At 39.7% G+C, this 242,497-nt stretch overlaps 2 protein-coding genes and 1 long non-coding RNA gene across 18 annotated transcripts; 1 reads left to right on the forward strand and 2 right to left on the reverse strand.

The window, feature by feature from the left end:
- Nucleotides 1–42,088: 42,088 nt before the first annotated feature.
- Nucleotides 42,089–43,880, reverse strand: LOC108133632 (uncharacterized). 2 transcript variants are annotated; one of them, XR_001773762.3, is made up of 4 exons: nt 43,757–43,880; nt 43,230–43,702; nt 42,671–43,167; nt 42,089–42,604 (listed from the first exon to the last, which is right to left on the reverse strand). It is a non-coding gene; the product is annotated as an uncharacterized lncRNA (long non-coding RNA). The 2 variants fall into 2 exon arrangements; XR_001773763.3 differs by having other exon boundaries at nt 42,120–42,604; nt 43,234–43,702.
- A 35,573-nt stretch (nt 43,881–79,453) lies between these two features.
- On the reverse strand, nt 79,454–236,712 carry LOC108132472 (myb-like protein X). Of its 15 annotated transcripts, XM_070282339.1 has the most exons (17): nt 236,605–236,703; nt 236,392–236,415; nt 236,279–236,333; nt 234,638–235,042; nt 198,472–198,573; nt 170,458–170,559; nt 165,668–165,769; nt 161,646–161,747; nt 158,284–158,385; nt 117,574–117,666; nt 109,387–109,656; nt 98,607–98,691; nt 98,201–98,389; nt 97,505–97,729; nt 95,720–96,138; nt 95,099–95,213; nt 79,454–80,233 (listed from the first exon to the last, which is right to left on the reverse strand). In XM_070282339.1, the coding sequence occupies exons 3-17, from the start codon at nt 236,300–236,302 to the stop codon at nt 79,593–79,595; spliced, it is 2,976 nt and encodes a 991-aa protein (XP_070138440.1). In that variant the 5' UTR covers nt 236,303–236,333; nt 236,392–236,415; nt 236,605–236,703; the 3' UTR covers nt 79,454–79,592. The 15 variants fall into 15 exon arrangements, with proteins under 15 accessions (XP_070138440.1, XP_070138442.1, XP_070138438.1 ...); XM_070282341.1 differs by lacking the exon at nt 236,392–236,415 and having other exon boundaries at nt 95,720–96,042; nt 236,605–236,712; XM_070282337.1 differs by lacking the exon at nt 236,392–236,415 and having other exon boundaries at nt 236,605–236,712.
- On the forward strand, nt 84,836–87,480 carry LOC138926824 (uncharacterized). The gene is made up of 2 exons (XM_070282376.1): nt 84,836–84,957; nt 85,011–87,480. The coding sequence occupies exons 1-2, from the start codon at nt 84,836–84,838 to the stop codon at nt 87,478–87,480; spliced, it is 2,592 nt and encodes an 863-aa protein (XP_070138477.1).
- Nucleotides 236,713–242,497: the final 5,785 nt, after the last annotated feature.

The following is a 242,497-nucleotide window of genomic DNA, read 5'->3' on the forward strand; positions in this document are numbered from 1 at the left end:
ATTCAACTTTAACAGCCTATTGAATGAACTACCCACCTGTTTGTAGGGGGGCGTGGTTGCCGCAAAAGATTCCAGGAATAGAAATGTTGACTAAAAAGTCGGGGGCGTCTTCCAGTGAATATAACGCGGTCAGCTTTATTGGGCTGCTTACATCGAATACTGACTTAAAAACTAGTACAAAAAGAGACGATCGATGACAACCGAGTGTGGAGTGTGGATGACAACCAAGAGGGGCGAGTGTGGATGCGCTCTTTAACGCGGGTGCGCTCTTCAGCTGAGCGGCACAACGGCCCCTCACCTAAACATTCTCCCCCCCCTTGCAATCGCTCGGGTTGCAACAGATCCCTCGTCGCTAGCTAAGCGTCACTGCAGCTAGAGGGCGTACATGGGTCGATGAAGGCCTCCGTGTCTAAAAAACCCGGGTCCCGATGTTGACGCTGTTCCGGTTCAGCAGCGACGATAGGGTGTGACCGCGTCCTGCGAGGGCCCTCGAGGAGAGGCGGAAAATTGCCTTGGCGCGGATAACGCGGGCGGACGAGCGGTGGACGGCACCCGATGGGTGGCGGACGAATGCAGTGGAGCACTTGACGGCTGCCGGCCAGTGGCGGAAGAATGCCGAGGAGTTATCGAAGAGTGCCGGGAAGTCGGCGGCCGTGGATCGGTTTGGGAATGCCGGAAAATGGCAGACGCAGGGTGAGAAGCACCCGAACCGCGCCAGGAGTTGGCGGATGACGGCCGACGAGAGGTGTCCGGCCTCCCGCGGGCGGTGTCCGGTGCTCCTTGGTCACGGGGTGCAGCAGCGTGTGGTGATCCTGACCACACGTCTTACAGCCGTCCCCACGCCGACAGGATCCGTCGGAGTGCTCGTGGGCCAGGCAGCTCGAGCAATACCAGTTCACGAGAACCGCTCGTAGCCGCTCCTCGGCACTAAGGCGTAGGAGGCGCCGACACTTCTTCAATGGATGGATCCCATTGCAGACTCGGCATCGGTAGGATTGTGTACCTCGAGTACATCTGCTCTCCAGTGACTGGGCGTTGCGTGGGCGTGCCGACATCGTGCTGAATATGATCTTGGAATCCAGAATTTGGCCCGGATCAGACGGATCATCAGCTGATTGCCATCGTGCAGCGTGATGCGAAGCGTAAATTAAACAAGGAGTCGAGACAGAATTGTGCTCGCAACCTGGATCCGATTCCGAGCTGATCTGTGTGGGCACCTCTCCCTGATCCAATGAGTCACCGAGGCTGCGGGCTACTCGTGCGGAAAAAACAGACACGCTGCGGCGGTTGACTGGAGATAATGGGCCTGTCAGCACCCATCCGAAAATGGTCTCCTGACCGAGAAGCGACCCGCAGATGTAAGCCTCGGAATCACCGAGGAGAATGGACGGAAGAATGTCAGCTCCTAATAACACATCGACTTGGGAGCTTTCAAAGAAGTTGGAAGTTAATATCGGGCAGCCCCTTGAGACGATATCGCGAAATCGGATATGATGGCAGATTTCCTGCCAAGTGCGGAAGAACGTAAGCCGCAGTCTCTAATTGTAGCCCGGCTCTTGACGGCGACCGAATGGAGAAATGGCACAATTTAGTAGACTGCGCGAAAATGGTCTGATTAAGGCCGGAAACTTGGGCTTGAATCGTCTTGAAGGGAGGCTTGACGAGGTTGAACAGTCGTTCCGTTATGAAAGTCGCTTCGGACCCTGAGTCTATCAGTGCTCTTGCCAGGACGGTGCACCCCAAATGGCACACGTTGATAAGGGCCGTGCCCAGTAGGACGGCTCCTGACCCGGAAGCGAAACACACCTGCACATTCGACTGATCCTCTGAGCCGTTTGCTGGCGTAGGCGGACATGGAGCGGTGGCGAACGGATTGCCACGGTACAGGATGGTGTGGTGTCGGCTGTGGCATGTGAAGCAGGTATGGGCGCTCGTGCAGTCTCGCTGCTGGTGCCCTCGGGCAAAACAGTTTAAACATAACTGCTTCCTCCTTATGTAGTCAGAGCGCCTATTTACATCCATTTCTAGGAAACGCGGACATAAGCGAATGGGGTGGTCCTCCCTCGAACAGAGATCGCAGCCCTCTTGGCCCGGAACCACTCGAGTCTCGTATGAAGTGAGCCTCCGAGCAGGGGCAGTAAGAAGTCCCGACCTTGGCGGAAATTGCACGGAGCCACTAGGCCTGACGTCGTCGATGGCCTCCAGAGTGCGATGGCGCCCTGTCAGGAAGTTATCTAATTCCTTCCATGTTGGAATCTCGGCCTTATTATGTATGGATTGCTCCCACTTGGAAAGTGTGACTTTGGGGAGCTTTGACGAAATCATAAATACAAGGAGACAGTCCCAAGCCTCAACATTAACGGAGGACATTTCTAGGGCTGTCAAACAACTCTGAATGGTAGCTTGCAGCTCCTTCAGCGCGACCCCGGACTCTTGAGAAATAGCCTGGATGTTGAAAAGGATCTTCAACTGGCTGTTGACCAATAGCCGCCGGTTCTCAAAGCGGTCTGTGAGGCTTTGCCACGCTGCGACAAACCCCTCATCGGTAAGCGGAGCCTTAGAAACAATGGCGTGTCCGTCACTATTTGTTTTGGACAGCAAGTGGAACAACTTCTCTACCGGGGTGAGCCGCGAGTTTTTGGATGTAAATGGCCGTAAACAAGTCTCTGAAGGTGGGCCACCGCAGATAATCGCCCGCGAAGACCTCGGTATCCACCGGAGGTAACCGGCAGCCTGTAGGCGCGGGCGTGTGGGCATTGACGGAAGCCTGAGTGGATTGGGAAGCAATTTTCTCCCGAAGCTGGGCAATACATCTCGAATAGACGGAGTAACAGTAGCTGTACTTCGATTCCAGCACTGTCGAGGTGTTAGCATTGTCGTCTGACACGGCTAGCAAATCGGATCAGCTCTCATAGCTCTTCTCCACCTTCTCCTACAGTGCCCGAATTTGGTATTTATGGACTTCGCACATGTATTGGGAGCCTATTTCGGTTTCTGGGGCGCCCGGAGCATTTATGTTAGCCTCAAATTGGCTAATTCGATCTGTTGTGGCGATGAACGCCACTTCGATCGCACTTGGAGCCATTTTTGCAACGGAGCAAGTCTGCCTCTGTGAAGGACTGGGGGTTGTATTGACGGATTCGTCACTCTTTGCCCTTGGACTGGCACTGGTAGCCTTAGGCTTCAAAAGAGGCATCCGCGGAGATGCGGATTGAGATCTGTCCAAACGGATGGCTGGGATCGAACGCGGCTTTTTGTCGTCTCCCGTGGGCATTCTCAGAGTCCAATTCGCTGGTCAGCCCTTGTCGACTGACTCGCGCAACAGGTGCATCGTACGAAGTGGTGGCCGGTCGCACTAATGTGATGAGAACGGTGAGATCGCGGATGAAAGGCAATTACAAGGAGCAAGTGCGAACTAGTGGCGCCGATGTGGAAATGCATATGTTTGCACAGTGGAGCTTTGATAAGTGGACTGTATAATTGGGGGAACAGAAAAGTTATGTGGTGTAAAAAATGACACTGATTGAGGAAGATAAAAAACAAATATTACGACAGCGGCGGACTGTTCGGTGAATTTGGAAATTCCGGAACTAATTCACACCGGCTGGCCAATATTAATTATGCCTTCTTTTTGTCACCACACAATTTCACTGTTCACTTGCGAATTTTTCGCGGATTAATTGCACCAAAAAAATATGTATGTGCGTATGTATGTATGCGGATGCACATATGCCTCGACCGTTGGCAAGCGAATGAATAACGGAGAGGCCGAAAACGGCGATGAATATGGGCAGCACACAAAACGGAGACGGATAGAAAAATTTGCCGAATTTTAAGATGATTATAGATTATTAGAAAATCTCAACCTGCCGTTGTGTCGGAAAACTCGGACTTGGAGTTGACACGGAGGGAAAAACAATCTTGCAGCAGTGTGAACGAAATTTAATGTTCGGATCACTGCTGAAGACCGGCAGAGAGATGGGGACGGAAAAATGTACTTATCTTTTGGCGGAACAATGCCGAGAACTGCTGGCAGAAGAAAATCCAGTAATTATCCGTCTCGAAGGACCAATGTTTGTAGGGGGGCGTGGTTGCCGCAAAAGATTCCAGGTGTAGAAATGTTGAATAAAAGTCGGGGGCGTCTTCCAGTGAATATAACGCGGTCAGCTTTATTGGGCTGCTTACATCGAATCGCCAACTTAAAAACTAGTACAAAAAGAGACGATCGACGACAACCAACGAGCGAGAGAGAGGGCACAGAGGGGCGAGTGTGGATGCGCTCTTCAGCGCGGGTGCGCTCTTCAGCGCGGATGCGCTCTTCAGCTCTTCAACGGCCCCTCACCTAAACAAATAGAAAGTTTAAACTTAGTACAGATTCTGTTTTTGGTCAGTTGATCCAACGTACCAAATTTCATAAGGATCGGCCGCTTCCATATCACTGAACGATCGGAAATGGTATTCGGTAGAAATACCAACTCTGGTATTTTAGAAATTTTAGATATTTTATTGTAATTAATTGGTTTTATAACGATATTCTCATAAGGATCGGCCAACTATATCTGATGCTTGCGATATATATCCGGTTTTAACTGCAATTGTATATCAGCTTCGGCTCCGCTTTCGACCATGCAATAATTTATTGAATACATGTTCTGATGTTATTTAATTACATTTACTGATACTGAACTGAATACTGTATAAACCCTTGAATTAATTCCGTTGATCAAATCTAATTGATAGTGTAATTCACAATTTTTTCTAATTTTTTTATTTAGGAAACTATTGAAGAATCCCGTGATGAAGGAAAATTAGTATCTGAAAATGGAAAAGTTTCTGTAAAAAGTGAAAATATTGAAATAAATTCCTCCAAGGACAAGGTTTGTCAATTACTAAAATTTTTTCTCTATTTATTTTTTGTTTAAAAATGCTTATAAATGCTTATCTCCCTTAATTGAAAGGACATGGATCTTTTCCTACAGCGGATGAGACAGAACCTCCAGTTCTGGAGATTTCTCCATTTCCTAAGTGCTACCAGGTCGAAGCATTCCCATTTTTTAGCCAACCAGTTGCTAAGGGGATAGCCTACTTGTTCTTTTTCCGGAAGGAAAGGTCTGGTAGTACCCGCCCTTTCTAATTCATTAGCCGCGGAATTTTCATGCTGCTTCGCCATCACATTGAGAGATCTGCAACAGTTCGAAATGGAAGCCGCCTAGCGCTCATAAGCGAGTATGTCGCAAAAATAATATAAATGTGCGCGAATGGTTTTGCTTTGATCATAACGGTAATGGTCACTACCATACCAACTTGAATAGATACTTTAAGGAAGTTATGAAAAGAAGTAAACGAACAAGCCCCTATCGAACCCAGTGAAATAAAGAAAAGGATATCCATTGCTCTTATAACAACAGAACTGTCTATCGCATGTGCACAATAAGTTTCGAAGGAGAAATTACCATTTTAAACTCGTCTCCGTAAAAAAATATTATAGAAATTTTTAGTGTTCTAGGAATAAATCATTCTATGTAATGCAGCACGTATTTAATGATATTAAAATGAATTAATTAATATCGTTAAAAATTGGTATTTTGTCTTCTTCCTTCCGAGTCACAAAACTTAATCATAAAAACTTCTTAAATATCTTCTTTTCTTTAACTCCATTACATTATACATCAAAAACATATAGTTTCTTTCTTGTTTTTTCTTTAGATCAACGTGAAATAATACTTTCTTATTTTTACAATAGAGCTTCTTGATATTCTTTCGTGCTTCCATCCGTGATCTTTTAGTATCGCCCGCATAATAAGCTTAAGGATTGTGGTTTTGCACTCCGCTACAATGTTAGGTAACCGCCAGTTAGAGAAATTTTTTTTATTTATTGAATATTATTTGTTAGAAATATTATGATTATCTTACTTAAGACACGTCCGAAATATAAAAGTACTTAAAGATGCGTGATTGCGCTGGCAGAGGCTCGGGCCAGCATCGCCGACGGAGTTAATTGTTTAACTTGTATATATTTTGGAAGTATTGAATAATTCAGGAGAAGTAATGTGCATACATGTAGGAAATTTGTTTATTTAAATGCTTTATTATGGCGAATGGATAGATATAATTGATTGGGACAATGGTCTTAAGTGTTACGTCTTGATATTTTAACTTCTTACGGCCAAGTGACGGTTTCTGCTCGACTTGGGTTTGCTCTCGATTGTAAATATCGGTTCCTTCGAGCTTTCAACTCCTGAAGCAAGAGTTGGATGCTCCTTACAATCCTCAAAGGCTATAAAGGTAAAAGCTCCTTACAAGGAGCAAGTGCGAACTAGTGGCGCCGATGTGGAGAGGAAAGTCGTGTGCGGCACAATTCGAAAGTGGAAAGAAAAACTTCAGGCACCAGAAAAAACCTAAAAGGAGACGAGGTTTGTTCGGATTGTAGGCGGATGTTCCCTGATGCGGAGTAGAAGCAGAGTTGGAGGCACGAAAAATGGAAAAAGTACCGGAAAATTCGTGCTTGTTCGGAAAAAAATGATGACGGTCTATATATGTATGTATATTTCGACTTGTGTGGTTCGTACTGAATTTAATATATACTGAGATATTAAATTCTTAACTATTTTCGAATTTGCGGAGCCGGAAGGTGGACTTAACTTGGGCTTGAATTTAACACACAAAAATATAAATAATTAATTTTTGGCTAACTGTCGGATTTAAATATGATGGAGCCAGAAGGGTGGAGTTGAAAATCTTAATTTTTAATCAATTGAGGTTAATTATCACGAAGCTGGAACGGTGGAATTAAAACCTAAATATTTAATTAATTGAATTTAATTAACACGAAGCCGGGAAGATGGAATTAAAAACCGCGGCTCTATTCGGACAGAAGGTGGATAATTAAATTAATTAATTATAATTTTCCGATAATTAAATCTTCGACTTTAATTATTGAGTGGCCGGAAAGGTGAATGAAAAACCTGGCCCTTTGCTCGAACGGAAAATAAGAATTAAATAAATTTTCGTAGTTATAATTTTAAATACATACATTTATAATTAATTGATTTTTTAATCTATTTTGTTATGCAGCCGGTTATGCCGTCGGCACCCTGTACGTACCTCAAAGAAAAAATAAACAGAACCGAAAAACACAACACGGCTAGCTCGAGAATTTAAGCGACACAATCACGGATTTGTAGTGAAATGGCGGTTTATAATTGTTGGTTTTAGAAAATGTAAATTTTTTTTTAAATTTTATCGGCTTTATATTTCCTGAAATTGGAGGCAGAAAATATTTGGAAATATATGGACATGCATGCAAGTAGGGCAAGGGCATGTGGGGCATATTATGGTACAGTAGAGCTTCGATAAGTGGACTGTATATGTTAAATTTTATCGGTTATATATTTCCTGGAATTGAAGGCAGAAAATATATGGACATGCATGCAGGTACGGATATATGTAAGGGCATGTGGGCATATGTTGGCACAGTGGAGCTTTGATAAGTGGACTGTATAATTGGGGGAACAGAAAAGTTATGTGGTGTAAAAAAATGACACTGATTGAGGAAGATAAAAACAAATATTACGACAGCGGCGGACTGTTCGGTGAATTTGGAAATTCCGGAACTAATTCACACCGGTGGCCAATATTAATTATGCGTTCTTTTTGTCACCACACAATTTCACTGTTCACTTGCGAATTTTTCGCGGATTAATTGCACCAAAAAAATATGTATGTGTGTATGTATGTATGTGGATGCACATATGCCTCGACCGTAGGCAAGCGAATGAATAACGGAGAGGCCGAAAACGGCGAGGAATATGCGCAGCAAGGGCAAGATTATTATAGATTATTAGAAAATCTCAACCTGCCGTTGTGTCGGAAAACTCGGACTTGGAGTTGACACGGAGGGGAAAACAATGTTGCAGCAGTGTGAACGAAATTTAATGTTCGGATCACTGCTGAAGACCGGCAGAGAGATGGGGACGGAAAAATGTACTTATCTTTTGGCGGAATAATGCCGAGAACTGCTGGCAGAAGAAAATCCAGGAATTATCCGGCTCGAAGAACCAATGTTTGTAGGGGGGCGTGGTTGCCGCAAAAGATTCCAGGAATAGAAATGTTGACTAAAAAGTCGGGGGCGTCTTCCAGTGAATATAACGCGGTCAGCTTTATTGGGCTGCTTACATCGAATACTGACCTAAAAACTAGTACAAAAAGAGACGATCGATGACAACCAACGAGCGAGAGAGAGGGCACAGAGGGGCGAGTGTGGATGCGCTCTTTAGCGCGGGTGCGCTCTTCAGCGCATATGCGCTCTTCAGCTGAGCGGCACAACGGCCCCTCACCTAAACACCACCAATACCAACAACCTTACATTAGGTGATTTCAATGCCTGGCATTCTAAATGAGGGTCGAATAATTGCAACAATTAGGGGAACATCATAAAAAAGATCATTGATATTACCGGTCTTTACCTGTGGTTCTGAACGATGGATCTGCCTATCACTTCAGCACTCACAACACATTTACCCAAATTGACATTCACTTGCTCACCTAATCTTGCTCCATGGAGACCTCCATGGCAGTGATCATTTTCCCATTATCATTTCTTTGTTTGATACAACTACCAACCAAAAAACGGACTCGCACTCAAAACGAAAATTTCTACAACAATTTGTCAACTGGGACAAGTTTGAGAAATTAACAGCAAGATTAAAATCAAAGCTCCAAGCCAGTTCAAATATAAACCAAGGCGCTGTAACTTAAAAAAAAATTAATTTTCAAAGCGTCAATAAATCTTTGGGGAATAGATTCATTGGTGACTAAATCTGAACACAATGTTCCCTGGTGGCATAAGGTAGCTGTTCTTTATGAAATAGAACATAAATTATGGCACAAATTAAACAACAATATTACAACTAAATACTTAATTACCTACAAAAAAGCCAAAGCACTCTTAAAACAAGAAAGGAAAGCTAACTTCGGGCGGAGCCGAAGTTTATATACCCTTGCAGTTAAAACCGGATATATATCGCAAACATCGGATATAGTTGGCCGATCCTTATGATTACATCATAATAAAACTAATTAATTACAATAAAAAATCTAAAAAAAAGTTCCAAGCTTCTATCTTCAAAAATACGAAAGTTGATATTTCTACCAAGTACCATTTCCGATCGTTCAGTTATATGGCAGCTATAGGATATAGTCGACCGATCCTAATGAAATTTGGTAGGTCGGATCAACTGGCTAATAATAGAATCTGTATTAAGTTTCAGCTTTTATCTTCAAAAACACGAAAGTTTGGTCATTTCCGATCGTTCAGTTATATGGCAGCTATAAGATATAGATAGATACGGACAGACGGACATGCTCATATCAACTCAGGAGGTGATCCTGATCAAGAATATATATACTTTATAGGGTCAGAGATGTCTCCTTCACTGCGTTGCACACTTTTGGACAAAATTATAATACCCTCTGCAAGGGTATAAAAAGAACTAAGATTAGCTAAAAAGGAAGCTATGCACGACTTCACATCAACAACCAACCTCCAACCGAAAGATTATTTGGAATTCACTGCCTTTTTCCAAATAATCAAACCACACAGCCCATTATAGACAAAAGAGATAAAGAAAACTAATTTTGTTCCCACTGGTCTAAAAACTCAGAAGACTCTAACTTCGGTAGTTTCTTTTTGGCAAATAAAAACTCCTTTCTAAACAATATTAACCTTGTTTACTTATCCAATCTTTGTTTACTTGTTTACTTATCCAAAACTTTAGAATTTCACGGGGCTCTCAACAAACTAAAAAGCAAAACTCCTGGATGTGACAGAATTACATACGACATGATTAAAAATACTTTCAGTATTACAAAACATAGACTACTACTGTTATATAATAATATCTTTCAGAGTTGCATACTTCCGTATCTTAATTCGTATCGTCCCATTTCACTAAGCTCTTGCTTTGCTAAAGCTCTCGATAAAATTATAACCAATACGCTTTGGTGGCTTCAGGGTTCATTCAGTTTGGGTTGATTAAAGGTAAATCAGTATCTGAAGCTCTATTCATTGTACCTCAAATGATCACTAAATCTTTAAAGGGGAAAAACCGAATTTCAATACTATCTCTCGACTTTCACAAAGCTTTTGACAAAATTGGAATTCATATGGTACAATTTTAAATCAACTCGTTTTCCGGCATGTCGGCCCCAACATTATTGGTTGTATCAAAAACTTCATGACAAACCGGAAAATAAAAATGAAAGTAGGGAATGTTTTCTCCATAACGTAAGACCTTCATAATGGCATCCCTAAGGAATCACCACTGTCCGTTGTTATTTTTTTAATCGCTTACAATAAACTATGCGAAAAATCCGAACTCACAAAGAAATATCTTTTTGCTCTTATGCTGACGATTTCAACATCATTCGCTCTCTTGGTTAACCCAAAAACCTTGATATTAACTTCAGCAACATATTAACTATTAATTACATTAACATTCAAAACTGGTGCAACAACTCCGTTGCTAGCCTCTCAATAAAGAAATAAAACACTTACACATATGTAGGATATATAACTGTAGGTGTAAACCCATTGAATCTTAATTTAATGTATCAGATGTTGACTCCCTCAAAATTCTCGGACTTAAAAATAATAAAAAATACAACTGAAACTCGCACACCAAATTCTTCATTCCTTCAATACAGAATAGACTTAATATAATTAAAACTTTCTCTAACAAAAAAATACATTGCGACCTTAAACTTCATTAAATGCAATCAAAGCGCCCATTATCTCTAAAATAGACTATGGCATTTTCATTTATGGATACTCTACAAAATCAAATCTCAACCAAATCAATACAGTTATCAACGCAGCTATAAGAGCCAGTTTAGGGGCGTTTTCCAATTCAACGCAAATTTACACTCTATTATACGAATCTCATATGTATCCACTTAGACGTGACCTTATAACCTCAACTTAAATTTTTATTAAATAGCAATGACTCTCCTATCTTGTCTTTTGTCAAACAAATTTAAATATTCAAGTTATTCTTTAAATACAAACTTCAATCTGCATTAGGAAAAATAGTGCGTTTCTCCATAGATCCTAATTTGCCTTCTTCTTCACCAAAATTTATTAACAATAAGATCGCCCCTAATTGGCAAAATAAACACGACACTAGCCCGACACGACAATATATCAACAACTATTCTCTGAAATTAGAAACACTCTAAAAGATTTTAGATTTATTTATTTATACAGACGCTTCTAAAACAGATAATACAACCATCGTAACCATGATAACCATTTTTTATTTCTGGGCTTTGAAGAAGCGTTAAAAGTACAGGCGAGTGGTCTAATGATAAGTCCGAGACTGCTTTGACACTTATTAGATTGCGAGGTATGTTTTTTGTCACCGCAAAATCAGTAAGGTCAGGATCCACATACATAAGGCGTATGTTTGGCGTTGTAACGATTCTATAAAACGATTCCCAAATGAGTTGTAGAATTATAGAAGAAAATTATCCTTCCCATATTGAGAAACGAGGAGGGCAGTAAACGGCAGCGATTGAAAGGATTCCGTTGCTTGACTGAATTTGTATCGATGTGGCCTGCAAGAAGTTTGTTGCAAACCTTTTGTGCAAATGGTGTTTAATGCGTTCTCTGATTAGAACTCCAGTTCCGCCGTGGGCTTTCCTATCTGAATGACCTTTGCGGTAGATTTTGTAGAAAGTTGTATTTCATCTCTTATTTGAAAGTTGTATTTGCTTCTAAGATGCGTTTCCACCAGAAGCATAACGTCAATATGGTTTTCGGTCTAGAATTGTGACAATTCTAGTTTATGCCGTGAGGCACTATTGGCGTTCCACATTGATATTCGTAGAGCCTGCATAGATTATTTAGACTGTTGTGCTACAAGCAGCTGTACTTTGTTGGAGGGTAAGCATCATAGTTTCCGTTTTTCTATGTGGCTGTTCTGGGGACTGTTGAGCGCTTTGTGAGTTAGGCTGAATTGGAATTTCCCTTCCAGATCGTAGAGCATTGGCATAGGAGAAGACGTTGGTGGTGTTTAGTGGACCGAGTGGAGGACCTCGCAGCTTTAGCGAAGAAGACGTCCGGCGTAGTTTTTGATGCACTGTACGAATTTTGTGGATTTTGGTCGCGCGTTGCGGTCGCTTGACGCAGGCAACTCTTTAACTTCTTGTACACCATACATCTTCTATAGTTTGCCGTTGCCTCCGCAGTTTCCGGATATTGCAAATATTTCAAGATATTGCAGTTTGTCGATTGTGTGGACTTCGTTCTTCTTCAGAGACCTGCTTTCTGGCTCGAGCTCGACCTTGAGCTTTTTATCTTTTGACCTTGAGAGGGCTTTTTATCTTTATTTAGAATGTTAATAAAATTCTTGGCGGCGAAGCCGATTTCTTTAAGAGCGGTTTTTAACATCGGGTTCGATTCCCCTTACTACCACTTGTAGACCCTTACTGCTTTTCAGCTGGTACGTTTTTCTGAGCACTGTCCAGATATTTAGACACGATTTTGAAGTGCTCTTTAGTCATGGTTTGTACTTTTGTTCCATGGATGTTCCCTTTTATAGTGACAACATGAAAGTTGTTACCGTTCCCGATCAACGCCGCAATTCGGTTGACCAGGGCACTCGAGCTTTTCTCCCTGATAAAGATTGGAGGGGGCTTGGGTTTTTTTGCGGTGTCTTGGGCTGGTTGGTTTTTCTCAACCTCTGCCAGTAGGGTAGGTAAATCTGCTCGTTCTACGCTCGTTCTTTTGAGTGTTGCTCAATGAGCTTATTGCGTGACATTTATTTTTTTAAAACAATGAACTAGTTTTTGTTTAGCATATTACAACTTTTATAAAAAGCTTGTCTATTGCTCTTAGTAAAATTTTGGTTCACCGTCTTTTCGCTTATATTGGGTAGCCCCAGTTTTTTTTTGTTTGATAAGCTGTTTAACGTTGCAGTTTTCCCGGAGCTCGGGCAAAGCACGTCCGCTCAGTTCGGTAAATCCTTGCGTTGTAGTATCTGTTTTAGAAGCGTCTGTATAAATAAATAAATTTAAAGTCTTTTAGAGTATTTCTAATTTCAGAGAATAGTTGTTGATATATTACTGGTGTCGTGTTTATTTGTATTAATGTATGTTAATATGTATGTGTTGTTAATACATTTTGGTGAAGATGTGGGCAAATTAGGATCTATGGAGAAACGCACTATTTTTCCTAATGCAGATTGGAGTTTGTATTTAAAGAATAACTAGGATATTTAAATTTGTTTGACAAAAGACAAGATAGGAGAGTCATTGCTATTTAATAAAAATTTAAGTTGAGGTTATAAGGTCACGTCTAAGTGGATACATATGAGATTCGTATAATAGAGTGTAAATTGGCGTTGAATTGGAAAACGCCCCTAAACTGGCTCTTATAGCTGCGTTGATAACTGTATTGATTTGGTTGAGATTTGATTTTGTAGAGTAACCATAAATGAAAATACCATAGTCTATTTTAGAGATAATGGGCGCTTTGATTGCATTTAATAAAGTTTGGGGTTGCAATGTATTTTTTTGTTAGAGAAAGCTTTAATTATATTAAGTCTATTCTGTATTGAAGGAATGAAGAATTTGGTGTGCGAGTTCCAGTTGTATTTTTTATTATTTGTAAGTCCGAGAATTTTGAGGGAGTCAACATCTGATACATTAAATTAAGATTCAATGGGTTTACACCTACAGTTATATATCCTACATATGTGTAAGTGTTTTATTTCTTTACTGAGAGGTTGTTGCACCAGTTTTGAATGTCAGTTAATATGTTGCTAAAGTTAATATCAAGGTTTTTGGGTTAACAAAGAGGGCGAAAGATGTTGAAATCGTCAGCATAAGAGCAAAAAGATATTTCTTTGTGAGTTCGGATTTTTCGCATAGTTTATTGTAAGCGATTAAAAAAATAACAACGGTCAGTGGTGATTCCTTAGGGATGCCATTATGAAGGTCTTACGTTATGGAGAAAACATTCCCTACTTTCATTTTTATTTTCCGGTTTGTCATGAAGTTTTTGATACAACCAATAATGTTGGGGCCGACATGCCGGAAAACGAGTTGATTTAAAATTGTACCATATGAATTCCAATTTTGTCAAAAGCTTTGTGAAAGTCGAGAGATGGTATTGAAATACGGTTTTTCCCCTTTAAAGATTTAGTGATCATATGAGATACAATGAATAGAGCTTCAGATTTTGATTTACCTCTAATCAACCCAAACTGAATGAACCCTGAAGCCACCAAAGCGTATTGGTTATAATTTTATCGAGAGCTTTAGCAAAGCAAGAGCTTAGTGAAATGGGACGATACGAATTAAGATAAGAAAGTATGCAACTCTGAAAGATATTATTATATAACAGTAGTAGTCTATGTTTTGTAATACTGAAAGTATTTTTAATCATGTCGTATGTAATTCTGTCACATCCAGGAGTTTTGCTTTTTAGTTTGTTGAGAGCCCCGTGAAATTCTAAAGTTTTGGATAAGTAAACAAGTAAACAAAGATTGGATAAGTAAACAAGGTTAATATTGTTTAGAAAGGAGTTTTTATTTGCCAAAAAGAAACTACCGAAGTTAGAGTCTTCTGAGTTTTTAGACCAGTGGGAACAAAATTAGTTTTCTTTATCTCTTTTGTCTATAATGGGCTGTGTGGTTTGGTTATTTGGAAAAAGACAGTGAATTCCAAATAATGTTTGGGTTGGAGGTTGGTTGTATATATGGAGTCGAGCATAGCTTCCTTTTTAGCTAATCTTAGTTCTTTTTTAAAGAGTGCTTTGGCTTTTTTGTAGGTTATTAAGTATTTAGTTGTAATATTGTTTTTTAATTTGTGCCATAATTTATGTTTTGTTTTACAAAGAACATCTACCTTATTCCACCAGGGAACATTGTGTTCAGATTAAGTCACCGAAGCGCCAATGAATCTATTCCCCAAAGATTTATTGACGCTTTGTAAAGTTATTTTTTTTTAAGTTACAGCGCCTTGGTTTATATTTGAACTGGCTTGGAGCTTTGATTTTAATCTTGCTGTTAATTTCTCAAACTTGTCCCAGTTGACAAATTGTTGTAGAAATTTTCGTTTTGAGTGCGAGTCCGTTTTTTGGTTGGTAGTTGTATCAAACAAAGAAATGATAATGGGAAAATGATCACTGCCATGGAGGTCTCCATGGAGCAAGATTAGGTGAGCAAGTGAATGTCAATTTGGGTAAATGTGTTGTGAGTGCTGAAGTGATAGCCAGAGTCATCGTTCCGGACCACCGGTAAAGACCGGTAATATTTTTTTCTTTTTTAACGTGTTGAATGTTGAAATTTTATTCTTAAGATTAGCGCACTGCTACGAAATTGACAGCTTTATCTAATCGCTTTTTACAAATTTTTAACAATACTTAGTCTAAGCGTTACTTATGGCAAGAAGTAATTAAATGTTTTTTTTATTTTAACTTATTTTTATTTATGTTTATGTCGAGGGTGTCGAGGTAATGTCGAGGTAATTTGGCTGCCAAAAGTGAGTTTTTTGTCCAAGGTCACACCGAGGTACTTGTATGCAGGAAGGTCTCTGATTGGACTATTGTTGAGGTTGACTCCTGGGCAGGTACTTCGGCAATTGGTAAACGGTACATTGGCGCATTTATCTGCGTTTACACGAATGTTCCAGCTGCCAAGATACTACTGCTTTTGGTCAGGACAGCCGTGTCATCAGCGTAGGTCGCAATTAGCACGTCTTGCTCATTCACTTCAGTGATTGGAGTTTTTGTGGGCATATCTGAAGCATAGATAGAGTATAGAGTAGGGCCGAGGACGCTACCTTGGGGAACACCAGCAGAGACCGGTTTGGTGGACGACTTGTATCCATTAGCAGATACGTGGAATGTGCGTTCTTCCAGGAAGCTTTTCACGAGCTGGAAAAGCTGTGGCGTAAGAAGACTTTTGGCTTTATACAGGAGCCCAAAGTGCCATACTCTGTCAAAACCCTGCTGAATGTCAAGGAAGGCAGCTACTGCATACTCCTTCTTCTCAAAGGCTTCTAAGGCAAAGTGGGCCTGTATGAGTCCACGTCAGTTGGCGATTTTCCTGGTTTTGGGATCATATGTATGTTTGCCGATTTCCAAACTTTCGGAAAGTATCCCACAGTTAGTATGCTGTTGAACAACGTCACCAGGAATTGCAAGGCTTGATCCGGTAAAAGTCGGATTGTCCTGTTGTCCGAAAGGTCTTTACCAGGAGTTTTCTTTGGCGAGAGTTTACCTGCAAGGTCTTTCACTTCTGTCAGTGAGACAGGGTTAGCAGGCAGACTCATTTGGAATGGAGATTCTAGGAACTCTTCAACTTGTCGACGTATACTTTCAGGCGAGTATTCGTAAGGCTTGAAGCGATGCTCAAGGTTGTTAGCAAACACTTCAGCTTTCTCTAGGCTCGTACGGCACCAGCCACCTGAGGGATTTCTTATGGCTGATTTTGGGGTGGGCTGAGCCTTATACCGTTTTGTGATTCGCCACAGCGAGTAGTTAAAACTAGCATCTGTGTCTAGGTTTTCCAAAAATCTGTCTATAGATGCTTGTTTTCTTCTGGCGAGCGCCTTACTTAGACAGTTAGCCAGCCGATTATATATCTGATGGATTCAGACGTCTCCCGTTCTTGAATATTCTCTTCTTACTCTTCGCTTTAGATTGAGGAGCGCACCAATTCTGGGTGGTAGCTGGGGATGTATAGATGTCTCTGTATGTTGATGATTGCTGGGTGCAGCTATCTCAGTAGCCTGGTTTATCATGCGCATGAAAAGGCTGATGGCATTGTCAATGTCAGAAGCGCGTGCTGGATGATTGGTTGTCGGGAGTCCAGGCCTCGGCTTTTGTTTTTTATTTTTTTCTATTCTGACTGGGCAGCTTGAATCTGTCGTGGCGTGGTTACCACCACAGTTTACGCACAAGTATGTGTCGCTCACACATAGTAAGGAACCAGTAACGTGAGGCCCACTTCATATACCACAAACTGGGTCCAGGACACAGTAGTTTTTCAAGTGCCCAAAAATTTGACATCTTTGACATTGAAGCAATTCCTTTCTGCGGGAAGCACGCTCGACAGTGAATCTATATCTCCCAAGATTTGTTATTTTTAGGGAATCTGCTACGTTTGCACCCTGCTTTAGGTTGACATAAAACAAGTTATGCCTAGTTTTAAAATTTATTGTGACTTCATTATGATTTTCGTTAACCTCTATGTTCTTCCAATCTGTCTTTTTGGGGCAGTATATGTTAAGGACCTCAAAGCCGTTGTCATTAAATCCCTGTTCAATCTGTGATTTCGGAACATTTGAATGGATTCCTTTGAGAACTACTCTGAAGGCCTTGTCTTGTTTTAGCTGATGGTGCCAAAATTGACAGTTAAGCGATGTCAGTGTATTTACAGCTACCCTAAAAGCGTCAGAGTTGGCTGCATATATTCTAGAAACACCAAATTTGGAAGTGCGAATGTTGTAGTTAGTGGAGCCAATGCTATGATCAAGAGACTTTTCCAATAAGACCGGATCGCTTACGTTCGGTACGCAAATAGCAGGTATCTTGTTGGATTTTGCGGATTGATCGTCACCACCAGGTGGAATTGTATCCCCTTTGATAGAGTCAACATCCTCCAGGTCCTGTTCCATTTGTTCTGCTTCAGCAGCCAGAATTGTGAATCGATTGTGCGTTTGCAGAGGAAGAATCGGCCGGCTTGTTGATCGCCGTTGTGGTCTGCAACTTAGTTTTGCGGATCGGGGGCGGAGTGCAGACAGGTAAAGAGGGCTGAGCCACGTCTTTTCGTTTTTGGCTGACTTTTCGTCCAGGAGCTTGGAACAGACATTTACTTGGTTTATTCGCTAACAGAGTTGATACATTTGTCAGCGGAGACGTAGTTGAGCATATGCTGCTGGCCGCAGTCGCAGCCACGGTGTAAGTAGAGGTATTGCCCAAGATTGTTTTGGTGTTTGTAATGGTGCAGATAATACTAGTAGTAGAGTTACTGCTGATTGTCACAATGGGGCTGGTGATTGCTGTTTGATCAGGCATACCTGCAAGGTAGGCGGATTGATCTGAATGGCAGGCGCGGATTTGGGATCTTATATCTCCAGGGTCTGCACCAGCTATTTGTCTCATCTTCTCAAATTTATCGCTCCTATTGCTAGGCTGCGAGCGAGCAGATGACTCCTCCATTATATCACTTGACTTTATACTTATGACGTATAAAGGAAATGATATTCATAGTTCAATCAAAGTCTGCAATCATAGTTCAATCATAAGTTGTAAACAACCTCCCGCTTACGCAACGCGCAGAGCGAGGGGTATAGACACCACGCTTTAAGTCTCGCTTATCGCTGTTGGATTTCTTGACAATAGCAGCCACCGCTTTGCAGTGGTCGAAAATAGACTTCGTGTGCAAGGTGTACACACGAGCGGTAACGGATTGAAAGAGGTAATTATCGAACACACGTCTTTACTCTACGAATGCCGGGGGGGAACTGACCGGTAATATCAATGATCTTCTTTATTGTTCTTCTTCTTTCTCGCCCTTTATTGTTGCAATTATTCGAGCCCCATTTAGAGTGCCAGGCATTGAAATCACCTAATGTAAGGTTGTTGGTATTGGTGGGTAGTTCATTCAATAGGCTGTTAAAGTTGAAGTTTTCTTGAGGTGGTATATATGCTGAGGTGATTGTGAGTGATTGTCGTTTAGTTATCTTGGTAGAAACAATATAAAAAATAGGACTTGTAGGAGTATTATGAAAGTGTATCGATTTGTGCATTCGCTGAAAGATTCCACAATATCTTGAATAGTGGCTGTTATAGTGAATTAGGATATAATTATTTGAAGTGGAGATACAAGTTGATGTTTATTTATTGTAATGCTATTATTTTTGGATGATATTTTTTTTATAAGTAGTTATAATTCCTTACAGCTTTTCATGTTACCTTTTATGTTCGATGTGTAATACCTTAAGTGTCATATTTGTAGCAAGATTTAGTAACTATTTAGATTTAACGATTAGTTCTTAGTTAATTCAGCCATATTTTTAAACATAGATCTTGTCAGAATAGTGCTGTTATATTTTTCTTTATTAATTAGATTTGTTTTGGTTCTATTGGATATATTTCTAGGGAAAACATTTACTTTGCTATTTATCCTAGCCTTACTGATATTTTCATCTCTTGAGTCCGTTACCATATCCTTGTACTTTACTTTTCATCTTCCTTGTCGTCATATCCTACAATGGGTCTGCCTGTGTCTTCTGATGTCGGTGAGAGGTTGATGTTGATGTCGAAAGGGTATTCTGTGTCAATGGATGTGATTGGGGTCTGTTGTTTTGGGTTGCGCTTGGAACCGATGCATATAAGAATCGGTCATGCTGGTATCTTTTTCTGTAGATGGACGAGGCCGATTTGTTGCCTAAATGCCTATTTGTTTTTAAAGGGTTTTGATGGCCTGAACTTATTTATGGGTAAGAAATACTGCGCAGTTTCTGTCTCTGGGATGGTGTTTATTGTCCAGAATTTTTTTTCGGTGCACTTTATGCAGCAAGTTCCACGCTCGCAGTTTTCTCCAATTGTCATGTCAATTTGTGCTTGGCATTGTAGTCTCATTGTATAGTCATTGTGTGGCCTGTAGGTAGTCTTAAGCAAATTTATTATAAAATTGTAGTTTAACAAATTTATTTGTAGTTTAACCAATAGAGCTGCTTAATACATGTGCTTTAACATCTGGATGATTTCTTCCGTAGAATGAATATTCTCGTACTTGAAAATGTTATTTGTTTGTAAAGTGTGTTTCTGAAAGCAGCATTACGTTGATATGATTGTCGAGCAGGAATTGAGCTTACTAAAGTTTATGCTTTGAAACGCCATTAGCGTTATCCTGTGTGCTTGATTATAATCCAATCAGGATTTTAATGGGCTTTCGTGTTTCACATTTTTTTCAGAGTTTATGCAGTTGAAAAGAAGACTTCAGAGTTTGATCCGGAGTGTGTCAACTGTTTATTTTGGGTGCGGGCAGTAATTTCTTTCTGGTGGATGTGACTTTTAAAATTCTTATACCCTGGGCAACCCCTTTAGTTAGCGGTGTGATTACCACCGCAGTTGTCGCTCGTTTTTGAGCTGCAGTCAGCATATCCTTGCTGACTCAAGAATCCCGGGTTCCTCAACTGTAATTCTGCGGTGCAGCAGGAACTGAAGATTTTATACAGAGTGCACTTCGTTTATCTTCAGAAGTCGATTTTCTGGTTCGAGCTCAACTTTAAAGAGTGGCTGCGGCTTTCTATTCCCGTTAAGGATATTGAAAACTGTCTTAGCACTAAATCTCGTCTTTTGTACCGCCTTTGTTATTTCTGCAGGCGTTACGCCAGGCCGATGCCCATACGACTTGCTGGCCATTTTATCGATAAGATATTTCGATATTACTCTGTTATTATTTTCAGGAATATTACGTTGCCAAGGAATATTACATAGAAGTTATGCTTTTCAATAAGCTCAATGATTTTGGTAACATGAAAATTTGAACTTTTTTCTTGTATATAAATAGGAGAAGGCTTTGGCTTACTATTCTTCACTTCAATAGATTCGGCCGTCTGCAAGGCGTCTAGGCGTCTGCAAAGATCTTAAATCGGTTTGAGTTAGTGGGTGGCTAGCATGGCACTGCAGATAGGCTAGCATTGCCACGGGTTATTTTTCGTTGAGAATTTAGAGGGCTCAGCTTCCTTTTGATTTGGATATAGCGATCCACACCAGTATGGAAAGCTGACTGTTTTCGGGCAGCGCAGCGGCAGTCGTATTAATATTTGCGCAATTAGCTGATGATGTCGTTAAACGTCGTCGATACAGTTGCGGTTGTTGTTAAGGTTGGCGTTGTTAAAGAAATTGCGGTGCTAGTTACTGCGGTCTTTCGCTGCAGAGATATCGATGGTAGCGAGACGGAGCAAGAACGCCCTCTTGATCAGAGCTTGCACTTTGACGTTGTGTGCGGACGTCGTTAAGATTCATTGGAATCGAGGCTGAGTTAATTCGACTTTTAAGTGTTAGAGTAGTCACAGACAAGTTTAAACTAGTCACTGTACTTTTATGCTTTTTTGAACACGTTTTTCTGAATCAAAATAAATACACGACTTGTTTCTTTAATCTAGCTTATTCATTCATCAAAATATCTGAAATATTTTTTTTTTGCTTTGCATGGGCGCAGAAAAAGTGTATTTTAATCACTTTATTCATCTTATTAGTCTGTTGTTTTATTTTATATATTGCGGGTCTCTGGTCGGCTCGTCTCTTATCGATGTAGTTTTATCTGTACCGTCCGGAAGAGCAGTATGCAGTGTCTCTTTGAGCTATGCTCATGTGCGTTTGACCTTGTCTCGCCTAGGCGTGCTATCCCCTTTTACAATGCATTTGGACGCTAAAGCGTGAGAAGCTGCGGAAATAAAATTCAATTAAGGAATTTAATTGAACGCTGTGATTATTTTATTAAAACTGGGAAATTTGCCGGCTACCGAAAAGGATAGGAAGCTCAACCATGATACAATTATATAATTTTGTGCATGTTCCAAAGTGTATTGAAAAAAGAGCTTTGGGGGAGCAGTCTTTGGGCTGTACCTTTATTGAGAGCTCTCAAATTTGCGATACGCATTTCAGTGCTTCACAGTGGAAGTCGATATCAGGCGCAGAACTTAAACAAAAGAATGGCTGTCCAAAAACAAAAACAAAGAATAAAGTCAAACTCTAAACTTATTAAAATAAAATTATAAACACTACAACTCTTGTCATAACTAAGAAAAACTTTTAGCCCCATGCTCCGTGTAAGGGTTAATCAAAGTACTGTATAGCCGTTTCACTCGCACTATTCAACGCTTACTATGTTAAAATAAAAACAAGAAAGGAAAGCTAACTTCGGGCGGAGCCAAAGTTGATATACCCTTGCAGTAAAAACCGGATACATATCGCAAACATCGGATATAGTTGGCCGATCCTTAGGTTGGATGAAGTGACCAAAACTAGAATCTGTACCAAGTTCCAGTTTTCTATCTTCAAAAACACGAAAGTTGGGTCATTTCCGATCGTTCAGTTATATGACAGCTATAGGATATAGTCGACCGATCCCGGTCGTTCCGACTTATATACTGCGTGCAAAAGAAGGAAGGGTGTGTGCAAAGTTTCAAGTCGATAGCTTTAAAACTGAGAGACTAGTTCGCGTAGAAACAGACAGACAGACAGACGGACAGACGGACATGCTCATATCAACTCAGGAGGTGATCCTGATCAAGAATATACATACTTTATAGGGTCGGAGATGTCTCCTTCACTGCGTTGCACACTTTTGGAAAAAATTATAATACCCTCTGCAAGGGTATAACAAGAAAGGAAAGCTAACTTCGGGCGGAGCCGAAGTTGATATACCATTGCAGTTAAAATCAAACATATATCGCAAACATCGGATATAGTTGGCCGATTCTTATGATTAAATCATAATAAAACCAATAAACTACAATAAAAAATCTAAAAAAAAGTCCCAAGATCCTATCTTCAAAAACACGAAAGTTGGGTCATTTCCGATCGTTCAGTTATATGGCACCTATAAGATATAGTCGGCCGATCCTTATGAGATTTGGCATGTAGTAATTTTTTGCCAAAGATAGCTCTCAAAATTTGAACTCTCTAACTTTAAAAACACCAAAGTTATACCATTTCCGATCAATCAGTTATATGGCAGCTATAGGATATAGTCGGCCGATCCCGGCCGTTCCGACTTATATACTGCGTGCAAAGGAAAGAAGGGTATGTGCAAAGTTTCAAGACGATAGCTTTAAAACTGAGAGACTACGCGTGAGAAACTGTCCGTTTCTACGCGAGGCTATTCTATTTTTTTCAGAAGTGTGCAACGCATTAAAGGAAACATTTTTTTTGTCGCTCATAAATTGCCTATGCTTGACACTATAACAAATTGTAAAACGATCGGTCGAGTATATCCTAAATTGCCATATAACTGAACTATCCGAAATGACCCAACTGTGGTATTTTTACTGTGGTACGAATTCCGAACGCATAGATCTTGAATAATGTAGGAGATGAAACTATCCGAATTGGAACTGTGAGTCGTATGGTATTTGCACAAATCAAGTTTAAGTGAAAAGCCTCGCCCAATACCACCCCAAAACTGAAATTTCGTTGTAGCGTAAGTTCAAACAAGTTTTTGTAAAATGTTTTAATGCCAAAGTATTCCAATGGCTAATCTACACCTACAGGTAGGTAAAAACTACTGGTAAAAAGTAGTTCTAACTATAATGGAGAGCTTGCTTTGGACGGATCCTAAGTTAATATATCCTTAGGCAGTTTTTAACTCATTATAAGATAAGTAACGGATATACAAAAATATATCGCCCAAATCGGTCCAGCTCAGTGAAATTTGCTGCAGCTGCAGGACCCCACTTCTTCCTATCTACTTAAGTGCCCAAAGAAGTCTACTCTTCCTGAGGCGGTTCGCGGTCCCATCCAGATTTCCGGATGAAGCTGCACCCAGGATTTGGAGTCACAGGAAGTGCCTGTCACTGAAGTCACCTGAAGTGCTGAAGTGAAGTCACTTCACCTGTGGCACAGGAAGTGTGTGACTGTCTTCTTTCCTCCACCTCCCTGCAGCTCCTGAAGAAATCGTAGCGGGGCACTGGTTGTCTAGCCGCGTGCGTTCCAATTAACCAGTGTCCCGTGATGGCATTCATCGCTTGACTGCAGTCCTGCCAACTTCGTTTCTTTACGTTACGTTCACGTTGCAATGCCTAATTGTTCTTTCTTCGGGAGGAGAGGGTTAGTAGTACCTGCCCTTGCTATTTCGTCGGCGAAATTTCCTTCATGGTCCCGATGTCCGGCACCCATATGAGGCGGTTGCCATGTTACTCCACCATCTCTTAACAGTTCTGCGAAAATCATTCGAAATCGAAATAGACCCACTGAGTTGCTTACTTCTAACATAAATTATTAATCTTTCAGCAAAGGTATAAATTAGTGGTGGGTACTTCATGCATTCATGTGATTTAAATTCATTATTATTAGTAACGAATAGCAGAAAGTAGGTCGCAAGCATGACGTTTCATACGTTTATACTGTGTGTGTGCGGCAGAGCTCGGGCAGAGATATTTCCTATGCCCCTGAAATAGGGCTCTGCCAACACCTGGTATAAAAGTAAATGCCTGACAAAAAAAGGTGCGTTTGAATATAAAATACTACATAACTACTACATTTATTATATTATAACAAAATCTTTTTTTTTTACTTACAGATTACAAAATACTTTACTGGGAAAAATTAAAGAACGCGTTTAAGCCAGAATTTCATATATAAGTATTATAGAATATGTAATTCCTATAGAAATAAAATAAAGTATTGTATAAATGTATGGTTTCAATTCTTTTAAAGTTGCATACTGGGACCTAATGCAACTTCATCCATATTGATAAATAGATATGTATCCCATAGGAGTTAAAGAGGTGAGTCAATCAAGAGAGGTATAACAGTGGTCGGTACGGGAGGATGGAGGGAAAGCGAAAGTAGAAAAGGAGAAGTTTGGGCCGCGCGGCAGAAGGCAGTGGTATGTTCCGAAAAACGCACGATTTAGACAAAAATACAATCGATGCCAGAGCTAGTTCAGGTGGTCCATAATGAACGATGAGGAGTGGCTAACATAAAAACAATTCAGGAGGAGTTTTGAAACTTTTTTCTACCAAAAGGATATTTTGAACCTGGTTCAGGTCAGCGGAAGTAGTGACAAGAGAAGCCTTTTAAGGTTTACATGGTGGAACTTCGGTCTTTAATAAGGCCATTGGGGAAGACTACAAGCCGCCCACTCAGGGCCACAACACAAGAGATGGGCATCCAAGTGGCAAAAAGAGAAACCGCACCAAGGTTTGACGCAGCAACAGGTCACCAAAAGAAAAGGATGGATGTCAAAAACCCAACGCAGGCATGCCACAGGTGTGGAGGCATGGCCAGTGAGGAAGTGGGTGCAGAAGTCGTCGAGGTGGTAGAAGCAGTTAGATGGGCCATAAGGGCCATGATAGACACAAGAGCAACAACAAGTTAAATCTCTGAGAAGTTAGCAGAAAACTCGGACATCGCCGAAAAACGCGTAGCGTATAGAAGACTGGTGAAGCTGTAGGGACTACACGGAAACACGTGTGGTGTCTCCAGACAAGCTAAGTTTCGGCGACAAGAAGAAAAGACCGAACCTAGTGATGATGCAAGGCATAGAATCCTATGGTGCTAGGTATAAAATATCCTCGGACAGTTCGGCAAGACCAATACCAGGCAATAGAAATACCAGTGATAGCTGTGGCTGGAATATTGGGAAAAAAAATATTATAAGAGGTTTTAAAAAGGGGAACTACAAACGTAAGCAGGCCATAAAGGATTACTATGACAAGAGCTTTTGGAAAAAGGGTGTGTCAAGCCGCGCTACCGTGCAGGAAGATTACACTGCTTTCAGTGTTCGCGTACCATGATGACATTTTGTGATCATACGCACAAGTGAGGAGCATATGGAGAACTAAAAGAAAGGTTTCAGGAGGCTGACATTTCCTTTCTCCACTTTAAATGTAGTAAAAAGAGAAGAGAGAGGACAGAAGAAAAGGTAATTATTTTATGTAATCATGGTACGCGATGCCGAACATGAATTGCAAAGACAAAATGGAAATGAACGGCCACACTCCAGAAGGGGTTTAAAAACACTCAACTTGGACTAGTACTTGTAGACCCAGATTTTGTAAAGAGAGTCGTCCTTCGATCCTGAGCGAAGAAAATATTTACTTGGCAACTGAGACGTGCCTTGCCATAAAATGAGCGATTAGGCTGATGAGGATCTACCTGGGTGTTTCACTTGATCCCAAAGCACATGGCACTTAAATTGATAAACAACAACGAGCGCCAGGTCGGGAGAAAGCGAGATGGGATTTTGAACTGCTACGACTCTTTTACCGGATAAGTAGAGTCGCAGACGCACTTTTCCGGAAGTCATTAATTGAAAAAGGGGAAGGTAAGCCGGCTAGATACTTATGCCCAAAGATGCAGATGGATATTCGGTTCACGCCAAACCAAATGCAGGGGACGGGGAAAATATCCATGAAGCAAAGTTACAAACAAAGACTAAAAAGTACTACCAAACCGTTTCCAAATATTTGGAAAAGGCTAAGAAAAACTACTACACATACCAACTTAAAACCAGCAAGGGCCTACAAATGGATTTAACGGAATTGGATTCCGACATAACCTCCGCGGAAATAGAAACCCCTCTCAAGGAAAAAGGTTAAACGGCCAAGAATGTTATTACAACTTTTAACAAAGCACACAACTTTTCTTCAAGGTCAAGCTCGAGTCCTTTGATGTCCACAATCTCACTCACTGCACTTCAAACAAAGAAGTTACTACCGTGAATAAATGTGGAAAGGAGAACCGTACGGCGAACTATAGAGACTGTAGTTAAACTACTTGTAGTTAAAGTTCACGGCACCAAAAACAATGCCAGACGTCTTCTTCGCCAAAGCTGCAGGGTCCTCATCTGGTCATAACATCACTGACGGTTTTTCCTATGCTATGTTTTTCCTAGAGCTACATTAAGCCTAACAGGCTTATAACAATAACAGCCTAGCAGCCTAATGGACTTATTGCTTTAAACACAATTTTAACAAAAGGTTTGCAACAAACTTTTTGCAGGCCACTTCGATATAAATTCAATAAAGGAACGGAAGCCTTTTTATTCGCCACCATTTACTGCCTGTCTCTTTTTATAGGCGTTCACTGCCTGTCTTACTACCTTTACAACCTCGGAGGATCTTACAATCACTTGAGGATGTTTTTATAGCCGCAGGAGAATAATAGCAGAGCAAACGCACTGAAGATGGCATCTCGTGGCTCCCAAAAGAAGGCAAATGTATAATGTAATAATAAAAGTTTTACAAATAAACTGTACTGTGTTTCTCCTGAAAGCCCTACATATTGGCCAGCCGACCCACGAAAGCTCCCAGACCTTATTGATCTTGTGGCGACAAAAAACATATCTCGCAAGCTAATAAGTGTTAGAGGTCTCGGAATTATCTTCAGACTTTTCGTCTGTGCTTTACAGCCTTATTCAAAGCCCAGAAATAACCGACCCACGAAAGTTACCAGACCTTATTGATCTTGTGGTGACAACAAACATATCTCGCAATCTAAAAGTGCTAAAGTGGTCTAAGAATTATGTTCAGACCACTATCCTATGTTAGAAACGCTTCTGCAAAGCCCCAAATAACCGAACACTCTTCTGCTTGACATCGCCAAAACAAACTGGCTTAAATGCAAGAAGAATGTAACTTCTTGGAGCGCCCTGGAAGAAGTACTCGTTGCGGCAGCTCAAGTCTCTACTCCGCAAGGAATGGAAGTAGAGCCAACAAATACTGACACTGGCGTCGTGATTGCCATACCAGCAGATTACCAGCCTCGAAGCAACGTCTCGTTACTCGATCATTCGACCAGGCTCTTTAGCAACAGGCAGAAATTTCACAGCTGCGGTACATTCAGAATCTTTCATCTATCCTATATGGGTCTACACGGCCCACTACAATTTAAGCGCTACAATCGCAACGACCTTCCCAATAAGAAACTCCTCGAGATGCTGGGGTTGCAGTGACGAAGAAATAGCTGAAACATTCGCTACTCATCTCCAAATTGGCTTCCGGCTAAACGGTGCCTCGAATTTATTTGCCTTGCCACTAATTCAATTAGAAACTTTCCATTTGCCAACTACACCGTCATCCGGCCAAACGAAATCGAACAAATAGAAGCGGAGACCAAAAGCGAAGCGAAAAAGCCTTCTAAGCTGTTGTATTATTGGATATATTTAGTTATAGCGGCAGCGGTTTAGGTCCATTGTGCCGATCTCTGGTCTGCTTGCTCATCTCTTTTCCATGCAGTTGTAGCTGTCCGGATCGTTATAGCAGTGTCCCCTTACCAGTGTCCCAGTGTTCTTTGTCTATGCTTGTCTATGTATAAGCTGTCCCTTTCTTATTTTTTCGTCAATGGTGTGCTCCTATATTTAAATGCATTTGACTGCTAAGCTCTTTCATCCGTCTCAATCTTTCTGCACCTGTTCGCTTGACCCTCTACGCCTTTGGAAAGAGTTTTATAGATTCTAGAGTTTTGGGATTCATGGGATTTCCCATCCATTTGGGTACACTGAAAAATCAAAAGAGTTTCAAAAAATCAATATAATAAAAAATACATTTTATTATAGCAACTAAAACAAGACCCTATATTTTGTACAACAACTTATTATTATACTATGACAAATAATGCGGAGCTTCTTACTTAAAAAATGTTCTGCGAAGAATAAATTTATTGCTTTAGGTCAACCATTTTGGCGGAAACAAAAAAGAGAATGAATTTCTTGCAGTGAAAAGTTTTCGGCACTCCAACAACAAAGTGTTGGTTGTATGTATTGGTTGTATGTTGTTATATTATTCTCTCGTATGTTTCGATAATCTTTATTTCTTGCTTCAAGCGCTTCCTCTGACATCATACCCATTGGAAGAAAAAAACTGTTTTGTGATTTCTGCTCCATGAATTAAAATTCTGTGAACAGACGATGGCATGGAAAAGTAAGGGTATTTCGTTACAAAAATTTCTGCACTTTCCATAGCGTACGATCCGAATGCATCCGTGTTTAAGTAATGTCCACAGGCCAATGCTCGCAGGACAACGCTAAATCGAAATATTAACATTTGGTGTACTCCTGTTATGCGCGCATTTTAATTTGGTTGCTGAAAAAATCTTCGTGCAGTGTTTCCATTGTTAGTATTTCTAGTACCGGCGATTGGACGACTTTACCGCGAGGAAGAAGGTCGATTGTTTTTCCATAGGACCATCGAAAACATTTAACTCTTGTCTATAAGTTAAATGCCCGCTGCTGCCAACACAACCCCATTTGTAAACCGCTGTTAAATTAATTATATTGTTATTCTCAATTTGATAAGTTTGAGGGCTTGCATCCATGATCCGTTTTATAGTATGGTCCACCAAACTTTGTAGAGGCACTTCAGCATAATAGTCCGTGACTGTGATGCCGCTTGGATAGCATTTTTTTTTCGCGGAGAGCAATTTGTCGTAGCACGGATAAATATTGGCGTTTTGGCCTTTTGCTGCTCTTTTGTACTTCCTTTTGTACTTGTTATGTCCAACATCTATAGATACCGCCAGCGCTTTTTCGTCTGAAAATTCTTGATGAATTGCGCCTTCCGTCCTTATACAAGCTGCTACTTGCAGCCAACAACAATGCATTCGTCGAGACTTTCTCCAAAATGCCTTATAGTTTGTTGATTTGAGTTTTTCTGCAACACTCTGAAATAACTTTCTCGCTTCTCATTTCGCTCGCGAACGTCGGCGAGTGCAGACGTGCTTTCTTTTTGTCTTCTTATCGTGCGAAAAGTGGGCGAAAAGACGCTTAGTGCGATGAACTTCGTTCTTTTTGTGTAAATAAAAAATAAGAAAATCAAAAACAGTAAGCTATGAGTGAATTCGACACTCATACGGTGCTCCAACGTCAGCAAGACGAGCGTCGACTCTCTTTGCTACGTAACAACGCATACCACTCATTTGTGTCAACGCAAGACAACGCGACCGCAAACCCAACAAAAAATAACCAACCGCGATCAATAACCCCAACCCCGAGTAATGAACTCTATCCAACATCGCAAGGCAGGGCACGTTCTTGCTCTCCTGCGCTCTCGTTGGATAAAACCCCATACCCTTCCCTCATGCCTGCCTGCATAGCCACGGTCACCAGTAAAGTGACGTCATTAGCAACTGCAACGGCAACGACTGCTCGCGCAATAACATCTGCCGTAATATCGGAAACTGCTGTGGAAGCAAATAATGCAGCACCTTACACCAGCGTGCCCCCTTCAAAACAACGTTCGGCCGTACAGACTGGTATGGATCGCTACATACAAATAAATCGAAAGCTTAACCCGCAGAACTCTAGACTTGGTAACTCTGCTAAAATAACTCGAGGCACCTCAAAACAATCTACAATAGAGAAGCCCATAGATGCAAACAGATTTGCTATTTTGGCAGATAAATCCAATGATACACCTCCTGAAGTCATCGTAGGGGACAACAAAAAGCCTAAGCCGCCGCCGATTTACATCCGAGAGAAAAGTTCGAATGCTCTCGTAAACTCGATACTGAATCTAATAGGACCAGACAATTTCCACATAATTCCATTAACAAAGAAAGGTTTAAGGGGACCCCACCCATTCTCGGTTTTAAAAAATCGATTTTTTTTTTTAAATTTAATTCGAACTTGTAACTATTCAAGAATGTTCCCTGAAAATTTCAAGTAAAAATTTCAAAAACTCTTAAAGATATAGCCGATTTATGGTGGAAGCCTCAGGCGACGGCGAGAGCCATCTCAAAACTTTAAACGCGTTTTTCTCGAAACAGTGTTTTTACGACTGGCGCATGAGGTTACTCAAAAACTATTAATCCAATCGGTTCCAAATTTTAACACGTTATTCTATACATATATAGCTCTCGTATGAACTAGGATAAATCGAATCGGTGAAGATCTTCCTTACTTTTCAACTCGATTTGTGGCTGAAAAAAATGGAAATTTCCAAAAAAAAATTTCAAAGGTCCACCATTTTGTTAATTTTTGAGCGAAGTTAATAATCCTAGTTCATACGAGAGCCAAACATGTACTTTTTCTAATCCCGTTGGAATTTTTGGATTCAGATGTTCCAGTGAGCGGAAATCACATGCGCCGCCGAAAAGAAGGGCTTTTCTTTGATCACAAAAAACAACAACAAAAACAAAACAAAAAAAAATTCTGTGAAATGATTTTCTTCCTTTTTGTGTCTTAATATATGTAAGCACAGTTACAACCCTAAAAAATAATTTATGTTCATTTGCCAGCCCATTGAAAATCGTCAAAATTTAAAATCGAGAATGGGGAGGGTCCCCTTAAATGTATAAAATGTTATTAACATTTTGAATAGAGAAAGAAAGCCTCAACCTCTTTTCAAGGTAGAACTTGAACCCGAAACCAAATCCAAGCCTCTGAACAAAAATGAAGTGCATCCAATCTTTACTCTCCAGTTCCTACTACACCGCAGAATTACGGTAGAGGAGCCGCATAAAAGAAATGGACCGGTGCAGTGTAATAATTGTCAGGAATATGGCCACACAGGGTCTTATTGCACGCTTCGTCCAGTATGCGTTGCTTGTGGAGACCTTCATGAATCTCACAAATGCCCAAAAAATAAAGAGGATTTCAGCAGCAAAAAGTGCGGAAACTGTGGAGGCAACCATACGGCTAACTACAGGGGATGTCCAGTCTACAAGGAACTGAAAAGTCGTACACACCGAAGAGTGACCACTGATCACTCACATACACCACCTATGAAATCTACACGTAATGTCTTCCCCCCTTCAGCTGTTAAATCTTTAGCCAATAATGAAGTCACCGACAAATCCGCAAGCTATGCAACTGCTCTAAAATTGGGTCTTAAAAGTACCGCTCCCACCGATCCAAGATCATCAGTTTCCCCTCATCAACCAAAAGAACCATCTACGAACAAACTTGAAACAATGATATGTAATCTTCAACAAAGTATGATGGAATTCATGTCATTCATGCAGACAACTATGCAAGATCTTATGCGAAACCAGAACGTTTTGATTGAGGTGCTTGTTGCTCAAAAACAGACTAAATAATCAATGGCTTCACTCCGTATAGCACTGTGGAACGCCAACGGCGTCTCACAGCGCAAACTCGAGTTAACTTAGTTCCTTACTAATTACCATATCGATGTATTGCTACTCGCAGAAACTCATCTCACAAATACTGTCGTCCTCGGTTTACAATATCAGAATCCCAATTCATGGAATATTTTAACTCTCTGAGCGAACAATTTATAGCAGCAGGAGACTTCAATGCCAAGCACACGCACTGGGGATCTCGACTTGTACACTCCTGAGGGAAGGCAGTTGTAAAATGCAATAATAAAAGCAAGCAACAAGCTAGACTGTGTGTCACCTGGGACACCTACATATTGGCCAACAGATCCTAGAAAACTGCCAGACTTGATAGATTTTGCAGTCACAAAAAACATTCCTCGCAACCTGATAAGTGCCAACTCCTTACCAGATCTATCGTCTGATCACTCGCCTGTACTTCTTCATCTAAATCTACATCCAGTTGCGGTAGATAAACCATTCAGACTTACAACGAATAAAACCAATTGGCTTAAGTACAAAAAATAAAAAAGTTCGCACATTGAGTTGAATCCACGTTTGAATGACGAAGCTGATATCAACTTATCCACAAACACTCTTGAATCCGTCTTGGTCGCAGCAGCTCGCGTATTAACTCCACAAACGCGAAAAACATCGTACAATAATAGATACACGAACGCTGAAATAGAGCAGCTCGTTCTAGCAAAGCGACGCTCACGGCGAGAATGGCAATCCAACAGATCACCATCCGCAAAACAAAGGTTAAAAGACGCTACAGAGAGGCTCTCAGCTGCACTTCGTCATGAAGAAGAAAGGTCCCAAAAACATTACATAGAACAGTTATCCCCAATGAGCTCCAAGTTCCCACTTTGGAGAGCACACTCATCTCTCTGCGCACCAATCGAATCTGCAATGCCAATAAGGACATCCACAGGCAACTGGGCTCGAAGCGACGAAGATAGAGCCCTCAGATTTGCAGAGCATCTTCAAAATGTATTTCAGCCCAACACATCATCAAACGGGATCTGATCGCAAGCCGACTCTCTCTCGGCCGCTCGACTCAACAAGCTTTCTATAGAGAGTTCTAGCTCGGCAATGTCTAGGTCGGGCCGCCCTCTCCACTTTCGAGAGCTTTACTTGAGTCCCTGGGCCGCCCTCTCCACTTTCGAGAGCTTTACTTGAGTCCCTGCATGGACCGTAAGCTGGTCTATCTGCGGATCATCCGGCTTCATCTGCATGCAGGAATAAACATTTGTAACGTTTTAAATTAAATATAAATTCGTCTTTTTGTTTACGGCATTGAAAAAGCTCTATGACCAAACAATAATGATACCAAAACCTGGCAAAGACCGCACAATCGCTTCATCATATAGACCAATTAGTTTACTAACGTGTCTATCAAAACTCTTTGAAAAATGCTTCTTGGCACACCCCATACTCCCCATATCTCAGAACACACAACAAAATCCCGATTCATCAATTCGGTTTTCGAGAAAAACACGGAACCATTGAGCAAGTCAACCGCATAACCTCAGAAATCCGAAATACATTTGAACAAAGGGAGTTCTGCACTGCGATATTTCTGAACGTATCACAAGCTTTCGACAGAGTATGGTTAGAAGGTCTAATGCACAAAATTATAGAAATGCTCCCAACCAACACTCACAAACTTCTGAAGTCACACCTATACAACAGGAAATTCTCAGTAAGATGTAATTCATCCATGTCCGATGACTACATCATTAGAGCCGGAGTTCTTCAAGGCAGCGTGCTTGGTCCAACACTCTACCTTATCTACACTGCGGACATCCCAACGAGCAGAAATCTAACCACATCCACTTTTGCTGATGACACAGCGATCCTAAGCCGCGCGTGATGCCCCAAACAAGCAACGGCGCAACTTGCTATACACCTGGTGGAAGTGGAGCAATGGCTATCCGACTGGCGAATCAAAGTTAACGAACAAAAATGCAAACACGTAACGTTCACTCTTAACAGGCAAGACTGCCCTCCACTTATTCTTAACAACACAGTGGTTCCGATAGCAAATGTAGTAACATATCTTGGCGTACACCTCGATAGACGGCTTACCTGGCGCAGCCACATTGAAGCCAAAAGAACGCATTTAAAGCTGAAAGCCAATAGCCTCCACTGGCTTATCAATAGCCGCTCGCCCCTTAGCTTGGACTACAAGGTACTCCTATATGACACCGTCTTGAAACCAATGTGGATGTACGGCTCCCAGTTGTGGGGGAATGCCAGTAACAGCAGTGTGGATATAATGCAACGAACTTAATCAAAAATTCTCAGAACCATCACCGGGGCCCCGTGGTACGTTCGGAATAAAAACATTCACAGGAACCTTCACATACCACTCGTCAGAGAAGAGATAGCACAAATTAAAACAAAGTACTACAACAGGCTATCAGTACATCCAAATCATCTCGCGAGAGCCCTCACGCGAGTGTCCAGCAGTTCTCGTCTTCGCCGCAACGACCTCCCAATCCAGCGCTAATTATTAGGACCACGTAGTCTCTATTCAGTTCAAAACAAACTGTTAGATGTTGTATTATTTTAAGATTTGCAACCTTATTGTTAGACTCATAACGAGTGATCCAATAAAAACAAACTAAGCTTAAAAAAAAAAAAAAAAAAAAAAATAATTCTCATTTTGTTCAACATTTCTAAATGATCATCATTCCATCAACACCATAGCCATTCTTTATTACTTTTTTCAAAAGATGCCTTATTTTTATCGCATTTCTTCCACTTGTAGACAGGCCTACTATTGAAATTGCGCAGCTTATTCCCAGTTTCGAAAAGCTCCTTTTCGTTACAATTATATTTGTTACAAGCTTCTCCTAATGCAAAGCTTTCCATTACGAAGAAGTTTTTAGTGGGGATCGCTTTGCCGCGCCATACTTAGAAAAGTGCGCGCTTCGACTCTGACATTCTTCGCTGGTGTGACATTCGCTGGTGTGGTGTCTGGTGTGCGCTCTATTCCGCGCATAATTAATACACTTAATATCCACTACAATTTATAAGTAAAACATTTATTGACAAGTCACAGGCACAGATTTTCTGTGTTGCACATACCTTTATAGTTGTTAAGAACGAAACTTGCACTAGAATAAACGTAAATTGCTCTTTTTATTTAATTATGCAACCAATAAGCAAAAGGGCGCCAAAATTGTATATATCACAGTTCACAGCTGATCATCAGCTGATTGATGAGCTTAGGTAACATTAATTAGCATCTAATCAAGGTGTATGTTATCGATAGGTAAACTTAAATTAACGTTAATTTAAATTTGAAAATCATATTTATTACATATATTTCAGGACCTTTCCCGAGTACATTCTTTCAGTTCGAATCTTTCCGTTCGTTGCCGCCAACTTCGGCACCGAGTCTTGCCGATGCAATCACCCAACTGGCTCCTACCCTTACCTTAGCCTAATTCGGATTGCGGTCAGCCTTTTCATTCACCAGCCAGCATGTATCTAGGTTAACTTATCTAAAGTGGACCTACCGGCAATCATTGCGCATTAGTCATCTCAGCTATCCGCATCATGATCTTCTACCTTCACACCTAACTCTGGTGCTCTGTGGCCGATCCTGGCGGAGCCTGACCTCATCGCAAGGAAGTAGAACTGGCTGCTGATGTCACCGTTACCAAAGACGAAGCTATTTGGATGAATATGGAATTAGGCTTGCTGCCTCCCATGTCGAATAAAAGAGAATGGCGGTAGTCTGAGCGGCACGCTGAGCTTAGAAGAAGTGCAGACTCGGTGCTTGGCGGCTATTTCATTTTATGCACACTATGGCACAGTGGGAAATTTGCCCGGTTTTTTTAACATTAATAAATAATTTCAAAACAAATCAACCTTTTTAAAATTCCCTTTTTTAAATGAAGTTAATAACAAAGAAACAAAGATGTTTTGAAAAAATGGGCTTGATTCCGCCTCTTTTCATCAATTTTGTTCTATGTGAAAAATTAAAAAAAAAATATTTTCTGGTTATGACAATAATGGTAGTTTTATACAATTTGTAAAAAAAATGGCGTGATCGTACTTTTTAATTGCGGGAAATCGCAGGGAATTTGCTATATTTTTTGGCATTAATTAATAACTTGCAAACAAGGACTCCAAAAAAATGAAATTTCGCAAAAAAGCGCGTTTGAGTCTAGATCAGTGGTGGGCAAACTCTCATTTTACATAGCACGCGTGTATAGGGTAGGAAATTCTGCCGCAGCGCTGCCGGCACACTGACAGTGTGAGCACTCTCAAATTTTTTTTAGAAGCTCTCTCATTTGCTCTCATTTTGATTCATTTGACAGTCTAAACTAAAAATCAAAATGTTTCCACTGAGAAAAATTTTCTTATAAATTGGGTTGGAAAAAGTTTTCTCCATAGAAAATATAGAAAAGCGTAGCTTTTCATTTTTTTTAGAACTCTTGCTAGCAAAGCTTTCTTTATAACAAAATACACTATTTTAGTGACCATTCCAACTTTTGATTTAACGAAAAATGAAATAAAAAACCACGTTTTTTTCGCTCAGTGAATGCTTTGCTCTCAGTTTTTTTCTTTGCTACGCATACACTCAAATTTTAAACATGTGTGCGTGGTCTAGATAAAAAAATGAATTCAGAATTAGGAATTAATGGCTCTACAGCATGGAAATAGACACTCACTGAACATATCTAAGCATTTTTTTAAAACTCTTCCCAAAGTTGAACTTTCATTACAAAAGCTTTGTACGGACACCACCTGCTATAAGTATAAGTACAAATAAGTGCTATAAGTACAAATTGTTAGAAATTCTCCCAACCCAGCAATCAATTTTTAGGGCCTTTGTATATTTACTATATGAATGTTAGTTAAGTTAAAAATATAAGATTTGATACACCTCTTGTTAGTCTCGCAAAAAGAAGATTAAAGAAATAAAAGCAACATTTACAAAAAAAAAAATAATTATTTGACTCATAGCATGATGGGTAATTTTTTTAATTTAACTTTGCTTTTAATGCTTTGCTTTGCTAACTAGCCAAAAAGTAACTTTGAAGCTATGATATGCAGTCTACAACAAAGCCTTACGGAGTTTATGTCGTTTATGCGTACAGCTATGCAAGATCTAATGCGAAACCAAAATCTACTAATACAAATGCTGGTTTCACAACAATCCAAATAATGACTTCCCTACGAATATCTACGTGGATCGCTAACGGCGTTTCGCAGCATAAACTCGAGTAAGCGCAATTCCTACTAGACAATCAAATCGACGTAATGCTGCTTTCAGAAATACATCTTACAAACGGATACAATTTCCAACTACGAGGATATTCATTCTATGAAACAAATCAACCAGATGGTAAAGCACACGGCGGGACTGGAATTTTAACCAAAAACCTTATTAAGCACCATTATCATAAGGAATTTTCTAAAAACTATCTACAAGCCACATCCATAAATATACACCAAAACACTGGCAAGCAATTAGCTCTAGCCGCCTTATAATGCCCCCAATGCTTCACCATAGCCGAAGATGAGTTTATGCAGTTTTTCAACTCACTCGGAGACCACTTCATAGCAGCAGGAGACTACAATGCCAAGCACACACACTGGGGATCTCGTCTCGTGACCCCAAAAAGAAAGCAGCTCTGTAATGCAATTATCAAAGCTAAGAACAAGCTAGACTACGTTTCTTCTGGCACACCAACATACTGGCCGGCAGACACAAAGAAACTTCCCGATTTAATAGACTTTGCGATTACCAAAAACTTCCCTAAAAATCTGATAAGCGCCGAATGCCTTTCGGATCTTTCATCTGATTACTCGCCTGTCCGTTTTACTCTACTCCGACACCCAGGAACATTTCACCAATCATAAAAACTGACCTCACATAAAACCAATTGGGTTAAGTACAGGAAGTATATAAGCTCACTCATTGAGCTAAGTCCTCTCCTCAGCGACGAAGCCAACGTAGACAGTTTTTTTAATTTACTGGAGTCTGTACTCGTCTCTGCAGCTCGAGCGCGCAGCGACGCAAACACCTTAAAAATGTCTTCCAACCAAATTCTGCCACCACTGCGTTTACTTTGCCGACTCTATCATATGAGCTCCAGCCTCAACATGCAGTCTTAGTATACTGTTAGTTCAATTTTAATGTTAAGATTCGTCAACTTATTGTTAGTCTCAAAAATAAGAACAGATTCAATAAATAAAAGCAAACCTATAATAAAAAAAAATATATATATTCTGGCAACTAATAAATAAAATCAATCTATTCAGTTGGTGAATAGCGCAAAGAACCCAGAATTCGTGCATTAGGAGGAGTTCGTACGGAAATTTAAAATTCTATATTTAAAATTTGAAGGACAGAAAAGAGATGTTATAGAGTAGAGACCATTGTAGTTTGAGCATAAGACCCTAAAAGGGTCGTGCTGTGCATATGTCGAACTACAATGGCTAAGGAATAGAGGAATGAAATTTTCGTACTTCTATTACAAATTTTTCTTAGCCTTATTAACCATGGAGGAAATATGGTCGGCAATTTTAAGTTTAGTTTCTAATAGGACGCCGAGATCATTAACCTGAGTTAATTTCTTTAAGGCAATCCCATAAAGAGTATATGTAGCCTGCAGAGGGCAAGAACGATAAGAAGACATAAGCTTGCATTTTGATCCATGGATTTGAATTGAAGACAAAGCTTAACATCATTAGCTCTAGTTCTTATGTACATATGCAGATAAGAACTAGAGAGTTCTTCTTATCTAGAGGGCAAGTCATTAACAACTCATAGAGAATATCATAATATAACAAATTAATTACAATAAAAAATCTAAAAAAAAGTCCCAATATTCTATCTTCAAAAATACATAAGTTGGTATTCCTACCAAATACGATTTCCGATCGTTCAGTTATATGGCAGCTATAGGATATAGTCGACCGATCCTTATGAAATTTGGTAGGTTGAATGTTAGGAAAAATAGAATCTGTACTAAGTTTCTGCTTTTTATCTTCAAAAACACGAAAGTTGGGTCATTTCCGATCGTTCAGTTATATGGCAGCTATAGGATATAGTCGGCCGATCCTTATGAAATTTGACAAGTCGCAATATTTTGCCAAAAAGAGCTCTCGTGTAAAACTTGAACTCTTTAACTAAAAACACCAAAGTTATACCATTTCCGATCAATCAGTTATATGGCAGCTATAGGATATAGTCGGCCGATCCGGGCCGTTCCGACTTATATACTGCTTGCAAAGAAAAGAAGGGTGTGTGCAAAGTTTCAAGACGATAGCTTTTAAACTGAGAGACTAGTTTGCGTAGAAACAGACAGACGGACATGCTTTTATAAACTCAGGAGGTGATCCTGATCAAAAATATATAAACTTTATAGGGACGAAGATGTCTCCTTCACTGCGTTGCACAATTTTGACCAAAATTATAATACCCTCTGCAAAAATAATTCGTCTTTGACAACATCCAAATGATCAACTAAATTAATTTTTCCATTAAATTCTTTAATGCGCAATAACTTTTCTAAATTAATATCGGAGCTTTTGTTACCTTTTTTTCATAAAATATTTTTCATACGTGAAAATGCTACTTCAGAATTGTATGTAGTTCTAAACATAGAGTAAATTTTAAAAATTTCACTCTTATGCTTGGGGGGTATTTATTTTTTTGAATGTGAAACCAAGGAATTTTTTCCTGTTTCTAACGGAATTCCAAAATGATTTCTTAAATTATTAATCTCTTTGTGTATTTTGGTATCTAAATTACTAATATCACAGAAAAATTATGTAAGTCGAAAAGGGCATTTAAAGAATTAAGATCCTGAAAGCGGTTATATATATTGTAATAAGGTCTTTATTGTATTTACAAACTCTTATTTTTTCACAATTATTAATATTTAATTGTAAAAATAATTCCTGAATTTTTTCTAAATTTATATATATACAAGATGCCCTGTGTACCTATACAAGGTACTGTTTCGTTTTAGGGTCCGTAATAGTATTTTAGTGTTTGTAGTATTTTTTTTTTTTCAAGGCTGACCCGGCGAACTGCCTAAGCGTAGCACTACTTTATTTTGTATAGCTAACCCATTTTATGAACAACTCAACGATTATCAATTTTAATGTCCGGTTGATTTAAGGATGTAGTCTCATGTGCCGGCCTACTTTTTAGAGGTTATTTCAAAAAAAATTTTTTGTAATAAAAAATAATGCGATCGTTTCAATTTTCAAATATGTTTTTATAAGCATCATAAACTATTTGAAAATATTTTGTTTAATTTATTCTTGTGTAGTTGAATACACTTTATAGCATGCCAAAGTATGCATATAAAAAAAAAAGATAGGTCCCTGGCGCAGGTGATTTCGACTGCTAGAGTCATCCGAAACAAAAAATTAGAATAGATTATTGTTTTGTAAGCTAATGGCTCTGTCCCGGACTAGAATGAAATATTTTCATCAATAAACAACAAAATGGCGAACTCACAAAACAAAAAATTTGTTTTAATTTAAAAAAATTGTCTTAAATTAATGATAAAAAAAAAACTAATCATTAAAAATAAATGATTCTAGTACGGGACAGAGGTGTTACTTTTTAGAACAACATATCCAAATTTCAGCTAGATCGGTACCATAGAATTTTGTGAATCACCTGCGCCGCACACAAAAATGTCGTTTCGAGAAAAGCGCGTTTAAAGTTTAGACGCTACCGAGAAACTCATACTTTTCGGTGTAGGCGCGCTCTCGATTATGGGCTGTATCTCTGTCATTATTTGATATTTTTATTTGAAACTTTAACAGTACATTCATAATAAACAATACTATCAAAATATAAAAAAAAAAAAAAAATTGATTTTTTCAACCTCACACATGAGACTACATCCTTAAGGGGCCCATCCACAGGCGAGCATTTTGTGCGAACATGTTGTGCTCGACGAAATTTTTCCTGTGGATGGTAGTGTTCGTCAAAATGTTCGAATAAAATTGAAATTTTTCTATTTTAACAACATTGGCAACATGTTTGCCAATGGATGGCAATGTTGGCACGAACGTCAGTTTGAAAAACGTTTTGGTAGAGCAAAATGAACAAAACATTCCTGCAAGATTTTATTTATTGCCTAAAATGAGCCTGCGCTATGGCACGCCAAAAGCGATGCATATAAAAACAAGCATTTGCGTAATAATGCATGCCTCACGCATTTGTGTCCTGTCTTCGTATTTCAGGCTCTACTAAATTTAACAGTTCTTTATATGTAGAACTGTCCATTTGAAGAAAGTTTTTTAAATCCATAGGAGACGTTTCATGCAACTCCTTTAAAAGCTTCGTATGGGTGATTTTTAGCCGCATACCTACTGTGCTTCCTTTTTTTTTTTCTTTTTTTCTAAGCGAATACTTATTGCCATAAGTGCAATTACAGTGCTGCTGTCGTTGTACCTTGACATGTTGATATTTTGAAAATTGTTTGAAAATTTATTGAAAAATTATGTTCGCACGAATGTAGGGCCAAGTTCAAGTAGGGCCCCTTTACTTGTGGACTTTTCATTATCATCAATGGATCGGCGGCGATAAAGTGAATATCCATCATTTCCAGTAATAGTTTCTGCTACTTAATGTTTTTGAGAAATGGGATTTAATATTCCACATGGACCATACACCATCTTTTGTAATAACCTCATGTAACAGTGCGTCTTCATCATTATCGGGAATTTCTGCTGATATCACAATATCAATTTCATTAGTTCTTATCCTTTCAACCAACCAAATAAAGATATGTGCATGTGGCGATCCGCGTTTTTGCCACTCGACATCCAACAGCGCGTCTCGCCGAACACGCAATGATTAACAATGAAATCCTTGAGTGATTTTAATTTCATTTTGAACACCCTTGCAGTGATGTCGTGGCGATCAATAGCTGATTGTCTAGTAAATAATTCTTGTTGAATTTCTGTCCACTCTGGATTGCATGTAAATGTGATAAACAAATCTGGTGTGCCATAATGTCGCCTATACAACCTCGCATCTTGCGCATATTCATGCATATGTCGCGGACTTCCGACGTATGTTGCTGGGAGAATAGTTGTTCTGCCAACATTCTGTGCATTTCAATCAGCATTAATGGCACCCCGAAGATGAATTTATTCCTCGGAACGCAGTTTTGCTTGGTTCAACCTGATAAATGTCAATCGTTCAGTTTCAACTTTCACATATACATATATCCACAGCATATTGGTGAAATAGACGCCGACACTTTAAGACTGTGTTGCTCATCCCAGCAATGCATTGCTCTCGCTGCTCATTTGTTTTTGGAAATGCTCATGCATACGGAGTTGTGCCATAAGGTTCCGTTGCTCACGCCATAAGCTTCGTTGGTCCCAGCATAAGCAAAGGGCAATAACAAAAACCATTTTTCGTGTTTTCCCTATTCTTCTCAATCGTCGGAGAATCCTTAATTTTGTTGTTGGAGTACCGAAAACTTTTCACTGCAAGAAATTCATTCTTGTTTTTGTTTCTGCCAAAATACTCGACCAGTATTTTTTTTTTATTATATTGATATTTTTTAAACCCCTTGTGATTGTTACTATAATTTTATTTTTCAGTGCACCCACATGGATGTGAAAAAAATTCTCGAACCAATGTATTAATGATTTTTTGCATTGGTGTGGGAGTTAGCTCTCCTGTGTGCAGAGCTTTGGCACCCCTACTTAAAGATGTGATTGTCCTCTTTGAGCGAACCTTCAGTCTGTATGAATAATAATTCGTTGAACTGACTTTTTTGTTCGTTTCAGCACCTGTAAATAATTTTTTTGTTTTAATAATATAAATTTTAAGTTAGTAAACATATATTGTTAATTTACCTGTAACTGTATTTATTATCCAAATTTAAAAATGATAGCCGTCTTCACCTTGCCAAAATATAGGAAAGGTTATTGTAAAGCATCATATGATCGATGTGTTTCAGACACACGCTTAAGTTTATCGTTCCGTCGATGTAAAACAATGACTCGCTTTTCTAAATTTTCTCCTACGACGACAATAGACACTTCATCATTTCTTGGCGCATTAAAACGTCCAGCATGTTGTCCTGCAGGCGCCTCATAAAATTAATGACAATTTTATGATTATTTGATGGCATGCGGTCTAATGCAGTTGTGAATAATGCAACTAATCCATTGTGTTGATGGAAAAATGTTTGAAGTTGTTCCACAATAAATCTTTTCACTGAGTTGTTGTGTGCAAAACGCTGATCGACTTCTTTTGTTGAATTGCCCTTAAAATATATTTGCAAAAATTTATAGTCATCATCAGGCACTGGCAATAAGGAACCTGTTTTATGATATATTTGACCCTGAATCTGCAAGAATATAAAAATGTATTTAGGTAATTGTAGAGCAAATTGTTTGCCATTATACTTACTTACTTTGAAAGTAGGTAAAAAAATTGTCTCGAATAACTTTTGTTGCGCCAAATGACGTAATTTGAAAGCAATTATTGTATTGCTGGATATGAGTCAAAAAATGATTAGAATCTGGCCCATTTCCATAACAAATAAATGTAGTGGCTCTGGTGGTGGTACCAATGGCTACAATCCAGGGGCTTCTTTTTTGAATTTCAATGCATTGCAATGTGGACACACAATATTCATTAGTCCAATAGCAACAATTGGCTCTGAACTGTAATCAATTGCCACATTATAACTAAATGCAGCTCTGTGGGGATTAAACACAACATTTTTATGTTGATTTCGATTCCGTTGAAGTTCATTTCGAGCTTCGCGTTGTTCATCAGTTAGATTTGCTCTTATATATCTTTGACTTGCTGTATTTCGAGTTCTGCGGCTTAAGTTTATACGTCTGGTTGCTGGCATTGTTGGTTTCTTGTATTGGTTTCTGTGTAGTCACCGAAAGGTTACCAAAAAACGATACAAAGTGAAGTGAACTTACCGTGACTAACAAACACTTATTAGCAAACAAAAAACTTCTTAGTCTTTAAAATAAAAGAAATGAATGTGTTGTCACTATGTCACATAATATTTGACAACAAGCCCCCAGGCTAGTTTGATTCGCTTGTGAATAAGAAATATAAAAGGGCTGTTGTTATGGTTTTCGCGGCAACTTAAGAACTCTTTCTTAATATTTTTTTCCGTAAGTACCTTGTACAGAGTATTAGAAAACTAAAAAATAAAATAAAACAAGAAAGGAAAGCTAACTTCGGGCGGAGCCGAAGTTGATATACCCTTGCAGTTAAAACCGGATATATATCGCAAACATCGGATATAGTTGGCCATATGAGAATATGATAATATAATCCAATTTATTATAATACAAAATCTAAAAAAAGTCCTTAACGTCTTTCTTTAAAAATACCAAAGTTAATATTTCTACCAAAAACCATTTCCGATCGCTCAGATATAGGGAAGCTATTAGATATAGTCGACTGATCGTTATGAAATTTGGTAGGTCAGATTAACTGACAAAAAATATAATCTGTACCAAGTTCAAGCTTTCTAACTTCAAAAACACGAAAGTTGGGTCATTTCCGATAGTCCAGTTATATGGAAGCTATAGGATATAGTAAACCGATCCTTATGAAATTTGGCATGTCGTATTATTTTGCCAAAAATAGCGCTCATGTAAATGTTGACTCTAACTCTAAAAGCACCGAAGTTATACCATTTCCGATCAATCAGTTACATATATGGCAGCTATAGGATATAGTCGGCCAATCCGACTTATATACTGCGTGCAAAAGATAGAAGGGTGTGTGCAAAGTTTCAAGTCGATAGCTTTAAAACTGAGAGACTAGTTTGCGTAGAAACAGACAGACAGACGGACCGACGGACAGACGGACAGACGGACATGCTCATATCAACTCAGGAGGTGATCCTGATCAAGAATGTATATACTTTATAGGGTCGGAGATGTCTCCTTCACCGTGTTGCACACTTTTAGACAAAATTATAATACCCTCTGCAAGGATATAAAAATGAAAACTAAAAAAAAAATCAATGTCGTGACGACGGAAAACGGTTCATTTTTATATATACATATAGAATATTCTCTAATTGAGTTATAAGTATTCTAAGTTTTCTTTTATACATATCTATAGATTTTATTATATCTAAATTTTCTTTATTTTTGCTTTGCAGACAGAAATCGAGATCATTAAATATACGTGTGTCACAGAAAAGGCTAAATCTATTAAAACATCTTTTTTTTCAAATGAAGTAATGAGATCATCAACATCCTGTCCCAAAACTTTCAGAAAAATTCATTTCTTAAATTAAAAAGCTTTTCCAAAAATTTCCCCCGACTTAACCACCTAACTTCCGTATACATTAATAAATCCCCATATTCTGCTTTAAGTCCATCTAGAAATACCTTAAATTTTCTATGTGATAAAGAATTATACCCCCCTCTTCATGACATCCTTAACTCTTTTAAAAAGGAGCTTCCTGATGAATTACGCAATGAATAAACGGACAAAAAATTTATTTTTTTTTTAAATCCCCTCAAGCCCTATGTTTTTTTCGTCATCACATTTGCCCCATCTGTACAAACTGAAGATAAATTACTTATGTTATTTTTGGTTAATATATTAAAAAAAAAGGTATCAAATGAAATTTGGTCTGTTACATGCCCATGAAGAGAAATTACATCGTACATTTCCTCAAAAGAAGATAAATTTTCATCTAAAGTTTTCAAACATATAACAAGTTGAGAAATATTGTTAACGTCCGTACTTTTATCCAAGCACATTGAAAAATATTTACAATTCAAGAGCCTCTTTTTGTTTCAGAAAAAATAAATTTTCCTATTTGCTCTGTCCTACGCGTTATAGTACGGGGAGATAGTGATACTTTTTGGCATAATTCCAATACTTCTTTTCCCACGTCTTTAAAACAAGTAACCACATCCACAATTAAATTTTTAAACAAGAAAGCAAAGCTAACTTCGGGCGGAGCCGAAGTTGATATACCCTTGCAGTTAAAACCGGATATATATCGCAAACATCGGATACAGTTGGTCGATCCTTATGATTACATCATAATAAAACCAATTAATTACAATAAAAAATCTAAAAAAAAGTCCCAAGCTTCTATATTCAAAAATACGAAAGTTGATATTTCTACCAAATACCATTTCCGATCCTTCAGTTATATGGCAGCTATAGGATATAGTAAGCCGATCCTAATGAAATCTGGTACGTTGGATCAAATGACCAAAATTAGAATCTGTACTAAGTTTTAGCATTCTATCTTCAAAAACACGAAAGTTGGGTAATTTCCGATCATTCAGTTATATGGCAGCTATAAGATATAGTCGGACGATCCTTATGAAATTTGGCATGTCGCAATTTATAACCAAAAATAGCTTTCGCGTCAAAGGAGACATCTCAGACCCTATAAAGTATATACATTCTTGATCAGGATCACCTCCTGAGTTGATATGAGCATGTCCGTCTGTCCGTCTGTCTGTTTCTACGCAAACTAGTCTCTCAGTTTTAAAGCTATCGTCTTGAAACTTTGCACACACCCTTCTTTCCTTTGCACGCAGTATATAAGTCGGAACGGCCCGGATCGGTCGACTATGTCCTATAGCTGCCATATAACTGAACGATCGGAAATGGTATTTGGTAGAAATATCAACTTTCGTATTTTTGAAAATAATCTTCTATTTTCTTTTTTTTAGATTTTGTATTGTAATAAATTGGATTATATATTCCTTTTCCCATAAGGATCGGCCAACTATATCCGATGTTTGCGATATATATCCGGTTTTAACTGCAAGAGTATATAAACTTCGGCTACGCCCGAAGTTAGCTTTCCTTTCTTGTTAGATTTTTTATTGTAATTAATTGGTTTTATTATGATGTAATTACAAGGATCGGCCAACTACATCTGATGTTTGCGATATATATCCGGTTTTAACTGCAAGGGTATATCAACTTCGCCTCCGCCCGAAGTTAGCTTTCCTTTTTTGTTATTTTATATATTCATTTGATATATTTACTTAATATATATTTACCTTGGATTGCCATGAATTTCATCAGGCATATTGGAGACAACTATCTGTTGATGAGTCGCATCTGATGCGCAAGTTTTCGTCACATCAGTCTCACTCTGACTCATTTTGCCCGTAACTTAATTGTTCACCAACACACACTGAATTCCTTCTAAATAGTTACTGAATAAAGAAAAATCAATAGCCGTAATACGTATATTCCTTCGATTAAGCGATATTGTTAAGAATATCGCTTCGTTCAGTGCGAATCACAGGTCAACGCAATATCCCATCCTCGCTTCACACTTACTGAACGGCTGATGCACGGCGTTGGTAGTTTGCTATAGAGCAAACAGGAGAGAAAGAAAGGCATTCGAGAGAGAAGGGAAGAGACGGCGTGTCTCGGTGGCTCCCTCACATCGTTCAGCGCTTGCGATGCGAGAGAGCGACAGAGAGAGCGAATAGGCGAGAGTGGGAAGGAGCAGCTGCTCCTTGGCCCCGCCCATTTGACGGATTTCAGTAACGCTCCGAACTTACCGTTTCACTCGCCTATTTTCAATCTGCCTCGGGGCCCCCGATGCGCCTAAAGAAGTTTCACTTGAAAAATATTTTGCTTTTAGCTCCAATACTTTTTGAGTAAAATCCTCACTCAATAAATTAAAACTGGAATGTCGGGTACTATAATGGTGTTCAATTTTATAACGTGTACATGATGAGAGAATAAAATCGATTTGGGCATCCCCATCCATATTTGGTATAATAAAATGTTTTTTCCCAATCTTCATTAAACATTTCTTTCAGTAAGAATTTTCGCTCGCTCTCTTGTGCAGTTTGCAACCCAAGACGAATTGATTACATTTTTTTGGGCACAGGTGGTATTAACTTTTCGAGAGAATTGCAAGCCAAGATATAAGATATAAGAAATAAAAAAACTAAACTGCTTTTTTATAAGCATAAAAAACAACTTTGCACAGAAAAATAACTTTAAAACTCTATAAGTACCTAGATTTAGCCACAAAAATATGTTTTGGCTGCTCTGGTGCTCTCGACGATTTTTTTTTTTTTTATTTTGAAATGGGTGGTTTTATTTAAAACAGTCCAATAGGAACAGCCATAAAATATTGGCTTATGTGTAACTTAAGTTTGAGGTGGAAAAATAAGAAAGTCTAAGAGTAATTCCGGATGAGGTCCAGCGGGTGAGATTTGCGCAGCCTCCGCATCTGTTCGCTTTTGTCGAGGAGAGTGGTCGCCAACTCGTTGTGGTGGTTGTGTAGTCCCTGGATGTACTTGCTGCTGCTTCTCTGGATCTCCTCCTTCACCCATGGGAAGCCAAGCACCTCGCGGATTATCTGGTTGTCGTGGTAAACGTGGGCCCCAGTGGAGATAAGAAGAGCTCTATTTTCAAATGTCTTGATAGTCCGCATTTTGGATCCCGTATGTCCAAATTGGCCGAATAATCGCTTTGTAGATTAGGATTTTCGAAGAGGTCCTTAGCTTCGACCTCCTACCTATCAGCCAATAGTACGCCTTTAATCTTACTTCACACTGTTTTCGCTTTTTGACTAGGTGAGGCATCCAAGTAAGCCTCTGTCTAGCGTGAAGCCCAGGTATCTTGGGGATGGGGGAGCTGTTGAGGTGGACCGGTGGGCAATTTCCCCGACGGAGAGAAAATGTGGTGGCGGTGGATTTATCTTTATTCACTTGAATATTCCTTCACACCTTCTCTGCCAATCGCCGAGAAGATCATTGTCAGCAGCGGTCAGGAAGGCGGTATTTTCCGCATAGGTCGCTGCCATTATGTTGGGGCTCCAAAACTGGAAGACCGGCCGTGTAGACATTGTATAATAAAGGGCTCAACACTCTTTCGAGTATTTTGGAGAGTATCGATAGGAGACTAATCGGACGATAAGAGGCAAGATCGGCTTTCCGGGCTTGGGTATCATGGTTACCAGAGCATGTTTCCAATTGGTCGGAAAGTACCCAATTTCTAAGCATCTATTATAAATTTTCGTCAGTATCTTGATGCTTGGAGGTGGTAGCAGTTTTAATGCGGCTGCATTGATGCCCAACATTGAAATCTGGGCGGCTGTCTCCTCTTCCGTTACAGGTGGTATTCTGTCGTCGCTTCGTGCTGGCTCTGCCAAGAGTTGTTCCGTTTCTGCTGCCTCTTCTGGCGAGCAGCGGTAGAAAGGGGAGAATACGCTTTCCAGGTGTTTGGCGAAGGCGTTGGCTTGGTCCGTCTCTGACCCGCACCAACTTCCGTCGGCTCGCTGAACAGGTGGGATCCTCTTAAGAGGACGTCGTATGCTTTTCCTGACGCGCCACAGATTGTTTTGTGGGTCACCCGGTTCCAACTGTTCAACGAACCCGTCGAGCCACTTGGAGACTCTATTCAGGTTGGTCTTGTCTTGTCCGAGCGCCTGTAGCATGGCAGCCGAGATTACGAGCCCAGATTTGCCTAACTAGGGCCACGCCTTTTGTGTTATTGACTCTGGAGCCCCACAAAGGGTGTTTGGCATTAAAGTCCCCGCCAATCAGAAACTTGGGCCCGAGGGAGTCCAGGAGCATCCCGAAGTCAACGTCGCTGACATTGTGTCTAGGGGGGCAGTAGGCAGCAGCAATGGTAATGTCTTCAATGGTAGTGTCATTTGACCCATAACTTTTTCCATCATTCTTTCGAACATGGCTTCCATTCTGGACATAACCGCGCACAGTGGTGGGATTGGGTTGGCGTTAGAGCTGGTTTCCGGTTGTGTGGCAGCATTCCTTGCTGCGTCAGCGTAGGTGAAATTGGAGTTAGCCCTGCTAGCGTTGTGGTCGATCCTGTTGAAGTGGGGCGACTGGTACCGTGGGACAGCTGCCAGCTTGGGGCCAAAAACGTTTTTCGCTCTCTTATAGGATGCGCAGCCTTTATAAGAGGCGGCATGAGGGCCATCGCAATGGAGACAGAGGACCGGTTCACTAGCGTTCTTTTTACATTCAGCCGTTGGGTGCTCACCTGCACACTTTACACAGTGATGTTCACGCTGGGAGTATCTTTGGGTGTGCCCATAGGCATGGCAGCGGAAGTATTGCGGGATATCGTTTCATTTAATTGGCGGCTCGACCGTCACTACTGAGCTGCATAACCGCTTGATTTGGAACGCCTCCTTATTGTTTTTGACTGGCTCCAGGCTAACAAAAAAGATTTTTAGGGGTTTCTTGGTGCCCTGACTTTGTGCCCGAGCCGGCCGAGTCCCTCTTTGATATATTCCAGATCAGTCGAGTAATGGAGGCCCTTGATGACCACCCGGAAGCCGCGTTCGTCTCTGGGTTGGAAAATGTAGAACCTCTTTTGATTTTCACTAAGGAACGTCTTAAGTTTGGTAAAGGCGTCCTTGTTCGGGGTCATGACTCCAATGGAGTTGTTCTGGTCGACCTTATAAGTGATTTTAACCTTGTCGCCTAGGGCGCCAGAGATGGCTTTGGAGAGGGTCTTCATATTTGTTAAGTCCGCGATAACAATCGGTGATGGCTTGATCTCCTTGGGTGCTTTGACTACTTTTTCCTCCTTCTTGGGGGACTTAGTAGAGAGACCTCATCGTCATCGGCCGCTTCCATGACGTCATTATTATCTTTATCGTCTTCGTCAGATAGGAGGGCGAAATAGTTTTTTTTTCAGTTTAGCCTTTAGTGCAGCTCTGGCTGCTTCGCTGGTGCTTAGTTCATTATCCATGACACAAAAAAAAAATAAATAAAAATGAAAGCTAACTTCGGGCGGAGCCGAAGTTTTCCGGTAGATATACCCTTGCAGTTAAAACCGGATATATATCGCAAACATCGGATGTAGTTGGCCGATTCTTATGAGAATATCATAATTAAAACAATAATAATTACAATAAAATTGTAAAAAAAAATGCGAAAAAAAGTCCCAAGCTTCTATATCAAAGTTTGTATTTCTACCAAATACCATTTCCGATCGTTCAGTTATATGGCAGCTATAGGATATATTATTTATTTGAAAATATTATTTTGAAAATAACTCTCGTGTAAAATTTGAACTCTCTAACTTTGAAAACGTCAAAGTTATATCATTTCCGATCAATCAGTTATATGGCAGCTATAGGATATTGTCGGCCGATCCCGGCTGTTCTGACTTATATACTGCAAAGGAAAGAAGGGTGTGTGCAAAGTTTCAAGTCGATAGCTTTAAAACTGAGAGACTAGTTGGCGTATACACAGACAGACGGACAGACGGACATGCTCATATCAACTCAGGAGGTGATCCTGATCAAGAATATATATACCTTATAGGGTCGGAGATGTCTCCTTCACACTTGTGGACAAAATTATAACACCCTCTGCAAGGGTATAAAAATCGTCAAAAAACAGTTTTAGAGATGGAGTAAAACCAACACAACTAAATAAACTCAAACGTATTATACAGTGTGTGTTAGAGGTGCAGTAACATCAATGTTTGGGCACATCGATGTTTTTAAATCATCGATATTAAACATCGATGTTTTTAAAAACTTAAGTAAAAATTTTTAGAACCATTTGAAAAAAACCGGGCGCTTAGAAGATGGGGTGAGTATGGTATACATATATGGAATATGGGCTTCGAAAACATGGTTGTATATATATGGTTGGAAAAATATATTTATATATATTGTATAAAAAATATTTATGGTGCTTCATGCGCCAAATTAAAATATACCATAGATAATTAGCAGTGGTGTCACTTTTTTCTGAGCAAAAAAAGCTGGATCAACGAAAAAAAAAAGCTAAAAAAAGCGGAATACCAGAGAAAAAAAGTTAGGAAAAAAACTGATTTTTATAAGGCAATGTACTGCATGTTATTCACTAATAAGACCTCAGTTCCACTTAACATAAAATATATGGGTAATTCTCTAACGGATATGATTACAAAGAAACCAAAAAAAAAACAATAATGTACAAAAATTAAGATCTATATTATATTTAAGATGTCGTCAATCATTATCAGTTGGATAAAATTTCTTGTCTTCAATTGTAGATAGGCAGCTGGGTGGTATATTATAGTTAAAACAGCACATATTGTGTCGACGCAGCCCGTACCTTAAATTTTAAGTAAATTAATTTATAATTTTAAGATACAAATTAAAATATGGACCTTATACTCAGTATAGCGTTTAACGTTTCAACGCTCATGTTATTTCGAATTTTCGTTTTTATTAAATGTACTTGGCTGAACACCCGCTCGACGTCGGCATTCGACCAAGGCAGGACTGCATTTGCAGAGCAACTGAAGCCAATTCCTGAAAACGGCAGTTTCCGCCAGAATCCCGATATTTAAGAACTTCAGCCCAGAACTTAACAGTATCATCGACATTTTCCCACTCTACCATGGTTATTTCGTTGTACAGTCGTTAAATTTTATCTATATTAGGAGTACCAAAATACTCAAGGATTGGAGAGATTTGTTTCTTTTTAATTTTAAAAATATTTTCAACAGAGAATGCATCAAAAAGTAAACAAAAAAAAAAAAGCTGCGTAAATTTGCTCAAAAAGCCAGAATTCCCGCTGCCCGCTGTTTTCAAATTTTTCCCGCAATCACGCTTCAAAAAAACCCAGATCTGACGGGAAAAAAGCGGAAATGACACCACTGATAATTAGAGATCAAAAGAGATTCGACCACATGGTTGTTATATATGGTTGTAAAAATATATTTATATATATTGTATAAAAAAAATATTTATGGTGATTCATGTGCTAAATTAAAATATAGATAATTAGAGATCTCTAGATAATTAGAGAACCGTCTTAAAAATGGTCAAATGGACAATGGTCAACATTCAATAAATTGTGGTTTTTGTTAATAAACATAAGTTACAACAAAATCGGGCTTCAGGAGAGTCCTGCGGTCAGAAATTATTTGCCCAGCTTTGCTAAAGGCCCTTTCAAATAGATGCATTGCCGACCACTGTTTTAAATTTAGAAAGTTCTAATTTCGCATGAATGCTATCTATGACAAAGTAATATGATATATCAAATTTCATAATGATCATAAGGAGCAACTTTCGTTTTTTTTTGAAGACGGAAAAGTGAAACTTTGTACAGATTCTATTTTTGGTCATTTGATTCAAACTACCAAATTTTATAACAATCGGCCGACTATATCTTATAGTTTAATTAAACTGAATGTTCAGGTATTTGCTAAGAATACCAATTTTATTATTTTTGAAGATACAGTCAGCGCCACAAAAAAAGCCGCACTTTGAAGGTTTACGAATTTCTAAATTTCAGAGCCTGTGGTTTCTTTATATGATTGCGAATTCGCCCAACTTTTTTTTAAATAAGTTAACTGATGGTATGTTTATAAAAGTGCATACCAATTTTTAGTTTAAGTTTGTTTTTAATATTAAAAAAATGTGGTTTTTTGGTTTCACCCTAGTTTTAACGACTTTTCACTATTATGGCACTCTTAAGGAAAAAGTTCATAAAAGTTATAAAAATGAACAAATTCAACAAAAACTATTTATTTCCAATTGAATACAGTACTAACTATAAAAAAAACTAAAAAACTATAACTAACTATCTGTTTTAGCAGATATTTGCCGATTTGACCCATTTTGTTCCGCCAATAAAATAATTTTTTCTTTATTGCGATCAGTGAACTGATTTTGCTTTGGCATGATTTTACAGGTGTCTTTACAAAAAAATGCTATCAAAAGCAACTTAAGCAACAGCGCTCTTCAAAGGACTAAATTATGTCGAAAATAATCAAGGGTAACCCCCCTAAAAAAATAATGTCCAAAGAATAAAGTTTAGGGAAACCCCAGCATAGTGATTGCAAAATTTTCAAATTTTTTTAAGTGCGGCTTTTTTTGTGGCGCTGACTGTAGGATAGCTTGGGATTTTTTTTAGATTTAATATTGTAATAAATAGTATTTATTATGATGTTCTTATAAGGATTTGCGATATAAATTCTGTTTTAATTTCAATTGTATATCAAGTTCGGGCGGAGCCACCTTGTTTTTCTTGTTTTTACATTTTTTGATATTTTTCCCTATGACCTGAATTCGAATGCGTCGTCGAGCACAGTGTAACGTTGTACTTTATCTTACAATTTACAAAAAACGCGATTTAAATGTGAAATCTATTTATAACAAGACTACATGAAGGGAAAGCTAACTTCGGGCGGAGCCGAAGTTGATATACCAATTTTTATGAGAATTGTTACAATTGTTATGAGAATTTTATTATAAATCCGCTTTCCAGCTTATTGGAATACATAATTTCAAAAAGTCCCAAGCTTCTATCTTCAATGCTAATGTTGGTACCAACTACCATTTCCGATTGTTCAGTTATATAACAGCTATAAGATATAGTTCGCCGATCTTTTTGAAATTTGGTAGTTTGGATCAACTGACCATAAATAGAATTAGTAAAAATTCCAACTCTCTATCTTCAAAAATACGTCATGTTTTTAAAGTTAGGTTATTTCCTATTGTTTAGTTATGATATGACTATATGCTATAGCCTATATATAGGGTATAGTCGGCCGATCCTTATAAAGTTTGGTATGTCGTATTATTTTGCGAAAATAGCGGTTATATAACATCCGAACTACTTCCTTCCTTCCTAGCTTTCCTTTCTTATTAATTCCATAATACCACCATACTTACCTCGCATACTTACATACTTAATTAGATTGATACAAAAACCTTAATTTTATAGACACCTTAATCATTTCAAATATTCCGTTTAATTACCCCACAAACTATTGAATCAAAGTAACCCATAGATCTGTCAAAGCCAATACACAAAACCCAAAAAAAAATATATATATTGAATTTCCAGGGTACTTTTTCAAGATCCAAAATTATAAAAAATATAATGTTCGGAAAACAATTTTTTTTCTTTCTTATAAATAGACTTTCTTTTTTTTCTTTTTTTTTTTTAACGTTGCTTTTATTTCTTGAATCTTCTCTTTGCGAGACTAACAAGAGGTGTATCAAATCTTATATTTTTAACTTAACTAACAGTCATATTGACTGATACGGAGTTAGACGGCCCTAAAAATCGATTGCTGGGTTGGGAGGTCGTTGCGTCTAAGGCGGGATACGCTAGAAACCCGAGTCAACCCCCAAGCGAGAAAATTTGGGTGCGAAGACAGTTTTTCTTTGTATGACTCTTTTTCCTTCTGGATTTCGTCTTTCACTGCGAGCATGCCCAGATCCCGGTGGATGTTTTCGTTGCGAACATACCAAGGTGCCCCTGTGATAGTTCTCAAGATTTTTGATTGTGCGCGCTGTATGATGTCTATGTTGCTGCTGCTCGCGTTCCCCCACAGCTGGGAGCCATACGTCCAGATTGGCTTTAGGACTGAATTTTACAGTAGTAACTTGTAGTCCAGGCACAGTGGCGATCGTGAGTTTATGATCCAGTGAAGGCTGCTGGCTTTCAGTTTTAGGTGCATCTTTTTGCATTCGACGTGCTTACGCCAGGTAAGTCGTCTATCAAGGTGAACGCCAAGGTACGTTACGTCATTAGCTTGAGGGATCTGCATACCGTTTAGTAAAAGCGGAGGGCATGTTTGTCTATTAAGAGTAAACGTTATATGTTTACACTTTTGTTCGTTTATTTTAATGCGCCAGTCGGACAGCCACCTTTCCACTATTGTGAGATGATTAGCCAGTTGGGTTGTTGCCTGTATTGGGCATCTGGAGCGACTAAGGATAGCGGTATCGTCGGCGAACGTTGAGGTTGTTAGTTGTGCGCTCGTAGGAATATCCGCAGTATACAAAACATATAGACACGGGCCGAGTGCGCTTCCTTGTGGAACTCCAGCTTCGATGGTGTAGTCGCCCGAAGTAGCTGCGTTGCATCTCACTGAGAATACCCTATTGTAGAGGTATGATTCCAGTAGCTTGTGGGTGTATGTTGGCAAATACGTTTTAATTTTGTGCATGAGTCCGATGAGCCAAACTCGGTCGAAAGCTTGAGATACGTCGAGGAAAATAGCGCTGCAGTATTCTCGCTGTTCGAAGGCTGAGCGTATTTCGGATGTTAATCTGTTCACTTGTTCGATGGTTCCATGGTTTCTTCGAAAGCCAAATTGGTTTGCCGGGATAATATTGCAAGCTTCCGGATGTGGTATTATGCGAGTTAACAAGCATTTTTCAAACAATTTAGACAAACAAGATAGAAGGCTTATTGGTCTGTATGATGACGGAAATGTGTGGTCTTTTCCAGGCTTCGGTATCATTATAATGATGGATTTCTTCCACTTTTTTGGGAAATAGCCAAGATTAATGATTCCATTTAAAAGTTTGCAGACGACCTCTATAGCGCATTTTGGAAGTTCGATCAGCATCTTTGGGGTCAATAGGTCACCACCGGGAGCCTTTTTTGGTTTTAGCCCTCTTATGACTTTTTCGATTTCGTTCGGCCGGAATGAAGGTGCGGCTGGCTGAGGGGAGGACTCTGGCTGAATTTCTGGCAGGAAGAATGAAGTTAAGGCTGGGTTTGGCTGGCAGACACTTTGGAGATGTGTGGCAAATGTTTCTGCTCGGTCTTCGTTTCTGCGAGCCCAGCATCCCGAAGAGTTTCTTATGGGGGTGGTCGTTTCAATTGGGGCGCTAAGTTTTGGGTGGGCCCTCCACAGGGGGTACTTTGTGCTTGTTGGCAAGAGATTCTGGATGTACCTCAGCTGTGCATTTTCTTCCTGTTGGTGAAAAGCCTGGTCGAGTGATCGGGTGGCTTCCTTAAGGCGTTGTTTTGAAGCTGGTGATCTGCTGTTTTGCCAATCACGACGCGTGCGCCTCTTTTCTCGCACGAGCTGTTCGATTTGCTGATTAGATTTGAAGTGTTTGTTTCGGTCTACATCTTTCCTATGAGGAGTAGAGATTTTAGCTGCCGCAACGAGTACTTCTTCCAGGGCGCTCGTAGTGTAGTCGATGTCCGATTCCATGTTAAATTCCGTGGCGAGTTCTATGTGGGCACTCACGTACTTTTTGTATTTTAGCCAGTTCGTTTTTGGCGTCGGCAGGCTGAAGGGGTGTTCGGTTATTTCTGGGCTTTGAAGAAGCGTTAGAAGCACAGGCGAGTGGTCTGATGATAAGTCCGAGACTGCTTTGGCACTTATTAGATTGCGAGGTATGTTTTTTGTCACTGCAAAATCAATAAGGTCGGGGAGCTTTCGTGAGTCTGTTGGCCAGTATGTGGGACTTCCAGCGGAAACGTAGTCTAGTTTATTTTTCACATTTATAATTGCATTGTACAATTGTCTTCGTTTGGGAGTCACTAGACGTGATCCCCAGTGCGTATGTTTGGCGTTGTAGTCTCCTGCGGCTATAAAACGATCCTCAAGTGAATTGTAGAAGTCCATAAATTGTCCTTCCGAGATTGAGAAACGAGGAGGGCAGTAAACGACAGCGATTGAGAGGATTCCGTTGCTTGACTGAATTTGTATCGATGTGGCCTGCAAGAAGTTTGTTGCAAACCTTTTGTGAAAATGGTGCTTTATGCGTTCTCTGATTAGAACTCCAGTCCGCCGTGAGCTTTCCCATCTGGATGATCTGTGCGGTAGATTGTGTAGCCTCTTATATGAAAGAAGCATTTGTAAGATGAGTTTCCACCAGTAGCATAACGTCAAAATGGTTTTCTGTCAAGAATTGTGATAATTCTAGTTTATGCCGTGAGACACCATTGGCGTTCCACATTGATATTCGTAGCGCCTGCATAGATTATTTAGACTGTTGTGCTACGAGGAGCTGTATCACCATGTTCTGGTTTTGAACAAGCGTTTGCATGGTCGTTTTCATGAATGACATAAGCTCCATCATACTTTGTTGGAGGGTAAGCATCATAGTTTCCATTTTTCTGTGTGGCTGTTCTGGGGCCTGTTGAGCGCTTTGAGGGTTAAGCTGAAATGGAATTTCCCTTCCAGATCGAAAAGCATCGGCTTAGGAGAAGCCGTTGGTGGTGTTTAGTGGACCGAATGAGGATCTCGCAGCTTTGGCGAAGAAGACGTCTGGCGTAGTTTTTGACGCAATGTACGCATTCTGTGGATTTTGGTTGCGCGTTGCGGTCGCTTGACGCAGGCAACTCTTTAACTTCTTGTACACCATACATCTTCTATAGTTTGCCGTTGCCTCCGCAGTTTCCGGATATTGCAAATATTTCAAGATATTGCAGTTTGTCGATTGTGTGGACTTCGTTCTTCTTCAGAGACCTGCTTTCTGGCTCGAGCTCGACCTTGAGCTTTTTATCTTTTGACCTTGAGAGGGCTTTTTATCTTTATTTAGAATGTTAATAACATTCTTGGCGGCGAAGCCGATTTCTTTAAGAGCGGTTTTTAACATCGGGTTCGATTCCCCTTACTACCACTTGTAGGCCCTTACTGCTTTTCAGCTGGTACGTTTTTCTGAGCACTGTCCAGATATTTAGACACGATTTTGAAGTGCTCTTTAGTCATGGTTTGTACTTTTGTTCCATGGATGTTCCCTTTTATAGTGACAACATGAAAGTTGTTACCGTTCCCGATCAACGCCGCAATTCGGTTGACCAGGGCACTCGAGCTTTTCTCCCTGATAAAGATTGGAGGGGGCTTGGGTTTTTTTGCGGTGTCTTGGGCTGGTTGGTTTTCCTCAGCCTCCGCCAGTAGGGCAAATCTGTTAGTAGTGGATCTGTCTGGTTCTTTATCGATATTCAGGACACGGTTAATTTTTGTTTTATTGCCTGCCGGATTACTCTGCGGGCTAAGCTTGCGCTCAATTTGGATGTAGCGATCCATTCCAGTCTGTGTGGCCGTTGCCGCTTTGGCACTTTCCGAGGTTATTGTTTTTGTACTCGCTGTAGTCGTTGACGTCGTGGTACTTTGAGTTGCAGGGGTTTTCGCTGTTGTTGCAGAAGTTGTAGCGCTGCTTGTTGTTGGTGCGAAATTTGTTTCCGGTATTGGAGGGGGGGTTTTACACTGCGAACTCCATGACGCGGGAGTCGGAGTGAGCAGAGCGGGTGAGCAAGACCGTGCCCTTTGGGTTTCAGCGGTTAGTAAAGCCGGGTTGCTTTTAAGCGCCGATTTTTCCACTTCGGTATCGCGGGTTGAAAAGTAAGAGTAGAAGCCGTTTCTTTGGTTCACTGAACTTCTACGCTCGTTCTTTTGATTGTTGCTCAATGAGCTCATTGCGTGGCTCTTACTTTTTTTTTTTGGACAATGCAATAGTTTTGGTTTAGCACATTACAACTGTTATAAAAAGCTTGTCTGTCGCTTTTAATAAATTGTATTTCAGTGTCTTTTCGCTTATATTGGCGAAAATATAAGCGAAGTGAAGTTTTCCCGGAGCTCGGGCAAAGCACGTCCGCTCAGTTCGGTAGTTCGATTACGACTCATGTTTTTCGGTCACATGCATCAAAGTTATTCCTACGGATAAGGTCCAATCTTATTTCTTTCAAAGAAAAATACGATTTGGATATGTCCATACCAACTATTCTTATTGCTCTACTGAGGGTTAAACCTAGTCAACAACTAAAGTTTGATAACGATACTACTAAGAGAATAGATTCAGAAAAATAATAAGCCAATAAAGATGAAAAAATATAAATATATCTAAAAATATCTGCCGTAAAAAAATTAAATTATAACAAGAAAGGAAAGCTAACTTCGGGCGGAGGCGAAGTTTATATATCCTTTCAGTTAAAACCGGATATATATCGCAAACATCGAATTAAGTTGGCCGATCCTTATGAAATTTGGTAGGTTGAATGAACTGATCAAAAATAGAATCTGTACCAAGTTCCAGCTTTCTATCTTCAAAAACACGAAAGTTGGGTCATTTCCGATCGTTCAGTTATATGACAGCTATAGGATATAGTCGGCCGATCCTTATGAAATTCGGCACATCGTATTGTTTTGCTAAAAATAGCTCTCGTGTCAAATTTGAACTCTCTAACTCTAAAAACACCAAAGTTATACCATTTCCGATCAATCAGTTATATGGCAGCTATAGGATATAGTCGGCCGATCCCGGTCGTTTCGTTTTATATACTGCGTGCAAAGGAAAGAAGGGTGTGTGCAAAGTTTCAAGTCGATAGCTTTAAAACTGAGAGACTAGTTCGCGTAGAAACGGACAGACAGACGGACAGACGGACATGGTCATATCAACTCAGGAGGTGATCCTGATCAAGAATATATATACTTTATAGGGTCGGAGATGTCTCCTTCACTGCGTTGCACACTTTTGGACAAAATTATAATACCCTCTGCAAGGGTATAACAAACGTACTTGATGGCGCGATTTATAAGAAGGAAATAAACAAAATTAAATACAATAAATCATAAATTATTACAAAAAGAATTTTATAAATGAGACAAATACAAAGAATATTTTGTACGTGCAACCTAAAAACATATGAACGTAAAGTATTCCTAAAAAAAAATTTTTCTTATTTTTCTTTGATGAGTATTTCAAAGATATGGTGCCTGCTATATCCCATACTTTGAGTTGGAATGCATACATATTAAAAATGATTTGTACTTAAAACAAGGATGGTCAATGATGAAGGGGCCCACCCACAGGCGAGCATGCTAGCCAACTTGAATTTTTTTTGCCCACCAATTAGAGCCAACATGCGCGAGTTACCAGTTGGACGTGGTCAAAAGAGTGGGAGTAACGAATCCTTCGTTCCTTCAAGTTCCTTCTATGCCGCAGTGTTTTTAGCAAGATCAAAAAATACGTGTCTCCAATTTGGTGGTTCAACAAAAAGTGAAAAAGCTTTATTCCCAAGAATTACATGTATAACCTTGAATAAATCTAAGAGCTTTTGGTCCCGTTACTAAGGACGGAAGAGCGTTCATATTTGCTTAGGATCCCATTGCTGAAAGCGAGAGAGTGAGAATCCGAGAAAATGTCCCCGATCGATGCATGAGCTTTGTACACTTGTTTTTTGTAGCGACGGGGGTACAGAGGCAAGGTAGGGTGCTATATTTAACTACTCCCCCCCGGTCCGAAGCGACGGCCGTACTGGTGGTACTAACGACGCGTAGCGCATAGATTGGTAGGTGGGGTGATTTGGTTGCATATGGACGATGTGTTGTATACGTCGCCGAACAGGGTTTTATAGGGTCTAGGCATGTCGAGGTAAGTTATGATGAATGCTAGCAACTCTCGCTATTAATTGTTTGACAGGACAATAGTTAATTTCGATGTAATTGCGATGTTGTGATGAATACTGGCAACTCTCGTTATTAGTTGTGCAACAAGGCAATGCTTAAATAATCTACATAGTTGATTTAAACAATAGTGATAATGGTAGTAACATAATAATTAGGAACTTCAAAGTACAAGTGATGTTGTGATGAATACTGACAACTCTCGTTATTAATTTTGCATCAAGGCAATGCTCAAATTATATACATAGTTGATTTAAACAATAGTGATAATGGTAGTAATATAATATTTACCATTATATTTATTTTTTTTTGTTTTAATTTAATCTGTTTGTTTACGATATTGATTTAATTTTATTTAACTCCTGTATGTTTTATTAATTTGCGACAATATTAAAATATATTTTAAGTTAATTTATTTTTCTTTAAATATTCCCGTCTGTATTTCCAGCAACAAACCTTACGACACTGTCAATTCCATCTATAACCCTCATCTATTCCCTTTTAGCGATTGCTTTCATTATTTTTAACTTATGCAACTTTTGCTTCCGAGTTGTAAAGAGAGTTGTACCTCTATCTTTTAAAACTCTGTTTACGGAAAATCTGGGTGTTAATTTATTTCGTATATTTTCTTTTCAAAGGATTGAATCGTTGGACTCTAGCATTATCGGGTCTGTTCTTGTCTCATTCAGCTTTACAGTCCCTTTAGTAATGTCGTTTTCTAATTGATCTTTTACTTTAGGAATATGTGGGTTGTACCACTAAATAATTCGAAAGGAGTTAATTTTGTTGCGGAGTGAATTGCGTTATTGTAAGTAGTTAGTGTCTCCGTCATTAGTTCGTCATGTTCACTATTCAACTTATGTTGTTTTCGAGTGTCAAGTATTATTCCGCAGAAATCCGTTAGAGTGGGTGGAAGTCCTTCTACAGGAGAATTGCTCGAAGATTGCTGGAATGTGGTTGTGTGTAATTCGATGTTAAATTGTAGACAAAATTTGTTGAACATGTCGCGTAGAAATTCTGCCCCCTGATCGTAGGCTAATTTTTTAGGTGTTCCAAATGTACTGAAGAAGTGTTTTAGAGATTTGATTAAATTAATGGAGTTTCTATGGGTAATTGGATAAGCCAAGACATTAAGACATGTTTTGCATATCATATAAGGAAAGAATGTTGTCGTTTAATATGCTAAAGCGTGTCGTCGATGCCTCTGTGATTATTATTAATGTGATAGTCGGTTATGACTTTTTCTATTACTGATTTGTAAGTAATTTCAGGGAGGAAAAACAAGCATCTCACTTAATGTAATGTGTTGTCATTTGAGAAGTAAGTTTCATAAACTTTTTCTATTAGTTCAAAAATGTGATCGGGGCAAAAATTTCGTATGTCTTTTTTGTTTGTTTTAATGACTGCTTGGGTATGTTTGCAACATCATTGAACTTGTACAAAGGCCTACGGTATTATTTCCTCAGCTTATTTCAAAATTGGGCTAATGTAGTAATCGATTTTGAAAATGAGTTGATTGTTAAATTCATTCATCCATTAAATTCATTCATTAGTTGACTGGAAGATTTGTTTAAGGTGTAATGAGTGCTTCGTTGTGGTTAAGTGTAGGATGTATTCGACTTATGGCGTCAGCAATTACGGCTCTGTGACCTCTGCGAGCCTCTTTTATGAACGACCTGGACGAGTTGATTGTTAAATTCATTGATTCATTAAATTCATTCATTAGTTGACTGTGAAAGATTTAGGTTGGGTTATTCGGGCAAAGTCATAGGTTGGGTTATTCGGGCAAAATCATTGATGAATTTCCTATCGTAGCCGAGCAGACCAAGAAAAGACTTGATTGTTTTTTTTTTTTTTGTGGGGCAAGGGAAGTTTTTTATGGCGGCTATTTTGTTTGGGTTTGGCTTTACGCCCTCTTGGTTCACTATATAACCTAAAAATTCGGTTTCTTTCCTAAGAAAATAGATTTTTTAAGTTGGATTTCAAAATTTGCAATTTGCAGAAAAAACTATTACGTCATCTATTATGTATGTAAATATACCAGACAAAAACTTTTCACCAGATCGGCTAAAATGCTTTTCGCCATTACTCTTTGAAATGTAGCAGGAGCATTCTTAGCCCAAAAGGCATTCTAATAAATTTATAGTGGCCACCTTCTACTGTTAATCCAGTTTTGGCTGTGTCATCAGAGTTCATCTCAATCTGGTGGAAGACACTTGCAAGGAAAAATATCTAGCTTTGCCTATGCGGTCTAGGATGTCATTAAAGTTTTGTTTGGGTATTTGTCAGGGACAGTTTTGTCGTTAAGTTTCCTGTAGTCTATTACAAGTCGCCATTTCTGTTCTTCGGTAGGGGTGCTTTTCCTAGGAACGACCCACACAGGTGCGCTCCATGGTGAATAGCTAGATTTTATGATGTCTTGTTTTAGCATTGAGTCTATTTATTTCTTGACTTCCCCCTTGTGAATAAATGGGTATCTATATGAATTAACGTGTAGAGGAACGTTATCAATGGTTGGAATAGAATGTGTTATTCCGTTCGTAAAACTAAGAGGTTTGGCTTTGTTATAGAATATGTCGATGTATTTTTTACATAGTGAGGTTAATCCCCGTTTTTTCGGGACTTAGGTGTTTTATGTTAAGTTCTTCTGGAGAATTCGGGGTGTCATGTGACTGAGGAAGGTCGATAGCTTTAAAACTGAGAGACTAGTTCGCGTAGAAACGGACAGACGGAGCCGAAGTTGATATACCCTTGCAGTTAAAACCGGATATATATCGCAAACATCGAATTAAGTTGGCCGATCCTTATGAAATTTGGTAGGTTGAATGAACTGATCAAAAATAGAATCTGTACCAAGTTCCAGCTTTCTATCTTCAAAAACACGAAAGTTGGGTCATTTCCGATCGTTCAGTTATATGACAGCTATAGGATATAGTCGGCCGATCCTTATGAAATTCGGCACATCGTATTGTTTTGCCAAAAATAGCTCTCGTGTCAAATTTGAACTCTCTAACTCTAAAAACACCAAAGTTATACCATTTCCGATCAATCAGTTATATGGCAGCTATAGGATATAGTCGGCCGATCCCGGTCGTTTCGTTTTATATACTGCGTGCAAAGGAAAGAAGGGTGTGTGCAAAGTTTCAAGTCGATAGCTTTAAAACTGAGAGACTAGTTCGCGTAGAAACGGACAGACAGACGGACAGACGGACATGGTCATATCAACTCAGGAGGTGATCCTGATCAAGAATATATATACTTTATAGGGTCGGAGATGTCTCCTTCACTGCGTTGCACACTTTTGGACAAAATTATAATACCCTCTGCAAGGGTATAACAAACGTACTTGATGGCGCGATTTATAAGAAGGAAATAAACAAAATTAAATACAATAAATAATAAATTATTACAAAAAGAATTTTATAAATGAGACAAATACAAAGAATATTTTGTACGTGCAACGTAAAAACATATGAACGTAAAGTATTCCTAAAAAAAAATTTTTCTTATTTTTCTTTGATGAGTATTTCAAAGATATGGTGCCTGCTATATCCCATACTTTGAGTTGGAATGCATACATATTAAAAATGATTTGTACTTAAAACAAGGATGGTCAATGATGAAGGGGCCCACCCACAGGCGAGCATGCTAGCCAACTTGAATTTTTTTTGCCCACCAATTAGAGCCAACATGCGCGAGTTACCAGTTGGACGTGGTCAAAAGAGTGGGAGTAACGAATCCTTCGTTCCTTCAAGTTCCTTCTATGCCGCAGTGTTTTTAGCAAGATCAAAAAATACGTGTCTCCAATTTGGTGGTTCAACAAAAAGTGAAAAAGCTTTATTCCCAAGAATTACATGTATAACCTTGAATAAATCTAAGAGCTTTTGGTCCCGTTACTAAGGACGGAAGAGCGTTCATATTTGCTTAGGATCCCATTGCTGAAAGCGAGAGAGTGAGAATCCGAGAAAATGTCCCCGATCGATGCATGAGCTTTGTACACTTGTTTTTTGTAGCGACGGGGGTACAGAGGCAAGGTAGGGTGCTATATTTAACTACTCCCCCCCGGTCCGAAGCGACGGCCGTACTGGTGGTACTAACGACGCGTAGCGCATAGATTGGTAGGTGGGGTGATTTGGTTGCATATGGACGATGTGTTGTATACGTCGCCGAACAGGGTTTTATAGGGTCTAGGCATGTCGAGGTAAGTTATGATGAATGCTAGCAACTCTCGCTATTAATTGTTTGACAGGACAATAGTTAATTTCGATGTAATTGCGATGTTGTGATGAATACTGGCAACTCTCGTTATTAGTTGTGCAACAAGGCAATGCTTAAATAATCTACATAGTTGATTTAAACAATAGTGATAATGGTAGTAACATAATAATTAGGAACTTCAAAGTACAAGTGATGTTGTGATGAATACTGACAACTCTCGTTATTAATTTTGCATCAAGGCAATGCTCAAATTATATACATAGTTGATTTAAACAATAGTGATAATGGTAGTAATATAATATTTACCATTATATTTATTTTTTTTTTGTTTTAATTTAATCTGTTTGTTTACGATATTGATTTAATTTTATTTAACTCCTGTATGTTTTATTAATTTGCGACAATATTAAAATATATTTTAAGTTAATTTATTTTTCTTTAAATATTCCCGTCTGTATTTCCAGCAACAAACCTTACGACACTGTCAATTCCATCTATAACCCTCATCTATTCCCTTTTAGCGATTGCTTTCATTATTTTTAACTTATGCAACTTTTGCTTCCGAGTTGTAAAGAGAGTTGTACCTCTATCTTTTAAAACTCTGTTTACGGAAAATCTGGGTGTTAATTTATTTCGTATATTTTCTTTTCAAAGGATTGAATCGTTGGACTCTAGCATTATCGGGTCTGTTCTTGTCTCATTCAGCTTTACAGTCCCTTTAGTAATGTCGTTTTCTAATTGATCTTTTACTTTAGGAATATGTGGGTTGTACCACTAAATAATTCGAAAGGAGTTAATTTTGTTGCGGAGTGAATTGCGTTATTGTAAGTAGTTAGTGTCTCCGTCATTAGTTCGTCATGTTCACTATTCAACTTATGTTGTTTTCGAGTGTCAAGTATTATTCCGCAGAAATCCGTTAGAGTGGGTGGAAGTCCTTCTACAGGAGAATTGCTCGAAGATTGCTGGAATGTGGTTGTGTGTAATTCGATGTTAAATTGTAGACAAAATTTGTTGAACATGTCGCGTAGAAATTCTGCCCCCTGATCGTAGGCTAATTTTTTAGGTGTTCCAAATGTACTGAAGAAGTGTTTTAGAGATTTGATTAAATTAATGGAGTTTCTATGGGTAATTGGATAAGCCAAGACATTAAGACATGTTTCGCATATCATATAAGGAAAGAATGTTGTCGTTTAATATGCTAAAGCGTGTCGTCGATGCCTCTGTGATTATTATTAATGTGATAGTCGGTTATGACTTTTTCTATTACTGATTTGTAAGTAATTTCAGGGAGGAAAAACAAGTATCTCACTTAATGTAATGTGTTGTCATTTGAGAAGTAAGTTTCATAAACTTTTTCTATTAGTTCAAAAATGTGATCGGGGCAAAAATTTCGTATGTCTTTTTTGTTTGTTTTAATGACTGCTTGGGTATGTTTGCAACATCATTGAACTTGTACAAAGGCCTACGGTATTATTTCCTCAGCTTATTTCAAAATTGGGCTAATGTAGTAATCGATTTTGAAAATGAGTTGATTGTTAAATTCATTCATCCATTAAATTCATTCATTAGTTGACTGGAAGATTTGTTTAAGGCGTAATGAGTGCTTCGTTGTGGTTAAGTGTAGGATGTATTCGACTTATGGCGTCAGCAATTACGGCTCTGTGACCTCTGCGAGCCTCTTTTATGAACGACCTGGACGAGTTGATTGTTAAATTCATTGATTCATTAAATTCATTCATTAGTTGACTGTGAAAGATTTAGGTTGGGTTATTCGGGCAAAGTCATAGGTTGGGTTATTCGGGCAAAATCATTGATGAATTTCCTATCGTAGCCGAGCAGACCAAGAAAAGACTTGATTGTTTTTTTTTTTTTTTGTGGGGCAAGGGAAGTTTTTTATGGCGGCTATTTTGTTTGGGTTGGGCTTTACGCCCTCTTGGTTCACTATATAACCTAAAAATTCGGTTTCTTTCCTAAGAAAATAGATTTTTTAAGTTGGATTTCAAAATTTGCAATTTGCAGAAAAAACTATTACGTCATCTATTATGTATGTAAATATACCAGACAAAAACTTTTCACCAGATCGCCTAAAATGCTTTTCGCCATTACTCTTTGAAATGTAGCAGGAGCATTCTTAGCCCAAAAGGCATTCTAATAAATTTATAGTGGCCACCTTCTACTGTTAATCCAGTTTTGGCTGTGTCATCAGAGTTCATCTCAATCTGGTGGAAGACACTTGCAAGGAAAAATATCTAGCTTTGCCTATGCGGTCTAGGATGTCATTAAAGTTTTGTTTGGGTATTTGTCAGGGACAGTTTTGTCGTTAAGTTTCCTGTAGTCTATTACAAGTCGCCATTTCTGTTCTTCGGTAGGGGTGCTTTTCCTAGGAACGACCCACACAGGTGCGCTCCATGGTGAATAGCTAGATTTTATGATGTCTTGTTTTAGCATTGAGTCTATTTATTTCTTGACTTCCCCCTTGTGAATAAATGGGTATCTATATGAATTAACGTGTAGAGGAACGTTATCAATGGTTGGAATAGAATGTGTTATTCCGTTCGTAAAACTAAGAGGTTTGGCTTTGTTATAGAATATGTCGATGTATTTTTTACATAGTGAGGTTAATCCCCGTTTTTTCGGGACTTAGGTGTTTTATGTTAAGTTCTTCTGGAGAATTCGGGGTGTCATGTGACTGAGGAAGGTCGGAAGAAATGTTGAAAAGCTCTATATAATTGGTTTCAGAAAAGGGTGTACCTTCGTTAGGGTCTTCAAGATAAAGGAGTTGATGTGAATTACTAAATTTAAATCACTTAAAAATTTTTTACATTATCTTTTGTTTGTAATAAAGGCCACCTGATATGATTAGTTCGCTATTAATGTCAATTGCATTGAATAGGTACACTCCCTGTGTGTTCTGTACTGGCTGTACGAGATATTGTATACGTTTGAGGATTGGATGTTATAATTTTAAATCAGAAGGGTAGTGTTAGATAATTTTAAGATCTAGATCTATTTTAGCTTTAAGTTGTTGAAGCAAGTCCATGCCCAGTAGCCCATCGAAAAAGGAGTGGAGTTTAAATGGTAGCAAGGTCATCTTGCCAGGGTTTTTGAATATTGGTGGGAACGGGAGGCTTATTTTTTGTTTGATTATAAATTTGTTTAGTGCTGTTTTAAGTGTTATGGGAGTTTCCATGCAAACGCTATTTGTTTTATTGACAAATTTAGGGTCGATGAAAGAATTCGTGGAGCCAGTGTCGAATTGGGGTGGAATTTTAATGGGGTGGTGTGAAGGGATTCGATTTCTATGAATGGGTGAGAAGAACTATGTTTACTCTGACTTCTAACTTATGTTGAGTTTTCGAGGCAGGTATTCGAAAATTTTTGGTTTGATGTTTGTCGATCTTCTTCTATGTTGTATTGTGGCTGGACAGAGATAAAAGGGTTATTCCTATTGCTATGTGTTAAGGGGCCCGAGTTAAGGGGCCCATCCACAGGCGAGCATGTTGGGCGAACATGTTGTGCTCGACGAAGTTTTTCCTGTGGATGGTAGTGTTCGTTGTCAAATTTTGTGTTCGTCAAAATGTTCGAATGAAATTGAAATCGTTCTATTTTGACAACGTTTGCAACAACATGCTCGTCAATGGATGGCAATGTTGGCACGAACGTCAGTTTGAAAAACGTTTTGGTAGAGAAAAATGAATAAAAAGTTCCTGCTAGATTTTATTTATTGCCTAAAAAATGAGCCTGCATTATGGCACGCCAAAGCGATAAATATAAAAACAAGCATTTGCGTATTAATGCATAAGAAGTTCAACTCAAAAATATAAAGAGTTCGATGAGCACTGTGCTTCCTTTTTTTCGCTTCATTTTTTTTTCTTTTTTTTCTAAGCAAATACTTATTGCCATAAGTGCAATTACAGTGCCACAGTCGTTGTCCATTGACATGTTGATAGTTTGAAAATTTATCGAAAAATGATGTTCGCACGAATGTTGTTTCTAGTTAGTGAGGAAAATAAAATTTAAGTAGGCGAGCAGGTTGACGAACATGAGCATACACCAAGGCGCGGCGCATGCACCATCAGCGCAGGACGCAAGGCGAGGGTGGTGTCAACGGTGTTAAAGGTCGCGGAGCAGACTAAATGCCAACTCCACCGCCACGCGGTACACATGTGAAATGAGGCACTGGTGACCGAGCCGGGGCGGTAAAACCCCCATCGTAGCTTTGATGGATGTACCCCCTCTCCTTCGTCCCTCTCCCCCGCCCAAATAAACCCACGCTGCGTCTGACCCACAATGGGCGGCGGCGTGGTCTGCGTCTGGGCCACATTGGCCGGCAGCTATGATACCGGGCAGGAGGTTAAACAGCAAAAAAGCCTGGCAGCAGGTATAAAATACCTATAATTAAGAAAAAACGGATTGGAAGAATTAAACAAGACTACTCCAGGTGGCACCCACAATAGTGGAAATCCACCCGCGGGAACCCCCACGGTAACGGCAAGGATTCTGGAGGCCCTACCTTACGTTCCAAAAAAAAACTGCTCCACCGGGGGCGCACTTGGCTGGTGACCCAGCATCAGCTACAAGTGAGACCCTAGAGGAGCACCAGGGGTTGGGCGGGGAAATAAAATAAAGAGAACCCCCCCACCGCCAAGCAGACGGCGAGCGATCATACCCCGAAGAGGCATCGGGACGAGCTGTCTCCGCCAGGAAATTCCCAACCGGAAAAAAAATCCAAAATGTCGCAAACCCCCTAGATGAGATGGGCGCGATCCTGGAGGACCTTTTGGTTAAGGTGAACGACCAAAAGGTAAGAAGCATTAACCAAGCAATGAAGAACTCGTTCGCAAGGTTGAAGGAGTTGCAGGATCCGCTGAGGGACCAGACCCGCACTGCCCCGAATCAGAAAGGAGGGGCTAGGTGCGGTTGCCCCCGCACTGCTGCACCGGACTGCAGCAGTTCACGAGTCGAGGAAGCTATTCAGACCATACCGGACCGAGTCTCGTACAGCCAAGTAGCAAGGACGAAACGCCCACGGGAGATGCCAAAACCTAATTGGGCAAACCAAAATGGTAAAAAGGACGCCAAGCTAAGCCAGCCCAAGAAGAGCCGCCCCGACGTGCTCATCAAGATGGCAAACTTAACAATGTCAGCCAAAACGTTAGAAAGATACGGCGCACGGCTGAAGGAGATCTCCTGCTGGAACTGGCAGCGAAGGATGCAAACGCTCTCAAGATGCGGCAGGCGCCTTCCCAGGTGCTGGGCGAGGCAGCGAGCGTTTGATCGGTCACAGGCGAGACCACCATAGAAATTTGCGACCTGGACGTCGCGAGACCACTAAGGACGAAATAATGCCAGCTTTCAAAGTTCGAACGAACGGACAGGAGGAGGCCATCAGGGTAAAGTCACTCCGCCCAGGCTATTCTGGAACCCAGGTCGCCATTTTGGGAGTGTAGTCGAGCCTGGCATCGAAGATCCTGTCCGAAGGCAGGATTAGGATAGGATGGATCATGTGCATGGTCAGGGAGCGCACGGCCCAGCATCGCTGCTTCAGATGCCTCAGCTTCGGGCACATCGCCGCGTTCTGCAAAAAAAGGTCGTACACCAAAGGATTGACCAGCACATACAGCCTATGCGCCTTAAGGGTGTGCTCGGGTTTCCGCACGATCTCGGATGACGCAGCTCTCGTCATCGCAGGCATGTTGCCAATCGACCTGCTCGCGGCGAAGCGACAAGAGCTATACCAGGCTCTAGTAGCGCTGAGCGGGCAAACTCCGGCAGCGACACGCCGTCGGTTAAAAGTGAGCTCGAGAGTTACAAGCATCCAGAAGTGGCAACAACGATGGGGCGAGTCGACGAAGGGACGCTGGACCCACCAACTAGTCCCCGACCTCGAGAAATGGCTCCAAAGAAGGCACGGGGAAATAAATTTCTGGCTTACGTCGTCCACGCCGTAAGCGGCCACGGTTGCTTCAGGAGTTATCTATACAAATTTGGACACAATGACGACCCAAGGTGCCCTGATTGCGGGGTTGACGAGACGGTGGAACATGTGGTCCTGGACGGCCCACCTCTTTCAGTCCCCAGGCGGAGATTCCTAGGGGAAATAGCGACGGTGGACCTCATCGGAAGGAGGTTGCTGGAGGACGCCCAGTTCTGGGCAGGCATGAGCAGCTTTGCCGCCTTAACGATGAAGGAGCTGAGACGGCTAGAGAGAAACCGAGCGGAGGCTAGGCTAGCATAGATAAACAAAAGTAGTTGCGATTATGCGCGCCAATCATGGCCCTGCGAAGCAAAACCTAGCGGTATTACCGACTTAGGAGACACTTTATTGTTAGAGCTTAGTTTTAAGTTTTTTGTTAATAAACAATTTAAAAAAAAAAAAAAAAAATGTACCTACAAATGTTTGTTCTTTTGTGTAGTATGGCTTGAAGTACATACTTGTAAATATGTTTTGTCAAGTAAAAAATTTTTGTGCGTCCCATGACCGAACTGCTAATACATATGTATGTATATAAGTTTTGCTTCCCATTCACATTACTCATTGTATTGTCTCAGGTTGTAACCCGAGATTCCATTTTATACTTACTTATTCATCTCTTTTTTACACTTTTCCATTTGTGGGTATGTAAAGGCTACTATGACTATTGTCGTAGTTTCCCGGCTGCGCCAGTTATCAGTTGGACGTGGTCTAAGGAGTAACGAGTAACGAATCCTCCGTTCCTTCAAGTTCCTTCTATGCCGCGTGTCTCTGCGTGTCTTCAAATTGGTGTATAACAAAAACTAAAAAAGCTTTATTCCCGTTACTGAGAGTGAGAGAGCGTTCATATTGTGATTAGGATCCCATTGCTGAGAGCGACAGAGTGAGAATCCGAGAACATATCCTCGATCGATGCATGAGCTTTGTACACTTGTTCTATTTGTCCAGTGGCAGGTAAACTTTTAAGCAATCAACATGTCAACGGACAACGACAGCGGCTCTGTAATTGCACGGATGGCAATAAATATTTGCATAGAAAAAAAATTATTTACATAAATTGCAAAAATTTTTTACTCATTTTGCGCTGCGCAAAAATTTATTCTCGCTACTAAACGTTTTCCCAAATGATATACGCGCCAACGTCGCCATCCATTGGCAAGCATGTTATTGCTAACGTAGACAAAATATAATGATTTCAATTTCATGCGAGCATTTAAGCGACGAAAAGTTTGACGACGAACACGATCCACGGGAAAAATTTCGTCGATCACAACATTTTCGCCAATATGCTCGCCTGTGGATGGGCCCCCTGTGGTTGGGCCGTCCAACTGATAACCTCTGTTTGTTCTGGACTTTGGTTAAGAACGTCTAAATTTCCTTAAATTTTTCTATAACCTCTTCAATTGTGGATGAAAGAGTCCTATCTTAAAGTACTTCTTTGTAAGATTTAGATAGTATGGATTTTGTAATGTGCAACGGTACGGTGTGGACGGATTGGAAGAGTCTGTGCTAGCGGGGCACGCTATAGGGTCCGGCTACTGCTCGTCGGCTTTGGGGGTGGTGGTCTTGCTTGGACGGACTCTATCACTCACTACACATTATTACTATTAAATCCAGAATTGAGCGTGCTTGCGACAAACTAAATGAAAGGAGGACTGAACCGGAAGAGTTCGGAGGAATAAATTCGGAAGGACGGAAAGAAAGGACAGACAAAAAGAAGACTATTCATTTGGCAAGACACTGGTGTTGATGTGCTTGCGAACTGCCCACCCTACCTATGATCACCGGCCGCTAGAGCATCGCTCTGGTGATCCCTTTAACACCCTACATCCGGGCAGACATCAGCTGAGTTCAGTCACTTGAGATTTTAAAAGTTCATGGTTTTATTCTTCCAAAACGAAAATAAACCTTCCATCCTTGATTTTTAGAACAAATTACAGGTATTAGAAATTCAATTCAAAGGGTTTAATAATAAAAAGTATATATAATAATTCAAAAGGACTTAACATAATAATACTTGTTTTAAAAGAAAATTAAACTTTAACAATTTCAATATTTAATATTTTTTTGAATTAATTCAGTTTTTAAATCGTGCCAATGGATGCTAATGGTTTTATGCTTTACTTTACTTTTAATATGCGAGCTTATTTAATGGATATGCAAAATTAGATAGAAAATTCAATACTTGTAAAAATAATAATAAATTGGCTGTTATTACTGGGGTTTATTTCTTTGTAAAGTAGCCAAAGTAATTAAAGACCATAAAAAATTTGGGGTAACTCACAGATTTTTAGTCCAACGACGAAAGATCGATCCTTCTCGGTGGAGTGGCTGAAACAAATGCAGCGCTTGGCTAGCTGCCATAGTTACTAGTAAATTTGGGAATTATGGCTGACTTTAAAATGTACAAATAAACCCAGTGGACAACTTTTCCTTACATAGAAAGCACTAAATTTAACATTGGCTCTTATTTTAGTTCCATTATCGTAGATTTAATTAATTACTAAATTATTTAAGAAATAAAAAAAGCGTGAATTATAATTGGATGGTTGAATCCGAGTGGCAGAAGGCTCTCAAAAGAAAATTTTTTTAGAATTTAGAGCCACTCAAAAAAATGTAATCTTAGATTCTTTCACTTATAATTGGGAGTCGTGGCCACTTAGTAGAAATAGTGATTTTTAAATTAAATGGAAACTACTAAATGCTGCATGTAGCGGTAGCGAGAATGTAATGACCCGGAGAGAGCGACATAACTGGGTGTGTGAAAGTGAGGTTTTACTCGATCACTAACGGTGAGGTCGATGACCTAGGCCAATAAGTGAAATGGCGGCGCAGCCTATCCCCGTTACTCGGAAAACTTTCTTGAGCCTAGGATCACTCTAAAACTTAAGATTTTTCGATCTTTTGGGTCTATATACACATTTTCAGTCGAGGTCCGCCAGTTGTTGACAAATTTTCAGCACTCAATCTTATAATTTCGCGACATAACCTGATGGCTTGGGTCTGTTCACTTTTTTAGTGGCGGTCTTTATTTTAATTCTCCTCACTCTTCCGCCTGGGGCACTATCTGACGATATGCCCCAGCAAGGCTGTCCGGGAGAACGTCCCCTCTTGGCCAACGTTCCGTGGTTAGCTTGCTCGCAGTGAGGTTGTACACGACTTGTAGAATACTCTCGTAAAATATTTTGGCCCGGGCCTGGGCCAATAATGGGCAATATTAATTCGTCAACAAAAGAGTCTGTCCTCTGCAACTAAAACCACTGCGATAATTAAACAAGCGCACCGCGCTGGCACAGCTAAACTTACACACACACACGGCAGCTCGAAACTTTTAAGTCCGGCTCGCCAAAATTTACTCGATCGTCTGTCGGTGGGTGATGCTCACTTTGTGGGTAGGGAGTTCTATCCCAGCGACACAGTTTTTACTTCCTTCTGGGTGTGTGGTCCAATTAGGAAAGAAATTCAAATCCGATATTCAGAAAAAATGTGCCGACGGCTCAGGAAAAAATTGCAACTGCATTAACAGCTGCATTTGCGCCCACGCTTAACAACACTTTTTCAGCTAGTAATACCATAGATGGTTAAAAAAATACCAAATATTAGTTAATTACTATTGCTACTATTACTACAAGAAATAGTAGTAAAAATAGTGCTAAATCATTCAGCTTTTGTCCGACAGAATTTGGTTATCTGAATTTCGGCTAAGTTAAACAAAACCGTCTTCGGTCCCGCTACAAAAGCTCCCCCGGAAGAATCAGGCTAGGGTATAATCTCATACAGTACCCTAGACTGATAACGACCGAAGACGGGTTACTGACGAATGTCCTTGGCGTGGTAAGTACCGACCCTATTATCCTCATTTTCGGACGGTTGTAAATCCGATGACCCATTCTGCACGTTTACTACGTTAGCGTTTTGAGTTGCTGACCCTCTTGTAATATTTTCCACTACTATAGTTTGGACTAGCTCTGCCTTCTTCTCTGACAGAGTACTGAGCAATCTACGTTCCATGGCTAGCAACGTGATAGCATTCGCCGTAATGACGCTTGTGCTGCTCTCGTTCGTAACATTGACTCCTGAGGTAGACGCCAATTCTTCGGATACTTGTTGCTCGCTATCAGCGTTTTGCCGAATCTTGGATTGACTACGAGTTTGTCGATCCTGATTTTCTATGGCTTTTGCAACCTTCGGTCTACAAACCACTTTACAAATCGGACAATGTGCGTTTTTCTTCCAATGCGCTTCGATGCACCTCTTGTGAAATTCATGTGAGCATGCTGCTCGACATACCTCCACAGCATTAACTTCCCCATTACAAAGTGGACAGACTAACACAGAGCTTCCTTCAGCTCCTCTTTCCGGGGAACGATCTAACCCCATTTTGTGAGCTTATGTCAATATAATTGTTAAAGAAGGAACCTAATCTGTAATGTTCTGGTCTAACGAGGTAACAAAACTGTAACCCAAAACTTTTGTAATTGTAACCCAAAAAAATATAATCAAATATAACGATATAATTGCAAAGAATAATTATAAAAAGAATAACGATATAATAAGAAGAATATAATAACAAAATAATAAAAGGTATATTCGGGAAAATTTCTTTTCTTAGATATTGAAAGGTACTTAAACTGAACTCTTGCTGGATGTCACCCATCGTAGGGCATAATTCTTTGTTAGTCTCCTTGGAAATAATAAAATTTTGTAGAATTAAATTTCGAAAAGATTGAAATCTAATTCAAGGGAAGCAGTTACTACCTTTAAGCCGGCCTTGGACGGTGGCCTGTTCTAAGCCAATTCCGTATTCCAGGTCGCGACTTATAGAAGTGAAATGCCCCGGGAGAGGGAAACAAATAGAAATTGTGACAACTTATTCTGGATCGAGCATCTCTCGCAAGTAATGCCTCGATTTTCCGTGCAGTTCAGTATGATCACGTCTTTCTATTTAAAATTAGGTGGCTAGTTCAATGACTCAATGTTTTAAAACCGGGACAGGGTTCGGCCTAAGCTCCGCTACCTCTGTATTCCTCAGTCTAAGCAACATCTTGTCATTTCTTCTAATGTTCAGGAAAATTCCCTTGAATATCTATTTTCGGACAGCTACGAATATCAACTATCCATAAGCTGTATTCCAGGACAAAATTGAAACTCAAGGAATATTTTGTTAGTGTAGAAAAAAAAGATTTTAAAATGAAATACAAAAGAATTTTGAATTTATCCTCCCGTGAGTCTCAATGCATAGAATTTTCCATTAAGGCCCCACGTTGGGCGCCACTTTCTTTAATAATAATAATGAATTATATCTGTAATGTGCAACGGTACGGTGTGGACGGATTGGAAGAGTCTGTGCTAGCGGGGCACGCTATAGGGTCCGGCTACTGCTCGTCGGCTTTGGGGGTGGTGGTCTTGCTTGGACGGACTCTATCACTCACTACACATTATTACTATTAAATCCAGAATTGAGCGTGCTTGCGACAAACTAAATGAAAGGAGGACTGAACCGGAAGAGTTCGGAGGAATAAATTCGGAAGGACGGAAAGAAAGGACAGACAAAGAGAAGACTATTCATTTGGCAAGACACTGGTGTTGATGTGCTTGCGAACTGCCCACCCTACCTATGATCACCGGCCGCTAGAGCATCGCTCTGGTGATCCCTTTAACACCCTACATCCGGGCAGACATCAGCTGAGTTCAGTCACTTGAGATTTTAAATGTTCATGGTTTTATTCTTCCAAAACGAAAATAAACCTTCCATCCTTGATTTTTAGAAATAATTACAGGTATTAGAAATTCAATTCAAAGGGTTTAATAAAAAAAAGTATATATAATAATTCAAAGGGACTTAACATAATAATACTTGTTTTAAAAGAAAATTAAACTTTAACAATTTCAATATTTAATATTTTTTTGAATTAATTCAGTTTTTAAATCGTGCCAATGGATGCTAATGGTTTTATGCTTTACTTTACTTTTAATATGCGAGCTTATTTAATGGATATGCAAAATTAGATAGAAAATTCAATACTTGTAAAAATAATAATAAATTGGCTGTTATTACTGGGGTTTATTTCTTTGTAAAGTAGCCAAAGTAATTAAAGAGCATAACAAATTTGGGGTAACTCACAGATTTTTAGTCCAACGACGAAAGATCGATCCTTCTCGGTGGAGTGGCTGAAACAAATGCAGCGCTTGGCTAGCTGCCATAGTTACTAGTAAATTTGGGAATTATGGCTGACTTTAAAATGTACAAATAAACCCAGTGGACAACTTTTCCTTACATAGAAAGCACTAAATTTAACATTGGCTCTTATTTTAGTTCCATTATCGTAGATTTAATTAATTACTAATTTAAGAAATAAAAAAAGCGTGAATTATAATTGGATGGTTGAATCCGAGTGGCAGAAGGCTCTCAAAAGAAAATTTTTTTAGAATTTAGAGCCACTCAAAAAAATGTAATCTTAGATTCTTTCACTTATAATTGGGAGTCGTGGCCACTTAGTAGAAATAGTGATTTTTAAATTAAATGGAAACTACTAAATGCTGCATGTAGCGGTAGCGAGAATGTAATGTCACAGAATGAATGTCACACACACTGGGTGTGTGAAAGTGAGGTTTTACTCGATCACTAACGGTGAGGTCGATGACCTAGGCCAATAAGTGAAATGGCGGCGCAGCCTATCCCCGTTACTCGGAAAACTTTCTTGAGCCTAGGATCACTCTAAAACTTAAGATTTTTCGATCTTTTGGGTCTATATACACATTTTCAGTCGAGGTCCGCCAGTTGTTGACAAATTTTCAGCACTCAATCTTATAATTTCGCGACATAACCTGATGGCTTGGGTCTGTTCACTTTTTTAGTGGCGGTCTTTATTTTAATTCTCCTCACTCTTCCGCCTGGGGCACTATCTGACGATATGCCCCAGCAAGGCTGTCCGGGAGAACGTACCCTCTTGGCCAACGTTCCGTGGTTAGCTTGCTCGCAGTGAGGTTGTACACGACTTGTAGAATACTCTCGTAGAATATTTTGGCCCGGGCCTGGGCCAATAATGGGCAATATTAATTCGTCAACAAAAGAGTCTGTCCTCTGCAACTAAAACCACTGCGATAATTAAACAAGCGCACCGCGCTGGCACAGCTAAACTTACACACACACACGGCAGCTCGAAACTTTTAAGTCCGGCTCGCCAAAATTTACTCGATCGTCTGTCGGTGGGTGATGCTCACTTTGTGGGTAGGGAGTTCTATCCCAGCGACACAGTTTTTACTTCCTTCTGGGTGTGTGGTCCAATTAGGAAAGAAATTCAAATCCGATATTCAGAAAAAATGTGCCGACGGCTCAGAAAAAAATTGCAACTGCATTAACAGCTGCATTTGCGCCCACGCTTAACAACACTTTTTCAGCTAGTAATACCATAGATGGTTAAAAAAATACCAAATATTAGTTAATTACTATTGCTACTATTACTACAAGAAATAGTAGTAAAAATAGTAGTAAAAATAGTGCTAAATCATTAAGCTTTTGTCCGACAGAATTTGGTTATCTGAATTTCGGCTAAGTTAAACAAAACCGTCTTCGGTCCCGCTACAATTTTCTACGGATTCAATTTTATATATTTATTTCGCCAACGAATAGCTAAAAAATAGCATTACTTACACTTACATTCTACATAATCTTGCCTGATTAGCAAGCCATTAAATTATCAGAGTCCCAAGAAGCTGTTCCATTTTGAATTTTAGGCCTCCCATTTTGGCTGAATAGTGACCACAAGAAAATGAGCTTCGTAACTAGTCCATCGCTCATCCTCTACAACAAACAGATCCCACAATCCTCTTCACTGGTTCAAAAGTTAAAAAAAAAAATATTCAAGCATCAGTAATATAGATATGTTATCCTTTAACGATGAAAATCAAGGATCTTAAAAACAATAATTGAAGCTCTCTTATATATCCCAAACTCGAACAGTTGCAAATTAAACCCGCTAAAAGGAAAATTGATTAGAGCATTCCCAAATATTAAGTCAGACTATCAACTCACTTAAACCTACTAACCAGCCAAACAGCTTAGCCGGAAATTACCAAACCCGTTTACATCACAACGACTTTCCGTCCCTGCCAAACTAATTTAATTAATGTAACATAGAATACAATTTTAAAACATATTGTTAGTATCTTAATGCCTAAATAATATTCTATACAGTTAATAAAAACAAATTAAATAAAAAAAAAAAATAGTTACCAAAAGAAACCAAAAAAAATAAAAACGCCCTTAATAAATAAAATTGAAAATAAAATAAAATTGATAAAAGTGAAATTTTGGATTGATCGATGATCTATCAACTTTATTATTCATGTTTCTTTAATAAATATACCCAGAAAAAAATGATATTACAAAATGTTTATGAAAGCATAGTAATTGACGTTTTTTAAGTCATTTCGTAGATCGGATTTTTTTAAAAATCAGTATACGGTAAATTTCCGTGGTGTTGTGGGGAGCACCAATAATCCTCTTGAGTTTTTTTAGCTTCCCATCCATGAGCTTGGATGTTTGATGTTGGGCCTTTTTGCAATTGTGACAAAGCTTTGCTGTTATAAAATTGGCCACATTTCGCAGATGTCGTAGATGAAGGATAAGAGAGTGTAGTTCCAAAAGAAGGTATTGAGCTAGGAGATCTTGTTGCGGATTTATTAATTGTAACCCCAAAGGGAGTGGGAGATGCATTTCGTACATTTGTTTTTGGCCGAACTGTAAGATATTGATGAATACAACTATTTTGACTTGAATTGTCACCATTCTCAAATCGAGATATTTTATCAGTAGACAATTGCGCAGGACTGAAATTTACTTGAGACCCGATCTGCACTTCTTTTGGTACTTCCTGGTACCTTGTGGGAGTAAAGATCTTTTGATATTTGTTCGAGCTTTTTGATCCAATTTCATTCAATGGCAACCCATTTTTGATATTGTATAGGTTTTGATCTTCATTAGAATTACTACATACAATTCGAGGAGCTTGAAATTTTTGTTGATTGTGATATATCGCTGGTGGTGGTGCATAACTGGATAATGATATTTCTTTGGGTACAAATAGTCCTGAAGAAGAAGAGTATTTATTATTATTAACTTATGAAAAAAATAAAAAATGCAACACATAGGTTTCGTAATGAAAAAAAAAAAAGAGATTAAACATTAACAAATATAAAAAAAATAGTAAATTTCATTTATATTTAATGTTTAATTTAAAGATCTCATTGATTTAGGTCAGTGGTCGGCACCCCAATACATTGATATGATTTTAACGCATAAGTTTTAGTAACGAATAGCAGAAAGTAGGCTGTGAGCATGACGTTTCACACATTTATACTGTGTGTGTGTGGCAGAGCTCGGGCAGAGAAATTTCCTATGCCCTCGGGATAAAGCCGCACTATGGGGAATTTGACCAATTTTTGTGACAACAATTAATAACTCAAGATCGGAGCAAGATATTTGACTTCTGTTTTTTGCATAGGGTTATATTGACCAATATCTTTTACCAATAGAAAAATAGGGGGCGTGGCACCGCCCCTTTTTTTTCGTTAGCTAATGTATTTTTCTGCAGATTTTTAGAGTACTTATTAACTGGTTCTGTGACAGTACTTTGTTGTTTTGTTGTGCCTTTAACAATGTATTACAGTTTTAAGAAGAAAATCCAAATCCAAAAGTTAATTAATAATTTAAAGAAGTCAAAAGTCCAGCTCTTTGTTCTCCAACTCAATATTATATTAATGTTCACAATGCACAATATCAAAAGAGCTTTCATCCTCACCCGCCGTGGTGTCATCGGGATTTGATGAGCCCTCTAATAGGTCCAAAACCTCTAATGGAAGGAACATTTTTTTCGGTCGCTGTATTCTTTTATCTAAATTGACTAGCGAAATGATCGGATCAGAAGTACCTGTAGCTCGCAGAAATACAAGTGTGGAGCAGCGTGCTTTCTGTGAGATATATTGCCCTTTTCATGAAAAGGCAGTGTTGTCCAACGGCTTCTTGGTTTTCGGAAAACTTATAAGAGTTTTTGAATTCAGCCAAACTGCATGATTCCGGCGCTACTGACTTAAGATAGAAGAGCACCTCTCCCACATTTGCGTCAAGCAGTAGCAACATTTTGTACTCGCTTGGTCTACGATATCTCTGTACTCTTTAATAAAATGAATGAATCTTTAATAAAATGAAAGACAGCATTCTCCTTTGCGACTTTTCCCTTTGCTTCGAAACACTTCGTAAAAAAATCTGTGTTTGCCAAATTAAGGTTATGTCCTAAAAATGAAAAATTCTCGCAAAATCGGAAAAAGTGGTATTTCAAATTAAATTTATTCGAACATGAATTTAATACTCTACAACATACAATACGTTTCGTGGATGGATTCTTCTAGACTCACTTTAAATCCCTTATGGAGCATGAGACTTTATCCAAAATATGCATTGAGAAGGATACCTTCATTTTTGATCGATTACGGGGACACAACGATTTTAATCTACAAATGACGATTACAAACATATAATACAAACCACAAAGATTGGTATTCATTTCAAAAAAAGTTGTTATACTGTTTAGATTTTTATTTCTACCCTCTCAAACTTTGTTAACAAAACATAATATTTCAGTCTCCTGTGCTTTGCAATTGCAACAGCTGTGTTTGGCAGCTGATTCCTTTGTTTTGGCGCCCTCTATCAAAATTTCTGTTATGCACCACTGAAGATTGGTGAATTTGGAATGCGTTACACTGAAACTTATTCTAATTTTCTGACTATGTGAAAACATAACCTGCAATAAACTTCTCGGCTCGGAACGAAAATAGCTTTTGTTTCTCGTTGCTATGAACTTTTATTTTATGATTTTATATTTAATATTTACATATTATGAATATAATTTTGTGAGAATCTATTCTGTAAAAATTTATTATTATTATTTTCATAAAAAAATTATTTATTTAACAAAAATGTATTATACATTGATATTAGAGGAGGACTAGGGAAGCATTGGTCAGAAGAGTGAGGACTTTGTATAACACTTATAAGCGAGAAAAATTTATTTTTGACAGTGTTTCGCCAATTGTACATAGGTTACCCCTAAAAACATTTAAATACATTGGGGATGTAAAAGGGTTTTTGTCTTGCCTTCATTTTTCGATTTTGGTTGCGAAAATTCCGTTAAGGAATGTCCTTCAAATGATTGAATCAACTCCCAAACATTCACAATTTCTTCATCGGCACAAGATTCTTCCTTTTCATCTATATATGTTTTCGGGTAGAAATTAAAATAAAACGGTGTTGAATTATTTTTTATTTGATTGGTTAATTTAAAAAAATTGTCTCCATGAAGAAAGCTTGAAATTCAATAAAGCAAAAAAATGCTTTCAATAAAGCGGTATGTAGGATAAGTAATTATGTATCAGGTTAAGAACAATTGTCTTGTAGAATAAAACGCTCGTTACACATCACTTCAACAACTGTCCTATATGCGAGTGTTATAAGGCATTCCCGTGATCGGCCAAGCGGTGACAAATTCTTTTATTCGCTCTCTGCAAGATGATGCCCACGAAGCACTCACCCAGGCGGAGCCCCAGGCTGGAAGCCTCGGGCGTTCCCGCAACTGCGACCACCACGGCCACAGCAATTGGCACCGCGACCAGCTCTGCGAGTGTGGCTGGTGATCGACAGAGGCCACAGACTCCGAAGGAAAGTGGAACAGCCGCCAGGAAAGCGGCAAGTAACCTGCAGCCCGAAGCGACGGGGCAGATTACGGACCCCACAACTGTAGTGGCGGCCTTAATGGAAAGGATCGCACGTCTGGAGTCGGAGCTGGCGAAGGAAAGAGCAAGTGGAGGACAAGCAGAGGCCGCCAGAGATCCCGTTGGAATCGGGGCACGTGGCGTTGGAGTGAGCGGCTGCCACATCATGGAGCAGCGCCACGGCAGAGTTTGAGCGAAAACCTGCCCAGGCAGATGAGGGACAATCTGCAAACGGATCTCGGAGTGACGCCATCGCTGCAGTTGCCGGCACAAGTGAGTACAAATTTGCCGCCACAATGGAGTGCGAATTTGGCGCCGACGCTTGGCGGCCATTGGGCAAACGGACAACCTGTGTCAACAACAACAATACTGCGCTATTCTCCGCCATCTTGTGTGACCGCCGCAGCACAGCCGGTGCTAGGTTATGTCCACCCTGAGGTACCTGCGCCATCGCCCATATCATATGGAGCGCCGACGACAAACATACAAGGATGGACGCCACGCAGACTACCTGATCTTCCCGATTTCGAGGGTCAGCCAGAGGAATGGCCAATATTCCTGTGTGCGTTCACGGAGACAACTGCAGCCTACCAGTGCACTGAGTTGGAGAACAACCAGAGGCTACCTGCAATTGGATGCCACCTGCTGTTCAGGATTCTACCCGTGACGCTGTACGGCGAGAATACGAAGGTCGACACGTACGCACTGCTGGATGAAGGATCGTCTGTCACACTCATCGACGACGAACTCATCCGCAGCCTGAACCTGAAAGGCGAGAGTCGACAGCTGAATGTGCAATGGTTTGGTGGAAAATCCGCCAAAGAGCACACGAAGGTGGTCAGCCTGCAGATCAGCGCAGCGGGCAAACCAAAGCGCCATGGGCTGAAAAATGTGTACGGAGTGGCCAATCTGAACCTTCCGATGCAGAGCCTGCGTCAGGAGGATGTACAAGCAGTGAAGGCGAACACGCGTCTGCCGGTGATGCCGTACAACAATGCGACGCCGAGGATCCTAATTGGACTGGATCATGCGCATTTAGGAGTACCCTTCGGAACCAAAAGTTATGGATCTGGAGGGCCGTTTGCAGCAGACACCGCACTTGGATGGGTGGTATATGGACCGGTGAACGGAAAGCCGAGCTCACCGCTTCTGAATTCGTGCCTCCTAGCCGTGCCCCAGGATGATCTTCTGGAGAAGATGGTCAGCGACTACTTCGAGACCGAGAATTTCGGAGCGAAGCCGGTGCAGCCAGTCGCAGCTGGCAGAGTGGACCTGGAGCCGTCAGTCGGAGATAGCGGCGACGCACGGGCCCTGAGCACCCTGGAGAAGACGGCCAAACGTGTAGGCCAGAGATACGAGACCGGGCTGCTATGGAAGGACGACGAAGTGAGATTGCCGGAGAGCTGCAGCATGGCCCTCAGGAGGCTCGTCAACATAGAGCGTAAAATGAAGCGCGATGTGGACTTAGCGTCGGCTTACATCCGGATAATGGACGATTATGTCAAGAAGGGATACGCACGACGACTGGAGGCCGAGGAAGTCCAGAGGTTTCAGGAGGGCAAAGTGTGGTACCTGCCGCACTTCGGAGTGGAAAACCCGAACAAGCCTGGGAAAATCCGGCTGGTTTTCGATGCGGCTGCCAAGGTGGTCGGTGTGTCTTTGAATTCAGCGCTACTGAAAGGCCCACAGCGCTACAAGCCCCTGCCAGCAGTGCTCTTCCATTTTCGGGAAGGAGCGGTTGGAGTTTGTGCAGACATCAAGGAGATGTTTCATCAGGTACTGATGCAGCCGAAGGACAGATGCGCCCAGAGGTTTCTGTGGAGAGACGGAGACGACCAGCGAGAGCCGGACGTATACGAGATGGCAGTGATGACGTTCGGAGCGGCCTGCTCACCATGTTCGGCGAACTAAGTGAAGACCGTGAATGCTTTGCGGCATAGCAGCACGGACCCGCGAGCAGCCCTGGCCATCAACGAATACCACTACGTGGATGACTACGTCGACAGTTTCGCCAGCGAGGACGAAGCTATCGCCATCTCGACACGGGTGAGAGAAATTCACGCTGAAGCAGGGTTTGATTTGTGCCGATTTACCTCCAGTTCGGCAAGTGTGGTCAAAGCGCTGAACCCACTTGAGCCCATCGCCAGCGTCGGATGGACCGAAGCTGAGGAGAAGGTGCTTGGGATGTACTGGCAGCCGGCTACCGATGAGTTCAAGTTCTGCGTCAAGTACCATCGAGTCCCGAGGAACGTGATGACGGGGGAACGAGTCCCTACCAAGAGGGAGTTCCTCAGCCTGGTGATGTCTACGTTTGACCCGATTGGGTTCCTGAGCTGCTACATGGTGACTGCCAAACTGCTGCTGAGGGAGATTTGGCGGAGAGGAGTCAACTGGGACGAGCCGCTACCGGATGAATTGGCCGCAGCCTTCGAGGATTGGCGGCAAGGGATGAGTCGGATCCAGGAGTTTCGATGCCCGCGCCACTACTTTGGCGGCGGACGAGTGCGGACGCTACAGCTGCACATCTTCGTGGACTCCAGTCAATCGGCGTTTGCAGCAGCGGCCTACTGGCGGGCCACGTACGAGAACGGAGACGTGCAGGCGCACTTCATAAGCTCCAAAACGAAATGCGCCCCGCTGAGAACCATGTCGATCCCGCGACTGGAACTCCAAGCAGCGGTATTGGGCACGAGATTGATGGACACCGTCAAGCAGGAGCACGGTGTGGCGATCAGCAGCTGTGCGCTATGGACGGACTCCAAGACTGTGTTGCACTGGATAAGCAACACCCACCGGAGATACAAACAGTTCGTCGGAAACCGGGTGGCGGAGATTTTGGAATCGACAGAGGCGTCCCAGTGGAGATGGATCCCGTCCGCCGAAAACGTGGCGGATGACGCGACAAGGCCGCGCAAGGCCGTGGACCTGAGCATCGGTTCGCGATGGCTAAACGGACCGCCGTTTTTACGAGGTCCAGAGGAGAGCTGGCCGAGATCGAGCGAGGACTGGATTCCTCCGACGACCGACGACGAGGAAATGAAATGTGAGTTTGCCTTGGTCACGGTAAACTTTATATCCCTGCAGAGGTTCTCCAGCTATAATCGACTGGTGAGGACGACTGCGTGGGCGCTCAGATTTGTTCAACGATGCCGTGGAATACGTCGCGATGAAGAGGTCTACGGATTGACCGCGATGGAGTGCGCTGAAGCAGAGCGCGCATTGATACGGCAGTCGCAGCGAGAAGCGTTTGCTGAGGACAGCCAAGGAAACGTCGTCAAGGACAGCCGACTGCACGGACTGTCCCCATACCTTGACGAGGACGGAGTATTGAGAGCCAGTGGAAGGATCGATGACGCGACGTGTGTGCCATACAACGCACGTCGGCCGATCATACTGTCTCACGAGGAGGCGCTGGCAGAGATGATCGTGCAGCAACACCACGAAAAGATGTGCCACCAAAACACGGAGGCGACGATCGGATCGATTCGGAGCAAGTTCTGGATAACGAACTTGCGGAGACTGCTACGGAGGGTGGTGAGCAAATGCAACGTTCGTAAGGCACGACCCACACAGCCCGAGATGGGCCCCCTACCTGCGTATCGGCTAGAGGCCAACGGATGGCCATTTAAGTCTACTGGCCTGGACTACTTTGGGCCGCTCCTTGTGACAATTGGACGTCGCACAGAGAAGAGGTGGGTGGCACTGTTTACGTGCCTGACCACGAGGGCTATCCACTTGGAGATGGCTCACGATTTGTCCACCGACTCCTGCATAATCACCATGAGGAACTTCATGAGCCGCCGTGGACCAGTGGTCAGGATCAGGAGCGACAATGGGAAGAACTTCGTTGGAGCCGACCGCGAGGCCAAGAGGTTCAGCGAAGTGTTCGAGCCTGCACAGATCCAGGGCGAGCTGTCGTCTAAGGGAGTCGAATGGATCTTCAACTGCCCGGCGAACCCAGCTGAAGGCGGTGCCTGGGAGAGGATGGTGCAGTGCGTGAAGAAGGTGCTGGCGCACACAATGAAGGAGCTCGCGCCCAAGGAGCATGTACTGCAGAACCTGCTGATTGAGGCGGAGAGCATCGTAAACTCTCGGCCGCTCACTCATCTACCGGTGACGGTGGACCAGGAGGCTCCACCGACGCCTAACGATTTGCTGAAAGGAGCATCGGATATCCCAGATCTCCCCAAGTATGATGGACAGGAGCCCATGAGATCCGCTACTAGGAAGCAGTGGCGCATAGCAAGGATGATGCGCGATCGCTTCTGGAAGCGTTGGGTGCATGAGTACCTGCCAACTCTTGTGCGCAGGGAGAAATGGTGCAAGCGCGTCGAGCCCATCCGTCGAGGAGACCTGGTATTCATCTGCGATCCAGCCATACCACGAAGGGAATGGAAACGAGGCGTCGTGGAAGAGGTGTTCACCGGGAAGGATGGAGTACCTCGTCGAGCAGCGGTGCGGACTACCGATCGAGCCCAGACGACTATGCGTCCCGCTTCGAAGCTAGCTGTCCTGGACGTGGTGAATGCGGCTGCTTCACGGGGGTGGGGATGTCGCGGAACGAACTAGTGGCTATCGATAGTTGAGATTAGTGTTAGGTGTCAGATGTCAGTATTTTGTATGTTTAGGTTTTAAGTTTATGTTATCTGTACACACTAAATCGGGTAGCTTGGAAGAAATGATTTGGCGGATAAAGCACATCGATTTGCGCCATCACAGAAAGGGGAAGATAAGTAATTATGTATCAGGTTAAGAACAATTGTCTTGTAGAATAAAACGCTCGTTACACATCACTTCAACAACTGTCCTATTTGCGAGTGTTATAAGGCATTCCCGTGATCGGCCAAGCGGTGACAACAATAAATAATAAATTATTACAAGAAGAATTTTATAAATAAATGAGACAAATAAAAATAATATTTTGAACGCGCAACGTAAAAAACATTTGCACGTAAAGTATTCCTAAAAATTAATTTTTCTTTGGAACAAGACAATAAAACTAGCCAGTAGAAAAATTAAGTACTACACCGTTCACAAATTTGGAATACAATTTTTTTTTTTTTTTTTTTTTTTGCGGTGTTTCAGAATTTTGAAATGGTTTGTGCATCAATAAGAGCATCAGCTAGCTTTCCTGTATTCATCATAAAGCTTAGATGCCCAGACGACCCAGGGGCGCTCGAGAAACGATTTGTTAGTACGTATTAAGCTATTTGTATTTTGTTAAGCTAGGAGTTAGTAAGAAAATGTAAAATTCTATATTTGTTAAGCTTTTAAGTATTTTGTCATAAAAGGATTATGCAGTGCATATGTCGAATTACAATGGCTACGGAACAGAGGACTAAAGTTTCGAGTCCTTCTATTAGGAATGTTAAATTTTAAGCGTGTAAGTAAATGCTGGCTATCTACATCCCCGTTAATAAAGTTATGCAGAAAGACTACACCGAGAATTGTCCCATGATTTGTTAAGCTTGGTAAGTTTATAAATAAAAGTCTGCTACTGTAGGATGGAAGCTGAAGATTTGCATCCCAGTATAGACCTCTAAGTGCGAGTATTAAAATATTCTTTTGTACGGAAACTATGCGGTCCTTATGTACTCCAAATTGGGGACCCAAATCCATGAACCGTACTCCACTGTCGGATGGACCAAAGAAATAAATAAAGTTTTGGTTATGTATGGGTCATTAAATTCTTTTGACCACCTTTTAATAAAACCAAGGACTCCTTTAGCCTATTAAGGAAATATGGTCGGAAATTTAAGTTTAATGTCTAATAGGACGCCGAGATCATTAACCTGAGTTAATTTCTCTAAGGCAATCCCATTAATAGAATACGTAGCTTGCAGAGGGCAAGAACGATAAAATGACATATGCTTGCATTTTGATCCATTTAGTATTACATCATTAGCTAAACACCATTTTTGAAAGTTATCAAAGTCAGACTGAAGACTTCATTGGGCAGAGATGGTTTTATAAGGAAGACAAAGCTTTACATCATCTGCATACATAAGAACTAGAGAGTTCGTTGAAGCAGGGGGCAAGTCGTTTATGAAAAGCGTAAATAATAACGGGTCAAGATGACTACCTTGAGGGACGCCACATGTAGCACGGACCAGACGGGACTGTATGTTTTTAAATGAGACTCTTTGTGTCCTTCCATCTAAGTAGCTGGAGATCCACTTTAAGAGGTTTATAGGAAAACCCAGCATATTCAGTTTACTCAACAAGAGTGAGTAATCACTTAAATTCAGTTAATCAACTGAATCAAATGCTTTGCTTAAGTCTGTGTAAATTATATCGGTTTGATATCCCTTAAAAAAGACAACTATGACAAAGGATTTCAACTCCAGTAAATTTGTGGTGCTGGAGCGGCGCTTAATAAAGCCATGCTGACAGAGAGATATAATCGAAGAGCAAAGGTGTTGCAAATGAGGGGTAATTAATTTTTTCTAATAACTGTGGAATTGCCGACAACTTGAATGAATCAATTATGAATGATTCCTTCCTTTTACGGGCAATAACATTTTCCTTATTAAAAAAAACTTTACAAACCTTATTTCGACCTTTTCCTTAAATCTAAAATTAAAACATTGTATGATCTACAAATGTCAATAAAAATCATTGAAACACAAAAAAATATGTATAAATCCGGAGATTTTAACTTTTGATGAGTATTCTTAAGTTCGGGCACTAGAACCCATACTTTGAGTTGGATCACAAAAATTTTAAAAATGATATGTACTTAAAAGCATAATGGTCAACGCAATTAGACGGCTTACTTTATTCAATATATGGAAAAATTTTATCAATTTCTTCTCATAGGTGTACCGCGGAAACTGTGGGTGATGGAACCTACTTATGTTTGTTTTGAACTTTGGTTCAGTCAAAGATGGGACATCTTATTAAAACAGACAGATGGACATGCTTATATCAACTCAGTAGGTGATCCTGATCAAGAATATATGAAGACCTTATATTTTTGATGGGGTCTTTTGACAAAGCCGACTGTTTGTCGACCGCTCGACTTCAAGGGGCCCCTCTTAAGAACGCTTTAGCTTAGCAATGTTTAGTCGAGATACACTTTGTGCGCACATTGTGTCACTGCTTAGCAACTTAAGCTGGTCTATCATCAAATCATCCAGTTTCAGTTTCCAGTTTCCTGCATAAAAAATAACTTATAACTTCTTTAAACAAGTTAATTTGGACATTTTATTTTGGAAAAAAAATGAAAAAAAATGAACTGATGATTTATGAAAAATCTCAATGACCACACACATTCTGAAAAGCTAATTTAATGGCTCTGAAGCCCAAATAATTGTTATACCCGGTACTCGTAGAGTACATAAAAAAAGTATTTATATAATAAATAACACAGTGCGAAAATGATTTGGAACTTTTGAAGAGACCTAGAAGAAATTGTTCATTAGGTCGACATTTTCGAATTTTTGGCGTGTTTTTCGGACTTTGACGCCATTTTTTCGGTACAACTGCCAAGAAATGGTATCATTTTTGACACATATCAATATTGTCGCGTTAATTCTGAATAAAACTAGACCAATTTCATTATTTTAATTATGAAAATTGTTGAAGTTAAAACACTTTTCCCAAAACAAGTACTGTACCGAAATGAAGCTGTACCAAAAAATTGGCGTCAAAGTCCGAAAAAAAAGACAAAAATTCAAAAATGTCACTTTCTTGTGCCAACAAATTTTATCCTTATCTTGTGCAAAAAAAGCTACATCATTTAGCTATTAAAAAACGGAAATTTTAAAATCCACTAAAAAATTTTTAAAAACAAAAAAGTCCCGAAAAAGGAACTTTTTTCTAAATAAGTCAACAAACACGGTTTTATACCATATTCGACCTAATGAACAATTCCTACTAGGTCTCTTCAAAAGTTCCTCCAATTTTTTTTTTTTGGTCGCACTGTGTAATACATAAAAGGACGGCTATAGACAAGATTCCCGACTATATTACATCCGGTATTCATCTCTTCCACCCACAATTTAACTAACCTTTAAAGTTTAAACTTAAACAGTATGGAATGAAGCTGGGATAAAATAGATGGCAACAGAAAAGTATTTTTGTTTTGTTTTCTATATAAATAAAATTGATTAATCTCAATATATATAAAACAAAACTTTTTTTTTTGTCGATTAAATCGATTTAATCGATGTTTTATTTTTAAACATCGAAAATAATCGATGCACTGGGAATCGATTTTTTCCCAGCTCTAGTCCATACTAGAGCCCAAGCGTAAAAGTATGCAATACCAATTTGTTGCTGAGAATCCATATTCAAGCAATTGCGTGCCGTAACTGTGTACACCGCTGGTGGTGCGACTATACTCTCCACGTGAGGGCGGCTGGTAACAGGTCCCGGTAAGGTCATGTCTCTGCCGAGGATGCTGGCTAATGGTAGTCGGGCGGGGAGAAGAACACTCCCTTCCTTAAATCACCCCAATTCAAGGTTGAACAGCATATGCCGAAGGACGCGTGTCCGAGGGGAGGCTTGGACGCTTATATGCGAACTCTGGGGGACCAGCCGACCTCCCAGTTTTAACCAGGATTATCGTGACAAAAAATTCTACCTTACCTAATAAAAACCTAAACGGAGAACGGAACTCCCTAAAAAAGTCCGGAAATGGGGTCATTGACCCGTCAAACTCCAAGGCCCTCAAAAGCCAAGGAGTTGCTGAGATGGAGAAGCCCCCCAACAGAAAGGCAATATCTGGAGGAGGATGCCTTGGCTTCTTCTTTCAAAGCGGGGCTAGCCATGGGACCACCGAACGGCGTGGAGAGGAAGACCCCAGGGTCAACCTCTAAACCAACCGCCGGGGCTCCTATGACGAACCTCGGTCCGGGCGCGTCTCACTCGACGCTGCGAAAGTGCTCTTATAAAGATAGGAAAAGAGCAGCCTTCATTTAAATGAGGGCGGACCCATCGGCCGAAGCCAACCCGTACCAGGACGAGATTATTAAGTGGGCAAGGGAGGTCCTGCCCGACTTTAAAGCAGAAAAGGCGGGTGTGAGGCTGGATCCGAAAAAACGTGCTGGGTCAGATCCTGCCAAGGAGATCACACAAAGCGTGAAAAGGCAGAGGTCCACGGAGGAAGAAGCCCCCCAGGCCAAGAAGAGGAAGGTCCAGCCGGAGCCGTCCAACCGCTCGTTCGCCGAAGTGACGAAGGGAAGAACCCTAATTGGAGTCCTGGACAAGGGTTCCAAGGATGGGCTTATCCCCACGGACCTTTGGCGACGAGTGGTTAACGAGTTGCATGGACGCTTCGTGGAGGAGATGTTACGGAGCGCACGACCCCGACCAGAATGCGAAGACGCAGGATGGTATCAGGGTAGCGTCAAGGTAATTGCCTGCCAAGACGCACGATCGGTAGAGACCTACAAGCGAATGATAGCATCACTTGGAGAGGTCTACCCCGGAGCTAAGCTGGTAGCGGTTGACTGGGAGGAGATCTCAAGCAAACCGAGGGCGCGAGTGTGGCTCACAGAAAAGCCAGCCGACCCTAAAACCATCCTGACGTTGCTTAGGATGTGCAATCCGACGCTTCCCACGGCCAAGCTCGAGGAGGCGGTAGGACTGCGGAGGCAGGTCGTCCTCACACTCAACGAGGAGACCGTGAAAACCCTGGAAAGGTCGGAGCTCGGGTTAAAGTATGGATTTGAACATGGGACGGTCCGTATTTATAAATCCGATGCGAAGAGCCAACCAGGAGGTATCGGCGTGGAGGCAGACGCGCAAGAGCCAGACTTGGAAGAGCCGATCCAGAAACTTTGTATCCTTGGAGACAGGATTTTTGGGTTGGGGGCGTCGGAGTATAGGCTCGGCAAAGCCGATACAACAGGTAAAAGGCCTTTTGTTTTCAGTAAATGTGTTCGGCGTATATGGACCACGGTCCGGAGGCCCTCCCCCCGTACCCGCTACTCAAACAGCTGGTGGAAGATAGCAGGAAGCTCAAGATCGACCTAATCATAGGTTGCGATGCCAACGCCTATCATCATCATGATCATTTCGCCAGTAAGGCGAACACGGAGACAGCCTGGGAGACGTACAAAACGAACCTTAGGCAGTACAACCAAGAACTGCGTAGGGCAAAAAGGAATGCCAGGACCAAGTTCTGCACGAACATTCAACAAACATCAGAGGCCTCCCGAGTCCGGCAGGTCCTCGCAACAACTGCACCAAACGTAGGACACATTAAAACCTCGGAAAGTAACTGGTCAGCAAAGAAACCCTAGAGGCTCACACAGAGGCACAAAGATGTCCCCAAAGATAGTCAGATGGCGGTCATAAGACCCATCCTTTTCTACGGTGTGGTGGTCTGGTGACCTGCTCTCACAAACTCCACATGTAGAGAGAGAATTAGGAAAACGCAAAGGATGGCGGTCTGTATCACAGGCAGCTGCGTACCACACCGACAGACGCCCTAGACTTCATACTCGACCTATTACCTGTAGAGATAATGGGGGCCAAGATAGCCATGCTACAGACAACTGCATACCTGTTGATCATCCCACCATAAAATATAAGGTATCCATTCCAACAAGAGAGGAATGGGCCACAAAAATCCCGGGACCAGTCGGTTCCCTACATATCTACACAGACGGTTCAAAATTGAATGGCCAGGTGGGAGGCGGCTTCCATTGCGAACGGCTGTGTCTAAATGAGTCCTTTAGACTCCCTGACCACTGTAGTGTGTTCCAAGCAGAAGTAATAGCTTCTCAGACAGTCAAGCGGCACTCAAAGCCCTTTACAGATTCTCATCCAACTCCAGGACAGTAAATGAGTGTCGCAGATTTCTTAACGAGATGGCACAGCAGTATGAGATCCACCTCATATGGGTGCCCGGACATAGGGACCACGAGGGAAATGGCGCCCCTGACGAACTAGCAAGAGCAGGTACTACCAATCCTCTTACCGGAGAAGGTACCAGTAGGCATCCCCTTAGCCCCTTAGGCTAAAATGCAGGGATCACTTTGACCGCGCATCCCTGAGGAAATGGAGAAATCTCCAAAACTGCAGGAATTCACGCATGATATGGCCTATCCGCTCTAGGAAAAGATCAATGATGCTTATCGTCCTCAATAGGCAGGACTGCTGTCTGGGAGTCAAGGGCATCACAGGACACTGGTTAATAGGAGCACACGCGGCTAGATTAGCGGTGCCACATTATGACTACTGCAGGAGCTCTGGGGATGTAGAGGCAGTCGCACACCTCCTGTGTCAATGCCCTGCGCAGGGACGCAGCTGACACAAATTCTTGGGCGCAGCAGCACTCACGGACCTAACAGACCTCGTAGATCCGGATGGGACCCCGAGCTGCCGCAGGAAAGATAGCATAATCTTGGGCACATTAGCAGATAGGAGGGGGGAGGTCCCCTGGTAGGACCTCTGCCTGAGTGGTACCACAAGGAGCCCTAGCGGATTAAGTGGACGGGGGTTACAGTGACAGGCCCCGCATCGCCGCCTCAACCTTACCTACATCTGAAAAACATCTGAATCATCCAAATCCTACGATTTTTAGAGGAGATATACCCCAATATATAATATAAAATTTACCATACAAAAGAGCTTAAAATTCGAGCTTAAATTTTCGTGGATCTCGAAGACAAAGTTTCTAACAAAGTTTTGCCCCAACCAGTCCAGCCCCCGAAACAGAAAAATCTTTGTAGCGCCAGTTCTTGAATGTTTTTGGAATATTGTTCGATACCAAACTTTTCAATGTCTAGTCTAAACCTAAAAATCAATCATCAGCCAAAACGGATAATTTTTACAGGCGTTCTTTACTGTTTAGTATGTTTCACTAATGAACAGGTCAGTTGGTCGTTAGGCTGCAGTGGTTTTTTTGCCCGAGCGCAAGAGTATGCAACAAAAATTCTTACCATAATGAGAACCCATACCGTTAATGTTTAAACTTTAAAGGTTACTTAAGTTGTGGATCGAGTATATGAGTAACGTGTGTGATACTGTCGGGAAACTCGGCTATAGCCGTTTAATATTTTTTCAATTCTTTTATGTTATTAATTTTTTAATTTAACTTTGAAAATATTCCTTTGATTTCTACATTTTGCGATATTTAATTATAGATTCCAATAATAAAATTATTATAAATCATTCAACAAGGATGACGTTATTAGATCTTAAAATATATATAAATTAAAAATGTTTCGCTCACCATTGGGCAGCTTAACGTTAGGACCACCCCAGCCCTGAGCAACACTTGGGGTATACGCTAGATTTCTTTGGGTATTCGGAGGTACATTGACATTACGTGAAGATAAAGATGAGACCTGTGGGAAATCATTACTTTTTTATAATAGAAAAATAAGAAAATGTAAAATCGGAAAATCGGCGGAGCCGAAGATGAGACCCTTCCCGTTAAGTGAAAATATATGTATGTTAAAAGATATACCGTATAGTATTGTAAATATTTCGAATCTTAAATTCATCGCAAATATTGCAATATTTGAAAAATTCAAATCTCTTCCTACAACTTTTGAAAAAAAATTCTATGATTCTTTCTTCAAAAGAACCGAAGTCTTAATATTTTGGTTCAGTTAGATGAAAGCTGTAGAATTTAGACGGCCAATTCTCCCAAAGGTAATTTAATTAAATCTAATTTATTTAAAATAAAAATACACGTACGGAAACAGACGGATTTGTTTATATTGACATAGGATGTGATCATATTTAAGAATGTATATAATTTATAGGGTTGGAGATGTGTACTTCAGTGCGTTGCACGTTTTTAATGTAAATAAATGCCATCTGCAAGAGTATTAAAAGAATAACTCACATTTTCACTTATTCCCTGATTGGTAACAAATGTATCATGTTGGGTTCGCTGCGAAATATCTATTAAGTCCTTAGCTCCATTTTCTGAATAATGTGGGGTCGCGATGGTTTCGTTTTTGCATGGTTCTAAAAAAGCTGAACTAGCAGAACCAGTTTGTAATGCGGCTTCCCAAGGCGATGAAACAAATTGAAGTCCAGGCTTTGAGTATTTTTCAATTAACTGATTTTGATGAATATTTAACTGGACTCGATGTTTTCCAGCATCAGAATACGCTGGTAAAATGTTGGGAGACGTTGCCGGCCTTATTTGATTCTGCTGGTAATCTGGAATACCAGACGGAAGACATTGAGTTTCCGCATTGGTTTCATCGACTATCCAATTATTCGCCTTTTTGCGTCGTTTTGCGAACAATTCAGCCCCTATGTATGCAATTCAGAGGTGGCAGCGGTGGTGGCAAAGGCAGCAGTTGTGGCGTCGGTAGCATTGGAGACAGGTGTTCCCCCAATTGAGGCGAAGCATTGCATTAAAAATAAAAGGGATAAATTAAAAAAAACAACTTTCGCAACTATCGCATTTGCAATGTTTTTATTTTAGTTGCCCAGTAATTTTAAAATATAAATTACTGAAGGCTAAAGGTTAATAGCTAACAACAAAAGTGGGCGGATCCAAGGCTTTCATGTATTTTTCTATTGTTTAACAAAGCAATATAAGATACTGTCACCTAATCCTTAAAAATTAATAGAAATGATAATGATTTAAAAGTATCAACTTTTGATTTGAAATAAAAAATTTCGCGGAAATTCACTTGCTACTCGTATTTAGTTATTCAGTCAGGACTGAGACCTCCAACCCTACTCACGTCTGAATACATGACAACATAGCTGTGGTGCCTATTTTTTATGCGCAATAGACAAAAAAAGAACAATTGCACATGTTTGGTTAAAAAAAATGAAAGGCAAAAATGATGAATTCCTTACTTAAGAAAATAAATGTAGCAAGCAAGCAACACTCTGGCAAAGACCGACGTCGGTGGTCCAAAAGGCGCGAGGACCTTATGAAAAGTGCAGCTTCATGGTACTTGGCGGCTAAAGCATTGTATAAAAGTGTCGCACTCTATTGGCGAAAAATAGATAGGAACATGGAGCTTATGCACGCATATGAGAAGTAATCCCGGGCGAGACAAGGACGGGTCATCCTTTTCAAATTTGGTAGATAAGATCAATTGGCCAAAAATATTTTACGTAAAAAAAAATCAGAACTATCTAACTCTAAAAGGCAAAGCTGTGGTGCTTTTGATTAATCATTTATATAGAATATAGACGGACGTTCCTACTTATATACTGCGTGCAAAGAAAAAAAGGATGTGTGCAAAGTTTAGAATGGATACCTATAAAACTGATAGACAAGACCGGATAGACAGATAAAAGGACATGCTTAAATCCACCTAAGAGGTGATCCTGTATAAGAGTATACAAGAAGTGATCCTGAACAAGAGTATACGTCTCCCTTACTGCTTTCCACACTTTTGACCCTATGCAAAGGCATGAATTATGAATAATCTCACATTTGACTAACTTTTTTCATGAAAATTCTAGTATAAATATCGCATTTATCGTTCACATTATGAAACCTGCTTCCTAGAGAATCTTATTGAAACTTTCAATTTTTCAGTTTACCTCGGATACTTTTCATATATATGACATAAATAAGACGCAAATTGAGGTATTGTAATACCTGTGCAAGGTTAGACAAATTAAAAAAGCATCATTATTATGAGATTTTTACCTCTTCCTTGGTGAAGTTGCAATGCAGTAATTAGTTCAGCACAATTATCAGGCGATAATAGACCAGCTTCGATGTTTATTAATTCTTTAAGCGAATCATAGTCTCGGACTTGTCCGTTTGGATTCATTATAAGCTTAAGCGGTATTTTTTCCAGGTGGGTTAATCCCGTTGACGAGACCGAATTTTCCTTACATGGAACTTTAACATCGTCTAAAAATTCTTTCTCTAAATATATGATAAAACTATTTTATTAATATATTTTTAGAACCATAAATATAAGGAAGCAAGAAAAAAAATTAAAGTTAAATAGATTGGTTTGCTCCATTTTAGATACTTTTAACACATTCTTTATATGGATAAAAATATAATTTAAATTATCCAAAGCTCAATGCTAGGCTTATCTTAGATAAATTCCATTTCAGTAATTTTGAAAAAGTCGCCTTAATTGTATTTGTAAAAAGGTACCTAAAGGACAAACTTATTTCATTTAAAAATAGTTTTTTGTGAAATACTATATATTTTAAGATATTTGTATTTATTTTTTTACTGTACATATAAGAGCCCTGGGCTTTACTGATCACTTTTTTTTTACTAACAAGCACTTTTTTACTATTACAACAAGCAAAGCTATATTTACGAATACTTCCGAATACAGTACATTAATTAGGGTCGTGGAACTAATAATCTACTAGTTACCTTGAGCACTACCTTCATGAACCCATTTTACTGAGCGTTTTTTGCGATTGACAAACATTGATTGACCCTTAGAAGTTTGGTTACTGATATCACTCAATGAGTAAGATATTCTCCTGGCAAGCTCAACTTGGTCTTCCACAGTAGGGTGTAGTGTTGGCGAATAAAATGCAGATGAAGCATAAAGTTTTCCTAAGTATTTCAAACAAATTTAAATTTAAAACTCAAATAATAATGGTTTTATCCTAGATTATTTTTAAAGGAGATACGTCATTTATCAGCCTGTTTCTTTTGTAATCTTGCGAGATCTTGCAAATAAAAATTAGCACATGTAAATTCTGATAATAAATTCATATTTTTTATTAATGATACACACGTATCACCTTTTTTGTACTAATACATTACTCACGATTTTTTGGTAATATTTCCTTTGTGTCAGTCGCTGGTGTAAATATTTTCCGCAAATCAACAGTCTTTAAAGGGTTATTGTGATCCTAAATGAAAAAATATCAAGCAAATTTTACTTGTCAATTAAATATAAATGTATTATTATTTTTTTTCGATAGCCATATAGTATTAAAGTGTGTTTGAAAATTTAGTGTTAAAATAATATCATAAAAGGAAAGCATAGTAAAATAGCATGTTATAAACACGATTGATTTTATCAAGGATATTTAAAATGTATTCATAAGATTTTATAAATCTTCTTCTCTTCAAGGCGCACGGCTATGTTGAATCGAACGCTTTGGGTTTTTTTTTTCAATTTTTATACCTGTACAAAGTTTTTGTGTACAGAGAGAAGAAATCATCTAAGATCCCATAAAGTACATATATTCTTGATCAGCGTCAACACCCGAGTCGATATAGCCATGTTTGTCTGTACCTATGAACGCGTGGATCTCTATCAAGAGATAGAGCTACAGGATTAAAAAATCAGCTACCAGGATAACTGGAGCTGCAGAAATCGCTGGTTAGCCGGTTCAACCCGCAAAAATGCAAAAATGAAGACTGCATTGGGCAAAGATGGATTTGTACTGAAGACTAAGCTTTACATAATCTGCATACATAAGAACTAGAGAGTTCGTTAAAGCAGGGGGCAAGTCATTTATAAAGAGAGTTAATAATAACTGGCCAAGGTGACTTCCTTGAGGGACGCCAGATGTAGCACGGACCAGACGGGAATGTATGTTTTTAAATAAGACTCTTTGTGTCCTTCCATCTAAGTAGCTGGAGATATACGTTAAGAGGTCTGTTAAGATTAACTGAATCAAATGCTTTGCTAAAGTCTATGTAAATAACATCTGTTTGATATCCCTTTCGATAGCCATCTATGACAAATGATGTCAACTCCATTTTTCCACGATAGGACTATATCTTACAGCTGCCATATAACTGAACGATCGGAAATGGTTTTTGGTAGAAATACCAACTTTGGTATTTTTTAAAATAGAAGCTTGGGACTTTTTTTTATATTTTTTGCTTGTAATTAATTGGCTTTATTATGATATTCTCATTAAGATCGGCCAACTATATCCGATGTTTGCAATGTTGTTTTAACTGCAAGGGTATATCAACTTCGGCAGCGCCGTAAGTTGGCTTTCCTTTCTTGTTTCTCTATTGCATTACTTTAAGAATAAGCACGCATCTAAAAGATATGCACGAAGCACTTATAATCACTGAAGATGAAAACCTATTAACTGGATCCCCCGTACCGGGTTGCATCTTATGCTATTGTATTTACCAAAGTTTTAATTAAGCCAGAGGTCTAAAGCTCTGCAATTTTTTCAGTCAGAAACACTTGTGTTAGACGTAAACGAAAGAAGGTCGATAAAAAGAAAGAAAGGAATTAATTATAGTCGAGCCACATTTCGCTTATGACGAGGTTAAGTTGAAAGAGTTTGGTAATTTTAACTTTCTCTGCGTTTAAACTATTAAAAAACAAGAAGGAAATGCAACTTGATGAATGATGAACTTGGTCAACGCCTCCGCACTCAGATTATCCCCATACATGACGATCGAGGTGTTGTATCTCCGCAACCGATCTCCATAATCAGACTTCGCAGGACTATCGTCTCCTTTAATGCCGCCGATAGTGCCATGTACTCCGCCTCGGTACTGCTTAATCCCACACTTCACTGCTTTTCCGGAAATCGGACCACCTGCTAGCAGGTAGATGTAATCAGTATAGGATTTCCTGTCAAGCCTATTACCTGCCCAATCCAACATTGCCCATAGTGTGGTTTCATGTCAATCGTAGATGAGAGGTATCTAAAGATGTGCTTTATGCCAGCCATGAGTTCAGCATGCGGGTTTTGATTTCGTTGTGCCAATTTTGACACCAAATGCCACATGTCTGGCCTTTTTGTAAGAGCTAGCCACATAAGTTCTCCTACTACGGACTGATAAGAAGTGCATGTTTTTTTTTTTTTTTTTTTTTGTTTTTTTTTGCCTCTATATCACGCTTTACTTTGAACACCCATTTGCATCCAATTGATCGCTGATTTTTGGGTAAATCAGTGATTTGCCAAGTCTGGTTGGCAACCAGAGAATCATGTTATCTTTCCATGGCTTCACATTTGTACTCTCCAGCGCCTCTTTGCAAGTTAACGGAATTGGAACATTTTCCGAAAAGAGGGCGCCAAGGATATTGTACTGCTTTTTTGGGCGTCCAGGTTTTCCAGTTCGGATGATCTTAGGACGGCCGGGGCCCCTGCGTGCCTCCTCCACGACATGCTTGATCGGTATCACCCTTGGATGCCACGTCATGATGTTCATCAAATAATACACCCCGTTTCTCGATCACCAGGTGATGGGTCATATAGTCGATAACGTTTGGCTGCTACAGAGTACCCAACTATAATGTACTCTTTCCCTTAGGTTGAAATTTGCTGCCCTACCTCGAACCCTTGTCCAGAGAAACTGCAAGAGATCCAAAAACCTTAGGTGTTTTACATAAGGTCTCTTACCCGTTCATGCTTCCATAGAAGTCATACTGTCTAATGCGCTGGGAGGGGAGCGGTTTCGCAAATAAACCGCAGTGTTGACAGCTTCTGCCCAAAAATGATCTCCCAGTCCCGCCAGAACCAGAAGGCATCTCGACATCTTCACTACTGTACGATTTGCCTGTTTCGCAACTGCATTTTGCTGGGGATTTTACGCTATTGTTATCTGTCTGTCGATTCCATGCTGCCTCAGTCATTCGTCAAACTGTTTATTGACAAATTCTCCGCCATTATCACTCCGCAATCATTTAAGTCTTCTTCCTGTCTGCCGGTCCACAAGATTCTTGAATTCGATAAATTTGGGTAGCACCTCGTTCTTACCACACAGGTAGTAAACAAAAATCATCCTGGACTTATCGTCAATGAACGTCAGAAAATATTTGGAACCTCCGAGAGACAGTGTTGGGAAAGGTCCACAAACATCTGCATGTTTCAGATCCAAAAGCTCCTTAGCCCGATTACTTATTGGTGATGGAAAAGGTTGAACATGGATTTTGCTAAAAATAAACGTTTTGCAGTTAATATTCTCTGGCGACCTAATATTATCTATCCCTCGAACTTTCCCTTCGGATACCATCTCTTTCAATCTAGAGAAATTAATATGTGCGTATCTCTTGTGTAGCAAAATCCGATCAACAGCTGACATGGCAAAACATTTACTGCGGCCACATTCAAACAAGTACAAGTTTCCAATCTTTTTGGCTTTCACTATGCATTCTCTATCTTGCATCACCTTGGCATTCTCTATGTCAAAGATCGCCTTGAACCTGTTCTGGACAACACTGCTCACGGAATAGAAATTTCCGGACATCTTCGGAACGTAAAGAACCTTGTATCTTGATCTTATCTGCTTGAAGGAAACCAGCATCAACCAGTCCGATCTGTTCAATGTGCTTCTCAAATTTTGTAAATAGCTCTCTTGCGCAACATATATGGCTTGTGGCACCACTATCCAAGCACCATGTTGAATTGTCAATGTTGTTGACGTCAAAGGCGTTGCGATTCACCACTCTATTTGCGACTAAAGTTGAGGAAAAAACAAAAAATTGATATACATACATATTTTCTAATTCTATATTTCTTAGAGCGAGACAATTACTTCATGATCTGTTTGGTCATTGAGATTTTTCAATGCCGTAAATAAAGTATAGGCCCGACCTATACTTTTGCGGAGCTAAAACTTTCCAAAGAAAGTTAGTGAATCGAGCGGCCGAGAGATAGTTGGCTTGCGATCAACTAAGCTACTTATTTGTACTTAAGCCTAATAAATAAACATCACACTAAACATTACATTAACATTAATTAAAGATCAACAATAAACGCCGTGCTGCTGCCTGACCCGACAATCTCTTTCTCTTTCCTATAACTATACAAGCGTGCATTGTAACATACTAAAATAAACAGGGTACCTTATTTTCTACACTAAAGGCCTTTATTGTGCCCTGATTTTAACGGAGGGTTCAGTGAAACTGGCGACCCCCTGTTCTAGGAAGCCTTATCCGGGTGGACTTTACTTTTTTCGCAACTTGTAGGTCCACCAAACAACACATACCTACGCGGAGAAAAGAAGCTAAAGCAGTGGACATAAATAACAAGGCTCAAGCAGTGTATAGTGTCACGGAATGTATTCATACCCAAAGCCCAACTTCAACAACATTGTCACAAAACACCATAACTGACGCCTTGACTTTCCTTGGGGTAAATGGCCACTTGATGAGACTCATTGATCAATTGCTCATATGCAGGAGATTAACTTCTTCACTAGGCACATCAATCCTCTTAAAAGACGTCTGCAGAGGAACCCCGCAAATATAGTCATCTTCCCTCTTCGATGAAATGTCAATTCGAATCTATGTAATATGGAAAAGAGGGACTACAAGTTGTGGCGTTCGTGAACGTTGTTATTATTTTCACCGGAAAATTGTAATTTCATAAGCACAAAATGGCAAGCCCTGGCCAACTGAACGCGCAGAAAAGACCTGGAAATAAACGATATGGAACCCCAGATATGGAGATATGGAATCTCTTTACGAGATTCTCCATTAATATGACTTTGAGGACCTTTAATATGACTAAAGGTCCCTGGTCACATGAACATCACAGACAACTGCTTAGTAAGTAGACGAATGGGCTTGCATAGGTACCACCACACCACTCCATTTTGAAATTTAGTGTTCTGCAATACCAATAGGCACTTACAAACTTGAACTTAAGGTAGACAATAAAATAAAAAAACCAACTCAGCTGAGAATCTGTCCCAAACTGCTGGTTCGCCCGCCAATTTTGGTACAAAATCTCAAAGAAAAGAACATCCGAATTATCAAGAATGGATAGAACCCGAATCGACACAGCCCCGTCATCAGGAGCATCATGAATTCACTCCACAACGACTATTGCCGCAGCTGCAAGGACGAAGAGGTGGAAGAAACTGTCGAGAAAATTTTATGCCAATGCCAAGCCCTGCAGTTTCTTAGCCTATCACATCTTACATTACATTTATGTAGCCAATTTTTGCCCACATTTCAGCAGAGCCAATTAATAGGCAAGTTGAAGGGACTTCACAGTTTCCCATTTGTGGACTTTTACCACCACAGTTCGAATCACATCAGTTCCTAATCTGCGTATATGTATGTTTCTAATTTATATTTACTAAATGGGTTTTATAAAATTGAAATAAATAAGGCCGTTTACTCGGAATTAAATACGTAATGAAGAAAATAAATCTTTTTAAAAAGTTAAATGAGATAATTTTATTTCTCACACAAAAAAAAAACGATAAAAAAAAAATGGTGGCTGCTAAAAATAAAAAAATAACGAAAACGAAAGATGAGATGTGGCCTCTTCAACGTTACAAATGGCTCTGAAACTACTTCTAAATGAACTGCCTTGGACGCAAGTTGCCTACCACGAATTTTCAATGTCGTATCAATGGGCCCACAAAAATCAACAGCACATATGGAGAAGGGGCGGAGAGCACGAATTCTATCTAAGGGTAAATCTCCAATTATTTGAGTCATCAGATGAGGCTTGAATTTAAAGCAGCAGACTTCCTGAACATTTACGATCCATATGCGCTGTCGCAAAAGACTCACAAGTGCTCGTGGCCCCACATTAAAATTCGACTCGTGCAAGAATCAAACTCTGAACAAATTGGGAGCGTTTTGTCAACAATAATGGAAACTTCCATCTTAAGATATAGGAGCACTAGCTAGTCGACCCAAAACAACGAAATGGTTAGCCCAGCCTCTGAGGATTCATGTAAAAAGGGATTCAGCTTTTGTAGACTGGGGCCAACAATTAAATTTTTCCGGATCTTTTCTATTTCTGATTGATGGGATTTTTTTCTTTCATCTGTAGAAGTTCTGGTGACGTATTAAATCAGAGGCTCGTCGCCCGCTTATCTTCCGGTTCCTTTAAAAACGATGGACCTGTAAACCAGATCGATTCTACAGTCTCCTTTTACGTCTCCACCTCTTTACACTATATCTGCCGGGTTCTGTTTGGTAGGTACATGTCGCCACGTTCTATCATCTGACCACTCTTGAATTTCAGCAACTCTATTCGATATGAACGTTAACATCGATAATGGATGAAACCGAATCCAATGAAGAGTAACTTCTAAATCCGACCACAATACACTTTGTCCGATCAGAACTTTTATTAGAGGCTTTATCTTGTGGCAGAGATCTGCGAGAAGGTGAGCGGTTCATAACTCAAGACGGGGAGTGTCTTTGTCTTGAGCGGCGCTACTTTGGACTTTGCCGTCAACAACGAAACTTTAATACCTTCTTCAGATTCGCAACGAATATAAAAACAGGCTCCATAGGCTCTTTTCGATGCGTCAGAAATGGCATGAATTTGAATAGGTGACATCGGCTCGGTAAACGCGAATCTCGGAATTGAGATGTCCTCTAGTTGCGACAAGGCAATCTGTATTTTGTTTCATGCTTTTTCCAAGTAAGTTGGAATAAACTCATCCCAATCTAGCTTATTTAACAACAATTTCTGCAATAGGGTTTTTCCTTTTATTAATATAGGGCTCAATAAAACAAGGGGTCAACCATCTTCGATGTCACCAAAAGAATGTTTTGTAACCATCTGTAACGGTGTTGAGCTTGCACAATTTTAAGGACTATGATGGGTCTTTTCTCCACACTATCAACTGGTATCGCCTTTCGGCTACATTTACCATTACTTAGCGATGCATCTTTTTTATGTCAGCTGTAGAGCGAATCTGTTTAGCCGGAACCGAAGAAGTAACCATCAATGTAGAAGTAACCATCAATAGATCGTTTAGGCACTTCTGTGTTGATGTCTTACAAGACACATCAAACACGACTTGTAATTTGGTCGAAGTGCTTTGAGGCCGTAAGACACACTGATGGGGTATGACGTAGTCAAGAACATCATTGCTTGTAAGGGTCATATGCCCTAAGGATTCGTATTCTTCCATCAATCTTAAATACATTTTCTTTAAATTCGGATCTCGAGATAATCTTCTCTTGAGCGACAAAAAAGGCGTTTGGCTACCTCGAACGAGTTTCCCAAAATGATTGGATCCGACTTAAATGGAACCTCAAGGCTGTATCATAGTAATTTTCTGATAACGTTCCTCACATAACTCTTGTTCAGATGACAAAAGCTTTTAAGAAGTTCGTACTTCTTTCAACGACCAGAATTTTTTCAAATTGCTATATATTGACTCGAATAATTTTACTTGGCAATTCAGGCTAAAGACAGGATATAAAGACTATCCATTCAAGGACAGTTTTTGGAGAATGGTATGGTTCGAGCCTTGATTTATTTGCCCAAGGGACAACAGTTCGAAAAATGACTCAGCTTCAATTAACATGTCTATTCGCTGAGGCTTATAAAAATATGGATCTGCTAAAGGCAAGTTCTTTGGTAGGTCCAAATCTTTCACTGGTCAGGGTGATAGCCCGAGATAGTTCTCAAAATCCAAAAAACGAACCGAAACTCACTACCATTAATTCTTGATTCACCACAGTGTGTATCTTTTTCTTAACCTCTAAAATAACTTGACCAATTCCAAAGCATGTGACGTGGAAGGACCACCAAGATTCAGCGCTGCAGAAGGATTTTCAGTTGGCGCTAAGTTATTTTTAGTCACAGTAAATCGGTGCAGAAATTGGACCTTTTCACAGACAATTTATACATAGTGAGGCTGACTTGACAAACTCAAACAATTGGATAACAGCGTGAGCGAACGGAACACACTGGGCAAGACTATTTTGCGTTACACTAACTGCAAGCTTATTTGTTGGAAGCGGAGCAAGCCAACGAACTTCTATTGTGGTGCTTGTCGAACCCAATTTTTTCCTGATTTGGCTTCCTAGGCTTTAATTTCTCGATAACAGGAAGGTTCACATCCTCGTCTACTAATGTCTCGAAGGAACTCATAAAATTTTCAAGCTCCGAATAGCTTCCACTGATTTTTGGCAATGCCAAACTAGGAAGTCGAGCTCGAGTTGGGGCTGCAGAAATTGCAGTAGCTGGTGGGAAATCTTTAACTACAGTGAAGGCATTTAAGAAAGACATCCCCCTTGCCCTTAACATAATTTAACATAAGAGGTATTTAGTGCGACCCATTAAATGTCGTAAGGATCAACGAACTTCTATTGTGGTACTCGTCGAACCCAATTTTTTCCTGATTTGGCTTCCTAGGCTTTAATTTCTCGATAACAGGAAGGTTCACATCCTCGTCTACTAATGTCTCGAAGGAACTCATAAAATTTTCAAGCTCCGAATAGCTTCCACTGATTTTTGGCAATGCCAGACTAGGAAGTCGAGCTCGAGTTGGGGCTGCAGAAATTGCAGTAGCTGGTGGGAAATCTTTAACTACAGTGAAGGCATTTAAGAAAGACATCCCCCTTGCCTTAGTCGTTACTTCGTTATGCTTCTAACTCGGCTTCAAATTCGTCTCTCAATCTAATTGCTAGATCTGGTCTTGCAACTAATTTGCCTTAAAAATTTTCTTATTTAAAACTTGAAGCCTGCACTTTAGCTCGGTCTTTAATAAAGGAACTGACCCAGCTTCAAACGTTCCTCTAATCGGCGAACTCTTTTTACTCTGACATTACATCTTCTTTTTATGTCATGAAGAGTAGGTGATTTTAATTTCGGTTTATTATTATCGATTTTCTGATTTAATTTATTTTTAATAAACAGACAACGATAAATTATATAATTTAATTTTTTTATTATACCCTTGCAGAGGGTACTATAATTTTGGTCAAGTGTGATGATGACGCAATGAAGAAGACATCTCCGACCCCATCTGTCTGTCCGTCTGTCTGTGAATAACCGGAAATCGGAAATGACCGATATATCCTATAGCTGCCATGTAACTGATCAATTAGAGGGTGTTAGAAATATTTCAAACACGGTTTTGTACTTTTTCGACCTAATAAACAATTCCTACTAATTCTCTTCAAACGTTCCAAATCACTGTCACACTGTGTTATTATTGTTACTTGAATTTGTTATCTAAATCTAGTATAAGTATAAGAATTCGCTTTTGTGCGAATTCGCCCCGCCTCGCCGCAATAGATATGTTAGGCTTGAGATTAGAGCAAACAAGAAAGGATAGCTAACTTCGTGAGGAGCCGATGCTAATATACCCCTGCAGTTAAAACATCATCACAAACATCGGATATAGTTGGCCGATCCTTATGAGAATATCATAATAAAACCAACTAATTACAGGCAAAAAATATAAAAAAAAGTCCCAAGCTTCTATACTCAAAAATACCAAATTTGGTATTTATACCAAAAACCATTTCCGATCGTTCAGTTATATGGCAGCTGTAAGATATAGTCCTATCGTGGAAAAATGGAGTTGACGTCCTTTGTCATAGATGGCTATCAAAAGGGATATCAAACAGATGTTATTTACATAGACTTTAGCAAAGCATTTGATTCAGTTAATTACTCACTCTTGTTGAATTACTTGTTGAATACGGACCTCTTAACGTGGATCTCCAGCTACTTAGATGGAAGGACACAAAGAGTCTTATTTAAAAACATACATTCCCGTCTGGTCCGTGCTACATCTGGCGTCCCTCAAGGAAGTCACCTTGGCCAGTTATTATTAACTCTCTTTATAAATGATTTGCCTCCTGCTTTAACGAACTCTCTAGTTCTTATGTATGCAGATGATGTACAACTTTGTCTTCAGTACAAATCCATCTCTGCCCTCTGCCATATAACTAGAGAGTTTAAATTTAACATAAGAGGTATTTAATGCGACCCATTAAATGTCGTAAGGATCGACCGACTATATCCTATAGCTGCCATAAAAATGAACATCGGAAACGACCCAACTTTCGTTATTCTGAATAAAGAAAGCTGGAACTTAGCACAGTCAGTTAATTCAACCTATCAAATTTCATAATGATCCGCCGAATATATCTTATAGCTGCCATATAACTGAACGATAGGAAATCGTATTTGGTAGAAATACCACCTTTGGTTTTGAAGATAGAAGTTTGGGACTTTGTTTTAGATATTTTATTGTAATTATTTGGTTTTATTATGATATTCTGATAAGCATCGGCCAACTATATACAATTTTTGTGATATATATCCGGTTTTAACTGCAAGGGTATATCAACTTCGGCTCCGCCCGAATTTAACTCTTTTTCTTGTTGTTATTTTATTATATTTAGCAGCCTCCATTATTTTTAATTTCTTATCGTTTTTTTGTGAAAGATAAAATAGTCCCGTCAAAACAGCTGACTGCGGAAAATTTATCTAGTTATTTCTGTAGCTTCCTTGAGAATTGAATAAGCCCGTAAAGTCCTTCGAAATACCAGTGTTAAAATATATAACGACTGAAAATACTATATAGGGGGACATGTCTTCTACTCTGCGTAGCTTTATATAGGGTTAAATTAATATTTTGAAGGGTTAAAAATAAACAAATCTTTTTCAATTTAAATCTTTTTCTTTTAAGCATTTTCTAGAAAATAAAATGAAAATTTAATGATCAAGTAACTTATTTCTCTTTTTGCAGTCAGGAACAAAATATAAATAAATTAACGAAGTAACTCCCTTTTTTATTGCAATTTATCTTATAAGAGTTCCAATAAGTTGTATAAAATAGAATATTCAAAAATTATGTCCTAATGTCATAGTAAAATATGTTATATTTTTATGTATACGTACTTTGAATGAAGTTTTCGGATTACATTCTAATAAGTTAGGCTGAATTTTAGATTCCACCGCTGGCATTTGCTCCAGTTGTTTTAATTTTATTTGGTTTTGTAAACTTAACTCCTGAGCTAATTGTTGTTGTTGTTGTATCTGGTGCGTCAACTCGTTCTGCTTATCAATTAATTTTTGTTCTTCTGCCTTTAGTTTGGCTAATTGCATTTGAGCTCTAATATTCACATCTATGTCGGATATAATATGTTTGATTTGCCTATTATAATCATCCTGTAAATAAAATATATTCACACTTTTATAAAAACAATTTTTAAACGAAATATAAAATATTTAAAACAAAAAATAAGAGGTAACTTCGGGAGGATCCGATGTTAAAAAACTCTTGCAGGCCAATAAAGTCGGCACCGGTAGCCCGGCATCGGTAGTACCTCGGTTGACTGTCCCTCGCTCTAATCCGTCACACGTTCCATCCAATCCTTACTTTCCCTTTGCTCACAGCTGTGGCTGCATTCTTGCTAAGCAGTCCGATGGTAACGGTCTGCGTGTCCCTAGATCTCGCGCTCATGCTACTGATAAGGACTGATTTCCGCAAACGTCAAGCTGCTCGGCCATAGCTATCCGACTGTCCTCTTCCGTCACCAGAGAATCGAGGTCTCTTATCTTCAAGTACTTCGTCTGGATGTCCCAAGGCTCTCGAAGTTCTCCCCTTATAGCGTCCGTGTCCAGCTCAAGCAGAAGGACCAGGTGGCGGTGCGGCGCACCTGGTGCACATTTTGGCTAAATTCCCTTAAATGTCCGTGCTGCCGACTGGTGACGAAGGCAAGAACTTCGCTATACTTCATCCCCCTGGCTTCCACGACTAGCGCGTCAAGGCGGATGTTCGTCTTTTGTTTCTTTCGGGTAGAAGTTTCCCATCCCATCTGGCAACCACTTCGGTGGAAATCCACCTGGGGCATGGATTCTGGAGTCCCCAAAACACACTTACCAAAGACAAGCTACTTTTACCGCCCCGCCAGATATTACGACACGCCAACAAAATGCGGAGCAACGCGTGAAAACATTGCCACCAAAAGAGAAGGAAAAAGGTTACCCCTGTACCCCCCGGCCCTACGACGTTTGATGGGGACTCCGGATCAATCCGGGAAAACTCGGTAAGCTTTTAATTTCAACGTTCGCATTAGAAGTGATTAAGCAGTTGCGCCTAGGCTGGGACTGACAACAATATGCTTCAAATAATTTTGCACAAAAATAAAGTTTTTTTTAAATTTTAATTTAAAAAAATTCTTGAATATAAAATTTTATCTTAAGACTGTGGGATAAAACGATTAATAAAAGTAAACATTACTTAATTCATAAAACATCTTCTTCTGCTGGGAATCGAACCCACGCACTGTGGGGAATTTGACCAGTTTTTGTGACATAAATGAATAACTCAATATGAGAGCAAGATATATATATTTTTTTGTATTTGTTTTTGTATATATTTTTTTGATATATACTATTTATATTTATTTATTTATTTACAATCTGTCTATTAAAAAACAATAAGTACATTTTATAAAGAATGTTAAGTTAACAGAAATAGCAGTTTTCCAATGAGCCCTACTTTTATATATTACATATTTACAGTATTTTGAATTTATCTATCGGGAAGATCGAGAATATGGTATCTTTTCAGTCTTCTTACTGTTAAGCTATTGTCCACTAGATTTAAGGCTAAATTATTTTCGTGATTGTGGAGTCTGTCGATGTATTTCTTACTAATTTTATTTATTTTTCCTTTTATGGTTGGGATGTTGAGATCTTTATGAATGTTCGCATTAGTTATGTAGAATGGAGCATTGACAATTTGTTGAAGAATTTCAATATTCAAGTTGCTAGCAGTTCCCCAGAGCTGTATCGCAAAGGTCCAGACGGGCTTTAGTATGACTTTGTAGAGGCTTTCCAGAGTGGTTTGTGATTTTCGTCTTAACAACCAGGACATTTTTAGTGTTTTAAGTCTGAGCTGTTGACATTTTGCTTTGATATGATTTTTCCATGTTAATCTGCGGTCGAGATGCATCCCGAGATAATTTACACATGTAGTTTGTGGAATTGGTGAGCCGTTAAGTGCAACATTTGGGCAGCTTCCTGGTCTTAATGAAAAAGTGATTTGGACTGATTTCAGGGAGTTGATTCTTATTTTCCATCGAAGAAACCAGTCTTCAATTAGACTTAGCTCACGCTGCAGGAGTTCGGATGCTTCATTTTTGGATATGCTTGTGGCCAAAATGGCTGTATCATCAGCATATTTTGTAACAGTGCATGTGTTTGTACCTGGCATGTCAGCCTGGCATGTACAACAGTACATCAAGAAATGCAGCAGTGCAGTATTTTTTTTGTTTTTGAATGCGGATACTATTTCATTAATGACTCTGTGACATTGCTCTGGTGTCCCGTGACCTCTCCTGAATCCAAATTGATATTCGGGAATGATGGAAAGTTTGTCCAGAATTGGCCACATTCTCTTCAATAGTATTTTTTCAAATACTTTCGAGAATATTGTTAGCAGACTAATGGGACGGTATGATGTCACTTCTGTTTCTGTTTTGAGTGGCTTTAGGATCATAATGATCTCTGCGCATTTCCATTGACTTGGGAAATGTTCTAGTCTGAGAATTGCGTTAAATATGAGAGTGAGAAATCTCATATTTGTTAATATGAGAGTGAGTAAAGTTTTAAGGGGGTTATGCCGTCTATTTTGTCAGGGCCTGGTGCTTTTTTGTTGTTCAAGCATTTTATTTCTGTCACGACTTCTTCATAAACTCATAAACTTCATAAAATGAATAGCTCAAGATCGGAGCAAGATATTTGACTTATGTTTTTTGCATGGGGCTATATTGACCGATATCTTTTACCAATAGAAAAATAGAGGGCGTGGCACCGCCCTATTATTTTTGAGTACTTTTTTTAGAGTACTTATTAACTAGTTCTGAGACAATATTTTGTTGTATTTCAAAGAAAATAGTGGACGTGGCACGCCTTTAACAATGTATTACAGGTTTAAGGGGACCCCCCCCATTCTCGTTTTCAAAAAATCGGTTTATTTTTTTATTTTGTTCGAACTATTAATTATTCAAGAATGTTCCCTGAAAATTTCAAGTGAAAATCTCAAAAAGTCTTGAAGATATAGCCGATTTATGGTGGTAGCCTCAGGCGACGGCGAGAGCCGTCTCAAAACTTTAAACGCGCTTTTCTCGAAACAGTGTTTTTACAACTGAGGTTACTCAAAAACTATTAATCCAATCGGTTCCAATTTCCAATGTCTTTCAATTTCCAATCCAATTTTAACACGTTATTCTATACATATATAGCTCTGGTATGAACTAGTATAAATCAAATCGGTGAAGATCTTCTTTACCTTTTAGCTTGATTTGTGGCTAAAAAAAACTCAATTTTTAAAAAATAATTTTCAAAGGTCCGCCATTTTGTTCATTTTTGAGCAAAGTTAATAATTACACAGCCACACAAAAAAAAAAAAGTGTCCGGGTTGGGAGATCAGAGTACCCTATCCCCATGTACTTTGGACCGCTGAACACGAATCTGAAGTCCGTTTTGGTCCTGCACGTGTACGTTTCTTCCTAACCTCAAAAAAAGTTTTACATTTTTGGAGGTATGCGACTTTATTTTTAATTTATTGGATTTTCATGAAACTGGGTACCCAGGGATTTTTGGGGTCGCTGATTACGAACTTGAAGTCAGATTTTCAAAATTCAACTTCAGATTCGTGTTCAGCGGTCCAAAATACATGGGGATAGGGTACTCTGATCTCCCAACCCGGACACTTTTTTTTTTTTTGTGTGGCTGTGTTATAGTTCATACGAGAGCCAAACATGTACTCTTTCCAATCCCGTTGGAAGAAAGCCCTTCTTTTTGGCGGCGAATGTGATTTCCGCTCACTGGAACATCTGAAACCAAAAATTCCAACGGGATTTTGCAAAAAATTTTGATTGCTAAAAACAACAACAACAAAATAAAATAAAAAAATTTTGAAAAATGGTTTTCTTTCTTTTTATGTGTTAATATATGTATGCACAGTTACAACCCTAAAAAGTAATTCATGTTCATTTGCCAGCCCATTGAAAATCGTCAAAATTTAAAATCGAGAATGGGGGGGGGGGTCCCCTTAAGAAGAAAATCCATCTAAAGCATCGCGTGCCCCTGTAATGACAGACAATTAATAATGTTCAGAAGACAAAAGTGAAGCTCTTCAATCTCCAAATCAATATTATATTGATGTTCAAAATGCACAACGTCAAAAGAGCTTTCATCACCCGCCGTAGTGTCATCGAGATTTGATGAGCCCTCTAATAGGTCCAAAACCTCTAATGGAAGGAACATTTTTTTCGGTCGCTGTATTCTTTTATCTAAATTGACTAGCGAAATGATCGGATCAGAAGTACCTGTAGCTCACAGAAATACAAGTGTGGAGGCACTGCAGCGTGCTTCCTGCGAGATATATTGCCCTTCTCATGAAAAGGCAGTGTTGTCCAACGGCTTCTTGGTTTTCGGAAAACTTATAAGAGTTTTTGAATTCAGCCAAACTGCATGATTCCGGCGCTACTGACTTAAGATAGAAGAGCACCTCTCCCACATTTGCGTCATGCGATAGCAAAATTTTTTACTCGCTTGGTCTACACGATATCGCTGTATTCTTCAAAATTCACTCCTGAGATGAAATCTTTAATAAAATGAAAGACAGCATTCTCCTTAGCGACTTTTCCCTTTGCTTTGAAACACTTTGCCAAATTAAGGTTATGTCTACAAATGACGATCACATACAAATAATACAAGCCACAAAGATTGGAATTCATTTCAAAAAATGTTGTAATATTGTTTAGCTTTTTACTTCTGCCCGCGCAAACTTTGTAAACAAAACTTAATACTTCAGTCGCCTGTGCTTTGCAATTGCAACAGCTGTGTTTGTTAGCTGATTCCTTTGTTGTGGCGCCCTCTATCAAAATTTCTGTTATGCACCACAGAAGATTGGTTAATTTGGAATGCGATTTACTGAAACTTATTCTAATTTTCTGACTTTCAGAAAATGGGCTTTTGTCACAAAAACTAGTCACATTCCCCATAGTGCCACGACCTTCTGATTAAGAGGTAGACAACTCACCCATTAAACCTTGTCTTGTATTTGATCAATATTTGTATTTGATACAAATCAAACTGTCTAACTTGAGCGTTCATAAAACAGAAAGTTATTAGAGCTTTATATAATCCATTTTATATTTCACTCTACCGAATTCAGTTTACTCAGGATTCAAAGAAGTTTTCTAACTTTGTAAACACTTGAAACATATTGAATATGAATTGATATTCATGATGAACATATTGATATATGTGAAAACATATTCACCTTCCACAATTTCGGCTGAGCCAGGATTACAATATCCATGAAGCCAAATGTGCCCTTTTTTAAGTGGTTTGATATCGGATCTTCTTAAAGTTAAATCCTTTTGTTCATCTGGCCACGCTGAGGCCCTGTGCAAACCTCGCCTTAAACATATCAACCTTTTCTGGAAACTTCGATATTTCCGTTCATAAGGAAGGAATCTTACATCATTTTTCTGCACAAAAATAAGACGCTGCTTATTATAGAGGCATTTCTAAATTATCACCCATATTAAAGCATTTTGAAAATTTAATTACATATTTGCAACACTTTGGTAGCTCAATAAGTTCTTTTTGCCTAAATGGTTTTATAAAGAGCCGCTCTACTATGTCCAACTTAATGAAGCTGGTTTCTTTTTCGTAGGGGCGCTCGAATCCATGAATAGATTGCGGAGGGGCGCTCGAGAAACGATTTATTCATATTTATTAAGCTATTTGTTAAGCTAAGAGCAGTCAGTAAGGAAATTTAATATACAAGATTTTAAATTTAAAGGGCAGGAAGGGTATGTTATAGAGAAGTGACCACTGTAGCTTAAGCATAATACCCTAAAAGGGTTGTGCTGTGCATACATATGTCGAACTACAATGGCTTAGGAACAGAGGACTGAAGTTTGTAGTCTTTCTATTAGAAATGATAAAATTTAGGCTTGTTAATAAATGCTGGTTATCTACATCCCCAATAATTAGGTATGTAGAAAAACGTTATGTTGGTTATGTATACTACACCAAGCATTATCCAACGATTTAATAAGCTAGGTAAGTTTATTAGTAGGAGTTTGATACTATAAGATGGAAGATTTGCATCCCAGTTAAGGCATCATAGTGAAAAAGGTTTAAAAGTTTTCAAGATCGGACTGAAGACAGCACTGAGCAGAGATGGATTTGTATTGAAGACAAAACTTTTCATCATCTGCATACATAAGAACTAGAGAGTTGGTTAAAACAGGGAAAAGTCAATAATAAAAAGAGTAAATAATAACGGGCCAAGATGACTTCCTTGAGGGAAGCCAGATGTAGCACGGACCAAGGGAATTATATTTTTAAATAAGACTCTTTGTGTTCTTTTATCTACCATAAGTAGCTGGAGATCCACGTAAGGAGGTCTTTAGGAAATTGCAGCATGTTCAGTTTACTCAACAAGAGTGAGTTATTAACTCAATCAAATGCTTCGCTAAAGTCTGTGTAGATAAAATCAGCTAAATATCCCTTTCGAAAGCCATCAAGGACAACGGTGGTCAACTCCAGTAAATTAGTGGTGGTGGAGCGACGCTTAATGAAGCCATTCTGACATGGAGAAATGATCGAAGAGCAAAATTGTTGCAAATAAGGAGTATTTAATTTTTCAAATAACTTTGGAATTTCCAACAATTTAAAGATGTCTCTGTAGTTGGCAGCATCGGACTTTTTCTCTTTTTTATGAAGGGGAATTATGAAAGATTCCTTCCACTTAAAAATCGAGGTTTCCAAAAATAAGTTGAAAAGTCTAAGAAGAGGTTTGCACAGAGCCCTGGCACAGTATTTTAGCACACAGCCTAGTACTCCATCGGGGCTACAAGTTAGAAGATCAAGCTACAAGCTATTCTCAGAGAAAAACGGGCAGAAAATAAGATTTGCTGATTGAATGTTATACTATATTGTTATACCATGTTATACTTGTACTATTTTCGACTTAATAAACAATTCCTACTAGGTCTCTTCAAAAGTTCCAAATCACTGTCGCACTATGTTATGTATCTGGGAACACTTTGCCAAATTGTTCATGAAAGTCGACTATGCCAGGAAAGTCACATCGGGGTCAGCAAAGTTGAGTTACCAAATGTTTTCGGTACCGGCAGTTTTTCCAGTACCCAATAAATAATCAACGCGTTTAATTTAATGCCCTTTATTGTGGTTATGAAGACAGCGGAGCGGGGGTCCGTGAAGGACAATGAATACGGCAATAAAGGTCCGGACATATAAGTCTGGATCGCTAAGTGTTAAGAGGAGCCCCAAATAAAGGTCTTATTCCAATGAATTCCAATGACCCTTTCTCAAGTGCGATAATCGCACCACTTATGTATGTATTTGTGTTAGGCTGCAGGGGATCGGTTTTAGCCCATGCTGTTTGTCTCGTGTTTCATGGGTCCGATCCCTTGACACTCTATCTTAAGAATTTGTATATACAATCGTGTTCAATGCTTGAACAATAAGAGATGAGCAACCCGAGCATAGATGCACAATCGACCGATAACGCTGCCGCTATAACTAAATGTATGCAATAATAAGACAGATTATCAAAATAAATAAAGTATTAAAACTACACAATTTGCGCTGCTCACACAAAACTAAGACCATAATTTAAAATATTTAAATACAATAAATCTATAGTCTTTAGTTAATTCATTATGCTTAAATATAGACATATCGCCTTAGTTTATCGCACATTTATTAACTGCTTAGCACCATAAACTGATCTATCATAATTTGATCATCCAGTTTCATATGCCTGCAGAATAATTAACTTATAACGTGAAATTTTTTTTAAGTGACTATTATTTTGGAGCGGATTGTCATTGAAAAACTTTAAACAACTGTTGGCGACTTGATCCCACCTACCAAATTTCATAGAGATCAGACGACTATATCTAATAGGTGTAATATAACTGAACGACTGTCCACTTAAATACATTAACAAGTTAGACTTTCATTTGTGATAGAATACGTCGAATTCTCACGCATCTGTCAATAAATGTATTACAACATACAACATACCTTTTCTGCTTCTGAAACAATTCTATTTTTCTCTTTAATTTCTCCGTCGTTTGATAGTAAATTTTGTTCATCATTGATCCTTTCATTGTGTTCCTATAAAAAATATAATAAAATGGAAAATTAGTTATTAAAAAAATACTTTTTAATGAAACATATACACACATTGTAAAAGCTTCAGCAGTGAATGCATCTAATCCTTTTTTTTTAAATACTGTTTTTATACCCGGTTCTCGTAACGTAAGAGAAATTATATAACGTAAATTATATATTATATTCCAGTAAATGTATGTTACATAGAGATTGAATCATCTCCAACCATAAAGTATTTATATTCTTGATCGGCATCAACAGCTGAGTCGATATAGCCATGTCCATCTGTCCGTCCGTCCGTCCGTTTGTCCGTATGAATACGAGGATCTCAGAGACTATAAGAGATAGAGCTATAGGATTTGGCATTTGGTTTAATAATTTTGTTACGTCCCCTCCCGCTCCAACAAATTGTAAAATTTTTTACCGCCAGTACCGGAAGGTTTTTTAAAAAACTTTTGATGCCAAACTATTTTTATGGCTAATATATATTAAAATTTTATCCAAATCCGTCGATTTTTAGAGGAGATATACTAATATATAAACAATTTCCCATATTAACGTGTTAAAAATTTAAACGCGAAAATTTAAGAAATAGAACTATCTGAGTTGGACCATATAGTCGCTATAGCACAGTGGTCCGGCTTGTATGAAGAGAGCGGCCAAAAATACTTCTAGTTGAGGTAGGGACTGGAAACTTGGCACAAAATATTTATATTTTTATTCTAAAATAATATGTTAAAATCAGCCAGATCGGGCAACTATATCATATAGCTGCCATATAACTGATTGATCGAAAATGCTATAACTCCTCTAAACTGTGTTTTTACAGTTAGAGAGTTCAGTTTTTGTACGAGTGCTATATTTGACAAAATAATACGACCTACCAAATTTCATAAGGATTAGCCGACTATATCTTATAGGGGCCATATAAATGTTTGATCGGAAATGACCCAACTTTTGTGATTTAGATAGATAGTTGAAACTTCGTACAGATTCTATTTTTGGTCAGTTGATCCAACCTACCAAATTTCATAAGGATCGGCCGACTATATCTTATAGCTGTCATATAACTGAATGATCGGAAATGGTTTTGGTAGAAATACCAACTTCGGTGTTCTTGAAGATAGAAGTTTGGGACTTTTTTTTGATTTTGTATTGTAATAGATTAGTTATATTATGATATTTTCATAAGGATCGGCGAACTATATCTGATTCTTGCGATATATATCGGCTTTTTTCAAATTGAGGTTAGGTTACTTTTTTGTATTTTTCTAGCCGCACGGCACCTTACGGCACTTGAACTAAACTTTCTTATATTCTTAAAATGCTTAAGAATATTATACAAAAAGATTTGTGAATGCCAAAGAGTGCCATCACAACTAAAACTCTAACCAAACACAGAAAAGCCAAACTAAGAACGTTCACAATTATGTACTAAATACAACAATGATTTACACAAAACACAACAAATACTACATATACTTTTTATGGTGAAAAGAAAGTTAATACCTTTCTTTAAAATATTAATAACTTCCATGGCACAAACACTTGTTTTAAAAATGTTTAATAAGCTTTTTGCGGAGAGCTTCACTTGCACGTTGCTTACGCTGCAATACACAATGAATATCATGCTATTACTTTTGATGCTATTCTTGAAGCGGACAGACAGATTAAAACAAAAATATGAATAAATTCATATAGCTAGACCAATTGTAAATAAGAATTGGTACATTTAAATCAAAATTTGGACTTTGGATTTTTTAATTTTGGCCTACGGGCTGGACCACTGTGTATAGTGACCATAGGCCATCGCTATAGTAATAGACTTTTTTTTCTGATTCTCTACCGAATCGGTCGTATTGTCGTACGTTTGTTGTTTTGCCCAAGCGCAAAAGTATGCAACATAAATTTATTCCAGAGAATCCAAACCGTTAATGTTTAAACTTTAAAAGTAAGTTAAATTGTGGGTGGAAGAGATGAGTACCGGGTCCAATATAGTCGGGAAACTGGATTTGTTTAAGGACTTTAGCCTATAGTCGTCCTTTGTTGTTTAAGATAAAAACTTGGGACTTGTTTTAAATTTTGTATTTTGGGAAATGGATTTTATAATAAAAAATATTTCGTCCTCATTTCGGTAGAATCCACTCTTGCTTCTGAGGTGAAATCACAAGAGTTTGGTGACATAGAATTTATTTGCATTAAAATCATTTTGTTCGAGAAATCTTTATACATGACATGTTCGTATATACCGCTTTTGTCTGAACCACCCAAATATTGGCAGCCGCTATTCAATCCGTTTTCAATCTTACGACTGATCGTGACCAGCTCGTCGCTTTGGGTGACTTTAATATACCAGAATTAAAGTGGTCCAACGTCAAGCACTCACCATCTTTGTCACATATCACTCTTCATGACTTCACCGCGGGCATGTTTGACATGTCCCTAGCTCAGATTAAACATGTTAGAAATTCGTTAGATTGGCTTTCAGACTTATGTTTTGTATCTGATCCTGATGGTACCGCTCTCTCCAGAGCTTTTCCCCTCTCAACCCCAGAGGATCCATATCACCCCACGCTGGAGGTCTCAATCGAAACCACTCCTGGTATCGACCAGATGTCTCCGAGCGTGGTAAATAAGATTCGCTGTTTCCGTAAAGCTGATTTTCAGAAACTTAATAGCCTTATTGATACATTTGACTGGTCTGATATTCTGGCGTGCACTGATCTTAATGTCACTTTAGAAAAATTTTATTTTACTTTAAATACATTTTTTGACTCATGTGTGCCTTGGAAACATCCGTCCGCTTCAACAAATCCTCCTTGGTATACAAGGTGCCTCACTTACCTAAAAAATACTAGAAAATAAGCTTTTACTTAAATATAAAAAAAACCTGCAGTAGTATTGATTTTTCAAGATATCTGCTAGCTTGGTCAAATTTTACCGTGCATAACGCTGAATGTTAAAGGAATTATATTCGCCGCTGCCGCATACAATTTACTCAGGATCCAAATCAGTTTTATAATTTTGTAAACACTGACCTCTGATAAGGCCATTGCCGATCTATTCGCAGAATTTTTTCTAAAAACTTATTCTCCGCCTAAATTGACAGATTAGCCTTACGCATATAACATTCAAGCAGCAAATCTTATTTTCTGAGAACATCTTATCTGGTCTTTTAAGGGTAAAATCCATTTATTCGCCAGGCCCCGAAGGAGTACCAGGCTGTGTGCTAAAATACTGTGCAAACCTCTTCTTAGACTTTTTAACTTATCTTCGGAAACCTCGATTTTTCCCCTTAAGTGGAAGGAATCATTCATAATTCCCCTACATAAAAAAGGGGAAAAGTCCGATGCTGCCAACTACAGAGGCATCTTTAAGTTGACGGCAATTCCAAAGTTATTCGAAAAATTAATTACCCCACATTTGCAACACCTTTGCTCTTCGATTATTTCTCCCTTAATATGGCTTTATTAAGCGTCGCTCCACCAACACAAATTTATTGGAGTTGACATCCTATGTCATAGTTGGCTTTTGTAAGGGGTATCAAGCCGATGTAATTTACACAGACTTCAGCAAAGCATTTGATTCAGTTGATTAACTGAATCTAAGTGATTACTCACTCTTGTTGAGTAAACTGAATATGCTGGGTTTTCCTATAAACCTCTTAAAGTGGATCTCCAGCTACTTAGATGGAAGGACACAAAGAGTCTCATTTAAGAACATAGAGTCCCGTCTGGTCCGTGCTACATCTGGCGTCCCTCAAGGTAGTCATTTTGGCCAGTTATTATTTAAGCTTTTTATAAACGACTTGCCCCCTGCTTCAACGATACTACTAATAACTAAATGGATCAAAATGCAAGCATATGTCATTTTATCGTTCTTGCCCTCTGCAAGCTACGTATTCTATTAGTGGGATTGCCTTAGAGAAATTAACTCAGGTTAATGATCTCGGCGTCCTATTAGACATTAAACTTAAATTTTCCGACCATATTTCCTTAATGGATAATTAGGCTAAAGGAGTCCTTGGTTTTATTAAAAGGTGGTCAAAAGAATTTAATGACCCATACATAACCAAAACATTATGTATTTCTTTGGTCCGTCCTATACTGGATCCTATACTGGATTCATGAACCGTAATGTGTCTGGAGTTCCTAATATGGAGTACATAAGGACCTCATAGAATCCGTCAAAAGAATTTTTTAATATTCGCGCTTAGAGGTCTATACTGGGATGCAAATCTTCAGCTTCCATCCTACAGTAGCAGACTTTTATTTATAAGCTTACCTAGCCTAACAAATCGTGGGATAAGGCTCGATGTAGTCTTTCTGCATAACCTTATTAACGGGGATGTAGATAGCCAGCATTTACTTACACGCTTCAAATTTAACATTTCTAATAGAAGGACTCGAAACTTTATTCCTCTGTTCCTTAGCCCTTTTAGCCCTTAGCCCCCCTAAAACATGACCCTTTTAGGGGGTTATGTTCGAACTACTATGGTCTTTACTCTATAACATCTTTTTCCTGTCCCTCTAATTTAAAATATAGAATTTTCCTTTTTTTTACTAACTCCTCCTAGCTTAACAAATTACAAATAGCTTAATACGTACTAACAAATCATTTTTCGAGCGCCCCTCGGTCGTATGGGCCTCTAAGCTTTATGATGAATACAGGAATGCTAGCTGATGCTCTTATTGATGCACAAGCCGTTTCAAAATTCTGAAAGACCGCGAAAAAAAAAAAATGTGATTACATGGTTAGCGATTGAAGTCACTCCACATACACTACTGCCGTTTCTGCCCTGACGAAAATGCACCTGAATCTGTTAAGCACCGTTTTACAGCTCTACTGTCTCGCGGATTATTTATTCTAGAAGAGAGATTATTATTCACCACCTAGGAGGTGTAAGAATTGGATACAGAAATTTCCCCAACCCTCGGTAAAAAGAAACTGCCAAAACGAAATCTCCAAACGAAAAAAACGGAATTTTGTGGAAAACAGCTGGATGTACATATTATTCGCTCGAATCAATAAAACTAGTTTATATTTTTATATAGATTGTTTAATGTTTAAATACCATTGCAGGTGTATTAATATTTGTTCAAAAGTGTTCAATGCAGTGAGGGAGATAGCTCCAACCCTATGAAGTATATAGGAACGATTAATTGGCCGACAATATCCTGTAGTTTCCATATAACTGATTGATTGAAAATGCCGTAACTTTGGTGTTTTTACAGTTAGGAAGTTGGGGGTTTTCTAAGATTTTATTTTTGGTCAATTGGTCGCACCTACCAAATCAAGGATCGATTTATATATCCCACTTTATCTCATATCTCCCATATAATCAAAAGTTCGGAAATGATCCAACTTCGTTATTTTTGAAGATACTATACCAACTATATCCGATATTTGCATGACGGTGATTTCAGGTTGCTGATCGAATGCACGGGAGCGGGCCTTATGACAGGAGCGCTGAAGCTTACACTCTAGTATGCTCAAACTCTCCTCCTTAGAACTCTACCTCCTGCAATGAAATCTTTGCCTCCAAAGTGAAAATCATCGACCTCGTCTTTAGCCAACTGGTACATCACCTGCAAAGATAAATAGGCAATCGGCTTCGTTCCGAATGTAAACGTCTCCAAATTAAAGCTTTGCAGCTCATCCACACCCAGGGGGCTGTCTAAGTGCGACCACTCAGCAACTATAAGAAACTTTTCCCTGTGAAAAGGCCTCCGCCTCCACAGAAACCAATCACCAGAGTTTTTTGGATTGAAAGGTAACCCGGGAGATATATGAATTTGTCTTACGCAAAGCAGCTTGTATATCTTGTAAATGGAATATCCGAGCTCCAATTAGCAAAAGCGGTAAAATTTTTAAAAGTTTCTTTCTACATTTTTCTTTCCATTACTTCTGCAGGAGTGGTACAAAATTCGGCTCCCGAATTCGCTAAGCTGGCGAATTCAGTCTGCAATTCAGTTTGTTTCAAACTTATGTCCGATAGTGACCTAGTAGTGCATGGTAACTTTAATTTACTCACTTGGTCATAAAATAAAAATTTATATTTTTTATCCCGGTATTATTTATTTTTTTTAATAATTTAATAATTTTTAAAAATAATAATTAATAAAAAATTAATAATTAATAAATTATTAATTTGTTTTTTTTTTTTATAAGCTACATAGGAAACTCTACATAGGAAACTTCTAGTTTTCCCCTTCGAGAAGTCTTCTTTCATTATCTTCTTCCAAAAGGCTTAAGAAAGGGGAGAAATCCGTTTCTGCCATCTATACACGCATCTTCAAACTGTTAACAATTTGAAAATGATTAAAAAAACAATTTATAAAAAGATATAGAAAAAAACATCAACTTTTCTCCTCAATCATTACTGCATGTCAGCATGGTACCAAAATGCGTCGTTTCAGACGCTTCCTAGAAAGAAGGATTTCAAAACAATGTTATACTAATATGATACTTTCCTTCACCTAGATGGAAGATCACAATGAGGTTTATCGAAAAATGTATATTTCCTTTTCGAATCTTAGTCCTTTACTCTTTACCCTTTTTTTAATGACCTTTCCCCTACCTTAAAGAACTGACTAACTCAATTAAATTCATTAACTCGGATCAACGATATTGGTGTCCTATCATACCAGACGCTTGATGTATTTTAATTATAGGGAAATAAATAAAATAAAATAAAACAAAATCAAGATAATGTAAAATATGAATACTGCAGAGTGCATCTTGATAAGAGACCCAACTTTCAACATAGGGTATTATCCGTAATTTAAAAAGGAGCTGAGCCTCTACCTATTTCTGAATCTGAGATACTTGGAAGCCATCTTACATTGATGAGTCTAGGAAAAGAGTCATCTTTCCAGAGTCTAGGAAAAATTGTATTAGATAATAAAATGGAACGAAATATATAAAGTACAACATAATATAAAAATGGGTTTTGACAAATCTTATAAGTCATTATCAACACCTCGGCCAGCACAGCAAAACACTGTGAACAAGCATGCCAAAATAGTAGTAAACTGTTTCAAAACAGGGCGTATACTAATAAATTACCAGAGAGAAAGGCTAGACAAAGCGCATTGGTCTCAGGTATCAACGTACTTAAATAAATTACGGGACAACCTTATAGCTATAAAACAACTTTAACAATCTCAGTACCAACTATCCTAAATAAACCGTTGACAATAGAAACTGGAGAAGAGTCAGAATTATCAGATTCATCAGCACGTGTTCAAGCTCAGACTGATGAACCTATCTCTACAGATCCCACAATGAAGGAAAAAGATATAAACAACCTCACGATTCTGGCAGTCCTTATTCAATCCGAATTGTCAGACCAAGACTTGACCGACTCCGATTTTGACAACAGCATTGTAGAAGTAAAACCAACCACAATAGCTGACGAGACAATTGCCCAAAGGGCATACATTAGAGCAGTGGGGGGCAAAATCTCATTTTCCATAGCACGCGTGCATAGGGTAGGAAATTCTTCCGCAGCGCTGCCGGCACACTGACAGTGTAAGCACTTTCAAATTTTTTTAGAAGCTTTATCATTTACTCTCATTTTGGAGAGGCTCTCATTTTCAAACCAGTGGAGGGCTAACTCTCATTTTTTATATCACGCGTGCATAGGGTAGGAAATTCTGCCGTAGTCATTTTGACTATTTGACAGCCCAAACTTAAAAATAAAAATGTTTCCATTGAGAAAAATTTTCTCAGAAACTGAGTAAGAAAAATTTTTTTCCATAGAAAATATAGATAGGGAAGCGTATTTTTTTTTTGTTTAAGAACTGTTGCTAGCAAAGATGTCTTTAAACAAGAAAGGAAAGCTAACTTCGGGCGGAGCCGAAGTTTATATACCCTTGCAGTTAAAACCGGATATATATCGCAAACATCGGATATAGTTGGCCGATCCTTATGAGAATATGATAATATAACCCAATTTATTATAATACAAAAACCAAACCTAAAAATGTCCCAAGCTTCTATCTTCAAAAACACGAAAGTTGGGTCATTTCCGATCGTTCAGTTATATAGCAGCTATAGGATATAGTCGGCCGATCCTAATGAAATTTGGCATGTCGTAATGTTTTGCCAACAAATGCTCTCATGTCAAATTTGAACTCTCTAACTTTAAAAACGTCAAAGTTATACCATTTCCGATCAATCAGTTATATGGCAGCTATAGGATATAGTCGGCCGATCCGGGCCGTTCCGACTTATATACTGCGTGCAAAGGAAAGTTTGCAAAGTTTGTGTGCAAAGTTTCAAGACAATAGCTTTAAAACTGAGAGACTAGTTCGCGTAGAAACGGACAGACAGACGGACATGCTCATATCAACTCAGGAGGTGATCCTGATCAAGAATATATATACTTTATAGGGTCGGAGATGTCTCCTTCACTGCGTTTCACACTTTTGAACAAAATTATAATACCCACTGCAAGGGTATAAATATAATACACTATACACTATTAGTTCCCATTCAAACTTTTGAATTACGAAAAATGAAATAAAAAAATACTTTTTTTCGCTCAGTGAGTTCTCTGCTCTCACTGTTTTTCTCTGCTACACACACACTGAAATTTTAATCATGTGTTAGTTTTGCCCACCACGGCTCTAGAACCGTGGTGGGCAAACTCTCATTTTACATAGCACGCGAGTATAGGGTAGGAAATTCTGCCGCAGCGCTGCCGCCACACTGACAGTGTAAGCACTCTCAAATTTTTTTAGAAGCTCTCTCATTTGCTCTCATTTTGATTCATTTGACAGCCCAAACTTAAAATCAATTGTTCCACTTCGAAAAATTTTGACAGAAATTGGGTTGGAAAAAGTTTTCTTCATGGAGATAATAGATAGGGAAGCGTAGTTTTTCATTTGTTTAAGAAATGTTGCTAGCAAAGCTTTTTTTAAAATACAATACTTAATTTTAGTGCCCATTGAAACTTTTAAATTAACGAAAAATGAAATAAAAACATACATTTTTTTCGCTCAGTGAATTCTCTGCTCTCATTGTTTTTCTCTGCTACGCACACACTCAAATTTTAAACATGTGTTAGTTTTGCCCACCACTGCTCTAGAACCATAAAGGATCTCAAGGTGGCGCTACTGCAACTCATGAATATTTTCCCTGTATAGGGATGTATTTCCCAAGGTCATATATTGCGATAACGAACCATCGTTGAACTCGCACACCATTTTGACCATGCTGGAAAAACATTTCGGCATTAGCATCTCGAATGCACCGTCCCGCTACAGTGTCTCAAACTGAAAAATTGAACGTTTCCACAGCACTCTGGTAGAACTTGCTAGATGTATCAAAATTTATAAAGGCATTAGTGACACCTTTGAGGTAATTCTGCTGGTCACTCTTGAGCTTTTATGTCGCTCATCTGCGCGAGGAACTTAGACTTCCTAGGGACCCCGTTGAATCGCTTACTATACAACACATACACTACTCATTTCGTACAACGAAAATGGACGCAAAAATGTCTTGCGACAGCCCCACAAGGTTGGTCTGCGGTTCAATTTAATTTTGTATGTATCCGTCACATACACGGATGCATGTATGTGTGCGATTGCGTTTCGAAGCCAGCACAAAATTTTTGAATTTTGTAACTTTTTTAAGATTCTAAGTAACTAAGAAAATAAGTTTTACGTCCATTTTCGTTCTATGATATGATGGAATGATATGAGTGGGAATGCCGGACGCTAAAGTTTTTTTGTTTTTTTTTTTTTATTTATTTTTATTATAGCTTTGCTTTTATTTATTGAATCTACTCTTAATTTTGAGTTTAACAATAAGTTGAAGAATCTTAACATTAAAATTTGACTAACAGTACTACGACTGCTTTCTGGTTGCGCGTCCCTCAGGACGGTCGCTGGGTGGGTAAGTCATTGCGACGAAGGCGTGATTGGTTGCTCAACCTAGTTTGACCTCTCGCCAGGTGGTTAGGGTGCACCGATAGCTTGGTTAAGTACTTTACCTTCTGTTCTGCGATCACTTCTTTGACTGGTAGAATGTTTAAGTCGCGGTGTATGTCGTTTCGTTGCGAACGTACCACGGTGCCCCGTGATTGTTCTCAATTTTTGCTATTGCTGGCGTTTCCCCATAACTGGGAGCTGTACATCCATATAGGTTTTAGTACCGAGTTGTACAGCAGGACCTTATATTCAAGGCTAAGAGGTGACCGAGCGTTAAGCCAATGAAGGCTGCTGGCTTTTAGCTTTAGGTGTGTTCTTTTGCCTTCAATGTGCCGGCGCCATGTGAGTCTTCTGTCGAGGTGTACTCCTAGGTATGTTACTTCGTTTGCTTGTGGGAGTTAATGTTGTTTAATATAATCGGCGTGCAGTTTTGCCTGTTGAGTGAACGCAACATGCTTCCATTTTAGTTCGTTCACTTTTATTCGCCAATCTGACAGCCATTTTTCAACATCGACCATATGAAGAGCTAGCTGCGCAGTTGCTTGAATCGGCTATTTTGAGCGGCTAAGAATAGCTGTATCATCGGCAAACGTGGATGTTGTAGACGTGTGCTTGTCGGGATATCTGCTGTGTAGAGGACATATAATATTGGCCCTAGCACGCTTCCTTGAGGAACTCCAGGTCCAACAGTGTAATCATCAGATATAGCAGTGTTGCACACCACGACAAATTTTCTGTCGTAAGGGTAAGACTCTAAAATCCTGTGGGTGCTGTAGGGGAGCATTGTCTTGATCTTGTACATTAGACCTTCTAGCCAGACTCTATCGAATGCTTGAGAGACATCTAAAAATATGGCAGTACAGAACTCTCGTTTTTCGAACGCGTTCCGAATTTCGGATGTTATCCGGTTGACCTGCTCAATTTTTCCATGCTTTTCACGAAACCTAAATTGGTGTGACGTAATTCCTTCCTGGATATTCAGGTATGTGTTTATCCGAGTCATTAGGCATTTTTCAAAGAGTTTAGATAGGCAAGAGAGTAGGCTTATAGGTCTATATGACATGGGGATAGTGTGGTCTTTCCCCGGCTTTTCTATCATTATTATAATTGACTTTTTCCATCTCACTGGAAAGTGGCCAAGTTTTGCGATGGCGCAGTGTGGAAGCTCATAGATTATTTTGGGAGTTATGAGGTCGCCGACCGGGGATTTTTTCGGATTCAGTTGTCTTTTGATGATGTTAACGATTTTGTTTGGGCGAAACTCAATTGGCTCATGTTGAGGCTGGGGCTCATATGATAGAGTCGGCAAAGTAAACGCATTGGTGGCAGGATTTGGTTGGAAGACATTTTTAAGGTGTTTGGCAAACGTGCTGGCTCTGTCTGCATCGCTGCGCGCCTACCCGCCTGTGGAATTTCTAATACGTTTCTTTCGGGTTTCTTTGTTTTGTACTGTTAGTTGTTAATTGCTCTATGTAGCGGCGGTGGACATACGTTTCTTCTTGTTGTAGAGCTTGATCAAGTTGACGTGAGCCATGTTTTAAGCGTTGCTTAGCAGATGGCAATCTGTGGCCATGCCATTCTCGACGTAAACGTCGCTTTTCGAGGACGAGCAGTTCGATTTGTAGATTTGTCTTCTTTTGAATGCATTGTGTGTTTATAGTTTGAGGTATTGAAACTCGAGCTGCAGAGACGAGTACAGACTCCAGTGAATTAACAAAACTGTCTACGTTGGCTTCGTCGCTGAGGTAAGGACTCAGCTCAATGTGTGAGCTGATATACTTCCTGTACTTAACCCAATTGGTTTTATGTGAGGTTAGATTTGATGATTGATCCCATGTTCCTGGGTGTTGGAGTAGAGTAAAAAGGACAGGCGAGTGATCAGATGAATGATCCGAAAGGCATTCGGCGCTTATCAGATTTTTAGGAATGCTTTTGGTAATCTCAAAGTCTATTAAATCGGGAACTTTTTTTGGGTCTACCGGCCTGTATGTTAGTGTGCCAGAAGAAACATAGTCTAGCTTGTTCTTAGCTTTGATAATTGCATTATAGAGCTGCTTTCTTTTTGGGGTTACGAGACGAGATCCCCAGTGTGTGTGCTTGGCATTGTAGTCTCCTGCTGCTATGAAGTGGTCTCCGAGTGAGTTGAAAAACTGCATAAACTCATGTTCGGCTATGGTGAAGCGTGGGGGGCAGTATACAGCGGCTAGAGTTAATTGCTTGCCAGTATTTAGGTGTATATTTATTGATGTGGCCTGTAGGTAGTTTTTACCAAATTTCGTATGTTAATGGTGCTTAATACGGCCTCTGATTAAAATTCCAGTCCCGCCGTGTGCTTTACCATCTGATGATTTGTTCCATTGTTTTTTTTTTTGCAGGATAACGTTTATTTAAAACTGTCCTTTAGGGACAACCAATAAATGTTATCACATATAGGTAATTTTGAATATTAATATGGTAGAAATAAATTAGAGTAGTAAGGGGAGGTCCAGCGGGTGTGTCCTTTTTAGTCTTTTTGGCTGCTCGCTGTTGTACAGCAGGGAGCTGGCCAACAGGTTCGGGTGATTATGAAGCCTCTGCATGTAACGTGCGCTGCTTCTTTGGATCTCGTCCTTGACCCAAGGGAAATTGAGAACCTCGTGGATGGTGCGATTGTCATGATAGACGTGGGCCCCAGTGGCGATTCGAAGGGCTCTATTTTCGAAAGCTTGTATAGTTCGGACATTCGTCTTGCTCGCAGTGCCCCAGAACTGTATGCCGTACGTCCAGATTGGGCGTATTATGGCCTTGTAAATGAGGAGTTTTGTGGAAGTTCTCAACTTCGATCTCCTACCCATGAGCCAGTAGAAGGATCGAAGTCTTTGATCAGCCTGTTTCCTCTTCTTAATCAGATGGGGCCTCCAGGTGAGCCTCCTGTCTAGGGTGAATCCCAGGTACTTGGGATTGTCTTCCTGTGGGTTTGGAGAGCCGTTGAGGTTAACTGGAGGGCAGTTGCCTTTGCAAAGAGGAAATGTGGTGACAGTGGACTTCTCATTATTGACGGCAATGTTCCATCGCTTTTGCCAGTCGCTGAGCAAGTCAAGCTGCAATTGCATCGTTTCGGCTGCCCCCATGGCGCTATCGGCGGTGGTAAGGAAGGCGGTGCCGTCTGCATAGGTTGCTGCGAGCAGGTCGGGCCTCTGAAGAACAGGGAGGTCGGCCGTGTAAGCATTGTACATCAACGGGCCAAGAACGCTGCCTTGAGGTACACCAGCCCGAGCTTCTCTTATACCGGAGATGGCCTCGCCACATCTAACCGCAAATTTACGGTCTTCCAAGAACGACTTTAGGAACTGGAAGTATGGTCGGGGTAGGCCAGTCTTTAATTTATAAAGGATGCCAGACTTGGTCGAACGCCTGCTTCACGTCCATCAGTCCAGCCTCGTCAAATACTGGCAGTGCTCTGCTTAAAAACACTCGTCGGTCGGTAGGACGAAAGGTTCGCTTCGGATTTCCCGGGTTTAGGTATCATAGTTACCTGGGCACGTTTCCATGTGGACGGAAAGTACCCTATCTCCAAGCATATGTTATAGATCCTCGTAATTAGCTGAATGCTTGGAGGTGGCAACATTTTGGTAGAGTTTATGGGTCCTAGTGAGGATCTGGCTGCAGTCGAGAAGAAGACTTCAGGGTTTGACCTGGAGGCTATGAATTGATTATTTTGGGTGCGGGCAGCAAGTCCCCTCTGGTGGAAGCGACTTTTCAGCTCCTTTGCTGAAAAGCAAAGTATACTTATACTCTATACTAATATATATATATATATATATATATATATAATACAGAGTATTAGTATATATATATATATATATATATATATACTAATACTCTGTAATTATCATCAGACTTCGTTGAACTTGAACTTTTGTTTCCTGGATGTTGCCCTTTACGAGTAATATTATGTGGAAATTGTCCTTGCCAATAAGCCCTATAATTTTGTTGACAAGAACATTGGAACTTTTTTCTCGTATGTAAATAGGCGGGCGCTTAGGCTTCCTTTTTTCGACTTCTGTAGATTCTGCGTCATCCTCATAGTTTGCCAAGATTTTAAAACGGTTTGAGTTCGTGGGCGTTTCTATTGCAACTATGTTAGCATTGCCACGGGTTATTTTGCGTTGAGAGCTTAGGGGGCTCAGCTTCCTTTTGATTTTGATGTAGCGATCAATACCAGTCTGCACAGTCGGCTTAATATTTTCTTTGTTTTTGTTCTTTTTTTCGAGCAGCGCAGCGGCAGACTTATTAGTGTTTTCGCTGCTAGCTGATGACGTCGTTAAACGCGCTGTCGTTACAGTTGCGGTTGTTGTTACGGTTGACGTTGTCAAAGAAGTTTCGGTGCTAGTTACTGCACTTTTTGGCTGCAGAGACATCGGTGGTAGCGAGGGGGAGCAAGAACGCGCTCTCTCGTTCTCTACGTTTAAGAATTCGGTCAAGTTTGGGGTAATTGACCGTATTTGGGATGAGCTTGCAATACTTTCGGTTGCTTTGAAAGTGAAGTAAGCGTTGTTTCTTTGTACTGATAGCCGTCTCTCGTCTTGCTCACGTTGACGTTGTGTGCTAATGTCGTTTAGACTCGTTTAGGCTGAATATTTTGAAAAAATTAAATTTAATGAATTTGCAATAATAAATGCAAACAATAGACCATAGACAATCTAAATTAATGTAATTAATAGCGGACTTCTAGAAATTTTTAAACACAGAAACCTAATTACGAATAAGCAGGGTCAATCCGATGATTTAAACATAAGCCAGGAACCACTTAACCACTTGAATCTCACTCCCGCTTAGAACCCAAAAGTAAACTCTGCTCTCTGAAATCATATGACACCTTACACTAAGAACTTAAACCTAAACAAAAATACGATATATAAGACACCGATTACAGATAGCTTTAAGTTCAGTTATTTTACCAACCTCTAAGTGGAATCATTCACCAATAAATAAGTCTAAATACCAATAAGTGCTGTATTTCACTTGGTGCATTACTCATTAAAATATAACTCATGTGCTGTGGTATATTTGGAGGCGAATGAATAACTTATTTAATTTCAATTCCAAGCATAGCTCAACTCAGCTTCCTTCCTTTTTTTTCTTTCGCGTGCAATAGAGGTCTTATCTCTATTTCTCTATCTCTCTATATCTAATTTTCCTTCGCTCTCTCCACTTGGGCTCGTATTTGGTAAAGTGGTTTAACGTATAGTAATTTTAAACTTTTTATATATTTTTTTTTCATAAATGCCATTTCTCGAAGTTTTGGTTTACATTCATATTGTGATAAGCATGATACAATTATAATTAATAACCATGATACAAGTTTTGTGCTGTCACTGTTTGTCATTCGCCTCAGCCTGCTCAGCCGACATTAACGCAGCCGCTCATATCTCTGATTACCCCAAGAGCTAGAACTGAGAACAATTAGCCGTCCGGTGCAATTTCTCAGTGCAAATGACCAATTGTCCGATATGTTCTACGTGGCGTCCCTTCAAGCGATACCACAGGTCAAGTAAATAAAACCCCGTAAGATTCACCCATTAGGGTATTCTACAGTGCGGACATAGAGAAATTTAAATATAATTATACAAGGCGCACGTCTTCTTTCAAGATTCGTGTGCCCGCGCTGATGTTCAAGACAATTTGTTCACCCAGTTTTTGGCCAGAGAACATTTTCGTCCAAGAACATCAGCCTAGTACCGTAAAGAAAAATGTTTTAAAACCGGAGTGACCACCCTTCCCTTAGCCTTTATTGTAGCCTTTACAGAAACTTGGTTGTAGGCGGAGATCTTAAGCTCCGAAGTTTTTTCAAGGAAGTACACCACTATTAGACGTGATCGACCTCTGTCCATAACGGAAACTCCGCAAAGAGCCTTCCATAGAGTAATTGTGAATACAATTGGTCCACTACCAAAATCTAATAATGGAAACGAGTACGCAGTAGCACTCATCTGCGATTTAACTAAATACTTAGTAGCTATACCAATACCAAATAAGAGTGAAACACAGTAGCAAAAGGTATTTTTGACGATTTTATTCTAAAGTACGGTCCAATGAAGACGTTCATTACGGACATGGGAACGGAATATAAAAATTCAATTATTGAAGGTCATTTATTGAAGCCACAGAACACTCGGTCAGTTCCTCCGTTCATACATCTCAGTTGACAAAACGGATTGGGATGTATGGCTACAATACTTCGTCTATTGTTTAAATACGACCTCCTCCTGGCACATGACTATTTTCCATATGAGCTAGTTTTTGGTAAAACTTCCAATTACCAAAACATTTTAATAGCATAGATACCATAAAACCCCGTTATAATATAGAAGATTATGCTAAGGAATCAAAATTCAGATTAGAACAGGCATTTAAGAGACTTAGACTAATGCTAGAAGCTCAAAAGCTAAAATATTTGCAACGAATATAGATGCAGGCTTCATAGGCTCTCATCGATGCGTCAATAGTGACATGAATTTGAATAGGTGACATCGGCTCGGTAAACGCGGAACTTGGAATTAAGATGTCCTCTAGTTGCGACAAGGCAATCTGTATTTGGTTTCATGCTTTTTCCAAGTAAATTGGAATGGACTCATCCAATCTAGCTTTTTATACCCTTGCAGAGGGTATTATAATTTTGGTCAAAAGTGTGCAACGCAGTAAAGGAAACATCTCTGACCCTATAAAGTATAGTCGGCCCGGATCGGTCGACTATATCCTATAGCTGCCATATAACTGATTGATCGGAAATGGTATAACTTTCGTGTTTTTGAAGATAGAAAGCTGAAACTTAGTACAGATTCTATTTTTGGTTAGTTGATCCAACCTACCAATATTCATTAGGATCGGCCGACTATATCCTTTAGCTGCCATATAACTGAACGATCGGAAATAGTATTTGGTAGAAATATCAACTTCCGTATTTTTAAAGATAGACGCTTGGGACTTTTTTTTAGATTTTTTATTTTAATTAATTGGTTTTATTATGATCTAATCATAAGGATCGGCCAACTGTATCCGATGTTTGCGACATATATCCGGTTTTAACTGCAAGGGTATATCAACTTCGGCTCCGCCCGAAGTTAGCTTTCCTTTCTTGTTTAACCAAAATTTCTGCAACAGGATCTTTTCGATCTTTTAGTATGGAGCTCAATAAGCCAAAGGGTCAACCAGCTTCGATGTCACCAAAAGAATGTTCCTCTTGGTCGCCTTTTGACCCATGACTGCAGCATAAATTTTTAATTCAAATGCATCATATTAAGAAACCTAAGCGATTCCTAATGCTTTATTCAGTTCTGACTCCGAAAGTTTTATTGGCTTAACCGTGCTCTCGGATGGAGTAACTTCTGGCAAGTTAGAAAACCACTTGCTCAATTCAAACCCAGCGTTTAAAGAACCTGAGTTACTTCTGACTAAATTGTCTTTAGCTCTTAAATGAAAGCAGCACCCGTTAACATGTCGTCGACGTAAAAGTTGGACCCAATAACTTCGGCAGCTTGAGGGAATGTATTTTTTAACAGATTCACTCAACCTCTTCATTCACAAACTTCTATGGCCAGGAATGAAGCTGGTGCACTACCATATGTGACGGTGTTGAGTTTGCACAATTTCAACGACTCTGATGGGTCTTTCCTCCACACTATCAACTGGACTCGCCTATCGACTACATTTAACATTACTTGGCGATGCATCTTTTTTATGTCGGCTATCAGAGCGAATCTGTTTAGCCGAAACCAAAGAAGAGTTAAATACAACTCTTCCTGGATTGTAGGAATAACCATCATTGGAGTAAAATTTTGTTTTTAGTTTGTTTAAAAAATGTAAAAAACCGGGTTTCGTGTTGTGATAAAACATTGTTTTTTAATGGGTAAAAACATCGTGCAAGCGAAAGAATGGATTGAAAAATACAATTGATACAAGTGATACAGTTGATACAACAGTCTAAAATTTCAATGCAGACTCTACGAATATTAATGTGGAATGCTTATGGTGTCTCATGGCATCCAACAATTTGTCTCATGGCTTATGGTGTCTCATGTCATCTAAATACAATTGACACAATTCTTGTACGAAAATCGTATTGACGTTATGCTACTGGTTAAAACGCACCTAGCAAGCAAAAACAACTTTTAAATAAAAGATTGTACAATTTAACGCCCAGATCATCCGTATGGCAAAGCCCAAGGCCACACCGAAGTTTTAATCAGATGGCGAGAGAAACACCACTTTCACCAAAGGTTTGCAACAAACTACATGCAGGCCACATCTATAAAACAGACCACTTCCCTGTGCTACTATTTGTTCTTCTTGAAATAGCCAAAATAGTCTCGAAATAGACGATACCCATAAAACCCATTTAATACAAACCCCAAAGGTAATGCGTGCTAGGTCAAGATCCGGTTTGGTAGGTCTTAAGGGTGGTGTCTTTTTAGTCTTCTCTTGACTTGGATCAGCGCTCCTAATAGCAGCGGTACCAAGCTAGGCTGTTGGGGTGCTCATTTAAACGTTCCATGTATTTCCGAGAAAGTTCCTGCAGCTTGTCTCCGATTTTAGGCACGTTGAGATCTCGTTCGATGTCTCTGGTTCGCATAAACCACGGAGCTCCAGAGATCCTTCGAAGAGTTTTCGCTTGCAAAACCCGGATTTTGTTCAGGTTGGTTTTTGCAGCGATACCATAAACCTGGAGTCCGTAGAAAAGACTTGGCGCTAGTAAAGACTTGTAAATCTGCACCTTACATCCAAGTGCGAGCTTATTGCGTGGTGTGAGGAGCCAGGACATCCGAGCCACTTTAGTCCTGAATGAGTTTTGGATACAGGTAATGTGCCTGCCAAAAGTGAGTTTTTTGTCCAAGGTGACACCGAGGTACTTGTATGCAGGAAGGGCTCTGATTGGACTATCGTTGAGGTTGACTCCTGGGCAGGTACTTCGGCAATTGGTAAACGTTACAATGGCACATTTGTCTGCGTTTACACGAATGTTCCAGTTCGTGGCCCATTGGTGAAATGCGTCCAGATACTCCTGCAATGCAAAAGTGGCTGCCAAGATACTACTGCTTTTGGTCAGGACAGCCGTGTCATCAGCGTAGGTCGCAATTAGCACGTCTTGCTCATTCACTTCAGTGATTGGAGTTTTTGTGGGCATATCTGAAGCATAGATAGAGTATAGAGTAGGGCCGAGCATGCTACCTTGGTGAACACCAGCAGAGATCGGTTTGGTGGACGAATTGTATCCATCAGCAGATACGTGGAATGTGCGTTCTTCCAGGAAGCTTTTCACGAGCTGTGGCGTAAGAAGACTTTTGGCTTTATACAGGAGCCCAGGGTGCCATACTCTGTCAAAAGCCTGCTGGATGTCAAGGAAGGCAGCTACTGCATACTCCTTCTTCTCAAAGGCTTCTAAGGCAAAGTGGGCCTGTATGAGTCCACGTCAGTTGGCGATTTTCCTGGTTTTGGGATCATATGTATGTTTGCCGATTTCCAAACTTTCGGAAAGTATCCCACAGTTAGTATGCTGTTGAACAACGTCACCAGGAATTGCAAGGCTTGATCCGGTAAAAGTCGGATTGTCCTGTTGTCCGAAAGGTCTTTACCAGGAGTTTTCTTTGGCGAGAGTTTACCTGCAAGGTCTTTCACTTCTGTCAGTGAGACAGGGTTAGCAGGCAGACTCATTTGGAATGGAGATTCTAGGAACTCTTCAACTTGTCGACGTATACTTTCAGGCGAGTATTCGTAAGGCTTGAAGCGATGCTCAAGGTTGTTAGCAAACACTTCAGCTTTCTCTAGGCTCGTACGGCACCAGCCACCTGAGGGATTTCTTATGGCTGATTTTGGGGTGGGCTGAGCCTTATACCGTTTTGTGATTCGCCACAGCGAGTAGTTAAAACTAGCATCTGTGACTAGGTTTTCCAAAAATCTGTCTATAGATGCTTGTTTTCTTCTGGCGAGCGCCTTACTTAGACAGTTAGCCAGCCGATTATATATCTGATGGTACGGACGTCTCCCGTTCTTGAATATTCTCTTCTTACTCTTCGCTTTAGATTGAGGAGCGCACCAATTCTGGGTGGTAGCTGGGGATGTATAGATGTCTCTGTATGTTGATGATTGCTGGGTGCAGCTATCTCAGTAGCCTGGTTTATCATGCGCATGAAAAGGCTGATGGCATTGTCAATGTCAGAAGGTTCTTGGATTTCTTTGCTTACCTCGCTCAGCTGTTCTAGGTGGACTTTGAAAGCGTTTAAATTAGCACCTCTGGCAAGGAGTCGCGAGCGCTGTGGTTTTCTCTCAGGTGTTGCGTGCAGTATGGCCATTATAGGAGTGTGATCCGAGGATAGTTCATGGATTTTTCTTACTTGTAGCCTGTCTAAAGCGTATCCATTGATAATGAAAAAATCAAGCGCTGTCGGTGTTAGTAGGGGGTTATATGAGTAAAAAGTGGGTTCACCCGTGGAAAGTACTTGGTAATGCCCGTTCGCAATGACTTCTTGCAACAGCTTACCCCTTCTAGAGGCTCGTGAGTTTCCCCACCATGCATGTTTGGCGTTATAATCACCGCCGGCAATGAACTTACTTCCAAATCCGGCCAGCAAGGATTCGAATTCTGATTGAACCCATGTTTCTGATGGAGGTAGATATATTGCCACTAATCTGACATTCCCTTCCGAAGTCTGTAATTGGACGCTCGCTATCTGTCTGTCGTTGCTAGAGACGGAGGGCAGGGGATGAGACTTAGGGAATCCTTTATAATAACTGCAGAGCCACCTCTGCTGTCGCCACTGGGGTGGTAAGCATGGTATATGAGATAGCCTGGCAAGTAGATGTGCTGACCAGCGCGCATGGGTGTTTCTGTGGCAAGCATTATGTCTATGTTATGAGCGCTGAGGAATAATCGAAGCTCTTCAGATACTCTGACTAGTCCACGAGCGTTCCACAATCCGATATTTAGTGATGGTTGAATCATTTCGGCAATCGCGCAATAAGAGCCTGGACTAGCTCTCTGAAAGCCTTGTTGGACTCTGCATTTTCCTGCATCAGCTTAAACAGAGTGTCCAGTTTGGAATTGATGTCGCGGATGGCAATATCTATCGCTGTGAATTTATGGCTGAGCCTAGGGTCAGAAGGAGAGCTTGCGTCAGTCTGCAGAGTTGAGCCAGTCCTTGCGGGACTCTCTTTGGGTCGAGCTTTATCAGCATACGATATATTCGTTCTTAAGGCTTCAGCTGATATGAATCCACGCAAAGCGCGTGCTGGATGATTGGTTGTCGGGAGTCTAGGCCTCGGCTCTTGTTTTTTATTTTTTTCTATTCTGACTGGGCAGCTTGAATCTGTCGTGGCGTGGTTACCACCACAGTTTACGCACAAGTACAGGGTGGGTCATTTAAAGTTGACCCACTTGATTCTTAAAACAAAAACAAAAAAAGTGGACAATTTTTTTTTTATTCCAAAAATCATTTATTTTGGTTCAAGGAGATCTTTTACAAATTATTATTAAAAATGATATCACGTAAATGGGAACCTTTAGCTCTGACAGCCAAATGCATTCTTTTTTCAGCATTTTCCATGACTTTGGTCATTGTTTCAGACGATATGGCGGCTATTTCACGTCTAATGTTGTCTTTTAGTTGACTTGGGTTTTTGGTTTATTAGCGTATACCTTGGATTTCAAATAACCCCACATATAAAAGTCTGGTGCCGTCAAATCTGGTGATGTTGGGGGCCAGTCAAAATCACCACTTTTCGATATCAACCGCCCAGGGAACAATGTTCGCAATAAATCGATTGTTGCTCTAGCTGTATGGCAAGTTGCCCCGTCCTGTTGAAACCAGAAGCTATCCATGACATTTTCACGAATAATAGGCATCAAAAATTCGGTGCGAGCGATGCCTAATTCCTGAGATCGTCGATAAGTCGATGTCGTAGGAGTCTCATCACTACTGGCTCTTACAGCTTCGATATTTTCATTAGAACGTTTTGTTCGTTGCCTGGATACATGACTGGCATTACTTAGATAACCGGTATTTACAAATTTTGCGTACAAGGACTTAATTGTGATTTTAACTGGAGCACTTTTAACTTTATTCATTTAACGAAACGCACGTTGGGTTAACACAATTGAGAATTTATTTTCAATGTAGAGCTGAACAATTTAAGCGCGTTCCTTTGGAGTGTATTGTTCCATGGTATCAATTGTCTTCGACTGACGCTTCCAACGTGGTATGACATTAGACAATACATATGTCGACGCTGTCAAAAGTTACAGGGTTGCCAAATGGGTCAAATTTAAATGGCCCACCCTATATGTGTCGCTCACACAGAGTAAGGAACCAGTAGCGTGAGGCCCACTATATTTACCACAAACTAGGTCCAGGTCACAGTAGTTTTTCGAGTGCCCAAAAATTTGACATCTTTGACATTGAAGCAATTCCTTTCTGCGGGAAGCACGCTCGACAGTGACTATATCTCCCAAGATTTGTTATTTTTAGGGAATCTGCTACGTTTGCACCCTGCTTTAGGTTGACATAAAACAAGTTTTGCCTAGTTTTAAAATTTATTGTGGCTTCATTATCATTTTCGTTAACCTCTATGTTCTTCCAATCTGTCTTTTTGGGGCAGTATATGTTAAGGACCTCAAAGCCGTTGTCATTAAATCCCTGTTCAATCTGTGATTTCGGAACATTAGTGGAGCCAATGCTATGATCAAGAGACTTTTCCAATAAGACCGGATCGCTTACGTTCGGTACGCAAATAGCAGGTATCTTGTTGGATTTTGCGGATTGATCGTCACCCCCAGGTGGAATTGTATCCCCACTGATAGAGTCAACATCCTCCAGGTCCTGTTCCATTTGTTCTGCTTCAGCAGCCAGAATTGTTACCCAATGTCGATTGTTACCCAATGCGTTTGCAGAGGAAGAATCGGCCGGCTTGTTGATCGCCGTTGTGGTCAGCAACTTAGTTTTGCGGATCGGGGGCGGAGTGCAGACAGGTAAAGAGGGCTGAGCCACGTCTTTTCTTTTTTGACTGACTTTTCGTCCAGGAGCTTGGAACAGACATTTACTTGGTTTATTCGCAACCAGAGTTGATACATTTGTCAGCGAAAACGTAGTTGAGCATATGCTGCTGGCCGCAGTCGCAGCCACGGTGTAAGTAGAGGTATTGCCCAAGATTGTTTTGGTGTTTGTAATGGTGCAGATAACACTACACAGTGGTTGCGCCCGTAGGCCATAAATCGAAAAATCGACTTGAAAATAATTAGTCAAAATGTTAACATTTAGTCTCTAAATTGACCACATTTTTTCATTGCAACCTTGCTTTTTCCGGAAATCTAACGGGACTTTTTAAAAATAGAATGCAAAGTGTGAACACGTGTTCAATTTTGCTGCTGCAGCTACGTTAGTGAGCTTTTCGTCAAAACAAAAGTGAAGTTCAAAGTGGTCGGACGTTCGCAAAAATTCACTAAATTTAATTATTTAAAATGCATTTTAAAGTTAAAGGTATTAACTTTATTAAATTAGTTTTATTACATTTATCTGACTAATTAAATTTTATTTGTGTATTTTAGATCGAATAACCCTTTTTTGTCTATTTTGTGAACGTCTTTTTCATGTTAAGTTAAAGTTTTAGTTGTGATCCCACGAAATCCCACAAATAGTATGTATGTTAATGTGTTCGTCTAACTTTTAAGGTACTGTATGCCTAAAATCAGCTGCAGTCATTTGCAGTTGTTAATATAATCGGAAAAATACTGATGCCATCTAGCGTTTGCCAAGGGAAAGTTTTTCCTTATTGTGCTGTTGTTTTGTTCTCGTCGCTCGTGTTTGTAATGTTTTTTGAAATATTTTTAGTTATTCATTTCATTGAAATTCACTTTTTAGAAGATTCCCATAAGTGTGCATTTACACGACTATATATTTTTGATCTTTGGTGTGCAGAAAGTGGCACCAACGCTGAAAGATTAAAAAAAAAATTGTTGAATTTATGCAAGAGCAAATTGAAAACAACGGTTACATTCCCGAGCTAAGCCAACTACCAAAACGAATTGATTGCATATGCAAAAGAATTGCTACTTTTTGGGATAGATACAAACGGAAGAAAACTGCAATTATGCAATATCAATCAAGTTGGCTGAATAAAATAGAAACAATTGTGTTGACCTGTGGTCGTGAGTTGTCTCAACCAACACAAGAAAGTGTTAATCTTGGACAGCCGAAAATTGATTTTTAGATTGTTCGAATAGAGCGAAACGTCGAAGGATTGCTGAAATAGCGAAAACGGATCACTTGAAAACGGAGAATTTGATTAACTATTATGTTTCTTTGTTTTTTTATTTAATATATGTTTTTTTTATTTTATTTGATATGGCTCCTAATTTGTTTACAAAAGTGTATTATTATTAAAGTATTTGAATATTACTTGAAACTCGTACTTATTTCTGTTTACAATTTTTGATATAGTTTTCCGATTTGGACTATATTTGGAAGGCATATATAAAACTGGTCCAAACATACAATTTGTATGTTTGGTTTACATATCTTGAAAAACAAAAAAGTTTTTTCATACTATATACTTATTTCTATCCTATTGTTCCTATAGCAGCTATATGATATAGTCATACGATATGGTAAATTTTTTTACTATGCATTTCAAATATTTTTTTAGAATTTTGGTGAAAATTTCGTTACAATATCTGAACTAGAAGTACTTATGGCCGCGGCTCAATACAAGCCCAACCACTGTGCACTAGTAGTAGAGTTACTGCTGATTGTCACAATGGGGCTGGTGATTGCTGTTTGATCAGGCATACCTGCCAGGTAGGCGGATTGATCTGAATGGCAAGCGCGGATTTGGGATCTTATATCTCCGGGGTCTGCACCAGCTATTTGTCTCATCTTCTCAAATTTATCGCTCCTATTGCTAGGCTGCGAGCGAGCAGATGACTCTTCCATTATTTCACTTGAATTTATACTTATGACGTATAAAGGAAATGATATTCATAGTTCAATCAAAGTCTGCAGAATAAGTTGTAAACAACCTCCCTCTTACGCAACGCGCAGAGCGAGGGGTATAGACACCACGCTTTAAGTCTCGCTTATCGCTGTTGGATTTCTCGACAATAGCAGCCACCGCTTTGCAGTGGTTGAAAATAGACTTCGTGTGCAAGGTGTACACACGAGCGGTAACGGGTTGAAAGAGGTAATTATCGAACACACGTCTTTACTCTACGAATGCCGGGGGAGAACTGGCCAATGTGTGAAGAAAAAAAAACAAATTATCGATTTATAAACATCGTTTTATAGACAACTAGACGCCGAAAATATGAACTTAAGCTTCAAACATTTATTTTTTTATTTTACGGCCTATGGGACCGTCTCCTGTGCATCGGAAGTCCAATCTGTTTAGTATCTTCATTGTCTAATTTTTTTTTAAAGTTTTCTTTCTTTCAATATTTCAGCTCATAGTGGATGATTTCCTGCCACAGAAGAACCTTCCTGGCCGTCAATCAGGATTGGCCACCGTCTGGGCCGCTTCACCGCTTTTCGACCACGACCGTTTGCGCTTCACGTTGTCGTAAGTGACCAACTTTTCATCGACAGTCACCATCCCACAGTGGTTGCTCCCATAGGCCAAAAATAAAAAAATTGATAACGGCAAAAATGTACGAAAAGTAAACAAATCGCCTCTAAAATGTCCAAGCTTCATCATGGCAAGCCAGATTTTTCTAAAAATCTAACGGGATTTTCTAAAAATTGATTTGAAGATGTGAACAGTTGCTCATTTGTAAAGCGCGGCTGCGCGCATCACGAATATTTCACAACTAAACCGAACTTTGAAGTGGTCAGATCATTATTTATGTGTTCAAATTCAAATTATTTGTAATTTTGAAGTTGAAGGTATTTTCTATAAAATGAGATACAATTTGATATATTAATAATAATTATTGTTATTATTATTTTACTATGAACTAATACATGTTTTTTGCCTATATTTTGAACGTCTTTTTCATGTTTAAGTAAATTTTTAGTAGTGATCCCACAAAATTCTACAATTCGTTTCTATACCAATATGTTTGTCGGTCTCCAAAGGTAACAAATGTGCAAACATTTTTTGCCAAAATTTGCCTATGTGTCTAATATCGTAAAAATACTAACACCATCTTAACTGTTTCAGGGTCACTTTTGCCGTATATTTACTTGTTATGCTGTTGCTCTGTCTTCGTGTGTCATGTTTCCAAAACTATTTGTTCATTTACTAATACTTTTTATTTTGTTTGATATTCCCTTGAATTAAAATTTAAGAGATTCTTCTTATATGTGTGTGTTTTCACGATCTTATATTCTTAATTTATGGTGCGGCGAAAAGGGAACCAGCGCGCTGGTTATATGGTTATATCATTCAGTTATATGGCAGCTATAAGATATAGTCGGCCGATTGTTATGAGATTTGGTAGATCGGATCAACTAATAAAATCCAAAAATATAATCCGTACGAAGCTCCAACTATTTTCTATTTTCAAAAACATGAAAGTTGGGTAATTTCCGTTTTTTCAGTTATATGGCAGCTATAGGATATAGTCGGCTGATCCTTATGAAATTTGGTAGGTCGTGTTATTTTGTCAAATATAGCATTCGTACAAAAACTGAACTCTCTAACTGTAAAAACACCAAAGTTATAGCATTTCCTATCAATCAGTTATATGGCAGCTTTAGGATATAGTCGGCTGATCCTTATGAAATTTGGTAGGTCGTGTTATTTTGTCAAATATAGCATTCGTACAAAAACTGAACTCTCTAACTGTAAAAACACCAAAGTTATAGCATTTTCGATCAATCAGTTATATGGCAGCTATATGATATAGTTGCCCGATCTGGCTGATTTTACCATATTATTTTAGAAAAAAAATATAAATATTTTGTGCCAAGTTTTTTTTCCAGTCCCTACCTCAACTAGAAGTATTTTTGGCCGCTCTCTTCATACAAGCCGGACCACTGTGCGTCCGCTTCAAAAACGGGTCAATTTTGTTGCGATTCAGAAGCAATTCGCATGCATTCATACGGTCCAACATTTTTTTTGCATCAAGTCGTGTTGCACATCAAGCTTCTCTTTGAATCCAAGCTTCTTGAAATGGTTTGTAACGGTTTGATGACTTGAGACCAGCTCTTGGACGATGCAACGGCTGCTGCTATGCCGGTCTCTTTCGATCAATTCAGCGATTTTATCGCAATGTTCGACGACAGGCCTTTCGAAGCGTTCCGCATCTTCGACCACCTCAGCACCAGAACGAAAACGTTGAAACCACAGAAGACATTGATAAAACTTTGCCATATATTAAATTATGAAAGCCGTGTAATTGCATATAATTTTGCAAATGTATGTGATCCAACTCAAAGTATGGGATCTAGCAGGCTCCAAAAACCAAAGCGGAGAACGGAACTCCCTAAAAAAGTCCGGAAATGGGGTCAGTTACCCGTCGAACTCTAAGGCCTTCAAAAGCCAAGGAGTTGCTGAGATAGAGAAGTTCAACAATTGGAAACGGGACGCGCCGGTGCAGAGGAAGATGCCAAAGCGGAGCGCCTAAGGTGAACCCTGGTTTGGTAGCGTCTCACTCGACGCAGCGAAAAGGCTCTTTTAAAGATAGAAGGAGAGCAGCTTTCATCCTAATGAGGGCGGACCCATCGGCGGAAGCCAACCCGGATCAGGCCGAGATTATAAAGTGGGCAAGGCAGCGTTAAGGTAATTGCCTGCCAAGACGCCCGATCGCTAGAAACCTACAAGCGAATGGTAGCATCGCTTGGGAATATCTACCCCCGTACAAAGCTGGTGGCGGTTGAGTGGGAAGAGATCCCAAGTAAACCGAGGGCGCGAGTATGGCTCACAGAAAAGCCGATCCTAAAGCCATCCTGATGCTTAGGATGTGCAATCCGACGTTTTCCACGGCAGACTGGAGAGTCGCTAAGGTTGAGGAGTCGGTAGGACTGTGGAGGCAGGTCGTCCTCACTCTCAGCAAGGAGACCGTGAAAGTACTGGTACAGAGACAAGTTCAAGTTCAGAAACTTCTTTCACGTACCATCGATACATAGAATAAGTGGTCAAATTCGAGAACTTCAATCGACTAACGGTTCGCAACCAAAGAAAAGCGAACTGGGAGTTATAGAAGAAAAAACTTGAAAGATCCTTGTGGAAACCTCCAACAAGGGACGTTGACAGCAGGGAATACCTGGATGACATGGTGGACACGCTAACGGTGGCGTGCACCAGGGCATTCAATAAAGCTTGTCCGAAAAGCAGATCGCAGTAACAAAAGCAGTAACAAGTCCAAGAAACCACCATGGTGGTCGCAAATACTTGCGCAATTTAAGACCAGGGCTCGCAAAGCCTTTAATATCCCCAGTAAGGCAATCACAGAGATAGCCTGGGAGGCGTACAAAGCGGACCTCAGGCAGTACAACAAAGAACTGCGTGGGGCAAAAAGTAGTGCCCAGATGGCATTTTCCCGGCAAAATTAATCAAAGCCCGATTCAATCTGAGGTCATAGGTTAGGAAAGCTTTCCCGGCAATTTTCAGAATAGGCGACGTGGTTGCGGACGAAGATTTTTTTCATACTGTAATAATAGTATAAATAAAGTATTTTTATAGATTCATAGATATTGGGTATTATAATGTTATCGAAGGATGGTCACACTAGTAAGCGTGGCGGAAGATGGAGAAATACATGCAAGCACATGGCTTTAACTAAAACTATTTATATATATGGTTTTAAAAGCTTATTACACTTACCCAAAGCGGAAAAACCATCACACTGCACCACTAAGGGCTTCAGAACTAAGACGTCGTCCTTCCTCCATCAATCTATTCAAAGATACGTCAGAAGGGGCACTCCGCAAGGAGGTATACTCTCCCCCTACTGTGAAACGCGGCTTTTAATAGCCTACTACGATCCCTAGAAGGTGGTGGTTAAGAGGTTATCGCTAATACGGATTATGTCGCAAATGCCTTCTCTGGAAAATTTCCCCAGACTCTATGCGACCGCATGACGGACAAACTGAAGGACAGGAAACTGGACTGGAAGTTAAATACTATGGATAGAGCAAGCAAGGCGACAACCGCGCTTTATACATGCCGCAAGGCCGAATTGGACACAGATGGGGAATGTCTCCAAAGATAGTCAGATGGCTTTACACAATGGTCATAAGACCCCTTCTACGGGGTGGTGGTCTCGTGGCCTGCTCTAATAAACTCCACATTTAGAGAGAGATTTAGGAAAACGCAAAGAATGGCGGAGGTCTGCATTACAGGTAGCCTGCGTACCACACCAACAGACGCCCTAGTTTCATGCTCGACCCATTACCTGTAGAGATAGTGGGGGTCAAGATAGCCAAGCTATCGCCAATTAGGTTACGCGAGGCGGGTATATGGAAAAGGACTAACTATGGACACCAAGTTGGGACTGTCGATCATCCCACCTTACACTATAAGGTATCCATTCAAGCGAGGGAGGAATGGGCCACACAGATCCCGGGAGCAGCCGGTTCCTTTCATATTTACATAGAGGGTTCAAAGTTGAATGGCCAGGTGGGAGGCGGTTTCCACTGCTGGCGGCTGTGTCTAAATAAGTTTTTCAAACGCCCCAATCACTGTAGTGTGTCCCAAGCAGAAGTAATAGCTATCGGGGATGCACTTAAATCTCCAGCACTTACTGGCAATGAAGAAACCATTCGTATCTTCTCAGATAGTCAAGCGGCACTGAAAAGCCTTGACGGATTTTCATCCAACTCCAGGAGAGTGAATGAGTGTCGCAAATCTCTTAACGAGAGGGCAGAACAGTATGACATCCACCTCATATGGGTGCCGGTCAAGGCCATCACGAGACATTGGTTAATAGGAATACACGCGGCTAGGAAGAGACAGTCGCATACCTCCTGCAGCAGCAGCACTCATGGACCTAACAGACCTCGCGGAGATCGCTCCACGCAGACTCGTTGCCTTCATCCGAAAAGCTGGATAGGACTGCGAGCCGCCGCAGGAAAGATATCACACTCTTGGGCACATTAGTAGATAAGACCCCTGTTGGACCTCTTGCCTGGGCGGCATTACAAGGAGCCCCAGCGGCTCAAGTGGACGGGGGTGTCACTGACTGGCCCCGCATCGCCGCCTCAACCTAACCTAGCCTAGAGCGTGATACCGCAAGACTTTTTTGACACTCTTATATGTAATCGCTAAAACATGTCTTTCACTTTCACTAAACGGCAAACCGATCCACCAAGCTAACGAAGTAACGACTCTCGTCGTCCACCTCCATAGACGAGTAACCTGGCATAGTCTCATAATGCAAGAAGATGCCTCTAAAATTTTAAGTTGGCATCCCCCACTGGATTATAGTCACCTCTTTTAGATCACCAATAGATCACCAGTGAATATTTCTGTTAATTATGTAAAAAATATAAGGTTTGATCTTTTTATTTCAAAGGGTCAAGTATAACCTAGCAATGTAACCAATAATAGTTCCCTGACAGAAAACTAGCTTTAGACTAACAAGAGGGCATTCAAATCTACGGGACTGCATTATTTTGGACCATTCCACTTGACTGGCTCCCAAGGAACATGTTTTTGAGAATCTTTTGATCGAGGCAGAGAACATAGTCACCAACTAACTATATGCTAGTCACAGTGCACTATGCTGTTTTTCTGGCATTAAATATTTCAAGTGAATCAAAAGAGTTTTTTTAATGCGGTTTTTGTACAATTTTGATGGAGGATGGAGGTTAAATTTATCTTGCTCCTGTAGTGCGGAAAAGTCCACAATAAGACTTACTGATACGGATTTAAAATTGAACAAGCTTCAACATACATTTGGACTTAAATCGAAACAATGCGAAACTTTATTACGAAATCCGTCTCTAATATCTAAATTTATTTCAAACAAGAATCTGTAGAATCTGTACTTAGCTTTCTATCTTCAAAAAGACAAAAGTTGGGTCACTTCCGATCGTTCAGTTATATGACAGCTATAAGATATAGTCGGCCGATCCTTATAAAATATGGCATGGCATCGTATTATTTAGCCAAAAATATAATCTTGTAAAAATTGGAACTCTCTAACTCTAAAAACACCAAAGTTTTACCAAATCCGATCAATCAGTTATATGGCAGCTATAGGATATAGTCGTTCCGACTTATATACTGCGTGCAAAGGAAAGAAGGCAATGTGCAAAGTTTCAAGTTGATAGCTTTAAAATTTAGAGACTAGTTTGCGTAGAAACAGACAGACGGACAGTCGGACAGATAATTGTTTATTGTTTTCTTCATTTATAACGGGGCAGCAAGGGCTAACAGTGGTACAGTCGGTAACCACTCTGCGATAGCAGCACTTTAAATTCCTAGCAAATTAAAAGTTGTACAATTCATAATCATAACTTAAATATTAATATGTCCTCACTTTTCGTCCGCTTCCCTCGAGTGTCAAATAGAAAAGAAAGCTTAGGCACATGGTTACCGGCTGAGTTAACAAAGATTCAACACCCGCTTAAACTATCGGTTCTGCAACTTTGGCGTTGCCGGATGCCGCGGGAGCAGTTTTGCTATCTATCGTAACACTATTAAAACTTGTTTAATCCTTTTTATTTCTAGATTCAATAACTGCAGTCGGCGGTATTGGCCCAGCTGAGGAACAATTGAGAAAGGCCCCTAAGCACTTATTTTACCGGCCGTTCCATGGGGTCCCATGTTGACCCTATTTGCGGACATTTCATACAAAAACGGAAATTAAAAAACGCATGGCTAGATGCCACTTTGTAAGTAGTGTTGGTATGCTGGTAAGTGCTTATTTCACCAGCAACGAACTAGTGATTAGAACTGCAGGGCGCTTCTGGAAGAGATGTGTTTACGATTGCTTGCCTATTCCTGTGCGCAGGGAAAAAATGTTTTAGCTCAACATCTCCTGCGACGAGAAAAATTATTGTTCATATGCAATCCGTCCATACGGATAAGATATCGTTGTTCGCCAGTGAAATTTTGAATTAGGTTGAACTTTTGTTCAGAATCTGTATTCGAGGTCTTTATTATGTTTTTAATTAGCCACACTGTTTGTGGCCAAAAGTTACCTTATGATCGGTAAGCCCAACAAAGAAGGGAGGAGGTACTTCGGTTTGTAACCGAATTATATATGTAAAGGCTACATCTAAATTTGTACTGTATTTAAATGTTTATTTATTGTAATAAATATTTGGATACTTCTTGAAGCATCTTCTTCTTTTTTGGTTCCTTACTTCCTTACTTTGGGACTAGGGGCGAATGAAGCCGAAGCTTCAAGCACCGAGTTGCGCTCAAATTGAAGGACCAGTAATTTCTTCTGTAAAATGGCTAAGTGTTTTCCTTAGTTGATAGACTGTTGTGGATCGATTATTTTAATAAATGTGGGGAGGCGAGGAAAAACAGAATATCTTTAAAAGAAACTATTAAAGACTTCGTCAGCTGGTTGATTTTTGCAGCTGAGGAAAAGCTGGGCGTATTTTTATAGCATAGCCGCTGCCACCCTAAAAAAAATGTAGTTCATTAACCATATGAAAATCTGTGAAAATTCACAGAAAATAGCTTAACAACTTGTTTTAGTGTATAACAGGAAGTCTATTTTCTGCTTGAGCTCTGCCACACAGACACAGTATAAATGTGTGAAACTTCATTCTCACAGGCTACTTTCTGCTTTTCGTTACTAGTACCATTTTTTGAAAGTTAAAAGATTTAAATAATTTTAACTGCATAACCTTCACAATAGATTAATTTTTAATGTTGCATACGAGAAAAAAAAACCACACCTACTTTTCCAAAAGAAGACAATGGCTTTATAAAACTAAAAAATAACCAAATTGAAAGATCTTGCTTAGTTCTATAGTCGGCATGTTATTTTTAAATAGGGTGCCACGCCCACGATTTTCAAATCTGAGTTCTTTTGACCATTTAAACTCAAATCAAAAATCAAAATCTAAATATCTTGCTTAGTTTTTGAGTTAGAATGTTTTTCTTAAAAAGTGGGGGTGCCACGCCCACATATTTTTTAAATCTTACATCTGTTGACCATGTGAACTCAAATCAAAAATCTGAACTTAAATATCTTGTTTCGTTCTTGAGATATTATTTTTGGCCAGAAAAAGTTGGTCATATTTCCTATAGTGCAGTGGTCGGCACCCCAATACATTGATTTGATTTTAACGCATTAGTATTATTAACGAATAGCAGAATAGTAGGCTGTGAGCATGACGTTTCACACATTTATACTGTGTGTGTGTGGCAGAGCTCGGGCAGAGAAATTTCTTATGCCCTCGGGATATTGTCTTAATAGTGTAAAACATGTAGTAGGAAAGAAGAATAAAAATGCTTTCACAGCATCCAGAATCACAGTTAACTAAATCAATAATTTGCTGTAACCGAAGATAGGCGAAAACACGCTCAACCAGAAACTAATAAAACCAATAAACAAGCTTTTCATATATTTCTATTTGATTAAGGTTTCAATAACAGTCAGTGAGTAATAATAATAGCATATCTTAGGCGGGAGCGTGCTCTTTGCAATTCGCTCATAGGAATAAAAAATGTCAACCAGTTCGGTCCTTATCTAAATGCTAATCGGAATACTAAGCGAAGACATTATCTATTGTAAGTTGTTCAAACTTTAAAGTCCTTCTGATCGGTCGGAGAGTAGACAAGACGCGCGGACCAGAAAAAGAAGAGGCGCCTGAAACGAAGGTTATGGCTGAACATAAGTGAAACAAGAAAGGAAAGCTACATACCCTACATATATACCCTTGCAGGTAAAACCGGATATATATCGCAAACATCGGATATAGTTGGACGATCCTTATGGGAATATGATAATATAACCCAATTTATTATAATATAAAATCTAAAAAAAGTCCCAAACTTCTATCTTAAAACATGCCAAAGTTGCTATTTCTACCAAAAACCATTATCGATGGTTCAGTTATATGGCAGCTATAAGATATAGTCGGACGATCGTTATTAAATTTGGTAGGTCGGATATACTGACCAAAAATATAATCTGTAACAAGTTCCAGCTTCCTATCTTCAAAAACACGAAAGTTGGGTCATTTCCGATCGTTCAGTTATATGGCAGCTATAAGATATAGTCGGCTGATTCTTAAAAAATTTTGCATGTCGTATTCTTTTGCCAAAAATAGCTCTCATGTAAAATTGGATTCTCTAACTCTAAAAAAACCGAAGTTATACCATTTCCGATCAATCAGTTATATGGCAGCTATAGGATATAGTCGGCCGATCCCGGCCGTTCCGACTTATATACTGCGTGCAAAGGAAAGAAGGGTGTGTGCAAAGTTTCAAGACGATAGCTTCAAAACTGAGAGACTAGTTTGCGTAGAAACAGACAGACGGACAGACAGACGGACATGCTCGTATCAACTCTTTATACTTTATAGGGTCGGAGATGTCTTCTTCACTGCGTTGCACACTTTTGTCCAAAATTGACCATCCTACCACATCCATCATCTCGATGTGTCGCTAATATTTTTAGTTGAAGTTTTAGTGTAGACGCTAACATTCTCCCACTCACAAACCCCTGCAGGCGTTTTTTCATTCTACACGTCACTTTGAGCGACGAGTGATTATAGGGACGTATTCCATCGTTTCCAGAAAAGATCAGTTACCTTATTGGCCTGGTGCCATTGTTGCCTGGCATCCGATTCCTTGGTTACGACTTGTATCCTTCTGCAGACCCTAGAAATATATGATTAGGAGTGATTGCATCGTCATCTTTTGAGTCCAAGGCTAAATTAAAGTTCCATTTAATCTCATCGCCACAACGATTAGGTTGTGGAAGTCTACATTCTTCAGCTTCTCTCTGATTATTGGTTGCATTATCCGAATATAAATTGGTTGCATTATCCGAATATATCTCTCTGGGCGTTTCCCGTCGGGTCATAAAGTTTGAGAGGCACATTACGCATGAACTTGTGTCGAGGCTATGCGCTATCTCTATGTGTACGGCGCGTATAGTAAGGCATGTGAATATCACACCCCGTCTCTTTTCCTTGTGTCGGCTTACATTCACGGAAATAAGAACAAAAAAGTCCACTCCACTATAAGTTAAGGATCTTTCAAAGCTGGTGATCCTGAGTGCTGGCAATGGTGCCATCTGTGGTGCTATTAGGGTTGCTGAGTCGTTTTTACATTTCTGGCACTGTTTTTTACGGACTTATACACCACTATTAACTGGGGTATAAAGAACTGGTTCCTGATTATGTGTGTAGTTCCTTCATGCAGCAAATGGTGGTTTCTCTCGTGGTAGTGCTTGACGAGGAGATGTGTCACCGGGTGGCGTTTGGGCAGCACTATTTGGTCGTCGTTCGGGTTTAAAGTTTGCAACCTTCCCTGGTTGCAACAGACAATTGGAAGCTAGCCGTTTCACGGAAAATATGAGAGGGAAGGTGGACAGACCCCATTGCATCCAAGTGCATGCTAGTTGGAGAGTACAAAGATCCGGAAAAGCCAATAAACACTTTTCAATGCACCACTGCCAATGCAACTGGACAGAAAGTGATAAGGCAGTTAAGGAAAGCTTCAACGTAGAACCCGTCATTCCAAGAACACTTTGCTATAACGATGATGAGAAAGCTTTCAAAATCATGCAGGAAACGTGCGTAAAAATCGACGGAAGACACGAAATTGGCCTTCTTTGGCGACGTGAAGACACCGTACTTCTTGAGTGCTACACAAACGCGCTTAAGCGACTCAATTGCTTGGAAGCTAAAATTGAAAGAGAGCCGGATCTACAAGGAAAAATTCAGGACCAAATTGACAATCTACTAAATAAAGGCTACGCCTTCGAGGTGTCGGAAAATGAGGATGTTTACCACAACCATACCTGGTACCTTCCAATTTTCATAGCTCATAACCCAAACAAACCAAACAAGATTCGACGTGTTTGGGATGCCGCAGCTTAATCTCATGGCGCTTCCTTAAACGACTTCTTGCTTACTGGTCCGGATCTTCTACATCCACTGTCTGAAGTTTTCAAGCGAACAAGCGAACGCAAAGCCCAAAGGTGTACGTAATGAAAGCAATGACTTTTGGAATATCTTGCGCTCTTTCTATATCACATTAGGTTCGGGATCAAAATGCGGAGGACTACAAGATTCAGTACCCAAGAGCCTTCAAAGCCATCACCCAAGCTCATTATGTCTACGATTAAATATACAGCCTGAACGACGAGGAGGAAGACATCCGAAACTCACCCGAAGTCCTAAATACATTAAATGGAGAGTAAGCCACAACATAGCCCACAAAGGATTTAGGGGACGCTGAAAAGGTCTTGGGTATGTTTTGGGATCCAACAAGCGATACATTTAAATACGTTTTCAGATTCGCAAAACTAAGGAGAAACGTACTCAGTAAAATAGAAGCTCTACGGAATACGGATATGCGGCTGCTTGCTACCTGCGAATTTTTAAAGGATCTGACATCACGACCAATCTGGTCATCGCTAAGAGTAAAGCCGCTCCCTTGAAACCGGTTTCGATACCACGAATGGAACTGTTAGCTGCCGTCGTTGGCGTCCGCCTGGCTTATAAAACACAACTCATTCGAAACTGGAACATTGGCGAATTCACTTTTTGGACAGACTCCAAGACCGTCTTGTCATGGCTGGCAATGGATCATCGGAAGTTCCGCGCTTTTGTATAGCATCGAACTGGTGAGATTATGGAAACGTTGCGGATATGGCTTCGAAAATAATAGCCAAACATAACCTGAAGCAGTGGACCAGTGGACCATCGTTCCTGAAAACACCCAAAGACCAAATTATCAACCGAGTCTTCCTCTGGAAAACGATAATACCGAACTCAAAAGGATAGTTTTAGCTACCAGAGTATACAGTCCAGTGCATCTAAAACTATATATTGAAATCATCCTGAAACCCTTGTCCGATGAAATAGTAATGCAAGGAAAGAACCTGCTATACAAAGTAGCGCAAAGAAATGCTTTCAAAGACGACTTAGGTTCTCTTCTATCGCATAATTCGCACCTTTGTACTCTCCAACTAGCATGCACTTGGATGCGATGGGGTCTGTCCACCTTCCCTCTCATATTTTCCGTGAAACGGCTAGCTTCCAATTGTCTGTTGCAATCAGCACCATTGGTTCAGCATAAGTGTAGCATGTAATCGGTAATCGTTGCAGATGAGTGATTTACTGGTTAAATTCTTTATGTTTAGCGTTTGCCTTGGTAATCCCAAATTCTTAACTGTCTGTATGTTGTTTAGCCAGTAGGTTCTGTTGTTGTCTATGCTGGAGACCCTTATGTTGAAGCTAACGGATTTGTTTTCCCTCCGTGTCGTTTGATTTATCCACTGCATGCAGATCGGATCCGGACTACCTTGGATGTTTAACCTTTTGAAAAAATTTTCGTCTATGAGTGTAACCGACGAACCGTTGTCCAAAAAATTTTTGTCTTTCGGATGGATTAGTTCGGTGTGAAGAGACGATGTTAGGATTTTCATAACCTTTGTGTAGCAGAGGATGGTGTCTTGATTCGCATCCCCCGATCTCGCACAGCTTAGTTGAGAACCATCTGTGGCCATGGATCTTTGAGCATTTAAAGCAAAGCCTGTATTCGCGAACAATTTCCAGTTTCTTCTCGTAATGTAGCTTTTGGAACACCTTGCATTCAGTGATAGGATGGAGTGCACTGTTGCAGACGGTGCAATGGGTAACTTCCCTTTGCGAAGCGTTGTGTGTACGTTGATGGATAGTATTCCGATCTTGATCGATGCAGCGCTGGGGTCTTTTGGGTGCATAGCTTAAGTCAGTTTGTAATGGCTGGGCAACTTTTCTACCAACTCTCTTAACAGCAAGGGGTTGCTTAGGTGGTCATTTACTTTGCATGCCTCCATGGTACCGCCAGGGTGTAGTCGATAAGAGTGTCAAGTCGTTTCTTGTTTATAGAGGTTTTTCTCGTCTTTTCAATTAATCTATTTAGTATCTGGTCGAGACGTCCGAAGAACGTCTTCAGCATGTTTATGACGTCGAGGACCATGACTGGAATCAAAAGCTTATCTCTCACAAGTTCGAGTGCCTTTTCTTTAAGGAAACTTTGGAGTCGTAGCATATTCTCGACATTGCAAACCCTACTTGGGCAGCGCCATCTGAGTCGGCGTTGGTAAGCGTGGTTGGATCAGGTGGCTGTTTACTGTACGAGATGCACTCCTATCCTTTGACGTTTTGGGTGTTCTCGTCACGAACGCAGCCAAAATGGTACTACGTTATGCAAATTTCACAATGCACCCATATTATGTCTTTGCCGTTGTTGCTCTTCTTGCATACACTGCATACGGTTAGGTGATGCGAATCAAGACACCATCATCTTCCACACAAAGGTCGTGCAAATCTTAACATCATTTCTAAAGGAGAACAATTTATTCGCATCGTACCGATAAAAATATATACTGCCAACGGTTCAAGCCTTAATTATGAATAACACGTAAAGTCCAAAGTCCTTATCGATAATGAGTAGCCGATCTTAATTCTTGGGCGCAACAAATGAAATAAATTTGACAAAATACTTAAGAGCATTGTACCGTTATATTATATCCATCCATTCGCCATAATCGATCATTTAAATAAACAAAATTCTTACATTTGAAGGACTTAACGCGCACATGTAAAAAAGTGGCGTGAAAGACAAAATTCGTGAGGTTGTGAGGCAAGCTAAGAATGGTGAACGTCCAAAAACATACAGTTCTGCGGTATAGCTGAAAAGAACAGAAGTTCGGCAGGAACAAAGAGCCAAAAACGGCCGCAGTAGCAGTAGGCGGAAAGAGCATATGCCACAAGAAAAGTGGTTAAGATTCTGTAAAACGGTAAATCTCTTCGAGTCTTATTTTTTTATGTAAGCTGAAAAATTTTGAATATGTGACGAAATAGTGGTTTATTGATGTTGTCTGAGAAATATTAATTATATTTAAGCTAAGTAATATAATTTTATTTAGGAATAAGAAAATTAAAGTAAAATTAAAGATAGTAAAGAAAACTCAATTTTGAGTTTGAATCGTTGAATCGTGACGGATTGCAATGCACGATGAAAAGGGATTTTTTTTCTTAGAGAAGAACAGTGGGCACCATAGAATGCCCGTCAGTAAGGGTATTCCTAAGCGGATAAGACCCAAGACCTTGTAGCAAAATTGTACTTTACTCCGAAACTCAAGGAAAACGTTGTAAGAATTGTGGAACTAAGAACGGCGTCAGGTTCACTATTTTTTATTATTGGACAGCAGATTTCATAATTGTATCCATATTGTAAAAGACGAGTTTCTAAGTACAAACTTAGGCAGCGAATTTCGGCAATGCTTATCCCTCAGATCGAGGCACCGCTTTTACCTTTATAGCCTTTGAGGATTGTTAGGAGCATCCAACTCTTGCTTCAGGAGTTGAAAGCTCGAAGGAACCGATATTTACAATCGAGAGCAAACCCAAGTCGAGCAGAAACCGTCACTTGGCCGTAAGAAGTTAAAATATCAAGACGTAACACTTAAGACCATTGTCCCAATCAATTATACCTATCCATTCGCCATAATAAAACATTTAAATAAACAAATTTCCTACATGTATGCACATTACTTCTCCTGAATTATTCAATACTTCCAAAATATATACAAGTTAAACATTTAACTCTGTCGGCGATGATGACCCGAGCCTCTGCCAGCGCAACCACGCATCTTTAAGTACTTTTATATTACTTAAAGATAATAAAAGATCACGGTTGGAAGCACGGAAGAATATCAAGAAGCTCTATTGTAAAAATAAGATCGTATTATTTCACGTTTATCTAAAGAAAAAACAAGAATGAAACTATAATGTTGTTGATGTATAATGTAATGGAGTTAAAGAAAAGAAGATATTTAAGAAGTTTTTATGATCAAGTTTTGTGACTCGGAAGGAAGAAGAAAAAATACCAATTTTTAACGATATTAATTAATTCATTTTAATATCATTAAATACGTGCTGCATTACATAGAATGATTTATTCCTAGAACACTAAAAATTTCTATAATATTTTTTTACGGAGACGAGTTTAAAATGGTAATTTCTCCTTCGAAACTTATTGTGCACATGCGATTCTAGTGTTATAAGAGCAATAAATATCCTTTTCTTTATTTCACTGGGTTCGATAGGGGCTTGTTCGTTTACTTCTTTTAATAACTTCCTTAAAGTATCTATTCAAGTTGGTATGGTAGTGACCATTACCGTTATGATCAAAGCAAAACCATTCGCGCACATTTATATTATTTTTGCGACATACTCGCTTATGAGCGCTAGGCGGCTTCCATTTCGAACTGTTGCAGATCTCTCAATGTGATGGCGAAGCAGCATGAAAATTCCGCGGCTAATGAATTAGAAAGGGCGGGTACTACCAGACCTTTCCTTCCGGAAAAAGAACAAGTAGGATATCCCCTTAGCAACTGGTTGGCTAAAAAATGGGAATGCTTCGACCTGGTAGCACTTAGGAAATGGAGAAATCTCCAGAACTGGAGGTTCTGTCTCATCCGCTGTACGAAAAGATCCATGTCCTTTCAATTAAGGGAGATAAGCATTTATAAGCATTTTTAAACAAAAAATAAATAGAGAAAAAATTTTAGTAATTGACAAACCTTGTCCTTGGAGGAATTTATTTCAATATTTTCACTTTTTACAGAAACTTTTCCATTTTCAGATACTAATTTTCCTTCATCACGGGATTCTTCAATAGTTTCCTAAATAAAAAAATTAGAAAAAATTGTGAATTACACTATCAATTAGATTTGATCAACGGAATTAATTCAAGGGTTTATACAGTATTCAGTTCAGTATCAGTAAATGTAATTAAATAACATCAGAACATGTATTCAATAAATTATTGCATGGTCGAAAGCGGAGCCGAAGCTGATATACAATTGCAGTTAAAACCGGATATATATCGCAAGCATCAGATATAGTTGGCCGATCCTTATGAGAATATCGTTATAAAACCAATTAATTACAATAAAATATCTAAAATTTCTAAAATACCAGAGTTGGTATTTCTACCGAATACCATTTCCGATCGTTCAGTGATATGGAAGCGGCCAATCCTTATGAAATTTGGTACGTTGGATCAACTGACCAAAAACAGAATCTGTACTAAGTTTAAACTTTCTATTTGTTTAGGTGAGGGGCCGTTGAAGAGCTGAAGAGCGCATCCGCGCTGAAGAGCGCACCCGCGCTGAAGAGCGCATCCACACTCGCCCCTCTGTGCCCTCTCTCTAGCTCGTTGGTTGTCGTCGATCGTCTCTTTTTGTACTAGTTTTTAAGTTGGCGATTCGATGTAAGCAGCCCAATAAAGCTGACCGCGTTATATTCACTGGAAGACGCCCCCGACTATTATTCAACATTTCTACACCTGGAATCTTTTGCGGCAACCACGCCCCCCTACAAACATTGGTCCTTCGAGACGGATAATTACTGGATTTTCTTCTGCCAGCAGTTCTCGGCATTGTTCCGCCAAAAGATAAGTACATTTTTCCGTCCCCATCTCTCTGCCGGTCTTCAGCAGTGATCCGAACATTAAATTTCGTTCACACTGCTGCAAGATTGTTTTTCCCTCCGTGTCAACTCCAAGTCCGAGTTTTCCGACACAACGGCAGGTTGAGATTTTCTAATAATCTATAATCATCTTAAAATTCGGCAAATTTTTCTATCCGTCTCCGTTTTGTGTGCTGCCCATATTCATCGCCGTTTTCGGCCTCTCCGTTATTCATTCGCTTGCCAACGGTCGAGGCATATGTGCATCCGCATACATACATACGCACATACATATTTTTTTGGTGCAATTAATCCGCGAAAAATTCGCAAGTGAACAGTGAAATTGTGTGGTGACAAAAAGAAGGCATAATTAATATTGGCCACCGGTGTGAATTAGATCCGGAATTTCCAAATTCACCGAACAGTCCGCCGCTGTCGTAATATTTGTTTTTATCTTCCTCAATCAGTGTCATTTTTTTACACCACATAACTTTTCTGTTCCCCCAATTATACAGTCCACTTATCAAAGCTCCACTGTGCCAACATATGCCCACATGCCCTTACATATATCCGTACCTGCATGCATGTCCATATATTTTCTGCCTTCAATTCCAGGAAATATATAACCGATAAAATTTAACATATACAGTCCACTTATCGAAGCTCTACTGTACCATAATATGCCCCACATGCCCTTGCCCTACTTGCATGCATGTCCATATATTTCCAAATATTTTCTGCCTCCAATTTCAGGAAATATAAAGCCGATAAAATTTAAAAAAAAATTTACATTTTCTAAAACCAACAATTATAAACCGCCATTTCACTACAAATCCGTGATTGTGTCGCTTAAGGATGTAGTCTCATGTTCCGGCCTACTTTTTAGAGGTTATTTCAAGAATTTTTAGTTATAAAAAAAAATGCGATCGTTTCAATTTTCACATATGTTTTTATAGGCATTATAAACTATTTGAAAATATTTTGTTTAATTTATTCTTGTGTAGTTAATACACTTTATAGCATGCCAAAGTATGCATATAAAAAAAAAGGTAGGTCCCTGGCGCAGGTGATTTCGACTGCTAGAGTCATCCGAAACAAAAAATTAGAATAGATTATTGTTTTGTAAGCTTATGGCTCTGTCCCGTACTAGAATGAAATATTTTCATCAATAAACAACAAAATGGCGAACACACAAAAAAAAAATTTGTTTTTAATTTAAAAAATTTATCTTAAATTAATGATAAAAAAAAAAACTAATCGTTCAAAATAATTGATTCTAGTACGGGACAGAGGTGTTACTTTTTAGAACAACATATCCAAATTTCAGTTAGATCGGTACCATAGAATTTTGTGAATCACCTGCGCCGCACACAAAAATGTCGTTCCGAGAAAAACGCGTTTAAAGTTTAGACGCTACCAACTCCTACTTTTCGGTGTAGGCGCGCTCTCGATTATGGGCTGTATCTCTGTCATTATTTGATATTTTTATTTGAAACTTTAACAGTACATTCTTAATAAACAATACTATCGAAATATTTGAAAAAAAAAAATTGATTTTTTCAACCTCACACATGAGACTACATCCTTAAATTCTCGAGCTAGCCGTGTTGTGTTTTTCGGTTCTGTTTATTTTTTCTTTGAGGTACGTACAGGGTGCCGACGGCATAACCGGCTGCATAACAAAATAGATTAAAAAATCAATTAATTATAAATTTATGTATTTAAAATTATAACTACGAAAATTTATTTAATTCTTATTTTCCGTTCGAGCAAAGGGCCAGGTTTTTAATTCACCTTTCCGGCCACTCAATAATTAAAGTCGAAGATTTAATTATCGGAAAATTATAATTAATTAATTTAATTATCCACCTTCTGTCCGAATAGAGCCGCGGTTTTTAATTCCATCTTCCCGGCTTCGTGTTAATTAAATTCAATTAATTAAATATTTAGGTTTTAATTCCACCGTTCCAGCTTCGTGATAATTAACCTCAATTGATTAAAAATCAAGATTTTCAACTCCACCCTTCTGGCTCCATCATATTTAAATCCGACAGTTAGCCAAAAATTAATTATTTATATTTTTGTGTGTTAAATTCAAGCCCAAGTTAAGTCCACCTTCCGGCTCCGCAAATGAGCGCTAGGCGGCTTCCATTTCGAACTGTTGCAGATCTCTCAATGTGATGGCGAAGCAGCATGAAAATTCCGCGGCTAATGAATTAGAAAGGGCGGGTACTACCAGACCTTTCCTTCCGGAAAAAGAACAAGTAGGATATCCCCTTAGCAACTGGTTGGCTAAAAAATGGGAATGCTTCGACCTGGTAGCACTTAGGAAATGGAGAAATCTCCAGAACTGGAGGTTCTGTCTCATCCGCTGTACAAAAAGATCCATGTCCTTTCAATTAAGGGAGATAAGCATTTATAAGCATTTTTAAACAAAAAATAAATAGAGAAAAAATTTTAGTAATTGACAAACCTTGTCCTTGGAGGAATTTATTTCAATATTTTCACTTTTTACAGAAACTTTTCCATTTTCAGATACTAATTTTCCTTCATCACGGGATTCTTCAATAGTTTCCTAAATAAAAAAATTAGAAAAAATTGTGAATTACACTATCAATTAGATTTGATCAACGGAATTAATTCAAGGGTTTATACAGTATTCAGTTCAGTATCAGTAAATGTAATTAAATAACATCAGAACATGTATTCAATAAATTATTGCATGGTCGAAAGCGGAGCCGAAGCTGATATACAATTGCAGTTAAAACCGGATATATATCGCAAGCATCAGATATAGTTGGCCGATCCTTATGAGAATATCGTTATAAAACCAATTAATTACAATAAAATATCTAAAATTTCTAAAATACCAGAGTTGGTATTTCTACCGAATACCATTTCCGATCGTTCAGTGATATGGAAGCGGCCGATCCTTATGAAATTTGGTACGTTGGATCAACTGACCAAAAACAGAATCTGTACTAAGTTTAAACTTTCTATTTTTTTAGGTGAGGGGCCGTTGAAGAGCTGAAGAGCGCATCCGCGCTGAAGAGCGCACCCGCGCTGAAGAGCGCATCCACACTCGCCCCTCTGTGCCCTCTCTCTCGCTCGTTGGTTGTCGTCGATCGTCTCTTTTTGTACTAGTTTTTAAGTTGGCGATTCGATGTAAGCAGCCCAACAAAGCTGACCGCGTTATATTCACTGGAAGACGCCCCCGACTTTTATTCAACATTTCTACACCTGGAATCTTTTGCGGCAACCACGCCCCCCTACAAACATTGGTCCTTCGAGACGGATAATTACTGGATTTTCTTCTGCCAGCAGTTCTCGGCATTGTTCCGCCAAAAGATAAGTACATTTTTCCGTCCCCATCTCTCTGCCGGTCTTCAGCAGTGATCCGAACATTAAATTTCGTTCACACTGCTGCAAGATTGTTTTTCCCTCCGTGTCAACTCCAAGTCCGAGTTTTCCGACACAACGGCAGGTTGAGATTTTCTAATAATCTATAATCATCTTAAAATTCGGCAAATTTTTCTATCCGTCTCCGTTTTGTGTGCTGCCCATATTAATCGCCGTTTTCGGCCTCTCCGTTATTCATTCGCTTGCCAACGGTCGAGGCATATGTGCATCCGCATACATACATACGCACATACATATTTTTTTGGTGCAATTAATCCGCGAAAAATTCGCAAGTGAACAGTGAAATTGTGTGGTGACAAAAAGAAGGCATAATTAATATTGGCCACCGGTGTGAATTAGTTCCGGAATTTCCAAATTCACCGAACAGTCCGCCGCTGTCGTAATATTTGTTTTTATCTTCCTCAATCAGTGTCATTTTTTTACACCACATAACTTTTCTGTTCCCCCAATTATACAGTCCACTTATCAAAGCTCCACTGTGCCAACATATGCCCACATGCCCTTACATATATCCGTACCTGCATGCATGTCCATATATTTTCTGCCTTCAATTCCAGGAAATATATAACCGATAAAATTTAACATATACAGTCCACTTATCGAAGCTCTACTGTACCATAATATGCCCCACATGCCCTTGCCCTACTTGCATGCATGTCCATATATTTCCAAATATTTTCTGCCTCCAATTTCAGGAAATATAAAGCCGATAAAATTTAAAAAAAAATTTACATTTTCTAAAACCAACAATTATAAACCGCCATTTCACTACAAATCCGTGATTGTGTCGCTTAAATTCTCGAGCTAGCCGTGTTGTGTTTTTCGGTTCTGTTTATTTTTTCTTTGAGGTACGTACAGGGTGCCGACGGCATAACCGGCTGCATAACAAAATAGATTAAAAAATCAATTAATTATAAATGTATGTATTTAAAATTATAACTACGAAAATTTATTTAATTCTTATTTTCCGTTCGAGCAAAGGGCCAGGTTTTTAATTCACCTTTCCGGCCACTCAATAATTAAAGTCGAAGATTTAATTATCGGAAAATTATAATTAATTAATTTAATTATCCACCTTCTGTCCGAATAGAGCCGCGGTTTTTAATTCCATCTTCCCGGCTTCGTGTTAATTAAATTCAATTAATTAAATATTTAGGTTTTAATTCCACCGTTCCAGCTTCGTGATAATTAACCTCAATTGATTAAAAATTAAGATTTTCAACTCCACCCTTCTGGCTCCATCATATTTAAATCCGACAGTTAGCCAAAAATTAATTATTTATATTTTTGTGTGTTAAATTCAAGCCCAAGTTAAGTCCACCTTCCGGCTCCGCAAATTCGAAAATAGTTAAGAATTTAATATCTCAGTATATATTAAATTCAGTACGAACCACACAAGTCGAAATATACATACATATATAGACCGTCATCATTTTTTTCCGAACAAGCACGAATTTTCCGGTACTTTTTCCATTTTTCGTGCCTCCAACTCTGCTTCTACTCCGCATCAGGGAACATCCGCCTACAATCCGAACAAACCTCGTCTCCTTTTAGGTTTTTTCTGGTGCCTGAAGTTTTTCTTTCCACTTTCGAATTGTGCCGCACACGACTTTCCTCTCCACATCGGCGCCACTAGTTCGCACTTGCTCCTTGTAAGGAGCTTTTACCTTTATAGCCTTTGAGGATTGTAAGGAGCATCCAACTCTTGCTTCAGGAGTTGAAAGCTCGAAGGAACCGATATTTACAATCGAGAGCAAACCCAAGTCGAGCAGAAACCGTCACTTGGCCGTAAGAAGTTAAAATATCAAGACGTAACACTTAAGACCATTGTCCCAATCAATTATATCTATCCATTCGCCATAATAAAGCATTTAAATAAACAAATTTCCTACATGTATGCACATTACTTCTCCTGAATTATTCAATACTTCCAAAATATATACAAGTTAAACAATTAACTCCGTCGGCGATGCTGGCCCGAGCCTCTGCCAGCGCAATCACGCATCTTTAAGTACTTTTATATTTCGGACGTGTCTTAAGTAAGATAATCATAATATTTCTAACAAATAATATTCAATAAATAAAAAAAATTTCTCTAACTGGCGGTTACCTAACATTGTAGCGGAGTGCAAAACCACAATCCTTAAGCTTATTATGCGGGCGATACTAAAAGATCACGGATGGAAGCACGAAAGAATTTCAAGAAGCTCTATTGTAAAAATAAGAAAGTATTATTTCACGTTGATCTAAAGAAAAAACAAGAAAGAAACTATATGTTTTTGATGTATAATGTAATGGAGTTAAAGAAAAGAAGATATTTAAGAAGTTTTTATGATTAAGTTTTGTGACTCGGAAGGAAGAAGACAAAATACCAATTTTTAACGATATTAATTAATTCATTTTAATATCATTAAATACGTGCTGCATTACATAGAATGATTTATTCCTAGAACACTAAAAATTTCTATAATATTTTTTTACGGAGACGAGTTTAAAATGGTAATTTCTCCTTCGAAACTTATTGTGCACATGCGATAGACAGTTCTGTTGTTATAAGAGCAATGGATATCCTTTTCTTTATTTCACTGGGTTCGATAGGGGCTTGTTCGTTTACTTCTTTTCATAACTTCCTTAAAGTATCTATTCAAGTTGGTATGGTAGTGACCATTACCGTTATGATCAAAGCAAAACCATTCGCGCACATTTATATTATTTTTGCGACATACTCGCTTATGAGCGCTAGGCGGCTTCCATTTCGAACTGTTGCAGATCTCTCAATGTGATGGCGAAGCAGCATGAAAATTCCGCGGCTAATGAATTAGAAAGGGCGGGTACTACCAGACCTTTCCTTCCGGAAAAAGAACAAGTAGGCTATCCCCTTAGCAACTGGTTGGCTAAAAAATGGGAATGCTTCGACCTGGTAGCACTTAGGAAATGGAGAAATCTCCAGAACTGGAGGTTCTGTCTCATCCGCTGTAGGAAAAGATCCATGTCCTTTCAATTAAGGGAGATAAGCATTTATAAGCATTTTTAAACAAAAAATAAATAGAGAAAAAATTTTAGTAATTGACAAACCTTGTCCTTGGAGGAATTTATTTCAATATTTTCACTTTTTACAGAAACTTTTCCATTTTCAGATACTAATTTTCCTTCATCACGGGATTCTTCAATAGTTTCCTAAATAAAAAAATTAGAAAAAATTGTGAATTACACTATCAATTAGATTTGATCAACGGAATTAATTCAAGGGTTTATACAGTATTCAGTTCAGTATCAGTAAATGTAATTAAATAACATCAGAACATGTATTCAATAAATTATTGCATGGTCGAAAGCGGAGCCGAAGCTGATATACAATTGCAGTTAAAACCGGATATATATCGCAAGCATCAGATATAGTTGGCCGATCCTTATGAGAATATCGTTATAAAACCAATTAATTACAATAAAATATCTAAAATTTCTAAAATACCAGAGTTGGTATTTCTACCGAATACCATTTCCGATCGTTCAGTGATATGGAAGCGGCCGATCCTTATGAAATTTGGTACGTTGGATCAACTGACCAAAAACAGAATCTGTACTAAGTTTAAACTTTCTATTTGTTTAGGTGAGGGGCCGTTGAAGAGCTGAAGAGCGCATCCGCGCTGAAGAGCGCACCCGCGCTGAAGAGCGCATCCACACTCGCCCCTCTGTGCCCTCTCTCTCGCTCGTTGGTTGTCGTCGATCGTCTCTTTTTGTACTAGTTTTTAAGTTGGCGATTCGATGTAAGCAGCCCAATAAAGCTGACCGCGTTATATTCACTGGAAGACGCCCCCGACTTTTATTCAACATTTCTACACCTGGAATCTTTTGCGGCAACCACGCCCCCCTACAAACATTGGTCCTTCGAGACGGATAATTACTGGATTTTCTTCTGCCAGCAGTTCTCGGCATTGTTCCGCCAAAAGATAAGTACATTTTTCCGTCCCCATCTCTCTGCCGGTCTTCAGCAGTGATCCGAACATTAAATTTCGTTCACACTGCTGCAAGATTGTTTTTCCCTCCGTGTCAACTCCAAGTCTGAGTTTTCCGACACAACGGCAGGTTGAGATTTTCTAATAATCCATAATCATCTTAAAATTCGGCAAATTTTTCTATCCGTCTCCGTTTTGTGTGCTGCCCATATTAATCGCCGTTTTCGGCCTCTCCGTTATTCATTCGCTTGCCAACGGTCGAGGCATATGTGCATCCGCATACATACATACGCACATACATATTTTTTTGGTGCAATTAATCCGCGAAAAATTCGCAAGTGAACAGTGAAATTGTGTGGTGACAAAAAGAAGGCATAATTAATATTGGCCACCGGTGTGAATTAGTTCCGGAATTTCCAAATTCACCGAACAGTCCGCCGCTGTCGTAATATTTGTTTTTATCTTCCTCAATCAGTGTCATTTTTTTACACCACATAACTTTTCTGTTCCCCCAATTATACAGTCCACTTATCAAAGCTCCACTGTGCCAACATATGCCCACATGCCCTTACATATATCCGTACCTGCATGCATGTCCATATATTTTCTGCCTTCAATTCCAGGAAATATATAACCGATAAAATTTAACATATACAGTCCACTTATCGAAGCTCTACTGTACCATAATATGCCCCACATGCCCCACATCAGGAAATATAAAGCCGATAAAATTTAAAAAAAAATTTACATTTTCTAAAACCAACAATTATAAACCGCCATTTCACTACAAATCCGTGATTGTGTCGCTTAAATTCTCGAGCTAGCCGTGTTGTGTTTTTCGGTTCTGTTTATTATACCCTTGCAGAGGGTATTATAATTTTGTCCAAAAGTGTGCAACGCAGTGAAGGAGACATCTCCGACCCTATAAAGTATATATATTCTTGATCAGGATCACCTCCTGAGTTGATATGAGCATGTCCGTCTGTCCGTCTGTCCGTCTGTCCGTCTGTCTGTCTGTCCGTCTGTCTGTTTCTACGCAAACTAGTCTCTCAGTTTTAAAGCTATCGTCTTGAAACTTTGCACACACCCTTCTTTCCTTTGCACGCAGTATATAAGTCGGAACGGCCCGGATCGGCCGACTATATCCTATAGCTGCCATATAACTGATTGATCGGAAATGGTATAACTTTGGTATTTTTAGAGTTAGAGAGTTCAAATTTTAGGTGAGAGCTATTTTTGGCAAAATAATACGACATGCCAAATTTCATAAGGATCGGCCGACTATATCCTATAGCTGTCATATAACTGAACGATCGGAAATGACCCAACTTTCGTGTTTTTGAAGATAGAAAGCTGGAATTTAGTACAGACTCTATTTTTGGTCAGTTGATCCAACCTACCAAATTTCATTAGGATCGGCCGACTATATCCTATAGCTGCCATATAACTGAACGATCGGAAATGGTATTTGGTAGAAATATCAACTTTCGTATTTTTGAAGATAGAAGCTTGGGACTTTTTTTAGATTTTGTATTGTAATAAATTGGAGTATATATTCCTATTCCCATAAGAATCGGACAACTATATCCGATGTTTGCGATATATATCCGGTTTTAACTGCAAGGGTATATAAACTTCGGCTCCGCCCGAAGTTAGCTTTCCTTTCTTGTTTTTTCTTTGAGGTACGTACAGGGTGCCGACGGCATAACCGGCTGCATAACAAAATAGATTAAAAAATCAATTAATTATAAATGTATGTATTTAAAATTATAACTACGAAAATTTATTTAATTCTTATTTGCCGTTCGAGCAAAGGGCCAGGTTTTTAATTCACCTTTCCGGCCACTCAATAATTAAAGTCAAAGATTTAATTATCGGAAAATTATAATTAATTAATTTAATTATCCACCTTCTGTCCGAATAGAGCCGCGGTTTTTAATTCCATCTTCCCGGCTTCGTGTTAATTAAATTCAAATAATTAAATATTTAGGTTTTAATTCCACCGTTCCAGCTTCGTGATAATTAACCTCAATTGATTAAAAATTAAGATTTTCAACTCCACCCTTCTGGCTCCATCATATTTAAATCCGACAGTTAGCCAAAAATTAATTATTTATATTTTTGTGTGTTAAATTCAAGCCCAAGTTAAGTCCACCTTCCGGCTCCGCAAATTCGAAAATAGTTAAGAATTTAATATCTCAGTATATATTAAATTCAGTACGAACCACACAAGTCGAAATATACATACATATATAGACCGTCATCATTTTTTTCCGAACAAGCACGAATTTTCCGGTACTTTTTCCATTTTTCGTGCCTCCAACTCTGCTTCTACTCCGCATCAGGGAACATCCGCCTACAATCCGAACAAACCTCGTCTCCTTTTAGGTTTTTTCTGGTGCCTGAAGTTTTTCTTTCCACTTTCGAATTGTGCCGCACACGACTTTCCTTTCCACATCGGCGCCACTAGTTCGCACTTGCTCCTTGTAAGGAGCTTTTACCTTTATAGCCTTTGAGGATTGTAAGGAGCATCCAACTCTTGCTTCAGGAGTTGAAAGCTCGAAGGAACCGATATTTACAATCGAGAGCAAACCCAAGTCGAGCAGAAACCGTCACTTGGCCGTAAGAAGTTAAAATATCAAGACGTAACACTTAAGACCATTGTCCCAATCAATTATATCTATCCATTCGCCATAATAAAGCATTTAAATAAACAAATTTCCTACATGTATGCACATTACTTCTCCTGAATTATTCAATACTTCCAAAATATATACAAGTTAAACAATTAACTCCGTCGGCGATGCTGGCCCGAGCCTCTGCCAGCGCAATCACGCATCTTTAAGTACTTTTATATTTCGGACGTGTCTTAAGTAAGATAATCATAATATTTCTAACAAATAATATTCAATAAATAAAAAAAATTTCTCTAACTGGCGGTTACCTAACATTGTAGCGGAGTGCAAAACCACAATCCTTAAGCTTATTATGCGGGCGATACTAAAAGATCACGGATGGAAGCACGAAAGAATATCAAGAAGCTCTATTGTAAAAATAAGAAAGTATTATTTCACGTTGATCTAAAGAAAAAACAAGAAAGAAACTATATGTTTTTGATGTATAATGTAATGGAGTTAAAGAAAAGAAGATATTTAAGAAGTTTTTATGATCAAGTTTTGTGACTCGGAAGGAAGAAGACAAAATACCAATTTTTAACGATATTAATTAATTCATTTTAATATCATTAAATACGTGCTGCATTACATAGAATGATTTATTCCTAGAACACTAAAAATTTCTATAATGTTTTTTTACGGAGACGAGTTTAAAATGGTAATTTCTCCTTCGAAACTTATTGTGCACATGCGATAGACAGTTCTGTTGTTATAAGAGCAATGGATATCCTTTTCTTTATTTCACTGGGTTCGATAGGGGCTTGTTCGTTTACTTCTTTTAATAACTTCCTTAAAGTATCTATTCAAGTTGGTATGGTAGTGACCATTACCGTTATGATCAAAGCAAAACCATTCGCGCACATTTATATTATTTTTGCGACATACTCGCTTATGAGCGCTAGGCGACTTCCATTTCGAACTGTTGCAGATCTCTCAATGTGATGGCGAAGCAGCATGAAAATTCCGCGGCTAATGAATTAGAAAGGGCGGGTACTACCAGACCTTTCCTTCCGGAAAAAGAACAAGTAGGCTATCCCCTTAGCAACTGGTTGGCTAAAAAATGGGAATGCTTCGACCTGGTAGCACTTAGGAAATGGAGAAATCTCCAGAACTGGAGGTTCTGTCTCATCCGCTGTAGGAAAAGATCCATGTCCTTTCAATTAAGGGAGATAAGCATTTATAAGCATTTTTAAACAAAAAATAAATAGAGAAAAAATTTTAGTAATTGACAAACCTTGTCCTTGGAGGAATTTATTTCAATATTTTCACTTTTTACAGAAACTTTTCCATTTTCAGATACTAATTTTCCTTCATCACGGGATTCTTCAATAGTTTCCTAAATAAAAAAATTAAAAAAAATTGTGAATTACACTATCAATTAGATTTGATCAACGGAATTAATTCAAGGGATTATACAGTATTCAGTTCAGTACCAGTAAATGTAATTAAGTAACATCAGAACATGTATTCAATAAATTATTGCATGGTCGAAAGCGGAGCCGAAGCTGATATACAATTGCAGTTAAACCCGGATATATATCGCAAACATCAGATATAGTTGGCCGATCCTTATGAGAATATCGTTATAAAACCAATTAATTACAATAAAATATCTAAAATTTCTAAAATACCAGAGTTGGTATTTCTACCGAATACCATATCCGATCGTTCAGTGATATGGAAGCGGTAGGTTATAGTCGGCCGATCCTTATGAAATTTGGTACGTTGGATCAACTGACCAAAAACAGAATCTGTTCTAAGTTGAAACTTTCTATTATTTAAAACAAGAAAGTTGGGTAATTTCCGATCGTTCAGTTATATGGCAGCTATAGGATATAGTCGGCCAATCTGTATGAAATTTGGTAGGTTGAATCAACTGGCCAAAAATAGAATGTTAGTTCCAGCTTTGTATCTTTAAAATTACAAAAGTTTGGTCATATTCGATCGTTCAGTTATATGGCAGATATAAACAAGCTTTTCTTATATTTCTATTTGATTAAGGTTTCAATAACAGTCAGTGAATAAGGCGCCACTTCCCCGAGTAATAACAATAGCATATCCTAGGCGGGAGCGTGCTCTTTGCAATTCGCTCGAAGGGATAAAAGATGTCAAGTAGTTCGGTCCTAATCTAAGTGCTAATCGGAATACTAAGCAAAGATAATATCTATTGCGAGTTGTTCAAACTTTAAAGTCCTCCTGTCTCGGTCGGAGAGTAGACAAGACGGGCGGACCAGAAAAAGAAGAGGCGCCTGAAACGGAGGATATGGCTGAACAATTGTTCAACCGTGGTATAACAATTTTTATAGTATAGTAGTGGTTAGCACGGCCTACGAAGAACAGGACAAAAAGACCATAGGCGAAGTTGAAAAGAAAAACTGTTGTGTTGCTATCTTTAAATATATCCAAGATATAACATGGATATTTAAATACCCAAAGGCCGATAATGGGTCTTACACCTGGTGTTCCTCACGGCAGCTATCTTGAACCCTACTTTTCACACTATACATTAACGATTTTCGCATTGATAACTTAAACCCTTAACTAAGTCACTGGTACTTATGTAAACTAATGACGTTAAGCCTTACCTTCAATTTAAGTTCACTAGTGCTTTATTTAGACTACAATTCGATTTAAATAACTTTCAAAAATGGATTTTTAGAAATTAACTAAAACTTAATGGATCGAAATGCACACTCATGTCTTTTTATCGATCTAGTGCCAACAGGTGAACTCTCTCTAAGGTACTCGAGTTAACCGACTGGGTATCCTATTAGATTTTAATTAGGGTGTACTTCGTTTTTTCTAAAAGATAGTCTAAAGAATTGAAACGTTGCACACATCGTTCTTTCCTTTGCACGAAGTTTATAAGTCGGTGTCGGGTCATGCAGCAACCGCTGTTTTAGTGTAATATTTATTTATTAGGCTTAAGTATGTACAAATTGCTCAGTTGGTCGCAAGCCGACTCTCTCTCGGCCGCTCGACTTCAACGGGCTTTTCTTTAGAGAGTTTAAGCTTCGTAATGTCTAGTCGGGCCGCCCTCTCTGTATATAACCTTAAGTCCCTGAATGCACCATAAGCTGGTCCAGATGAATCCAGCTTCATTGGCATGCAGAATGAACGATTGTATAAAGTTTTAGAATTACATAAATTCGAATTTTTATTTATTGACCGTCATTGAAAAATATCAAGGCCCAAAGAGTCGGAACGGCCGGGATCGACCGACTATATCATATATCTGCCTTATACTGATTGATCGGAAATGCCATAACTTTGTTTACTTTGGTTTTTTTAAACTTAAAGTGTTTGGGGTTCTCTTTGGATTATATTTTTATTAAAATAACGGATCGGCCCACTATATCCTATAACTGAACAATCGAAAATGACACAACTTTCGTGTTTTTGAAGAAAGAATTTCCTACAGATACTATTGTATAGTATCAGAGAATTGGAATTTCCTACAGATACTATGTTTGGTCAGTTGATCCGACCAATCAAATTTCGTCGCGATCGGCCGACTATATCTTATAGCTTTCATATAACTGAACGATCGGAAATGGAAGTGCAGGGCAGGGCCGACTGGGAAGTCCAAAGCTGGGAAGAACAGCTATGCCACATACACACATGAAACGAACGAAACGTAAAATGCACACATCTTTAAAATTGGAGTGTGTGCGTAAGCAGCAAAAAACTATAAGAGCTCTCTCTCAATGAATGCTCTCACTGAGCGAAAAAAACGTAGGTTTTAATTTCGTTAATGAAAAAATTTGAATTGGCCTAAAATGGTGCATTTTATATTAAAGAAAGCTTCTACCAAAAGTTCTTAAGAAGGTCGTATGTAAAATATTCCATGGGATCATTAATCTTGACTACTTTTGATAGAACTGAATCATTAAAATGTGGGATTTGCCTCTGTTGGGTAGCATCAATTAAGGCTGACCAGAAGTAAGAAGCCTACAAACACGTAGTCATATCGAAAGTCCATAGTCCATATCGATAATGAGTAGCCGATTCTAATACATGGGCGCAACAAATGTAATAAATTTGACAAAATACTTAAGAGCATTGTACCGTTATATTATGTCCATCGCCATAATCGATCATTTAAATAAACAAAATTCTTACATTTTTGAAGTCTAAACCGAGATAGATTGGATAGATAGATCGCAGCCAAAAGTTAAGTGAAGGACTTAACGCGCACATGTAAAAAAGTGGCGTGAAAGACAAAATTCGTGAGGTTGTGAGGCAAGCTAAGAATGGTGAACGTCCAAAAACATACAGTGCTGCGGTATAGCTGAAAAGAACAAAGTTCAGCAGTAGCAGTAGGTGGAAAGAGCATATGCTACAAGAAAAGCGGTTAAGATTCTGTAAAAGCGGTCAATCTTTTCGGGTCTTACTTTTTTATGTATGCTGAAAAATTTTGAATATGTGACGAAATAGTGGTTTATTGATGCTGTTTGAGAAATATTAATTATATTTAAGCTAAGTAATATAATTTGATTTAGGAGTGAGTAAATTAAAGTAAAATTTATGATAGTAATGAAAATTCAATTTTGAGTTTGAATCGTTGAAAACTATAATAACAAAGATGAAAAAAATAATACATTTCAAATTATTACATTAAAAATGCTTTTTAATTATTGTAATTAGAAAAGTAAAATTTTATTGAAAGAAATCATTGTAAAGCATGTCAGGGATCTGCACGCAAAATTATCAGAGCTAAATTTGAATATAAATTTGTATGTTCCAATTTTGAGAAACACAAGCTTCTGCCTTCGCAAGGTTAAAGTAAGCCTTAAAAATGACATGTTTTAAAAATGTAAAATCTTGTACAAGATAGTTTGTGATAATTTGTTTCATTCTGTTCAGTAAATCCTGTAGTTGTCGAAACACTATTAAAAGTGTTATTCATCATAGGAGCGATTAAATTTTAAATCGTGACGGATTGCAGTGCGCGATGAAGAGGGATTTTTTTTTCTTAGAGAAGAACAGTGGGCACCATAGAATGCCCGTCAGTAAGGGTATTTCTCAGTGGTAAAGACCCAAGACCTTGTAGAAAAATCGTACTTTATTCCGAAACTCAAGGAAAACGTTGTAAGAATTGTGGAACTAAGAACGGCGTCAGGTTCACTATTTTTTATTATTGGACAGCAGATTTCATAATTGTATCCATATTGTAAAAGACGAGTTTCTAAGTACAAACTTAGGCAGCGAATTTCGGCAATGCTTATCCCTCAGATAGAGGCACCGCTTTTACCTTTATAGCCTTTGAGGATTGTTGGGAGCATCAAACTCTTGCTTCAGGAGTTGAAAGCTCGAAGGAACCGATATTTACAATCGAGAGCAAACCCAAGTCGAGCAGAAACCGTCAAAAAAAATTTTTTTTTTCAAAAACTTGGTTAAAATGTGCATTTAATTTTTCCTTACTATTTAAATGTTTGGTCTTGAAAAAGAAGTTCATTTAATTGTAAAATTTATTTTTACAAAAACCTTTCGTTTGCTTCAATGAATCTTAAGTAAAAGTTTTTAAATGTAGAACGTTTTTTAAACTTTAACGTTAATGTAACATGTCTTTTATCATTTTTTTCCTATTACAAAGTGCGAAAAAAAAATTGGAGGAAGTTTTGATATGTGATATTTCTAAACTAAAAATTTCGATAATATATTTGTTTGTTTTGGAAAAAGCGTTATAACTTGAACAATTTGTATAATTTTGTAATGAAATTGGTCTCCTTTTATTCAGGATTAATGAGACAATAGTGATATATTGATTTTTTTTCAAAAGCTCAACATTTAGCTATTGAAAAACCTCGGAAGTTTTAAAATCGGAGTAAAATTACGCGTTTAGAAATTTTTAAGAGCAATAATGTCCCGAAGACCCGTTTTTTCTAAATAAATCAAGATTTGGAGGGTGTTCGAATTATTTCAAACACGGTTTTTTACTATATTCGACCTAGTAAACAATTCCTACTAGGCCTCTTCAAAAGTTCCAAATTACTATCACGCTTTGTTATAGGACTTAACTGTTGAAACTTGGTTAAGAAACAACATAAGAAACTCTTAAAAAGCTACACAATTTCGTGAGTTTTTTCTATTCTATTCGGCGTCTTCGATAATATTGGATTTTTATACCCTTGCAGAGGGTATTATAATTTTGGTCAAAAGTGTGCAACGCAGTGAAGGAGACATCTTCGTCCCTATAAAGTATATATATTTTTGATCAGGATCACCTCCTGAGTTGATATGAGCACGTCCGTCTGTCTGTCTGTCTGTTTCTATGCGAACTAGTGTCTCAGTTTTAAGGGTATCGACTTGAAACTTTGCACACACCCTTCTTTCGTTTGCAGGCAGTATATGAGTCGGAACGGCTAGGATCGGCCGACTATATCCTATAGCTGCCATATAACTGAACGATCGGAAATGGTATTTGGTAGAAATATCAATTTTCGTATTTTTGAAGATAGAAGTTTGGGACTTTTTTTAGATTTTGTATTGTAATAAATTGGATTAGCCAAGGATTAGGATTGGCCAACTATATCCGATGTTTGCGATATATAACCGGTTTTAACTGCAAGGGTATATCAACTTCGGCTCCGCCCGAAGTTAGCTTTGCTTTCTTGTTATTTCTAATATGGATTTGTTGTGCCCCGAAGCAATGTCAATGATATTATTTTTTGATACGAATTCATTAAATCCGGTACCTGTAGGTACAAGTTTTTATTGTAGTCGTGAGAATGTACGTAACATAGAGAAGGAATCATCTCCCACCCCATAAAGTATACACATTCTTAATCAGCATCAACACCCGAGTCGATATATCCATGTTTGTATGAACGCGTGCGGATAGGATTTGGCATGGAGACTCCTATAATTCCGACGCAGTTCCATTTGGTTAAAAAAATTTTGCCACGCCCCTCCCCGATCCCAGCCACATATACCAATATATATATTTATACCCTTGCAGAGGGTATAATAATTTTGTCCAAAAGTGTGCAACGCAGTGAAGGAGACATCTCCGACCCTAGTCTCTCAGTTTTAAAGGTATCGTCTTGAAAATTTGCATACACCCTTCTTTCTTTTGCACGCAGTATATAAGTCGGAACGGCCCGGATCGGCCGACTATATCCTATAGCTGCCATATAACTGATTGATCGGAAATGGTATAACTTTAGTGTTTTTAGAGTAAGAGAGTTCAAATTTGACATGAGCTATTTTTGGCAAAATAATACGACATGACAAATTTTAAAAGGATCCTATAGCTGCCATATAACTAAACGATTTAAAATGACCCAACTTTCGTGTTTTTGAAGATAGAAAGCTGGAACTTAGTACAGATTCTATTTTTGGTCAGTTGATCTAACCTACCAAATTTCATTCATAAGGATCGGGCGACTATATCCTATAGCTGCCATATAACTGAACGATCGGAAATGGTATTTGGTAGAAATATCAACTTTCGTATTTTCAAAGATAGAAGCTTGGGAGTTTTTTTAGATTTTTTATTTTAATTAATTGGTTTTATTATGATGAAATAATAAGGATCGGCCAACTGAATCCGATGTTTGCGATATATATCCGGTTTTAACTGCAAGGGTATATCAACTTCGGCTCCGCACGAAGTTAGCTTTCCTTTCTTGTTATTATTACATTTGTCGTGTTATTGTACGCTGGGTCGAGGGAATATTATTGCAAAGATTTAACGGATCCGGAAGCCTCCGGGAACGTGTCCCCAATAAATTGAAGGATATCAATTTATGTTAGCTCCTTAAAAAATATTCCATCATTTTAAGGGCGACAATGTTTTGCTAAGCTTAGTGCCATCACATACGAACCTTTTTTCTATATTTTTTTTTTTATCAATTTCATTATATATTATATTACTATTAGTATATCTTATACCGACCAATATTATTTATGATCCGACCTAACAAATTTCATGAAGATCGGCGACTATATCTTTTAGCTGCAATTAAACTGAACGATCGGGAATGGTATTTGGTAAAAACACCAACTTTGATATTTTTGAAGATAGAAGCTTGGTACTTTTTTTTAAGTTTTGTATTGTGTCAGTTGGTTTTATTATGATATTCTCATAAGGATCGACCAACTACCATATATCCGATTTTTTCGATAAATATCCGGTTTTAATGCAAGGGTATATCAACTTCGGCTCCGCCCGAAGTTAGCTTCCTTTTTTGTATTTTTTTTTATTAATATCATAATAAATTATGTTATTATTATTATTTATTATATCCTTATCAGCTTTAAAATTTAAAAAACAAAGTGCTTTTACTTCCAAAAGCTTTTTATTTTGAATGTATATCGTATAGCCGCTGCCATATCTTATATCTTATAGCTGCCATATAGCTGAACGTTCGGAAATGATTTTGGGTAGAAATTCAAACTTTGGTATTGTTGTAGATAGAAGCATGGGACTTTTTTTTAGATATTTTGTTGTAATGAATTCGTTTTATTATGATATATGAAGGGTTGTAGCGAACTGTTTTTCTGCTTCCGCTCGCAACATTTTGTCGCGGCTAGCTCACAGAGTTTGTGGGTCTGTTCTACCGAATTTATAGTTTGACGTGATTGCCCGAGCCCAGAAATAATACAATTAGCATAGAACTTTCCAAACTATTGAGTTTGGACTCTCTATTTTGAGGCTTTTCCCAAAATACAATGGCTTGATCTCAACTCGGTGCCGCTCGGTATTCTTGCTGCTATTCCTGGTTCCGCCCGGCTCCGCCGCTATCCACACGTGGGCCTTCCTATCTCTCGGACCACCTATTGGGTCGTCTGCGACTGGAGTTGGGAGTTGCTTGGCTGATGAGTGTTCTGGAGGGTCTCTAATTGGGCGTGAGTTCGAGAGTTGGCCTATCATTGTTTTGCAGAACTATGTCTGTTGCTTGCGATTTCAGGAGTCGGTTAGGCGTACGCCAGACTTGACCTTTCCTCACTTCCTCGTAAGGCTACCTGTCGTGGTCGGGAATGGCCCAACTCGACTCCGTTAACCTGGGCTTGTAGAGGAACCGTCCTGCAATGGATGGGAACCGTCCCTTTCCTAGCTCGTTCTTTACGTTCTCCTCTTTTTAGGGTGTTGGACTCTCCAAGACAGTCCTTCAATTCAAGTTCCGAGGCTTTTTAAAAACACTGAAACACTTGAATGTCGGACTCTCCAAAGACGGTCCTACAACTCAACGCTACAAGCACCCTAAAAAGACTCGCCCGTCAATCCTCCTGGAATCTGCTCCTGCCGTTACTCCCGCTTCTAAAATCCCGCCAGTTTCACGCCACTCCACGTTGGCGGGTCGCTGTCCGTGCCCCCTAAACACGGCTGCGCGGCCGTCCCGTGAACTGTTACGTTCCACGTCGTCTCTGCTTTCTCCTGGCTCCCTCAATGCTTCTTCTGTCTTGCGGCTAGTCTTATAATATTCACTTTCCCCCTATCCTTCATAGGATGGTATGGAAAAAACGGCGGTTTCCAAAGATAAGCTAAGAAAGTGTAGGTTCTTGGATACTAAAGTCACCCAGAGCTACAAGCTTGTTACAATCAGAAATAACATTAAAAACGGTTTAAATATCGGGCAACTTTATTTTTTTGTTAACCTTGCTTATATTTCTTGAATCTTCTCTTCGCGAGACTAACAAGAGGTGTATCAAATCTTACATTTAGTCATATTGACAGATACAGAGTTAGACGGCCCTAAAAATCGATTGCTGGGTTGGGAGGTCGTTGCGTCGCAGGCGGGATCCGCTGGAAACGCGAGTCAATCCCCGAGCGAGTAAATTTGGGTGCGAAGACAGTTTTTCTTTGTATGACTCTTTTTGCTTTTGGATTTCGTCTTTCACTGCGAGGATGAAAGGTGCCCTCGTGATAGTTCTCCAAATTTTTGATTGGGCGCACTGTATGATGTCTATGTTGCTGCTGCTCGCGTTCCCCCAAAGCTGGGATCCATACGTCCAGATTAGCTTAAGGACTGAATTGTAGAGTAGTAACTTGTAGTCCAGGCACCGTGACGATCGTGAGTTTATGATCCAGTGGAGGCTGCTAACTTTTAGATTTAGGTCATGCTTACGCCAGGTAAATCGTCAATCAAGGTGGAGGCCAAAGTACGTTACTTCGTTAGCTTGAACGATCTGCATATTGTTTAGTGAAAGCGGAGGGCATGTTTGTCTAATAAGAGTTAGCGTTACGTGCTTACACTTTTGTTCGTTTCTTTTAATGCGCCAGTCGGACAGACGATTAGCCAGTTTGGGTTGGGATTCTAGATCAACTAAGGATAGCGGTATCGTCGGCGAACGTTGACGTTGTTAATTGTTCGTAAGAATATCCGCAGTATACAAAACATATAGACAAAGGACGATTGAGCTTCCCTGTGGAACTCCAGCTTTGATGCATCTCACTTTGAATACCCTATTGTAGAGGTATGATTTCAGTAGCTTGTTGGTGTATGTTGGAAAATACGTTTTAATTTTGTGCATGAGTCCATTAAGCCAAACACGATCGATAGCTTGAGGTACGTCGAGAATAATAGCGCTACAATATTCTCGCTGTTTGGAGGCTGAGCTATTATCAGATATCAATCTGTTCACTTGCTGTATGGTTCCGTGGTTTATTCGGAAGCCAAACAGTTATTATGCGAGTTAACAAGCATTTTTTAAACAATTTAGACAAACAAGACAGAAGGCTTATTGGTCTGTACGATGTCTGAATTGTGGTGGATGATGGATTTCTTCCACTTTTTTGGGAAAAACCCAAAATGAATGATCCCTTTAAATAGTTTACCGACGACCTCCATAGCGCATTTTAGATTTTCGATCAACATTTTTGTCGTCAGTAGGTCACCACCGGGAGCCTTTTTTGGCTTTTTCGATTTCGTTCATCCGCAATGAAACTGTAGTTGGTAGCTTGTGGTAGCGGAGTGGTAGCTTCTGGCTAAATAAGTGGCAGGAGGAATAAATTCGAGGCTGGGTTTGGCTGAAAAACAATTTGGAGATGTGTAGCGAATGTGCCAAGTTTCATAAGGATCGGCCGACTATATTTTATAGCTGTCATATAACTGAACAATCGGAAACGGTTTTTGGTAAAAATACCAACTTTGGTATTTATGAAGAAAGAAGCTTGGGACTTTTTTTTTTTAGATATTTTATTGTAATTAATGGGATTTATTATGATACTTTTATAAGGATAGGCCAACTATATCCGATGTTTGCGATATATATCCGGTTTTAACTGTAAGGGTATTTAAGCCTCGGCTCCGCCCGAAGATAGCTTTCCTTTCTTGTTTTTGTTTAAGCCAGTTCGTTTTTGGCGACGATAGGTGGAAGGGGTATTCGGCTATTCTTATTTCCGAGACTGTATTGGCACTTATTAGATTGCGAAGTATGTTTCTTGTATAAGGTTTTGGTGCTTGCATGCGTCTGTTGGCCAGTATGTGAGACTTCCAGGGGAAACATACTCCAAATTGTTTCTCACATTTATAATTGCATTGTACAATTGCCTTCCTTTGGGAGTCACAAGACGTGATCCCCACTGCGTATGTTTGACATTGTGGTGTCCTGCGGCTATAAATCGATCCCCAAATGAATTGTAGGAGTCCATAAATTGTCCTTCCGAGATTGAGAAACGAGGAGGGCAGTAAACGGCAGCGATTGAAAGGATTCCGTTGCATGACGGAATGGTGTTTATTGCGTTCTTTGATTAGAACTCTGGTTCCGCCGTGGGATTTTTCATCCGGATGATCTGTGTATAGGCTCTTATTGCATAGATTATTTAGACTGTTGTGCTAGAAGCTGCTTTTTTACCATGTTCTGGTTTTGAACAAGTGTTTTCAGTGGTCGTTTTCATGAATGATATAAGCTCCATCATACTTTGTTGGAGGGCAAGCATCTAGTTTCCGTTTTGCTATGTGGCTGTTCTGGGGCCTATAAGCGCTTTGTGAGTTAGGCTGAATTTGATTTTTCGTTCCAGATCGTTGAGCATCAGTATAGGAGAAACCGTTGGTGGTGTTTAGGGGACGAAATGAGGACCTCGCACTTTTGGCGAAGAATTCGTCTGTCGTAGCTTTTGACGCAATGTATACATTTTGTGGGTTTTGATTGCGCGATCGCTTGTCGTATGCGACTCGTCAAATCCTGCATATGGATATTTGACTTATGCATACGGACTGCAGGATTTGATCCTGCAGGGTCAAATTGCATTGCACTGGATCATTGCATCATTGCGTGGCACATATTTAGAGGTCTGCAGGAATACATTCTTATTGCCTCAGCCATAGAATACATCCGAATGTAATAGAATGAATGAGTGTAAGAGACACAACGAATTGAGTGAGAGAGAGTGAGAGAGCATTTTAACTCATGGGCATTCTCTTGCTTTGAAACCGAGTGAATTGGGGTGGGAAGTAAAAAGAATACTTTTGGAATGAGGACTGTAGCCGAATGTCTCGAATGGTTTTTAACACACTCTATGCATTCATTTATTTTCTTTTGTTGAGCAAAACGCTTCTTTAATACTTCTTTAATAATGAGGAAATTGACCAAAAGGTGAATTATGATAGAAGTGTTTTTTTACTTATGGTTTTTAACTAATATTATTATTTTCTGTTTAGTTTTTGTTAAGTTTTTCCAAATTAAATTATTTTACACAATTTTTTAAGCGGCAAAATTGTGCTGAAAAATATTTTTACATTCTTATAAGAAAAATATGTAAAATAAAATATACAACATATATTGAATATTTCTGAAAAAAAAACAATGACTTGCTTTTAGTTTTGAACTATTTTATTATCAGCGTCTAAAAAAACAGGCAAATATGCATAGTTGTATCGTACATTCTAGAATGCATTCGAATTGGTTCGAACTTTAACTCTAACTCATTCAATTCGGTTTTCTTCCCCCGAATGTTGTGCGAGTGAAACCTATGCAGTCGCACTCACTCATTCATTAGTATTCGTCTCAGCATTCTATCTCACTCAATTCATTTTCAAGGTTGTGCTTTTGAATGTCGTTTTTTAGTTATTCATGCAGACCTCTAATTTATATAAACCACTATGCACTAGTTTTTGTTTTAACACATCACAGCTGTTATCACAACACAAAACTTGTATATTGCTTTTACTGTCTAATTTAACGTCTTTTCGCTTATATTAAGTCACCCCAGATTTTTTTTTTAGTTAAGTGCGATTATTTTGCAGTTTTCCCGGAGCTCGAGCAAAGAATATCCGCTCAATTCGGTAGTTCGAGTGATTCATCTACTGATTTTAGAATGTGGGCGGTTAAGACGAATGAGGTATGTATGAACAGGTAATACATATATAAAGATTTAGCAGACAATTTAAATGCAAATAAATTTAAACTCACCAAACTCTTGTGATTTTACGTCTTCAGACGCAATTTAAGAGTCTACCGAAATGAGGACGCCTCCACCCCCTACCCACCCCATCGCAGAGGTCAACCACGTGTATAGTGGTCTAACTTGAAAAACTTTTGCTTTGACTTTGATATGCTGAAATATCAATCTTTGAAGTATTAGGGGCAAGCCGATAAACAAATATATGCTTCGATGAAGAAATCACCCGTGACAGTTTTGGCGTCGCAGCATCGAAAACTGCAAAATCATTCGGTACCGGTGGTCCGGACTGTGAAAAACCCTGTGACTCCTGTGACTGTAACAGGGGTTTTATTTTTTAGGACCCGTAGTATCACTTGAAGGGATGCCATGGCGGACATATCAGACGATTGCTCATTTGCACTAAAAAGTTCGGACGGCGAATCGTTCTAAGTTCTAGCCTTTGAGTGGGCAGAGACATGAGCGGCTGCGTTATGTCGTCTGGGCAGGCTGAAGGCCAATAAACTTAGTGTCAAGCGCTCAGAGCTAGTCATTGATTTTTCAAAAATCAGTGATCAACTCTTTAAATCCATTCCTAATATGTCTCATGAACGACCTCATTTCGTCTTGGTCAGCACGACAATCATCACAACAATAATGGAGACCAGGCCTACGGGAAATAGCATCCAATACTGAGCGAGCAATGTATGGTAGGCTGGGATGAGGAGATTGTCTTATTGCAAGACTTCATTGAGAAGACAAGTATAATAATAAAAACTATATAAAATGTTAAAAAAAACACTGTACCTTGAACCACTGTGCCAAATAAGAGCCGAAGCGGGAGCTTTGGAGAGAGCGATTGGAGTGGGCTGGGAAATTATTCAAATAATTAATTGGCTTCGAAATATGTATACCACGGCACACGCGAAAAAATACAGTTCAAGTTAAAACTTAAGTTTCTCTAAATTCAATTCTCAAGTAAGTAAATACCGGTTTACAGCAAGATTAAGATTAATTCTAAAAATGTATTTGCCTTAATAAGTTCAGTGAACTATTTATTTCCTATATATACATTTATTCGTTAATAGTGGTTTCTGTTTCTCTTTAACTACATTCTCAAACATATAGTCTTTCCGAGCTGCACTCTCTGAACGTAACCCGTTACATCGTAGTTACTGTGGAGTTTGTTGTTCTTCATGACGCCTAGCTTTCGTTGCACTCTTTTGTCTTTTTGTTTTGTAACTCTTTTGTAACGACGTCTCTTACATCTGATCTGATCGACTACTATCGGCTATAGAGTGCATATTTAAACTCTTTACATCCTACTACAGTGGTCTGCATCACGGGTGACTCATACCTGTCTTGCTGGCTTTGCAACAACTGCTCACATATTAAATGTGCTGGAGGTGGAAACAATGGACGGATAAATGATATTATCAATTAGAATATTGGCCTGACGTGGTCTTGCATCGCTTGCAGAGAAATCGAGTCAGAGTTGCGGACTTTTATGAAACAGACTAGAAATGGTTTCTTTGATGTTCGTAAGCAATTCTCGGCCCTTAATGAGCAATTCCTTGCACTTGAAACCCAATTCCTTGGTCTAAAGTTGTTAAGCGAAGAAGAAATCACCCAGAAGAAAAATTCCGAGCACCAACCTGCTGACTGCCAATTTATTGGGTACCCCTACATCCCATGCTGTAAAAGTTGATACATTTTCAACACCAAATATTTTACCGTCGCCTACTTGTCTACCTACTGAAGCTGTTCTTGTAACAAAAGACATGATGAGCTTTTCAGCAGGGAGTACAAGCCTTGAGCCTTCTATCATCTTGGAGCCTCCAAGTTTGCTGTCTCTCAGACCTCTGACTGGTGTGGCGCCTGAGGTTAGATCTTCTGGACTTACGCTGAGGTTGGTTGCTCCCCGTAAGGCCATATTTGTTTCTCGCCTTATGCCGGTCGCTACTGTTGATGATGCCAGGAGTCTGTACCTGTTAAACCATATTAAGGTAGCTCCTAATGAAATAACTTTTTTTAAGTTTAACTTTTTAACTTTTATATCTTCTTTTAAAATAGTCCTACCGGATTCCTACCTCGAAAAGGCACTTGGCACAGTATCATTCATGAATTCCTAGCAAAAGACGCTTAGAATCCTAGCCCGGCAGAAACTAGTTCAAAAAATTGAATAGTCAAGTATTTTCCTGTTGCTATCAAAACGTTCGAAGTATTCTGGCTAAATTGGGGCAATTATTTACAAACAGTGCTTCTTTTGATTTTGATGCTAAAACGGTATATATACTAAGCCGTTTGTTATCAGTTAATATCTTTGCACTATTGGCTGTGCGAAGTCTGTTTGCATACCGCTTTTGTGTTGCCTTGTCTCAAGTTTCAATAAGTTTTGTGCAGGCGTCTCAAGCATTTGAACGAAAGTGAATATTCCCGCATTTTAAAATAAATTTTCTCTACGAAAAAGACCGGTTATCGTTGAAAAGTGTTTTTATATTAAAATATTATAAAGTTTAAAGTTTTTCCAACTTTCATATAAATGCATAAAAAGCCATATATGACATGATTAATGTATACTAAATGCATACAAATCCATTTAAAAAAAAAAGTCGGAATATATATTATTTGTACCCCAATAAACTCATACAAACTAAAAAAAATTTTTTTCTCTGATATTTTTGTGCTCATGCAATAGAGGGTTAATTCCTCTGTCTCTGATTATAAAATTTTTGTTCCTAAGTTCACTGTGTTTCGATTGGATAGTCCATCTTTTGCAAGTGGTGTCCTCATTGCTGTTAATAATGAATATCCTGCTGAACTTATTCCTTTCTCGAATGAGTTCGGAATACAGTTCATTGCGGTAAAATTTTAACTGGCTTGTCTCATATTTTCCTGACCTGTTCCTACATTCCTCCCATGGTTGAAGATATTGTATATTTTCACCACCTAGAGGCCATTAAGTCTCTTTTTTCATTGGTCAATGACTCTGATTTAATCCTAATCATGGGAGATTTCAACCTTCCCCTCATTTCCTGGATCCCGTATGAGGAAGACAATTCCCTGATTTCCAGTGGTCTACAAAACCACCTTGGTTCAATAAACTCCTTTCTCGCCTTAAGATCAGGAAATCTAGAGCTTACAAAATCTTTCTTAAGTCAGGATCATTGTTTCATCAGTCAAACTTTTTGTATATTCGCAACCAGTTTATTATTCTCAACAATCAACTTTATATGCGGTAAATTATGAATTGTAAGGTAAACTTTCGGAATGATCCGAGCCCCTTCTATTCTGTTGTCAACACGAAACGTAAATCTAATCTTTTTCCTACTTCCCTATCATATAAAAATATATCACATTCTTCTGAGCAATACCTATTGCTAATCTCTTTGCGTCATTTTTTCAAACAACTTACTCGTGCGATTCATATAACCTCAATTCTTCTTATCTCTATAAATTACCACACATAAACAACATTTATTTGTCAAAATTTCGACTTCAGGATGTGTTTAAAGCTCTCTCAACAATAGATATCTCATTCTCTGCTGGTCCTGATAATGTCCCTAGCTGTGTTCTAAGGCATTGCTCAGATGTCCTTAGCTATCCCATGGTTTTTCCAAGCATCGCTCTACCACAACTAACCTTCATGAATTCACTTCGATCATTCACAGATGTTTTCAGAGCCGCATGCAAACTGATGTGGTATACACTGATCTTAGCAAAGAATTCGATTCTGTGAACCATCATCTTCTCCTTCATAAGCTGTTTTTATGGGGTTTTCTCCACAAATAGTACAGTGGTTTACCTCCTATCTATCGAATCGCACGCAGCGTGTTTTGTTTAAAAATATTAAATCACAGATTATAAAGGTTTCGTCTGGTGACCCACAAGGTAGTCACTTAGGCCCTCTTCTGTTTGTTATTTTTGTTACCGATTTACCTAGTGTTGTAAACTATGCTAATACATTTATGTATGCTGATGATGTCAAGTTATGTTTTTCTTTTTCAGACCATTTTCTTCATAGACACCTGCAAATAGACCTCAACGAAGTCTTCTTGTGGTGTTTAAACAATCTCCTTTTACTTAGCTTCTCAAAGTGTAAGGTTATGACGTTCAATCGCAGTGTGCCTCACATTGTCTCGTACTCACTTGGGAATAACGTCTTAGATCGTGTTTCCCTTATTAACGATCTTGGAGTCCTTTTTGACAATAAGTTGTTGTTCAATGAAAATATATCATTGACAGCCAATAAAGCCAGGGGAGTGCTAGCTTTCATCAAACGTTGGTAAAAAGAATTTGATGATCCTTTCACAACTAAGACTCTATATGTATCTTTGGTTTGTACTATCTTGGAATACTGTTCGTGCGTTTGGAGTCCGCAATACTTGGTTCATCAAAGAAGGATTGAATCAGTCCAAAAGAAGTTTCTGGTATTTCAATTAAAAAGTGTACTCTGGGATACTGCCACTTGTTTTCCGTCGTATCGCTACCGGTTAAAACTATAAAGCCTAGCTCCATTAAAAGAGCGCCGTACTTGTGCTGGGGTTATGCTACTTCTTGTGCCTTTTCTTGGAGAGGTGGACTCAAAATTACTTCTTGAAAAATTAATGTTTTCTGTACCTAATAGATTAACTAGATCTTTCCGACCCCTTTAGTTACCAATTTCTTGGTCTAATTGTGCTGAACACGATCCATTTCGCGTTATTTGTAAAAATTACAACTCATTGTCCCATTTAATATCCCCGGAACTATCCCTAGATGTAATTAAATAAAAAATTATGGAATCTCATTTAGCTTAATACATATTATTGTTAATAAAATAATAAAATAAAATAATTTTATCACAAACCCAGTGCGCACGACAAAAAAAAAAAAAACACGACCGTTCGCTTCAGAAGAAGTGAGAGAAGCTTGATAATTTCTTTATTAATATTAATAAATTAATAAAACAGTCCAGCAGTGATTTGGAACTTTTAAAATCACATAGTAGGAATTGCTTATCAGGTCAGCACAAACCCGTGGCACAATCCCAAAATCCTTGTAACACCTTTAAAATCTTGATTTAGTTTGAAAAACCCGTGTCGGGTCAAGCAGCAAGCAACTAATTTAAACACAACAATTAATAAGTAACTAATGTTTTGCTGGTCGCAAGCCGACTCTCTTTCGGCCGCTCGGCTTTGCTACTTCGGCGCTTATGGTTAGCGAGCATCCGCTCAGCCTATTCTGCAAGGTTGGCTCGACTCTCGTTCGTACTTTTACTGCGCTCGCATCCTAAATTGGATTTCAAATATTGTACATAAATCCTAATTTCATATGCGGCCCGAATAAAGTTTATAACGTTCAATTTAAATACAAAATCATTTTTTATTTACGGCATCGAAAACTCTCGATGACCAAACATTGGTGAACCCCGACGTGATTGTTAATATATTTATATACACATAAACAAATTACTAAAACAAAAACAAAACAATTCTGTAAACAGTGTTATGTGAAATTATCATTATCAAATTATCATACGTGTCTAATAAGTTTATTTACAATAATAAACAAATTATAATATATTATTATATTATACATACATACAGGCATAAACATAAACGTTAGTTCACAAGCACACATACATATTTACGATCCACAACGAAAGTGCATTTGCCCGCGCACAGACTTCATACAAACATACGATCCACAACGCAAGTGCATTCGCCCGCGCATAGACTTCTAGCTTCATATATATATACATTCCACAATTCCGCTACGGTTCTGAGCGCACAGTGGGACAGATCGTGTTCGCCGCGAGCAAATAAAATTTATTTCGGTTGTTCGGAACTCAATATAATAAATCATGAACTCCAGCGGCGCCGTCACAGGAGCACCCACTCCAACCCGGAGTGCAATTTTAAAGTGCAAGGCCCTGGGTGTTCTCCAGGACTTACAGAGGATCCAAGGAGCTCTTCAGCCTATTTCAAAGGTGGACGATGCCATGCTACACGTGCGACATGGTCAGATAGCCACCATGTTCAGCGACTTCAAGGCCATCCACGGGGAGCTTGAGGATTTGGACATTTTGCAGATCAGCAGTGACCTTCGATGGACTGTTTCGGAGCTCGTAGCGACGATGCAGGCGGAAATTGAGCACGAGACGACCCTTCGCTCATCTCGAATTGCTGCCCACTCCACCCTTGCCAACGGAATGTCCACCATGCAGGCTGACCCAGGGTTAGGTCAAAGTTTTCAAGTGCTGCCTCCTTTGCCGCTCCCTACGTTCAGCGGTGGATACTCGGAATGGGCTGAATTTTACTCGATCTTCTCTACCATAGTCGGCAGCAATCCTCGTATTAGTAAGGTGGAAAAGTTGCAAAGGTTGCGATCTTGCCTTCGGGAGTCCGCTTTCGAAGCAGTTCGTTCCTTGGAAGTCTCCGACGAGAACTATGATGTTGCGCTGAATTTATTGGAGAAACGATTTAATAACCGTCGCTTAATATTTCAGGCACACGTGAACGAGATTCTGGGCCTCAGTCTGTTGGAAAGTGGCTCAATAGCAGCACTTCGAAGTCTTTCGGACAAATTTAATGCCCATATGCGAGCCTTAAAGAATTTGGGTACTTCAGTTCAGATCGCCAGCTGCATCATCGTCCAAGTTCTGCTTCAAAGGTTGGACCCAGCTACCCAGGCCAAGTGGGAGGAGAGTCAAAACTCCTCAGGTTCAGACGCCATCCCTACTTGGGAGTCGATGGCCGAATTTTTGGAGCAGCGGTGTAGGACGCTGGAGGCTATGGACGTGGCCATGGCTGCATACGCCCCGGACGCTCATGTGGGAAGGCGTCGAGGTGCAAATAATGGTAGATCATCCTTTATTGTTACTAATTCGCTTCCCTCTACCTGTGCTCTATGCGGTGGATGGTCCCATATAATGTCTGCATGCCCCCGATTTCTATCAATGCCCCCTGAGATTCGCCTTGGTGAGGCCAGGCGACTCGGTCTTTGTCGGAAGTGTCTGCAAACGGGCCATCACATGCGTGAGTGCCTCGCTGCTAGTTGTCGCAGTTGTGGAAGGAGGCATCACAGCCTGCTGCATTTCCTGGAGCCGCCGGCATCTAGCGGCCAGCCTTTGGTTGGTCCTCCCACGTCAGCCATAGCCGAGGTCGCCGAGCCTGCAGCCTCTTCGCCGTCCACTGCTAATGCACTAGTTGCTCAAGGTCACAGCGGCGATATATCGTTGCTTGCTACAGCGAACATTTTTGTTCGTAGTCGCGCTGGATCCCTTGTTCCATGCCGAGCTCTGTTGGATTCTGGATCTCAGGTGCACGTGATCACTTCCCGGCTGGCAAGTCAGCTGCAGCTCCGGAGGTACAAGTCACTCATGGCGGTGTCTGGTATTGGAGATACCGGCTTTGCGACAGATGGATTCTCTGTTGATGTTCTCCTACGTTCCCACTGTTCCGAGTACTCGGCCCTGGTTAACGCCGTCATCGCCGCCAATATCACGGACCTGCAGCCTAGCTTCAGTTTGGATGTCTCCAGCTGGAATATTCCTGGCAATCTTTCTTTGGCTGATCCTGAATTTTTCCGCCCACAGCGCATCGACCTTCTTATCGGAGCCAGTCTGTTTTATGAGCTGTTGTGTGTTGGGCAAATTAAGCTCTCAGCCGGCCTGCCATTGCTGCAGAAAACTCAACTTGGATGGGTCGTGTGTGGAGGCGGTTCACATGTCCAGAGAAGATCACTCGTTTCCACTGCCCACAAGGATGTTGCGGAGAGCGCAACAATGCTGGATGATCAGCTGGATTCTTTGCTCCGCCGGTTTTGGGAAATCGAAGACTATTCCGAGCCTATTGTGAAGCGGACGAAGGAAGAGCTAGATTGCGATGCGCATTTCGTGCAACATGTTGCTCGGCTGGATTCCGGCGCTTACGCGGTGCGGCTTCCGTTAAAATGCGGCTCTAAGCTGCTGGGAGAGTCGTACCCCCAAGCCGTTCGACGATTTCTTTCCCTCGAAAGGAAGCTATGTCGCCGTCCTCAATTAAAGGAGCAATATGTTGCCTTCATAAAGGAGTATCTGGAGTTGGGTCACATGTCTCCAGTCCCTTCTGATGCGAGCGACACTGGCCAATACTTTCTTCCACACCATTGTGTTTTAAAGGAGGACAGTTCAACAACCAAGCTCAGGGTTGTTTTTGATGGATCTGCTGACACCACTTCTGGATACTCATTGAATGACGTGTTGATGTCTGGCCCAGTTATTCAGCCAAAGTTACTGCATATTCTGTTAAGGTTCCGATGCCATCGGGTGGCCATTACTGGAGATATTTGTAAAATGTATCGTTGCGTCAGGGTTTTTCCTGAGGACAGCTATCTTCAGTGTATTCTTTGGTGGGATTCCATCCAGGATGAGTTACAGGTTTTTAAGCTGGAAACGGTCACCTATGGAACGAAGCCTGCCTCATTTTTAGCAGTTCGGACAATGCATCAGTTGGCAGATGATGAGCAAATAATGTTTCCAAAGGGGGCCGAAATTCTGCGTCGCGACTTTTATGTGGATGATCTGCTTTTCGGAGGCGACTCTATAGATTAAGCTATTAGCATAATGCAGCAAACATCCGCGATCCTTGCCAAAGGCCATTTTCGGTTAAGGAAGTGGGGCTCCAATGTTGCTGACGTTCTGGATAAGGTGCCTGAAGAAGATCGGGAGTCTTTCCTAAAGTTTGATGATGGTAGCAACTTCACAAAGACACTGGGTCTTGCTTGGGATCCTGCAACTGATCGCTTGCTATTTTCTTTTGAAGGGATTCAGTCAATCTCAAAGCCCACTAGGCGCATTGTGCTTTCTTCAGTCGCTCGGCTTTATGACCCCTTAGGCCTTGTTGGTCCTGTAATTTCAAAGGCAAAGATCTTTCTTCAGAAGCTGTGCCGTGAGAAGTTGTCCTGGGATGAAAGTCTTCCTCAAGCTCTTCACTGCGACTGGAATATGATTTGTAGCAGCTTTGGTAGTACGCAGCGCGCCGAATTCCCTAGATGGGTGCTGACATCGAAATCCGAGGTGGAGGTCCATGGATTCTGTGATGCCAGCATTGAGGCGTATGGAGCATGCGTTTATGTCGTGTCCAAGGGCGCAGGATCTGCAAGCTATTTACTCTGTTCGAAGTCCCGCGTTGCGCCGTTAAAGACTGTTACGGTGCCTAAGCTGGAGTTATCGGGAGCCGAGTTGTTGGCTCGACTTATGTCGGAAGTAGAGCAGCTGAAGGTCTACGTTGGAAAGTATTTTTGCTGGTGCGATTCTGCTGTGGCTCTGTCTTGGATTCGAGAAGAACCCTCTCGGTTTAATGTTTTCGTCGCCAATCGAGTTTCGACCATTCAGAAGCTAACTAGAGAAATGGAGTGGCGGTATGTTCCCACTTCTTTGAACCCAGCAGATATCCTGTCGCGTGGTGCTTTTCCCAATGAATTGGTTGAGAATAAGCTGTGGTCTCATGGTCCTCCGTTTCTCGTTGGATCCCAAAAGACGTGGCCGACCGCGGTCCCATCTGAGAGATCAACCCTGGAGTTACGTGCAAGGGTCCTGCTCATTCAGTCTCCGTACGTGGATATAACAGCGGTTTCTAAGTACGCTAATTCGTTTCCAGCACTGCAGAGGGTATTCGCTTACGTATACAAGTTTTCTCAACGAATTCACCACAACGGTGTTACGGCTAGCGATATAAAATCTGGAACACAGCTGTTATTGCGGCTAGTGCAACGTGTGCATTTTTGGGAGGAAATAAAGGCTCTTCAAAATGGAAAAGACATAGCGGTATCCAGTGCCCTTGCCTCATCCTCTCCCTTCTTGGACAAATTTGGACTGTTGCGCGTAGACGGTCGGCTAAAAAATTCGTCGTTGGATTTTGATAAACAGCATCCAATTATACTTCCAAGAAGCCATCCAGTTACGCGGGCTATAATTGTTGACTTCCATGAGCGAAATTTACATACGGGACCTCGCGCACTGTTGGCAATTATTCGGTCCCAATATTGGCCAATTGGGGGGAGAAAAACCGTGACGAAGGCATTACACAAATGCATCCGATGCTTCCGGACTAAGCCTCGGCTGTTGCAGCACATTATGGCTGATCTCCCGGAGGAAAGAGTTAGCGGCTCCCAGGTCTTCGGAGTCACTGGTGTGGATTTTTGTGGACCGTTCTATTATAAGCCGGAAGTGCGTAATAAGGCTCCAGTAAAATGTTACATTAGCATTTTCATTTGTTTTGCTACCAAAGCCGTCCATCTGGAGCTTGTAAGGGATCTATCCACAATGTCTTTTTTGCAGGCTTTGAAGCGTTTTATATGCACCCGCCGAAGTCCTCAACATATTTGGTCTGACAACGCAACCAACTTTGTTGGAGCCAAAAACGAGCTAAAGGAGCTGCGCCGATTATTTCTAAGCGAAGAGCATCAACGGTCACTGCTGGAGTTTTGCTCTATGGAGTCCATCGAATGGCATTTTATTCCTCCTCGATCTCCGCATTTCGGTGGTCTGTGGGAAGCGGCTGTTAAAACCGCCAAGCACCATTTTTACCGAGCTGTCGGATCTGCAGTTCTGGGATTCGAGGAGTTGCGAACGCTGCTGTGCCATATTGGGGCTGTTATAAATTCACGACCCTTATTGTCTCTTTCAGAAAATCCTGCAGACCTTGATGTTCTGACCCCGGCTCATTTTTTAACTGGTGGTCCGTCAGTCAGCTTTATCGAGCCTGATGTCACAAAGCTGAACTTCAACCGGTTGGACAGCTGGCAGCGCGTGTCTTTCCTGCAGCAGTCTTTCTGGTCCCGATGGAAGGAGGAGTACCTAAGTCTTCTCCAGCAGCGCTCCAAATGGCGCGCCTCCGGTCCTGCCTTGGCCCCAAACGATGTGGTGCTAGTAAAGGACGAGAATCTACCTCCGATGAAATGGCCGCTTGCGAGAATAATGGAGTTAATCCCTGGTCGGGATGGTATCTTTCGAGTGGCGGTGATAAAAACCTCATCTGGAATTACCAAGCGAGCAGTGACTAAGCTGTGCCTTTTGCCCCTTAAGGATGAAGTTGGAGTAGAAGCCCCAACTGGGGGGAGAATGTCGGGTCAAGCAGCAAGCAACTAATTTAAACACAACAATTAATAAGTAACTAATGTTTTGCTGGTCGCAAGCCGACTCTCTTTCGGCCGCTCGGCTTTGCTACTTCGGCGCTTATGGTTAGCGAGCATCCGCTCAGCCTATTCTGCAAGGTTGGCTCGACTCTCGTTCGTACTTTTACTGCGCTCGCATCCTAAATTGGATTTCAAATATTGTACATAAATCCTAATTTCATATGCGGCCCGAATAAAGTTTATAACGTTCAATTTAAATACAAAATCATTTTTTATTTACGGCATCGAAAACTCTCGATGACCAAACAACCCGTTTTTTTGGACTTTCTTGCACTTGGGAGTTTCCAATTCCTTGGGAGTCCAAGGAATTTCGAATCCGCTGAAGAAATTTATTTTTCCGAACTCTAGCCGATCCATATGAGAATTTTTATCAAAACTATTTTTATACATTTTATAGAAATAAAATAGGGAATAGAAAGATTTCCCACTGTGTTAAAGTGGGATTCTAAAATTTTTTAACAATAAAACTTAAACTTAAAACATAAACTTCCTTGGAGGAATCGATTTCAATAGTTTCACTTTTTACAGCAATTTTTCCATTTTTTGATAATAATTTTCCTTCATCACTGAATTCTTCAATAGAATCCTAAAAAAAGGAATTTTTAAAATAAGTTTTCATTCAATTTCATTTGGCAAGTTTGTTTCAAAGTGGTGCCACGCCTCTCCCATCCTCACAAGTACCGAAAATAAGTAGCGCCAGTTCTGGAAGGTTTTATAAACAACCTTTGATTCAAAACTATTTCTATAGTTAATATATATCTGAAAAAATTTCAAATTTCCAAATCGGTTGATTTTTTTAAAGGCGATAATCCCATAAATATACAATTTCCCATAAAAACCGCGTGGATCTTGAAGACTATAAGAGATAACACTATCCGATTTGGATCTTGGACTCGTATGGTATCTCCACAGATCAAGTTTGTGTGAAAATTTAGCCACGCGCACTACCGCCTCCAAAACTGAAATCTCGTTGTAGCGCCAGTTTGTTAATATTTTTGGAAAATGTTTTGATGTAAAACTGTTCCAGTGGCTAATCTACACCTATATTTTCTGCGGAGAATCCATACCGTTAATTCTTAAGCTTCAAAGGTTAGGTAAATTCTGAAAGGAAGAGATGAGTACCGGGTATAATATAGTCTGGATTCTCGACTATACCCGTCTTTTTGTCTTTTTTAATATAATTAAACACGTGCTGTATGATATTGGTACACAATGCACACTGTTCAGCACCACTAAAAATTTGTTCTGTAATTTTTTCAAATGGAGACGAGTCCAAAACGGTAGTTTCTCCTCCATAACTAGCTGTACGCATGCATTAGTCAATTCTGTTGTGGAAAGAGCAATGGATATCCTTGTTTTCATAGGGCTCGAACGAGTCTTATTTGTTTACATCTGTCGTTATTATTATTCATTGGGTATCATTACTATTGGGTATCTTTAAAGGATTAACCTCCATACATACGCTACAGCTACATACGCCTCGTGGTTGAAAAGATATTGCAATTTAATTTTTATTTTCAATATAAATGTGAAAAACTTTTATTTCCAATTTTTATAACTGTTTAAAGTTGAAATATATAAAGGTTGAAAAATAAGAGTTATTTCTTAATTTTTATACTCTTGCAGAGGGTATTATAATTTCCGTAAAAGTGTGTAACGCAGTTAAGGACATATCTCTGACCTTTTAATGTATATATATTTTTGATCAGGATCGCCTCCTGATATAATATATATAAGTTGATATAAGCATGTCCATCTGTCTGGATTGATGGAAAATGACAAAACTTTGGAGTTTTTTAAGGAAGAGATTTTGGATTCTAAGGATTATATTTTTGGCAAAATAATACGAGACGACATTTTAAAAAGATCAGCCGTTTATATTCTATAGCTGTCATAAAACTGAAAGATTAGAAATGATCCAACTTTCACGTTTTTATACCCTTGCAGATGGTATTATAATTTTGTCCAATAGTGTGCAAAGCAGTGAAGGAGACATCTCCGACCCTATAAAGTATATATATTTTTGATCAGGATCACCTCCTGAGTTGATATGAGCACGTCCGTCTGTCTGTCTGTCTGTTTCTACGCGAACTAGTGTCTCAGTTTTAAAGGTATTGGCAAAATATTGCGAACCAGACCAAACCGACCATTTCAAAAGGATCTGCCGATCCTATAGCTGCCATATAACTGAACGATCGAAAATGACGCAACTTTCGTGTTTTCGAAGATAGAAAGTTGGAAATTCGAACAGATTCTATTTTTGTATTGTTTACCCAACCTACCAATTTTCATGAGGATCGGCCGACTATATCTTATAGCTGCCATATAACTGAACGATCGGAAATGATATTTGGTAGAAATACCATCTTTGGTGTTCTTGAAGATAGAAGTTTGGGTCTTTTTATATTTTGTTTTGTAATGAATTGGTTATATTATGATATTCTCATAAGGATCGGCCAAGTATTGTATATCCGATTTTTACGATATATATTCGGTTTTAACTGCAAGGGTATATGAACTTTGTTTCCGCCCGAAGTTAGCTTTCCTTTCTTGTTAAATTAAAAGTCTTGAACTTTCTACGGATTCTAAAGAATGTAACATAGAAAATGAATAATCTGCGACCCCAAAAAGTATATATATTCTTAATCAGCGTCAACACACGAGTCCATATAGCCATTTCCGTCTTTCCGTCCGTCCATCTGTCCGAATGAACGCGTGTATCTCAGAGACTATACGAGATAGAGCAATAGGATTTGGCATGGCTATAGGATTTGGTTCCCACACAATGCCCACGCAGCTCAAGCTTTTTTCAAGCAATTGTGCTACGCCCACTCCCGCCCCTGAAACAGAAATCTAATGTTAGCGCCAGTTCGTTTATGTAATCTACACCTACAAATAAAAAATGTGGATAATTTTTAGAGGAGTCATAGTCTTTTAAGGGTGCTTTCCTACTGAATTTGTAGTATGGCTGTAGGTTTGTTGTTGTTTTGCCCTAGCGCAAAAACAACAGTATGCAACAAAAATTTGTTGCTGAGAATCCATATCGTTAAAGTTCAAACTTAAAAGTTAAATTGTAGGTGGAAGAGATGAAAACAGTGTATAGTTAAGTTAGTTTATACGGTCGTGCTGTGAGGTGCAAGCTATGCTCACCTGCCGAAGGAGGAGCGTTTCTAGAATGCTGGGGGCTTTTATCTCGGATCCCACCGGAAGAGGCCGCCACCTAGCGCTTCTAGGGAGGAGCACAAGCCGACAGCGACAGAGGGCGCCTGTACAAGCTCTCTTTTCTCCTAGAGCTAAGAAGACCATACAGCAAGGCGCGGCGCACGCACCATCCGCGCAGGACGTAAAACGAGGATGGTGGACAAAGATGTTAAGAGTCGCGGATCTGACCGAATGGCAATCATACCGCCGTTGCGGTACACGCGTGAATTGGTTCACTGGCTACCGAGAAGGGACGGTATAACCCCCATCGTTTCTCGATGGATAAAGCTTCGATGGATGTCCCACCCATTTTTCGTCTCTCTCCCCCATCCAAAATCTACCACATTGCGTCTGACCCACATTGGGCGCCGGCGTAGTCTGCGTCTGCGCCACATTGGCCGGCAGCTATGTTACCTGGCAGAAGGTATAAAAAACGAAACGAAAAAGCGAAATGCCAGAAGAAAGCATAACTACTCCAGGTGGCACCAACAATAGAGGAAATCCACCCGCGGAAACCCACTTATGTTCCAAAAAAAACTTCTCCACCGGCGGCGCACTTGTCCGGTAAAATAAAAAGAACCCCCTCCAAGCAGATAGCGAGCGAACACACCCCAAAGAGGCATCTGGACCAGCTGTTTCTGCCGTGTAATTCCCAACCAACTGCTCTTTTCCAACTGTGTGGCCAGAGATATGAGCGGCTGCGTTATGTCGGCTGAGCAAGCTGAAAGCCGCTAAATTAAGAATCAAGCGCCCAGACCTAGTCAACTCTCAACTCTTTCATCTTAAATCAAATCTTTAAATCCATTCTTAATGAATTTCTTCTGTCTCATGAACGACCTCATTTCGTCTTGGACAGCATGACAATTATCACAAAAATAATGGAGACCAGGCCTACGGGAAAAGGGATCCAAAAACTGAGCCATCAATGTATGGAAGGCTGGGATGAGGAGGTTGTCTTATTGCAAGACTTCATTGAGCAGACGAGTTTAAATTGCATTTTAATAATAAAAAATATATAAGTTAAAAAGTTAAAAAAAACACTGTACCTTGAACCACTGTGCCAAATAAGAGCCAAAGTGGGAGCTTTGGAAAAAGCGATTGGAGTGAGCAGGGAAAAATGGCCAAAATAGAGATAAGAATCTCTATTCCACACGAAAAAAAAAAAAAAACAGAAACAGGAAGAAACAGAGCCGAAGTATGCTTGGAATTGAAATTAAGCAAATTATTAATTGGCTTCCAAATATGTATACGGCTTATGTTAAAACTTAAGTTTCTCTAAATTCAATTCTCAAGTAAGTAAACACCGGCTTACAGCAAGATTTATCATAAACGCAGTGCGCACAAAAAAACGCAGATCCGAAATTCCTTAGAGTTAAGAGTCAGTTTTTAATGCAACATATATAATAAGCCAAACTATATGAGAACATGTATCAAAACTATTTTCATACATTTTATAGAAATAGAATAGGGAATAGAAAGATTTCCCGCTGTGGTAAAGTGGGATTCTAAAATTTTTTTAGCATAAAACTTAAACATAAAAAAATTTCATATTTGACAAACCTTGTCCTGGGAGGAATCGATTTCAATAGTTTCACTTTTTACAGCAATTTTTTCATTTTCTGATAATAATTTTCCCTCATCGCTGAATTCTTCAATAGAATCCTAAAAAAAGAATTTTAAAAATAAGTTTTCATTAAATTTCATTTGGCAAGCAAAATTGTGCCTCGCACAAATTCCAAAATTCTGTAGCGCCAGCACTGGAAGGTTTTATGAACAACTTTGATGCAAAACTCTTTCTATAGTTAAAATGTATCTGAAGACAATTTTCAAATTACCAAATCGGTTGATTTTTAGAGGAGATATACGCATATTTAGTAACATATCAAAAAAATTTCTTTAAGTGTATATCAATACATTTTTTAAACCGAAACTCAAGCCTTTTGACTTGAAATTCGTAATTACGTTGCAAATAGCCGTATTGCACTTTTAGTAAAAACACAAACATTTAATTATTCAATATTTAATTATTATACAAGCGTTAAAATGGCTGAACCAGTGGCACAAGTCCATTTGCTCTTCGAACTACACCTTTATCAGGCTTTAGCCCAGATTAGGTAAACTCCCAATTTTAGAGGAAGCATCAGGAAATTAAGTGCATTCATCAGACGGATCGAATATATTTTAAATTTGTATCCATTAACTGTCCGCGTCAAACAGCTGTATTCTTCAGTGCAATCGAGATGCAGTTATCACGAGATGCTCAGCGACTGTACCAGCTATGCAAAACCCAAACCGCATGCAAAGAATTACTAAGACGACTCTACAACACTTTCAATGGAAGCATTCGTAATTTCGTCGACGAACTAGAATATAAAATATTTGTCATAACAAACAAATTGTCGTTAGAAAACGATAATTTAAATATAATGATTTATACTAATGATATAAATAATACTATAAAAGATGTAATGAAGAGAAAACTTTCTGACAGGTTTTCATTAACTCTGTCATGACATATGACATGACATACAAGAAGCACAACAAGAAGTGTACGGGCGTTATTTATCTTTTCGATTTATCACTCCATCTTCAGCGAGCTTAGAATCCACCCAGATTTCTCCTGTAATCTTCGTAAAGCTTTACTTGCTTTTCTCTCCCTTAGTAAAGTAGTTTTTTAAGAAGAGTCGTAGAGCAAGCAAGGCAATCGGAGTAGTGGATAAGGTCAGGGATAAACCACGAGGGATTAAAGCTGGCCCATTTAAAATAATTGTAACCTTACCAACATAAACATCATTAGGTAATTAGCAAGTAAATAAATAAATGAAGTTCGAGGCCTAACTCTGGCTAGTCGTTTGGATTCAAAAACCCCCTAGCAGAACTGTGCCCAACTATGACATTCCACCCATGAAAGGCATTTGTCACAACAAGGAGGTTGTTACGAAACTGGTTTTGATTAAACGAAATCACAACATAACTTAAATCAAAACGGACAAGATAGGAGAAATAATCAAAGAAATAATAATTTCCAAGGAAATATTTCTTATTATAATAATATAATGAACAAAGTTATAATCAGCAAAGTAACTTTAGACAACCAAATGATTATGATCAAAACTTAAATCACGGCGGAGCTCAGAATCTTATGATTTATCGGCAGCCACAATCTTCTTTACATGCTTTCAATTCTAACAAACAGTGAAAAGACAATATGAACATTCAAGCGGTCAATCTAAAAAGTAAATCGAAAATGTTCATCAGATAGCCTCGGATCCAATCGAAGAAATCAAAATCGTTACATCAGAACAACAACTGGCCATGAGTTGAATTTTGACCTTTAAAACATTCAATCCCAACCAAACATGAAGATCCTATTTACAAAAACCCTTATAAGTACACCCAAGCTCATGATACATGAATACGTAAATCGAAAACCCCCCAATTGTTCACCAGTATGGATAGTCCCAAAGAAAGTGGATGTTTCAGGGAAAAGAAAATTTCGAATAGTAATAGACTATAGAAGTCTAAATGAAATAACTGCTGATGATAAATATCCGATACCAGTTATAGATGAAATACTTGAAAAACTTGGAAGGTGCCCATATATTCCAACAATTGACCTTGCAAAGTTTTTTCATCAAATTCAAATGGATGAAAATTCCATGTCAAAAACAGCCTTTTCAACCAAAAATGGACATTACGGATACACCCGAATGCCATTTGGTCTGAAAAATGCACCTGCAACTGTCCAACGTTACATGAATAATTTATTAAAAGATTTCATATATATCCGCATTGCCTTGCTTATATGGATGACATAATTGTATTTTCTACTTCATTAGAGGAACACATATTGTCTATAATATAACTATATAACTATATATCTATATAACTTCGAGAAGCTAATCTTGACAAATGTGAGTTTATCAAAAAGGAATCCGAGTTCCTTGGACATAAAATAAAAACAAAGAAAATAAAGCCAAACTCCAAAAAAAATTTAGGCAATACAATAATTTCCAATACCAAAAAACCAACAAGAGATAAAATCATTTTTAGGTTTCTGTGGATTTTATAGAAAATTCATACCTGATTTTGCCAAAATTGCAAAGACCATGACTTTAAACTTAAAGAAAGGTTCCACTATAAATGTAGAAAAGAATATAAGAAATTAAAACTTCTCATTACATCAGACCCAATTATAAATTTGGTCTGACTTTGAAAAATTATTTTCTTTTACAACAGATGCCATAGGCGCAGTATTATCACAAAATCATCACAATTTGCTATGCTAATAGAACTTTTCAAGAACATGAAATGAATTATTCAGAAATAGAAAAAGAGCTTCTGGCTCGTTTTTGGGTTAGAAGTCTGGGCCACTAAATATTTTAGGTCTTATCTCTTTGGTAGAAAGTTTGAAATTCTTAGCGGTCAAAGACCATTATTTTGGCTTCATAATATAAAAGAACCAAATATGAAATTACAGAGATAAAGAATAAATTCAAGTGAGTTTTACTTCACTATTAAATATTGGCAGGAAAAGGAAAACCAGATATCTGATGCTCTGTCAAGAGTGAAGCTAGATGAAAACTTTTTAGGAGAATCGCCCGATAGTTCACAATCATTCCTCACAATAGCAACAGTACATAGTGCACAAGAAGACAATCAGAATTATATCAGAATTAAATTGAACCAATACTTTCATAAAACCAACCCTAAAATAATTTATAAAGAAATGACCCATGAATATGCAAAAGAATTAATAAACGAATACTTCTGCTCCAAAAAAAAGTGTTCCTTGTGAAATAGATTTCATAATATTTCAAAATGCTTATATAGAGACTATCAACCCAAATAACTTTGGAAAACGAGTACAATATTAACAGATGTCCAAACATTTGATGAATTCAAAAAAATTTTTTTAAAGCTCCTTAAAAAAAAACAAGCTTTTTAAAGAAAACAAGAAAGGAAAGCTAACTTCGGGCGGAGAGGAAGTTGATATACCATTGCAGTTAAAACCGGATATATATCGTACACATCGGATATAGTTGTCCGATCCTTATGAGAATATCATAATAAAACCAATTAATTACAATAAAATATCTAAAACAAGAAAGGAAAGCTAACTTCGGGCGGAGCCGAAGTTTATATACCCTTGCAGCTAAAACCGGATATATATCGCAAACATCGGATATAGTTGGCCGATCCTTATGAAATTTGGTAGGATGGATCAAAATTTAATCTGTACCAAGTTCCAGCTTTCTATCTTCAAAAACACGAAAGTTGGGTCATTTCCGATCGTTCAGTTATATGGCAGCTATAGGATATAGTCGGCCGATCCTTATGAAATTTGGTACGTTGGATCAACTGACCAAAAATAGAATCTGTATTAAATTTCAGCTTTCTATCTTCAAAAAAACGAAAGTTGGGTCATTTCCGATCGTTCAGATATATGGCAGCTATAAGATATAGTCGGCCGATCCTTATGAAATTTGGCATGTCGTAATGTTTTGCCAAAAATAGCACTCATGTCAAATTTGAACTCTCTAACTCTAAAAACACCAAAGTTATACCATTTCCGATCAATCAGTTATATGGCAGCTATGGGATATAGTCGGCCGATCCCGGTCGTTCCGACTTATATACTGCGTGTAAAGGAAAGAAGGGTGTGTGCAAAGTTTCAAGACGATAGCTTTAAAACTGAGAGACTAGTTCGCGTAGAAACAGACAGACAGACAGACGGACAGACGGACATGCTCATATCAACTCAGGAGGTGATCCTGATCAAGAATATATATACTTTATAGGGTCGGAGATGTCTCCTTCACTGCGTTGCACACTTATGGACAAAATTATAATACCCTCTGCAAGGGTATAAAAAAAAAGTCCCAAGCTTCTATCTTCAAAAATACCAAAGTTGGTATTTCTACCAAAAACCATTTCCGATCGTTCAGTTATATGGCAGCTATAGGATATAGTTTGCCGATCCTTATGAAATTTAACGGGTCGTAATGTTTTGGCAAAAATAGCTCTCATGTCAAATTTTATTAGTTATTATACCATTTCCGATCAATCAGTTATAAGGCAGCTATGGGATATAGTTCGCCGATCCCGGTCGTTCCGACTTATATACTGCGTGCAAAGGAAAGAAGGTGTGTGCAAAGTTTCACGACGATAGCTTTAAAACTGAGAGACTAGTTTGCGTAGAAACAGAAAGACAGACAGACAGACGGGCATGCTTATATCAACTCAGGAGGTGATCCTGATTAAGAATATATAACTATACCTTATAGGGTCGGAGATGTCTCCTTCACATCGTTGCACACTTTTGGACAAAATTATAATACCCTCTGAAAGAGTATAAATTTTATTTTCCCGATTATCAAAGATTAATTGAAAATAAAACAAGAAAGGAAAGCTAACTTCGGGCGGAGCCGAAGTTTATATACCCTTGCAGCTAAAACCGGATATATATCGCAAACATCGGATATAGTTGGCCGATCCTTATGAAATTTGGTAGGATGGATCAAAATATAATCTGTACCAAGTTCCAGCTTTCTATCTTCAAAAACACAAAAGTTGGGTCATTTCCGATCGTTCAGTTATATGGCAGCTATAGGATATAGTCGGCCGATCCTAATGAAATTTGGTAGGTCGGATCATCTGACCAAATATATAATCTGTACCAAGTTCCAGCTTTCTATCTTCAAAAACACGAAAGTTGGGTCATTTCCGATCAATCAGTTATATGGCAGCTATAGGATATAGTCTGCCGATCCTTATGAAATTTAACATGTCGTAATGTTTTGCCAAAAATAGCTCTCATGTCAAATTTGAACTCTCTAACTCTAAAAACACCAAAGTTATACCATTTCCGATCAATCAGTTATATGGCAGCTATAGGATATAGTCGGCCGATCCCGGCCGTTCCGACTTATATACTGCGTGCAAAGGAAAGAAGGGTGTGTGCAAAGTTTCAAGACGATAGCTTTAAAACTGAGAGACTAGTTTGCGTAGAAACAGACAGACGGACAGACGGACAGACGGACAGACGGACAGACGGACATGCTCATATCAACTCAGGAGGTGATCCTGATCAAGAAAATATATACTTTATAGGGTCGGAGATGTCTCCTTCACTGCGTTGCACACTTTTGGACAAAATTATAATACCCTCTGCAAGGGTATAATAAATGAGTGTGAAATTTGTAACCTTGCTAAAACAGAACACAGAGATACAAAACTTATATTTGAATTGACCCCCGAAACCTTTAACTCCAGAGAAAAATATGTTATAGATTTTTACATGATCGATCGATGTAAATGTCAACAGTAGGGATTGGTTAGAAGCAAAAAGGCATTACTCACATATATTTAATGAAATGGGTAAACCGAAAAAAATTAAAGCTGACAAAGATTTTGCATTTATGTGCTCAGCATTACAACTCTGGCTTCAATTAGAAGATGTAATAATAACTATAACCACAATTTAAAATTAATTTTCTGACATAGAAAGATTTCATAAAACTATTGATGAAAAACTAAGATTTAATAACTAACTAATAATATAATAACTCAATTTGAAACCATTGTTTAAATTTATAATCATAAAACAAAACATATTACTAAAGGCAGAACACCAGCTGACGTTTTTATTTTCGCCGGAGCTCCATATTATAATACCCAATTCAATAAAACACAGAAAATAAGCAAGCTTAACACAAATCGCCACACATTCGATTTTGATACTAGGTACAGACAAGCCGCACTTATAAAATCTAAAACAACAAATCCTTTTAAGGGGTTATATACAGTTGTGATATATGAAAAAATCGATTTTTTTTATTGCATATTCTTATTGTATATTCTATTAGGAATACTCTCACAAAAATTCATAACGATCGGAGCATTAGAACCGAAGCTGTAGCTATTATAGCGCACTATCTGCATATAAAACTTGAACAAACTTGAAACTTTAAACGCGATTATCTCAGAATCTTTTTTTTGGGAAATTGCCTTTGCGGTGGACACGATTACTAAAAAAATACTTATCCGATCAACACCAAATTTTGACCACTTATTTATTATGATATTAGCTAGTCCGTGAATGAGGGATTTATAATTTTTTTGATAACTCCTTTTTTAAAGCACAAAAAACGAAAATCTTATACGTTGAAAAAGTACATTTTTTGTTAAAAACCATTTTTTTTAATCAAAATTTTTAAAAATCACTCGTTCACGGACTAGACAATACAATATACTAACTAAATTTTTTGAATTTTGGATTTCGGATGAACCGTTTTCGAGAAATCATGTCTACCGCAAGACACCATCGAAAAAAGACGATCCGGGAATTCGGCTATAACATTTTTGTTATGTAATATATTTTTATGAAAAAATTTACTTAAGTACCCAGAAACATGTACTAAACAACGTTGGTAAAAAATTTTTCATAAATATTTTCTATGGTGTCAAAAAAAAATCGATAAAAATCCATATTTTTGCTCGGTACAACTGTATATAACCCCTTAAGAAAACGGGCCAACTACACAAACTGATGAAAAACATTATGTAAAAAAAAAAAGACGTGAAGAACTTAGACACCTTTTTTATATGTAGGTACCATTTATAAATACTTATTTGGCACATTAGATCAACAAGATAGGGAAGAATTAGATAAAAAATTTAGCTAATTGACAAAATTGAAGCAATAAATAAAGTAATAGAAATAGTTAATCGTTTAAATAATATCCAAAACGAAAATCAAAGGGTGCAATCCTTATTTTCAATTTACAAGAATTTACGGAATACATAGAAGATATTGAATTAGGAATGCAATTTACAAGATAAGGCATATTCAACCCAACGCTGAAATCAATATTTTCAGAAAAATTGTTTGGTTACAAGTTAATACTAACGACATATTGATAATTTCTCATATCCTGTTTCTGTATCCTGTATCCTCTTACTATTATCAAACCTATCTATAAAATCTCTCTTACCCTATTTATAAAATTTTACCTTATCAGGATCAGAATCAGAACATAATAACCGAAATATTACGTGATAAATATTACATTAAAAATCAGCAAGTCTATAAAGTAAAAACAAAAGAAATATAAAATAATAAATGCATAGTAGGTCTCTTAAAACAAAAAAAAAAAAAAAACAGAATGCAGACGTACAAAAATGTAGAAGAAGTTTGAAATAAATAATATTGAACACAACATTATTGTCGGGTCAGGCAGCAGCACGGCGTTCATTGTTTATGTTTAAATAATGTTTTTATAATGTTTAGTGTAATGTTTATTTATTAGGATTAAGTTTGTAAAAAAGCTGATCGTTCAAAAAAAGATGAAAGTTGATCGCAAGCCGACTCTCTCTCTCGGCCGCTCGTCTCAACGGGCTTTCTATAGAGAGTTTTAGCTCGGCAATGTCTAGGTCGGGCCGCCCTCTACATTTTCAAGAGCTTTAGCTCGAGGTGACTTGTCGGGCCGCCCTCTCTGTGCATTAACTTGAGTCCCTGCATAAGCTGGTAGCTGGTCTAACGTCTGGGCTTCATCTGCATGCAGGAATAAACATTATAACGATTTAAATAAATTAAATTCTGCGTTTTATTTTAATGGCATTGAAAACACTCAATGACCAACAATTATAATAACATGAAATTTACCAAAACCTTTTTTTAATCAGAATAATATAAATAAAGATCTAAAGCAGAAGGAAACAATACAATAAAAACTTCAACTGTTCTATACAAATAGAAGATGTAATAATATCAAATACTATGCTTGATTACACCCGAACTATTTATATTTATATATAACTATATACCCGAACTATATTACAACAACGTAACTAAACTCGAACCTTTATCTTATATCGGAGCCAAAGAATATTCCAAAATCACTCAAAACAATATTTTACAACCCAAACAATTTTATTCAAACTAATATCAATAATAAATATTATTATCAGGCATGCTCCGGTTTTCACTTTCGGTTTTCGTTTTGAAAACGAAAACGAAAAAATTGGTGCTCCCATAATCACTTTCACAAGATTTTTTCGAATTCCAAAACGAAAAAATTTGTCTTGCCGAAATGAAAAGTAAATGCCTTTTTCTATATTAAATCGGATCTTATTTGCAAAAGAAAAAAAATAGTTGACTTATTGGTTTATTGTCGTTCTTTTAAGACCTCTAGAAGATCAATTAGGCTTGGTATTATTTTTAAAACGAGTAATTTCTGACCCCACCTCAAATTTGGATATCAAATTTTGCCGTCGGAAACAACAATTTTCGTTTTGGTGAACGACCGATAAGTTTGACACCATAAGTTATCACCTAAGCTGCCATACTTTTGATAGAATAAAAAAGCAATTTAAAAATACTTGTATAATTAAATGGATGGCGATAAATTTGTTGAAATTGGGTAAACTATGTTTTTAAAAATTAATTAATTTAATTTAATAAGTTATGTTCTAAAAGTGTATAAAAAAAATTGTTGAAAACACCGGAATGAAATGAAAATGAAACCCATTGAAAAGGTGGCATCCCCTTAACTTGGCTTTTCTGGCTTTTCCCCTTAATTCTTTTGGCTACGAAAGATGTAATTGAATATAAAAAAGGCATTTTTTCGCGTTGTTTGCTGCTGACCAAAACCTCAAATCACCTGTTTCGGCAGCAAGAAGTTATGAGTAATAAAACGTTTCGATAGCAAAACGATAACTAAAAACTTGTGAAAACCGGAGCACCTAAAAACGAAAATCTCGGTTTTGGTCCCAAAACGAAAACGAAAACCGAAAGTGAAAACCGGAGCATGCCTGTATAATCATATATTTGATTTATAAATTTAAGAACAACCCAAAGAGGATAATAATTAATTACAAAAAACAAAAGGTTATAAGCCCCGCAGAAGAAACTAAAAGTTCAGAAAATGAAGAACCCAAACTAACCGCCTGAGGACAGGCTAAATTCTTAAGGATGGGTAACAGTAACATACAAACAAAATTTCTTTAAGTATACATATATCAATACATTTTTTAAACCGAAGCTGAAGCGTTTTGATTTGAAATTCGTTGTTCCGCTGCAAATAGCCTCATTGAAAAAGCCTCCTCATTGTAAAAACATGAACATTTAATTATTCTAATTCGGCTGAAAACAACCTCATTTCAAAGTCCCAATTTCTAAGAGTTAGTTCGGATGAAAACCAAAACAATATAATCAGTACAGTAAACCTTAAAAAGAATCCCGACTCAACTCTTTCTCTCAAGTGATTTAAAACTAAGCAGCTTACACCAATCTTAAGTGGGCACCCACTTCATAAGAAGTTTCACATTTTTCTTGTCACCTCAATTAATTGAGACCCATTTTTTTTTTTTTGAGAAAAAAAAATTTTTTTTATATTTGGCAAACCTTGTCCTTGGAGGAATCGATTTTAATAGTTTTACTTTTTACAGCAATTTTTCCAATTTCTGATAATAATTTTTCATTACTGAATTCTTCAATAGAATCCTAAAAAAAGAAATTTTTAAAATGAGTTTTCATTCAATTTCATTTGGCAAGTTTGTTTTAAAGTGATGCCACGCCTCTCCCACCCTCACAAGTACCGAAGTTCTGTAGCGCAAGTACTGGAAGGTTTTATGAACAACTTTGATGCAGCGTATCTTTAAGTGTCTTTAAGTATCCTTTAAGTGTATATCAATACATTTTGTTAACCGAAGCTCAAACCTTTTGTTTTTTTTCAGGAGACAATTCAGGTTGAAAACCAAAACAATAATTCGGTAAACAGAATCCCGACTCAAATCTTTCTATCTTATCTTAAGTTAAATAAAACTAAACAGTCTAAACCATTTTTAAGTGGGCACCCAAGTAAGAGAGTTTGGATTCTAAGGATTATATTCCAAGATCAGCCGTCTATATCCTATAGCTGTCATAAAACTGAAAGATTAGAAATGATCCAACTTTCACGTTTATAAATTTAAAGTCTTAAATTTAAACTTTCTACAGATTCTATAGAATGTAACATAGAGAAGGAATAATCTGCGACCCCAAAAAGTATATATATTTTTAATCAGCATCAACACCCGAGTCCATATAGCCATGTCCGTCTTTCCGTCCATCCGTCTGTCCGTATGAACGCGTGTATCTCAGAGACTATACGAGATAGAGCTTGTGGGGGTCGCTCGTTGGACCAAAACCAAAACAAAATGAAATAAAAGATTAATTTGAAAATTTTTTTAAAATAGTAAACAAAAAAAAACATGTGTTCTTATTTACCTATCTGACCCAATGCAGGTGATAATAAATATCGATAGGCTCATCTGACCCCAACTGACATTCACCCCCCCCTACAGCTGCTCCCCTTCTGAAATTCACCCACCCGCGTATGCACCTGTCAAAAGGTGACAACCATATAGTGGCATTTCCTGTCCGCCATCTGATTTCACTTTTCTTCTGAATCTCGCTGCGGGCAGATCATTAAATTCGTGCATAATTATTAAAAAATTATTAGACCAGTAACACGACCTCGTAGGGAAAAAATTAGTGTGTGATTTTTTTTTTTGTTATCAAAACAGCATTGGCTTAGTGTTTATTTTTGCGTTTAGCGGATTTTTGCTGCTGGATGACCATCGATGCCAGTGGATTTGGACCACCTAACCTAACCCCGACATCCATCCAACGTGAGAACCACACAGAGATCTCCCCAAGCTTTAGGGATTATACTTTTACGATCCGTCGCTAAAATCACGCCAGCAATATCAACCCCTCTGCCTGTGGAGTCTTGGATTTTTTTTTATGTATTTTTATACCCTTGCAGAGGGTATTATAATTTTGTCCAAAAGTGTGCAACGCAGTGAAGGAGACATCTCCGACCCTATAAAGTATATATATTCTTGATCAGGATCACCTCCTGAGTTGATATGAGCATGTCCGTCTGTCCGTCTGTCCGTCTGTCTGTCTGTCTGTTTCTACGCGAACTAGTCTCTCAGTTTTAAAGCTATCGACTAAACTTTGCACACACCCTTCTTTCCTTTGCACGCAGTATATAAGTCGGAACGACCGGGATCGGCCGACTATATCCTATAGCTGCCATATAACTGATTGATCGGAAATGGTATAACTTTGGTGTTTTTAGAGTTAGAGAGTTCAAATTTGACATGAGAGCTATTTTTGGCAAAACATTACGTCATGCCAAATTTCATAAGGATCGGCCGACTATATCCTATAGCTGCCATATAACTGAACGATCGGAAATGACCCAACTTTCGTGTTTTTGAAGATAGAAAGCTGGAATTTAATACAGATTCTATTTTTGGTCAGTTGACCCAACCTACCAAATTTCATTAGGATCGGCCGACTATATCCCATAGCTGCCATATAACTGAACGATCGGAAATGGTATTTGGTAGAAATATCAACTTTCGTATTTTTGAAGATAGAAGTTTGGGACTGTTTTTAGATTTTGTATTGTAATAAATTGGATTATATTTTCCTATTTCCATAAGGATCGGCCAACTATATCCGATGTTTGCGATATATATCCGGTTTTAACTGCAAGGGTATATAAACTTCGGCTCCGCCCGAAGTTAGCTTTCCTTTCTTGTTTTTATATAAAAAAATACAAAAGCACGTAAATACATTATTAAATATCTCAGCGAGAGAGAGGAAAAAAGAAAAATTTCATATACCCTAACGTATAGTTTACCAAATGAAAAAGAGAGAAAAAAAAACTAAAAATCCATAATTATCAATTTTTTATATTATTTTTGAATACTTTCTGAATTATTATTTCTAAGTAATCCAATTGAAATATTATTTTTTTTAAGCACCAAACTGAATTATTATCTTTAATTATCTGAATAATTATCTTATTTCTAAGCAATCTAATTGAAATATTATTTTTTGTAAGCACCAACCTGAATTATTATCTTTAATTATTATTATCTTTACTATTGAATTGTTATAATTACGGCCATTTTAATATTAATTATCATCAAAGTTATCTTTTTTATTCTTATGGTTAATGAAAACCACCTTATGTTAATTTATTTTATAAGTGATTTACCTGAATTATAACGTTAACTAAAATAAATTTGTACTATATTTTTTGTATCCCTCTCCCCATGCTATTTGGGAATCATTCTCCCAGTCCCTTTTCTACGATTCGATCTACGACGATTCGCGTGACGACCATGTCCCTACTGAAGGTACAAGAACCACTCCCACTTTCCCTGAGCATGGCTGGAGCCTGTTAGTAGATCGAAGTACCTTCAGAACATGTGCCAAACCGTTACAGAATTATGGCGCCCAACGTGGGGCATGACGCGGCTTTAATTATCTTTTAAGGATATTCAAAAATATTTAGTTGCAATGCCTGATTTCCTTTAACCTTTTCTTACCCCGAATAGTATTTTTTTTTTTTTCATTCAAAGTCAATTCTTTAATTTTTTTTTATTAGTCTTTTTTGAATGGAGATTGTTCATGATCCTAAGCTGGGAGAGTGTTCCTCTTCAAGGAAGGTAATCAAACAAACTTCTATAGCAGAGGTCGGCACGGCCCTATCTCGGGGGCATAGGAAATTTCTCTGCCCGAGCTCTGCCACACACACACAGTATATATGTGTGAAACGTCATGCTCACAGCCTACTATCTGCTATTCGTTACTAACACTAATGCGGTCATTTTTGGGTTGAGATGGTACAAGCTTTGGGCGAACGGAGCTTTTCCCTCTCCAAAAAAAATACATTTGAAATTAAATAAATAATTTTAGTTCCTTGGCTAGGAAGAATAAAATATAATAAATAGGCTTTTAACTAATGGCGAGAGTTCTTAAGGATAAGTCCCAATTAAAATTTATAAATAATAACTTGATAACGAAAATTGATAATTTACCTTTATCGATCAACATTACCCATACATACGTATTTTCATTACGTAACAAAAATCCATTACCCCACTAAAATTATTAGGCAAATTTAAAGTAACAATTATAATATTCGTTCAATATCATGGCGGTTAGACGAAGTATTGAAAATATCCCTGCATCACAGCCCAGGGAATCTCTTACTTGCACCATTTGCAATGAAGCTAATGAGGAAGCAGAATGTAGTAGCAGAAGTAGTAGCTCTGCAGAAGAGCATGTAGTAGAAGCAAATTAGGGAATCCTGAAGCAGGTGAGGCCCGACAGTTGATCGATGTAGTGCCATCGACTGGCAATAGTCCGCGTACCGGCACCATTCCGCGTACACGTCCTCAGACCAGGCAGGGCACTCGTAATAATCGAGTTGCCACCACAGGGTAAATCGGAATACCATGCAGAATCCCGAAAGGGCTAACCATACGCGAAGTTCTTCGGCTGGCAACGGCGTCTCAGAAGAGCGGGTACACCAAATAATAGCAGGGGCCTTAGAAAATCAGATGTCGAGCTTGGCATCGTCTATCTCTAATCAAATTAGTGCCACAATGGCAAATTTAAATTTGGGTCAAAGTCGTAGAAGATCACGGGGTAAAATTCCACTCGAATGGGATAATGAAGTACCCACTTTTGTGTCTAGGAGTAACCCACCTCGCGATCATTTCCGAGAAAACGTTCCGCCAAGAAATCGTTTGAGCGATCACTCTCAGTAGACAGACCAGATAGAGTATCTAGTGTAATTTCGAACTGGAACCTCAAATTTAGCACTTCAAATGGGGAAATCCCTATCGTGGATTTTATATACCAAGTTAATATTTTATTACGAATATTACGGGTCCGGCATTGAAGTTTTATTGGCGAGTACATCAAATCAAATGTTGAACCAGTGACGAATTGGGACATCGCTATCAAGATTGTCTTAAAACACGTCGCATATTTTGTTATGGGTGTGGGTCGATTAACACTTATAAGCCCAATTGTTCGAAATGTCACCCCGGGTCGGAAAACCGATCTCGGGATATTCGCCAAAACCATTAAGTGAATATCCTCTTCAAATCTCGGAACCAATAAAATCAGAACTTAATGAAGACGAACTTATCGTAAACCCTATCAAATTTACTCCCTATCATATACGTTTAGACAAGCTGCTAACTGACGGCGAAAGTAAGGACAGTTTAACAGCCTCAAGAGTTAAAAATTGTAGCGCTGAGTGCATTCAAAATTATTTTAGAAACATTCGGGAGCTGAAGAAAGTCGTAATTTCATCACTCTTACACAAGCATAACGACATTCGTCCCTTTTCACAAATACAAATATTAGGTCAACCATATTTAGCTCTGCTGAATAGCGGAGCCAACAAAAGTGTAATAGGTGGTGCTTTAGCAAAACGCATACTGGCGGAGAAAAATAATTTTAAGTCCCGAAAGGGGATGGTTAAAACCGCCGATGGGCAAATGCAGAATATCGCTGGAGTGATCACCGTATCATTGACGTTTAACACCAGGCATGACAACATAGAGTTTCTAATAGTACCGTCAATAAATCAGGATGTTATTTTCGGAATGGATTTCTGGAAGAAATTCGGTTTTTTAATATCTTTAGTGGAAAATATCTATATATATAAAAGAAAGCCGTGTTAGTTACACCACTTATAAATCAAGAACGGCAGAACAGATTTGGCTGAAAATTGGTAGGGAGGTAGCTTAGAGCCAGGAGACGGACATAGGATACTTTTTATCCCGTTCGACAACGGGAATTATACTCCTCCGAAATGGCTGCTTTTATAGTAATGAATAACAATAAGTAGGCTGTGAGCGTAACGTATTGTACATTTATGTGTGTGTCATATGCCCCTGAAATAGGGGTCCGCCGATTACTTATCTACAGTCACCAATGCCAAGAAAACGCAATTGGGCCAATTTTAGTCATCAAACAGTCAACCCTAGAGCTGCGCGAGATAGAAGAATACGAGATCAGGAGAACAAATTTATAAAGGTAATGAAAAGGCGCGTGTAAGCATGGCGCAGTTACGTGAATCACAATCGAAAGATGCACGAGATGAACATAATCAACAAAGACCACTTTTCAAAGAAGAGAAGCGCACAGATTAATAGTTAGAAGAAGAATTAACTATCAACGGCAACAAGTTTATCGAGGATTCACATCTGGGCAATTTCTTCGACTAGCATTCCAGTAAGAGCCTGATGCTTATTCTGCTATTCTGCTAATTCCGCTTATTCCAAAGTGATTATTGTGAACATTCAAAGTGAATGTTCAGTGAACATTCCTTATTTCGCTTCTTCCTGCCGAGTTACGATTAAAAAAAAAGGGGAAAGGCATTGGCCATTGCATCTTCTGGCGTTGCAGCAACCTTATTAGATGGAGGCATAACAGCTGATTCAGCACTTAAGCTGTCATTGAACATTCAAAATAATCCAGATGCAGTGTGCAACATAAAAACAATCGTCTATGGGCATAGTGCCCATATTTTGGATGAATGCACTATAGGACGTAAAAATTCGCTTGGGGAATTGGATTGGTCGTTTAGGGATATAAGGAACAATGATAAACTATTTTACGGCCCTTTGTTACTCCTTTCAGGTGTTCACGGTTAACGTACGCTGATGAATTCAATGCTTGCTTAAAATCATCGCAACTATGGCGTAATTTTGAAAAAGAACTGACCAAGAATATGCGCGATCAAATGCTTCAGGATCCATCCTTTCTCTAAACAACTGTTAGATATTGGCGAGGGCAATTTTGTTGTACGTGAAAATACTGGATGTACTTGAAATACTGAAAAACATTTATTAACCAAAATAAATGAAGAAAAAACAGCTAGCCCTTATAGAAAACAAAAAAGGCCAAAACAACGTTTGCCGGGGTCGCTAGTAAGTAAGATAAACCAAACGGAAGGGGAAACAGAAAAAGACAAAATTCACCTTTCTAAGTAGCTGGCCGAATAGCTGTCCAACTTCGAAAGGCGGGGTTGACTATAAATGTCGCGAAAAGTCATTTCGGCTTGAAACAAGTGCAGTACTTGGGTTTTATAGTAGGAGAAGGAACGTTGCAAGCCAACTCTGAGAAGGTTAAAGCATTAGCCGAATTTCCCGTTCCCAGTACTCAGAAACAGCTAAGGCAGTTTTTCGGAATGACTGGTTGGTACCAGCGTTTTTTATCCCAATACTCCACCGTAATATTTCCACTAATGGAGCTCTTAGGAAAGAAGGCTTTCAAATGGAATGAGCAAGCTCAATCCGCATTTGAAGAAATAAAAAAGAGACTATGTTCAGCACCTCTATTATTGCACCTCAATTATGAAAAGCCTTTCATTGTCCAATGTGACGCATCTTTTCATGGAGTGGGAGCGGTACTTGCTCAGACAGATGAGAACAACATAGAAAGACCAATTGCTCTCATTTCGAATGTACATCGATGGGCATCCTTTCAAAATTGTTACGGATCATGCCAGTTTACGGTGGTTAATGAACCAGACCGATGTGGTCTACCACTAGATTGGCCCGATGGGCACTCAAATGCACCGATGCACTTTCTCGTTCTTTCGAAGAAGAGGATGTGGTAAATGCAATTGAGTTAGAGCTTTCACCAACAATTGATTTAACGTCAAATGCCTTTCAATCCGAAGAATACACGGCACTAAAAGAAAAGTAAATCGAAGCCGGATTACCCGATTTCCAGGTTATCGACGATTTCCTTTACCATCGAAATTGCTTTTCCACAACTGGAAATAAAGATGAGGTTTGGAAATTATACGTTCGAACCGCCCTGCGAGTGCATGTTATCCGCTCTAGTCATGATCAGCCATCTTCGGCACATGGGGGCGTAGCCAAAAGTTTGGAACGTATCCTACGAAATTTCTTTTGGCCATATCTGCACTGCGGCGTACGCCCGTCAAGCTAATGCCGCCGAACGAGTTAATCGCTCCATTGACGCAGCGCTCCGAACCTATGTACGTCATAATCAAAAGGAGTGGGATATCATTCTGCCCAGTATAAAAGGCGCGTTGAGACTCCATACAGTCGGAGCTGATCCTTACCGTATTGTGTTTGGTCAGTACATGATAACGCATGGAAAGGATTACACGTTGCTTAGGAAATTAGATCTGTTAAATAGTGGAGCACATTCGTGCTGATATTGGAAAATACTTAAAGAGGGCATTCTTGAAAAGAAGAAGGACTTACAATCTGAGAGCAAGACCAAAATCGTTTAAAAGAGGGGAAGAGGTTATTAAACGAAATTTTCAGTTTAGTAATTTGGCATCGAATTTTAATGCTAAATTGGGGCCAATCGGCATCAAAGCTAGGATAAAACAAAAAGTTGGCTCTTCCATTTATGGATTGAAAGATCTTAAGGGGAAAAATCTAGGCAATTTTCATGCTAAGGATATCTGGAAGGCCTAATTCCAATTCGCCGACCCTTTTTCAGCTTTTATTTAGGCATGAATACCAAAATAAAACCTGTGATGTGGGGGTCGCTCGTTGGACCAAAACCAAAACAAAATTAAATAAAAGATTAATTTAAAAATTTTTTTAAAATAGGAAACAAAAAAAAACATTTGTTCTTGTTTACCTATCTGACCCAATGCAGCTGATAATAAATATCGATAGGCTCATCTGACCCCAACTGAAATTCACCCCCCACAGCTGCTCCCCTTTTGAAATTCACCCACCCGCGTATGCACCTGTCAAAAGGTGACAACCATATAGTGGCATTTCCTGTCCGCCACCTGATTTCACTATTCTTCTGAATCTCGCTGGGGGCAGATAATTAAATTCGTGCATATTTATTAAAAAATTATTAGACCAGTGACCCGACCTCGTGGGGAAAAAATTTAGTGTGTGATTTTTTTTTGTTATCAAAATAGAGGTGAGAAAATATTAAGCCCCACGCCATTCCCTGCATTGGCTTAGTGTTTATTTTCCCGTTTAGCGGATTTTTGCTGCTGGATGACCATCGATGCCAGTGGATTTGGAGGTACCACCTAACCTAACCCCGGCATCCATCCAACGTGAGCCCCACACAGAGATCTCCCCAAGCTTCAGGGATTATATTTTTACGATCCGAAAGCACGTAAAAACATTATTAAGGGGAGGGTAAGGTCAAATCATGCGAAAAAAGCCATGTTTTTGTGATTTTTTTCCTGACGACACAGTTAAAATTTATTTATTCAACCAACATTATTTATTTGTTATTTATTTTAAAGTATGACATTAGAAGAATGTTTAATAAAATTTTTACAAAAAAATATTTAAAAATATGGCAATGGTAGCAGTTGTCCGGACGTGTCGCCAAAAAAACTTGAATTGCGGTGCCCCTCATAACTCGGTGCTGGATCGTTTGTAATCAAAAAATGAAAATTCATTCGTTAGATAATAGTTCGCCCCAGGTAACGCTGTAAAGGTTTTTTGAAAATTGCAATTTTTTAATTTTTTCGAAGACTTTGAAGTGAAAAACTCAATTTTTTGGGAAAAAATCGGTTAATTTGTCATTGCAAAATCAAAACTATGAAAAAAAAAAAAAAAAAACTCGACAGCGTTACCTCGTAAAATATGTACAGAAATAGTGTTTAAAATTTCAAAAGGATCGGTGCAGTAGTTTTGAAGTTATGAGGGGCACCGACTTTGAAAACGTGAGTTGTGGGAATAACGCTTTAAAGTTTTAAACAAAACAAAATCCAGTGTAAAACGTTTGCAAGCAACTTCGTCAATAACTAATAACTTCGTCAATTTTGCTTTAATTGACTTGAAATTTTGACACAATATTCTTCAGATATTATGCATTCAATTTAAAAAATAAAAAAAAAAATGGAAAAAAAAAAATTTAATACCTTACCCTCCCCTTAAATATCCCAGCGAGAGAGAGGAAAAGAGAACAATTTCATATACCCTAACGTATAGTTTACCAAATGAAAAAGAGAGAAAAAAAAACTAAAAATCCATAATTATAAATTTTCTATATTATTTTTGAACTCTTTTTGAATTATTATTTCTAAGCAATCCAATTGAAATATTATTTTTTGTAAGCACCAAACTGAATTATAATCTTTAATTATCTTTAATTATTATTATCTTTACTATTAAATTGTTATAATTACGGCCATATTAATATTAATTATCATCAAAGTTATTTTTTTTATTCTTATGGCTAATGTAAACCACCTTATGTTAATTTATTTTATAACTGATTTACCTGAATTATAAAGTTAAATAAAATAAATTTGTACTAGATATTTTGTTTGGGCACCGGAAGAATCTCGCCACCTATGTAGTTAAACAACATTTAGCCACCTCAAACATTGATCTTAGCCAAGGAATTTCTTTTTTTGTATCCCCCTCCCCATGCTATTTGAGAATCCTTCTCCCAGTCCCTTTTCTACGATTCGATCTACGACGATTCGCGTGACGACCACGCACAATGGTTCCCACACAATGCCCACTCAGTTTAAGCTTTTTTCAAGAAATTGTGCTACACCCACTCCCGCCCCTGAAACAGAAATCTAATGTTAGCGCCACTTTGTTAATGTAATCTACACCTACAAATAAAAAATTTGGGTAATTTTTAGAGGAGTTATTGACTTTTTAGGGTGCTTCCCTACTGAATTTGTAGTATGCCTGTAGTTTTGTTGTTGTTTTGCCCTATCTCAGAAACAACAGTATGCAACAATAATTTGTTGCTGAGAATCCATATCGTTAAAGTTGAAACGTATAATATAGTCGGGATCGACTATAACCGTTCTTTCAAGCTTAAACTTTGTATTATAATAAATTGGCTTTATAAAATCCTTAAAACGATCCAACTACATCTGATATTTATGATTTGTATCTGATTATAACTGCAGGGGTATATCAACTTTGGCTCCACCCGAAGTAAGCTTTCCTTTCTTTAAATAAAAAACTGTAAAATAATTCGGGAGAATAAACGAGAGAACGTGCTCCCGTCGCTACCAACGATGTCTCCGCAGCCAAAGAGTGCAGTAACTAGTACCGCAATTTCTTTAACAATGTCAACCTTAACAACAAAACAAATATTAATACGTCGGCTGCAGCGCTGCTCGAAAAACAGAACAAAAACAATTGATATATTTAGCCGGCTGTGCAGACTGGTATGGATCACTACATCCATATCAAAAGGAAGCTGGGCTCCCTAAATTCTCAACGCAAAATAATGCGTGGCAATGCTAGCCTAGCTGCAATAGAAACGCAATGCATTAGAAATTGTTTCACAGCTGTCCAAATAATGACTTCCCTACGAATATCTACGTGGAACTCTAACGGCGTTTAGACTTTTCAGATACGAGGATATTCCTTCTACGGAACAAATCATCCAGACGGTAAAGAACATGGTGCGACTGGAATCCTAAGCAGAAGCTGCTTTAAGCACCACTACCATAAGTAAAAATTACTAAAAGGCCAAATATAAAAATCTTCAACGTCAATCACACCCGCTGGGGATCTCGTGACTCCAGTAGGAAAGCAGCTCAATAATGCAAATATCAGAGCCAAGAAAAAATTCTATTATGTTTCTTTGGGCTCACCAATCGAATGGCAACCCCACCGCCGTTGCGGTACACGGGGCGGTATAACCCCCATAGCTTCCCTTTATCGTCTCTTTCTCCCATCCAAAATCTACGCTGCGTCTGACCCACATTGGGCCCCGGCGTGGTCTGCGTCTGCACCAAAATGGCCGGCAGTTATGGTACCTGGCAGGAGGTATAAAAAACAAAACGAAATGCCAGAAGAAAACATAGCTACTCCACCCACAAGTAGCACCCACAATAGTGGAAATCCACCCGCGGAAACCCACGCGACCAAGAAAAGGGCTCTGGAGGCTCTAACTTATGTTCCAAAAAAAACTTCTCCTACCGACGGCGCACTTGTCCGGTGTCCCAGCATAAGCTACAAGTGAGACACTAGAGGAGCTTCAGGCGTTCATAATAAAATAAAATGATAAGATAAAATGAAAAGAACCCCTTCCAAGCATATAGCGAGCGAACACACCCCAAAGAGGCATCTGGACCAGCTGTCTCTGCCGCGTAATTCCCAACAAACTGCTCATTTGCATTGAGAAATTCGGACGGCGAATCGTTCTCAGTTCTAGCCCTTGTGTGGCCAGAGATATGAGCGGCTGCGTTATGTCGACTGAGCAGGCTGAAACTCGCTTAATTAAGAGTCAAGAGCTCAGAGATAGTCATTGATTTTTGAAAAATCAGTGATCAACTCTTTAAATCCATTCTTAATCTGTCTCATGAACGACCTCATTTCGTCTTGGACAGCATGACAATTATCACAAAAATAATGGGGACCAGGCCTACGGGAAAAGGCATCCAAAACTGAGCGAGCGAGATTGTCTTATTGCAAGACTTCATTGAGCAGACGAGGTTAAATTGCATTTTAATAATAAAAAATATAAAAAAATATATAAAGTTAAAAAAAACACTGTACCTTGAACCACTGTGCCAAATAAGAGCTGAAGCGGGAGCTTTGGAGAGAGCGATTGGAGTGGGCAGTGACAAATGGCCGAAATAGAGATAAGAAACTTTTTTGCACACGAAAAAAAAATTTCAAGGCATGGTGACGTCTTGAGTTGAGTACCATGTTTTTTTGAAAGAAATTCTAATGAAAAATGAAGATAGTTTTCTTAGCTAACTTTACATCTAAAAGATAAATTCCTTCAGCGGATCCGAAATTCCTTGGAGTGAAATTTCAGTTTTTAAACAGTTTTGTTTTCATACAATTTATAGAAATAGAATAGGGAATAGAACTATTTTTCACTGGAGTAAAATGGGAATTTAAATTTTTTTTAACAATAAAACGATTTTTTTTAACAATGAAACGATCGATTTCAATAGTTTCACTTTTTACAGCAATTTTTCCATTTTCTGACAATAATTTTCCTTCATCTCTGAATTCTTCATTAAATTTCATTTGGCAAGTTTGTGCCACGCCCTAGCCTACCCTCACAAATACCGAAAATCTGTAGCGCCAGTACTGGAACGTTTTATAAACAACCTTTAAAAAACAAATTTCCAAAACCAGTTTCCCATATAAATACAATTTCAATATTCAATAATACAATATTTAAGGGGTTTGCTTATCGGCCCACTGACTATATTCTTTAGTCGGTTCATTCACATATAACTTATAAAACATATATAAGTCGGTCCTTCCATGAAACTTCCATATAGAAATTACCCAACTTTCGTTGTTTTGAAGTTATAGTAGATTGTTTGGACTTCCTACAGATTATATTTGTAGCTAACTGAGCCTAACTGAATACCTCTCATCTCAAAAGGATAGGCCAACTATATTCAAGGGTATGTAATTATAAGAGTCAGGCGGGAGCTCAAGCAGGGTGGCAACGCCTGGAAATATCGATGAGGAAAGTGGTAGGGGTTGGCAGCCTAGCAACAGGGTGGATCAGGTGAAGTGGCGATCAAATAGTGTTGGGCAAGGCTTGAGGATCCACGCGAAGCGTTATTTCTTTTCGTTTTGACTCTCCAAAGGAACCACAAGTGGCTGGAAAGAAGATAGAGAAAAAGGGCAATAGGAATATGCAAATCAAGTCTTATAAAAACGGGTAGACCGTTCCTGAGCCAGAGCCGTAGACTCTGTAAAGAAGGAGAGAAGACGGAACTCTGTGCGTTCCGAATAGGAGTTGTTGGGACGGCGCTTGTCTTATACAAACGGGAAGACCGATCCTGGGACCGAGCAGTAGACTCTGTAAAGAAGGAGAGAAGATGAAACTCGTACAAGAGGAGAATTCCGAAGATTGTGTCCGGCCATAGCGTCCGATAGCGTGACCGTAAAGCGTGTACAAGCGCAAGAAAAAGCGGAGCCTTGGTGAAATTTTTGGTGCGTACCACGGGAAGGAAGCTTTGGGTATCTGTCCCGTGGGCCCTAACGGTGCCGAGCATAAGCAAAAGAGAACGGGAAACTTGCCGGAGCAGCGGCAGATCGAAGATGAAAATTCTCTTCGGAAGGTGGAACGCAGGCGTCTGCAGACGGAAATAAGGGAAAGCGTTCCTAATGCAGGAGAAGATATTTTAAGTAGCGGTATTAATTACGGGAAGCCTTAAGCGACCCTAACATTGAACATTCCTCCCCTACCTCCCCGCTTTCATCATCGCAGCAACCGGTCAAAGAGGGGAGTGAGAAACCAAAGGTTTTTTTGTAAAATCATAAAATCTTTTTACCACTTTAGACCAAATTTTAAGTCTCGACCTAACCCGCACGGTGATTATACGGTCATAACGTAATTTTCATCGCAACTCGAAATGCCTTAAAAACTCAAAATATCACGGCAAGAAAAGACCTCATTTGATTTTATTCGAGTTGAATGTCCAGATCCAAATGAAGTTTATTAGTAGTATTAGCTCATAAGAAGAGAGGATGAAGAAATACGATGAGGATTAAAATTAATAAGTCCTTTGTAACGTATTACGACATTTGAGCCGTGTCTGATTAGTCGCCATCGTGCCGCTGCCCAGCCGTTCCCAGGATGCCGATCTGGGCAGATTTTTTGCCTGTGGATATATCATCTATAGCTATTTATTGAAAAACGTCAAAAATTTTAAAATCATTTTGAAAATAACGCGTTTAGGAATTTTAAGCGCAAAAAAGTCACGAGAACCGACTCCCTTAGGAAAAGATATTTTAAGTAGCGGTATTAATTACAGGAAGCCTTAAGCGGTGTGAGGAGAATTCGCCTCCTCACACGCTAAGACAGCAATAGCCAATCAGTTTAGGGGGCCGCAGGAGATAGGCTGATGACCAATACGAACGGGGAGGGGTAGGGTTCACCATCAAGGGCGAAGACAGAATCGAGGTGGAACGTAACGGTTCCTGGAGCAGCAGTAGACGAATGGAAGGACAGGGTTACAACGCCCAGTGGGAAGACGGAATCAACGTGGAACGTAACGGTTCCCGGAGCACCAGCAGACAAGTGGAAATGCAAGGTTACATCGTCCAGTGGGAAGACGGAATCAACGTGGAACGTAACGGTTCCCGGAGCCCCAGCAGACAAATGGAAATGCAAGGTTACATCGCCCAGTGGGAAGACGGAATCGACGTGGAACGTAACGGTCCCCGGAGCACCAGTGGACGAATGGGAAGGCAGTGAGGGCAGTGAGAGGCAGAGCTCCATCATCGAGTGGAAGGCGGATCAACGTGGAACGTAACGGCTCCCGAGGCGACGGCGGGCACATGAGCCCGCCGCGCAGCGGAGTTCAGGATGGGCGACATGAGTGGGAGCAGCAAAGGAGCAAGGAGCAACAGGGGAGGCGGAGGAGGCCAGCGTCACGTCGCATAGCAACAGCAGGGGTCAGTGGCCGAACGGAAAAGGGCAACGGCCGCACGGATGGCCACCTGCCAGCAGGAAAAAGGAGTAACGGCAGCCCGCCAACGGGAAAGTGGCGTGATCTTGGAAACAGGAGTAACGGCAGCCCGCCAACGGGAAAGTGGCGTGATTCTGGAAGCAGGATTAACGGCAGGAGCAGAGTCCAGGAGGATTAACGGGCGCTCCAGTCAGTATAAAAGGAGGCCCACTGGAGCGGCTCGGGACGAGTCTTTTTAGGAAGCTTGTAGCGTTGAGTTGGGGACCGCCTTTGGAGAGTCCGCCAATCAAGTGTTAGAGCGTTGCTAAAAAGGATTCGGTTGTTTGAGTTGAAAGACCGCCTTTGGAGAGTCCGACAGCCAAACGTAAGGAGAACGAACGAGACAAGGAAAGAACGGTACGAGGACATTTACGGGGAACGACCTAGGCGACAGGAGACGAGTTGGACCAGTTCCTGGCCACGGCAGGTAGCCTTGCTAGGAAGTGCAGAAAGGATAAGTCTGGCGTACGCCATTCGGACTCCTGACTCACAACCAACAGGCGTGGTCCTGCACCGGAAAGGACAGGCCGACTCAAGATCCCGAGCCCGGTTTCGCTCCGGAGGACGAGAAGGACAAGACGAGAGAGGATCGGCGTCGGTTGGTTTCCTCGAAAGCTACAGGGCAACAGAGTCGAGCGTGGGCTATTCCAAGTCAAAGCAGGTAGCCTTGCAAGGAAGTGAGGAAAGAACAAGTCTGGCGTACGCCACGCGGGTTCTTGACTCGCAACCAACAGGCGTGGTCCTGCAGGACGCGGATAAGCCAACTCGGGAACTCACGCCCGCTTTGGAACGCGATCGGGGAGGCCCCGATCACCCACCAAGCAGCTCTTGACCCGGGCCCATTGGCGCGTACGCGCGGTGGTCACCCGGCCGAAAGAGTGACGTACGGTCCTGGACAGGCGACTGACAAGACTTCGGCAACTCCCAATCCAGGCCCGCCGGTGCGGAAAGGCACGGCGTCTCCTGGCGTAGCGGAGCCGGCTGTAGACAGCAATCTCTGAACCAGGGCCGCTGGTGCGCATGCACAGCGGGTTGCGGGGACGACCACCAGTAGCCATCTCCCAAACCAGACTCGCCGGTGCGAAGAGCACGGCGTGCTCCTGGCGTAGCGGAGCCTACAGGCCGCACACCCCGAACCAGGTCCGCCGGTGCGCATGCACGGCGCATCTCCCTGGTGGTGCAGAGGCGACAGCCAGTAGCTATCTCCCGAACCAGCGTCGCCGGTGCGCAGAGCACGGCGTTCATCCTGGTGTAGCGGAGGCTACAGCCCGCCAACTCCCGAGCCCCGGCGGTACGGCGCGTATGCGCGTATCCCCGACGGCGTAGTGGAGGCTTTTCAGTTCATAGCCGAAGGCCAGACCGAACCGAAGAGGTGGAAGGTGACGACGGATCAACGAGGAGGAGCCCCGGCAACAAGAGCAGCAGCGGAAACACCAGAAACGGAGGAGATATCCAGGACGGACACACCAAGGGTCACCAAGGACACACCAAGGGTCACCAAGGACACACCAAGGGTCATTCCCGGGAACCCGCATGAATCACAGTTGTAAACAGAGAGAGCGGAAAATAAAGAGACTACGCAACGTAAAGCTACTTGTATTATTTTCTGGGCTTGGGCAATCACGTCGAATCTATAAATTCGGTGGAACGGATCCGCGAAACTCTGTGAGCTAGCCGCGGCAAATTGTGGCGAGCGGAAGCAGAATAATAGTTCGTTACACCTGGCGCCCAAACTTCGTGATTGCATTTAGCCTAGAAAATAACGTAGCAGAAAGATGGGAAGAAAGAACTGGATATACACATTAAGAAAGGAGGAGCTGAGCGAGGTGTGTAGAGAGCTCGGTCTACCAGCAGACGGGACTGTGGAAGCAATGAGATCCTCAGTGGCAAGGTGGGTCGACGAGTCCAAGGAAGAGGAGGTACTGGCGCTAACACACGGCCTAGAGGAAAGATTTGGACAGAGATCAACCCCCAGGCAGAGAGCAGCCAGCGAAACCGAGAAGTTCATAGAGAGCCTGGCGGTACCAGACCCAAGAATGGGAAGGAGCATGGAGCCGCAGTCAAGGAAGTATGTTCCGGCCCCGGTGGATTACGCCAAAGTAGCCAGACAAGTGCGGGACTGGTCGTTTCGTTTCGACGGTACAGGGGACCCGTTGGAGTTCCTGGACCGAGTAACGTGGTCCGCAAAGACATACGGATTGGACATAAACACGATCCCCAGAGCCATGCCAGAACTACTGCAGGGCAGGGCCCAAAGATGGTTCATCATGAACGACGAAGAATGGCCAACATGGGCGAGGTTCAAGGCAAGCTTTGAGAATTTCTTCCTGCCGAAAGGATACTTCGAGAAGTTGGCGGACCAAGTTCGCCAACGGAAGCAGCGTCGTGGAGAGCCGTTCAAAGAATACATGGTGGACCTCCAGTCACTAATGAAACCATTGGGCAAAACAACGAAAGAAGTGATAGAGAGGCTCGTCGAGAACTGCATGCCGAGGATGAAGATGTTCATAAGGCCATACGCCTGCGCGTCGTTAGAGGAGGTGATGGGCCTAGCAGAGGAGTTCGAGGAACTAGCGCAGGAGGAAGAGGCCTTTAACAGGCAAGTGGCCACGGAGCAAAGGTGGAGCCACAGTCAGCCGCCCGTAAACGAGAGATGGAAGGGAGAAGAACCGCAGCATAGCGAAGCGGCAAGGTACCAGAGGGACCAATGGACCCAGAAAGGACAACGGGACGAGTTCCACCACCAGGCCGTCCAAAACACACAATGGGCACCAAGGTGGCAAAGAGAGGAACCGCGCCAAGGCCCACCGGAGCGACAGAACAGCATGAACCAGAGTTGGATGCCAAGATGGCAGCCTGAGACCCAGCATAGGCCGGCTCCGCAACAGCATAGTCAGCAGAGGGCAGCAGGGCCAAGGCAGGGTTCTGTGGAGAACCCGGCTCAAGCATGCAACAGGTGCGGTGGCATGGGCCATTGGGCCAGCGGGTGCAGGAACCCACGAATTTTGTTTTGCAAGATGTGCGGCGCAATAGGGGTAAGGAGCACGGAATGCTGCCAGAGGGCGGGAAACGCGCAGCGGTCTCAGCAACAGGGAGGAGAGCCGGGATCGCACGGTGCTGCCTCTCAAAATTAATAGGAGGATTATCCGAGGAGGAGCAGCAGCTGACGGCAACCATCGAGGTCGAGGGCACAGAAATAAAGGCCATGCTGGACACAGGAGCAACGGCGAGTTTCATCTCCGAAGAGCTAGCGGAAAGGCCGGAGATCACCGGGCAACGAATCGCAACAAGGAAACTGGTGAAGCTGGCTAACGGAAGCCATACGGAGACACGCGTCGTGCTCCAAGCCAGGATAAGTTTCGGCGATCGCACAAAAACACTAAACTTGCTGGTGATGCCAGGCATGGAGGACGATCTGGTGCTAGGATGGGATTTCCTCAGCGAGTTCGGCACAACCTTGACGTGCGCAGGCCACCGAATTTCAATACCCAAAAGGAAAAGATGGGCCGGCTGCCTGGAGGATAGACTGTCCGTAGCGGTAGCCGGATGCCCGGAAAAATGGGAAGAGGAACGGGTCAGAAGATTCATCGATAGAGAACTGGAGGCGTTCGCAGGCCAGAAGGGTTGTTCGAACATAACACAGCACAGGATCACGATGAAGGACGACATTCCCATAAAACAACGGTATTACCCCAAAAATCCAAAAATTCAGGGGGAGATAAACTCTAAGGTGGAGGAGTTGCTGGAGAAGGGATGCATCGAGCCCTCAAATAGCGCGTACAGTTCACCCATCGTAATGGTGAAGAAGAAAACGGGGCAATGGAGGATGTGCGTGGATTTCCGACAAATTAATGCGAAATCAATAAAAGATGCGTACCCGATGCCTCGCATAAATTTCATTTTGGAGCAGCTGAGAGAAGCAAGGTTCTTCAGCAGTCTCGATTTGAAGGATGGGTACTGGCAAATCCCCCTAGAGGAAAGCAGCAGGAAATTCACCGCTTTCACCGTTCCAGGGAAGGGTCTATACCAATGGAAAGTCATGCCTTTTGGGCTGCACTCAGCCTCGGCAACGTTTCAAAGGGCCCTGGACCAGGTCATAGGCCCGGATATGGCTCCACACGCATTCGCGTATCAGGATGACATTATAGTAATCGGACGCACCAAGGAGGAGCATATGCGGAATCTACAAGAGGTGTTCAGAAGGTTGAGAGCGGCAAACCTGCGGATAAATACGGAAAAGTGCCATTTCTTCAGGCAGGAGCTGCTCTACCTGGGCCACCGGATAACAAGCCAAGGGATCGGAATGGATCCGGGAAAGGTGGCCGCGATTACAGAGCTACAACCCCCGACGAACGTCAAGGGAGTGCGCCAGTTCATAGGGATGGCATCGTGGTATCGGCGGTTCGTCCCAGACTTCGCGGGGATAGCGAAGCCTTTGAACGATCTTCTGCGGAAAGGAACAAAATGGGAGTGGACAACCAAACACCAAGAGGCCTTTGAGACTTTAAAGTCACGGCTGGCAGAGGATCCAGTGCTAGCATGCCCAGACTTCGAAAAAAAATTCGTGCTGCAAACGGACGCCAGCGACTACGGCGTCGGGGCGGTCCTGACCCAGGACACCGAGGAGGGCGAACGCGTGATCGCGTACGCCAGTCGAACGTTGATTGGGGCCGAGAAAAATTACTCCGCAACAGAAAAGGAGTGCCTGGCCATAGTATGGGCGATAAGGCAAATGAGGCCCTACCTGGTGGGGTACCAGTTCGACGTGATCACGGACCACATGGCGTTGAAGTGGCTGAATAACATCGAGAGCCCACTCGGCAGAATAGCGAGGTGGGTATTCGAACTACAGCAGTATGACTACGTCATCAGTTACCGGAAAGGAAAGCTCAATGTGGTGGCCGACGCTCTGTCCCGCCAGCCGGTAATGGAAAAATTTAGGAAAGCCATGGAGGTGGTCGCCGAACAAGGCGGGTGGATAAGCGCATTGAGGAAAAAGATGACAACAAGCCCACAAAAATTCCCGGATTACGTGGAAGAGGGCGGGTTGATCTACCGCCACGTCCCGCATAGAGCCGGAAGCGAGGAAGTGGCGTCATGGAAGCTGTGCGTGCCGCTGGAGATGAGGCAGCAGGTCCTCAATGAAAATCACGACGCACCAACGGCGGGACATCTGGGCGTAAGGAAAACCATAGCCAGAGTGGCCGCCCGGTATTTCTGGCCAGGGATGCAGAGGGACATCCGGAAATACGTCAGGAAGTGCGAGACGTGCCTGAAGTACAAGCCGAATCAGATGCAGATGGCCGGGCAAATGCTGACACAGGTTCCGGAGGAGCCATGGGCGACGGTATGTGCAGATTTCGTAGGCCCACTGCCCAGGTCGAAACACGGCAATACGATGATCCTGGTGATAATCGATCGGTTTTCAAAATGGACGGAGATAGTGCCTCTTCGGAAAGCAACAACAGAGGCGCTGCAGAAGGCATTCAGGGAGAGAATCATCGCTCGATATGGAGTGCCAAAAATAATAATAACGGACAACGGGGTGCAGTTCACCAGTCGCAGCTTCAAGAAATTCCTCGGAGAACTCGGCGTACGCCATCAGTTCACCGCGCCATATACGCCGCAGGAGAACCCCACGGAAAGAGCGAACAGGACGGTAAAAACAATGATCGCCCAGTTCGCTGGGAAAGAGCAAAGGAAGTGGGACGAACACTGGCCAGAGCTAATGTTGGCGGTAAATTCCGCAATCTCGGAGTCCACGGGGTACTCGCTGTGTTTTATAACGCAGGGCAGGGAGCCAAGGATGCCGCGAGCCCTGTTCGACGAGAATGTGTTGGGCACGGGAGCCGAGCAAGGAACACCCATGGAAAACGCGGCGAGACTCAAGGAGACATTCGAGATAGTAAGAAGGAATATGGAGCGAGCTGCCCAGGACCAGGCGCGATATTACAACTTGAGAAGGCGGAAGTGGAGTCCAAAGGTCGGTGAAACAGTGTGGGCAAAGGAGCACCACCTATCAAAGGCGGCTGAAGGATTCGCGGCGAAACTGGCCCCTCGGTACGACGGGCCATATACGGTGGTGGATTTCGTTTCTCCAGTAATTGTCACGTTACGACACGGCAGAACAAGAAGGGAGAAGAGAGCTCATGTGAGCGAGCTAAAGGCTCAAGACACGGAAGAAACAGCAAAGGGATAACGAAAGCGGACAAATACATTGTGTCCGCATAACGGGCACACAAAAAAAAAAGGGGGAAAACAACAACAACAAAAACCCCGCAAGGAGGAGGAGAGCAAGCAACGGGACCATTAGCGGGACATTTCCAGCAACGGGAAATGGATGCGCTATATAAGTGGAGACGTGGGAGATGGTCGGCCTATTCGAAATCAACACGCAGCCGCAAGCATCATCAAGCATGTCGTCCAGCGCAACTATAATTATTTCGTCCGACGACAGCGACGTCGAAATAGTCGGCGACCCTTCGTGGAACGCCAAGAAGGCGAGATCAGAGTGGATGGTCCGGCGGGCAGCAGGAAGAGGAGGATGCATCCCGGTCGGATCCTTCGAGGTGGAGCGGCGGCGCAGGAGCGAGGAGCTGGTCCTGCGCCTGCGAGCGGAGTGGGACAGTCGGCGGCTGGCCCTGATGAAGGTGACGGAGAACATGGCGAGGGCCCGCGTCAAGGTGATTGCCCAAATGCGGAGGAGGAACGCGAAGGAGGCCAGGCAGCGGCGCATCGACGGACGCCAGAGGGCCATGGTCAGGGCGAGGGCGAAGACGGCACGGCAGCGGCGGATCCGGAAGATAGTGGAGACGGCGAAGAGAAGGGCCGCCGCCGGAAGGGTGCGACAGGCCAGAAAGTGGAAGAGGAAGATACCGCCGACGCCACGCCCCAGACCGGAGAGGCCGGAGGAGAAGCCGTGCAGGGCGACCTCGAGCTGGAGGAGGGCCCGGGCGCCGACGCCGTGGCCCGCGGTGCCCCCGACACCGTGTCCACGGGAGAAAAAGGAGGAGCAGCCGTTGGAGAAGGGGCCGTGGGTGTGGCCGGAGCCGCGGAGGCCTGCGCTGGGCCGGCAGACGTCTTGCCCAGAGAAGCGGCCGGCAAGACCGGTGCTGGAGCGGCAGGCATCGGTCGGAGGCGGGCGAGATGTGCCGGAAGACAATTGGCCGCCGGAGCTTGCCGCAAGGGTGAAGGCGGAGATGACCAAGCGGAGAGGAAAACCCGGAAGATGGTGCATCTTGGTACAAGTTGGTGCCACGTGCTTCCGGGTGCGAGGAGGCGGTAGAGGAGTAAGGGTGGTGAGGAGAAGTTGAATAAAAAAAAATGGAACTTAAAAAAAAAAAAAAAAAAAAAAAAAAAATAATTAAATAATAAATAAATAATAAAAAAAGAAATATATTGGATTTTAAAAAAAAAAAAAAAAGGGGGGACAAAAGTTAGTATTAAAAAAAAAAAAAAAAAAAAAAAGGGAAAAGTTTAAAAAAAAAAAAAAAAAAAAAAAAAAATATAATTAAATAATAAATAAATAATAAAAAAAGAAATATATTGGAATTTAAAAAAAAAAAGGGGGACAAAAGTTAGTATAAAAAAAAAAAAAAAAAAAAAAAAAAAAAAAGGTTAGTTTAAAAAAAAAAAAAACAAATTTAAGAAAAAAAGTAATAATAATAATAATAATAAATAAAGGGTAGGAATAAAGGGTTTTAAGAGGACAAAAATAATAAAAGTAAAAAAAAAAAAAAAAAAAAAAAAAAAAAAGGAAAAAAAAAAAAAAAAAAAAAAAAATATATATGGTAGGAACAAGGGGTTTAAAAAAAAAAAAAAAAAGAGTAATAATAGGGTTAGCATAGTTAGTATTTGGAAAAAAAATGAATAATAGGTTTAGCATAATTATTAAAAAAAAAAAAAAAAAAAAAATTAAAGTATATATAACTATAGGGTTAGTAGTAAAAATCTAAACAAAAACAAAGAGAGAAAAAAAATAGGAGGAAAAAGAAAAAAAAAACCAAAACGACCAAACAACGCCAGCGAGAGGGGGAAGCCATCGGCCGTCTTCCGAAGGAGGGGGGAAGGGGATGGGCATCCACACCACACAAGTGGATGGGCATCCCCACCAAAGAGAAGAGCGATCAGGCACAGTTTTTTTTCGGTGAGCTGAGAGTGGCGAAGTTTTCGTTACATTGGCAAGTGTCTCTGTCGTTCCCGAAGAAGGGGGGAAGTGTGAGGAGAATTCGCCTCCTCACACGCTAAGACAGCAATAGCCAATCAGTTTAGGGGGCCGCAGGAGATAGGCTGATGACCAATACGAACGGGGAGGGGTAGGGTTCACCATCAAGGGCGAAGACAGAATCGAGGTGGAACGTAACGGTTCCTGGAGCAGCAGTAGACGAATGGAAGGACAGGGTTACAACGCCCAGTGGGAAGACGGAATCAACGTGGAACGTAACGGTTCCCGGAGCACCAGCAGACAAGTGGAAATGCAAGGTTACATCGTCCAGTGGGAAGACGGAATCAACGTGGAACGTAACGGTTCCCGGAGCCCCAGCAGACAAATGGAAATGCAAGGTTACATCGCCCAGTGGGAAGACGGAATCGACGTGGAACGTAACGGTCCCCGGAGCACCAGTGGACGAATGGGAAGGCAGTGAGGGCAGTGAGAGGCAGAGCTCCATCATCGAGTGGAAGGCGGATCAACGTGGAACGTAACGGCTCCCGAGGCGACGGCGGGCACATGAGCCCGCCGCGCAGCGGAGTTCAGGATGGGCGACATGAGTGGGAGCAGCAAAGGAGCAAGGAGCAACAGGGGAGGCGGAGGAGGCCAGCGTCACGTCGCATAGCAACAGCAGGGGTCAGTGGCCGAACGGAAAAGGGCAACGGCCGCACGGATGGCCACCTGCCAGCAGGAAAAAGGAGTAACGGCAGCCCGCCAACGGGAAAGTGGCGTGATCTTGGAAACAGGAGTAACGGCAGCCCGCCAACGGGAAAGTGGCGTGATTCTGGAAGCAGGATTAACGGCAGGAGCAGAGTCCAGGAGGATTAACGGGCGCTCCAGTCAGTATAAAAGGAGGCCCACTGGAGCGGCTCGGGACGAGTCTTTTTAGGAAGCTTGTAGCGTTGAGTTGGGGACCGCCTTTGGAGAGTCCGCCAATCAAGTGTTAGAGCGTTGCTAAAAAGGATTCGGTTGTTTGAGTTGAAAGACCGCCTTTGGAGAGTCCGACAGCCAAACGTAAGGAGAACGAACGAGACAAGGAAAGAACGGTACGAGGACATTTACGGGGAACGACCTAGGCGACAGGAGACGAGTTGGACCAGTTCCTGGCCACGGCAGGTAGCCTTGCTAGGAAGTGCAGAAAGGATAAGTCTGGCGTACGCCATTCGGACTCCTGACTCACAACCAACAGGCGTGGTCCTGCACCGGAAAGGACAGGCCGACTCAAGATCCCGAGCCCGGTTTCGCTCCGGAGGACGAGAAGGACAAGACGAGAGAGGATCGGCGTCGGTTGGTTTCCTCGAAAGCTACAGGGCAACAGAGTCGAGCGTGGGCTATTCCAAGTCAAAGCAGGTAGCCTTGCAAGGAAGTGAGGAAAGAACAAGTCTGGCGTACGCCACGCGGGTTCTTGACTCGCAACCAACAGGCGTGGTCCTGCAGGACGCGGATAAGCCAACTCGGGAACTCACGCCCGCTTTGGAACGCGATCGGGGAGGCCCCGATCACCCACCAAGCAGCTCTTGACCCGGGCCCATTGGCGCGTACGCGCGGTGGTCACCCGGCCGAAAGAGTGACGTACGGTCCTGGACAGGCGACTGACAAGACTTCGGCAACTCCCAATCCAGGCCCGCCGGTGCGGAAAGGCACGGCGTCTCCTGGCGTAGCGGAGCCGGCTGTAGACAGCAATCTCTGAACCAGGGCCGCTGGTGCGCATGCACAGCGGGTTGCGGGGACGACCACCAGTAGCCATCTCCCAAACCAGACTCGCCGGTGCGAAGAGCACGGCGTGCTCCTGGCGTAGCGGAGCCTACAGGCCGCACACCCCGAACCAGGTCCGCCGGTGCGCATGCACGGCGCATCTCCCTGGTGGTGCAGAGGCGACAGCCAGTAGCTATCTCCCGAACCAGCGTCGCCGGTGCGCAGAGCACGGCGTTCATCCTGGTGTAGCGGAGGCTACAGCCCGCCAACTCCCGAGCCCCGGCGGTACGGCGCGTATGCGCGTATCCCCGACGGCGTAGTGGAGGCTTTTCAGTTCATAGCCGAAGGCCAGACCGAACCGAAGAGGTGGAAGGTGACGACGGATCAACGAGGAGGAGCCCCGGCAACAAGAGCAGCAGCGGAAACACCAGAAACGGAGGAGATATCCAGGACGGACACACCAAGGGTCACCAAGGACACACCAAGGGTCACCAAGGACACACCAAGGGTCATTCCCGGGAACCCGCATGAATCACAGTTGTAAACAGAGAGAGCGGAAAATAAAGAGACTACGCAACGTAAAGCTACTTGTATTATTTTCTGGGCTTGGGCAATCACGTCGAATCTATAAATTCGGTGGAACGGATCCGCGAAACTCTGTGAGCTAGCCGCGGCAAATTGTGGCGAGCGGAAGCAGAATAATAGTTCGTTACAGCGGGATAGCTGCCATATAACTGATTGATCGGACATGGTATAACTTTGGTGTTTTTAGAGTTAGAAAGTTCGAATTTTGTATGAGTGTTATTTTTGGCTAAATACGACATACTAAATTTCATAAGGATTGGCCGAATATATCTTATAGCTGCCATATAACTGAACGATCGGAAATGACCCAACTTTCGTGTTTTTGAAGATAGTAAGCTGGAACTTAGTACAGATTATATTTTTGGTTAGTTGATCCGACCAACCAAATGTCATAACGATCGGCCGACTATATCCTATAGCTGCCATATAGCTGAACGATCGAAAATGGTATTTGGTAGAAATACCAACTTTGGTACTTATTTTGGCTTGGGACTTATTTTTAGCTTTATTTTAATAAATTGCTTATATTATGATATTTTCATAAGGATCGACCAACTATATCCGATGTTTGCGATATATATCCGGTTTAAACTGCAAAGGTATATCAACATCGGCTCCGCCCGAAGCTGGCTTTCCTTTCTTGTTTTTCATTACAGTAACATTAATATTGCTTGCAAAATCGTCGATAACATGATGTTCTTCTAGGTTTGATCCAAAACCGAAAGGTTATTTTGAAGAGTTTGGAGTTTACATGTCGCGATAAAATACAACTCGCAACTTAACTTATATGAAACTTAAAATTTGCATATCACATATTCATGTTAAAAACAGGAGTAATATGTTACACTTGTAAAAAAGTTAATTAGTTAAATGTAAATTACATTTAAGACTTTTTAAAAGCAATAGCAATGAAAAGAAAAATTGTTTTATATATTACGTTTCTTGAGCACTCTGTCCCATCTTCTGACTCCGTTTCGCTGCCAACTTCACGTTCCTCTACTTTTGTAACATCAACCAATTCTTTTTTTTCACAAAATTCTTTTTCAGTTTTAGATGTTGTATGAACAGTGGGTAAATCATTGTCATTTCCAGATTCCATAGATGTGTAAACTTTTTTAGTATCCCCTTCAAATCCCGTTGAAGAGTTTTCTTTGGTATTATCTTTAATTTCCAGCTCATCTTGCAATTGAATATCATCTGTATCAACCGTCACGGTACATTCAAGGGATTTCTCATTTGTGATGTTAATTTGTGGTGAAGAGTTACATTTATCACCAGTAATTCCATCGGTGTTAATGGCTTCAGTATCTCGGTTTGAATTTGGCGATTCTATGCATGATTCCTTTAGTAAGCGGTAGAAGTCAACAAATATATGTACATTCATTTGTATTGATACGGTATATCAGATTCTGAATATTTTTAGTCTTATTATTATTATTATTAGTCTTGGTTGTGTTCTTCAATCCGAATAATTTTTGTATATGTAAAATACATATATACATATATACATGTATGTATATACACTTTCCAGAAAAACTATGCGTACTAACATGTTCGCTCACTTTGGGTTCGCAAAAAAAGTGCTAATAGTACACATAGAAAATGGTATTGAAACAAAAAATCATTTTCCAGTCCTAATTTTTTAGCGGTTTGAAAAAATTGTGTTTTAAAATGTCGATATACTTCTTGTGATCCATTGTGGATTCAATGAATTCAAGATTACCGACTACACTAGACGCCATACATTCCCGAGCCATCATACCACCACCACCGTATTTTATGGTTTGTTTTACAGACTGGAAAATGAGTTTTTATTTCAACAGGACAATGACCCCAAACATTGCGCCCACAATACCAAGCTGTAGATGCCTTTTAATGTAAAAAATCACTTAAATTCGCCACCACAATCCTTTGATTTTAATCCTATTGATCATCTATGGAACCTATAGAACCTATATGGCTCAGGATACTCCAAAATACCATAACATCCAAGGATATGCTCAAAAGAGTCATTCAGGAAGAATGGAGTAAAAGAACGGCAGGAGTAAGATAACGGCAGAATGCAAAATTGTTTGGCTGAAGTTATTAAACGAAAAGGATAACCAACTTTGTACTAATATATAAAAGGTTTTTTTTTATATTTTAAGTTCTGTATGCAGACTTTTTCTGATTGAAAATCAGACTATTGCTTTTAGTTTTTCTATATTATCTTATATATCAAGTTTAAGAGCTGGGAACTAAGAAGTATGTAGGTATGTAGAAGGTATAAGAAGGTATGTTTGTAATGCTAATAAAGCTAAAGCTAATAAAATTTACTACTTTACTACTTTACTACGAAATTAAAAAAAAAAATGAATTTTCTATGTACATATTCTATTACCACTTTTTTCGAAGCCGAAGTGAGCGAACATGTTTGTACGCATAGTTTTTCTGTCAAGTGTATGTATAGATAAACGAAATTGGTCGGATTGATTTCGTATGCAAAACATAATTTAAAAAATATTTCAAAGAACACAATTTTTTGAGCTTATACTGTAATTATTACAGTAATTTTTTTTCGGGAAATAAAAATTCTTACCAGAACTTCAGAGGTGGAATCCATTTCTATAACCAATAAGAACTCGTGATGGGATCTAAAGGTAGAAGTTGAATATTATATGTATGAATGAACACATGTACATATGTACATACATATGTAAATTTTACAACAAGTATCTTTGCAAGTTGATATTAAAGAGAAAATAAAATATTAAATGAAAATTAAAATATGCACACACTCATTTTTTGGTTATTCATCAATTAAAAAACTGTTATGCAATAAAAACATATATTTTCTCATGGATTTAATCTATTTATTTATTATTATATATTTTTTCGTTTATTTTTTAACGTATAAGAAAATACCGTTTGTTTTATAAGAAAAATAAAATCACCGGAGACTTTCAAAAATATTTTAGCGTCAAACAATGATGAACAATCGGAATATTGTACGATAATAAAGTCAAATTCTGTCCTGACCAAAATAATGACCTCGCATGTAGAAGAGTATATGCAATACATATATGCTGTATTTTTTATTATTATGACATCAAGATAGCTTCCACATTCAACACACTTTGTCTATTTTTATAGTGTTAAAATGAGTAACACACATGTTTAAGTGTACACAAAGTCCACAAAATATACATACAAAAATGTATTTACATACTTGAATGCTTATATATACATACATGTGTACATATCTTTGGGTATCACCAGTAAGATAAAATTGACTTTCAAAGGTACATAACATGTGTTTTATATTATAAAAAATATATATAAATAAAGTACATTTATTTTTTGTAAAAAGTTTATACCCGAGTTGCATTTTTCTTTTTGGGTTTCTAGGTGAAATGTTGTTTTAAATCAGAATATTTATACCCTTGCAAAGGGTATTATAATTTTGGTCAAATCTGTTCTACGTATTAAAAGAGACATTTTCGACCCTATAAAGCAGGGATGCCCAAGCTCTACATACGGCACACTATGAGGCCATCGACCACTTTCTGTGGCCTTATATAATACCAGTAAATCGAAAGATTTTATTCACTGAGTTTATTTTGGCCCCTAGTGCGAGCGAAATCCCACACCAATAAAAAAAATCAACAATACATTGGTTCGAGTTACATTGAAGAGAAGATATTGTAACGTTCACAAGAGACTAAAAAAAAAAATTAAAAATATTATCAATATTATAAATAAAACTATATCCTATAGCTGCCATATAACTGAACGATCGAATATGACCCAACTTTCATGTTTTTAAAGATAAAAAGTATTTCATCAACTTTTTCCCTCTTATTTTTCAACGTGGCAAGCAACGTCCCAATTATTTTTGATGCCTTCGCCAAATCAATTGCTTCCTTCTGAAGAACTACGCTGAGCGGATGGGTGAGGGATAGAATGTCGCTGAGACAGAAGAGCCCGACGATGAATTCGAACTGGCACAAAGCCGATAGGAGAATTGTTGCTTTGCCTGCTGTTTCTCTGTTCTTCCACTCACTGATTTTTGACAGAGCTTCGATTATCAACGGTAACTTCGCAACAAATTGAAGGACAGAATCGTGTCTCTCTCCCATCTTGTTTCACACAACTGGACAATTTTTTCACAAAGTATCTTTGCTAATACAGTCACACGTTATGGAAATGGGTTCTTGAAGAATTTGTCCACTTCTCGTATCGCACTGGCAACGTTTTCGATTAATCGTACTTTCACTGACTTTGAAATACTGTTGTTGAGTTTGTGCAAGAAACACGGTGTCATGACAGCATTTTTTGCTTCTTTCCTAATTTCGTTGACTGCTCCGATATCTGACAGCATGACCGCACATCCATCAGTCCCTATCGAAGCGCATTTCTCCATTCGGAGATTCATTTTCCTCATGACTCCAAGAACATTCCTCCCGATGGCAAATCCAGTTAGAGACAATTCTTCATCGGTTCGGTCATTTTTTCCAGTAGTCCTGTAAGCCATTGATCCATCTTCATCCTCGATTACTGCTGATTCTGTGCCCTCCGCGAGAGTATTTTTCGAAAGTTGACCGAATGCGTCAAAAAAAGATACAAAGTCTTCTTGTATGCATGCTTTACCAGGTGAAAAATCGAGGTATCTGAGTACAACGGCAATCTATAACGAGAAACATTATACAGTAAATTTCTGTTTATTTTCTTGGGAACAACCACTATCCGATAATTCAGGCAATAGGCAATCAATCAATTATTATATTTTTACGGAAATTCTACTTCTACGTAATAATTGGCAGGATTAAAGTTTACCTGAGCTTTTCCCGACAGATCTGGAGATTCATCGAAAACAAAATTTCACCTGAAATTTCCTTCGTTTTGCACAGGCGATTTATTTTTCTGAATATCTTCGTCATCTTTATGCCCACGAAGTGGAATATTCCGCTTTCCGCAAAAAATGACCGTTTTCACAATGGGGATAAGTCGTTTTCTGTTCTCTTGCGTTTGCGAAAGATGGTTTTTGTCGAGAAGATTACGGACGCTTCGTTGTGAATTGTGATAGTCTCTCACGAAGTCCTTCCCCGTTGCCATTGCATTCTTATGGTACATATTTTGAGAATGAATTTCTAACACACTCTTGATCCCAACCAAATTTTTGAAATCAGTCAACGGCTGCGTGACATGTACCCCAAGCGGAGTAATCCCTCGATAACCTCCTTGATTTCGAGGCGTAAGCCATGGACAATATTTGCAGAATAGCCCTTTCCTCACGTCAGATAGTACGAGCCACTCTGCATGAGAATCCAAGTGTTTGGAAAAGACGTAGTGTTGGAGGAAGACGGCGTTTCCGTCTTGTCAATGCTTTCAACATGTTTAGGTGGACTGTGCGTCACTACATGAGGAACCTCGTTTTCTTCTCGATGTACATTCGCAACATCTTCATCTAGTTTTCTTTTTTTTCGCAGGTGCAGAAGTAAGCCGATATGGACTTTTGTCGAGATGACTAAGATAGGAATTATATATAAAATAAAGTTCTTCTACCAAGAAGAAAAATACCAATATTGTATCGTACTGAAAATAATAATACACTTGTCGCTTTTTATGCTCCCAAAAATGCCAGAAAAAACTTTCACTAATCATATTCTCCAAATATTCAAATCCTTGGTAGTAAATTTAATATGAAATGACATTTACATTTTTTTAAAGTGAAGCTGCTAAGAAAAACTGCACAGCATACGAAAAAAAAGTTTTCTTAATTTTTGCACCTTATTCGACTTTTTTTTTAAATTCTCATTCTATATTGAGATTCCTAAAGTTTGTTACGAAACACCAAGTTAAAACATGGGTTCTTTATGCAAAATTGGCTACTAAATTTGTTGAATAAGCAAACCTAACCTTAATTTTTATGTAAACACTCCTTTGAACATGATACAATTATTAGTTTTGGTCCCTTAATTTCAAACTGTCAAACTGAAAGGTGATTTTTTTTTTCAAAACTTTTAAGTGGCCAAGCAAAAAAAAGACTTTTTGCAGTTCTTTTCGCATGCACGTGCTAGGCGTAAAGTTTGTTTTTTTAGTTTTATTAAACTTAAAATTTAAAACAGACATTGTTAAACGCCGCTGAGCAGGTCGATATTGGTGTAAATATAAAAAAAAATTATTTTAAGATACGTTTATACTTTAGAATTAAGAACTTAAGCAAGAGAATGGCTATCAAAAACAAAGAATTATGTCAAATTTAAAACTAATTAAAATAAAATTATAAACACAACTAAGAAAAACTTTTAGCCCCATGCCCCGTGTGAGGGTTAATCAAAGTACTGTATAGCCGTTTTACTCGCACTATTCAACGCTTACTATGTTATAATTAAAATAAGGGACTTAAGTCAACGATTTGACTACCTTGTATAATTGTATGCCTTTGAATAAGGTCAGTGGAATTTCACCACGCACAAAAATAAACAGTAAAATCAAAACAACATCGATACTTACCATTTTAGATATTCAAAATCGGGCACTTTATTTTATCGTATAGGCTAATCATGTAACGGGTGGGAACACTGGGATACTTACCATTTTAGCTATTCAAAATCGGGCACTTTATTTTATCGTATAGGACAATCATGTAACGGTTGGGAACTAGAGGTGCAAGAAACATCAATGAAAACATCGATGCATCGATGTTTTTTGAATAAACTTCCCTAATTTCCCCACATCGAAACTTCGCACCCACCCTTCTTTCCTTTGCACACAGTATATAAGTCGAAACGGCCGGGATCGGCCGACTATATCCTATAGCTGCCATATAACTGTTTGATCGGAAATGGTATAACTTCGGTGTTTGTAGAGTTAGAGAGTTAACGAGAGCTATTTTTGGCAAAATAATACGACATGTCAAATTTCGTAAGGATCGGCCGACTATATCCTATAGCTGCCATATAACTGAACGATCGGAAATGACCCAACTTTGTTTTTGAAGATAGAAAGCTGGAACTTGGTACAGAGTATATTTTTGGTCAGTTAATCCCATCTACCAAATTTCATACCGATCGGCCAACTATATCTTATAGCTGCTATATAACTGAACGATCGGAAATGGATTTTGGTAGAAAAACCAACTTTGTTAAATAAATTGGGTTATGATATCATATTCTCAAAAGGATCGGCCAACTATATCCGATGTTTGCGATATATATCCGGTTTTAACTGAAAGGATATATAAACTTCGCCTCCGCCCGAAGTTAGCTTTCCTTTCTTGTTATAATTTAATTTTTTTACGGCAGATATTTTTAGATATATTTATATTTTTTCATCTTTATTGGCTTATTATTTTTCTGAATCTATTCTCTTAGTAGTATCGTTATCAAACTTTAGTTGTTGACTAGGTTTAACCCTCAGTAGAGCAATAAGAATAGTTGGTATGGACATATCCAAATCGTATTTTTCTTTGAAAGAAATAAGATTGGACCTTATCCGTAGGAATAACTTTGATGCATGTGACCGAAAAACATGAGTCGTAATCGAACTACCGAACTGAGCGGACGTGCTTTGCCCGAGCTCCGGGAAAACTTCACTTCGCTTATATTTTCGCCAATATAAGCGAAAAGACACTGAAATACAATTTATTAAAAGCGACAGACAAGCTTTTTATAACAGTTGTAATGTGCTAAACCAAAACTATTGCATTGTCCAAAAAAAAAAAGTAAGAGCCACGCAATGAGCTCATTGAGCAACAATCAAAAGAACGAGCGTAGAAGTTCAGTGAACCAAAGAAACGGCTTCTAATCTTACTTTTCAACCCGCGATACCGAAGTGGAAAAATCGGCGCTTAAAAGCAACCCGGCTTTACTAACCGCTGAAACCCAAAGGGCACGGTCTTGCTCACCCGCTCTGCTCACTCCGACTCCCGCGTCATGGAGTTCGCAGTGTAAAACCCCCCCTCCAATACCGGAAACAAATTTCGCACCAACAACAAGCAGCGCTACAACTTCTGCAACAACAGCGAAAACCCCTGCAACTCAAAGTACCACGACGTCAACGACTACAGCGAGTACAAAAACAATAACCTCGGAAAGTGCCAAAGCGGCAACGGCCACACAGACTGGAATGGATCGCTACATCCAAATTGAGCGCAAGCTTAGCCCGCAGAGTAATCCGGCAGGCAACAAAACAAAAATTAACCGTGTCCTGAATAACGATAATGAACCAGACAGATCCACTACTAACAGATTTGCCCTACTGGCGGAGGCTGAGGAAAACCAACCAGCCCAAGACACCGCAAAAAAACCCAAGCCCCCTCCAATCTATATTAGGGAAAAAAGCTCGAGTGCCCTGGTCAACAAAATTGCGTCGTTGATCGGGAACGGTGACAACTTTCATGTTGTTCCGCTTATCAAAGGGAACATCCATAAAACAAAGGTGCAAACCAAGACTGAAGAGCACTTCCGAATAGTGTCAAAATATCTGGACACTGTACAGAAAAACTATAACCGTACCAGCTGAAAAGCAGTAAGGGCCTACAAGTGGTAGTAAAGGGAATAGAACCTGATGTTACCGCCGCGGAAATAAAAACCGCCCTTAAAGAAAAGGGCTTCGCCGCCAAGAATGTTATTAACATTCTAAATAAAGATAAAAAGCCACAACCCCTCTTCAAGGTCGAGCTCGAGCCAGAAAGCAGGTCGCTGAAGAAGAACGAAGTCCACCCAATCTACAACCTGCAATATCTTTTGCATCGGAAAATCACTGTTGAAGAGCCACATAAACGTAACGGTCCAGTGCAATGCACTAATTCTCA

The sequence above is a fragment of the Drosophila bipectinata genome, chromosome 4, assembly GCF_030179905.1.
Source record: "Drosophila bipectinata strain 14024-0381.07 chromosome 4, DbipHiC1v2, whole genome shotgun sequence".
NCBI lineage: Eukaryota > Metazoa > Arthropoda > Insecta > Diptera > Drosophilidae > Drosophila > Drosophila bipectinata.

What these genes read in the sequence shown, in the direction of transcription:
- LOC138926824 (XM_070282376.1), top strand. Translation starts at nt 84,836, where the DNA reads ATGCTTTGCGGCATAGCAGCACGGACCCGCGAGCAGCCCTGGCCATCA. An exon ending in CTATCGCCATCTCGACACGG is followed by an intron (nt 84,958 to 85,010) that starts GTGAGAGAAATT and finishes ATTTACCTCCAG; the next exon opens with TTCGGCAAGTGTGGTCAAAG.
- LOC108132472 (XM_070282337.1), bottom strand. Translation starts at nt 236,302, where the DNA reads ATGGATTCCACCTCTGAAGTTCTG. An exon ending in ATCCGAAAACTTCATTCAAA is followed by an intron (nt 98,692 to 109,386) that starts GTACGTATACAT and finishes TTTTTCATTTAG; the next exon opens with GATCACAATAACCCTTTAAA. An exon ending in TAACGTTAAGCTGCCCAATG is followed by an intron (nt 80,234 to 95,098) that starts GTGAGCGAAACA and finishes CTTCTTCTTCAG; the next exon opens with GACTATTTGTACCCAAAGAA.